The following is a 288358-nucleotide window of genomic DNA, read 5'->3' on the forward strand; positions in this document are numbered from 1 at the left end:
AAATGATAATCAAAACAGTGTGGTAATAGTAGAAAAAAAACATAATATCTCAATGAAAAGGAACTGAAAGTCAAGAAATAATCCATACATACATCTGTGATCAACTGATATTTGACAAGGTGCTAAGACCTTTCAATAAGTACAGAATTGTCTTTTCAGTAAACTATGTAGAGGCAACTGGATTACCACTTGCAAAAGAATGAAGTTGAGGGGCTCAGTTGGTTAAGCATCTGCATTGGGCTCCTTGCTCAGCAGGAGCTTTCTTCTCCCTCCTCCCTTCGCCTGCTGCTCTCCCCCTGCTTGTGCTCTCACTCTGTCTCTTGCAAATAAAAAAATTTTTTTTTAATCTTAAAAAAAAAAACAATGAAGTTGAGTACATCAAAGACCTAAGTATGAAAGCTAAAATTATAAAACTTTCACAAGAAAACATGTGGCTAAATCTTGATTACATTGACAAAACATTTTTAGATATGACAGTAAAAGCATATAAATTGGACTTCGTCAAAATTAAAAACTTTTGTGCTTCCCAAAACACCATGAAGAATCCACAGGGCAAGACAACATTGCAACTCATGTATATGATAAAGGATTTGAATCAATAATATGTAAGAACTCTTAAAATTCAATAGTAAAATATAAATAACCAAATTAAGAATGGGCAAAAGATCAGAATAGATATTTCTCCAAGGAAATTATGCAAATGGCCAATAAGTACATGAAAAGGCATTCAACACCATTAGTTATCAGGGAAATGCAAATCAAAACCACATGAGATACCACTTCACACCCACTAGGATGGCTACAATAAAAAACTCAGAGAAAAAGTACTGGTGAGGATGTGGAGAAATTGGGATTCTCATACCCGTCTGGTGGGGATGTAAATGGGGCAGCAGCCGTGGAAAGCAGTCTGATTATACACAGAGTTGCCATAAAACCAGTAATTCTACTCGTAGGTACTTGCCCAAGAGAAATGAGAACATACATCCACACAAAACTTTGAAACTGAAAGTTTATAGAGCATTATTCATAATAGCCAAAAGGTGAAAACAAACCAAATGCCCATCAACAGACAAATGGATAAACAAAATATGGTATATACATATACCATGGGTTTTTACTTGGCCATACTGGAGTACTGATACATGTTACAGCATGGATGAACATGGAAAGTGTGCCAACTGAAAGAAGTCACAAAATACCACATATATAATTCAATTCATATGAAAATCCAGACTAGGATGTCTATAGTGACAGAAAGGAAATTAGTCATTGTTTAGTACTGGAGGGAGGAGGAGGTTGAAGCATAGGATGGTGATTGCAAAAGGATATCGGTTTCTTTTTGAAGTGATGAAAACATTCTAAAATCGACTGTAGTGGGTGATATTTGCAAATATCTGAATATTCTAAAAAACATTGAATTTTACACTTTAAATGAGTGAACTGTATGATAGATTATATTTCAATGAACTACTAAAAAAGATAATTATTCTTCATATGACTAAGAATGGCTGGAAAATTCATTATGATCCAATATAAAACATATTCAGCTTTTTAAAAGATAAAATATAAAACCAATCATAATTATATTGATTTGTTTTGCTTTAGAAAAATGTATTACCCACTTTTCATCTGCATATTGAAGGTTAGGCTATTTAAAGCAATTGAGCAATATCTTAAAAAATTTCATTTTCAAAATTGAAAGGGCTCACGTTAATTTGGTAGTACCAATGTGATGATTTCTACATCTCTTTCCATATCTACTTGAAGAGAACTTTGTTAAGACCAACTTTTACATGAACTTCTCTAATGATTCTTAGTTGTGTCCAGGTTAAAGACTAAATTCTGAACAACTGTTTCTCATCTTTTTCCCTTTGCAACCTCTTTCTCTTTCAAATAAATAAAATCTTTAATAAAAAATTATCTTCAGTGTGTCTTTACTGTATTTTTTATTACATTTCTACCTCAAAGAAAACTAAAATACATACCTCATGTAACAAAATAGTCTTTTTTAAATGGTTTGATGGAGGATCCACAAAAAGAAATTCAGTCTACAAACGCTGTCAACCACCAACTGTATGGGAACAATATCATTTCTAATCTCTTATTATGCAAAATGTAAGTGAAAGTTTCCAGTCTTGATTCTGTGAGCTCCTCTAAAAAGTATAGTCCATCTTTTTACCCGTATGTTTACCACAGGGCCTGACTTCTAGTGGGTAATGGTGAGGGCTGGGAGAGAATGACAGAAAGTGAAAGCAAAATTAAAGATCTAAATCATCTGATGAATTCAGTTATAATATCCAACTTGGTGCTTTGTAAAGTTATAACTCTGAATTTTATAGAAGGATTCCAATTGATTCAGCAATTCAGTTAATTGTCGTATTTCCAACAGAGAATCAAAATATTGTGATAATAATGTGCCCAAAATTCTAGTCCTTACTTTTTGTAGGTATTATTGATAATTTTCTAATGCAAACCTCAGAAACGATTTTAATTAACTTAGGAATTTTATGCCACTCTCTTTATCATTCAGTCATTTTTTTGGTGTGTGCCCTAAATTGCTTTGTTTAGGGTTCATATATTTCTCATATATTTATAATTTTATTATTCTAGTTTTATTGCTTATATCAATGAGTTATGTTACTTTTATCCTCAAATTATAATTATTACTATTTTATTGTGCACTGTTAAAACCCAAAAGGACCATTTAAACAAATGATTGGTCATTTTAAGGTACCTACATATGAGCTTCAAATTTAGTGATTACTCTTCAGAAAATAGACAGTAAGATCATACTTCAGCAATCCTGAGTTTTTTTTTCAAGTAGCAACTGGATTTCAGGAAGAAGTGTGCATTTGAAATTTTTTTGTTATTTCTGGTTTTCCATCCCATCATAGCAGTTTTTCTTATTCTTTATTGCTTCTCCATCAGATTCAGGAAGTTGGGAGAAATGTAATGGAATTGAAATATTATTTGAGGGACACCTGGGTACCTCAGTGGTTGAGCATCTGTCTTTGGCTCAAGTCGTGATCCCGAGGTCTGAGGATCAAGTCCTGCATCAGGCTCCCCATAGGGAGCTTGCTTCTCCTTCTGCCTATGGCTCTGCCTCTCTCTGTGTGTCTCTCATGAATAAATAAATAAATAAATAAATAATCTTTAAAAAAAGGAGAAATTTTATTTGAGGATTTTTTTCCTTTTTTTTAAGCTTTAGAAGATCCTGATTATAATATCTGTGTAACTAAGTCAGTGTTATCTCCTAAAAATGACTTATCTTCTCTCTTGTCACACAATTTCAGTACTACCTACATATTTGACTGTCAACAGTCCTTATTCTCTTTTTATACATATATGATTCCATTCCTAAAGATGAATTTCTTCTTTAAATCTGTATATATGCTAATAGACTTGGAAAAAAGATAGGAAAAATAATATAGTTAAATATAAAACATAATTGCATAAAACTTTTAGGAAAAAAAATGAGAAAGTTTTCATAACCCAGGCCTAGATAAAGAATTCTTAGAATTGCTATAAAACATAAATTTGAAAAATTGGATTTAATAAAAATGTTTAAATTTTACTCTGCAAAAAAAAATTTACTCTGCAAAAAGACCCTTATTAAGATAAAAAGATGAGAGAAAATATTTACAAAACACGTATCTGACAAAAGACTAGTGTCACAAATTTGAAAATAAAAATTTAATGCTGTGAAAACACAACATTAAAAAACACACATATAATAATCTAATTAGAAAATGTACAAAAGACATGAATAGAAATTCCACCAAAATATCCTACAGATGACAAATAAGTACAAGAAAAGGTGTTCAACATCATTAGCCATCAGGGAAATGCAAACTAAACCTCAATGAGCTATCATTACACAATGATCAGAATGGTTAAAATAAAAATTGGTGACCACTCCAAACGTTAGCAAAAATACAGAAAAATTGACTCACTCATGTCTTGCTGGTGAGTATATGGAGAGTACAGCCACACTGGGATACAGATTGGCTGGTTGTTTTTTGTTTTTTAAATAAAACTAAGCATGCAACAACGATACTGCCCCAAAATTACAGTCCTGGTCACGGAAAAACCTACACATGAATGTTCATCGCAGATTTATTTGCAGTAGTGAAAGATTGGAAACAACCGAAATATCCTTCAGTGGGTGAAATGTCGAATTATGCAACTTTTAGATCATGGAATCAGCAATAAGAAATGAACAAACTGTTGACAGATATAACAACTTGGATGAATCTTCAGAGAATCATACTGTTGGAAAAACACTAATACACAAAGGTTGCAGACTGTATGATTCCACTTATATAGCAATCTTAAAATGATACTGTTATAAAAATGGAGGACATACTAATGGTTTTCAGGGATTTGCAATTGAGGGATGTTATGAGATGGATGTGGCTTAAAGGCAGTATCAGGGATGCTTGCTTGTGGCAACAGATATGTTCTGTATCGTGACTATGGTTATAGATACACAAACCTATACGTGTGATAAAATAGTGTAGAACTAAATACACAAGCTCACCCACACAGATCTATATCTATATCCTGCAATATCGTACTGTCGCTTTGGAAAATGTTTCTATTGAAGGCAAAATGGGTAAATGGTAAGTGAGCTAGCCCTATATTATTTCCCACAACTGCATATGAATCTGTAATGGTCTTAAAAATTTTTTAAAGGAATTAAAAAACAAAAGAAATCTCAATTCACTTAGTATTTTATGGTGCCTTTATTTCTTCTACATTTCTACTTTCCTATTTGCTTGGTATTTCTAACTTTAGAAAGGTGATGTAACATAGTTCAATATTTTAGAGATAGATGGGATATTTCCATCCAGAAGTTTCAAATATCAGCAAGTGAGAAGTAAACAAGTGAAATGCTCGATTTATAGTCACTGCACAGCAGCTATGTAAAGATATCCATTTTCTGCCTTGCCCCCAGACAACCAGAGCATTTTGCATTCTGAATGCTGAAGCAACACATAGTTATTTCCTGGAAGTAAATTAAACATCCAAGTATATTGATGCTCTGAAATGAAGTCAATGCAGATAACCTCTTATTCCCAGAGTGGGGAAACCTGGCTTGTTCTCTGCAGGTTCAGGAAAGGAAAATCTTTAGGAAAAAATATATCAGGTAAAACCATTAGACCTAAGGGAAACCATAAAAATAGATCAATTAGAATTAATTAAAAGTCTTGATTAAAAAGAATTCTGTAAAGTAATAAAATTTTGGTCTAGTTATGATCCAATCCTGAAGGAACACTATTTGCTCATGTTGAGAAAGATGAGTCTTGGGAAAGTCTTAAACAGGTACTAGAAATCCAGAATGGCTGAAGTCAGGTATGTACAAGAGGATGATACTAGTCCCATAAAATGGGGCCACTTTATAAAGATCATACTATGGAATCTTTACTTAATCACAAGGAAAATAGACATTTCCTCAAGAGAGTGAACAGAGAAGAGAAGTGAACATATTGGCCTTTTAAAAACACCTTGCTGTCTCTCAAATACTCCTCAAAACCTAATGGTTGATCCAGTAGTAGCTCTTCCGTAGTTGTTGTAGCAACACTGTATGAATGCATTTCAGTAGGTAAAAATGACTAATGAAGAATTTTTTTAAGTGGGTTCAAATAACTTTGCTATATTAAATAGCTCTACAGAAGTCTATATTAAATAGCTCTGATCCAGTAGTAGCTCTTCCGTAGTTGTTGTAGCAACACTGTATGAATGCATTTCAGTAGGTAAAAATGACTAATGAAGAATTTTTTTTAAGTGGGTTCAAATAACTTTGCTATATTAAATAGCTCTACAGAAGTCTTCCAAGATACCGTTAGATAAAAAAACAAGTTACTAAATTATAGGTATATTATAAATTCCATTCTTGATAAAACCAATAAAAAACCATAACCTATACATATATTTATATATTTATTTATATTATAAATTTTATGTATTAATATATTATTCCTTGTATATTTTATGATATATATTAATATATTTGCAAAGGCAAGGAAAAAACATGAAAAACAGCAACTTATTAGCAGTAATTCCATTAGGATTGGGAATCAAGGAGAGACAGCAAATTTTAGTTGAACAAAAACAGTATTTTTTGAATAGTTGAATACATAAGTTTCATCTATGAAATTCAATGGTGGAAATACATACATGTATTGAGTGAAACAAACAGAGATGCTTCAGAGCACCACTGTTCAATAGAAATGTACTGCAAGTTACAAACACGAGTCACATATGTATTTTTAAAATTTTTTAGTACCTACATTAAAAAGTAAAAAGAAACATGAAACTAATTTAATTCATATATTTTAACCCACTGCATCCAAAATATTATAATTTCAACAAGTAAGCAATGTAAATATTAATGAGATACTTTACATTGTTTTCATACTAAGTCCTGGAAATCCAGTGTGTGTTTTACACTTACAGATATTTCAGGTGCTTAGTTATATGTCAATAGTAGCTACCATTTTGGACAGTGCAACTTTAGAGGAAGCTGATGGTTTTGCTACTGATAAATTACACTGGCAGAGACAACTTCACTATTTGTCAACTCATTGATGGCATGGCCATATTTGGCCCTAGTCTCATGGTCTCAATCTTGGGTCAGCTTCGGATTTTCCAACTCATTCATCATTCTTCATTTGAGAAGGCTTAATTTTTTCAGACGTTACTACCAGACTGTGTATAGAATTATCACAAAATCTACAGTTGAAGTGAAAAAGATGAACTGCATTTCTTAGAAAATGGTAAGACACTGGCTTCTAAAAAAATCTGTGAACACAATTTTATAAAGATAAAAAGGTAGTATCTTCCGAATTTGGGCTGTGGCAAGTTTGAATGACTATAAATATTTTCTACTGAAGGAGAGGACAAAGAAGACAAAATTCCACAAAAATAAAAATTCCTTAGCCAAGACATTTATGACCCAGTATCTCATCTGAATATCTACATGAAGAGTTTTTCTTCAAGCTCCAACTCAATTACTGTGTAGCAGGGTAAATTTGGATAATTGCCACAAATGCCCCAAACCTTAGTTTTTCTGGTTATCTCTAGAGAACTTAGTATGTTCCAAAACTTTTTCTAACGTCATGTGGTAACACTATATGAACAAAGTTCATTGTAATATATAGTGAAATAATTAGAATGATATATTTGAAATTGAATTTAAGGAGACTTCCAGAGAGTAATTTCTAAATGTAAATTACTTGGGGTCTGAATTTTGGGGAAATAAGACAAGGATAAATGTACTAAAGCTAAACTGAAGAAATAATTTTCAAAATGATGAATATATTAATAAATTTGTCTCTTTAAAAACTTGTGTCATTGTAAATATACTGACAGGGTCACACGGATGGTTTTAGCCCAGCTGATTTTTAGGGGTACTGTCTAAACTGTTGTGCTACAAACACAATGCACAATAATTAAGAATGGACAGATTTCAGTACTTGGTATCTGTTCTTCAACAAAAAGTCATGGGACTGGACCATCATTCACTCAACTAAATCCCAGAATTAGAAAGGGTTATTGAATATTAGAGGAGTGCATTTTTATATCATTGGTTACCCATATTCCTTCTACACTGGTTGGAAAATTGACTGCTTCTTTGAGAATAAAATGATAAATTTCTTTCTTTATGCCTCAATAGTTATCCAAGATATTTCATTGTTTGGATTTGTGTGTTCCACTACTAAAATATATCAAGTTGCTATCCAGGTCAAGGCAAGAAAGTGAGTATGCTTTTGAAGTATTTTAATTATCAGCCAATAAGTAAAATATCTACTTTAAGAAAATTTGATATACAAATATCCAACTTAAGAAACAGTTACATTTTGAGAATGATTATCACATTGAAAAATAATTCATCATTTTACAAAATAATTCACTACCATTTTTTTTCTTTTCTTTTTTTTTTTTACATAGCCAGTTTCCCTACTGAAGTTAATACAGAATTATTTACACAGAATTCAGGAATACCTCTATGACAAATGGTGAGATAATCTTCATAACATTTTTTCTTGTAAATGGGTTTTCCAAAATAGATCAAGTACTGTGAATATAACCTAGTTTTATTAAAGTTAAGCTGAATTTTATAGACATTCTTCCACCTAACCCTGGCAATAAATAAATAAGTAAAAGTGAACAAGGTCAGAAGGACATGAAACATAAGAAACATTATTTATACAAATGAAGGTGTGATTTCAAACCTCTCTTTGGTGTTTAGGAATTTATTTTCATAGAAATATAAATGGAAATGAAAGGAAACCCCAAATTACTCATTTAAAGACCTCAAAAAATACCATCCTTCTATTTGCAATCCTGTTTTATGTTTTATTCTTTCCCTACTGTTCACCTTCATTAATGCTACTTAATGTCACTACATATTTAGAATAATGTTCAATCCAAAAAAAAAGAATAATGTTCAATCCTAGAACATATTGTACGAACAATACCCAATATTTTGTTTAAACTCATAAATGCATCTGTCAGTGACATCTGAAGGTTGTTAAAAACCATCATTTTCAGAACATGGGAAGCACAGTGTTATTGGCTCCAAGTAAATCCCTCTGTTATCATCATGTTTACCTGGAAAATACCAGCATCCTAACCCTTGATATAAAAAACTGTTGGGAACATTTTTTTATTGTTTCTTTTATTGTTGGTGGTGTTATTTTAAAGAACAGAGGACATTTGAAATTAAATCCTGGTAAAGTATGTATAATGGTGATGTATATGATTTTTACTTTGGAAAAGATTAATAACAGAAGCAGCAAAATGGAATCATTGGAAAATACCCCAAATGTTGAGAATAAGTCTATGTTCCCTTACTACTGTATGTCCGACTTAGAATCATTTGGGTATTTCACACTGCCCAGGGCTTATTGTGAGTCCTAACATACTTGAGATTAAGGTGCACTTGATGTAGTGGGAATATGCAGTAGCCCTATTGTGCGTCTTCAAACCTACCAGGCCAAATCTAATCTATAATTAGATTATATAAATCTAATTTCTATAATTTGATTCAGTCTAAAGAATGACATATGTCTTTAATTTTCTGCACTCTCTTACTATAAAAGAGGCAACACAGATTTATGGAGTTTACTAAATTCATTTTCTCTCAAAATATACCATTTCAGAAGCAGCAATAATAACCTTTATATGTGCACATTTTTTGCTTGGTCTTGTTGATGTTTTCTGAGAGGCAGCACATATAGTAGTTACGGCATGGCCCTGGAGGATCCATCAGAGATCCATTCATTAGCTGTGAACCTTCATCTAATCAGTTCTTACTTCTGTTTGTCTAAAAAGTGGGAATAAGAACAGTAGCTTCTTCAGAGGATTGTTGTGAGTAGTTACATATGTGTTAATACTTGCATTGCACAGAGAACAGTGGCTGGCACTGTTACTGCTATTATTCCTTATTTTCAATATATCATAATCAGAAACTGGGTTTTGTAATACTATGCAATTTTGGGTCAATGCTAAATCATGTGCAATTTGTCTAGTCCATGGAGGTAATTTCTGATGTAAAATGAACTCAGCATCTTTCTATCAATTTGAAATAAATGCTAATTGCATGTGGTGAAGGAACTTCTATTTCCATGGTGGCTTAAATAGACACAAGCTACATAATGTAAACTTTATGAAGTTGCCAGTGCCTTTTTATATCAGGTAAAAACATTTTCTTTTTAGCGGTTCAGTGAGTAAGTGTAATATAAGCTAGATTACATTGAAAACAACAGAAGAAACAATAATTAAGAATGTTATCCCTTAAGGGAAAGCTTTATATCTACAGCTGCTGCTAAAATTAATAATGATTTGGGGTGATTTTAATTTTAAAGAAATATGTACCAAGGATCCCTGGGTGGCGCAGCGGTTTAGCGCCTGCCTTTGGCCCAGGGCGTGATCCTGGAGACCCAGGATCGAATCCCACATCGGGCTCCCGGTGCATGGAGCCTGCTTCTCCCTCTGCCTATGTCTCTGCCTCTCTCTCTCTCTCTCTCTGTGACTATCATAAATTAAAAAAAAAATATGTACCAGTCACTGGGCAGAAGATGAGGAAACTATTAGGTGTTTGTAGTTCTTTTGAATTGGCAACAATGTCACACTGATTGAAAATAACTTTGCTTAGATTTAGGCTTTAGGATGAATTTATTTTCATCTGGATATTATGAGAACGCAATCATCTGGCTTCATTGGAGGTGCATTAACTATTCTAATTCATTGTTATTCTTTTCTAGTGCTGAGAACATTTTGAAATTGTTATTCATCAAGCCTGGTATTTGTACTGACCAGCATTTGAACGCGGAAAAGGTCATTAAAAAAAACTTAAATAAAACTTTGGTCATGACCAAATCTCATTAAAAATAATCAATCATCAATATTTATTAAGACAGACATTTATTTTACTGACTGAAAGGAAAAACTGGGCAGCCTAAAACTTCAAGTGCATTTGACTTTCATTTTGAGAGGGAGTTTGATCATGACTCCATGAGAAGAAGGCTTGCTTGCTTTCATTTGTAATTATTTATATGTGAAGAAATAATTTGGGAATATTGTGTATTAAAGCCAAACTGTAGGGCTATCGAAAAGCCCTTGATGAGGAACCATCTCTAGAGAGCTTAAAAAATTATGAAAAGCTCTAATATCTCAGCTCCATCATTTTTTTGCACATAAAAGTATCTATTATAGGAGTCCACTACCACATGAAATAAGTTGCATTTGTTTTAGTTGAAAAAGAGAGCTAAAAACTTCCTGTGGATTATTGCAACAGTACAAGAATACAAGGTTGTTTATTTATCAACAACAACAAAAAATGGTAAAACAAATTGTGAAAGCAAAAGCTGGCTACAAAACCAGGGTTTTTGATAGCCTTTGCCTTATTTAAACATGTTACACGTTAATATGCCACAGTTGATAAATGCTATAAAGTGGAAGTTAGCGTTTGCTAGTTTACTTCAAACATCTCCCCCTACCCAGAGCACTATGGCAAATATGTATACATATAATCCATGCTTCTGCCTTCAAGTATCACAGTCTTGTGGTCACATAATCTTCATGGGTGACTGTGTCTGTGAGGTTCACATCATAGTCTATACTAGAGTCCTCTTCCTTTGCATGCTTCTCCTTTGGTATTATGGGAACAGTGTCCTCTACCACCACCTTCTCTGACTTGAAAGAACACACTCTCTTGCCCACCTGTAAACCCAGGCAGTCCGTATTCCTTTCTCGATGGTCCACTAATATACATTGTTCACTGAGACCAGGGATGTTCAAGTCACCCCGCGAAGCCAATCCTCGAGATTCCAGTTGAATATTTCTCTCCAGTGGTCTTTCGGCCTGTTGACGAGTAACTTCTTCTGAAACAGAAAAGATTTGGTTTGCATTTTGCTCAGCAGCGTTTTGTTTTGATCGTCTATGAAACAACCCGAAATTTTTTATATCGGTCACAAAATTCACTTTTCTCTGCTTCTCCCTGGGGGGCTCTTGCACCACCAGGGCAGAGCCATTGCTGATGTTGTGTCTTTCGGAGGCAATTGCTGCTGATCGGGGGTGAATCAGAGTGGTTAAATCAAACAGGCTGAAGTTCTTTCTCTTGTCCTTGCTACTACCTTCATTATCACTCTTTTCATCGGAGTCAGCGGAAATGGAGGGCTCCTTCGAAGCCTGAGCCGACTGTACCGTCGAGAATTTGCTTCCTCGTAGTAAACCCAGGACTTCAAAGCGGAAACTGGAAATGTCTTGCTTTAGTTCCTAAGTGGAAATGTAAAATGGAATATTAATCAGCCATTAGAAATGACAAATACTTACCATTTGCTTCAATGTGGATGGAACTGGGGGGTATTATGCTGAGTGAAGTAAGTCAATCGGAGAAGGACAAACATTATATATGGTCTCATTCATTTGGGGAATATAAAAAATAGTTAAAGGGAATAAAGGGGAAAGGAGAAAAAAATGAGTGAAAATATCAGTGAGGGAGACAGATCACGAGAGACTCCTAACTCTGGGAAACACACAAGGGATAGTGGAAAAGGAGGTGGGTGGGGGGACTGGGGTTACTGGGTGTGGGCACTGATGGGGGCACTTGACAGGATAGAGTCCCTGGGTGATATGCTGCATGTTGGCAAACTGAACTCCAATAAAGTGAAAGGATTAAAAAAATAATAAAATAAAAATAATTAAAAGTGATTTTAATTCACACACACAAAAACGTAAAATGACTAAACAGATAAACATCAGGAAACATCATGAGCACATTTCATATATGGCTCTAATGGGTTTTCACTCATTTTTTAGAAGATTTTATTTATTTATTCATGAGAGACAAAGACATAAGCAGAAGGAGAAGCAGGCTCCCTATGGGAAGCCTGATGGGGGGACTCTATCCCAGGACCCCAGGATCACAGGATGTCTGCCCTGAGCCGAAGGCAGACAATCAACCACTGAGCCACCTAGATGTCCCAGTTTTCACTCATTTTTAAGAGCTAGGATTCCACTGTGCTTCGGTTCTCTCTCTGGCACATGAATCATTTTGACACCCGCCTATTTCCCTGTTGGAGCTCAGTAGTAACAAGGAGACTTCCTCAGGTTGATGCAAAAAGAAACAAGAGTATACTGGATTTCTGTGGGACTACAGTTTCAAATCCTTCTTCTCCAAAATTTTCATCTACTTTCAAGTCACCTCTCATTCTCTCGGGGATGCATTTTTAGGAGATTTTTAATATTAGCACATTCTGCTGTTCAAAGAGCTATCTAAAATAAAATAATTAAAGTGGAGTCTAGCCTTCCAAGAGTTAGCAATTACCTTCTATTGTTTACTACCTTGGAGTTGAATTTATTTCAGCATCTGGGTCAGTTACTAAATCTTGCAAATTGCTTTAGATCAGACAACCTTTCATAGATTCTTCCTTTACTTTTATCTTCTTGGACAACTGAATTCTCAGTCCTAACCTAATGATGGCTTTCCTGGGGGCCTTCTGCCTCCAGCCTATCTCCCAAAGCACCATGGATCATTTAACTACAAAACTTGGATGTTGTGGTTGCAAAGAACATTTGGAATCCTGGACAACTTTCAATCTGTGCTTTCCATTTTGCAATTCATCTACCTTCTTGCCTCACCAGCTGCTTATCTTTATTCTCTTGTCAGATCTGCTGCTTTTCACTGTAAAAGAGTCTTCTGCAGGGTTTCTTTCTCATTTGTTTTTGCCTGTAAGATAGTATTGACTTTGCTCATTCTTCCAAAACCTTTAAGAACTCAGGCAAAATAGCAAAGGTATTTTATACACATGATGCAAGCATATATACTACAGGTATTCCACCTACCTCTTCTGATAGAATTAAAACTCAGGGAAAAGGCTAAGTTTGTAAGCTATAATTAAGGGCAAACCTTTCTGCTATCAAATTTCTGCTACCAAAGCTGTGCAGGGCATAAAGAGGGCTTTTGTTATTGTTTTTAGTATCTTAGTTACTAAATGCTTCAGGTTCAAATATAAGACTGAAACTTCAAAAACTAAAGCTCATTAGGATGTTACTAGGATCAGCAAGTCCAAATGCCACTTGGCATTAGGATTTTCTCTGCATCCAACTGTAAGTCCCCTCCATACTGAAGGTTAAAAATTCTTACAAACAATCTATTTTGAGAAGAAATTTCACCACTTAAAAAATAACCACATAAATAGCCTTGAACTTAAAAGTAAGAAGGAGTGCTTGGGTGGCTCAGTCAGTTAAGCATCTGGCTCTTAATTTTGGTTCCTCAGGTCATGATCTCAGGGTTGTAGGATCCAGCCCTACGTTGGGCTCTGTGCTTGGTGGGGAGTCTACCTTGAGATTTTTTTTCTCTCTCTCTCTCTCTGCTTTCCCTCCCTCACTTTTTCTCTCTAAAATAAATAAATAGAAGAAGAAGAAGAAGAAGAAGAAGAAGAAGAAGAAGAAGAAGAAGAAGAAAGAAGAAAGAAGAAAGAGGAGAAGACACATAGGGCTTGCTGGAACACCTGGCTGAGTTTCCAGTTCTGATTTTAAATGTGCTGTGTCTGGTTTTATGCTCTGCAGAACCCTCCTCTTGGTGATGAGGATGAAAATGATTACCTTAAAGTTCTCTTCTGTCAAACCTTCTTCAGTTTTGGCATCTCTGATCATTGCGGCAACGTATCGCTTCACCAGGTTCCTCATGACCTCCTGAGACACGTCAAAACACAATTGATATTCAACGCATAAATATGACTTTTCTTTTGAGTCAGTTCTGAAGAGGAGACTGGACTTCATTTTAATGCAAATTTCAAGATACAATAGAATATCTTACTTGATATTGGTGATGTCTCCTCAAATTATCAGCAGCCCGCCTCTGAAAAGGAAAGAGGCATTTACTTCTCAGAGTGATATGTTACCATTTTGGAAAATAATTCATTGTTCTTTTAATGGAGAATATATTTTTCTTCACTTCTCCAAAGTGACAATTTTACTAGACAATGAACAATAGCTAGAGTGCGTCACATTGTGGGACCCAGGAAGTTTAACCAAAGTCCCCTGCCCCTGGACAAGCAGCGCAGGGCTGACTCCATTCGGTGGCGCCGCCCACCCTGGTGCCGCCGCCGGGCACCCCCTTGCCGGAAACCGGCTGGTAACAATGTATCCCCGCCTTGTGCAGCCAAACCTGCGCGCGCGTCTGCCCGGAGCGATAGGCCAGCTCCAGTGGATCCTGCGGGGTAAGGGGTCATGCGGGCGGCCCCCTGCGCGCGGGCCCACAGGACTGGGCAACTTTCTGCCTATGGTACAATCCCACTGGCCACCGGCCCCTAGAGAGCGGCCACGCCTCTTAGCCTCGGGGCCAAGTCCCTGCTCCGCGGTGTCGGGCGCACTTGGACCCAGGCTCGAGCTTGTCCCAAACCCTCGTGTGTGTGCATCGGTGTCGGCTCCTCGGTGGCTTCTCGGATTCGCGATCTTGGGCACAACAACATGACTCAAAAGAATGAATGAACCAAAACAACAAAGTGCAAGGTTATAATCTCTGAGGCAATTAACATAGAGACAATTAACAATGATGGGAACTTGTTCTTTTAAATTTTTTTTTTTTTTTTAATTTATGATAGGCACACAGTGAGAGAGAGAGGGGCAGAGACACAGGCAGAGGGAGAAGCAGGCTCCATGCACCGGGAGCCCGACGTGGGATTCGATCCCGGGTCTCCAGGATCGCGCCCTGGGCCAAAGGCAGGCGCCAAACCGCTGCGCCACCCAGGGATCCCGGAACTTGTTCTTTTAATAGAAGGTGACAGAGAATTAGAAAATCATAACTAACATGTACCCCAAATCACCTGAAATAATTCTGAGACACAGATGAGACATATCAAATTAAAAAAAAAGGAATAAAAACAAAAATTCAATACGGTAAAAAGGTCACATGATAACAATATGAAGGTCTTCATGAGTATCAGCCTAACAAGATTGAGAATTTAGCCATGATACACAACATGTAATCAGGAACAGTGCTAGACCACTAACCTCCCCAACACTAAGTTCAATCAGATGTACAGTAAGAGGGATTGCCTCTTTCATGAGATGGCTGGATTTGACAAATAATAAGATTCTATTCAAACACAGGGCTCATGAATTCATCATTTTAAAAAATAAACGTAAGTCTCACTGTCCTTTTGAAAAGATCATTTGACGGTACAGCCAGAGTTAGCACAGAGTAGTGATTCTGGAATGCAGAATGGAGGGAGAGGATGATTAACGATTAAAAGAAAAGTCCACGATAAATTGAGTTAAATAATAAACGACACTAAAATATATAATTGCAGATTTCATGAGTATTCTAAAGATACTAGAAAAAACTATCATAATCCCCATTTTGTGCATGTTGAATAAATGTCAGTATTGATTCTTCAGGAAGAAAATTGACCAGATTAATCTAAAATAAAAATATTTCTCTAATAAAGGAATGAATTTAGTAGATTGTGAGAAAGCAAAGCAATAACATATCCAGGGTTTAAATAAACCTTTTGATCTTGTTCCTTACTAAATACTTAGTCCGATAAAATGGAATTCCAAAAAGAGTTGTGAATGCATCACTGTGAAATGAAATTAGGAAAAAAATAATTCAAAAGAAACTCTTTTTTCACTTTAGGGAATAGGAAGAAAGGCTTTTTCACTGGCCAAGAGAATAGATTTGTGTTGCATGATTATTAGTGGCTTTTAGGAACAGTTGAGATAATGCTTAACTTCCTAAAAGCCATTAATTATTTAAATACCATTCATTTTTACCTGAATCTTAAACACATTTTCAATGTAATTATGCTATTCACTAAAAGACTGGGAATTTCAAACTTACTACTAAATCAGGATATCTTGGAAAAAATATAGATAGCATGGGAATTTTACGACTGAGCCACAAGATGGAGGTATACGACTCCTATTGAGACATAGCTCAGCTGAATTCCAAAACAAAAAACACTCTGTAATGAAACAAGCCTTCCAGATCTCTTTAAATTTACTTCAAGTGGACACAAATACTAAAGCAAGCTGTATACCAAATTCTTTAACACTTTCACTACAAATATTGTACAGGAGACCCGTATTGCATGATTTAAGTAGATAGAAACTGAATTTAGTGTAGGATTTAGTCAACTCAAGTTTGATTACTTTGGGCTTCTATTGCATTTTGCTATTCTATTTTGGGCAAAAAAGCCAACAAAAAGTAGTGAGAAGAGAGCAATCTGAAGTCAAGATTTAACTTTAAACTTCCTTAATGCAAAATTAAAGCTAAGAATAACAGAATCAGAAAATTATTGAGTAATAAGTGAAAACTCTCATGATGCATCTTAGTACTGAAAAGAGCACAGACTGTCTTTTCTTCAGCAGAACCTATTCATAAACAAATTTAGAAATTTTAATACGAATATAAAAAGACCAAAGATTACACTTTAAAAACTAACTAATCTTGAGATTGATTTTTCTAGGGAAAATTTTTTTAAGAAGCAAAATAGTCTGACAGAAAGAGAGAACACAGTTTAAGTTCCCTATGATAACTTTCAGGAGCTATCCTATAGCCCAGATTTAATCTGAGTTAATATAGTTCATTGTTTTTGCCAACCACTGCTCTTCCACACCCACATGGTAATACTACGCAACTATCTTTAGTCTTGTGAGATTCTATCAGCCAACTGAACTTCAATATCCTAGGAAAATAAGAACAGATGAAGCTAACCATCTTCTGAGTATTGAAAACAAAAATGAATAATAAATTCACCAAATGATGGCCACTAAATTATGCAGCTCAGATATCTCTCATGTCTATGTGATTTCTCCTTTTCAGCACCATAGAACTGATTCCCATCGACCATTACTACATGCCCACATGTCTACTTTCATACTTTCTGAGAGATGGTGGGGTGTCACTTTAAGAATATGTACTTAAGGGTCACCTGGGTTTGAAGGGGGCTGAGCCTAAATAAGGAATTATCTGGAAGTCCTCCCCCATTCCCATTTTTTTTTTTTTGCAAGGCAAAGACCGATAATTTTGAAGATTAAATGAGATAAGAGATTTAAGACATCTATCACTAATGTTAACTAGCTAGTTCCCGTCCTCTTTCCTTTTTCTTTTTTCTTTTTGCCCTTTGCAATTAATTACATGATTTAACACAGGTTCTAAAAAATATTCTTCACTCATAAAACTTGTGGATAATTTGACACATATCAGGATTACCCCAGAGAAGTCAAAGAAGATGTACTTGTCTCTCTTTGTGTGATTTGCTTGGCATTTCATGCTTGAGGACAGCATTTACTTAGCAAAAGATTTGAATGTTTTTGACCTAGACAGTAGGGGTGTGAAAGTAAATTTGCATTTAAGTAATAGGGTGAGGGGATGGTTTTACTAAATATGGATAGATGTAGTGCAAATTCTGTAGGCATTTTTGTTTTATGAAGGCTCATTTTTTTAGAGCAATTTAAGGTTCAGAGCAAAATTGAGTTTTCCCATATAGTCCCCTACTCCACACACGCATAGCTTCTCCCATTATCAACATCCCTAACCCAAGTGGTACACTGTTACAATTGATTAGCCTACATTGATACAACATAATCACCCAAAATTCATAGTTTACATTACTGTTTACATATTGTATACTCCATGGGTTTGGACAAAAGTATAAAGACATGTATTCATCATTATGGTCTCCTATAGAGTATTTTAATTACCCTAAAAATCTTCTTCCTTGCCTATTTATCTCTCCTTTCCCTGCCCCCACCACCTCAATCTCTGCCTATCACTAATCTTTTTACTGTCTCCATAATTTGGCCTCTTCCTCAGAATATATTATATTATAGTTGGAATTATACAGCTGGAATCATATAGTACATAGTCTTTTCAGCTTGCCTGCTTTAACTTGGTAATATGGAGACTAGGTTTCTCTAGGTCTTTGCATGTGCCTTGATAGCTCATTTCTTTTTATCACTGAGTAAACAATACTCAAATGTCTGGATGTACCATAACTTATTTATCCATTCACCTACTGAGGGACATCTTAGCTGCTTCCAAGTTTGGGCAATTATGAATAAAGTTGCTATAAACATCCTTGTGCAAGATTTGTATGGACATATGTTTTCAACTCCTTTGTGTAAATGCCAAGGAGTGCGATTGCTAGATTGTATGGTAAGAATATATTTAGTTTTGCAAAAAACTGTCAAACTGTCTTCCAGAGTAACTTACCCTTATGTATTCCCATTAGCAACAGATGAGAGTTCCTATTGCTTCATATCCTTACTAGCATTTGGTGTCGTCAGCTTTCCACTTTTTGGCCAATTTATTTTTATTTTTTTATTGGAGTTTAATTTGCCAACATATTAGCATATACCCAGTGCTCATCCCCTCAAGGGCCTCCTTCAGTGCCCGTCACACAGTCACCCCAACCCCCTGCCCACCTCCCTTTCCACGACCCCTTGTTCACTTCCCAGAGTTAGGAGTCTCTCATGCTGTCACCCTCTCTGATATTTTCACTCATTTTCTCTACTTTCCCTTTATTCCCTTTCACTATTTTTTATATTACCCAAATGAATGAGACCATATAGTGTTTGTCCTTCTCCGACTGACTTAACTTCACTCAACATAATACCCTCCAGTTCCATCCACGTTGAAGCAAATGGTGGGTATTTGTCGTTTCTAATGGCTGAGTAACATCCCATTGTATACATAGACCACAGCTTCTTTATCCATTCATCTTTCGATGGACACCGAGGCTCCTTCCACAGTTTGGCTATTGTGGACATTGCTGCTAGAAACATCGGGGTGCAGGTATGCCGGTGTTTCACTGCATCTGTATCTTCGTGGTAAATCCCCAACACTGCAATTGCTGGGTCGTAGGGCAGGTCTATTTTTAACTCTTTGAGGAACCTCCACACAGTTTTCCAGAGTGGCTGCACCAGTTCACATTCCCACCAAGAGTGCAAGAGGGTTCCCCTTTCTCCACATCCTCTCCAACATTTGTTGTTTCTTGTCTTGTTAATTTTCCCCATTCTCACTGGTGTGAGGTGGTATCTCATTGTGGTTTTGATTTGTATTTCCCTGATGGCAAGTGAGGCAGAGCATTTTCTCCTGTGCTTGTCGGCCATGTCGATGTCTTCTTCTGTGAAATTTCTGTTCGTGTCCTTTGCCCATTTCATGATTGGATTGTTTGTTTCTTGGGTGTTGAGTTTAATAAGTTCTTTATAGATCTTGGGTACCAGCCCTTTATCTGATAGGACATTTGCAAATATCTTCTCCCATTCAGTAGGCTGTTTTTTAGTTTTGTTGACTGTTTCTTTTGCTGTGCAGAAGCTTTTTATCTTGATGAAGTCCCAATAATTCATTTTTGCTTTTGTTTCTCTTGCCTTCATGGATGTATCTTGCAAGAAGTTGCTGTGGCCAAGTTCAAAAAGGGTGTTGCCTGTGTTCTCCTCTAGGATTTTGATGGATTCTTGTCTCACATTTAGATCTTCCATCCATTTTGAGTGTATCTTTGTGTATGGTGTAAGAAAATGGTCTAGTTTCATTCTTCTGCACGTGGCTGTCCAATTTTCCCAACATCATTAATTGAAGAAACTGTCCTTTTTCCAGTGGATAGTCTTTCCTGCGTTGTCAAATATTAGTTGACCATAGAGTTGAGGGCCCATTTCCGGGTTTTCTATTCTGTTCCATTGATCTATGTGTCTGTTTTTGTGCCAGTACCACGCTGTCTTGATGATCACAGCTTTGTAGTATAACCTGAAATCTGACATTGTGATGCCCCCAGCTCTGGTTTTCTTTAATATTCCCTGGCTATTTGGGGTCTTTTCTGATTCTACACAAATCTCAAGATGATTTGTTCCAACTCTCCATGGTATTTTTTTTTTTAAGATTTTATTTATTTATTCATGAAAGACACACACACACAGAGAGGCAAAGACAGGCAGAGGGAGAAGCAGGCTCCATGCAGGGAGCCTGCGCGGGACTGGATCCCTGGTCTCCAGGGTCACGCCCCGGGCTGAAGGTGGCGCCAACCCGATGAGTCACCGGAGCTGCCCAATTAGTGACATTATTAAGCATTATACAGTAGAATTATCATCAACAATCCCTAGTATGCTTGCTATCTTTTTGTTGGGTAAAGATCAATTGACCTTCAAAGGAATTTCCTCTCATAGGGGAGGGTATTACATCTTGTAATTATTACTGGAAATGACTGGGAACAGAATGGACCAATCTGTGTTCATAAAAATAATTTAATATTTTGGAAAAAAATATGCATTTTAAGTTAGCAGTTTTCTTTGCAAATTATGTCAGAAACCTAGCACCGTGTGGCTCTCCACGTGGGTGCCCAAGGCACACCTGTGTGCCACACTGGCCTACCTCACCCTTTGCAGGTTCCTCTTGATTAGCTGGGACAAGATAAAGGCAGTATTTGGATCACAGAACCAATGATAAAGGAAAAGACTAAAGGAACCTCTGCTGCCATGCGGGAACTGTATTTCCTCAGAAGTGTCAGGTTGTTTTAGAGCAGGAAGGGTTTTGCAGCTCTGAAAGAAAGGGCTCTGGGGAATCAGCTGTGACATTTCCTCACTCTATCTCTGGTTGTCTGCAGGTCCACCATGTGGAATGTCAAGCTCACCTCACATAGCCGGTTCCCTGCAGTCAATCGTCAGTGCCCATCTCTCTCACTTCCCCTCTAGTTTTGGTCTATCACTGATATTGAGCCCATGAATTATGCCCTTTATCCTTTGCTTTGCTTGGTGAATCCTTTAAGGGATGCAGCTTGCTGTATTCTTCTCCTTTTAAAAGTGAGTAAAAAGGCAAGGGGACATTCCAAGATGTGAATCCCTTTTAATAATTGCAGTTTGGCTCATTTATAGATGGAGCTACATACTGTTCTCTATACGCATCCTTTCCAAGCATCTAAAAAGCAACAACACAAAATCCTTGAATGTCATCTTGTCAAACCAAATATTCAGGGTTTCACTCTTGAAACACCAAGAATATCAAATAATTCATTCTTCCACATTCCTACCTCAGAAAAGTAAACTTCATCAAGAGGTACTGGAAGCAAATTTTATAGCAGTAAATTAGGGATTCAGAGGGTACTCATGCATGAATACTATCACATCTGTAAGATTTGTTGTTAGGACTACTGAAAGTCATGAAGATTAAGCAACAATATATTTTGATAAATTATCACTAAAAATACAGTGTGAAAGCATGTACTATTGGCACTTTTCCTTTAGTGATGATAGCTGGTGCTAATCCGTTCACTGTTTCTAATTCTCTTGCAGTGACTTAACTGAGTGTATGTATGTGCAACTGGTCAGGCAAGAGTATTCAATCTGTAGTTCCCAGAACTAATTGATGCTACATGGCCCTAACAGACATGGTGTTTCATATTTTCCTCACTATGTTGTGCTCCAGAGAAAACCAGAAAGTAGAAAACATCAGTCTAAGGGAGTTAAAATCATTTCTTATAGTTTTGTCAAAAGACTTCACATTCTTTACTTCAGCATATTGACCTATTAAGCAGCATTCCATCTTAGAAACCTGGTTTATGGCATTGAAATGCTTCATATTAATTAAATACTTTGGCATCAACATCTTTTTATTTTAATTAAATGATCTGAACCTCTTGAACAGTAAGTACAAATGTCGATTTTGTTTGCATTTAAAAAGCTGTGCTAGATAACAGTGCTTTATTCAACAGGAGTTTCTAATTAGAGTTACAAGGAAATGCTTGTTAAAATAGAGATTCCCGATAATTCTAACATGCACTAGAATTAAAACACTACAAACCAGTGTTTTATTTTTTTTAAAAGATTTTATTTATTCATAGAGATACAGAGAGAGAGAGAGGCAGAGACACAGGCAGAGGGAGAAGCAGGCTCCATGCAGAGAGCCTGACTTGGGACTTGATCCAGGGTCTCCAGGATCACACCCTGGGCTGCAGGCGGCGCTAAACCGCTGCACCACCGGGGCTGCCCCCCCCCCTTTTTTTTTTTAAGATTTTAAACCAGTATTTTAATATGGAAAGGAGAGTTTGCTGATAAAATGGGGTTAAGCTAAAAACTGGACAAGTAATAATATTAAAACCAAAAGCTACATGTTTTTTATTTTATTGACCTCTTAATAGGCTGCCTATTTGGTGGGATTTTCATAATTTCCCAGAGACAAGACATTTCTCAACAATGGGTGTGTTTTCTACAAAGAAGGTTTTGTTCAATAAAGTATTTCTACTTCATTTATGTTTCCCCCTTTAAAGCATTCCAAATGAAAGGTTAGTTTATCTGGATCTCCCAATCACCGGTAAAGGAAGTCCAAAGTTAAAAAAAATTAATGAGGGATCCCTGGGTGGCGCAGCGGTTTGGCGCCTGCCTTTGGCCCGGGGCGTGATCCTGGAGACCCGGGATCGAACCCCACGTCAGGCTCCCGGTGCATGGAGCCTGCTTCTCCCTCTGCCTGTGTCTCTGCCTCTCTCTCTCTCTCTCTCTCTCTGTGACTATCATAAATAAATAAAAGTTTAAAAAAAATTAATGAGTTTTCAGGGCTAGCTGTATCAGTATTGCCCAGAAGCCATAAATAGCAAGATAAAATCACCAATGCTGGGCAAAGTGGCCAGTGCAGCCACCCTGAAGAGTACTGGTTGCAGGATCTGCCTGGGCATGAGAAGGGAAGGAGCACCAGTGGGACATTTGGGCAGCTGCTGGGTAACAAGTGAATCACAAGTCGGAAAGGTTAGAGAAAATGCCTCAGAGTGCATAAACTCTATCTCCAGTTTAGCATCAAAATTCTGCTTCAAAATGTGGCCTAAATATAAACCAGTTGAGATGCAAACAGAAGGTAAGCCAGCCTGTGAAAGGAAGGTTTTAGATACAAGAATCTGAGAGGGAGCTGAAAACAATGATAGGATCTGCAAGAGCTATTGAGAAAAATGTAAAGATACATACGTTTTCAACATGGAAGGCATCTTTGCATCATTATTAGATTTTTCAGGGAATCAAGAGAGAGGGTGACAGAAAGCACATTGATTTGGGAAACAAAAGATCCGGTTTTCCCCCAGCTGTCACCAAGGGACACTGGGCAAGGTAAATAAGTTCTCTTTGAGAAGAAGCGGTTGAGCTAAATGATTTCTATGGTCCCTTTGAAGTGTAATGCGATATTCTAAGCCATACCTTGGTTATACAGAGTGATTGTCACTGGTACTTCAAAGTCACTTTTTAATTAATGACAATGTGTATATCTCCTTGTCTTCATTTGTCTCCACTAATGAACTGTCAAGAGGATTAACCAAATTAAAATAAGTTCACAGCAGAATCAATTACTTCTGGCATTATTTTTTCATTTAACTCTTCTATTAATATTACCCAACCTTCTTAATATCCTTTTCCTTTATCTCATATTTTTCTTTATAAGTAATACCTATTATTTATTTCCTTCTAAAATCTACATGTCTAAAACTCAAATATAAGTATGCAAACCAAAATACTATGTCCCCCCTATCCTGGAAATGCAATCTAGACAAACAGTAAATTTGTAGTATTGAGTTTGATTAGGCTGGTGTTCGCCCAAAGCCTTAGCTTGATGAAAAGGCAGGACTGAGAGTGGGACGAAGGTAGAGAAGACAGAGAAGACTCACAGTGTTTATTTAGTTTGTCATAAATTCCCAAAGCATAAAAATATCCCTTACCAAAGGTTAGTATGATATACGTAGCTAAGGAGAAAGGAATGGTTTGAGGTCACACAGTTAATTGTGAATTCTCTTTCTGTGCATAGGCTTCGATCAAAATATTCAAATTTAGAGATAGAGACATAAAAAGAAATGTGGTTTTCTGGGGACCAGTAATGTATAGAAAAGAAAGCTTTTTAACTTAAGCCATTTACCCTCTCTCTCTGAAAGGTGTGAATCACTGCTTTAATAGGAAATCCCAAATGAATGTTAAGCCCTTCTTTGCATCTAAGAAATGTTGGTAACATATTCCTAACAATGTGTCAATAGTGGGAGGATTCTGGGGGGCCTGACGGGATTTGGAAGTTAAATTCTTTGAGGGGTTTTCTATTATTTTGGTGGCAACACAGATGGATCTCTTAAAATATTAGAGCAGGACCCCATTCTCTCTGCTATTCACTAAAATTAAACTATTAAGGACAAATTTCTTTGTGTGTTATCTTTATTTTGGAGCCCAGAAACTCTTTTGAATCAAAATGGATGAAAGATCTAAATGTGAGACAAGAATCCATCAAAATCCTAGAGGAGAACACAGGCAACACACAACACCCTTTTGAACTTGGCCACAGCAACTTCTTGCAAGATACATCCATGAAGGCAAGAGAAACAAAAGCAAAAAATGAATTATTGGGACTTCATCAAGATAAAAAGCTTCTGCACAGCAAAAGAAACAGTCAACAAAACTAAAAGACAACCTACAGAATGGGAGAAGATATTTGCAAATGACATATCAGATAAAGGGCTAGTACCCAAGATCTATAAAAAACTTATTAAACTCAACACCCAAGAAACAAACAATCCTATCATGAAATGGGCAAAGACATGAACAGACATTTCACAGAGGAAGACACAGACATGGCCAACAAGCACATGAGAAAATGCTCCACATCACTGGCCATCAGGGAAATACAAATCAAAACCACAATGAGATACCACCTCACACCAGTGAGAATGGGGAAAATTAACAAGACAGGAAACAACAAATGTTGGAGAGGATGCGGAGAAAAGGGAACCCTCTTGCACTCTTGGTGGGAATGTGAACTGAGGCAGCCACTCTGGAAAACTGTGTGGAGGTTCCTCAAAGAATTAAAAATAGACCTGCCCTACAACCCAGCAACTGCACTGCTGGGGATTTACCCCAAAGCTACAGATGCAGTGAAACGCCGGGACACCTGCACCCCAATGTTTCTAGCAGCCATGTCCACAATAGCCAAACTGTGGAAAGAGATTGTCTGTCCATCGAAAGATGACTGGATAAAGAAGCTGTGGTTTATGTATACAATGGAATATTCCTCAGCCATTAGAAACGACAAATACCCACCATTTGCTTCAACGTGGATGGAACTGGAGGGTATTATGCTGAGTGAATTAAGTCAATCAGAGAAGGACAAACACTATATGGTCTCATTCATTTGGGGAATATAACAATAAAAGGGAATGAAGGGGAAAGGAGACAAAATGAGTGGGGAAATGTCAGTCAGCGTGACAGAACAGGAGAGACTCCTAACTCTGGGAAACGAACAAGGGGGAGTGGAAAGGGAGGTGGGTGGGGAGTTAGGGTGACTGGGTGATGGGCACTGAGGTGGGCACTTGATGGGATGAGCACTGGGTGTTATGCTATATGTTGGCAAATTGAACTCCAATAAAAAGAAATTAAAAAAATAAAACAAAACAAAACAAAACAAAAAGAAATCAAAATACTCCTGGCACGCCTGGGCGGCTCAGTGGTTGAGCATCTGTCTTTGGCTCAGGGTGTGATCCTGGGGTCCTCAGATCTAGTCTCTCATAAGGTTCCCCACAGGGAGCCTGCTTCCCCATTGCCTATGTGTCTGTCTCTCTGTCTCTCATGAATAAATAAATAAATTTTTTAAATAAAAAAATCAAAATATTCCTATGAGAATAGCATAGAACTGTATTAATCATTAATATCTTTTTAGGGATTGATTAAATAAATTTCTTATGAATTTAAAAATAAGATGTGAAAAAGGACAAGTGTATCTTAATGTGAAAGACAGTAACCAGAGTTTGGCTTCTCTGAAATCTTTTTCTGCTTATCTTATGGAAGATATTAATTATTTCTTACACTGTTGTCACAGCATCTTGCATGTACCAATATTATAATGCTAAATATATTATATATCATGTACTATAGTAATATGGTCTCATATTTGTATCTCCCACATGAGAAATGATGCCCTCAAGGATGAAAGCATGCCTTTCTACCTCCTCCCATCACCCATTTCCTGGCTGGCATGTGGAATGTGTGCAATAATTGCTTATTAAACCTAAGTCATTAAATTTATTTTACACCCAGTTTTAAATAATTTAAACCTATTTTTTTAACATAAATCAAATATCTGGAGTAAAATAATTACATTCTTTCTAAAGTCAGTGGTAAAGTCTATAATTAGTATGAGGATTGCAGGCTAAGTTTTCATCATAATTTAACTTCAGTTTCTAAGATCAGATAGATGCCCAAACTTTTAGTTCTCCAAGTTGATGCGGTAAGAATTTATAAGAATTTAAAACCACTTCTCCTAACCACCTCTCTGCTATACGCCCTTGCCAGTCAATTTCTCTTTAAAATTAGAAATGTTACTGACATGGCAGCAAAATCAATTCCACTGTCAGCAGAGAAAGCCCCGTTTGATGCTGATAACAATGCCTACTAGGCAACGAAGTTAATGAGTAAGAAGGATCACTTAGGGCACAGCTAGCAGTCAAAAGCGATGTTAAATAAAATTAAAAACAAATTTAAAAATTTTAGTAGGTAACTAGGATCACTTGGTGATTCAAATAGCAGAATACTTCCAGAACAGTATCTCTGAGCCATTCAAAATGACTAATGAATGTTATGAATATGAATTCTCAGAACATCACTATGAGAACTTTGAAAAGTAGGAAATTAAGTGAGAGGGAAATGAAGAATAATTTGTCCCATGTCAGTGCTTTGGCTGGAACAAAGACCTAAGTCGCTGTCTCTTCTGATGGAAGCGCTTGAACTCTTGCTTTCCAGCATGAAAGAAATTTCCAAAGGAAGTTTAATCTTACAGTATAACAGGAGCATGGCTCTGAGTGGTCCTAACATTTTTAAGAAACACAGCTTCGTGGTATTTAAAATGATTGGGAGTAGAAGCAAAATGTTGAGCAATTCAACATATTCTGAAGTCACTGTGTTTGAACATGGCACAACATTTTCAATTTGTAATAATCATTTAGTTGGGAAATTTTTGCCAAACATTAAACACTGTTTAATCATTTAGTTGGGAAATTTTTGCCAAACATTAAACACTGTGTGTAGGAGCCTAGATGACTGGAACAGCCGTCTTCCCTTCCAATCCCAAGAGAGAGAAGTAGACAATGAATAAGGAATGCCACCAATAACCTGATGTTGCAATTCTGAAATGAGCTAGAAATCAGGGCCAACAAGCTAGTTCCCCAAGTTTCAGCGGTGGATCCAGGAGACGTCCATGTCCAGTGGGGCTCAGACATGGCAGCTGTGCAATAAATGGTCACCAAAAAGCAACCAGGAAAAACAAAAAGGCTAAAAATGCAAAAATATCCAACAAGCAATCTAAATAAATTCAAATACACAATTAAAAAAAAAAGTAATACTAACATGCTGTGTTCTTACCCCTATTGTTCCAAAACTTTCAGGCTTTCTTCTCATCTTTTTCTTGCACAAGTGTGTCCAGATCCATTTGATTAGGTACCAGAGAGACTTGGGGCTCGGGATGACATTGAAGGGTGTTGGTAGAGTACCTCCTTCTTCGAAATAACTCATCCAAAGCTTTGTTCGAGCAAATTTCCATTCTATATCCGCATGGTCCTGAACGGGAGAATATGACAACTGCTGACAGGTTTCTTCACTACTGAGGTGAGATAAACCTCACAGAGAGCCTGTAACTTGACTTGGAGCAGCTCTTGGAACATTAATTAAATTGCTTAGGAAAACCAAGCTGACTCCAGTGGATAGTCATCTAAACATTTCAGATGACAGCTTACCCTGGTAAAGAGTCACAGTAATCTTGTCAGGTTTTATCCTTCCTTCTTCTGTGAAACCGACATCTTAAAAAACTCCGTGTTAAGGAGACTGCAGTGATCAGTTACGACTTGAAGACGAATTTTCATTTCCTGCACTGTAGACTTACATTAGCTCACTTGCACTAGATTTTAGCCACAAACAGGCCTTTATGTCTAACCCAAGGCCTTGAATCCCTGCCTAGGTGAGTGCCACCTGCATGACTGCTCATGGCTCAGCCTTCTGGTGTTTCCAGGAAAAGTCTCACTGGATATGTTTCTATGTGAACGATTCTTGTCCACCTTTAGGCAACAGGCACAAATGCAGAGAGAAGTTCCTCAAACAAATGTAGAATAGGATTTCTGACACAGCATTGAACCCTGACATAACCTTGTCCAAATGGCACCAGAGAGAGGAGTATGGTTAGTGGCTGCCTTGCCTGCAAGCCTGAAGCTATCCCTTTCATCATTATTAATCATTCCACTTTATTTATCTCCTAGCAAAACTTAACATTTGTGACAGAGATAGGGCAGCCAGTCCCCTCTTAAATTAGCCACAAATCTGATTTAAGCAGAAAAATCTGGGAAGTAGGAGGTGGTAGAAATTAAGCATACATACATTTTAGGATTTCAAAATAGTTCATTTTAACCCATTAATATTAGAAAGAAGACCTCTGATTTCTGAGTAGGAGAATAACAGACCATGTTTCATTCTAATATTCCGAAGTGGCTGTGTGCTAATGAATAGATGTGTTATATACACATTTCTACTCTGAGCAATAGAGATTTTTCGTCTAGACACTGGACAGATTGTGCTTTCTACAGGAATCAGCATATCTAGAAAATGTGTGGCCTTCATTGTTGCTTAGCAAATGTTGATTGGATGCACTGATCAAAAGACAGAAGTACAGAAGTTCCAGTTCCCCTTTCTCCCCTCTTCCTCTCCTCTATTTCTTCCCCTTTCCCTAGCTTCCTTTCTAAACAAGCTTATAGATTCTGTAGTAATGAATTAAAGTATGTATCATTTGCTATAGTCATGGAGAATGGGGGTCAGCTGAATCAGCTTAAGGTAATGAAAAGGCAGTCACTTCGGTAAATGTTGGCTCCTGAGTAGATTCTGTGCCTTCTGATTCTCCAGGAGGCACAAGTTAAAGATTATCCAGACCTCATTATGCTCCCTTATGGCTAACACGAGGCAGACTCTTCTGCTCATGGTTTGGGATTCTGAGAGGGTCTATAACAAAATCTATAGCAGACAAACTGGAAATGAAATATTCTATGCTGGTGATTACCAAAACCACCTTCTGTTACTCAAGTGAAATTCAATTAGTTGGCATATTCATGCTCCAAGGAGCCATCATGCCCATGATGCTGAGAGGTACACCTGTTCTCCATGTATGCTCTCCTCTCAAGTAGTTTATGAGTTTGAGCTAAACAAATACAGCGATTTGAAGATTGTTCTCATCTCTTTAAAAAGTCACCTAGAAAGACACACCCCATAAAGAAGAAAAAAAGTCATACTATTCTTAAATAATGTTCTTTTCTTGATGAAATCAATACATTTGATGTTTTATAGGATCCAAATTGTATATACAGTTTCTCTGTCTATAGCTTGATAATTAGAGATTCCTTATTTTTTGGAAGGTGTTCTGGAAAATAGAATCCATGTTTTGTTATGCTGACCAGAGGAATACAGAACTTCTGAAACAAGTACATAGAGACTTTCTTAAAAAATCCATATTTGCAATATGCTTAAATGAAGCTCCACAAATTCAGATATTCACCTGCAAATCCTAGGACCTAGGTATATCCAATGCAAATACTAAGTTTGTGAATCAGTAAATAAAAATCATATTTTATGCAGTTTTTCATCTGTGACAGGTATCTTGCCTCTATAAAGACAGTTTAAGTGAAATTCAGAATGCTGTGTCTCAAAATAACACTTCAGCGGTTTAGCAATTGATTCGAAGATGCAATATAATTGTAGTTATTTAAAGAGAAAATTATGGTTATAAATTATGCTTATAATATGCTATCTGCCTCAAGTATAAATATGAAAAACTTAAATGTATTTAATTCCAGTATGGGTTTGTCCTATTGCTATTGCTAATGGCCATTGATATGAAGGTAAGTTCAAGGAGACAAAGGGCTTTGTCTTTCTTTCTTTCAGGTTTTTTTTTTTTTTTTGGCTTTGTCTTTCTTATTCATTGCTGTATTTCTAGTTCCTAATAGTAGTTGGCAACATAATGTTCTCAATAAGAATTTGTTGAATAAATGAATAAATAAACTAACTTGTTTGGGTTCTAGAGTTTCAAATAAACATATACAGTATTGCATACTCTGCTGTAGAATTGAGGGTTACTCCTACATTGCCTTTTCTGGATTTGAGAAAATGAAAATCCTGTAGCATTTTCCCACAGACTCCTCTCTAGGCTAGCTTTTGTATCTTGCCAGGCTGACATGAGTTTGTTTAAACCAAGACTGTAGGTTAAATGGACAGAGACAATGCAAAATGCCAAGGACGCTGCATAGAGATGAGCCACTTGTTCATATTTCATACCTTCCCCAGTGCCTGCCATAACCAATGACTGCCTGGCAAGATAGATTTAGTTTATTTTATAATCCTTCATAATATGACAAAACTAAATTAGTATTTTGCCAATTGTGGTATAATACTGTTTTAAAAACTTCAAACTACACATTTATAATTCTGTTCTGTCTCAATAGTCAATTGCAGACTCTGTTTTCTATGATAAATAGGACAGAGTTTGGCTAGAAACAACATATTCTAAGAGGAAATATTGAATCAAAATAAAGTTATTCAACTTACTGCAATGAGTTGGTAAGAATTATTCATCATAGCTATTAACATGTTGAGTAGGACAACCAGAGAGATGACATTGTACGTCCCAAACATGGTGGCACCAACAAACTCTGTGAATTCATGCTGTGCTTTGACATTGGTCACATATAAATTGATCAGCCCAAAAATTGACCAAAACAGGGACTGGAGTGTCTCAAACAACCTGGAATAAAGATAAAATGACACTAATAGCTGTATTAATAGAACTATTGTACAGTAAGATATAACAATAGACCTTTATTCCTTTTATATTTATTTAATTTAAAGATTAAGCTTAATAAAAAGCATTAAAGAATTGCAAAATTAAACTTAATAAAAGGAATTGAAGAAAATTGTTTTCATCATATAGTACAAACAGTGTACTTAATTTTCCTAGGTGTACTTAATTTTTCCAAGAGCTTTGAAAGGTGTTTAGTTTCCTAGAGAAGGGACAACACATCTGACACACAGCCTGTTTTTGTATGGCTCCTGAATTAAGAATGTTTTTTTCTAAATAGTGAAAGGGAATAAAGGGGAAAGGAGAGAAAATAAGTGGGAAATATCAGTGAGGGTGACAGAACATGAGAAACTCCTAACTCTGGGAAATGAACAAGGAATGGTGGAAGGGAGGTGGGCAAGGGGTTGGGGTGACTGGGTGACGGGCACTAAGGGGGGCACTTGATGGGATGAGCACTGGGTGTTATTGCTATATGCTGGCAAACTGAACTCCAATAAAAAATATACAAAAAAATAAATAAAATTAGGGAAAAAATAGAAAAAAAATAAATAGAAAACAAACAAAAAGAATGTTTTTTTTTTCTTTTTCAAGTGATTGGGAAAAAAAATCAAAAGAGCTAGTCTGTGACATGTGAAAATTTTATAATTTCACATTTCAATGTCCATAAATAAAGTTTTATTGTAACACAGCCATAATCAGTCATTGCATTGTCTATGGTTTCTTTTGTGTTAAAATGATAGAGGTGAGTGGCTGCAATGGAGAACATATGGCCCACACAGACTAAAATATTTACTATCCCTTTCACAGAAAACTTGCTAACCAGTATTCTAGGGCACTGATAGTTAATAAATGATACATCCTCAAGCTTAGTCTTTGAAAGATGTCAGTTTGTTGAGATGCTTTTGCTTTCTTGGTTGTAGAAGGACTAAAAATAATGTTATCATTGTGGATTTCCACAGTTACAATTCAAGTTGACATAGTGAATCCTGTAAGATGGCAAAATGTCAGAATGCTCAAATACCAAAATTTACTATTTTTTTCTATTTCTGAGAACATTTAATTCATCCCTACCAATGAATGAACTCTGGTGTTTTACTGAAAGTAGAATTTCCTTAACTTAGACCAAGAAATGGGGTAAGATGAAGAGTGTCTGACTATAAATGAAGAACTGTTTCAGCATGACCATTATAACATCTTACCGTAATGTAATAAGAAGATAACAGGATTTTTATACTCTTTGACAAATGGTTAAAATAAGACTTCAGTCACATATTGCAGAAACAAAAACATAAAATATTCTTATACCTGAAATGGTGACTAAGGAGGTAGGATTTCAGAGGTCGAGTGACCCAAGGAAAGCCAATTCATATGAAGCCAACCAAGGGTTAATGGCATGGACTGATATGAAAAAAATGAGCATATACTATCAGATTTCCTCTCTATAAAAATTTACATTAGAAATATCAAGAGAATGAGGCAGCAGCCAAAAGGGGCTGAAATGTCATGATGGAGAGTGTGAGGCATTGGAATCAGGAGAGGCCAAAGGTTTGAGACCGCAAAAACAAAAGAACAGAGAACTGAACAGAAATAAGCCAAGTAACTACCAAAGAAAAGATACATGGAATAGTTGACTCAGATTAACACTGGTTCTCAGAATAAATGATCTAATGGTCCTCAGCTATGTCACCTCCTGCTCTTCCTGAAGCCACGCCTTACTCTACATTCTGCCCTTACTAAGATCAATCCTTACTCAGAGGATCAAAGGCTATGATCCTGTGCATGATTTGGATCAAATTCCTGTTACTTGAAAACTTCCATGAATTTCTGGTCTACGGTATAAGTGGGAGAATCTAATTAAGGATATCTTAATTGGCATTCAGGGCTTCTTTTCTCAAGTTTATTGCTTTTTTTAAAAAAAATAAACAGTTCCATATTTTAAATGTTTAAATTTTAATTATAAAATATGAAATGTAATTATTTATTGATTTACTTTGCTATAGCTATCCAACATTGGAGCAAATTATCATAAAATGGTAAAGGAGCTGATGTAATCGACCTTAATCAGACTTTGTCATGCCAGCAGCAATGTACATCACGTATAGAGTTGACCATGTATTCTTAAAGGACAACCAGGATGTCAGATTCTAACACTATTAGGGAAAGTTTAATTTAATTCACTGGCTCTTAGTAGAGGCTACTCTAAGTAATTCTTTGAAAACTTTCTCGGGAAATAAAGTAAATTTAATCCAAGGCCATAAGTTCCTTATTTTTAGTAATTTTAAGGACAATTTCTAAAATTAATGACACTGTCATTTGGGCTCAATGTGAGATAATTTTATTCTTTCTAAATGATGTATATTCTCACCACGAATATATAAATATAATTCAGCTGGTTTTCCCGATATCAATAGCATTTTACAGAGAAAGCTAGAAGTTACATAATATAAGTGCTAATAATTAATAATAAATTATATAAAATGCCACATAAATCCTGTAACAGTTACTTTTTTAAATGTTCAAATAAAAACTAATGTAGAATAAATGGATTGCTATGGTTGAATAATACTGATTTGCTTCCGTCTAAATAAGAACTACTAATTATTAGAGAATATTAGCAAACCCTTTGGCAAAACATTTATATGTATTTTTAATTAGCATTTGAAAAGAAAATTCAAAATAAGGTGACATTTTGTGATTAATTCTGGATTTCATTATTTTTATTTTCTTTTCCTTTCTTCAGCGAAATGAATCAGAAGTGAGATGTGCAGAACAGTTCTACTTAACCAAAATATATTTACTTTAAGATTTAGACCTTAGTATCAATCCTAAATTGTGTTTCTTATTTATACTATTATGTGAATTATTCTTTTATTATATGGACTAAAGAAATCAATGTACGTTAACATTTTAAAGCCACTGCTTCTAGAAATGTTTCCACAATTAGTGATTCCCAAAACTATGGATAGTAAGATCGCCCATAGATTGAAAAGTCATTAGCTGCAGTATATTGCAGACTACCATTACATAACAACTGTTTTCCTTATTCTTTGGTGAGATAAGAATAAAACGGTTTTGAGGATAACGCCACACTTAACTAAATAATACTTAGCATAAAACCCTAGTTGATTAAAACCTGGAAGTTTCTTTTTTTTAAGTTTTTTTTTAATTTTTATTTATTTATGATAGTCACAGAGAGAGAGAGAGAGGCAGAGACACAGGCAGAGGGAGAAGCAGGCTCCATGCACCAGGAGCCCGACGTGGGATTCGATCCTGGGTCTCCAGGATCGCGCCCTGGGCCAAAGACAGGCGCCAAACCGCTGCGCCACCCAGGGATCCCAACCTGGAAGTTTCTATGGATCGATGCTACAGCATTGCCTTCCAAAGATAACTTTTTTGTCTCTTGCTCTTCAAAGATATTTCTCAGTTGCTACTTAAAAAAATTAGCTTGCTCCCCACTTAAATACTTAACAGCTGGAGAAAGAGAACAAGTAAAAAGTAATATATTTCACAGTTGAGGTTTCCCTCTATCTTTTGAGATGAAAGTGATGAGTAAACATCAATTAACAGAAAACACATCTGAATATTTTATTCTTAGTTTATAAGGAATAATGTAATATTAAAACAGATGAAGTATGAGCTCAGTTGGCCAGTTCCAATTCTGAGGAATATACCTCCATAAACATAAAAGGATTGTTCTAATGAGCCAATATGTGTCATAAAGCCCATGCTTCTCTCTCCATAAGCGAGTTCCTTGAGCAGAGACTATTAATTTAAAATTTCATGTAGAATCATTTCAGTGAGCAGATATTTGTGGGTTTTTGTTTTTTTAGTATCATGCAGTTCTTCCCATATTAAAGAGAAAGCAATGTGGAAGCCTAAAAAGATCAGAAAGAAGTGTCCATTTGCTGGTGGAACTGAAAGGAAAGACAGTGAAGACACAGATCAGTCTGCGCTCACTGGGAGCTCACGATCAGGAGAGGATCAGGAAGACATCTGGAAAAGGGACATCTGAGGTAGATGAAAACAGAAGAGTTGGAAACAGAAGAGTTGGAAAACAGAAGACAGTTTTGCCACTAGGAAGGGAGAAAAAAGGCATTCTGGGATGAGAGAAGAATATGATATATTTGGTGACTGACTAGAAAATGTTGAGTAAAATGTTACTGGGGAATGGAGAAAGATGGAGCTAGATAAAGAAGCAAGGAAGCAAGGGACAGATCACTGAGGGATCTTGCATGTCATGCTAAGGAATGTGGCTGTATCCAGTCAGGAATGAAAAAGCATTTAGACACTTTAAACAGGTAAGTGTCAAGATTTTGGTTTAGAAAGATCACTCAGGGAACAAGATGGAAGACATAGAGAAGAAGGCAGAGGCCAGGGCAGGGATTCTGGGATTTAGGCATGGGCAGTGAACACGGGAACATGATGCCGGGATAACAAAGAGAGCAGGGATAGATACCAAGGATTGTGTGCAGAGGGGCAGGGGAAGGAGGGATCAATTATAAAGCACAAGTTTTTGTTTTAAGTTTCTGGGTGAGTGGTGATAGCACTGGCCAAGAAAGAGAATTGAGGAGGAAGGAGAACAAATTTTTCGAGTGATTCTGATCAGGTTTTGGGTTGAAATTTTTAGGAGATCTGCATGGAGAGGCATCAAAGGACAGTTGAACTTACAGATCTTAGGGAGAGAGCTCTGTGCTAGTGACATGACTATAGGAGTCATCCCTCAAGACATCAGGGCTGCATCCAAAAGCACAGAGGAGTCTTCACGGGGCTCCTGTAACATGATCTGAAGATAGTCACTGAGGCAAGATATCACTATTTAAAACTAATAACTGAAATACAATGATCAAAGAAAAGTGAGAAAAATTTGAGGAGACAAAGTATAAAGACATAGAAACAATGGAACAGAACAGAGAACCCAGAAGTGGACCCTCAACTTTAAGGTCAACTAATATTCGATAAAGGAGGAAAGACGATCCACTGGAAGAAAGACAGTCTCTTCAATAAATGGTGCTGGGAAAATTGGACATCCACATGCAGAAGAATGAAACTAGACCACTCTCTTGCACCATACACAAAGATAAACTCAAAATAGATGAAAAGTCTAAATGTGAGACAAGATTCCATCAAAATCCTAGAGGAGAACACAGGCAACACCTTTTGAACTCGGCCACAGTAACTTCTTGCAAGATACATCCACGAAGGCAAAAGAAACAAAAGCAAAAATGAACTATTGGGACTTCATCAAGATAAGAAGCTTTTGCACAGCAAAGGATACAGTCAAAAAAACTAAAAGACAACCTACAGAATGGGAGAAGATATTTGCAAATGACGTATCAGATAAAGGGCTAGTTTCCAAGATCTATAAAGAACTTATTGGGATCCCTGGGTGGCGCAGCGGTTTGGCGCCTGCCTTTGGCCCAGGGCGCGATCCTGGAGACCCGGGATCGAGTCCCACGTCGGGCTCCCGGTGCATGGAGCCTGCTTCTCCCTCTGCCTGTGTCTCTGCCTCTCTCTCTCTCTGTGACTATCATAAATAAATAAAAATTAAAAAAATTTTTTTAAAATTATAAAGAACTTATTAAACTCAACACCAAAGAAACAAACAATCCAATCATGAAATGGGCAAAAGACATGAAGAGAAATCTCACAGAGGAAGACATAGACATGGCCAACATGCACATGAGAAAATGCTCCGCATCACTTGCCATCAGGGAAATACAAATCAAAACCACAATGAGATCCCACCTCACACCAGTGAGAATGGGGAAAATTAACAAGGCAGGAAACAACAAATGTTGGAGAGGATGCGGAGAAAAGGGAACCCTCTTGCACTCTTGGTGGGAATGTGAACTGAGGCAGCCACTCTGGAAAACTGTGTGGAGGTTCCTCAAAGAGTTAAAAATAGACCTGCCCTACGACCCAGCAATTGCACTGTTAGGGATTTACCCCAAAGCTACAGATGCAATGAAACGCCGGGACACGTGCACCCCAATGTTTCTAGCAGCCATGTCCACAATAGCCAAACTGTGGAAGGAGATTGTGTGTCCATCGAAAGATGAATGGATAAAGAAGATGTGGTCTATGTATACAATGGAATATTACTCATCCATGAGAAATGACAAGTACCCACCATTTGCTTCAACGTGGTTGGAACTGGAGGGTATTATGCTGAGTGAAGTAAGTCAATCGGAGAAGGACAAACATTATATGTTCTCATTCACTTGAGGAATATAAATAATAGTGAAAGGGAATATAAGAAATGTGTGGGAAATATCAGAAAGGGAGACAGAATGAACTAGGGGTGGTAGAAGGGAGGAGGGCAGGGGGTGGGAGTGAATGGGTGATGGGCACTGGGAGTTATTCTGTATGTTGGTAAATTGAACACCAATAAAAAATAAATAAAAAAAAAGATATAGAAACACTGAATTTAAAGGGCAAGATTTCAATAGTAAAAGTGTTAACAGAGTCACATGATGTAGACAGTTTAAGTTTAAAGAGCTAAGTGTCCCTTGACATTAAGGATATGGAGGCTCCAAATATTTTCTAGAGCAGTGTTGCTGGACTGATGGAAGCCACAGCCACATCGCCACTGGATGAAGAATGAGTAAGAAGAAAACAAGATATCCTGTTCAGGCTTCTTTTCAGGATTGTTTGGATGAAAGGAAGGAGAGAGACAGAGACAGAAGTGAATGGGAAACCCAGGGCTCAGAGTTTCAGCTTCTGTTCTCACCCTGAATGGAAGGAGTAATGGGAAGAACCAGGGAGACAGAGGTAGGAGATAACGTTCTACCACTACTGATAATCGTGACCAGATGCAATGTGGCTAAGTTCTTTTTAAATCATATTCTATGGCAAGCGCTGTATTAGGTACTTTACGTGAAGTATTGTGTTTTAATCTTCTGATGGAATAAAATCTGAGGTAATGGGTAGTAAAAAAAAGAAATTTATGGAGTATGATGAATTATAAAAAGAAATTAATAAAAAGAAATTATAAAAAGAAAACCAAAGACCAACAGAAGCAAAGAAATAAAATGTAGAGCAGGAGCCCAGAGGGCATCACTAGACATCCTCTTGCAGTGACTGGCACCCCTTATATTGAAACAGGGTCATCTAGGGACAGGTGACTTATGCCTGCCTTGGACACTCTATACATTCTAGTACACTTGTGATGCTAAGAGTTGTTGCTGTATTTTTTAGTTTTTGAATAATCTCTTGCTTGCAGATTTACATTCTATGATCTGGAAAAAATTTCACATAGAATACCTGATTTATTTGGGCTGAATGATTTGGGTGTCTAATATCTGAGATATGCAGTATCCGTTGCGTTTCATGATAATAGAGGAGACTACTGGCATGGGTACACTAAAATAATACACAATCCAAGCAATTTAACCTTGCTTAACATTTGCCTCTAGCATACAATTTCTACTAGATATTTTTGCCTCAGACTTCCATTGTGGTAGAACTTCTTGGAGAGTAAAATTGGTTCATAACTTGTTATCATTTACCACAAAACCAGGAAGAGGGCAATGTGATTCCTGGGAACTCAGGGATCATGAATTAGGAGGGGGTTAAGTGCAGATGAATCGGATGTCTGAGAAGGGGCTGAATCTTGGAACCAGAACTGCTCCCTGAATTAAACACAACCGAGATACCTCAGTTCTAGGTGCTGCATGGAAGTTCCCCCCCAGTAGACAAAGCACAGGATGAGAAGGAGATGATAGGTGGGATGGTGGTGGCAGGTGCATGCAGTACGTGGTGACAAGGAAGTTGTGAAAGCCGGTGAGCAGAAGGGCTCTCCATCAGAAATCAAGAGACAGCAGACAGTATCCAGGACGTTTGTAAGAGGCTCACTTTGAGGCCATGCATGAAGCTGGTGGGATCTGACCCTTGTACATCTCTAGTCTCAGCCACCAGGAGCAAATTACCATGTCAAGGAGCACAAACAAGTGGGGAAAGAGGACCTTCCAGTATCAAAACAGAGACACAATCCAGGGCCACGCTAGTCACAAGGACATTGCTTCAAGGGCTACATTGCTACATTGCTTCCACTGAACCCCTCCTGTCTGGGGTCAGAAAGATGACAGGAAGGTCAGGGCACGAGGAAGATGACAGGGTTGAGGTAGGCTGGTCAAGCTGGAGAACTACTGCCAAAGAGTAGAAGAATCGAGGCTGGGAGCAAGGGATGAAGGGATAAGGTGAAGCTGAGATGACCTTTTGTTTCCTCTATGACTCATGGTTTGTAGCAAATCTATTTCTGAAAGGATCCGAGGCTGCTAAGGCTGAGATTAAAATTTTTATGTGCAAAGAAGTAGATGCTGATTAATTAAAATGGAGTTTTAAATATTGGGATCAAAGATAGAACAGGTACGGAAATGCATTAATAAGAATATCGTAGTCGTAAGTGACTTAGTTTATATGAAGGTATTGATTTTTTTTCCTGCTTGAGAAATTGCTGTACTCTCTTATTTCACATAAAAGTCTCTAACAGCCCCTGAAGAGGGTCTGATTTTTAGTCACCCACAGAAGGATCATTTGTTTATTTATTTGCAGTTCTGGCATGGAGGAACATGACCTAACGTCTTCATTCATCTGCGAATGAACTGCCTATCACAGCTGTCTGGTGATCACAGAGGACACAGGTATGCAGAGGTGTGTTCCACGAGGACTGTGTGGGTGTCAGACAAGGGGGCATGTGCCTGTGCTGTCAGCAAACCTGCCTGAGAATGACCAGAGGCTGACACTGAATGAGACCTCCTGCTCGAGTGTAAGGGCACAGAGTTTTGTGTGCATAATTATAGTGGTTAGTGGTTAGCCTGGGGTTCCTATTTTGGATTATTTCTACATGTTTAGATTCTTTTGTGTGTGAAGAGTGAAAGAACACGTCGGGGGACTTCCCTATCCGGAAAACACAGGAAAGCTCAAAAAGTACTTATATAGATTGTCTTTTACCATGCTTGTAAGCTGTCAGTAGGGCAGAAGTTTCCTCTTTATTCCATATTTTAAAACTAAATATATAGCTTTCCTTTCTACGAGGTCCTTTAAAAGACCATTTTACTAAGATTTAAAATAAATATGCTGTGTATATATATATATATATATATATATATATATATATATATAAATGTCAGAAGGATCCATTTGTATTCAAAGCCCTGTTAATTCCGTTTTCTGCATTAAGCACTATTTTCTTTGCAACCACTTGTCATGGTTCAAATTCATAATGTAATACTCTGAATTCTGCATAAAATTACCAATAAAAGCGTCTGTTTGACTTACGTTGAAAATGCATTATTCTGCTTTTCACATCGTATGCCTTTACAGCTTAACCCTTTTGTTTCTTCGTAATAGAAATACAATTGATTTAGGCCATTTGCAAACGCTAGCAACACAAGGCAGTATATGAATAGAAACTTCAAAATGTCTAGGAGCATTCTTCCCAGAGATATTTGCAGAGGCCCCAGGTGAGAATTTGCCGTAAACAGCGAGATCAGGCGCAAGGAACTGAAGATGTTTGCGATGGCGAATAAAGCTTCAGCCACCAGCGTGGGATGCCACATGTCCCAAGATTCCCGTGGATTAAGTGCGCTGTACTGGAGAAAAAAAGAGAAACAAAGATAAAATAAAACAAACACATACATATGACTATGTCAAGTTCAGGACAGGTAGATCCAGCATGATGGCCTATAGGGTCTCCACGGTGGCCAATGTCCTCCGTGATGGTGACAGCAATATTCATTTACACAAAAATAAGTTTATTAAAGCCATTTATAATTTCTAAGCTTTAATCAAAGTGGCCTGCCTGGTCTGTCCTTGTCATTTGTAGTAATTTGTTAATATGTGAATTACATCTGACCTTGACCTTTCTGATGGAACTTTAGAAAGAGAAAAAGAAAATGCTACATAGGAAAAAAAATCTGATTTTATATGGGGAAAAGACAGCAACATGGTAACAAAGAAAGCTACATTATAAAGGAAAACTACTAAATTTTGAACAAAATTACCAATGGTTTTACTTACGGTATTTGACACATTTGCCTAGTCTAGATGAATGCACGTAGGATACAAATTATATATAGTAAGTGGAAGTTCAGGTCCATTGCCCTGGAAATAGTAATGACCAATATGGGCACGACTGTCAGTGCTTTGTATCTGTTATATTCCAAATGCAGATAAAACCCAACTTGGAAATCACCCTGGAAGTCAATGAGTTGTTAATTTTTTTGAGTTGTTAATTTTTTATATTTAATATGTAAAACGTGATATTACATGAAAATTCTTGCTGTTACTAGACTTTGACCATCAATTATTTGAAAAGTAAGACTCAGTTAATTAAAGTGCCAGCTTTGAATTATCTTGACTCTGAAATATATAAAGAGCAAAATGGAATTTATCCTTTGTATTACTGAAGTAAATTCATATTCGTTTTTAAAAACAAGGTCAAATATGCTCTTTGAGAGTTAAAAAAGGATCTGCCCTACGACCCAGCAATTGCACTGCTGGGGATTTACCCCAAAGATACAGATGCAGTGAAACGCCAGGACACCTGCACCCCGATGTTTCTAGCAGCAATGTCCACAATAGCCAAACTGTGGAAGGAGCCTCGGTGTCCATCGAAAGATGAATGGATAAAGAAGATGTGGTTTATGTATACAATGGAATATTACTCAGCCATTAGAAATGACAAATACCCACCATTTGCTTCGAGGTAGAGGGACCTTGAGGGTATTATGCTGAGTTGAAAATAAGTCAATCGGAGAAGGACAGACATTATATGGTCTCATTCATTTGGGGAATATAAAAATTAGTGAAAGGGAATAAAGGGAAAGGAGTGAAAATATCAGTGAGGGTGATAAGACATGAGAGACACCTAACTCTAGGAAATGAACAAGGAGTAGTGGAAGGGGAAGTGGGCAGGGGTTTGGGGTGACTGCGTGATGGGCACTGAGGGGGGCACTTGAGGGGATGAGCACTGGGTGTTAGGCTATATGTTGGCAAAATGAACTTCAATAAAAAAAATAAAAAAAAATGCTCTTTGAAATACCGTGTTCCAAAAATCTATAATTAAACCTCTGTAGGAACCAAACAATACATTGAATTCTCTTCTTCATACACTTCTCTAAAAAATGTCTAGACAACTGCATCTTTTTCCTAATAATCATGTTAGGAAAAAAAAAGTTGGATTTCTGTATGAGTCCCATCAGACTTTTAGAATATTTCCTTTCTTTTTATATTACATTTTATACCAAAGACCTTTACAAATGTTAATTAATTCTCTTGAAACTAATAGATAGTTTTTTTCAAATCTCCCTGGGAAGAAAATACATCACAAGTTTCTGATTTTTTTCTAATACCCAGACTCTTGCTTGAGTGACAATTTAAAACAATCAAGTTTGAGCTAGAAGGAAATTATTTTCTATTTATTAATGTTGATAACTGCTCTTGAACATTCCTAAGTTCACCAGAAAATAGGTCATCTTGCATATATGTAAAAAGTTAAAAATTTAATATTTTTTATTCATTATAACACAAATCAAAGTGAGGGTTGGTAGTAACAACCACCATCGAATTCTTTTCTCTTGGTCACCTCATACGATGCATGTTTTCCTTCAGAGATTACGATCACCTTCACCTTCTTTTTCTCACTTTCCTTGAAAGACACATGTTTAAGTAGAGAATATTCCCCCACCCCCTTTGATGGCTAATCCTATATTTCTCTTTCTCTCTCTTTAAGCTAATATGGCTTAGAACTGTATCTCAACATATACATAATTTGACACAGTAAGCATTCTTAAGGATGTGATCATTTACTTGGAATTCCTCACAACATCTAATACACTGTCCTGCGTGCAATGGGCGCCCAAGTAACATTTTCTTCCTTTGAGTACTTATTGTCCAGTGAAGATGGGAGGCACACCTAATAATAGCAATGTTTCTAAAAGATTAACACAAAGTACTGTGAGAATAGAGAAGAGAAAGTGATAAATTCTGCCTGGGGTGGATGGGGTCGGAAATGAACAGAGATTACATGTTGTTCAAGCTTTAAGGGTCCTTTGATATTATCCAATTTCCTAGAAACGCTGTTCATTGTTCTAGGTCTCACAGGCGGTTGAATATAGACTTCATCATCACCTGGTGACATGGCAGGTACTTTAGATCCCTTCTTAGAAAACTCTCTGAGCTGGGACTTGCAAAATCAAGAGGAAGGTTTTCCATTTTGACAAATCAGGAGATGCTAGATTCTTCCCCAGTATAATTACGCAAGTCTGCTTCAAAGTCTAGCACTTCTGATAATTGTTGGGAAACAATGCTATGTGAATATGTTCACATTTATGCATGGTCAGGGCTTCCTGAGCAAAACATTGCATGGCTGTTAAAAGATGTCTGAATGGCAAATAAGCCTGGGAAGTTAAATATAGAGACTTTCTGAGAGATTTGGAAACATCTCCCCTGGAGCCATCTGCTTAGATTCTAAGGATAATAAAACTAGGGACCTTTGCCTCCCCTAAGAGAATTTGTTTACTTCGGAAAGTTAAGGTCTCTCTCTTTCTCCAGGGGGAAGATGAGCAGCTGGCACAGCTATACTATATAAGCTCTAAGATTCATATTTTCCTAGTTCCCCTCCTGTGGTACAAACTCCTGGATGCAAAGGGTACATCTGGCTCTCATCTGTTGCCCTGTGGGGAACTGGAGTATGAGGAACCAATGTTCAGATTGTTATGGAAGTAATTTGTTCTCTGATCCAGAAACCTTGTTTTCTATCAGGGTTAAATGGAGATATAAAAAAAAATGGAGATATAAACATTTAGTAATTATCTCTTGAAGTCATTCTTTTTGGTTTTGCTTTTTTCATTTTTCTCCTGTCATTTACATATACGTTGAACTTCAGTTTTTAAATACAGGCATTGTTTTACAAAGCAATTGTTAAAATCCTTACAGACTATGGTATTCTTTGAACTTGTAGCGAAAAATTCTAATTCTTCAATTTGAAATGCATTTTCCAAACTCTATTATTAGGCGTTAAAAGCTTAACTTGAACTTAAAATTTCTCCTTAGCCCTATTTTCTAAAACTTTTTCAAAAATCCATATTCATTTTTTAATCTTTGCATGTTTGCCTTCTGCCATCGGTATGCCACTTCTCAGGATCCCATGCAGGTCCCTCCTTCACATTTGCTCCTTAAATACTTTGTTTCATAAGCCTCTTCTCTTCTCATCTTGTCTACTCCCCCTGGTGGTTTTCAGTGATCTCAACTGTTAGTTATGTGCTGATGACTCCCAGCCCTCCATCTCCAGCCCAGACGTCTGCCCTTACAGTCATATTTTATACTTTCCTGCCTCGTTGATGTGTCCACATGGAGATCTCACAGGCATCTCACTCACAGGCCAGAAGTGGAATTCGTGATCTGTTCCTCCTCAAACTCTCTCTCTGTTTATGCTCTCTGATCTTAGTGAGTGGCAGCAAATCACCCGAAGCAAAATTTCAGGTGGAGAATCTTAGCTTTGGAACCTTAAGGCTCTAAAGTGAAATCTTCATATATATTGCTTATGCCTCTTCATTGGTATCCTCTGTTTCCCACAGAAATTATCATAATAATAATTGCTAATTGCTCTCTCTGCCCTGGATCTTATTTCTACCATCATCTGTTTCCTCCAAGAATCGTCTTCTAAAAGGTCCAGTCAGACTATCTCATATCTTGCTTAATGTTCTCAAGAACTGCGAACTGGAGGGTATTATGCTGAGTGAAGTAAGTCAATCGGAGAAGGACAAACAGTGTATGTTCTCATTCATTTGGGGAATATGAATAATAGTGAAAGGGAATATAAGGGAAGGGAGAAGAAATGTGTGGGAAATATCAGAAAGGGAGACAGAACATAAAGACTTCTAACTCTGGGAAATGAACTAGGGGTGGTGGAAGGGGAGGAGGGCGGGGGGTGGGGGTGAATGGGTGACGGGCACTAAGGGGGGCACTTGACGGAATGAGCACTGGGTGTTATTCTGTATGTTGGTAAATTGAACACCAATAAAAATTAATTTATAAAAAAAAGAACTGCGATATTCTTGGGATGGAATTCTAATTTTCCAACATGTCACATGAAGCCTCTGTAATCTGGGTCCTGACTTCTTTTTGAGATTGACCTGCCATTTGTGCTCAGTTTGGTATTTAACGCCTTGACTCAAACCTTTAGTAGTGGTCATTCCCCAAATTACTTCACATTCTCACCAGAATTCCTTTCTATGAGTATCAGGTTCTTTGTGTAGAATGGATTTAAATTCTAATTATTTTGATTCCTCAGCTGCTCACTATTCATGAAATATATGCTGAGTGCCTACTCTGTGTTAGACATCATCTTCACGGTGGTGAGCAAATAACACACAGTTTATGTCATATGAGCTTATTAGATAGTGAAGAAAACAGACATTAAATAAGAAATGCTAATCCTTCCCTTGATAGGTACCCTCTGGCCACAGATGAATGGACACTAGGATCCTGCTGACCAGAGCTAATAGTTCCATGTTATAGAATGATCCTTGAAAGAGAAAGATCATGTATGTTAATTATACTTGGATTTTTTTTTAAAATTAATTAATTTTAAAAAAGGAAAAATAAGAGTCAAGAGTTATTGTAGACATGGAAACCTTCAAAGAACATTAATTCCTGCCTTCCTCTTTCTTTCAGGTATTTGCTGTTTTTTTTAAGATTTTATTCATTTATTCATGATAGAGAGACAGACAGACAGACAGACAGACAGACATTGGCAGAGGCACAGGCAGAGGGAGAAGCAGGCTCCATGCAAGGAGCCTAATGTGGGACTCAATCCTGGAACTTCAGGATCACACCCTGGGCCGAAGGCAGGTGCTAAACTGCTGAGCCACCCAGGGATCCCCATATTTGCTATTTAGTATAAATATACCATAGCATGGTTTTCTGTAAGACTTTATTTTTACTCAGATTCTTTTAAGAGACTCACTCGTTGCACACCTAACAGAATATTCACCCTTGGATTACCTGCCAATTTTCCATGCAGGGAGCTCGGTCTACTGCATTTGAGGAAATGAGTGTCTAATAAAGTGTTTTATAGATGAGAGGAGGTCAAAAAGCATTCTAGGGTGAAGAATCATAGACATATTCAAAAGCATGGTTGTTAGAAAAGATGAATCCTTTGTAGAAATGTGAGTACCTTAATCTAGCTGGAATATGGAGAGTTTGGGGATAGTGATGATTCTAAGAGAAAGCTGGAGCCAGGTCAGGAACACCTTAGCAGAAGCGTTAAGAGAGGAAGATGAACAGAATCAGGATAATGGGTTATTTATATACTCTATAGTCTCTGATACGTACTTGTAAAACACAGGGAATCAATAAACATGAATAAAAAGTTAAACTGGTACAAAAATAAACACATTTGTCATATTAGAGTAAATAGAAAATGAACACTGGTTTTAATGTTTGATTTATAAGGTAAAAACACCTCCCTTTCCATGAACTGGTTAGATAATGAAGTAGTGAAAGACAATACGGAGATGCATGATTTTCTCCTGTGATAGATAGCACTGCATTAAACCATTAGGACTTAAATCCCTACAGAGCTCTGTGCCACGCCAACTCAAGAATATTTAGAGAATTCCCTAATTTGGAGGGTACATTGCAATTACAACATTTGTGAAATGGAAACAATATTTTATGCCTCTTGTCTAGCTGATAAGAATAGGAGAGATCAATGAGGTATTTACTCAGAACTATTCACAAGACTGAAAAATTCCATGATGAATGTTAAAATAAATGTTCTTATTCATAATGATTAAATTTTTGAAAATATTATTTATATCACACTGTGGAATAGGCATTGGGATTTAATCATTACTGCCAAATGACTAAAGAAAATATGAGACAAGTTGTACATATGGAAAAGGACTGGGTAATATTTAGGAGAAAACCAGTCCTAATGAAGATAAAACAACATTTTATGAGAGGGCCCAGGCATCAACAAGCTCTGGATTAACTAATATTTCATACATGGTGAGAGGAGGAAATGGTTAACAAACCTTCTTCAAGAATTAAGAGCAAATGGGGAAAAAAAAGCTTATAATTCATGAGCTGTGACATGTCAATGAATCAAGGTATTTAAGGAAACACCACAAAGCTTTGCATGTAAGGAGAACGCTGAAATCACATATGCTTTCATACTGTCTTTGTACAATATAATGTATGGGTTGCATGGAACCTAAAAAATAAAAACTACTCAATGCTTATACTAAGCTCTATTTATGACATTAAAAGTGTTTGTTAATATAATCCTCACATTCTATAGGACCTGATTATTAGTGTCATTACACATATAAAAAAAATTGAGGTTACAGATTAAGTAACTTGCCCCAAATCACACAGGTAGGAAGTGATCTGATAGTACTCAGATCAAGTATGGATCAGAGCTTAAACCATAGCCTTAGTTAGAAGGACCCTTTGGTATGTTTGTATTCATGTGCACATGGGTGTTTTGTTTTATTAAATCACTTCTTCATGAATGAATTATAAAAGGATAAATCAATTAAGCAAAAGTGGCCTTTCTGCCAGACCTATTCCAAAAGTTTCTCCTGGATAAATCAATTTCAGAAGGGTTTCCCTTTTTGTGAACTGACAGTTTTTCTGGTCTGGGTCCATGGCCTGGCTAAAAAGACCTAGGGTTGGATTTTTGCTCCCATTTATTAAATGCACCTTCAGACTGGAGGTAGAACCTGTACAATCTTACAGAGATCTTGGTTATAACTCGTTGATAACCTCGCCTGCCCCACAATAGGCAAACTATTTACCAGGAAGCAGCATCAGGGGATTCCATTTACCTCATATTTCATAATTAATAAATCACCAATCTTGTGGCTCTTTCCTCCTATTTTCTTTTTCAAATCCAGTCCTCTATCAGTTTCCCCTATGTTCATTTCTCTACATCAGGCATTCATTATCATTTGACTCATTCTTTGCTTAAATCTCATTGATGGCTTCTCTTTATTAATAGAGCAAAACCCACATTCTATAGCAGAATATAAAAAGCCCTTCCTATCCTCCCCTTGCCCCTATTTGCTGGATCATTTCTCTTAGAGACTGGCCTCCTTTACACAGTCAGACTTTATTGCATATTGCCTTTTCTCTCTGGAACACTCAAGCACATTCATGAACTCACTAGATGCCCACTGGCTCTGTTCTCCAAGACACCTCCAGTAGAGTTTAGTTCCTTCTTTGATGCTCTCACAGTCACTGTTGTAGAGTTTATTGTATGGTAAGGCTGTTACTTATATGCATTTCTCTTTCTTCCACCTGACTGGGCACTGCTTGAAGGCAGGGGATATACCTCATTTGCCTTCTCAGCAAACAGATGATATCCTGGTTTGTTAGTGTGCTCCCAGAAATTCTTACTGATTGGTTCACATAATGGCTGTTTTCCTTATTTATAGCAGAATCTATTTTTGTACATAAACACAGCATCTTTTCTGGAAATAGTAATTTCTAAATTATCTAAAAGTTAGCATGAAAAACTAAGTGATAAGATAAAAAAGGTAAGGAAGGATGAGTCAACAAGTCGGATTCCCAAAGTTAAGTGCTTTTGTAGTTATTATCATCATTCAACAGATAATAGCATTGAGGCCAATATTAAATAACTTGCCTCAAATCATACAGGTTTCACACAGTAAAGGTGAGTGTGAATCCAGAGCTCAAACTTTTCTCAACATAAAGTAAATGAAGGGACATAATAAAGACATTTAAAAAGGCAAGTCCAATGGGCTTAAAGTATATGAAAAAGGAGGAGGACACAGGAGTATAAGAGAAAAAAGAAAAATTAATAATGCACCCTTATTTTATAATAGACATCTTAATTATATCAATTCATTTACTGCCCATACCAACAACACAAGGCAGAAATTGTTGTTTGTTTCCTTCTTTTATCGATGAGGCACAGAGAGGCAGAGAAACAGGTCCAAGTTCACGTAACTAGTAAGCAATGGAAGAAAGAAGTGATCCCAGAAAACACTACCCATTAAACACAATCCATGCAACTCAAGTTTTAGTCACACAAACTGATCATTCAGAAAGAACATTCCATGCTATATAATCATAGTTGGAGTCCTATGATCACAACGCATAAACACATGGTATTTCTCCAGACTCCACATTATTTACATCATTATCATCTGAGGTAATTTCTGTGCACTTTTCATCTCCTTTTTATCTTTTTCCCCCTTCTTCATTGCATGGGGTGGGCGAGTTGAATTATAAGCATAATTTCTTCCTTGGTGTACTATAATGCACAACATTTACATTTTATTATTAAAATTGATGTTGCACATGAAGAACTTACAACTTTTTGCAGAAAATTCAAATCTCATATCTAAAATTAAGACCAAAAATCCACAAGTATTAATATATGTAATTATACCCCCATATGCCAGAGTTCTTGATGGATAGGAATGTATATGCACTATCTGTAAACACCATATAAATGTAATATATAAAAATATTCTGTATCTTAGTACAAATATTGCATGTAAAAATATAGGAGAGAAGTTCCTTTTGGAATCAACCCTATACTTCTCTTAGCTGTTGAATAGAATTATACAGTCCAGCATCAATCAATGTCTTTCTTAGATCAGGTACATCAGCATTGTCTAATGAATTTGCTAGAAATGCAAATTTAGGATTCTCCCTAATAGTCCTAATTTAGAATTTCTGGGGATGGAGAAAAATAATCTGTGTTTTAACAAGCTTTCCAGGTGATTATTTTGCACCTGAAAGTTTGAGAAGGACTGCAGTAGTTCTATAACCACAGAATTTTACATCTACATAGGACCACAAAAAAAGCAGATATATTACTTTTTAGTAATGAGATGGCCAAAACACTTTATAGATATACTTAATTTTCATTACAAGAAAATAGGAATTGGACATATATGTACGTAACAATAAACTGCCCATCTTCTACACAGATGCATCACGTACTTGGTTAAGACAGTATCTTCTCTCTTAAGGTCAAGGTCATTAACCTCAGTGCAGATAGGAAAAATTATCAAATTATCATTCTATTCTTAAAATATAGTTTGCTTCTCATAAAAATAGTAGCCAATGCTCTTTCCTAAAGTTTTGGTGAGTGCTGGCAACATTTTAATGGAACAAATTCTGGAAACTGTGGCCTTTCCCAACTTTGAGCATTTTTTACCCTGCCAAAGCCAAACACTGCACAAAGACTCAGGTTGCTATTTTAAAGAACTAGATGAAATGAGCAGGAGTTCACCTACATGTTAGCATTTTCTAGATCAGATCAGTAAATTGCAAGAGTCATTCATGTAAAAGCCCAATTAGACACCCTTTAGTTTTTACTTCTACGTTAATCACTTTGAGAGAAAATTTTTAAAAAGAGAGAGAAAAGAAAAGAGGGAAAAAAAGAAAGGCAGGAAGGAGACAATACTTTGGCTTGGAAAACATTTCCCAAAGTACAAAATAGTCCCAATTGCCGTTGCAGAACAAAAATGTTTTCCATAAATTATGTGGTTTGGAAAAGATTGATATAGTACAAAATCTGGGGGAGTGACGATTGTATGAGATTTCAGGCACTGTCATGTTGAATGGGATGAGGAGAAAGAAACTATATTCTGCTCTAATTATATCAAACTATATTACTTTGAGTTGAAATAATTTCAATGCTTTGAAAGAGTAATATTTTGATCTGTCTATGTAATGTTATTGGTTAGGTATAACTGATAAAAATAGATTTTTGGTTGCCAAAATTTAAAGTGTTTAAGGCAGAATTCCATTAGAAATGGAAAAGAATAGAAGCAAGAGCAATGATTGTGAGTAACTTTGAGGCATCTTTCAATTTAGATGCAACACAGTTGGGTGACAACTTTATATTGTGAAATTTCTTTTATGACCATAAATTGGGTAGTATCTATGTATTTTATACCCATCTATAAATAAAGTCATGAAGAGGTGAATATCACATATACATAATGTTCTAGGTCACATTATTAGTAAAATTAATAGCAATCAAAGATCTATCAGTATTTATCAGAACTTACGTTTTACCAATAATAGAAACAATAGTTACCTTTACAAACGCAACAATTTTCAAAGAGATTGTTGCCAAATATAAGGAATTCATCACAAAATCCATTAGATTCCACCAATCATGGATGTAATCTTGAAGTCCACCATCCCACATTTGCTTAATTTCTCCCCATATAAAACCTGCAATTACAGAAAGATGCACTGTAAGTGTGGTTTTCAATCAAATTACTAAAAACAGAGATATGCAACTTAAAAATTATAGACTCCTGGACCTACAAGAGACTATACCTTTTCACTACATGAAACATCTACTTTTAAAGACAATAATATTCAATCTCAGCCAGACTTTAAAATTTAGAAAACATGGAGCTAATTGTAGAGAATGCTCTTAGAGCAGTTTCACTTTCTTTTACTCATTTGATACATTTATAAGAAGGTGCAATTTTTGAATCAGCTGTAATTTCTCTGTAACTATATTTTTTTCTCATGGAAAATATGGTAGCACTCACTTATAAACAAATACCTAAAGACATATTTCCTCAGAAGTTGAGATGACTCAAATATTCATGAAAAAAACTGCATCTGGTGAACATAACTGTCTTAATTCCATCAAGCAGAATACTTTCCTTTCGTAAGCAATTAGCAACTTTAGGGATCTGAATTCAGTCCTAGACACAGAAAGATTATAACATACACAATATTTCATTAGAAGACCTTACATCTAGCAATAGCTTTGAAATCACATCCAGAGAAAATAAAAATCCCTTTCGTTTATAATAGTCATATTTTTAATAGGAAATGTCTTAATTTTCAGATTCTAGGAAGTACTTATAAATTATCACTATGTATCATCTTATTTCCATAATCTTATGAAAATTTTCTAAATCTAATTTTAGGGCCCAATGATGAAAGAGAGATTTCAAAGGGTGTAGAGTCAGAAAATATTAAAAGGATAAATATGATTTCATAACTACATTAACATAAGAAAATAAGATGACTTTATTTAACAGTAGTCTGGAATGTCAAATGCGTAGCACAATGTTTCACATCTGTCTTGCACTAAAAGCCAGAAAAAAGCAGATTAACTATGACATCATAACTTTTCATGAATCTGTCAAAGAGATGAGAAACCAAAGTGCCTATACTTCTAATAAAAGCAGGTTCCTCTAAAGAGAGCGTCAGTGTGAACATTAGCTCACCTGTGGCAGAATGCAGGGGTAAGAGACAAAAGCATCATATAAGAGAGTAAGAGAATTTCAGAAAAACTTCTCAACAACTTTCTAAAGGCTGAGTCTGAGTTACCACAAGAAGACAGAACCCCTGGGACACAGACACAAGGGGAGTTTCCAACTATTTGCGTGCTCTTTTGCATAGAGTATTCCTTTTCCCTAGGGAGGAAAACTCATGAGCCCTTTGGGAGGAGCAGGAAATAGTCCGGGGCCTAGGGTTTATATCATATCATCAGAGGTTTCCTACCACAGGGGGAGTGCCAGGAAGGTCTCTTCTGCACATGACCCTCCAAGTGTCACTGCCATAATTAGTAAGGTATGGATCATAGAGAACCTCCATCTCTAATGCCTGGGCATAGTCCTATGAAGTCTGACTCTAGACCAGGACAACAGAGAATTGGCCTGTTTCACATCACCAGGCCAACGAACAACTGGTAGCAATCCGAAGCTGACAACCACTGGAGGAGTGGCAAGAGCACGAATAGAGAAGACCTCTGAGGCACAGGGGCATAGAGGAGGTGCAAAGGTTTGAGTAGAGCAGGAGTTCCGAGAATAAACCTCTCTCCCATCTGTCTTCATCAGTCAAGGCCACTATAGCAAAGTATCGTAGAGTAGGTGTCTTATAACCGCAAAGCTTTATCTCTCATAGTTCTAAAGGCTGCAAGTTTATGATCACAGTATCAGCATGGTCAAGCTATGGTGAGAACCCTCCTCCATGTTGTAGATACTGACTTCTCTTGTGGCAGAAAGAGAGCAAGCTAGCTCCCTGGCCTGTTTGTATAAGGGCATTTATCTCATTCACAAGGGCTCCACCTCCATGGCCTAATTGCTTCCCAAAGGCTCCATCTCCAAATGCCATCACACAGGGGATTAGGATTTCAACATATGAATTTGGAGGGGACACAGACAAGCAGTTCATACCACCATCCTAAGCAGAGCATAAGGTGCTCTGAAACACACTGTAGCACGAAACAGAAACCCAGCTCAGCTCCTGACGATACTGCCTCAAATTCCTGCATTATGTTCTAGCAACACAAAATGCGTGTACCTTTTCAGGAATCAATTCTAGGTACTTCAGTCTGGCCTTCTGCACAGGCGGAATAAATAATACACACACACACATCCTGATATACCATATTCAAAATGTCTAAATAAAGAATATCGAAGGCATCAGGAATGGGGATGGTGCGGAAATAAAAGAAACATCACATTCAAAGGAAGAAATCAAGGAATGACATTAAACTTGTCTAAAACTATGTAAGACAAGTGACATTATTAAAGTGCTAGAAAAAAAAAAGGTGTCTGCCCAGAACTCTATCTATACATGGCACAAATAGCTCTAATAAATGAGAGTGAGAGTGACTGAAACATTTTTTTCAGACAATCAAAAACTGAGTTTATTGCCAAGAGACCCATACTATAAGAATTGCTGAAGGGATATATTTCAGGCAGAAGGCATGGGATAACTGAACAAAAATTAGGTTTGTAAGAAGAAATAAAAACCTATATCCAGGAATGGTTAAAAAGAAAATAAATGTAGAAGATATTTTTTTTTCTTTTTGAATTGCTCTAACAGATAATTGAGTGCCTACAGCAAAAACAGTAGCAATGTGTGGTGGTTTTTAACATATATAACATATGGAAACATAAAATGACAATATTAGCAGAGAGATGAGAGACAGGAATTAGAAACATGCTATCATAAGGTTCTTACTCTACATGTCAACAAAATAAATATTTTTTGAAGTCAGACTATGAGAAATTAAAATTTTATACTACTCTAGGACATTTTCTTTTCTTTTTTTTAAGATTTATTTATTTATTTATTTATTTATTTATTTATTTATTTATTTATGATAGACATTGAGAGAGAGAGAGAGAGAGGCAGAGACACAGGAGGAGGGAGAAGCAGGCTCCATGCCAGGAGCCCGATGCGGGACTCGATCCCGGGACTCCAGGATCGTGCCCTGGGCCAAAGGCAGGCGCTAAACCGCCAAGCCACCCAGGGATCCCCCTCTAGGACATTTTCTTAAAATATTTTTAAATGTAGGGGTGCCTTAGTGGCCCATTGAACATCTGACTCTTGATCTCAGCTCAGGTTTCAGGGTTGTGAGTTCAAGTACCCCCCCAAAATATATAATATATATGCATATATATTAAATTTATAAATATATATTAGATATATAGTAAAATATATGCATACACATATATACATATTTTAATGTATAAATAAAGGGCGAGAAATGTAAATAAATACAAAATCATGAACAATACTCAATTTGACAACAGGCAGAAAAAAAAGTGAAAGTGCAACAAAGAACAGATAGAACCAATAGGAGAAATAATGGGGTAGATTTCAAATCCACTAATATTCACAATTACATTGAATGAAATGTATGGCCTTAAAAAATGTATGATCCAAACACACCAATTAAATGACAGAGATAGTCGTATATAAAAATACAAAACACAACTGTTTTTTGTTACAGTTCATCAACAGGCTAAGAAATAGAAGAATAATAAAGATACTATGAAATACTAATCAAAAGAAAGCTCAAAAAAAGGAAGCTGGATTGGCTATATTAATATGACTAGATATATTTCAAAAGAAAAACTGTTATGAGGTAGATGGAGAGGTATGAGTAACATAAGAATAAAAAGGCCAACTCACTGCGAAGACAGAACAATCCTAAATATGAATGCAGCTAACAAAATAACCTTATAATGCAAGATGCTATAATTAGAATTGCAACAGCAAAGAAATAAAGGTACAAATATAGTTGGATAGAGACCTCAGTATCCTCTCTGTAGAAACGGTAGGCAGAAGTTTGGTAGGAATACAGAAATTCTGAACAACACTATCAACAACTTGACAGTGGCAGAGTACACTTTTTTTCAAGTGTATGTGTGGGTAGTATTCACCAAGTAAGACTGCATCATGGGCTATAATACAAACTTAACATATTTATACAAATCATACAAAATCTGTTCTATGACAACATAATAAACAAAAAATCAATAATGAAACTTACTTGGAAAAATCCCTAAATATTTTGCAATTAAATGGCATGCTTCTAATAACCCTTGGTATCAAAGAGGAATTTCCAGAATAATTAGAAAATATTTTGAAACAACTGAAAATGAAAATACATCCAAAAAAATCTGTGATGTTGCTACCATAGCAATTAGAGTGGAATCTGTAGATTTAAAGACTCAATTAAAAAAGAATAAAAGTCTCAGTGATCTCAACTTCAACCATGACACTATGAAAAGAAAAGCAAATATGTTAAGCCCAAAACAAGCAGAAGAAAGTAAAAGAGATAAGAGCAGAGGCAATAAATTTTAAAACATAAACCTTGAGAAAAATCCATGAAAACAGAACCTAGTCCTCTGAAATGATCAGGATAACTGATAAAACTCTATCTAGGATGGTCAAGAAAAAAATCGAGAAGATATAAATGATAAATATCAGAAATAAAAGAAGGGATATCAATACAGATCTTATGACATTATAAGGATAACAAGTGAATAAAACAACTTGATATCCATAGATTTCATAACTTAAAAATGAACATTTTCAAAAAAAAAAACATTTTCCCTGAAAGACACAAACTTCTAATCTCACTTGAGTACACAGAGTAACCTGAATTGTCTATACTTATTATGAATTCATAGTTGAAAACTTTCCAACAAAAAAAAATTCAGGTCTAGTTGCTTTACAGCAAATTCTACCAAACATTCATTCATTCATTTAAAAATATTTTATTTATTTATTCATGACAGACACACACACAGAGATGTAGAGACACAGACAGAAGAAGAAGCGGGCTCCATGCAGGGATCATGCCCTGAGTCAAAGGCAGATAGATGCTCAACTGCTGAGCCTCCCAGGCATCCCTCTACCAAACATTTAAAGAATAAATAATACTAGTGCTAAAAAAAAACAAGCAACAAACACTTAAGAAAATACAAGAGGAAGAGAAATCTAAAAGGGAAGCCGTTATTCTGATAAAAAGCCTGACAAAAATAACATACTCAAAGAAAACTACACACTAATAACCCTAAGGAATATGCACAAAAATCCTCAACCAATATTAGTAAATTAAATAGAGCAATATATAAAATTGATAATATATCATGACCACTTGCTGTTTTTCCCAAGAATGGAAGACTGTTTCAACATTTAAGAACCATTCAATGTGATTTATGCCATCTACCCCTACCCACCTCCTCTTTGGTCACCATCAGTTTGTTCTCTATAGCTAAGAATCTGTTCTAACTATAGACTCTTAACTATATTGTGCATTTTAAAGTCTGCTGTAGACCACTGCTTTATTGTAGACTTGGTGTTTATAATCCTAGCTTCCCTTTGGGGTTTCTTTCATGAAGAACTCTCTCTTGGGAGCTCAGATAATACTGAGGCATAACTGGGGAGATGATAACGATCACTGCCTCCATTTTGAAGAAAGGAGTATAACAGACCTGAGTAGGATATGATGCATGCATGCTCTGATTTTAGAGCTTGTAGGAAACTTACAATTTATATTATTCAATGAGGAAAAATGCTAGGTACACTGGAAACCCCCACACCCCCATCTGTGGTGCTTCTTCCTACAGAGCCTAGCTAGGGACAGACTCAGAAGCCAGCAAACACCCACAACCTACTTGAGAAAACTAAGGCCAAAAGAGACAGTGTAGCTCGTGCTCCACTACCAGTTAATAAAGAAACCAGAAATCAATCTCCTTATACAGTGCTCTTAGACAACATTTTCTTATTTTTGAGATTTCACAATGTGGCTTATTTGTTTTGTTTTATTGGAAACTTTGCCAATTCCCAGAGATGAGAAGATGTGTGCACTGCTATCATTAATTGAACAAATGCATTTCAAGTGCATTTTCACCAGAGATAAGAATTGGACTGTATCAGGTAGGGTGCTAGACTCAGCTCAACTGGTAATCAGCTTTGTAATCTTAACTAATAGTGTTCTAGTGTTCATTATCTCATTTCAAAAAAAAAAGAGGTTTGGATTATACACAGAATTCTATATATGGAATCAACAATCATACATATCCTACCATCTTCTCCAAATGCTATGAATAGCCAGACATTACTTCTTACAGTCTGGATTACCAAATTTTACTAAAATCAGTCACAAGTCACAATAGCTTCCATGAAACACTAAAAACTGTCTTGGACTAGAGGACATAGCTTGCTGGTTGGTCTGCTCAAAAAACACAAACTGGATCTTTTATATGAAAATTATAGAGAGAAACCTTCTTGCCTGACATAAGGGAGAATTCTCTGACAATCAGAGTTGTTCCAGAACTGGAAAGGATAACCTGTGGGGTCAAGATTCCAATCCAGAGCCTGGAATGTCTTCCATTACTCAAGCTCCAGAGAAATTCTAGAAGTAGGTGCAAACCTGTTCTATCTGATCTCTAAAGAGCATTCTAATTATATGAATTTGTGATTGTTGTTTTCAAATTTGAATGTATTATAAAATAAAATGTGTTTTAAATATCTGCTAACTAGCCAGAGTGTTTGTCTTATTTTCCTTTATTGATAAATTGTTAGCTCTCTCGCTTTTACCAAACTGTAAAGCCAAATGTGAACAGCCACCAAAATAGGCAACTTCAAATAGTTTATGAACAATTATGTAAGGGAATAAGCAATGGGGAAGCACTTTCAAAGAACTAGTTATGAGGGGCGCCTGGATGGCTCAGAAGTATCTGCCTTAGGCTCAGGTCATGATCCCAGGACCCTGGGATGGAGCCCTGCATTGGGCTCCCTGCTCAGCAGGGAGTCTGCTTCTCCCTCTCTCTCTGCCTTCTGCTCCCCCTGTTTGTGCTCTTTCTCTGTCAAATAACTAAATAAAATCTTAAGAAAAAAAGAACCTGTTATGAGCTCAGTACAAAGCAACATTTTAACCTGAAGTTCCTTAATATCTGAGCAGACTCTATTCCTGTTAGATGGGTTCAAGAAATGGCACTTTCATTAAAGTGTGGACTAGATGACCTCTGAGGCTTTCTAAGGAGAGCAGCAAACACTCACAGAGATACTACAATTCTTTTGGAGTTCAAAGAGTAGACATTAAATCTGACTTTTCTGCATCACACAAAAATACTCTTTAACTTCTGATCTTTGTAAGTCACAGTTGTGTGGAAAAAGCAGACATCCTGATGAAACTGAGGGTTCATACCATCATTTTTTAACCTGTGCTGTCAGCCAGTGCTTGTTGGCTAACAGGGTTTGAGATCTTGCATTCTTGGAGCACCAGAGTGGAGGAGCACCTCATATAGCTCTAGCCACCACACACGCACTTGATAGCTATTGATTTCTGTTTCTTATGAGCACGTCAGTGAAATACCAAGTTTCCTCTGCTCTGGTAACACTCACTGAAATATATGAAGAAACAAGTTTTTAGAAAAGCTAGAGGGTGCTATTAACTGGCTGAGATATGCATCCAGATCAACTATTTGTGTCTGAAGAGAACAAAGCTTCAGGGAGCTTCTGTCACAAAATGTTTGTCCTGTTCCCACAATGGGAACATTTCAAAATTGCTCTTTGCTGTTTATAAACAGATGACATGATTTCTCAGAGTCACGGCGGAGGTCTAATTACAAGCATGGATGTCATGACTGTGGGGACCAGCAAGGGAAAGATCATAGTGCAAATGAGTCAGAGAACTTCCTCTGAAAGATATTTGTAGATGCCTGGAAGTTTTTAGTGTATTTTTTTCTACCTTTCCCAAAACAATTTTCTCCAGGGATATCTGAGTTCTCGATTATATCCTATCCTGTGAAGCCAGCTATGAAGATAAGAGGAGGTAGGCAGGCTTCAGACACCACATTTAACAGCCCCAGTATCAGGTGAGAAATGTGTGACTCTGTGAACAGACCTCTTGTCTTGTCCTTTCTTGCTGTCAGTATTTATGCAATGAATAAATAACCCCCAACAAAAAGTGAGTTACCTTTTCACCTACAGCAACCTCCAAGGGCTTGTTATGGCAGCCCAAGAGCTAGTCCAGGGATCTGACCTTGGAAGTCTCTTAATAGAACACTGAGTTCTATGCTGTGGCACCAAATCAAGGTACGTAAAAAGAAAACAAGAAAAGAATTCTTCCCTGCTGGAGGTTTCTTCTCGGTTTTGCTTTTGTTTTTTTTTTGTTTTTGTTCCCAAATCAGGGTACAAAAAAGTGGTCTCCTCTGAAAATTTTGCTTTTGCTTAGAAAAAATCTTAATGTAGTTATCTTATTCAGTAAAGACTCACGTTCTGCTGTAACCCCGTTAGGGCTTATGAAGAGGCATTAAGGCCATATCAGTTACCAGCCACCTGGCTCTCCAACCCCATGGTCTATACCAAGAGAACACTAGGAATAGGTAGCAAGACAGCCAAGAAGTCAGGGCCTTACTTACAGTCTTTGTGCTTATTAGGAATACCAGATGGAGAGATGAAGGTGACTGCTTACCAGCACTACCACTCCCTAAATCAAGTGAAGAAGACTTTGAGAAAAATCCCTCATAAATTTGAGGGGGGTTTCTACAAGGAAAAACTGGCATCTCAATCCCTGCTGGAGAGTCTGCTCAGGCAATTGGCTTGCTCATCTCTCCCTGGGTCTAGGTCATCACAGAAAATAGATAGTATGTTTCGGCAGTAGGGCAGCTGGCAACAACCTGACCCCATGCCATCAGATATGGCAAGGTTTTGTGATGCTCCTGGGAAGTGAGTGCTTAGCTTATCACAGGAAGAAGCTGAGCCTTTAGCAACCTTGCCTCCTGTCCTTGCCAGGGGCACAGAACCCCAAAAGGAGCCAACCACTGGTTACAAGTGTTGAAGGACCGGAAGATGTCAAATAGAGCTGTATCGTGCATCCAGAGAACTGTGCAAGGTGGAGGCACACAGGGCCCTCTAAAGAACACTCAGGCACCCATCAGGAAAAGTCAGGAGTAATGGCCTGTCCTACTGCTTACAAAGTATTAGCCAGAGATGCACACAACCAACAGAAAAGAGCTGTGACCAGGGTTCCAGTGAAGTAATGAAAACTTGTAAATTTTCTTATCATCCCTCTACCCTGTGGCCACCAAAGAGGAGAACATGAACAGTTTGTGTCCCTTTTTACATTCTAGTGTTGGAGTTGAATGATAAGCAAATGATGGACAATTCTAGGGCCTCTGAGCCATGGGCCAGACCTTCTTAAACTGATAAGACTCAAGTTTTAAACTGAACTGGGACTACTTTTTAATCACTCAAGTTTTTCAGGAACTTGATGTCTACTAGACATATCAAGGTACAGGAAAAGGACATCTGGGATAGAGCAGGTAGGGAGAGTGATCGGATGTAAAACCATTTCGTGTTTACGTTCTAATGAGATGAGACTCCCTTAGAAAGCTTTTACATGAATACATAATTCCCATGAAATTTTGTTTCCAGAATCGTTTCTCAATCTATAATGTTTAAAGACCTCTGGAATATCCAAATTAATCCACTACAGAGAGAATTCAAAATCTGTTTTTTTCCGTAGAAGTTTACAATGATTATGATTTTAGTGGGCTGATACTTCAAGAAACACTGACTTAACGGGACAGTGAAACATGCAAAAGGATGAAACTGGACAATTTTCTTACCCCATACACAAAAATAAGCTCAGTATGGATTTAAAGACCTATGTGACACTAATTTCTCTGACATCAGACATAATATCTTTCTAGCTATGTCTCCCAAAGCAAGGGAAACAAAAGCAAAAACAAACTATTGGGACTACATCAAAATAAAAAGCTTCTGCACAACAGAGGAAACAACAAAACTAAAGACAACCTACTGAATGGGAGAAGATATTTGCAAGAAATGTATCTGATAAAGGGTGAGTATCCAAAATATATAAAGAACTTATACAGCTCAACACCCAAAAAACAAATAATCCAGTTTTTTAAAGTAGGCCGAAGACATGAACAGTCATTTCTCCAAAGAAGACATCCAGATGCCCAAGAGATGCTCAACATCACTCATCATCAGGAAAATGCAAGTCAAAACCACAATAAGATATCACCTCACACCTGTCAGAATGGGTAAAATAAAAAACACAAGAAACAACAGGTGTTGGCAAAAATGTGGGAAAAAGGAACCCTCTTGCACTGCTGGTGAGAATGCAAACTGGTGTAGCCAAGATGGAACACAGTATGAAGATTCTCCAAAAACTTAAAAATAGAATTACCAAATATCCAGTAATTCGACTACTAGGTATTTACCCAAAGAATATGAAAACACTAATTCAAAAGGATACGTGCACCCATGTGTTTATTGTAGCACTATTTATAATAGCCATATTATAGAAGTAGCCCAAGCTGTCCATTGGCAGATGAATGGATAAAGATGTGCTGCGTAAGTGTGCAAGAGTATTACTCAGCCATAAAAGGAGTGAAATTTTGCCATTTGCAATAACATGGATGGATCTAGAGAGTATAATGCTAAGCGAAAAAGTTAGATACAGACAAATCCCATATGATTTCACACATATGTGGAATTTAAGAAACAGAACAAATAAGCCAAGGAGTCTTGAATTCTTGGGCTGGTTTTGCTCCTCCCCCAAATCCTACTTCTCAAGTTTTGGGGGGCGTACTTATGGGAGATAGAGGTTCTAGCTCTGGAATTACACCAACTGAAGTATGAATCGAGTGGCTACCATTTGTTAGCTCCTGATCCTGGGCAAATGATCTAATCTCTCTATGCCTATTCCATCTTTACCAAATGAGACACTAATAACATTTATGATGATTCAACAAAGTGGAGTTACTATGAAATTCAGATGAGAACACACTCTCCATCATTTAGCACAGTGCATGTATTCTTAGTTTCTTCTATTATTACCACTGTCCCTACCACTGTTACTGTTACTCTGAACTCACAAAAATCACTTCGATGTCCCTCTCGTCTCTTTGACTTCCCTTCATTATCTACTTTCCTTTCCCTACTTTTCCCCCTTCCCTTGAACTGTCTAAATCATGTTGCCAAATATTCTCTCAAAGCATGCTGATACCACTTTTGGGTACCAGATATGTACTGCACTGTCATGACCTAAAATACTTAATATTCTCTCTGATAAAGAAGTCATTTGGCCAGCAATAGTAAGTGCACAACAATGTAAATCTACATAAATATTTCATTGTTTGAAATCTGTGTTAGTTTTGATACATCTCAGTAAGTCTTGGTAGAGGTTCCCTTAAACTTTTTTCCCCCCACAGATAAGAAAGGACAATTATGATTATATGTCATACTACAATGATTATCTGGTTCTCCTGAAAATTAAAATGTCTCTTTAGATTAATAAATGGATGTTCTGCAGCCATATTTGGGGGTCGACATGTGTCTGCAGCCAGTTTGCTGAAGTGGTTAGAGCACCTTGCCAAGGAAGAGAGCAGGGAGAAACTGCAGACTTGTTTCTTATAACCCAAGAATATCTTTGGGGAGCTGTTTGAGAAGATGGGTAATTCAGGGGTGAGGCTGAGAGTATAAGTATCTGAAATCTAATGATTCTCAATGCCTATTAGACAAAAGATGTAGAAATGGTCACAAAAAGGAAGAATATACATATATAGAATTGCTTGTCTCTCTTAGTCTTTATCTAGACGAGAATGTGATCACAAGTTTTCTTTCTCTATGCGCAATTTGGCAGGCCTTTATTGAAATGTTCAGATTTGTTAATATCAACCCTTTAAAAGATAAAAATATAAAATAAATCATGGAAATGAGAAACCAATTTTGTTAGAGAAAATTTGTCAAATAAGTATGTGTTATGGGCAAGATGTATAATCCGGATATTATGAGCAATTCTTAGTTTATGCCTAGGAATTCACTAGAAGCTATTTTTAACAGAGCTCAGATTTCTTCCTATGATACATCTTTTCCTCAGTTCACCCTTCTCCTTATCATGCTCAGTGTGCATAGATTTATATACTACATAATTATGGCATATTCTTAGGCACACACATAATATCAAGTCACTGCAGCAGACATTTTTTCTTCTCATTGAGAACAAAGTATTTCCTGCTTTATTAATATGGTAGCCCTCATTAACATTCTACTTTTTTGAAAAATGTTGTCAATTTCATCAGTCTTTTTGCTAAGCTTATAGCAAGTCTACCTCTTGATATTTCACACACACACACACACGCATAGATACGTATATATGTATCTATGCACATACTTTTTTTATACGGAATAAGCTTTGACACAGGTTTGATTGTTACAGTTGAATTATAATGGATCTATAGAAAAATCAAAACTGATTTTGGGGAAGGCCTTAAAAATTAGCATTCAAAAGGTTTTTTTCTCCTATTTTACTCCATATTACCTTCAGGAAACAAATGACATCTATTTGATATAAAAATGCTGCTAAATATAACATACAATATTTAGTTTGCGTATAAGTTTTATGTAAAAGGAAACTTCTGACATGAATATTCATTTCTTATCTCTGATATTCTATGTGAAAAATCAAACCCTGAAAAAATTAAGAGCCTCAGGGTCATGGCACAGCAGCACATAGAAGAAACCAGGTCTCTAATCTGGCCCCAGGCTCCGTTTAATCCATTGCTCAGTCTTTCCAATGACACTTTTTCTCAGACACTTGAAAAATATAGCTGTCATGAGACTTGTATGCTTGCTTGATAGAACAATTGTTTCACTTTTTACTCTAGTTTAAATGGGTAATTTGACAGTCTGAGGAGTATATTGGTGTCTATCTGTCTAGTATCTACCTATCTATGGAGATAGTTCTAACTGAATTATCTGTGATTGGTTTTCCCTTTTGATTAGGACTGTATCTCAAGATGACTGAATCCTAAATTTGACCCCTGCAGGAGGCTTTCAGATTTGCTTATATGCTAAAGTTTATCTCCACAGCAGACATCTGTTAAGATCTCTTGTAGTTGTTTGATGGGAGAAAAAACAGTCAATAGCCTTCAATAAAAGAAAGTCTGAAGGAAAAATCATTCAAAAAGCTTTGCAAGAGATGAGTTACAGTGTATCAATGGCACCACAATGGAAGAATACAAGGGTCGTTGCAAACTGTTTTCTAAAGATATAAAACTCAATAGACTTCCATTGAAATAGTCAACAGGATGTTGAACTTCCACAGGAAAGATACTGAAAATAACCGGGAAACATTATTCTGCCACAGTATTAAGTCATAAGACATCTGGATCTGTCATACCAAATAAGTTCATATCGTTGAAACACAGCAAAGTGTATGAAAGAACAGAAATTCTGAAGGAAAACCATACTTCTTAAACATAAAGGGACTGATTTGAGAGATTAGGCTTTACAGTTAGAAAAAGTTTTGACTCAGGAAAAGTTAAGATTTGCGATATGAATATGTAAAATGAATACATCAAAAGTCTTTTTGTCAGGATAAAAAAAATGGGAAGTATGAAAGTAATCATTTCTTGTAAATTATGGTATCAGAGGTCTGGGAAACATCCCTGAAAAGGGAAGGAAAGTAAATTTAGTAGGAATGAAAAAAAGTATTTCTTTACAGAATAAGTATCTCACAGGGTGACAAGGGCTGAAAATCTAAGCCAGTTCAAGAAGACTTGGGAAAAACCCCTGCATAGAGCTTCAATCTATCACCAGGAAAATTAACAGTATGAGGAACACGTTTGTAAGCCACACTCTTCTCCTCTGTTAAATTGTTCAGTCTTGTTATATAAATCTAGAACTTCACAATGGAGGGGGACTGTGAAATGTTTGACATCTTACTTGGCCAGAGAGCAGTGTTAAGTGAGACAAGATAAAAGGTTCATTGATAAAGTTATCAAATCGGACCTGGCCTTTTTGTCTATAGCACACTTTTGGTAAAAGGTTATAGCATTCCTACCTTGTTGTCTTTATCCTTCTCCCCATTCCCTACTCCACCCCCACACCCTGTCAAAAAAAAGACCAATTTTTCTCTGCCCTAATAATGACTGCCCCCTAGCACAGGACACTAGGACTCAATGGGACTCTAAATCTTTCATTTTATTGATGAAGATATTGAAAACCCCGAGAGGTTGTGACAACTCACAATATATTCAAATGCAATGCGTTTTCTACAAGAGCCCAATAACATAGTGACTACCCCCTGATAATCACGAACCTAGTAAAACACTGCACTCAGTATTAGATGGGAAGCATTTAGAATTCATCAGCTTTGATGAATAATATACTGTTTTGACAGATATATTTATATTTGATGTAGAAAATTCTCTTTAAGCAAGAGGATCATTCATGTATATTTTTTATTCTAGAAAACTCTTTTAATCCTAAAAATTCCCAGATAAATTAACTCCCTGAAGTCAGATATCTTTAGGAAATGTTGCCTTATATTTCTCTAGGCTGGAATTTTAATTATCACAATTAAATGTGTACCTTATTTAACCATTCAGCTGTGGTTTGGATATGATTTCTAGCCAACTTTCAAGGAAAATTCTATTACAAGTTTTGCAAGTAGGAGGCAGCCAATGACTCTTAATTGTATGAGTTACTAAAGGCTTGAAATTTCTATTTTTTAGTATTATTTACCATTTTCTTTCTTTTTTTTTATTTACCATTTTCTGACATTAAGCAACCTATCTCATTGTTTATTATCTATCTAGTTCCTCTAGTAAAATTTAAACTTCATAAAGGTAAGGACTTTCTCCTTCTTCTTCTCCTTCTACTTTTGTATCACTATCACCCTGCACTGTATGCACTACATTGAAAGTACTCTACATGTTTTCATTACTTGCATACAGGAAAGTCTAGAAATACTATATCTGCATATGTGGCATTGTATTTATAGTATTTTTCAAAATTAAATATTCTGTATTTCACTTGGAATACCAGAATTTTTAGACATTCATATAAGTTACCCAAATGGAAATTTCAGCCTCTTCAATGCTTCCTTAAGAATTATTTCCAAGATGGGATGCCTGGGTGGCTAGGCGGTTTAGTGTCTGCCTTTGGCCCAGAGTGTGATCTTGGAGTCCCGGGATCCAGTCCCACATCGGACTTCCTACATGGAGCCTGCTTTCCCTCTGCCTGTCTCTGCCTCTCTCTGTCTCTGTGTCTCTTTAATAAATAAATAAAATCTTAAAAAAAAAAGAATTGTTTCCAAGAAATTTTCTATGGAGATAACTCCATAAAGAACATATTCCTAATGGGAGATATTTCACTTAAATGAGAATAGGCAGGGTCCTTTTTCATATTGAATATCAACTGCAATGTCATAATCATTTTATGCAAAAAGGACACAGGTTATTTAAACCTTTCTTCTAATTTAAGCAAAATCACACTTTACACATGTCAGATTAATGAGAATCTGTTCTATTTTGCAGTTCACTTAAGAAGGTATTCATTTCCAGGACACTTGGAAAACATCAAATCTCTTTACTATAAACTTTCCTTATTGTCAGTATTTAGAGTATTCATAATCTTTACAATCGAAGAGTGTTTGTTATCTATCTCAGATTCAGATACAGTCAGTCCTTTTTTTTTTCCTGCCTTTTCCAGTAATTTTACAGTCTCACCACTAGTTTTGACAATTAAGCCAAACTGATCTTCTGAGACTGTGAATCATGAAATTTTCACATATTTCCAATTACTAAATGATGAGATGGATATACCAGAGAGGTTTAAGATGATGGGCTAAATAGAGAAAATGTGATTTCTCAGCAAACCACAGTAGGATAGAGGAAAGAATGATTAAAATGTAAATTTTAACTATGGCTTCCATAACAAGAAAGGAGGAAAACAAAGCTTTTAACCAGCTACTTTAAGGTTCTCTACCTTACCATGATTTGCTGAAGATCCCAAAACATTTTTCCTTCTTCGGAAAGAAGAGAGAGAGATTAGAGGATGTCCCAGTGTTTAATTTCCCCTTATTTTGACTAAATATATAATTTCAAAAACAAACTTAAATGGATTGATTTTAAAGAATGGTCATAGTTACTTGATGTATAGAATTACTAATTCTGCAGAGTGATTTCTATTTGTCTTTTAGAATGCGTACCTATTAAGAAAATTAGAACAATCAGCTATGTTGAGAGTCTTTAAAAGACAAGCATACAAACAAGCAAACAAACAAACCCAGAAAATCATTCATAGGATGTGAAGTCATTAAAATCAGGAATCCTAAAACCTATGGCTACATTTCATAGGCTGCATCTGGGGGCAAGTCCCCCACAACCTGCAAAGTATTTATTTAGCTTTGGGGATCAGGTCTTGAAGCTACAGTAATCAGAACCTGCTTTAAATATTCCTACATCCAAGACTTTAATGAATATTCTTCACTGGGCAATGAAATTCCATGGCAGCAACACGGTTTTATTATATTTTCTATAGTAACACATTTACCCAGGACCCACGGTAATATCATCCACTCGACGATGGTTGGTGGTGGACCTTGCCTGTTCAAGTCTGACCTGTCGATGTGCTGAGAGGCAAGCAGCAGCAGGAACAAAAAAGTCAAATAGGACGCTGTATGGCAGATGAACTTGATAAATGGCTTTCTGATGAACAGTCCCAGTGGGCTTTTAGGAGCTATAAGGTAGCACACAGAGAAGACGGGAAAAAGAAGTCCTATTATGAAACATGTCACCATCTTCACCGCCCAGTGTCGTCTCCTCCAGCCTGGGAACTCATCGTACCAGCGAGATGCAAGCAGTTGTTGACAATTGGGTTGAGCAACAAACTAAACAGAAAGGAAGCGAAAAGGAAGAGTCAGTGTTACATGAGGTGGCTTCAGTTTATCAGTAAGACCACAGATTTATCTTTAAAGTCACCAGTCCTGCTTTACATAACTTTATACTGGGTGCCTGGCTGGCTTATTTGGTACAGTGTGTGACTCTTGATCTTGGGGTTAGGAGTTTGAGCCCCACTGTGGGTATAGAGAAGACTTAAAAAAATAAAATCTAAAAAAAAATAATCACTTTATAAACAATAATAAAATCCTTTAAATCATTCTGTGAATAAAGCCCATTTATTTAACATTTTATACCCAAGGTGTAGTGCTATGTGCTTAGCCAGACATAACAGAAATCATGGTTGTACTTGAGTAAGTAAAAATACAGCTGGAGAACAGGAATATTCATAGGATACACTGATAAGTGAGCAAAGTTGTGTACAAAGGCACTCACATATACATACATACATAAGAACTGCCATATATATATTATACATTGCACAAGAAAAGATGTTAATAGTGGTTATTTCTTGGCTTATTGGTTATTTTCCGGTTATGACATTACATTAGATTTTCATTTTTATATTTCGGTATATTTTTAACATTTTCTAATAAACACTATTTTCATCATCAGAAAAAGTAAATATACTTTTAATTGAGTTGGGGCAATAAAAAAAACATACCACGATATAAATCATCACAGCTGAATTTGGTGGAAATAAAACAAATACTTTGCCTAAGAATAATCAATTACCATATGCCAAACATTTCACAAACATTAACATCATTTTATCCTGACAACATGTTGGAGATATAGCATAGACCTCATTCTCTTTTAAGGATGAGGATAGAGGGTGTTATGAGAGGTCAGTAAATTTACTTAAGGTTACATTTCTAGTAAATGATAAAATATTTGACCAACTGGTCCAGGATTTTTTTCTGCACGCTACCTTTCTCATTGGGACTCACAGCTAGGCATTATATAAATTCAAAGAAAGTTATTTCTTCCAGATGGAATGGTACAAGAATGCTTCCCAATAGATGTGGGCTCTGAAGGGGCAGGTTTGTATAAACAGAGGAGAGGAGAAAGCAATTCAAGGCAAGGTATAAGGTATAGTGGAAGAGAGAGAACATACTAAGGGATGCCCTATGGGCAGACTGACTGTTATAGAAGCTTTAGTTTCTTGAAAGGAATTTAAGAAAATTCTGTTGGCATCATTTTTCTTCTTCAGCCTTAGCCTGTGTGGACTTTCTTTAGACAAGACTTTGCTCCTACTCTTTTTTGATGGTGAGCAAGCAAAAAATCCCAAAGTTCACATAAAGAGCTTTGATTATCACAAACTAAAAGCTGTTTGAGAGTAAAAGGAGAGAGAGGATGATTGACTAAAAGATCAATTCAAACATATGGACTGGACATGAAATGATTTCTCATACAACTATTTCTCATAACCTTGTCTTGGACACCCTACTCATCAAAGGACATAGTGAGCAAAGAAATGAGTAATTAAGTTGAATTAGATTTATAATAATAGGTTAAGTAAATACAGATAAAATAATACTGCATTTCTTTAAGAGTTGGATGATGTGGGCTATCTTTATTACTTTGTAAGTAATTAGTAAAATAGAATTGTATAATCCAAAGAATAGCTTTTCTTAACACAGTCCTTGCCTATTTTTCTGGCCAAAGTTAGGTATTAGAAAGCTAAAAATAGAGTTCTTGCTGATATATCTGCAGAGTAATGGCAAAGAGTGATGCAAGTTATTAACAAGCCTTGTTCTTTTTAAGAGTTGCCCCTCCAACACACATACACAATCCTTCCCATTAGCATTTTATAAGCAAATCAGTCTATCATCTTCTTTCTGGTTTTTCATATAAAACACTCCTCATACTATTAGACCTTAGCACAGCTAAAAGGCCTTAATAAAAGGGAGTTAAACTTAAGAAAATGCAAGATCTAACAAGCAGTTGCTATAATATCTCACTTATCCTCACAAATTAAAGAAATACAATAAGGAACTAAGTAGAATAACATATTTAAGGGGCACCTGGGTGACTCAGTCAGTTAAGCATCTGCTTTGGCTCAAGTCATGATCTCAGGTCCTGGGATTGAGCCCTACATCGGGTTCCCTGCTCAAAGGGGAGCCTGCGTCTCTCTCCTCACTGCTCATGCTCACTATCTCTCTCTCTCGCTCACTATCTCTCTCTCTCTCTCTCAAATAAACAAAATCTTTAAAAACAAAAACATACTTAAAACATGCAGAAGAGGGGATCCCTGGGTGGCGCAGCGGTTTGGCGCCTGCCTTTGGCCCAGGGCGCGATCCTGGAGACCCGGGATCGAATCCCACGTCGGGCTCCCAGTGCATGGAGCCTGCTTGAGACTCTTCCTGTGTCTCTGCCTCCCTCTCTCATTCTGTGTGACTATCATAAATAAATAAATAAATAAAAAACATGCAGAAGAGGTAAAAAAAAAAAAAAAGGTATGTACTTTGTTCAACATGATCTGGGTAAATTCTAGAACTAATGACCTCTGCCCTTTCTGGCCAAAATCTCATTACAGCATGAGATACCTCAGAACAACTGAACAAATAACTTTTTAAGGAGCATTTAAGGTTTGCCTGGAGAAATATTTCTGTTGCCTAACACACACATATAGACTGTATTAAATTACCCACAGGAAGCAAATTATTTAGTCCTTCTAGAACACCTGTCATTGCCAAGCACTAGGCCAGCCTTAATTTTTACTAATGCTTTTTTCTTAAAAGTTTTTTTTTTCTTTGATTATTGGAAAGTACACATATGTGTTTTAGTAAACGAAGAGTGTACCTGATTTTCTACTAAACACAGACACAGTGAGGCTTATATAAAGAACAAAGATAGGAGTACAAAAGAGCAAGACTGTGTGTATATAACATACAAGTTTCCCCAGATGTGGATATTATTTGACTACAAATCTGTAATAATCATAGGATTGAAATAACCCAAAAAGTATTCCTAAGAATCACTATAAATCTAAATGTCCTCACAATGGTTTTACATTCTCTTTCTACTACACTGTTCACTATATGTCTATACCCACATTCTCCAAATTGTATGCTATTAATTAATAGATTTTCCATGAAAAAAAATGGGTTTCATAGTGGTTACCAAAATAAGGATTTAAAGAATTAAACTTCTATATTACAAGATTTTTTAGTCTTTAATTGCCAACGTGGATTAAAACATTTCATTAACTCATGTGTCCCTTCTTCCTTCCATTCTTTTTTTCTTTCCTTCATGCTTCACTGTGTACTTCATTTCTTCTTTGTCCCCTCCTTCTGTCTTTCTTTCTCTCTTTTTCCATTCCTAGTGTCTCGGTTTATTTGGATTATTTAGAAGAACACTCCACTTTTACCCCAACTACTTCTGAAAGTCACCCTCAGAGAAGAGCCATCCTATCTCCGATGCCTACCACTCACCGGCTCATTTCAACAAAGTACTTTCAAGATGGGTCATCATATTACCTGTGGCATCCTGGGAGCCCTTAGCTCCCACCTCCTCTACATCATCTTTCTATGGCATATTGAGTCACAGGAAGTACCTTCCCAGTACTGGGGGAAGTTGGGTAACTCTTCAGACACACTGTATTACAGCCTTTCTTCTCCCTACAGTTGTTGGCCAATTCTAGCACAACTCCTGCCATCACATTAAAATTCATATTAAAACATTAGGAACATTCAAATTCACATTTGTGCTATGCATTTATAAAAGACACACACAAAAAGAAAATCTTTCTATCCCTCCTTTCAATAACCTTTAAAAAAGTTTCAAAAGTCTGATCTCATGATTATTTATAGAATCACTGAGTCATGGATTCAAAATATTAAAAAACTGTAAAGATTACTGAAACCTAATTTTTACAAATAAAGAGAGATTCAGTATTAATGATTTTAAAACTACTACTCAAAATATTAAAACACTCAATGCCGGGGCAGCCCTGGTGGTGCAGCAGTTTAGCGCCGCCTGCAGCCCGGGGTGTGATCCTGGAGACCCGGGATCGAGTCCCACGTCGGGCTCCCTGCATGGAGCCTGCTTCTCTCTCTGCCTGTGTCTCTGCCTCTCTTTTGCTCTCTCTGAATAAATAAATAAATAAATCTTTAAAAAAAATAAATAAAACACTCAATGCCATAAAGGAAACAAAAAAATGATCAAGAGAAAGGATAAAGCTACAAAGTAAAAACATAAAAAACCTAAACACTAAAACCAAAGAAACAGGAAACCTCACTGCTGCATGGGGAGGAATTAAATCTTAATTGGATATGGACATAATCAACAGAAGGGAGTTCCAAAATAAATGGAGCCCTAGTCATTAAAATAACAATTGAGCAGATTTACTTGGTATTTGTCCTTTCTTTATCTTTTTAGTTTTTAAATATTTTTTCTAGTTTAAAAGTTTGTATCCAAGATTCAGACTGCAGCCATATTCTCTATCCAAGCAAAATTTAAATTCTGGGGACTACCAGCCTGGCAACTTTATGCATCTTGGCTAAGTCGGATAGTTATATGACAGTCTGAGTTGAGTTGAGTCTCCAGACAGTTGAAACTTTTGAGTTGAATGTATCATAGTGATTTACATACAGGCAATCTGGTTTCCTTGCTTAAAAAGGAATACAGTTTCCTCTGGGTCTTAATGTTTGTTTCTGAGCAATTAGAAAAATAATCTATACCCTTTGGGGTTTTATTTCCTCTGCCCAGAAATGCTTTTCAATAGCTCATTTTGTAATACTGATAGCAGGCAGGGTTTAAGGATTATTTGTAGGCCAAGGAGCTTTAGGGAATTATTTTGTCCATAGCTAAAAAAACGCTTTCTTCAACTTCAATCCCTAATTTCCTTTACAGCTCCCAATGCCCTTTAACCATCTGGGCCTCTCCTTGTTTCTTAGAGATAGCTCTAGTTGTGTTCCTAATTAAAGCCATTCTGGTCTCTTGGAGCACAGCCATACTGCATAACTAATCAGACGCTGTTACTTTATTAATCAACATCGTTTTCACCTGGTCCTCTCTAATTTAATTAAACCAATAACATCATCTAGGAGTTGGACATTGGCTAGATAAATGGGGAGATGACTGAGATCTGTAAGAACCAGACACATTTGTCTTCTGAGAACTCAACATACATTGGGGACTGATCATGTGACCAGTCTACCAGTTATTCTAATTTTTTCTATTTTTCTATTTTTTCTTTTTTCACTTAAGGTCAGTCTTTTTTTTTTCTTTTTTTAAATATTTTATTTATTTACTCATGAGAGACACGGAGAGAGGCAGAGACACAGGCAGAGTGAGAAGTAGGCTCCCTGCAGAGAGCCTGATGCAGAATTCGATCCCAGGACCCCAGGATCACCACCTGAGCCAAAGACAAATACTCAACCACTGAGCCACCCAGGCCCCCCAAGGTCAGTCTTTTTATTGAGGTTATGAACAGGCAAACTTAGTTCAGCGAAGATGCCTTTGCCATCAGATGCATAGAAGTCACACATCTAGCACATACTTTATGGTACAGATTAGGAACCTACTACAGAGCATTTTATGATGCATTAAAAAATAGGTAGAAAGTATAGGAGGGATTGTACCAAAACGAAGTAGCCTGGGAAAAACTGAAGACAGGGAGCAGAATTTCTATGTTAAATCTGAAATAATAGGTAGAATTTTGATAGGCACAGCAGAAGGGCGATGTATTTTAATTTAGACTTACAGAGTATCATGCTAGATACTTGAGGATAGAGACAGGTATGGTCAGATGAGCTATCCCCTGTGCTAAAAGGTCATTATCAATGGTGAATATGTCAGTGATAGAGTAATAAGGAAACCACAGCCATATTTGAGACATGGGTCTTTACTGAGGCGATGGTTGAGTCTAGTTCCTTGCTGCTCAGTGTGGGCTAAGGCCAGCAACATCGTCATCAACTGGAAGCTCACCAGAAGTGCAAAATCTTAGGTCCCACTTTGGACCTGCTGAATAGGACTGACATTTAACAGTGTGATTCCCAGGAATGTTAAAATTTGATAAACACTGTTTTAAAGGATTTGGTGTCTAAGGAAGCTCTCTTTAGCTCCACTGTATCTGATAAACGCTCAAAGAGTACTTTTAATTTGGTGTAAATATATTTGAATACTTATAAGTCCTAGGAGCAAGTTTGTGTGTGAGGGAGCAGGTGTGCTTGGGTGTATGGTGTGTGTATGTCTGCAGGACTTTGTTTTAAGCTAACTCCAGCTACGACTGGTATGAGAAGTTGGGTGAGGGGAATGAGCCACAGAGTGGAGGGTTCTCAAAATCGACTAAGCAGAAGGACTGCCTCCAGGCTTGTTAAAACCCATCTTCCTGAGCCTCACCTCAGTACTTCTGATTCAGTAGGTCCAAGGTGAGGCCCTAAACTTTGCATTTCTACCAAGTGGCCATGTGAGGCTGCTGTTGCTAGTCCAAGGACAAATGATAAGAACCACTGTTTCACAGAAAAAGACTTTTTGTGTAATATAGGCCAGTCCTCCACTTTTTCTATTTTTTGCTTTCCTTAAGGTCAGTCCTCTTATTGAAATTATGAACAGGCAAATCTTGTTCATGAAGATGCCTTTCTTGTCAGGTGCATAGAAGTCACACATCTAGCGCATATTCTATGATGCAGATTAGTGTAATATCTAATTACAGAAATAAATACCAAAAAATTAAGGGAGTATTCCCCATCAAATCACTGAACTGTTGTGTAGGTGGAAAAGCTAAACATAGTTCAATGGTAGCCAGAAGATAAGAGCTAACTAATTCACCATACAATTGCCTGGCATGTTCCTAGACCAGCATGAAATAGATCAGGACACAATGAATAGGAAAGACGTGAATAGATGGTGAAGAACCTGGATCAGAAAAGGAGAGAGGATTTCTTGGGATGCCTGGGTGGCTCAGAGGCTGAGTGTCTGCCTTTGGCCCAGGGTGTGATCCTGGAGTCCCAGGATCGAGTCCTGCATCAGGCTCCCTGCATGGAACCTGCTTCTCCCTCTGGCTATGTCTCTGCCTCTCTCTGTCTCTCTCATGAATAAATAAATAAAATCCTAAAAGAAAGGATTTCTCATACCTAGTTTCTGACAGATCTTTACCCTATGCATCATAGGGTATGATTATGCATCATAATCTACCTTCAACATGACCCTAAAGTCAAATGGCAAATCATATTGTCATTATATTATATATATATATGGATGTTGTAGGGATTAAGAGGATTTGAATCCTAGATCTGCTATTTCCTGATTGTGAGAATGGTAATAAATTATTAAATTTTCAGTGTGCTTTTTTCCTGATCTGTAAAATGGGGATAATAGAAACACTTATCATATAAAATTATAAAATTAACTGAACTTAATACATGAAGAATAGAGCATTCCTAGATTATACTAGAGTTCAATAAATGCTACGTATTATTATTACTGCATACAGTCACATATATATTTACATGCATGAGGATATGTGTATATATACATATGTCCATGTCCATACACAGTCACTTGACATTCTTATACAAAAATACACAATATTTATTCACTTTCAGAATCTCAGAGTATTACAGTTATGCCAATTGATATATATTTTCATGTTACATAACTCATTTTAATTAGCATAATGTCACAAAATAGGGGATTAGTTTTAAAAGATTCTACAAGGAATTTACTTTCAGAAGATACTAATAATTATTTAACTATAAAGTAATAGCAATGAAGTAAATAGTTGACAAACTGACTTATTAGCCTCATTAGAAGGTAAAAAAATGAGCGAAAATTTAATCATACCTGAGAAGGCATTGGCAAAAAATCTTGAGATTAGTCAAGAAGACTGATTGATAAACTTTATAGCCTGTCCTCTGCAGACTATATTGGCCAAGAAACCCCTGTTAAGTTCAAAGAATCTCTTAGCTAATCATCAAATCATCCAATTACCCTCCTTTTACGTGAATGTCAAATTCACATTTGCAGATTGGGATTCAAGAAATGGTTCAAAGCATACTACCAGGGCACCACTTCCGACATCTCCATATCCAGAAGGGAAGATGACAACTGAACTCCATCTGATAGTGTTGGCGAGGCAGGGGCAGGATTTAACTTCTTACATCATTTCTGGGCCTAAATTCAAAATGGGTTTGGCAACTGATCTGGGATGTGAGTGGGCAGTAATGGGAAGTTGAAAACGCAGAGGCAAAGGGAATAAGGTGGGAGGTGCTAAACCCAATGTTGAATACATTAAATTATTGAATGTGGCAAATAAACAAAACCCAATTTAGGTAATGGGAAGGTAGAGTCAACAGATATTGTTAGTTCTATGAAAATCACAATGGGCAACAGTTGGTAGAAATTCCATATCCATTCATAAATACCCCTCTTCAGAGTGTATATGAAAGATTGTTTTAAACTATCATGGCAGATAGATGAAAAACTGCCAGTCATTTTCTAGGTGACTATCTAAAAGTTTTCTTAAAAATGAGTAGAAACGTGGAGGTAGAAAATTGCACAGTTTTGAAGAAACCACCATTTGCCTGGTGAATCATGTGGGTGAATAATGAGAATGGCAGATGGAAAACAGATGCAAGTTTGGTCCCCATCCTGGCCAGCCTTCAATGGTTTGGTTTCCCAGTCTCTGCAGAGCCACCAACAGTTTCTGCACTGAAGAATGACATGTTCACAAAGGGTGTTCCACTGTTACTCAGAGCCTCCTGGGGAAACTTTTCCTGAGGACTAAAATCTGCTCTACTATCTTCCATTGGAACAAGAATCCATAAGGGGAAAAAAAAGAGATACAGTGGGAAGGAATACTAGTTACCCTTATGAGCTGAAAGGATATAGTTACCGCCCCCCCCTTCTCTTCCCTATCTCTTTTCATATAACATCAAGCACCTGTTTCTGAGAAAATTGCATTGTACAAAACCCTGCAAAACAGGGTGTCTTTATGCCTTCTTTCCAGAAACAACAGTTGATATCACAGAACAGTCTCTCATCTACTCTGCCAATTTATACACATAGATGATATAAGTGAAGTTATATTTGTTTCAAATGTGTTAGATCCTATAAACAGACAAGCTTTTCTCCCTAGTCTCAAGGTCAAGAATAAAGTCATTTCCTTTATGCTCACTAATCTCTTTTCCTGCCACTGAACTCCTTTCTGCCTCCCTGACAACAGCTTTTCAGACTCTCTCTCTTGGCTAACACATTTCCTGGGCTAAAAATAAGCCTCAGTTGTTAATTATCTGTTTATTGAGGTTGGAATGAGTTTAACTAGTCTACAGCACAGAGAGGAAAGCTATGTATTTTGGAAACAGCAGAGCCCACACAGTAACTGACCAGCCAGCGCTTTCTACTCCAGCATGTAGGGCAATAGATAGGACGGATGGACATACACAGCACATCAAAGAGCCAGAGGAGAAAAGTTTCATATGCCTCCGCCAACCTTTGACGTCACTTTCTAAAGAAGAGAAGAATTTGCATCAAGTGTGTCTGTCTGAAGGGAATTATTCCTTGGTGTCAGTTTCCATTCTTTCTCCCTCCCTCCCTCTTGTGGTCCTCAAGGCTTGTCGCAAAGTTCCTCCCATGGTGGCCCAGCTGTCCATCCCTCTACCCTATCTCTAACCTAGTCCTCGAGTCCTCACAATTATTATTAACTAATAGGCCTCCCCCCCCCTCTAAGATTTTATTTATTCATGAGAGACACAGAGAGAGATGCAGAGACACAGGCAGAGGGAGAAAAGAAGCAGGCTTCTTGTGGGGAGCCTGATGTGGGACTCGATCCCATGACCCCAGGGTCACGACCCAAGCTGAAGGCAGACACTCAACCACTGAGCCACCCAGGCATCCCCCTCTCTTTTTAAAACAATCTGAGTTACGTTCTTAAAAGTGAGCAATGTATAATGTCCTCTCCCACATTATCATCTTCAGGACTTCCATCTTGAGCACCAGTGGTGCATCCTGGCCTGGGTAGCCTAATAAGAACTCCCTGAGCAAATGCACATCTCAGTTCTGTATAGACAGATCAAGAGGCCTGTGTGAAGAATGACCTTAAAATCAGGAATAAGCTATTACCCATGAGGAAACAATTACTGAAAACATAGACTTGTAGCCATCAGTAGGAATTCTTCAAAGAGACCCCATCTGCAACCCACGGAAGATGAGAGCAAATGAGAACTTTACTGATTTTTCTACCCCCAAGGTGGCTATCCATGTGAATATTAAAAGTTTTAATATATGGAGTAGATCTTCATATGATTGCTAAGACTCTATTAAAATATATTTGCTCATTGTATTAGTTTCCTTAGTTTCTGCTGAAACAAAGTACCATACAAACTAAGTGGCTTAAAACAATAGAATTTATTATCTCACAGTCTGGAAGTTTATTTTTATTTTTTAAAGACTTTATTTATTAATGAGAGACACAGAAAGAGAGGCAGAGACATAGGCAGAGGGAGAAGCAAGCTCCCTATGGGGAGCCTGACGCGGGACTTAATTTCAGGACCCCAGGACCACTGACCTGAGCCAAAGGCAGATGCTCAACACTGAGCCACTCGGGTGTCCCCATAGTCTGGAAGTTGAAAATCCAAAATCAAGGTGTTGAGAAGGCTGTGTTCTAAGACTCTGGGTAGAATCCTTCCTTGTCTTTTCCTACCATCTGGTAGTGGTTGGTCATCCTTGGTATTTCTTCCCTTGCAGGTGGGTTATTCCAATCTGTCTCTCTTATCACATAGGTGTGTGCTTCACACCACATCCTCTTCTCTGTTCTTACAAGGACACCAGTCATATTGGATTAAGGGCCTAACCTACTGCCATATGACCTCACCTTAAATAATTTCATCCACTGTAACTCTTTTCCCAAATATCAAATTCTGAGGTACTTGTTAGGACCCTAACATATCTTTTAGGGGGGGACATAATTTAATTTAGTCCCCCCAAATTCCCAATTACTCATTTTCTAGGAGTTGTCTAGCATCTAGCTTTTAGTTTTATAGTTTACATAAAAATTGCTCTTTTAAGTGTTCCAAATACATATCAAATCTGTAAATATTAAAAATCTCTGTCTTCTACCCTACATTCAATTTGCCTCCCTCTCCTACCTCTATTTTTCTATTTCCTTATTCTTCCACCAGGAAGGATGATACAGGATGAGTGGAAAGAATAAAGAAGAGCAATTATCAATAATATTATGATGTGAGGGAACTCTGCATATAGGCAGCCATCCATCCATATGATGCAAGTTTAAGACTGTAAAAAAATTCTATACATAAAACCATCTCCTATATGAGTCTGCTACTATAATTAAATTTTCTTCCTAAGGGCTTTCTGGAGATGTGTACATTTTAACTGGCATGAGATAGTGCCTTGCTGAGGCAAGCAAAGCATTAAGTACATATACCAGTGTTAGTTACCTAGTTGGGATAGGGCTTTTACACAATAGGATGAGAATAAACAAACAACAAAAGCTAAAGCTTTGGTGGCTAAAATAATAAGAAGCATGAAATGCTGATCTGAATCAGCACTATATACCTAGTGAACAACCCTAAGGACACAGGGAAAAATATAATAGATGCTGATGATCTAAGAGACTACATCTGAGTTAAGCTATATAATAGAAATCTCCAACATAGACTACCTACAGTTTTGCCTGGTTTGATCATATTCCTCAAGTTAAATTACCAGTAGATTTTTTAAAAATTTTTTAAAGATTTTATTTATTTATTCATAGAGATGCAGAGAAAGAGAGAGAGAGGCAGAGACACAGGCAGAGGGAGAAGCAGGCTCCATGCAGGGAGCCCGACGTGGGACTTGATCCCGGGACTCCAGGATCATGCCCTGGGCTGCAGGCGGCGCTAAACCGCTGCGCCACCGGGGCTGCCCTAGATTTTTTTTTTCTATTGAAAAATTACCACTGGAAAGTTACAGAGATATGTATAACTTGATGAGTTCAGAATTAATTATTTTGGGCTGTAATATTTATTTATTTATTTATTTATTTATTTATTTATTTATTTATTTGCACAGCATTTACTTAGATGAAACATGAACCCCTCTCCACCCACTCATGGCCTAAGTTAAGATCTAGAAAGTTCCTGGCATCAAAAAACTATGTTGTTTAATTCCAATTCCTTCTGACCATATATAATTCAACCATTCAGGTACAATAACAAGAAAACAACCTAAATTTTAAAAAAAGTAAAGGGCCTAAGATAGGAACAAACACCATCAAAAGATTTACTGATGGCAAATAAAGATGTGAAAGATGCTCAACATCTTTTGTCATTAGGGAAATGCAAATTAAAGCCACAACGAGATATCACTACACACCTATTAGAATGGCTAAAACAGAAAAAAATAACCATGATATGGATAGGTAGGAATATGCAGAAACTGGAACCCTCATACATTGCTCATCAAAATGTAATCACTTTGGAAAAGTTTACAATTAAAAAAAAAAGGAACCTACATTTACCATATGATCAACTCATTCTAGTCCCAGGCATTTATGCAAAAGAAGGTATATGTCCATATAAAGACTTGCATACAAAAGTCATAGTAATTTTGTTTGTAATAGCCAAAAAACAAGAACAATTCAAATTTCTGTCCACCAGTAAATGGATAAATAAAATGTGGCATGACCCTGCTATGGGAGAATATTCAGCAATAAGAAGGAACTATTGATGTGCACACACAGTTGAATCTCAAAATAAGTAAGCTGAATAAAAAGCTGGAAGGGAATAGAGCACATACTGTATAATTCCAAATATATAAACTCCAGAAAGTGCAACCTAATCTAACGTGATCAGAAAGTTGATCAGCAGTTACGTAAGTGTGCAGAGAAAAATTATAAAAGGGCAAAGGCAACAGGTGGGGGGGGTAGGTATGTTCACTATTGTAATTGTAGTGATGTTTTCACAGGTGTACACTATCATAAAAACTTGTCAAAGTCGTCACTTTAAGCATGCGCAGATTACGGTCTGTCAATTTTACCTCAGCCAAGTTGTTTAAAAATGCCTGTCCCCGTTTTGCTGGTGCCACAAGCACAGTCAGAATGGTCCTCCCCTCTGTGACCAGTTCTGTGAAGCCGGCTTCTTTCTCTTGTATTCACCTCCTTGGTTCACTGCAATACCACTCCTTTGTTCAGATTATTATGATAGATTATCATAACATCAGATGTCATTGTTTCAGGCCAAAACTAGGACAATTAGTCTGTTTTCTGCTCGTGACTATTAGCCTTCTGGGTTCTCCTCACCTATGCACCACACGTCAGAGAGGATCCTCACAAGCTGCAAATTTAACTGTTTCCCTCTCCTGTGTGAGTCTCTATGCTTATTTCACGGACTCCAGGAAACAGCTTTAGGTTTCTGCAAAGCCTGCAAGGTCCTTAGCTCCTTTAACCATGACCTTCTCCCCCTTCCTTCACCCCGTTCCCTCAGCTTGCATAGTTCTACTTCACACATACACACCATTCGGGCTGACCACATCTGGATCGTTCCAGTAATTGCAGGCTTGCATACGCTGCTACTTCTGTCTGGAGTTCTGCATTCTCTCATTTCCTCATAGTGAATTCCTATACGTTCTCCAACCCAGCTGCTAATTCTCCTGACCACTCCCACAGGCAATTGTTCTTTTTAAATTCAGTATTGATATTGTACCTCGGACACAGATTTACGGTTGCACTTACTGCCCTAAGCTCCTGCATTTTAATTAGGGGGTTGTAGTTAGCTATTTGAGAAGGGTCTGTCATGTTCCATCACATGATCCCTAGCACCAGTACCTGGCTGTGATACGTCAATGAATGTTTGCTTAACTGAATTAGATGCTCAACATGGCTTAAGGTTTATGGGTCCATTTAATGAGGTACTGATCACTCAAAAATTTCCAAAGAAACTTCTGGCCAAAGTTCTTAACCTCAACATTACAAAGAAGGATGCTTTATACTCTTGTGTTTTCCCCAGGAATGACAAAATTAGCAGTGTCTCATTAGCACACTTCTTAATGTAACGTGAACTAGTCCAGGCAGCTTCCTAGGAGGATAAATTGTGTTGCTTGATTGTGGGATAAGGTTGCTTCAGTCTAGACCAGATGTCAATGCTTAGGAGCTACTGAAGATCAGGTTTTTCTTGGAAAATACATATTGACAAGGAGCACAGAGGCTGAGTATTTCCAACAGCTGGCAAGAAAATTCATTTCAGAGAAATGTGGCTCAATTCCACGAGAATCAATGAAAGAGGGGCAAGGTCTGAATGTGGTAATAAGCATGGTCTTCAGCGCTCTTGATACTGCTTTAAAAGAGGACAGTAATGATATTCTTTCTCTATCTTGCTCTTTTGAGTAATCAAGCAGAGGCAAGAATATTAAAAAAAAAGATAAACCAATCGCAAGGAAATTATTTCCTTGAATATAAAACTATTGATGATATACAAACATTGGGAAGAAAATACCAATTCTAGACTCCTGTGCAAAAAAAAATGGGATTTTTTTTTTTTTACATAAAGTGCTTCTTTTTTAAAGAAACAAATCCAAAAGACGTACAGTCAGGCTCAAGCTGTGCAGTTCACAAGCATGGAGAAAACAAACAAACAAAACGACAGAGTTCAAGAGAATCAGAGCTACCACAGGACAAGGCTGGACTTGCCGCCATGGGGGTTTCTTCGGGACAGCATTGGGGCCAGTGCCACTGGGCTGAGCACATGGGGCAGTGGGCACGGGCTTCTCCTCACTCTGCCCCAGGCTGGCTTGCAAGTCTGTGTCCACGTTTTCATGAATGTTGCCTTCTCCCTTCAGATCTAAGAAGTCTCCAGAGTTCCCTTCAGAAGAGTTCCTTCTCTGGGGTCCAGACGTTAAAATCCAGATGTTAAAAATGCATACAAATCAACCAAAAGTCTTTTTAAAATCACTTTTAATTTCTATACAGCAGATGGTTTCTATAGAATCACTTTTATAGTTTCTACTCATATAAAATTGAAACACTTTAAAAGTACATTCAAAGTTTTGTTCTCTTATAAGATTAGGAACATATATTAGGCAGCATATATTAATAAGTTAAAGCAAATTGTGTTTTGAATTCTCAGTACTCAGTATCACTCAGCTCCTAAAGGTAAATACATTCCCAAATTCCATTTTATCAAGTTATAAGCTTCCATAATACAATCTGTACATTAAGGATTGTCTCTAAAAAATTTCAGTACTTATCTTTATTTTTTTATTAACTATATTCCCTATGCCATACATTGTATCCTTGTGTCTTATTTCTTTTAAACTGGAAGTTTGTACTTTTAATCTCCTTCTATTTTGCCCATCCCCCCACTCCCTTCCCTCTGGCAACCACCAGATTTTTCTCTTGTATTTACAAGTCTGTTTTGTTTTGTTTATTTGTTTTGTTTTTTAGATTCCACATATAAGTGAAATCATATGGTATTTGTCTTTCTCTGACATTTAGCAAGTAGTACTCCTTAAATATCACAAGATGTGAACAGTGTTTAGGAGTTAGTTATGCATTTATAATCTGATTATAAAATCCAAAGTAAATTCTATAAATATGCCTAGCATGTAGAAAGAGTTCAATGTCTATTTAGTTTCCTACGTCAGAATCAGTATCCGGTCCAACCTTGCCCCCAACAAGAGAGTATGATTCAGGGAGTCCTATGGACGGTAATCCAATGACTCTTAATCCTCCTGCTCCCCTGGGACATCCAAAATTGCATATCCACTTTCCTAGCGGCAGAACCAGACCGTCCCTTTACAGCTGTTACATTTAACCAGGAATAGCTGATTATGAGATGAAAAGAATTCATACAAAATTACAGCTAATTGGATTCACCTTTAATCTTTCATTTGCATATAAAAATTATAAAAGATAGTGAATGACAGAGATTTAGGTCCTGGAGCTGAGACAACTGTGCCTTTCCACCCTGGGTTCTTTCCACTAATCCTGTCTCTGGTCTGAGTCTCCTATCTGTACTGACTCAGGGAAGAGGAAGGGCAAGCAGCCATCGTGTCCTCAACCTTGCCTGTGTCCTCTCTATCCTAAAATAGGGATGAGATTGCTCAGTTCAGACAGACAAGAGGCTTCCACACTTGATGGTAAGTAGAGTTACAATCTTAGCAATAATAAAGATAATGATAATCACACACAATGCCTCTTTATTTTTGGTACCTAGACTTTCAATAGAAGTAAATGAAAGCTGTAAGGAGGTTTGCAAATGCTCAAGAATGTCTTGCTAAATTCTTCTCTAGTGGTAGAAAGTCCATTTGATAACAAACAGAACCTGTCTGTTTACCATCATCTAGACATATTATTGCCAACTGTGAGTAACTATTTAACCACCTCCAAACATTTATAATGCAATTTTGGTGCATCATACGTATAAGAAATGTAGTCAAAATATTTACTTCTATTTCCATCACAGTAATTTTACTCTGCCCTAAACATTGTTGAAAGCTCAAGAAAGTTTGAGCTTTTTTCCTTTTACAAAATTCAGTTAAGACCATGGTACATACTCCGGACACTCCCTTAGGTGCTTCATTCCTTAGTCCCAAAAGAATTCAAAAGTCACAATAGGAATTAAAAAAAGGAATATTTTCATACCTATTCCCAGATTTTAAGAATAGTAAAGTTATATAAAATATATATTTAATTTCAAAGTCCCAATTTTCAGGACATCATTTAGTTAGTTGAAAGTGAAAAGGCTGCAAGTCCACAGAGTGGCAAGGAAACTTCCCTTTTCTTTCTCCATGTAAATAAATGCCATCCTAGTGATATCTATGTTTTCAGAGTGCTGAAGATTCTCATTTAATAGAAGGCTAGAGAAGTCTTTAATGATGTAATTTCTTGAAATTGATGTATTCTCACTATTTCATTTTTACCACAACGATCTTCTGTCCATGTCTGTACAAGTTACAAGTCTGCACAGATTAAGGAAATGTCTTCCTCAAACTGGAATTAAGTTCAAGAGAAAATTTTCCATTGGTTTCAAAGGATTTCTTTTCCTTTAGAGCCCTGGGTTCTTGGTCATGTCCCTTTGAAGAATGAAGAAATAGACCAAAGAGTGGTGGGCAGCAAAGCAAAGTTTATCGGGTGATAGTAAAACTTGTTGAGTCATAATATGAAGCTTCCAGAAGAGGGAGAGGACCCGAGACGGTTGCCACTAGAGTTTCTAAGTGTAGGGGGTTTTATGGGCTTTTTGGCGAGCTGTTTTAATACTCCCAAAGTCTGTCACCCAATCAGGTTTTTGTAATCTACCTATCACATGGAAAAGGGTGAAGGGTTCCCTGCCCCTGGTGGTGTAAAATCCTTTTAAGGGTAGTTTTCTCTTGAGGAGCCTTGTCCCTGCCTGCCTTTCTTTCAACTATCTTTAATTACTGGGGTATTGTGGAGACAGGAAAACACTGGGCAAAAAACAAAAACAAAAACAAAAACAAAAAACAGGGAGTCTCTTTTGGGATAGTTTTTTTTTCACAGTGTCACTGTCATATTGACCTCAAAAGATAGCTATGTTTTTAAAGATTGGGAATATGTTTTGTATTGAGGATTTGGAACATTCTCTCATTTCCTAAAAGGTGATTATACCTTCTGGTACTAAATACCAGCATCCAGATACTGCTCAATATCCAAATTTGAAGGAAACCCAAAGCATCATCAGCATCAGTCACATTACACTGGGGAGATGTCAATAAGTCCAAAGTACAGATCATCTTGTCCTTATGAAGAGTATAGAAGTAATGTTTAACAAGAACATTATTGATAATCGGTAATCACTGTGAAATAACTAAGTTAGGAAGGCAAAACTTTGTAGGTGAAGCAACTAAAGAATGACAAATTATATCTTCTTTCATCATTCACCTTTCTTCCCGAAGGCAGACATTCTAAGCTCCATAGCCCTCTGCTCCAAACATGCCACCTCCTCATTCAGCCACTCCAGTAACCACGTCATCCTTTTCTGCTCTGGCCAGCTTTCATCCTAAGAAAGCCTTCCAGAAACCCCCTTCCCAGTGGTGGGTTTTCTCTACATATAAATATATCAGCATCAATTATAATGCATGACATTTTAGCTAATTCCTTATTGATATATTTATCTCTGCATACCCTCTCACCTATTTGACATTATTTATCTCTGTATCTATAATGTGTTGCAGTTTCTGGTACAAAGAAGATTCTTGAGAAATATTTTTAGAATGAATGAGTAAATATATAAATAGCCACAGTAGAAAGAATTTATCTACTGCTTACAAAATTGTGTCTAGGTTATTTTATGGCTTTATTACTGCTGTTTAGCATGGAAGAAGAGGCTGAGTCTAAACATATGGCTGACGGCTAAAAAAAGAAGAGCAAACAATAAGATATCCTTTCTAAAAGAAGTCAAAGATATATAGCACACTATATATAACTGGCTTTATTACTCTGTCCTATGAATTTGGAGAAAATTATTTTCTCAATAAATAAACCTGATGCTGATATTAAAAAGAAACTATATGATTTTGTTGCAAACTTAATTATTGATTTGATTCTTTTAAAAAACATTTTATTTAAATTCAATTAATTAACATGTATTATTGGTTTCAGAGGCAGAGGTCAGCGATTCATCAGTCTTCTATAATACCCTATGCTCATGACATCACTCTCCTTAATGTTCATCACCCAATTACTCCATCCAGCCCCAAATCAGATTACTGCATTTGTATCTCTGGGGTAAATACCCAGTAGTGCAATTGCTGGGTCATATGGTAGCTCTATTTTCAACTTTTTGAGGAACCTCCTACTGTTTCCCAAAGTGGCTGCAACAGCTTGTATTCCTACCAATAGTGCAAGAGGGATCTCCTTTCTCCACAATATCTATCATTTCCTGACTTGCTAATTTTAGCCATTCTGGCAGGTGTAAGGTTCTATCTCATTGTGGTTTCGATTTGTATTTCCCTGATGCCGAGTGATGTTGAGTATTTTTTCATGTGTCTATTGGCCATCTGAATGTCTGCTTTGGAGAAATGTCTGTTCATGTCTTCTGCTCATTTCTTCTTTGGGTGTTAGTTTGAGAAGTTCTTTATAGATTTTGGATACTAGACCTTTACTTGATGTGTCATTTGCAAATATCTTCTTCCATTCTGTAAGTTGCCTTTTGGTTTTGGTTTTGCCAACTGTTTCCTTTGCTGTGCAAAAGCTTTTTATCTTGATGAAGTCCCAATAGTTCATTTCTGCCTTTGTTTACCTTGCCTTTGGAGATGTGTCTAGCAAAAAGTTGCTGCAGCTGAGGTCAAAGAGGTTGTTGGCCTGCGTTCTCCTCTAGGATTTTGATGGATTCCTGTCTCACATGTAGGTCTTTTTCAACCATTTTGAGTCTATTTTTATGCAGGGTGTGAGGAAATGGTCCAGTTTCATTCTTCTGCATGTAGCTGTCCAATTTTCCCAACATCATTTGTTGAAGAGACTGTCTTTTTTCCACTGGATATTCTTTCCTGCTTTGTTATTAGTTGACCAGAGAGTTGAGGGTCCATTTCCAGGTTCTCTATTCTGTTCCATTGATCTATGTGTCTGTTTTTGTGCCACTACCATACTGTCTTTGCAACAGAGCTTGAAGTCCAGAATTGGGATGCCACCAGTTTTAGTTTTCTTTTTCAACATTCTTTTGGCTATTTGAGATCTTTTCTGGTTCCACACAAATTTTAGGATTATTTGTTCCAACTGTGTGAAATAAGTTGATGGTATTTTGATAGGGATTGCACTGAATGGTTATGAGGTATCTAGGTGGCTCAGTTGGTTCAGCATCCAGCTTTTGATTTCAGCTCAGATCATGACCTTAGGGTTGTGGGATATAACCCTGCCTAGGCTCCGAGCTCAATGAGAAGTCTGTTTGAGGATTCTCTCCCTATCCCTCTGCCCCACCTTACTCTTGAAAATAAAATAAATAAATAAATCTTTTTAAAAAGTAAATAGTTACATAAGCAAACCAGGGAAAATATAGAGAAAGAAAGAAAAGAAAGCTTGAAAACTATATAATTTACAATAAGTCATACTAAATTTCTAGTATGTGCCAAGCTCTGTGCTAGGTAAAAATTATGCAATGGTATTTTTACACTAAATATTGGAAGTATATTAATTTTCATCTTTACAGTTACAGTCTGTCCTTTCAATGCATTTAATTTTTGTACATACATGTTATTCTTTCCCTACAATTTTGAGATGCAGTTTTTTTCTAACAAACAGACCAAAATACTCTCAGGATATAGTTTATTGCTCTATTCTGTTTACCTTTCTGTTTATATTCCTTCTCTTATTTTCTGTCCTTTATTCTTCATTTTTATAATTACATTCTGTCCTTTGATCATATTTAATTTTTTGTACATATAGATTATTCTTTGGTTACAATTTTAGGATCTAGTTTTCTAACAAACAGACCAAATACGCATAACATCCATGTATTGCTCCATTCTGTTCTCCTGTTTGATTTTATCTCTCTCTTTTCAATTTTGGGTCTCTTCTGATTTGTTCAGTGTATATTTCTCTGGGGTCATTTTTGCCATTTTAGTATCTTGTCTCCTTGTCCATCTATTCTTCTCTGGGTAGAATGACAAGACAGAAAATCTCACATCAAAAAATAGAACAAGAGGCAGTACTGACTGCCAGGTACCTAATCAATATAGACATAAAATGACAGAACTAGAGTTCAGAATGATGACTATAAAGATATTAGTGGGGCTTGAAAAAAGCATGGAAGACACTAGAGAATCCCTTTTTATGCATAAAAATAATAAATTCCTTTTTATGCAGAGATAAAATCTTATCAAGTTGAAATCAAAAAGACTACTAATGAGATGTAATAAAAAATAGAGGCTCTGGGATGTCAGAGTGGCTCAGTAGTTGAGCGTCTCCTTTGCCTCAGGGTGTGATTCCAGGGTCCCACGATCAAGTCCCAAGATCAAGTCCTGCATTGGGTTCCCTGCAGGGAGCCTGCTTCTCCCTCTCCCTCTGCCTCTGTCTTTGCCTTTCTCTGTGTGTCTCTCATAAATAAATAAATAAAATCGGGCAGCTCCAGTGGCACAGCGGTTTAGCGCCGCCTGCAGCCCAGGGCGTGATCCTGGGGACCCTGGATCGAGTCCCATGTCAGGCTCTTTGTATGATGCCTGCTTCTCCCTCTGCCTGTGTCTCTGTCTCTCTCTGTATGTCTATAATGAACAAATAAATAAAATATTTAAAAATAAAATAAATAAATAAATAAATAAATAAAATCTTTAATAAAAAATGGAGGCTCTACCTACTAGGATAAATGAGGCAGAAGAGAGAATTAGCGATCTAGAAGATAAAATGATGGAGAATAAAGAGCTGAGAAAAAGAGAGATAAACAACTACTGGAACACCAGGGGGGAATTCGAGAGATAAATGATACCATAAAGCGAAACAATATTACAATAAATGGGATCCCAGAAGAAGAGGAAAGAGGGAGAGAGGCACAAGGTATACTGAAGAGGCACAAAGTTTCCCTGAACTTTCCTAATCAGGGAAAAGATATAGGCATACAAGTCCAAGGGGCACAGAGAACCTCCCTCAAAAGTAATAAAAATAGGTCAACACCCTGACATATAATAGTGAATCTCAAAGACAAAGAGAAAATTCAGAAAGCAGCTTGGTATAAGAGGTCTGTAACCTACAAGGGTAGAAACATTAGACTGGCAGAAGACCTATCCAGAGAGACCTGGCAGGCCAGAAAGGATTAGCATAATATATTCAGAATGCTAAATGAGAAAAATATGCAGCCAAGAATACTTTATCCAGCTAGGATCTCATTTCAAAATAGAAGGAGAGATAGAAACCTCCCAGGACAAACAGAAACTAAAAGAATTTGTGATCACCTCATCAGCCCTACAAGAAGTATTAAAAGGAAGCTTTAAATGAATAAAGAGCCCAAAAGTAACACAGGCCAGAAAGGTACAGAAACAATATACAGAAACCGTGACTTTACAAGTTACACAATGGTACTAAATCCGAATCTTTCAATAGTAACTCTGATTATAAATGGGCTAAATGCCCTAATCAAAAGAAACAAGGTATCAGATTGGATAAAAAAGCAAGGCCCATTGATATGCTGTCAGCAAGAGACTCATTTTAGACCCAGAGACACCTGCATATATAAAGTGAGGTGGTGGAAAACCATTTATCATGCTAATGGACATCAAAAGAAAGCTGGGGTGTTGATTCTTATATTAGACCAATTAGATTTTAAACCAAAGATAGTCATAAGAGATGAGGAAGGACACTATATCATAATTAACGTGTCTCTCCAACAGGAAGATCTAACAATTATAAATATTTATGCCCTTAACATGGGAGCATAGTTATATAAGCCAGTTATATAAGCCACTTAATGATAAAATTAAAGAAACACATAGATAATAATACTAGGGAACTTTAACAACCCACTCACAGCAATGGACAGATCATCTAAGCAGAGATCAACAAGGAAACAAGGGCTTTGAATGACACACTTGACCAGATAGACTTCACATATTCAGAACATTCCATACTAAAGCAACAGAATACACATTCTTTTTGAGTGCACATGGAACATTCTCCAGAATAGATCACATACTGGGTCACAAATCAAGTCTCAACCAGTACCAAAAGATTGAGATCATTCCATGCATATTTTCAGATCAAAATGCTTTGAAACTGGAACTTAATCACTAGAGGAGGTTTGGAAAGAACTCAAATACATGGAGGCAAAAGAGCATACTACTAAAGAATTAAAGGGTCAACCAGGGAATTAAACAGAATTTTTCAAAATCATGGAAACAAATGAAAATGAAAGTACAACTATTCAAAACCTTTGGAATGCAGCAAAGGTGGTTTTAAGAGAGAAGTATATAGCAATACAAGCTTTTCTCAAGAAACAAGAAAGGTATCAAATACATAACCTAACCTTACACCTAAAGGAGCTGGAGAAAGAACAGCAAATATGGCCTACACCCAGCAGGAGAAGAGAAATAATAAAGATTAGAGCAGAAATCAATGAAATAGAAACCAAAAGAACAGTAGAACAAATCAAAACTAAGAGCTGGTTCTTTGAGAGAATCAGTAAGATTGATAAACCACTGGCCAGACTTAACAAAAACAAAAGAGAAAGGACACAAATGAATAAAATCATGAATGAAAGAGGAGAGATCACAATCAATACCAAAGAAATACACACAATTATAAGAACATATTATGAGCAACTATATGCCAACATATTAGGCAACCTGGAAGAAATGGATGCATTCCTAGAGATGTATAAACTACCAAAACTGAAATAGGAAGAGAGAAAATCTGAACAGACCCATAACCAGCAAGCAAATTGAAGCAGAAATGGAAAACTTGACTCTAAGCTAACGTGGTAGAAGGGGAGAGGGCTTTCTCTGGGATTTTTTTTTAATCAGGGCACTAAACCCATGCATGAAGGCTCCAGCCTTGACCTAATCATCTCCAAAAGACCTCACCTCCAGGATCATCCCTTGGGAGTTAGGTTTCAACATTTGAATTGAGAATGTGGAGTGGAGCACAAAGTTTAGTTAGTCTATAGCAGGAACAAAGTAAATGAAGACAAAAAAAAATTTAAGACAAATAATTTTTAAAAAGATTGTATTTATTTGAGAGAGAGACAGAGAGAGAAGGAGCACAGAAGAAGAGAGAGAAGCAGGCTCCCCACTGGGCAGGGAGCCTGTTGCAGGGCTCTATCCCAAGATCCTGATATCATAAACTGAGCTGAAGGTAGACGCTTAAGCGACTGAGCCTCTCAGGTGTCCCGAAGACAAAGAATTTTTTTTTAAAGATTTTATTTATTCATGAGTAACACACACACACACACACACAGAGAGAGAGAGAGAGAGAGAGAGAGAGAGAGAGAGGCAGAGACACAGGCAGAGGGAGAAGCAGGCTCCATGAAGGGAGCCGGATGTGGGACTTGATCCCGGGTCCCCAGGATCACACCCTGGGCTGCAGGAGGCGCTAAACCGCTGCGCCACCAGGGCTGCCCCAGACAAAGAATTTTTGAAGAGAAAGATACACTGTACCTTTTTTTTTTTTTTTTTTTTTAGCAAGATAAAGTTTTGAGAAGTAAACTTCCTGGGTTTATACAATGCTATAAAAATATGCAATTAGCTATTCTCTCTTAGACCAGGAAAGGTTGATTTTATACCCTAAAATGAGATTCTTTTTTTAAAGATTGTATTTACTTATTTATTTATGATAGACATAGAGAGAGAGAAAGAGAAAGGCAGAGACACAGGCAGAGGGAGAAGCAGGCCTCATGCCGGGAGCCCAACGCAGTACTCAATCCCGGGACTCCAGGATCGCGCCCTGGGCCAAAGGCAGGTGCTAAACCGCCGAGCCACCCAGGGATCCCTAAAATGAGATTTTATTTAAAAATATTCCTCACAGAATAATCACAAAATCTAGTGTGAATATATGAAGTCTCAAGTTAAAATCACATTGAATCAGTTTAGATGCTGTATAGTAAAAAGCACTATACAGCATCTTTGGTTTTTATAGTAAAAATCTATTATTGCTGTCGATTTTTTAAATCTACTTTTGTTTGCATTGTGCAAATTCACAAATAAAGATACTATATTGCAGAAATTATAGTATCTTTATTTGGGAATTTGCATGGAACAAATATTTGATTCTAGTTTAAAAATTCCTAAATTCTGTAATATTATTTTTCCCCCTGAGGCTTAAATTTTTAGAAGTAACGGATCACCCAAACATTGACAAATTCAAAGTCCACATTGATTATCTTCCCCACCACTCAAGACATGAGTCTCACTTTAAGGTGCAACAAACACGTTCAAGAAAGAAATTGGTAGTTTCTGAAGGTGTTTAAACTGAGTGACTTTCTGTATTTCTTTGCATATGTTTCACGTTAAATGGTGACTTATTTACCTTGCTCAGTGAGTATAGACATTAACTTTGTTCAGTGTAATGTGGTGCTGTCTCAAGAAATACACTGGAAACATAGGTGCAATTTTAAATGTTCTAATAGACACATTTTTAAAAAAGGAAATAGGTGAAATTAATTTTAATAATAGATTTTAATTTAATCCAACGTATCTAAAATTTTATTTTGAGGGGTGCCTGGGCAGCTCAGTGAGTTAGGCATCTGCCTTTGGCTCAGGTCATGATCCCAGTGTCCTGGGATCAAGCTCTCCATCAGGCTCCCTGATAGGTGGGGAGTCTGCTTCTCCCTCCCTCTCTGCTCTTCCTGCTTGTGTGTTCCCTCTCTCTTCCTCCCTCCCCCTTGCACACATGTGCATGCTTTCTCAAAAAGGATAAATAAAACCTTTAAAACATTTATTTTAAGATAGAAGCAACAGAAGTTCTATTAGTAAGATTTTTTCCTTTTTTTGTAACAAGACTTTTAAATCTGGTGTGTATTTGACACTTAGACTGTATTTGAAATTTTAAAAGAAATCTCTAAGAAGGTCACTGAGTACTAACTGCAGAGAACATTAATTTTGTTTTTTCAGTGGCCATTAATAAGTTTATTCTAGAGGAGAGTGGCTGTACCTCTTTCCCTGGCTGCTCTTCCTCTCCAAAGGGTGACAGGCAGGCAGTCATTTATATTTAATGATTCCTGCACATCTTCCTCCCCCATTCCTAGTGTAACATGATGTAGGGGATTTGCACTTCTCTCTTTCCCTTATGGTGTTCCTTCCTAATAGTGCTAAAACAAGATTAAATAATAGAAATATGTAAGATTTGTTCTTCGGATGTGTTTTGGAAGCAGATACTGCTACCCAGGCAGTAAGACCTGCTCCCACACATTTCTCATTGCCACCTGATCAATACACAACCCACTGGTGTTAATAGTTTCTATTTTAAATGTAAATAACACCATAGTAGTTCAGTCTATCAGTCACTGACAACTTTGTAGGTAATATTTTTTTAAAGATTTTATTTATTTGAGAGAGAGAAAGCAAGTGAATGAGAGAGAGCATAATGCTGTGGGGGGGGGTTGAGAGCAGGGCACGGGGACTGGGTAAGCAGACTCCCCACTGAGCGAGAAGCCCAACACAGGGCTCTATCCCAGGACACTGGTATCATTATCTGAACTGAAGGCAGATTCTTAACTGACTGAGCCACCCATGTGCCGCTGCAGTAATATTTTTGAACAGGAAATCAGATTACTTTCCTCCTTGTTAAGAATATCTTTAAGAGTATGAGAGGGCTGTTAGTTTTAATTCGGGAGCACTTCCTCAGTGGGTTGGCTTGAGAAAGTTTCTGACACAGGAGAAACTCATGGCCCTGGAGGAGGTATGTCCAGAGATGAGGAAGAGACCAAAATGGATGAGAGGAGGTGGAAAGATATGACCTGCATATTAGCAAACATCTCAGTGCTTGGAATCCTAAAATTCCAAGTGCCTGGCTCATTCTTTATCTGCTTTTATTCCCCAAAGGAAGGAGAAATAGAAGAGTATTTGCTTGTAAAAAGTTTACGATGTATAGGATTGAAAAAGCCAAATTATAAAAACACAGGTTCACACATGCCTCTCTTGTGTCAGACATACAAAGATTTATCTTAGGAAGTCAGATGTGGAAGACACTTCAAAAATCATCAAGATTCGCCTTTTCAGTTACAACCAGGGAATTGAGGTCAATGGAGGTCAGACAAATTTTCCAGAGCCACAAAACTAGTTAGCGGCAGAGGCAGATTTAGCTGACTAGGATATGGTGCTGACTGGGACACTTGGAGCGGGGGGGGGGGGGGGGGGGCAGAGGCAGGAACTCAGAAGTGTCAGAAGTGATGTCAACCCCATAATGAAGTCAAAGTTGCATGGCTATAATCCCAACTCTAAGTTTTTGGGTACTGGCAGGCAGTATCACTACCACCACCTTATACCATTTCACATTCTTTTATGTACACAAGGAAAGACATACATTCAACAACAACGGTTTAATTAAGCTCTAAAATTTAGATGAAATAAAAGCTAAACATTCAGTTCCAAAGTACTGGCTTTGTGGTCAAGAGGGTTTTTCTTTTCTTTCTCCTGATCTTACCAGCCCCAAGATTGTTGTAACTCTGTATCTCACGATCTGGGTAACAAATAACTGTGAAGGAAAACAGCTCCCTCCAATGACAAGTGAGTATTTCCACTGCCTCATCCTCTAAGTCTTTCTTAGTGCTTTCTAAAGAGCATTACAAGAATGTCTCAAGCTTAAAGTATTGAGAGGGGAATAACTTTATGTGGGATGAGAGAGAGTGGCTTGGACATATATCAGGGGAAGGGAAAGAGAAGCCAAATAGGAAAAAAAAATCCTTGGGTGCTTTGTTTTGCAGTTTAGTGTAGCTTTTCTGGAACTTTCCAAATAAGGCAGAAATTCTAAAGGGTCAAGTAAAGGAATCACCTATCGATCCTAAGGATCGGTGGAGGAATTTTCCTTGCTAAGAAAGACACAAGTGCCTAGAAAGACAGGAAGATGAGTGTAGGGACCATATTTAATGAGAATCTGTGCAATTTCACTTCTTCTGTAGGACACGTCTGGGTCCATCCCTCTGTCCCCTTTTCTCTCCCTCCACATTTGCAAGCAAGCACCAAGAGTACAGTTTCCCCACTTGCATTTCTCGCTCTGCTCCCATCACTCTGACCCAAACTGCTGCCATTTCCTGTCTGAGATACTTTAGTTTTTTGCCCCAGTCTATTCTAAATACAGCACCTACAATGATCCTTCCAAAACGCAAATCTAATCATGACACTTCCTTTGCCGAAGGCTTTTTAAGAGCCTCCTGCAGCTTTTGGGATGAAAAGTGAGCTTTCTAATGAGGACATGCCTGATTTGGCTCCTGCCACTCTCCAGATTTTTTTGAACCTCTAAGCCACGTGTTCTCAGTCCTCCAGTCCAGCTCTCTCACAAGATCAGCCTGCAGGATATCCCCTTTGTTGAAAAATGAGATAAAATATCAAAAGTAACTATCACAGTACCAGGCACAAAACAGTATTAATTCTTTCTTATTTCCCACCTTCCTTCCCAATGCACCTATCTGCATCCATACAATACACAGCTCAACACAAGCCACAAATCGTTCCACATTCACTTGCAACTTGATAGAGAAAGAACTGAGCTCAGTAGGTTCAATCATGTGTTAATTACTCTGGGCCTTGCATGTGATCTTATAAGAAATTATTATTCATTGGATTATAACATTATAGGCAGTTTTGCCACACAAAACACCTGGGAAATCTGCCAGTTGAAATGTGGTCTTGGTGATCATCCAAAATTGGCAATATGAAAACCCGTCTCTCTTTCTCTTCTGTTAACTTTCTGTGGAGGTTTGACAGTGGCCAGAATTGAATTCCTGGCCAGGAATTAGCTCTACCAACCTATGAGAGATACAGCAAGATGACTCTGAGAAGCTATAGGGATATGCCTCAGTTTTTCACTCCTCGGGACCAATGGCACGCCTAAGGTTTCCTATTTATTCCTTACATATATAGCTTTTGGCATGTCTTTAAGACCCCCCCAATTTGGTAAACCTTTGTTGGAATTAAATATGTGGTTTTAAGTGTTTCTGTTATATTTTAAAGAACTAAGAGGAACATGTAAACTTTTTTCTTTTATTTCTTTATTTTAATTTTTTTTAATTTAAATTCAATTTTGTTAACATATACTGTATTATTAGTTTTGGGGTAGAATTTAGTGATTCATCAGTTGCATATAACACACAGTGCTCCTTACATCAAGTGCTCTTTTTCTTTTTTAGCTCCAAATCAAAGGCACAGAACAAATGTTGTTAAACATACTTTAATTTTTTTTCAAGAGAAAATACCTTTCGTGGTTGTTGTTATTTCCTAAATCGTGTCTCAGGGGTGGTTATGCTTGGGCTATCACTTTACCCTTACACTCTAAGGAGACTCTACATATTAAAAAAGTATAAGCTGGGGCACCTGGGTGGCTCAGTAGATTAAATGTTCAACTCTTGATTTTTTTGGCTTAGGTCATGATCTCAGGGTCATGAAATCAAGCCTCACTTCAGGCTCTGTGCTGAGTGTGGAACCTGCTTGGGATTCTTTCCCTCTTTCTCTCCCCCTCCTTCTGCTCTCTCTTCTCTCTCAAAAAATAAAATAAAAATTTAAACAAACAAAAAAATAAAGAATTACAAGCAGGAAGATAAACAAGTTCATCAGAATGGGTACTTTGTGGTATAGGAGACAAAGAACTAGGAAAAGTTTAAATTTGTGAGTGTATTTAATTAAATAGTGATGGAGTGCAGAAATATATCTCTATCTTATCACTCACAATTCTCAGTAAAGCTTCCAGTTACTAAAATTCAAATTTTAAATTAAACTTTGAATCATAATGTTACAAATCAATAAACCTTAAAATTATTCATTTAAATTTACACTTCTATTTCACACCATTTTTTAATTTTCATTTTATGAACAAGTATTTCTTTACCATACATTTGCCAAGGGCTATTTCATGAAAAGAATGTGGCTTTGGGTTTCTAGCCAGGTTCTGTATAGGAAAACTTCTAAACTGAGATATTCTCTTTCAAAATAAAGTTGATCTTGGAGTTTACATGACATACAAGAAAGTGGCTGATACCGACTTCGAATCTCAAAGCATACTGAGGAAGTGGTTAATGTTGTGTATATGTGGTGAGGGTGGAGGGGGGCAGTTTACTCTGAGGACTTATAAGACTTTAGTGGTGAAATATGAATGCTGATTGTTAAATATTTTTGACATAAAATCTCAAATAAACAGATCTTAAAAAAACACAATCTTTCTACTTAAGGGCTATTTTTAATCACTGCAAGTCTCAACAAGCATGATATTTTTAAACTAGGAAGCTGGAAAAAAATTTTATTTTTAAATTGTCCTCTGTGAGTTTATTTTCCTCATAGCTGCTTCTCTTGGGTTCATTTAAGTGAGTTTTTTTTTCCTTAGACTCATATAGAAGACTGTAGTGAGAGTTTGGTGTGGGGAGTGGTAAAATGTCATCGGCTGAATATGTACTTGTGAGCCTCATGTGCAATAGTTTAACTCTCTGATGTGGAGACTCACAGTGCTAATATACATGGGTAGAAAACAAAACATCAGAATTGAGGCTGGCCAGGAGATACTAGTTCTTTCCCATGACAACATTTCATATTCCCAATGTTTGGGAAGCTATATGAAAGAGAAAACAGGTTCAAGTTCAATTTTCAAAACTGATCATAGAACTTACTTGTCCTAAATGAATTAACAAGATTTAGAGATTTAAAATGGTTTATACTGGAATCTTTCACAAAAAAAAATGAGCAGCTAATAGATAAAGATCTCAGAGGACAGTTTTAAAACAGAATACTACTTTTGTTTTAAATACTGAAAGCATTTGAATCTACATTTTAATTACTACTCGTTTGCTAGTATGTTAGAAGATGGTAAAATAGTTCAAACTTAAGATATTTCCCATAATAATGAAATATATTATAGTATCACCAATACAGAGACTCATAAATGCTTGAAGAAAGGGTTTCTAAACATATGATTAGTGTTCTTTAAAAAAATGGTTAATGGGGCACCTGCATGGTTCAGTGGTTGAGTGCCTACCTTTGGCTCAGGTCATGGTCCTGGGTCCTGGGATCAAGTTCTGCATCAGGCTCCCTGCGGAGAGCCTGCTTCTCCCTCTGCCTGTGTCTCTGCAACTCTGTGTTTCTCTCATGAATAAATAAATAAAATCTTTTTAAAAAATGGTTAACATTCTGTACTTCATTGGTGCTGGTCTTCTGTTATTGTTTTTCAATAACATCATTTCAGTGAGAGAACTACAATGGGAAAGCCAAACAATGTTCTCCTATTGATTAATTCAACAAACATGTTCAACCATCAGTCAAAATATAGGCTGTATTTCTAGACTCTCAGATTTTGCAATGAATGGAAAAGAAAAACTGTCTCAGTGTAGTTAACTTTCTGTCTGGGAAGCTAGGCAACAAAACAGAACAAAACAACACATGATACGTAAGTATATAAAATAGTTAATGAAATAACGAGAACTGTTTACAAACTTGGAAAGCACCAGAAAGATTTTGGCTATAATCAGAGTGAAATTGAAAGCCACTGGAAAGTGTTAGATGGAGAACAGTGAGCAATGGTGGCAACTGCGTGGCTCAGCGATTGAGTGCCTGCCTTTTGGCTCAGGTCGTGATCCCGGGGTACTGGGATTGAGTCCTGCATCAGGCTTCCCGTGGGGAGGCTGCTTCTCCCTCTGCCTTTGTCTCTACCTCTCTGTGTCTCTCATGAATAAACAAGTAAAATGTTTTTTGTGTTTTGTTTTTAAAAAGAACAATGAGCAATGACCTTATATGCCTTATGCATCAGTTCAGAGGCAGTTACAAACCCAAGAGGTATTATGAAGTTTAACAAAAGTTGGTTATTGGAAATGAGCCATAATGGAGAGAAAACACTCATGATTGTGATATTGACATTGAATGAGTTAGGACAGACTCCATTTAGGCAGCAACATAGACTTAATTTTAGAAATTAACACTGAAGTTGACTTTGTAGCTATTTCTGGTATGTAGGAACAGGGATGGAAAACACTTAATTTTGCATGCCAACACAAGTTATTAGTAATGGGGGCTTGGATCATACACAGAATAGGAATTTGAAACCAAATTAGAATTTGGAGGAAACACTTACCTTTGTAACGTCTCTAATTTCTATAGCTGAGTTTCAATTCTGGTATAGCTGAAAATTTGCCTTATACACTGTTATGAGCTGAATTTCATTGCCTCAAAATTGATATGCTAAAGTCCTAAACTGTAGTACCTCAAAATGTGATTGTGTTTGGAGATGGGGTCTTTAAAGAGGTAATGAAGTTAAAATGACAGATACACATAAGTGTCAATAAACTGATTCTTGTAATGTAACTCAACTTTTAATCAAGAGTAGATATATTTTTGCATTTTTTCACTTAAACACATATTTCTCATGTTGCTAATGAGTTTTACTTGGGTACATTATGCCTTATTTTCAATTCTTTAGGGATATATATTTAATATACAGAGACACAGCTCAGGAAAGTTATGCAACTCAACAATTGGTGGAGTCTAATCTTTAAATACACAGATCTGTCAATGATTTACACAGCAAACATACGGGCTCATATGAATATATCTGCCACTGCCTGGCAAAATATTTATTATGAATAGTTTGAAGAATTTGAAAAGGACCATTAGGAGACACCCCCTAGAAAGGAGAAAAAATGAGTGGGAAATACCAGAAAGGGAGACAGAACATGAGAGACTCCTAACTCTGGGAAAAGAACTAGGAGTGATAGAAAGGGAGGTGGGTGGGGGGGGTGACTGGATGACTGGCACTGAGGGGGGCACTTGATGGGATAAGCACTGGGTGTTATTCTGTATGTTGGCAAATTGAACACCAATAAAAAATAATTTTTAAAAAAAGGAGACACCCCCTACACCCCCGCCAAGAACTATTTCTTAACCTCACAAATGAAACACAAAGGTTTCCAAGAGCCAGACTATGAATAGCTCTAGTCTGTTAAAGAGGGAAGAAGACTTCTTCATTTATAGTCTGTACCTTTCCATTTTTCATAACTTCTTATATAGAAAATAGTTCACTGCTAAATAAGAATGGAAAAAATCTATACTTTCTATATGGTTTTTCCTCCAACAATTTCTTAAAATGTTTAGTAAAATGCAGTAGTAAATTTAAGGTTGCTGTTATTATCTATTAATCAATCCATATTTTTAAGTTTTAAACTTATACAATAGGTAATTTCTTGAAATACAAAAGACTATTAATAAAAATGCCTCTAGGAATTTTGTAAAATGACATTCAAAACATCTAATTCAATATGATTGTTAAGGTCTGGGGCTTGGGACACCTGGGTGGTTCAGCAGTTGAGCATCTGCCTTCGGCTCAGGGCATGATCCCAGAGTCTCAGGATCAAGTCCCACATCAGCCTCCCCAGGGAGAGCCTGCTTCTCCCCCGGCTATGTCTCTGCCCCTCTGTCTGTGTCTCTTGTGAATAAATAAATAAAATCTTAAAGTCTGGGGTTTTCAAAAAGAGGATCTTAGGGGTTACGCTATGCTATTCCTTTAAAGTATTACAAGGTATAGTTTCTGCCCAGTGTGCCTGACCTTACTGTGTATCCCTGAGCATTATAAAGCATCCCAGAATGACCAGTCAATTAGATAGGTAGATTTTAGAACATTGTAAACTCATAATTTTACCTTCAAAAATGTTACTAAATGTTCAAACGTTGTTCAACTTTAACTTTGAACTGATTCATTTATAAATAACTTAGAAGAAATATTTTCCAATTAATTTTATTTGAATAAATTTTTATTTTCTCGTTTCATACTTCAATCTCCTATTGTAAGACAAATGCAATTTGTGGGCTTTTTAAATTTATGGGCTATTTTAATTTATGACTCTTCAGGCGGAAAGTCTCATTCAAGAATCGGTATTATCATATTAACATTTATTTGGATATTACAGCAGAAGACTATGGATTATCTTCCTTGATAGGTCAATTTGGATATAACCAGAAGACTCAAATTTGCTTCTCCACTGACCTAAGTACTGGTAAACATTCAGTACTTATAGTACTCTTTAGGGATTTGGTAGGTCCACTTAACCCAAAAGTTGTTGCATGTATCAATCTCTTTAATACTATATAACAATAGATTTTTATATATAGAATGCTTAGTTATTTTGAAAGTTCTAATTTTTTAGAATTACCCAATATGTTGTTTTCAACAATGCTCTCACAGACAAATGCCCTAGTCTTTCCAATCAGTACACAAGAAAATATGGGAGTATTTGGTTTTCAAAAGATGTAGTCTTTATTTTGACACAGCAATAATGTGTGAATTTAAGACCAAATAACAATAATTTCAATTTTATTTTTATTCATTCTGATGCTAGTTAGTGAGAATCACTAACTTGAGCACTTGCTATGTGATATTATTATGACATGAGTAACAGGGAATAAACATGAATAAGACAGAACCCTGAACTTAAGAATAACATACTGAGGGAACAGAAATGGAGATAAGTTAAGTATGAGATATCTGGCTGTGAAATCATAGGAGATTTGCAAGAGTACAGAGGTGGGATAGTTTAGAGGAGGATAGGTATTTTAGAGACTTGTCTGATACTCAAAGGGACTATTTCACTTAGTATAATGTCCTGTAGGTTTATTCTTGCTGTAAATGGCAGGATTCCCTTCCTCTTTATGGCTGAGTTATATTCCATTATAAATATATCACATTTTCTCTATCCATTCATCTGTTAGAAGACACTTAGCTATTTCCATACCATGACTATTATGAATAATGCTGCAATGAACATGGGAGTGCAGATATCTCTTCTAGATCCTGAGTTCATTTCCTTTCAATACGTGCCCCAAAATGGGTTTACTGGATTATACAATAAGTCTATTATTTTTAATTTTTGAAGGGTTTTCATACTGTTTTTCATAATAGCTATAAAGCCAGACACAAAAAGACAAATACTGTATGATCTAACTTACGTGTGGAATCTAAGAGAGTTGAACTCACAGAGGCAGAGAGGAGATGGTCAGTGACTTCCGGGAGCTATGATATGAGGGTGGGAAAATGAGAAGATTTAGGTCAAAGGGTACAATAATAATACTGTATTGTATACTTGGAAGTTGCTAAGAATAGGTCTTTTTTTTTTAAGATTTTATTTACTTATTCATGAGAGAGACAGAGAGAGAAGCAGAGACAGGCAGAGGGAGAAGCAGGACCAATGTGGGACTGGATCCTGGGTCTCCAGGATCACGCCCTGAGCTAAAGGCAGTTGCTCAATTGGGAAGCCACAGGCGTCCCTGCTAAAAGTAGGTCTTAAGTGTTTCTAATACACATACACAAAAAGTAATTATGTGAGGTGACAAATGTATTAATAACTTGATTGTGGTAATCATTTCACAATGTATAGGTATTTCAAGTCATCACGTTGTATACTTCAAATATATACAATTTTAATTTCTCAGTTATATCTCAATAAAGCTGGAAATATAATCCTAATAAAATACTTAATGGGATCATGACACCTTCGTTTGTACTATATGAATCCCATAAAAAAACAAGATCTCTTGCTCTCTCTCTACACATATACACACATATACACAGAATATATAAGAGAACATCTTTACAATCTTTTTTTTGTAAGATTTTTATTTTATTTATTCATGAGAGACACTGAAGGGGAGAGGCAGAGACATAGAGGGAGGGAGAAGCAGGCTCCCTGTGGAGAGCCCCATGCGGGACTCGATCCCCAGGCAGGGATCACACCCTGAGCCAGAAGCAGATGCCCAACCACTGAGCCACCCAGGCAGCCCTATAATCTTGCATTTACAGAAGCCTTTCTAAACAAGACAGATATCTGAAAATACATCAAGCATATGACTGACAGATGCGAGTGGAGCAAACTTTAAAACGTTGCACACCAAAGCACTGAACATAAGAATATCTGCAATACATAAGCAAATGATTGATATTCATAATATACAAAGTATGTTTACAAGTCGATAAGAAGAAACATTCAACTCAATAGAAAAATGGATAAAGAATATAATCATGGAAGACAAGCCCACGGCTAATGAATATATGACTATTATAAGTATGCTAATATTTTGAAGGTAAATTAAAACTCTTCTTACTAGCTTTGTAAAATTCAAAAAGAGTAAGACTATTTAGGGGTTGACAGGTATCAAAGAAATAGATACTCTTACTATTTGTGGGAGTATAAATTATCGTATTTTAATAGGAAAAAACTGATCTATAAAATTTCATAAAGCATCTATTTTGATGGAACTATTCCTCTTCTAAAAATCTATCCTACAGACATATTGGCTCACAGTACAAAGATATTTCTACAGAAAAATTCACTGAAGCCTATCGTACTAAAGAAAGATTTGGAAAACATAAATGTCTGTCAGTCAAGGATCAGTTAAATAAATAACACTTTATGAAAAAAATGATTTATGTCTTATTTATGAATTTCATACAAAACTTGGAAATAATTAAGGAAATCTGTAATTATAACATTTTAAATATCTTTATGACATATTATTGAAAAGGAAAAACTAAATTACAAAGAAATACATACAGAATAATTCCACTTATATGCATGTATTTACTTATTTTAGATTTTATTTATTTATTAATGAAAGACACACAGAGAGGCAGAGACACAGGCAGAGGGAGAAGCACGCTCCCTATGGGGAGCCTGATGCAGGACTTGATCCCAAGGCCATGGAATCACAACTTGAGCCAAAGGCAGATGCTCAACCACTGAGCCACCCAGGCGTCCCCACTTATATTCATTTAAAAATAAAAACCAAACCATTTAAAACTGAATATATGTACCTGTGTGTGTGTGTGTGTTCTGTGTGCATGTGGATGGGGCTGTGGGGTGTGAGGGTGTGCATAGACAAATATCCTGGACTATTTCGCCTAATATATTCAGCAAGAATTCCTAACTCTGAGAAAGGAATTTGGAATAGTAGGAAACTGTAACTATTGCCACTTTGCTTTTAAACCATTTGAAATTTGTCTATTTAGCATATACTTAGGTATTGTTTTTGAAATTCTAAAAATATATATACATATATATGTATGTATATATTTAGAATTATCACATTAACTTCTGGAAAAGAAGGAAAAGTAAACATTTCCTGAAACTGGGAAAACCCAAATTAACTCCTAAAAAGAAGTGAAGTTAAGTAATGAAAAAAATAGGGAAGCAGGATATTTTCTGGTTACAAAAGTAAAGATTTGAATTTTGAAAAAAAAAAAAGATTTGAATTTTGGTAAGAAAAAGATACAAGGAGAAAGAGACAGAAAGCAAAAAATTTTAAAATAAAGTATAATGAAAAGATTTTTTACATTTTTTCTTCATTTTTTTCTTTTGAACAGAGACTAAGTATCACTTTAATAAGCATGAATAAATTAGTAAAGGAATGGAGAAAGGTTTTCCCAACAGAGGATATTCATGTGGAAATTTGCAATTAAGAAAAATAATGTCTTAAGAAAAGAGGTAATTTTATGGCCAAATGCTAAATGGGTTTTAGAGAATTTTATATACCACATATAAGGTGATAACATGTAAGACAGTCAACTATTCCATTAAAATTAATCACTGGTTTTATTAACCTCACAGTTTATTCTCTCAAAGGACATGCCTATGGAAATTCCATTTTCAGTACTATAGATCAGTTGTTATCGAAAGCACTGGAATGAAATAAGACTTACGTTTTATAATAATATGAACACAAAGTAAATCTTTATTAAGTCTAGTTATGGATCTCCACAACCAGCAAGCTATAAATTTATTTCAGCCAGTGAAATATTATTTTATTTCTCAACACAAAAACTACATGTCTATAACCAAAGAATAGTATAGAGTGTTGGCCACGCTTACATGAGGTTTTTACTGAGTTTTTTCCTGTAGATTATGAAAAAAATAGCGGCGCTGCAATATTTAACACACTCAAGGCAAGTAAACTTTCTTCATTTAACTTTGGATATGCAATGGCAACTAATGGAAATGGCCTAGGAAAACAGTCCTAGGCATTATTTTGTGAGAGGTGTGCTTCCCAATAAGCCTATTTCGGGGGTGGGGGCTCCAGTGACTTTATATCTCAACAACTTAGCAATAATACATCAAATACTAAAACCAAAATGAAAAAGAACCAAAAGTTCCTAAGCCACACGTGGCTGGGAGTGTCGGATATCCCAAGATGATGGTGATCATTCTACAATAGTGCAGGCCAGTGTGTGTAGTGGTTGCGGTGTGGACTTGGAAGCAGGCTGTGTGGAATTCTGCCTCTGAAACTTGGTAGTGCTGACACTGGAAGCTCACCTTTGTGAGATTCAGGTTCCACATTTCTCAAATAGTATGATAATAATGACAGAACCTATGGCAGCTGTGAGGCTTAAAGAACTTTGAATCTTTATAATAAAGGGCTCAAAATGACACTCCGCACCCACCAAGTACTATTTATGTGGTTTTGTTTGTTTTAAACTTTGATATCTATAATCAGAACTGTCTCAGGTAGTACTGCTTGAGTCGTTGGGAGCATCACTGTGAGGATAGAGTAATGGCCTAGATGTCTCCAAGAAGGCTTTTTCTAACTTTCCAGAAAGACGCCAAATTCAACTGGAAGCTTTAGTTTTTACAAATAAATTTGCAAATGCCTGGAACTAAGGAAGCATTCCCTAACTTCTTGTTGAACGAATCCTTGGAAGGTTGGACTTGGTGAGTGCCTGTACGAACAAGTGACCTCTGGAGGAGATTTTAGCAGGAAAAATAGGCTCTCTTTAAGGGGCTGATCTAACCAGGAGTCACTGAAGGAAAAGAGAGTGAAAATGATGAGGGGAAGGACTGAAAGATACATTTTTTTCCTTTGTAATTTAATTTGCAGCTCATTCTGACTGTAGAATGACGCAAATGAACAGTCTCTGCCTTTCTCTGGATTTGAATTCTGCTCTGTGCCATCAGGGTCTTCCTCTCCTGTTATGTATAGTTGGACATCTGATATCTCAAATTTTTGTCCTAAAGTAATTATGTGGACTAAAATACCCTAAACCAAGGATTTTTGAAGTGAATTTGAAATACCCAATAGACTTAATGCACCGTCACCTTTATTTGTTTGAGTACAGCTGACACACAATGTTCCATTGGTTTCAGATGTACAACACAGTGATTCAACAACTCTATACGTTACGCTCACCACCCGTGTAGCTACCATCTGTCACCACACAATGCTATTACAGAATCACTGACTATATTCCTTACTCTGCGCGTTCTATTCCTGATACTTATTCATTCCATAATTGGAAGCCTGTATCTCTCTCTTCCCTTCACTATTTGCCCATCCCCCATCCCCTCCCCTCTGGCCACCATCAATGTGTTCTTTGTATTTTTGAGTCTGGTTCTGCTTTAAAGCTACAACAGAAATACAAGGATATGTAAGAAAAACTAAGGACTATTTTATGTATTAACTAAAATGTAAAATTCATTTTCAGTAATTAGCATAAAGAATAAATAGTGAAGAATAGCTAATCTTCTGTTTCAGAAAATATTCAAGTATACATATGTATTTTGGAAACCTATTACAACTTTAGAGGAAATTATAATAATAAAACAGCCAATATAGGGAGTGGTAATTCTGTTTTGTTTTGTTTTTTTCATTACTACTTTTAGTAAACAAAAAAAAAGTCAAATTCAATAACATAAATTTGAACTTTCCCCATTCCATACTTGTTAACATTTCAGAAAATTGAAGTAATAAAAAAAGCATTCTCATCAAATTATAAATTACAGCAGAACATTAAGAACAACATACATCTGTCTGTAAAAGGGACTCCCAGGTTGCTAAAAACATCCTAGATTGGGTACAAGGTGACTGGACACAGAAAGAAGCTGAATAAAACAAAATTGAGTCTGCCTCTTATTGTATAGAGTAAGCTTATTATGAGTTATAGGATACATGATAAATGCATTTCCTTTAAGGACATTATTCATTAATTTCATTAAGATAAGGATTCAAGATTTCAGAAGGAGATATTAGTGGAAAGTGAAGTAGGTAGTCTATTCCTTACTCGTACACAAGGCATAGTCTACTTTTTAGGAAGGCATTTTATTAAAATGATTAACTTTTAAAAAATACTTTAATTTTTAGAGCAGTTTTAGATTCACAGCAAAATTGAGGGGAAGGCAGAAATTTCTTAATGTACTCTGTACTCTCCCACATGCATAGCCTTCCCCATTATGAATGTCCCCAACCAGAGTGCTACATTTGTTATAAATGACGAACCCATATTGACAAATCATAACACCAAAAGTCCATAGTTCATCTTAGAGCTCACTCTTGTTGTTCTATGGATTTGTACTAATGTGTAACGACATGTATCCATCAGTATGGTATCACGCAGTCTTTTCACTGCCTTAAAAATACTCAGCTCCGTTTTTACATCCCTTCTCAACCTGAAGTCTGGCAACCATTGATCTTTTCACTGTCTCCCTAGTTTTGCCCTTTTCACAATATCATATCATTGGAATTATATGGTATTAATAAGCCTTTTCAAATTGGCTCTTTCACTTAGTAATATTCACTGAAGATCCCTCCATGACTTTTCATGGCTTGTTAGTTCATTTCTTTTTATCACTGAATAATATTCAATTGTCTGTATGTATCACAGTTTATTTTATTCATTCACCTACAGAAGGACATCCTGGTTGCTTATTAGTTTCAGGAGGATTTTTTTAGGTCATTTTTTCCCTCAGATTTTCTGAATAGATAATTATGTCATCTGCAAACAAAGACAGTTTTATTTCTTCCTTCCCAGTCTGTATACCCTTTATTTCCTTTTGTCCTACTGAATTAGCTGTAACTTCCAAAATAATGTTGGCAAGGAGCAGTGAGAAGGGACATCCTTGCCTGATCTTAGTGGAGAAGCTTCAAGTTTCTCAGCATTACATATAATGTTAGCTGCAATGTACTTGTAGATATATTTATATATTATTGGGTTTGATTTATTAATATTTTATTGAGGGAAAAGGTTGTTTTAAAGAATATAATTAGAATTCAATTTTCATCACAAATCTAAAGAGTTTGCCTTGATTCTTTGATTTACTTATATGACTTTTGTCTTAAAGACTAATATTTGAATTTGTTAGTTTTCAGCATCTTCCTTCCTTGGTACAAGATTTGTTTTTGTAGTTGGTTGATATTTTCCAAAACCTTAATTCTCTCAAATCTTTTCCCTTATGTTTACCACATTTCCTTTCAGTGCTATATTTAAAATAATATTAGTCTCATAGGGTCTCAATCAAAATTACGTAAGAAAGTTGTGAACAATGCTTAAACTCTCTATATATACAAACTATGGAACTTACAGAATAACTATTTATACATTAATAGTAGTTTGTGAGTGCTGCCATAAAAAAAGCACCACAGGCTGGGTTGCTTAAAAACAGAAAATTATTTTCTCAGAGTTCTGGGGGCCAGAAGTCCAAGATCAAGATGTGGACAGATTTGTTTTCTTCTCTATTTTCCGTGGCTAATAAACGCCTACCTCCTTACTCCATCTCAGCTGGTTCCTCCTTTTTAGCTACTGGAAGTTAGGGGGGCTTCAACATATGAACTTTGGGAGAGGGGAACATAAATCATCCCATAAAAACATTCCACCTGACTGCTGCAGACATTATTGAAATCATCTTCCAAATAACATTAAAGTAATAGGAATTAGAGATGGATTGGATCTCCTATACCTTCTATAGATGATAAATGTGGAATCGACATAACATGGTAAAGGTAACATGTTAAAAGTAAAGTAACTTATTGGTACCTCCAAGAGTTAGTGTTTTTACATATTTATCATTGTTACTTCCATGATTGAAAATTTCTTACCTCCTGAAGGAAAAAAATGTTCGAATTCTTTAGGAAAGCCTGAAACTTTCAATACCATAAAGGATATTATAGGTTGAATATTACTGTCTATAACTGTGCTCTCCACTACTTCTCTCCAAATATCTCAGTTATTTGCTTATGGAGACCTCCCTAACAATTTTTGATTGCTTATTGTGAAAGCAGTTCAAACCACAGCAATTTTAACATATTTTGCAGGAAAATTTGGTGGAGCATTTCATGAAGTATGAGAGCAAAAATAAGCATCATCAATGTTATTTCATTGCTTAACTAGGTAATCTGGTTTAGAGCAAGTAATTAATTTAATATGATTAGTTAAAAAAACTTCTTGCTGTATTTTTCTTATAATAAAATCATTTTCTAAATGCTAGCATCATTTTCCCCATTTGTTCCCATGTTGATAATTTCTAATATATTAAATGCTTGGTTAAATTCATTAAAATGTTAATACTTCCTATGAAGTCTATAAAAATTGCTCTACATTATTTAATTATACTTTAATTTTCAAAAGGCCTAAATATTTCTATAACATGGTATCATATGTATTTGTACACATGCATACATCCATACACACACAAATTCATTTCAAATACAAGTGATTTGTTAGACAACCTTGATCTGAAACCCAAGAAAGGAAAAAGAGATCTCACAGAAGTTGATAAATGTCATGGTATTCAGACAGTAAATCTTTTGCACTATAATTAAAAAGGAGTCCTTAGGCCTTCCCTCAGATAGTTTTGTCTTTATTTTCTGACACTTCTACCTGAAGTAGTCCCTGGATTAATTAATCCAAAATTGAATAAAACAGATAAATATAATAGGGTAGCTGCATTGACACTAACAAGAACTGATAATTGAAAGCCTAAGAATGAGGAGAAAGACTTCAAAACTGTGAAAAGGATAGATTTCTTTTGCAATTTCTTATTGGCCAAAAAAGAAACAGCTATTAATATAATTTCGGTGTTTAAAAAGCCCCAAGCTTACAACTAGACCACAGAGTATAATAACTGAGGTTCATCCCAAAGCTCTGAATTATAAAGAAAAAGTAAAAAAAAAAAAAAAGAAAAGAAAAGGTAAATTATGTACTGTGTATTTTGTTTAAAAAGGAGATGATATGTAACATGTTAGATTTTCAGCCAATGGTTTTCATACATTGTAAGCAAAAAAGTGTCACTTTAAATTCAACTATTTGGAACATTATTTGCATTACTTTTAGATTTCTTCATTCTCCAATATTCTGGGATAACAGATTTTCTTGCATATTCACTCAATGCCCTTTTCAAAATGATTTGCAAAGATTCTAAAACACTCAATCCCACAGTCACAACACAGAAGCTAGATTATAGGATTTATCACAAGGGCCAATGCTGCTTATATGTCCTGGGATACTGATTATTTTTCCTTAACAGAATAAGCTGCAAAACTCAAATCTCTGTCTGTAGAGCCAAAGTCTCAGCCAGAGCTGTGTCAGCAAGCAGCAGCCCGTGAAGAACAATAAAACAGAAGTAAAACCGGAATGGAAAAAGATGAGACTAAGAAAGCCAGAAAATAAAATGGTTCAATACAACAACAGCTCAAATATATTTTAATAGCTGTTACAGCTTCCTGGCATCTAAGCTGTAATCACATGATCAGTGTTATGTAAATAATATTTATAGCCATTTGTTTGAACAGATATGAGCCAAACTTTATAAGGGACAGAGATGGAAACTAATCAATATTATTAAAAGGACTTTATTTTATGCTAAATAATTATTTAGTTAAAATCAATAAAAACAAAGCCATACAAAATAATCGTTTTTTGATATGTATACTTAAATATTATTTAATAGGAGAGGTAGATGGGGGCATGGGGTAACTGGGTGATGGGCATTGAGGGCACATGATGTACCGAGCACGGAGTGTTATATGTTGGCAAATTGAATTTAAATAAAAAAAAATTTCTCCTTTCCTTTCAAGGGAGGTGTTTACCATTTCTCTTGTCCTTTCCTATGGCATTTATCAGCACCATAAACACAAGGGCCAGTCAACAAGAATTATACACAAGCTTTGTTACTTTCTCCTCACCAATGATCAAGTAGTTCTATAGCACAAAAATCTTTTCCAAAGACTTCCAAGAAGAAATTATAAGAAAGGATTGTTTGACTTGAAGAAAAATAGAATTAGTTCAACAAACGTTTGCTGAGCTCATACCATGTGTCCTTGCCATTAGAGTTGCTGAATATGCTGAACAGAGAAAAAAAAAGTGGGATGCCTGGGTGGCTCAGCGGTTGAGCATCTGTCTTTGGCCCAGGTTGTGATTCCAGGGTCCAGGGATCGAGACCCGCGTAAGGCTCCCTTGAAGAGCCTGTTTCTCCCTTTGTCTATGTCTATGTCTCTGCCTTTCTCTGTGTGGCTTTCATGAATAAATAAATAAAATCGTTAAAAAAAGAGAGAGAAAAAAGAAAAGTCATAGTACTTGGCTTCAAAGAGCTCACAGTCTTATGAAGAGGAGAGACATGTAAATGATTAATTATAATATCATGTAGAAAACATAAACGCTCCAGACATAGAAGAGGGAGTGAAAACCCATCCTGAGAGAGGAAATGGCCTTTCTGAACCTTGAGTCTTAGGATCTTAAAGAGTGAGAAGTATCTAGCCAGATGTAATGGCTGTATTTCAAGGTAGTAAAATACTAAGAAAACTTACAGAGGTAATATTCACAGAGCACAGCATGGGAGCTAAAAATCCTAGCAATCTGGAAATGCTGGGCACAAAACAGTAGTCAGAAAGGAATGAGAGGTGAGGCTAGGTAGAAGGTTGGGGTCCAATATATGATATATCTTGTTAAGAATAAGAAGCTTGGGTTTTATTTTATAGGATCTACAAAGTAAGAAATAAGGAACCAGGTCAGAGTTTTAAAATAATATAATATAGTAGCATCATTCATAAGAGCCAAGAGATAGAAACAACCCAAGTCCATCAAAAGATGGATGAACCAAAGGTGGCATATACATACAATGGACTATTATTCATTCTTAAAAAGGAAAGGAATTCTAAATTCATGCTAAAATATGAGTGAACCTTGAAAACATTATGCCAAGTGTAATAAGGCTGACACAAAAGGACAGACATTGTGTAATTGTATAATTCCACTTGTATGAGGTACCCAGGGTAGTCAAACTCACAGAATTGGAAAATTAGAATTGGAAAATTGGTTGCCAGGGGCTGAGGCAGGGGGTAACATGCAGTTATTGTTTAATGGGTACAGAGTTTCAGTTTGGAAAGATGACAAAGTTCTCTGGAGATAGGTGGTGATGATAGTTGCACAACAATGTGAATGTACTTAATGCCACTGAATTGCATACTTAAAAATGGTTAAGATGGTAAATTTTATGTTATGTATGTTTTTCCACAATAAAAATAACATAGTAATGTTTATTATGTGTATTTTCCTCCCTTAAATAGCTGTTTATTGGCAGTGGGCCGGGATGAGCAATGGAGTTAGCATATACAGGCAACACTACACACCAGGATCACGTGGGAGGCCAGAGTGATGGGATAGCCACCTGGAGCCCCAGGTGAGGCCCTCTCTTCAAGAGTGAGTGTGTGTGGGGCCCGGAGCCTTGAGGGAGCAGCCTTAGAACACCTCCATTTAGTAGGCATGGTTAGAGAGGAAGGGAGACTTACTGGCTGCGGCCCTGGCCTGAGGTGTACTTTCCTCGGCAAGTGAGGCTGTTGACCAGGGCTCGCTTGACATAGTCCTCCTGGGAAGCCTTCAGATTCACCTGCTTTCCACCCCAGGCCTTCAGGGCAGAACGCTACAGGGCTTAGCCACAAGACAAGGTCAGGGCCCACAGCCTCACCAGGGGGTACTATTATATTTTAATAGAAGGATTTTATTTTATACTTTAAAGATTTTTTTTTATTTGACAGAGAGAGAGAGAGAGAGAGAGAGAGAGAGAGAGAGAGCGTGAGCACACAAGCGGGGGAGGGGCAGAGGGAGAGAAAGAAACAGCTCCACACTGAACAGGGAGCCAGATGTGGGGCTCAATCCAGGACCCTGAGATCATGATCTAAGCTGAAGGCAGATGCTTAACTATGTGAGCCACCTACGCACCTCTAATAGAGGGATTTTAATGTGGAGAATGTTTATATATAAAGTATTCTGGAATGTTATGTGAACTTGGATGAGAAGAGATCGGAGCCATGGATGTAGGGAATCTAAGTGAGACACGCTAGCCTAAGTAAGACTCCCTCAACCAGAGCGCGAAGAATAAGGCTGGAAGAGAGGGAAAGGATTTGGGAAATATTAGGGAACATAACTGGCCAAAGATTGGCAGGCCTCGGTGATTAATAAGAGTGCTATCTATGCTCTAAAACTCAGTAGCTTAAAAGAATAATTTAGGTTATTTCACAGCTTTGTGGCTGTGTTGGTCAGTTCAGGCTCTGAAACCAAGGACTACAGAGTGGGTAGCTTAAACAAGAAACATTTATTTCTCACAGTTCTGAAGGTTGGGAAGTCTAAGATACCACAGACTCAGTGTCTGGTGAGACCTTGTCTTCTGCTGTGTTCACACTTGGTAGACAGAGAACTAGGGAACTTTCTGGGTCCTCTTTTTAAGAGCAAACTAGCCCCATTCCTGAAGGATCCACCCTCGTGCCCAATTGCCTGCCAAGAGCCCTACCTCCTGATACTATCACATTGAGGTTTGGTTTCAACAGAGGAATTGTTGGGGGGAAGAACAAACATTCAGCCCATAACATTGGACCAGGAATTTGGACAGGACTGAGGTGGTTGATTCTTCTGTCCCATATGGCATCAACAGAAGTTACTCTCAGTAGGACTCAGCTAAAGGGCAGCCTGGTGGGCAGTTGTGGGGTAAAGGTCAAAGTTGACTTTTCTTACAACTCTTGTCATTGGAATAAACAATTACAATGCTGGACTCAACTGTGATTATCAGCAAGTGGGACTACTCATTGTCTGTCTGGTGTGGTGGCCTTAGGACAGTCAGACTTCTTTATGTGGCATGTCACAGGTTTCCCCCAAAGCCTAGATGGAAGCTGCAAGATGACTGACGAGTAAGCCTTGGGAGCTATAAAAAGTCATTTCTGTTGCATTCCATTGGTCAGGCAGGCTCTGACTCAAGAAAAGGATAACCAGACGGCACCTCAATTTGCAGCCATTTATCTATCACGTCAAGCTTTTGGATTGGATAGCACAATCAAGGATGACTCCGATTTTTAACATGACATTTTTAACAAGTAGGGCCTCCTACTTGACAAATGTGACAGAGGAAGGACCAGGCTTAAAGAGACAGATAATGAATTCATCTTTGGATAATAAGTGTTTGAGAAAAGAATATAGGTTTTATTTATTTATTTATTTATTTATTTATTTATTTATTTATTTATTTATTATTTTATATATTTATTCATGAGACACACAAAGAGAGAGGCAGAGACACAGGCAGAGGGAGAAGCAGGCTCCACGCAGGGAGCCCGATGCGGGACTAAATCCCAGGACCCCAGGATCACACCCTGAGCTGAAGGCAGACACTCACCACTGAGCCACCAAGGCGCCCCTTGATTTATATATCTAAATCACAATTAAGTAACACTGGGCTTTATAAAATCCATGTTCTTTTGGGACCTATTATTTATCTTTTTTCTGTCATCTACACTTCTACTGCACCCCTAACTTGTGATCCTTACTTGGCACTCCTTTGCTCCAAGCAGAGGACTTACTCTGGACTTATGCTGGACTGAACGGTGGATTCAGTGATAATCAAGTCAGACAAGATGATACCATGTAGACGGGGGAAGGAGACAGATAAAAGATAATTAAACACATAAATAAATAAAGTGATTTTTGTTAAGGTCCAAGAAGACAACAGCATTGTGGTATGAAAGGAAAAACTAAGGGTGGAGGAAGAGGATAGTAATTAGATTGGGTGTTCTGGAAGTCTTCACAGAGAAGGTGATGATATGAGCGGAGACATGATAAAGAAGCCATCCACACACACCAGGCAGAGGGAGAGGCTGGAAGGAGGCCACGGGGTGGCAATGTGGACAGAGGACAATGAAGGCCCTCTCCTTGTTCCTGCCACCTTTTTTGCCTCCATGATCTGCACACAGTGTTTCTTCCTATAATGCCTTTTTCTAACATCTTTGCTTAGATGACTCCTAGTTTTCTTTTCTTTTTTTTTTTTTTTTGACTCCTAGTTTTCCACTCAAACTCAATTATGGCACTTTCTTTTCCAGGAAAGGTTAGGTGAAGTTTGGAACCACTTCCCAGGGTTTCAGGAAAGGCAGCTCCACCATAGCTTCTGTGGCTTGCACCGTGAGAGCTGTTCACTTGTTTGCTATTCCTAATAATCTGGTAGTCATCTGAAGGCGAGACTTTTGTCCTTGATTTGGGTATCAACAGCAAGTAGCAAATAGTAAGGGCTCTCTTCAACAAGTGAGTGAGAACTAAATAAAGAAAGAGGAAAAGGAGGGAAAGAGGGACAAAAATGAGGCAAACATCAGGAGTGTCCTTATAGAAGGAGGTAGTATATAAAATGCTACTGGGATCTGGCTACAGTGATATTTTTAGATCACAGTCAGCATTTTCTGCATGGCTAAGTATGTCAGTGCATACACACACATGGATTTTATTTTATTATCTAAACAAGAGTAAAATTCCAGATTCTAAGAAGCTTCTAGAAGAAATCTAAACTTGGCCCAGGGCTTGCTGTCATCTCATTTTGCTGCCATTGGTATTTGGTACAGAAGAGACACTCTGTAAGCATTTGTAGAATTAATTAAACCTGGAGAGAGAAAGAGCATCTCTTGGCCAGAGCCCCGAACTCCCTCCAGTAGATTCTTTGCGTGTTTACTGCCAACAAGATTTCCAGCTTCTTCCCGGCTCCAGCAGGTAAAGAGGAGAATGTGGCAAAAGATTTTCCAGGTGGCATGTCCCAGACCTACCTGGCAAAAATCACTAAGCTTGGAGAATGCCATGGAGAAAAATAATAGTGTCAGTCATTTAAAACTGAAGCAGTACTGTGGCAAAATAAAAACAAAAAAACAAGTTTTTTTACAAACATGCAGGGAGCTGACAACTTGGGTAGCTTGAGTCCAGATGAAGGTAAAAGGAAAACCATGGAGGAAGAAAGCCTTAGTTTTTTTCTGTGGCTGCTCGGAGGACAAGCGCCACTGTGTGCTTCTAAAGCTGAAGTGAAGAGGGAAACAGAATGGGACTCAAAACAAAAAAACATAATTCTACATGATTGTCTTACCGGTTCCGTGTTACCTAGAAGCAATCTCTTAACACAGCTTTAGAATCACACACACACACACACACACACACACACAAATCACAAATCACCAAATTATAGCACAGGCATTAAAAATCCCAGAGAGTTTTACTGTATGTTTCGGTTTCCAAGAATTCAAACAAAAAATAACCTCTATCTAGAAAAACTGTGACTATGCCTCATATGGTCAAAGGAAAATGAGGGGAAGGATAAGCCAAAAAGTTTCTTCCCTGATATGTAATTTATAAGGGATCTTGAGCAAGAGTTTATATCTCAAAACCATCAAACATTTCTAGTGAACAGTGCTTCTGTTTTATAAATTTCCAAAACAATCCATTAGGTTTTTATATTTCATTAATAATGTGAATTGGGGGGATCCCTGGGTGGCTCAGTGGTTTAGTGCCTGCCTTTGGCCCAGGGCGCAATCCTGGAGTCCCGGGATCGAGTCCCACGTCGGGCTCCCGGCATGGAGCCTGCTTCTCCCTCCTCCTGTGTCTCTGCCTCTCTCTCGCTCTATGTCTATCATAAACAAACAAACAAACAAACAAACAAATCTTTTTAAAAAATGTGAATTGGGATAAAGTTTTGAATGGGTAATATCAAAAACTGGTAATTCTTCATTTTGCTTAATGATGAGACAGAGAAAATATAAGATATTAAATAATGACCTAGGGGCACCTGGGTAGTTCAGCTGGTTAATTGTCTGCCTTCGACTTGGGTCATGATCCTAGGGTCCTGGGATCGAGTTCCACATTGGGTTCCCTGCTCTGTGGGGAGCCTGCCTCTACCTCTGCACCCACCCTGTCTCTCATGAATAAATACATAAAATATTTAAAATAAATAAATAAATGAGGAAAAATAACCCTCAAATGTAAATGTGAATTGTATGCAAAGAAATGGTTCTTCATCATTGATAAACTAAATGATGACATCTGAATGAGGGAAGATAGATGATCTTATTTGCTATTCTTGCTTGTCAATCATCATGCAGACACAGAAACCAGTTCCATATAGAAAAGAAATTCATTTGAGGACTGAGAGAAGGTGTCCAATACACAGTATTGGATTTTTCAAAGATATCATTAACATAATGTCTTTAGCTTATATCTGTGGCAAATGAAAGCCACACTGGAAAGTGTCACTAATCCTGCAGGTATATGCGTTTTTGTCTGGTGAATAGAAGAGCATACCTCTTTGAAAATCAGTGGCTTAACCCTTTCCATTTTGTACTTATTTAGGATAGTATCAAATACAATCTATGTTTTGTATCTAATTTAAAGTTAAGATTAGTGATTTTATGTTTTATAAGACATTAACTTATCACTTTCTAATGAATGCTGTTTTAAAAGGATTAATTTATACAAGATTTTGGACATATACAATTTCACATTTAGCTGTGGCATAAAACCCAATCATTTCCAGAGACAAATCAGGAGAAAGTGGTTTCATTTCAGTTAATTAGTTGTAAAAGAAAAAACAACAACGAACTCATGGGGATTTGAGTTCCAAGCTCTAAAAACCCAGTGTTAAATTAAATGCCTAATGACCTGTCATAATTCTGTCAGCCAGGCTGACAAATCCTGAACAGGCACTTGCCTCATGCATGACACTGAAGCAGGTCCAGAAATGTTTGGTTCCTAGTGGGGGGCTGGGCTGAGGTATTAGGGAGCTTGTGATCCATGCTGTCTCTGCCTAGTAACAGCAGGTGCATACACACATCTGGAGGATGGAGAGGTCAAGGCCCAGAAATCAGTCAGTGAGTGTGGCCCAGAGGACAGTGGGAGAGAAAAGTAAGCTAGAGGAATGCTGTTTTCTCTCACTTTTACACGTTTCATAATTATCTCTATCACTCAGTGTAGCCTCATATATTCACATGCTATTGTATACCTAGAATTTTATTATGAGTGCTGCTGTGGTACCCGATTCCAAGGTGTAACAGGATAGAGGTATCAATGCATAAAATATATTTAAAAATACAAGTCAGAAGAACAAATTCAAATGAAGTGTGCAGTATACAATACAAGTTACTTTTGACAGCCTAAAATGGAAGCATTAGAATTTGGGCAACCTTAGGGGTTGGAATAAAACTTCTACATTATACATTTTTGACAAAAGTGTATGTTTTAATACAAATGGCTCAGAGCACTGACTCTACCAATAGACTAGAAGAAGGATAAACTTATCTTTGGTATTCAAAAGTGTAATGCAACCCATGGGATCATCAATATTCATTAGATCAATATTCATTACAAATATTAAAATGCTTAGGGATGAAGCCAACCTTTTTTGCTGCATCGTATACAACAGAATGGAGTGTGTGTGTGTGTGTGTGTGTGTGTGTGTGTGTGTGTGTAGCATTTTCCTGTATGTGTTTAGTCTTTCATCGTGGGGGTCTAAGAGGGGATAAACAAAAACAGTGACAGTCACAGCAGTAATTAATAATAACAGCTCTCTTTCATGGGTAAATATGCTAGGAAGAATGCTAAGCTCCAGAACTGCATTATCTTGAAAAACAAAACAAAATATGAAAAAAAAAAACCAAAAAACATTAGTGGTGCTGTAGGTCTTGGACTAGAGGAAGTAAGACCAAAGGCAAGGAGTTCAGTTGGAAAAACAAAACACGAACAGAAATAAAAAGCAAAGTCAACATGTGCAATAAAGCTGCCATAACAAGAGAAAGCAACAATTAATTTGGACCTGGGAATAGGTTGAGAGAAGGCTTCCCAGAGACAGTGGTATTTGAGAAGAGATCTGAAGGACATAAATGTTTTTAAAACAGTTCAAAACAGAAAAGAGAGAAAAAGGAGAGGAATGTGCTAAATAATATTCAACTGAATTCAAATAAGGCAAACGCAGTATCAGATTTACTTATATAAATGAGTCTTATTTAAAGTTCTTTCAGCAGAAAGATCTCAGTTATGGAAGGGAATACTTACTATATGCAGTACCTTCTCTCATTTTTCTCCCTAACATAGTCTCTTTGCCACTCTTCTTTAATAGTTCTTTGATATCCATGAGATAGTGTCTCTATAATATGAGATAGTTTTCCCTCCAAATTACCTATACTTTGATGTGGAATTTATTTACCAGGCGCAAGAAAATTATGAAAGGTACATTTTAGACACCCCAGATTTGAACAAGAGTAAAAGAGGAGGAAAACACTAGAATAAAAGAAAATCAATAGTCAGTAATAACAATTGATAATCATTGGTCAGCTTCTCTGCCGAGTGCGTAGCAAAAGCAGAGCTTTGCGTGGCTGGAGACCAGCCATCAAAACCTACTCCATCTTGAAGGAGAAAGCCATTATTTGCCATTGCCATCCCAAGGTTCTGATACAATAGCCGGGAAGCAACATTATCATTAATTTCTCTATTATTTATTTTTAATTTTAAAAAATTTATTTTTTGGTGGAGGTGGGTGGTGGTGCACCCACGACGGTTGGTAGTTTCCAAATAAAAAAAATGCATGCACAGAATGCTATTTTTCCTCAATTACTACCACAAGCACAAGGTGGCATCTGACTGAATCTCCAGAAGGAGCTTCCCATGTAGACTTCAGGTAGATAAAGAACATGAGTAGTATGTTTTATTCATTTTTAATATGAAATTCATATAGTAGCAAGTTCAAGTTTAAAGTTATTGATAACTTATTTTCAAATAAAATTTGAATTAAAATATTCTTGTCATGATTAACTTATCAATAATGAGTTTACAGAAAACAAAACTTATGAAACAGAGATAAGTTTAACCCTAGGCAGTTTTAAGAATACAAATCTCCTTTGTTTCTGCTCCATTTATTATTTAACTGCTCCTCCCATTGTCCAATGCTCTTTTGATGCCCTCATCTCTCCTTCTTCTTTCCCCTCCCAGGGATTCCCTGGTTGTATTAGGGCTATATTCTCTGGTTCCTCTATCCTCAAATCTACCCCCTAGGCTCTCCAAACCCTAGTAGGTTTGGTTCTTGATTCCACATCAAGAGGTTTCAAATAAATAAAAACACATAAAACCATAAATCTTGAGAAGTTTAAAGAGCTTTGATTCTAGAATATTTGGAATCAAGTGAGTTCACCATGCTGTGGGATGGCATTTGATTGACAGGAATATCATCACATTTCTCTCATTGCTCCATGACAAGAGAAACAAAAGATAAGAAAGGTATGAATAGTGGGCTGTTCAAATGTTAATTTTTCTCCTGCCTCTTTAACAACTCCATTAATTAATTCATAAGAACTCAGATTAGTGGGGGATCCCTGGGTGGCTCAGCAGTTTAGTGCCTGCCTTCTGCCCAGGACGTGATCCTGGAGTCCAGGGATCCAGTCCCACATCAGGCTCCCTGCATGAAGCCAGCTTCTCCCTCTGCCTGTGTCTCTGCCTCTCTCTCTCTCTCTGTGTGTGTCTCTCATGAATAAATAAATAAAATCTTAAAAAAAAGAACCTAGATTAGTACCAAAGTTTAAAATTAATGTTGCAAAGCTGTTGATTCACAATAGGGAAAATTAAACTGAAAAAGATATGCTGTTGACCATGTAGAGATTGGGGTTTTTCTTTTTTTTACCTTATTTTGGAGAGCCATAAAAAGACTGAATGCTTTCACACAAAATAATATATTTCACTGCTTTCTAATATTATTTAAGAGTTAGTTTTCTTTAATGTGGACTAGTTCACAATGTGGTCGATCATGTGTAACAAACTCGGTAAGGTCTTGGCTGTGAAAATATTTAAGGAACGCATCAAGCTCTCCAAATATATGCACTGATCTTGCAAATATTAGGCAAGAATAATGACCGCACGTAAGCGATTTTAACTGCCATTAACTCTGTACCTGCCAATATTACATCAGGAACCAAGGGACAAATTACTTGCTGAAGATAGGTCTTCAATGATGCCTCATCCTTATCTAATACACAGGAAGAGGATCAGTCTCAAGGGGGTGGGTGTTTGGTTCTGTTTTTTATCCAAGCTTCCTTTGGCACTATTCATTTCGACAAGTAACACTGGAATGGGGTGCTGGCTCCTAGCCCTGTGAAGGGGGCTTTCTCTGCTCTCTTAGAATGAAGCTAGACATTACTCTTTGAAGAAAAGTAAATAAATAAAAGTGGTTAAGAAAGAAAAGAAAAGGAGACACTACATTCTTTGAAGAAGGCAAGTGCTTTATCACAAGGCAAAAGTTTTTAAAAGAAGTTAATGTTGAAATGCATGGCTTAATTATAAGAAGCTGAGTCATGAAATAAACTCACAGGCTCAACTGAACTAGGCTAGGAACCCCATCTACCTCAGATTTACCACATGTTCACCAAGGATGGCATCTAGGTGGAGGCAGTGATGTACGACGGTTCCAGCATGTTCTATAGTTAAGATCTAGATTTGCACCCAGGTCCCATCATTCAACAATGCAACACTGCACATCATTCAACACTCAAATTCCTCACAGGAAAAAAAAAATCATACTTTACAGGTCTGTTTGGAGGCTTAAGTATAATAAACCATGTTAACTGTAAAAGGTGAAATAAAATAGAGTCATTTATGTCAAGAGGATGTAAAAGGGAGCTGGGAGGCCATTAAAGAGGTAGGCCTTATGCATGTCCTCACTGGGGGAGAACCTTTAACTTTTGAACTGGGCCAAAGCACAAATATTCCAAGGATTCTGCAAGTTCAGGTAAACCTGCAACTTGCTGTAGTGATGGACTTCTGCCTAATGATGGCCATAGCAACCAATTATGTTTGGTCAAGATCAGTTTTCTAATCTTAGGCCATCAACACCTATCAAAATTCTTTGTAAACAACATATACAAGTATTCCTTTTTGTAGTTAAAAAGCCCTGACTTGGGGATCCCTGGGTGGCTCAGCAGTTTGGCACCTGCCTTTGGCCCAGGGCGCCATCCTGAAGTCCTGGGATCGAGTCCCCCGTCGGGCTCCCTGCATGGGGCCTGCTTCTCTCTCTGCCTCTCTCTCTCCTTCTCTCTCTCTCTGTATATAATAAATAAAAATAAATCTTTAAAATAAATAAATAAATAAATAAATAAATAAATAGCCCAGACTTCTGTTCCCTAGGACACAATTTGGGTTGTTACTCAAATTTGTGTTCCCTGAATTGTAATTCTGAGACTTCAAATAAATCCTTTCATTTATTTCAGTTTTGCCTCTTTTTTCAGTTGACACAAATTAACCCAGTTCCTAACATATATCAACTTGAATTGCTAGCTACTAGACTATGTTTATCCTTCCAGTATATGATCAATACAACTATAACGTCATTAGTCCAGTATTAATAGAAACAATAAAATCCTTCTGTTTATGCCTATAAAAATAACCATGAAATGTAATTAACGCAGGCCTTTCTTTTTGTATGATATTACAGAAGTACCAGAACAAGCCTGCAATCAAGTCCCCACAACATGAACTGTTTTAGTATTTGAATTCATAAGAAGACTGTTATTAGGCAATTAGCCTAAACCATGCAATTTAATCAGACAAAGAAACATACAGGGAATCTTCTAGAATTGAGAGATTCTGCAACTTCATTCAAGTGCATTCATATTGAACACCTATCTTTCAGTACTGAAGTATGACTGGTAAATATGACAGATATATTCCTGATACTCATACTGGGAGGAGAAGAGCAAAATATAACAATATAATGTAAAATAGAATGTGCAGAATAAAAGCATTTATCCCAGAGACTGTATAGAGAGGGACTGCTTCATGGAATTTCCCTGTGGGAGGGGGGACATGAGATAAGTCTGAATGAGTGAGTAGGACTTAGCCATGTGAAAATCAGTAAGAAAGCATTCTAAAAAATAAAAGAGATAGACCAAAGAGAAACCCCAAACATTTTTAAACTAAAAACTGAGAAATCTTGTAGTAAAAAGATACAAGGCAAGATATTTATGTTAAGAGTTTCATTTAAGACACATGATCTGGGACACCGGGGTGGCTCAGTGGTTGACTGTCTGCCTTTAGCTCAGGGCATGTTACCAGAGCCCTGGGATGGAGTCCTACTTCGGGCTCCCTGTAAGGAGCCTGCTTCTCCATCTGCCTGTGTGTCTGCCTCTGTCTCTGTGTCTCTCATGAATAAATAAATAAAATCTTAAAAAAAAATAAGACACATAGCCTTACTAGTAAATCTTATATCAAATATTCTAAAGTCAATAATTTCTGAATAATTTAGAACTATGTTTTTGTAAAACATGACCTATGATTTCAAAGAATTTCTATGAAAGTAAAACCTTATTCCTGATTTTATAATTAGTCATCCAGTGTTACTTTGCTTTGGAAAAACTGTTTAACACAAGGGAAATGTGCTCTTCAATACTGAATGAAAGATATTCTAGAACACATCTGTTAAGAATTTTGTTTTCAGGGCAGCCCTGGTGGCTCAGCGGTTTAGCGCCGCCTGCAGCCCAGGACGTGATCCTGGAGACCCTGGATTCAGTCCCGCGTCGGGCTCCCTGCATGGAGCCTGCTTTTCTCTCTGCCTGTGTCTCTGCATCTCTATGAATAAATAAATAAAATCTTTAAAATTTTTTGTTTTCATTTTCTTCTCCATTATTATCTCAGAAGATGAAAAGATAAAATGCAAATGCAGTGTCTTTTAAAAAATGTACCTTTTAAAAGATACTACTAATTCTTATTTTCTTGTTACGTGTTATGTGTTTTTCACCCTGCTGTATCATTAAGGTTGAGCAGCCTCCAATTCCACAGCTTCGTATTAGCAAAAGGTACAAGCATTTTGAAAGAGGTCTTAGAAATGATCAAATACTTCCTATAGCTTTGCTTCTGACACTTTTAAGGACTCAATTTGTGGCTTTTTGTTGAATAGGCTTTGAAGTTAAGCATGCTTTGTATATTCCTGAACTATACAAAAAACCTAAGCAAAGAAAAAAATGAATGTAGGAATGAATACTTTTAGTGGTTCAGAAGCAAAACTGAGAATACAGATTTAATATTTTATGGTCTCCCTGTTAATAGACAGTAGCTCTTCAGGGCAGAGCCACTCCACCATGAAGTTCTAAGTGCCCTGATCATTGCCTGGCATGGGTTTGATAAGATATATGTTCAAAGAGTTAATGAATGAAGAAATGAATGAATGAATGAATGAATGAATGAAACATATAAAAATGATTTGTGGGTAAAAATAGAAGCATGTGTTAATATGTAGGAAATTCGTACTACAATGTTTTGTTTTGGACAACATTTTGACAAGAATTTGGCAGCTTCATTTGATTAAATGCCATTGTAGAATTCCATTTGGAGAGTATGGTAAAAGACTCAATGAGTATTTTTCTTCCAGTGCTTTCACAAAAGTCACTGTGGCCAAAAACAATGTTAAATCAATTATGACATCAGGGCCAAAATCGGGGTCGGCATAAAATAGGGCTAAGTTGGTTCACTAACTGCAGAGGGAACAAAATGCAACAGGTGAGCACAGCCAGTTGCTGCAACTGTGTTCTTTCATTATGTGGATTTCACCTCCTGGGAATTTCATCTTACTCATCATCCACAGGATAACATCAATCCTGTACAGATTATCAGAGGAGAAGACCTTTGTAATTATAGGGTCAACCCCTTAAATCCCTCTTCCCAAAGAAAATGGAAGAAAGAAAAGCATAATACTGGGTTAATAATAGATATTTGAGAAGAAGTAGCTCAAATTCTGAGGCCACATCAATAGCTTACCTCATTTATCAGGGTTGGGTTTTTTTAGATTTTTTATTTTTAAGTAACCTCTACACCCAACGTGGGTGTAGAATTCACAATCTGAGGTCAGGAGTCACATGCTCCATGGATCAAGCCATCCAGGTGCCCCTCATTTTATTATTTTTAATACATTCTATTACTTTTAAGTGTCATTTAGTACTTAACAATCTCTAATAAAGTGAAGTTCTTCATTAGTTTCTTATAGTTATATATTAAAGTTATTCCAGTTCTGTTAAGATAGCAGGTCCCTGAGCCCTAAACACAAGAATCTAAAAAAAATGAGTTGATACTGTTGACATGGCTCAAATGAGCATGTGTAATCTGGTATCAAAGGGAATATATACGAAAGAATATGCTTCCTTCATTATTAGGGGAAAAGATCATTTCAACTAGTTTCAGGCTCCCATGGAAACTGGCCAAAGAACTACAGGAAAAACTTGAAGTAAATTCAGGCATCTCAAACCTTAAATATTTAGTAAGTAGCAATAGACAAAGCAGCCAAGGCTAATGTGGAATAATCAGGGCTGACTTCAAAAGAAATTGAATACATTTTTTTATTCAGAAGTTTATCTTTTTCATCTTACATTATGAAGTTTTCTCCAACTGTTTTTCTAGAACAGATAATTACTATAATTCAAGAGTGAACACAGAACCAATATTTTCTGAAGATGGAAGTAAACAGACTTTTGAGAACTCACAACTCAGTGATGCAGACAAAAGCAATTATGCTAGGTGACAAATATGACAGATCTGAGTTTTCTGTACTTAATATTCAAATCCAACAGAAATTTCATGAGAAATTTATAACTCTTCTGCAATTAACTTTTTAAATTTCTTATTCCTGACCAATCAAGAGACTAAGCCAGATGTCAGAGAAGTTTTAGTATTTTCATCTGCTGTTGGACTAAAGGTTTTTTTCTTTATTAACAACTTCTAATAATGTATTTTATTAAATAAGGACTTATAATTTACTAAGAGCCTTCACACACATCCACATATTTTATACTTCCTACAAATCTTTGAGGACTATATTTTATATGCATAAATATATTCAATAAAATATTATGAATATTAAGTCTATTGAGCAGATGAGAAAACCAAATCTCAAGGAGATTACTGAAAAGTAACAAGGCTTATAAATGGCAGAACCAGAACTTTTAGTGTGGGAATTTAAAATTCATTAGTTTTTTTCATTATATCACATTAAATGTGCACACTTAAACACATATGCCAAACGCCATTACCAGTTTTTACGCCATTTCTTGCTGTTTTTCAATGTATTTCATAATTATTAATCTGGAAAACAATAAATATCAACCACTTACAGTTAAGCAGAAAATGCTCTAAATCCCAAACTTAATTATAGAGTACCAGCTTACGTCACTGTGATTAAACCTAAATCCTTCTGACAGAAAGGTCTGGCAACACTCACCTCTTTTTGACGGTACTTTATGGCCAATTTGAGTCTTGCGAGATCATTTCCACTTTGTTCTTCTATGAGACTACTGTCATCTCTGTAATTGAGAATGATTTCCAGTTCTCTGGAACTCCTGGTCTGATCCAGTAGGTCCTTAGCAAACTGTTTGCACTGTCGGGACAGCTCCTCATATTCCGACTTGAATTCGTTTTCTACTTTACTCAGTTCCTGAAGCTCCCAACTTAGCTGAAAGGCTGTGAGAAAAGGGTCTTCACTTGATAGTGCAATGAGCGAGGGGCTGGCCAAGGCCTTGTAGATGTTGAGTCTGGAGCGTGAGTGGCGGAGGCTGTCCACGTCCGAGCTGGACACGCATTCCACACAGTTACAGCGGACCTCATGGGGTCTGGGCACAGAGACTCCTTTCTGAACTAAAAGCTTTATTATCTCGTAATTATTTGTATGGGCTGCCAAAATGATTGGTGTAATGTCTGGAGTGAATTCAGAAAACTGCTTATCAAGGAGTATGGGAGGCACCTAGAAAAAAGAAGAAAGCAGAGGTGATGAATATTTATTCATTTGCTCAAGTCTGAATTTCAAACAGCATGCTATAGGAACGCTGAACAAAGTTCATAAATCTTTTGCCAGGCTTTTTTGGCAGGAGAGAGATGGCTTTCTTTTTTTCTGCCAAAAGATAAGAGAAAATTAGTGAAAAAAAAAACACAACCTTTCTAATTACACATTATTCTTATTATAATTTGTTTAATCTGAATCTTGATATTTTATGACATCTTAAAATAGTGGCTATGGGAAGTCTTTACTTGATAAAAGACTTTCTTACTCCCAATTTATTTTCTGTCAATCTTTCCGTTTTTTTCCCCAGAGGTGTGGACTACTTAATCAATACACTAATAATAATTAGTAATAATTAATGATTTGTTTTAAACCCAAGTTTTTCCTCTGTAATAGAAGTCTTAGTTCTTCAATCGTTTGTTTGTTCGTATGTTTGTTGGTTGGTTTTATCTTCTGCATTCCTAAAACCAAGTCTATGATTAAAGGTGGTAGCAGAACATAAGAAGCCTAGCCTCATGCTTTCTGTTTTCATCTATCACTCTATAGAGTATTTTCCAGATGACAACATATGCTCCATCACCATTTTATCAGATATCAACAAATGGTTCCCAGTGAATCAGGTCACTGGCATGTTATGGACAATTTCCTTTGGGTTTTACTTTAGGACTGGTAATGATGAAAATGTTATAATAAGCACTATTTAGTCAACATCTCTTAGGTACTTTAGCCCTCACTATTATTCACGTTTTATTGATGTGCTCCTTCAGTGCTTAAGTGGAAGAGTTACTGTTTGCACCCAGGTCCACCTGACTGACACCCGAGCCTGTATGCATTATACATCCCACTGCTTTACAAGTTTTGGTTTAATAGTTCTTCTTGCTGGCACAAAGAAGCATCTGTGAAAATAAATGCTGTATAAGAATAAGGTAAAAAAGCATGACAGAAAAAATGATGACACATATACTGCATAAGACATACTGTAAAATATAATGGAAATCATAAAAGGATCAAAAGCAAAGCAACTATGTGGAGAAAAACAGAACTCATAGGAAATCTTAATTATACTACTTTTAAGTAGGGGTATAATCTTTGCATGAGAATAATTAAGCCTATATGCTTCTAATTTATTTGGCCATTTAGGATATTTGTTTTATAAGAAACACTCTGTAAAGATTAATGAGATGCAGTTATCATTTAAAAAGTTATTTAATGGACACCTGGGTGGCTTAGTGGTTTAGCACTTGCCTTTGGCTCAGGGTGTGATCCTGGACTCCCAGGATCAAGTCCCACGTTGGGCTCCCTGAGTGGACCCTGCTTCTCCCTCTGCCTGTATCTCTGCCTCAATCTGTGTCTCTCATAAATAAATAAATAAAATCTTTTTTTAAAAAAAGGCTATTTAAAATATATGCATCAGTTGATGAAGATAACACTCTGTTCAAGCAGGGTCAATACTTCATTAATTTTTAAGTAATTAACTTTAATTTTAAATATTACATTAATTGAAAATTTAACTATGTATTTATTACAAAGAGAAAAAACCATTAATTGAAATAAATATCAAATAATATTTAACTATATTTCAAGTTTTTTCTATGGCAGACAGGAAGAAAAACAAAACAACGTAAGTAAATAAGTCACTATGTTAAATGTATATTTAAGTGATAAATGCAATTTGAAGGGGCTTTCTGGATTCAATAGAATTTCACTCTAGGTTTCTATAGTTTTTAAAAGTTATCAATAATTTTAAATTTATTAACCATCAAATGCAACTTTGAGGAATATTTCAGCAAGATCTTATGAAAAATAAGTATAATATAGCCATGTTAAAAAGCATTCATATTTCAGAAGAATGCCAGTGTCATAGTTTTAGAGAGAGATTGTAAAATAACTGATAAAACATGTAAGAATATACCCAGAATATTCTGTTTGAGTTGTAAGATTCAATAAATCATTGTGAATTTTAAATTTTTTAAATATATGGACATCCTTAATTTTATCTTTTATAAGGAATTTATTTTAGAAAATAATTTTTTAATAAAGCAGTTCTATAAGATCACGACATAGTAACTTATTAGTCAATAAATACTTTTAGGGATCCCTGGGTGGCGCAGCGGTTTGGCGCCTGTCTTTCGCCCGGGCCCGGGATTGAATCCCACGTCAGGCTCCCGGTGCATGGAGCCTGCTTCTCCCTCTGCCTGTGTCTCTGCCTCTCTCTCTCTCTCTCTCTCTCTCTCTCTCTGTGACTATCATAAGTAAATAAAAATAAATAAATAAATAAATAAATAAATAAATAAATAAATAAATACTTTTAAAATTTTGTAATTTAAATTCCACAATACATTATGTACTGTCTTCAATTAATGTACTGTCCTCATTAATTGCTTGATGCCCAGCTGTCAGGGAACACTAGACACTGGGGACTGTTTGGCCTTAGGTGTCCTTCACACAGGATTCTGCAGGGCCTCTGATCAGCCAGCTAGGCAGGCACACATCAGTGTTTATATACATGTCCTAGAGGACAGGCTCTGGGGTTTCTCCTGGAATGGGAGAAACCCTCATTCCATGAAGAAAAATAAAAATAGTAATAAAACAAAAACGCCTTTAAAAAATTGCCTGGTATTGAGTACTAATTATATGCCTACTCCAATGATTACATGGTGTTTGAAAATTGGAGGCTATCTTACTCTATCATCACTTCTACATTTACTAGTTTGTAGTCCTCTGAATGTAAAAATATGCCCTCTTCTCCTTTTTATTACTATTACTATGGACCTATGGATTCTTCCTTTATTTTAATATATAGTAGTTAACTGCAATAATCATTCACTTTGAACTTAATGAGGTATACATTCATTAAAATGCACAAATATTAACGTGAAGCTTGATGTATTTTTAAAACATCTATGCACCTGTGCGACACAACACATAATAATCCAGAAGAGTGCCTGCACCCCAGAAACCTTCATGTCACCTCCCAGTTGTTATGTTTTTGTAATCACAAACCTAAACACTATTGCCATAGATCACTTTCACACACACTCGTTCACTTTATATAAGTGAATCATAAAGTATGTACTTTTTACGTCTAGCTTTCTTTGGATAATGTTAGCTCTTGAAATACACTAATATTGTTAGTAGCAATCTTTTTTGTAATTTCAATTCTGCATAATATTTTGATTTATGAATATAGCTCAACTTTTTACATATTCCCTTGTTGATCACCTTTGTGTGATTTCCAGTTTCCATTTGTGACAAAGAATATTGCTTCTATGTACATTTTTGTCCATGTCAGCTAATATGCATCTAAGAATGCAATTTCTGGGTCAAATATTTTTAAGTAATTATAGCAATTTTCACAACTACCATAAATTGCACTTGGTATTGCCAATTATCTACCTATTGGTCTATATATCTACCTATTTGTTTATGACATTCATGATGTCAAGAAATCATTTTGAATTTTTTAATTTATTATTATCAAGGATGAGTGTTGAATTTGCCTAAGGCCTTTTCCACTTCTATGGAGATAATTATATAATTGTTCCCCTTACTCCTAAAAAATATGGCAAATTCGATTAATGACTTTCTTTTTTTTTTAAGATTTATTTATTTATTTATTCTTAGAGACACAGAGAGAGAGAGAGGCGGAGACACAGGCAGAGGGAGAAGCAGGCTCCATGCGGGGAGCCTGACTTGGGACTCAATCCCGGGTCTACAGGATCACACCCTGGACTGAAGGTGGCGCTAAATGAGCTATCCAGGCTGCCCAATGACTTTAATATTGAAACATTCTGGCTTCCCCGAAATAAATCTTCCTTGGTCCAATGTGTAATATTTTTAGTATGACTAATACTTTCATTTAGATTTTTCATATCAATGTTCATACATGAGATTGATTTTAGGTATGCAAGGACTCAGGACATGCTATGCTCCCAATGTCCTTCCTGAGAAGTCTACTGTGGGACAAGGTTATGGGGAACTGAGGAAAGGATAAATGGTGGGGTTTAAATGTATATAATAGTTAATAAAAAATCAATTCAAAGTTGGAAAATGAAAAATTTTAAATGTTCTGAAAAGGAAAAAAGAAAAAAAAATAAAATAAAAAATAAATGTTCTGAAAAGGAAAAAAGAATGAGAGAGAAAAAGACAGAGAGATTGAGAGAAAGGAGGATGTGGAGCAAAAGGGCTCTTTACTTAACCAGCCGATAGAACAGAAGCCTTAGTAAAGCAAAAGGAAGGCACAAAGGTTTTATAAAAGGTATTAATATAAAATACAAACTATTCTAAATAATGACAAAGGTTATTGAATACCTTCAATTCTTCCCTTTTACTATCACAAAGATAAATTTTCCAAAATATTAATCCCTTGGACAATTCCTTTTCTTAAAATACAACCATGGCTTATAACTACTTTAATAATTCACTTATACATCAATCAACGAACACTTATTGACTCTGTTGTCTGGACCTGCATTAGACTCTGAGCAATTAAGAAAAATGAAGCTGAAACAGTCCACATCTTCAAACAGATGACTGCCATACTTGACACATTCCCAAATCCATCAACAAACTGAATCAAATGTTTACTTACTATAAATCCAGCACCATAATAGGTACCATGTGAAATACACAGAAAAATAAGAAATAACACACATTTGCAACATCATATCAGATTTAATAGTTTAAAAATGTCTATCTTAGTGGCAAAGAGATATTTTTATATTTAGGTAGAATATCACACTCCAGACTTTATATGCCTCAGATTGATGTTGAATCTCTTCAAGGTGAAGATTTTGAATCCATTTGAGAAAAGCAGTCCATTTACAAGTTAATAGATTCTTTGTGTATTCATCACTTTTATGTGGCATAAAATGATTCCATTAATAATGTAACTAATGTGATGGCAAGGTTGACAAAGAAACATTGAACAAATATTCATTCATAAAGCTCTGAAGAAAAGCCAGAGCAACTGTCCAGTTCTGCAATAAAAACAACATTTACTTAGTTATAGGATCCTCTTTTAATTGCATGTTCTATTCTGTTGTAGATTACTGGGTGAAGTATGTCATTCAACCACTTAAATTCATATTTTAAAAAATGGTACGCATGCATGTTGTTTATTAGTATATATTTTTGTGCATGTATGTTTGCCTGGATATAATACTTTTTTGTCTGTAGATTTTACTTCAGCTGAAAGTCAAGCATGGTGTGATTTTTCATCTGCAGTGTTATTATGCTCATGATATTCACATCTCTCCTTAAATATGCCAAATGGCAATTTAAAAAAAATGAAAAAAAGCTATATTTTGATCAAGATCATTTTTTGGTAATAGCTACCAAGTACCTACAGTGACCTATTTGTTTATTTTATTTTTTTATTTATTTTTATTTTTTTTTAAATTTTTATTTTATTTTTTATTTTTTTAAATTTATTTATTTATGATAGTCACAGAGAGAGAGAGAGAGAGAGAGGCAGAGACACAGGCAGAGGGAGAAGCAGGCTCCATGCACCGGGAGCCCAATATGGGATTCGATCCCGGGTCTCCAGGACCGCGCCCTGAGCCAAAGGCAAGCGCCAAACCGCTGCGCCACCCAGGGATCCCCTATTTGTTTATTTTAATGTTGGAACATACGCTCTTCACCTGTAACATTGGAACCATAAAAGGAAAGGGAGATTTGTATGTTGAAGATACTGAATAAAGCAAAGGAGAGAGATTGGGATGGAAAATAGATTAGTTTGAAAATAAAGTGTGAGAAGGGGGAGCACACCCATTTTTTTCCTATTCTAAGGAAATGTTGGGTCTGTACACTGAGAGGGCTCACCAGGTCTTTGGCTGAAACAATGACATACAATTAGATACTTCCTGCTGATATCCCAGACTTCCAAGGTTTAAAAAAAAAAAAAAAAGAGGAAAGTGTGAAATCATCAGATCTATAGAATGAGTGGGTAACAATGGAGATGCAATGAATATCAAACTTATCTCATTAAAATCTGCAAGACATGCCACTGTATCTATATACAATTGTTTAGTAAGTGAATGTGACTCAAGAATATTGCATCTAACTAATTTACCCTCACTCTCCTGTTAGAATAAAAAAACATATGGGTGGTTAGACCAGAATTCAGAAGGTACATCACCTACATGTCTTAAAGAAGTAACTTTTTCAGGGATCCCTGGGTGGCGCAGCGGTTTGGCGCTTGCCTTTGGCCCAGGGCACGATCCTGGAGACCCGGAATCGAATCCCACGTCGGGCTCCCAGTGCATGGAACCTGCTTCTCCCTTTGCCTATGTCTCTGCCTCTCTCTCTATCTCTCTGTGACTATCATAAATAAATAAAAATTAAAAAAAAATAAGTAACTCTTTCAGAAAATATGATAACCAAATATTAAGTGATTCAACTTCCATGAGGTAGGAAGAAATAGTTTGAGCAATGAATCTTGCAATACTGGAGTTAACTCAAATGTTTATTTATATGGTGCCTGGGGTTTGGTAATATAAATAATCAGTAAAGATACTCGAAGCAGAAGAGACAAAAAGAGAATAGCCAAAAATAGTTTGGAATTCAGTTTTAAACTATTTCACTGTAACCTAGGAATTTGTAGGTAGGATTTGAAGTTGGAGGATAAAGAGACAAAATATACTTTATTTTACCAACTTTCTTATAGATAACATAGATCTTCCTTCATTTAGTTTATATTTATGTGGGCCACCGTCTTTTACTTAGCAGCAATTGGCTTATTCCAAGTAATATCATATTAATGATATTATTATCATGAATAATAACAGTATTAGTTTGGCTTCCATATTATTTTATACTTATTATTTTCTTGGTTTCAGTTCTTTTACATTTCTTTTTTTATTTATTTAAGCACCATGGTGGGCATGGAGCCCAATGTGGGGCTTGAACACATGACCCTGAGATAAAGACCTGAGCTGACATCAAGAGTTGATGCCACCCAGGTACCCCTACTGACTGAGCCACCCAGGTACACCCCTACTTTCGTATTTTTTTAAATAATTCTAATTTTATTTTATTTTATTAACTTATTTATTTTAAGTAGGCTGTAATCTAACATGAGGCTTGAAGTCACAACCCAGAGGTCAAGAATCATATGCTCCCCAACTAAGCCAGTGAGGCATCCCTACATTTGCATTTTATTTTACTTTTTGGATTTGTTTACAATAGAAAGAGAAAGAGAGAGCAAGGGCACCTGAGCCAAAATCAAGAGTTAAATACTTAACCTACTGAGCCACCAGGTGCCTCCCTACCTTTGTATTTTAAATAAGCAATAAATAACCAAAAATTTAGGTGTTAACAAAGTAATAAATTCTCTTCTAAAAAAAAAAAAACCCAACGATCCAAAGGAAAATAAAGATGATGTTAAAAAAAATCTCTGGAAAGGAGGGCACCTGAGTGGTTCAGTGGCTGAGCATCTGCCTTCAGAGCTCAGGTCATGATCCTGGGATCCTGGGACTGAGTCTTGCATCAGGCTCCCTACTGGGAGCCTGCTTCTCCTTCTGCCTATGTCTCTGCCTCTCTCTGTATGTCTTTCATGAATAAATAAAATCTTAAAAAAAAAATCTCTGGAAAGGAGACCACTACAATAATTATTAAGAAATTGAATCCAACAGTGTACGAAAAGAATAAAATGCAGCGTAAAAATAGGGCTTTTATTTCAAAAATGTAAATGCTTTTGATTATCATTAAATTTTTCACTATCACTCATTACTAGAGCGCCTGGGTTTACAAAAGAGGTTCTATCTTGCACTCCTGTGTGGCCTGGCCATTACTGCCTCCCTTTGTCCTTCACTTTCTTTACCTGTAAAATGGACCAAGTAAGTATCTACTATCGCACTGTTATGAGAGCTAGCCGGTTTATGCAGTAAAGCACTTAGAACAGTGCATGACCTTTGGTGGGAGCTAAACAGATACCTATCTGGATTGTCTATCCCTGCACTGGAATGTAAGTTTCCTGAGGGCAGAGACTGTGTAGGTTTTCAACTTGTCTCTGACCTCTGTGCTGGCACATGAATAATAAACAATGGCACATGAGGCAATAAATACCTATTGAATAAATGAATGAATCTGTAAGTGGTGTAGTGAAGTGTTTCTAAAACTTTCCAGTATTACTTAAATGTGATGATACTGTACATGAAAGGGGGTCTGGTAAAATCTATCACCATTCCTAACTATGAGATAAAGTATTTAACAAAAAATAGGAAACTTCATGATAAAGAGTGAAAAGATTTCCTTTTAAAATTAGAAATAAATGTTTATTTTCACCATTAGTTTTCACTACTTAGGAGTTTCTACCTAATTCAATAAGATTAGGAAATAAAATATCAGTAAAAATACTGATTTATTATTTCTCTTTGGCAGATTACATGCTCATAGATTTTGAAAAGCTAAGGGACTCTAAAGAAATATTAGAGTAATAAAGCTTATTAATACAAGTTCATATACAAAAATCTATATTCTATTTAGCAATAGTAAGTTATATATGATATATATGTTATAATCAGAACTGATTACATATAGAATAAAAAATTGGTCATTATTAAGAATGATAAAATATACAATACTTATGAATAAAAATTAAATAAAAATTAATAAAACTTATAGGAAGAAACAATAAAACATCGTGGGGCATAAAATAAGATCCAAAATATGGGGAAGTATGTTTCTGGATCAAGAGACTTAATATCTTAATTATGCCAATTATCTCAAAAGAAATATATACATTTAATAACAATAACATTTTACTTGGGATCTTTTTTATTTATAACATGATAAAATTATTTTGTTAGTTAATATGGAGGAATGTATATCCAAGAATTATAAATATTAGGAAATGGAGAATATGATACAAGAATTTGACATGAGAATAGAGCAAGAAATATAAATTAGTTGAATGGAATTTTGACCAAAATTAAGCTAATTATATATAGGAGCTTCATACATGAAAAACTGGAATTTCTATTACATTGGAAAACGTGGTTCACATATCACACAGCACTGAAACAATTCTCTACCTAAACAAACCAAATTGGTCCCTAACTCATTTCATATCAGTAAATTTGAGATGGAGTAAATATTTAACAGTTAAAGAAAAAAAAGGTAATAATTTTAGAAAAGTTTTTTTTTTTTTTTTAAGAAAAGAACTTTAAAAAATAGTTGGATAGCCGCAGGGTTGGAAACACAGAACAGAAAACTGTATATTTCATTACACAATTCTCAAGTAGAATGACCACAGACACCATAAATCAAGTCATAAAATAAACCATGGTAAAACAAATTTGCTAAATAAGAAACATGTTAATATTCATATCATATAAGAGAACCTATACATTGAAAATAAAGTTATAAACAACTCAATGAACAAGTGGACAATTATAAACAAGAGTGTCACAGAAGAAAATCAAAAAGTCGGAAACCTTGGACGATCTTTCTCACTACAATCAGAAAGAGGCAAATTAAAACAATAATGAACTACCATATTTTGGGCATCATTTTGCCAAATTTAAGGAGTGGTGTATAAAAGTCCTCTCTCTCAACAAAACCTAGTGGAATATGAATTAGTAACGGCCTTGCAGGAAACTATCTGGTGCTTACATAAACACTGAGAACCAGAGTCTCACTTAGAAGGACCTTTCCTACAGAGAAACAATTACCATGAGAATATTTCTTTGCATTTATTTCATCATTGTTTATCATGGTAGAAATTGGGGTATACCTGAATATTTTCCAAAAGAGAAAAAGTTGCATAGATTCTGCAACCTTCATATCCCTATATAAAATATTACCAAGCTTTATATATCCAAACTAGAGTTAATACTCTATGTATCAATCTGGAGGGATTGTTCTGAGGTTTCATTTTGTCCTGATGGAGAGTGGTAGCATAGTGATTTACATAAAGGCTCCCTGTTTTAGGTTCTTTAAACATTAGTTGAGAATCTACTCTATATCAGACACTGTCCTTAGTATCATCTAATTATATCTTGCTACTTCTTGATAAACAAAGATGTCTATAATTAAATCCAACTCTGTGTATTAAGATCTACTCTGTACTCCACCCTCGCATGTGGCCTATAGCCTAATCATTCCAGCTCAAACGTTCCTTTCTTATTGGCTCCTGTTTCCTCCCACTTATCAAATTCTACCAACCATTCAAAACCCAACTTAAATGTCATTGCTATGATGCCCTTTAGTAAAACTGAACTGTCATTAACCTGCCATTTTCTCTTTACTTGGAGGCGGAGGAAAGGGAAGTGATTATAATTTGTTTTTTACAAGAAGAGGGAAATAGCCATTTTCAAAAAGGGAATTTGTAAGAACAGAGAGAAAGGCATGCATATTATACCCTTTCTGATTCTCTTAACCTCCTTTAAGGGCTCTCGTACAAACTGCTTAGGACTTCAGCCAACCTCTGTGACTCATCCAGTATAAATCATGTAGTATCAGTAACTATTTTTACTTTTTGGAGCTAGTATTTTTTTTAATTTAATTGGCTATATATTTTTGCAGTTAGCCTTCTTAAAGTATACTTTTAATTAAAAATACCAGTAAGTAGATGTGGTTTGTACTGACTTGAAAAGGCATATGAGACACACAGTAAATATAATTCTATAGTAACTTGGATACAATACATACTTGAATGTAATGAGCAAAGATATGGCAAAAATTATTTATGAGATTGACACATAAATGCTTGGGAGTCTGATTATAGTGACACAGGCAGTAATAACATGTATGGGTAGGAGCTTTCCACACCTCAGCTTAGTCCTCAAAATCATTTTTGGAAGTAATTGTTATTATCATCCCATTTTTACAAAAAAGGACAATAGGCCTTTAAGAAATTAAATAGTTTGCCATGGTCACAAGGAGACCCAGGTAGCTTGACTCAAGTCCAAATTCTTGGTCCATGGACTATCCATCTTATGTGTAAGGCAGCTTTGAGATCCTGGAAATTGCTCAGGCATCAAGATTAAGAAGACATGCATTAGATCCTGCCTCCACCACTTTTAGCTGTGTGCAAATGACAAAACCAGCTAATTCTCTGCATTTCCATTTTCCCATTTTGAAATGTGGACATTTATTCAAGATATTTCTTATTGGAGAATAAGAACTGGAGACATATGTATCAAAGCACTTTCAAAGTTAACTCTTAAAAGGTTGTGGTGAAAATGAAATGTAAAAACACCTTGTAATCTATAAATCAAGAAATAACAGGAAGGCACCAGTATTATGTGACAAGCCAAAGACTGGAGAAAAAGCAGAAAATGGTCTTGTTCGGTTTTGCCACTATCATTTGTTTCTCCTCATATAAACACAGTCCCAATTATAGTGCTTGATTCATCAGAAAGGTAGAGCAATAATTCCCTGGCAGGCGAGTTTTGTAAGTGTAGATATAATAGTTCAGTACACGGACTTTTCACTACTGAAAATTTAAACTGTGTATCTTCTAAAATGGCATGTGCCCTTTACTGTATACTGCTACAGAATAAATTATAAATAACTATTAAGTATTATTTGCATCTTGGACAAAGAACTGGAAAATCTACGTCAACTCCAAAGAAGACATCAAACAAGTAGCAACTTTAAATCACAACCAGCTTGGGCTAGGGTCACAAACATCACTTTTAATTAAAAAACTCTCTTTATATCTGTTACATTGAAAGGGAATCTATTAAATAATATCTACATGAAACCTTTTATTTGTTGAAAATGTAGCCAGGGAGTCAAATTTATACTTAATTTTCTAAGAATTACACATTCTGATCAGCAAAGCTAGTTTTAATTTCACTTGACAGTGTTTTATCACTGTGTCCTTTGTGAAAGTCACCATTCTTTGCATTCCACAAGTCTATTTTCTCCGGATGATAGCATAAAGGCTCAAATACTGTCCCAATATTCCTTTGTAGTTCTGGAAACATCATTTAAACTCCCTAAACTTTAATTTTCTCATTTGTAAAATGGAGATAATTATAGTCTCTTTTTCATAGCATTTATTTATGGATTCAAAGTGGTGATGAGTAAAAGTGTTTTGCATATAATATTTGATAAAACATGATCTATTATGATTATTAAAATAATCATTATCACTATCATCATTATCTTCTCTCGTTATTCTTAGTCTCACTGATGAGGTTCTCCTCCCCTATTTATCCTTGAATGTTGCTCCTTCCCAAGGATCAACTTAAGTCCTATGTTCTTCTCAATTTATATATATATATATATATATATATATATATATATATATATATATATATATATTCCCGACACATTAGCTGTTCTCCTCATGTTCATTATAACCTATATATGCTAATTTTTATTAATCTAGCCATTTAGTAATACTTTTAAGCATCTGTCTTATGCCAGTCACTTTTCAAAGTTTGGGAAATATAGCAATGAATGGAACAGACAAAATCCTTGTTCTCATTCAACTTAGATTCTAGAAAGAGAAGAGGGAGAAAGATATCCAACATGAATGAAGAAGTAAATGAGTAAATCAATTAATAGATGAATGTCAAATGGTAGAGGCCATAGAGAAAAATACAGTGCAGTAAGAGGACATGAAGAACTCCAGAGGTAAGGTGAGATTGCTGATCTATCAAGGCATGACAGGGAAGTCTTACTGCTATGATGACTTTAGTAGAAGGTTGAAGAAAGAAAACACTAAGCTTATATCTAAGAGCAAGAGCATTCTTGGAAGAGGAACAGCAATGGCAAAAAAATCCTGAGGCATGAGCATGTTTAGGGTATTGGGCCAATTTGATGGGAGTACAGTTTGCAAATAAAAAATTAGTAAAAGACAAGGTTTAAAAAATGTAGCAATGAGGGGCAGCAGATGTATTTTAATCCATTTTAAAGACTCTGGCTTTTACTTCTATTTAGTTAAATGAGAAACCACTGGGGCATTTTGAGCAGAGGAGTAACACTATCTGATCCCTTAGGATAGAGTACTGTGCTGAGAACAAACTACGGGTAACAGATGGAAGAAGGGAAAGTGGATAATGATAAAGTAAGACTTGTAATAATCAAGGCAAGAGTTTCAGATGGCTGAAATAAATTGCAGTGATAGGTTTGAGAAGTGGTTCAATATTATGAAGGTAAAACCAGCTGAATTTGCTAAGGAGTTGAATATTGGATGTGAGCTGTAATATCACAAAGAGAGATCAGTGATGACCAAACATCCAGGCTTAGGCAGATGTAGCTGCAACTTACTGAGAACACTCTGGAAGAAGAGATTTGGGATACAATGAAGATTGAGGTTCAGTTTTTGCATGTTAAGAGATCAGAAATGTAGAGACAGACATTTGAGAGTCATCAGCATACAAACAGTATTTAAAGCCATAAGCTTGGATGTGACTTGGCAAGTGAGAAGAAAGTGTTGGTGGAAAAGAGAAGTTAGAAATTTGAACTCTCTGACATTTTAAATTTTGAAGGTTGAGAAGATGAAGAAGTACCAAGAGTGGATACTGAAAAACACAGGGATAGTGTGAAATCCTGAATACTAAGGTACATATTTAGGGTAGGTATGGTGGTAGAAGCATATGGAAGTTCTCTCATGATTGATTCTATTTTCTGAATAAAATAAGGAACAAGGGTATCATCTGAGAAAGCGGACATGTTGAGTTTTGAGAAGACAGAGAAAAAAAAAAAGAACTCATTATCTAGGAGAGTAGGAAGATTGTATGTAATCAGGAAGTGGTTAGGTAGGATTGCTGGACACCACAAAGTACCCAGGTGAAGTCAGTGATCAAACATTTAGAGTGAAAGTGGTTGAAATTCTTGTTTTTTTTTTTAAAGCCTCTCTGGGTTATCTGGGTATAGATATGGAATTTTACCAGAATATAATTACCAAGGGACTGAAGGAAAACTTGTCCTTAGATGACAGGCATCAATGATGGACTAATGAATTTTAATCAAGGAAGTGACATCATGAGGGGTGAAGGATCAAGGAAAGGTTAGTTTGTGACACTAGGTAGAGGGAGCAGGAAAGAAACTGTGACCCTGGAGGTAGTATCACTAACGAGGATAACAATACTTGGTATGGCCATGGGAGTGGGTGGCTGAGGTAAAATGGAGTTCCAGATTAATTGTTTGGGAAGAAGAAAAGAAGGTTAAAGAAGCCAGTGTAATACCAGGATTGATTACCTTTGTGTGTAATGAGAGAATTTGAGTAAGACCATTGCTGAGGAGTGTGACTATGGATCTGAAGCCAAAATATTTAAGCAATGGGAACACTATCTAGAACACCATAACCGGGTTGAGGGGATTAGAAAAAAGGAATGAACAATGGTGAGAAAGAGCCAATGCAGAACAGGCCCAGTGGGTGATGGATACTGTAAGAAAGACTCAGAGTCAGTTAGAAAGGGCTTTCAACAACATTTTACAAGTTCCCCCTTGAAGCTCCTGCACGTATTATGTTAGATATATCTTAGACACTTTTTTTTGGTTAGTGCTGAAAGTGTTCCCTTTTAATTGGTATATACTATACATTTGTATAATTATATCTTTACACACAATTTTAAATTATAATTTGTTGAAATTAGTGTTAGTGATATATACACCAACTTGGATTAGTATCCCAAATGCATTTGGGTTTTCATACCATGGTTTTCATAAACTTTCTAATTAATTATAATAATTTATAGATCATATTTAATTTTTATCTAGACAAAATACCTGAATATACTTATGTCTTCTAGCCTTTTAAAAAATATTTTAGGGACACCTGAGTGGCTCAGTGGTTGAACGCCTGCCTTTGGCTCCGGGCGTGATTCCGGATTCCCGGGTTCGTGTCCCACATCAGCCTCTTTGCATAGAGCCTGCTTCTCCTTCTGCCTGTGTCACTGCCATTCTGTGTGTCTCGAATAAATAAATAAAATCTTAAATATATATGTGTATATATATATATATATATATATATAGTACTTATTTGAAAGAGAGTTAGATTGTGAGAGACAGTATGTGAGCACACGAAGAGGGAGATAGAAGGCAAATGGGGGGAGGGGCAGGAGAAGCAGACTCCCCACTTAGCAGGGAGGCCCATGTGGGGCTTCAACCTGGGACCCCGGATCACGACCTGACCTAAAGGCAGATAGTTAATCAAGTGAACTACCCAGGTACCCCCCTCTTCTAGTCTTTGTATCTTTTACTTTTTTTTTGTTGTTCAGAATAGAACTTCAGGCAAAGTGCTGCATGGAAGGAACAAGAATGAGAATTCTTATTTTGTTATTGATATTAATATAAATGTTTATAATATTTCACTATTTAGAATGATATAAAACACAGGTTTTTGGTAGATTCTCTCAATCAAATTAAGGAAAATCTTTTGTTTACTCCATTCTGGTTGGCTCAGTTTTGTTTTGTTTTTTTCCTATCATAGATAGATAAAAATTTGTCAAATGCTTTTTTTTTAAAGTTTGCTTGTACTGAGATACACACATATATATTTCCTTCTCTTTTACCTGTTAAGACAGTACAGATTGTTTTAATATATTGCTGAAGATTTTTGCATTTATGTTTCTGATGGGCCATAGTTTTCCTTTCTCAAAACTGTCCTCTTCTGGTTTTGATGCCAAAGTTATACTACTCATAAAATTAGGATTTGTTTTTGAAAGATTGGAATACTATGGTAGAGGTCACCTGTTTTTTCCCAATATTCTTTCTTAAATATATTAACCCCTTTTTGTCTATCATATTAATTTCAAATAATTTTTCAAGTTTAAGTTTTCATGTGAATTTTTACTATAAATATGGTTAATGTCAGTTTCATCTCACTGATTAAATCTATCAATGTTGGGTCCTTTCCCCCCCAACATTGTTCAGGGTAGCCGAGGCACTGATTCATTCAAACAGGTCACCAATCTATGAGAATGTACGTCATGAGTATAGAGTTTTGTACCAGCTAAATATCTGCTTTACTTGTAAGCTAAGAAAATATTGTCCACATGCAAACTCCTCGTCCTTGTAAGCAATTTAGTAATCACATTAGATTTTAAATTAATTGCAATATTATTTATTTAATCCACATGAAATTCAATTATTTTATATTTGTTTATCCCTTGATAGATTTTAAGTATATTAAATCAGTGTGATAACTATACAATGTTTGAATTAAAAATAAACTGTAATTTACTTTATCACATTCCTTTTGAATACATGAAAGAATGAATGATTAAATTTGAATATCTATATTCTTTGGTTTTGCTTTGTTAAATGTCGTTAAATAGCTTTGCAAAAGGATTCAGCTTCAACAAAAAAAAAGTGCTTGTTTCACTATTATCGGTGGAGTATAAAATACAGAAAATTGTGTAATTTCCTTTTTGTCCCCTTTGTTGATTTATCATTTAGTGTTAAATAAAATTTTTTTAAAAGATTTATTTATTTATTTATCTGAGAGAGAGAGAGCAGGGGAAAGGCAGAAAGAGAAAATTCTGAAGTAGGCTCCTTGCTTAGCATGGACCCTGAGATCATGACCTGAGCTGAAATCAAGAGTCAGTAGTTTAATGAACTGAGCCACCCAGGCACCCCCAAATGGAAATATTTTTTATTGATTGTTGTCATCTTTTATAAATTCTCTTTTCCATATATTTTTATTTTATGACTTTATTTTAAATACACAAAGGAGGCAGCCCCGGTGGCGCAGCAGTTTAGCGCCGCCTGCAGCCTGGGGTGTGATCCTGGAGACCCGGGATCGAGTCCCACATCAGGCTCGCTGCATGGAGCCTGCTTCTCCCTCTGCCTGTGTCTCTGTCTCTCTGTGTGTGTGTGTGTGTGTGTGTGTGTGTGTGTGTCTCTATGAATAAATAAATAAAATCTTTAAAAAAATACACAAAGGAATATGTACTATTAGATTATTATGCAGATAATTTTGAAATAAATCTTCCAGAGGTTACATATCACAGCAAGGTTAATCTTCATTTTTTTCTGTTTTATATTTTTCTTCATTAGTTTTGTATGCTGCACATGAATTAATGTAAATGTCAAGTCCTGTGACTTTAGGTTCCAATGAAGGCTCTGTGTAGTAAAATACGTCTTAGTTTTTGTTAAATTTAAACAAATTTGCCTGTAATTGTCAAGTGGCCTAAGGCTGGTAGGACTATGGGGATCATAGCACTAGATTATGTACTCCAAGATGGATGGAGCATGGGTGGCAGGAATGTAGAATCAAATGACTTCAATTCTACATCTCAATCCACTCTGACTGATGAATATCAAATATGGGTAATATGGAAGTATAAGAACAAGGTCCCATCCATCTAATACGGCAATAAACCATTGTGTGCTTTTAAAGAATGTATGCTACAAGCAGAAAATTCACTCTAAGGGCTTTTCTCCATCACACCCTATTAAACAGAAAAGATAATTAAAAAAAATGTCACATGGGTCCTTTTTTTTAGCAGTGAGAGATGCCATAAAATTGATCATGTGTCTTAATGAAAAAACATGCCAGGATGGGAATCAAAATCATCCTCATGAATAAGGAGAAGCAAAGTGAAAATATGGAACCAGCAGCCGAAGACAACATGAATGGCTTTAAGTTAGCAGAGGCTTACAGGGTGGGAAGTCTGAATGCCTCCTGATTATGACTGGTTACAGCTGGGCATGTGGTTCGACCAGTTACCTTGAAGGGGGCAAAGGAGGGGTGCCTGGATGGCTCAGTCAGCTCAGCATCTGACTCTGGGTTTTGGCTCAGGCCATGATCTCATGGGTGGGGAGATCAAACCTTGCCTAGGGTTCAGTGCTCACTGGGGAGTCCGCTTGAAGATTCTTTCCCTCTACCTCTCCCACAACTCCTGTGCTCAGCTCCATCTCAAATAAGTAAATCTTAAAAAAAAAAATGCTGAAGAGTCAGGGGATCTCGGCCCTAAACCACACTGCCCAGGGATATACTTTATCTACATATAGATGATAGATATATAGAAGATAATACAGTATATATATTATAGAAAATTGGAAATGTGCTTTATATTTTTTTAACAATTACAAGCTTTTATAGAAATATTGCAATCACTGCAGGAAATCTGCAGGTTTTATGTGGAACTTTGACTTTTCAAAATGTGGTGAAGCTCCTCAAATGCTATACTTCCCTACAATCCTACAGAGCTTTGTCCTGAAATAGAGACCAAATTAAAAAAAATCTTACCAGAAGATTTCATAACAAAGATATTACTGATCTTGTTTTCATTCTGAAAATGATCTAAATGAGTATTTTACCCTAATTGAGGCCTATAGCTCTTTGATGTTTGATTTTATCTTGCCAGATTGTTCTTTGATTACTTTATTTTCATGAGCAATGAATGGGAATTTTTAATGTACCATATTCATCCATATACAGCCTATTTGACAAACTGCTACTTAATACCAGTGATGTGTATAGTATTATGTAGCCTGTAGAAGAAAATAAGACCTGGATTTTATTTGGTTTGGAGAGTGATTTATGCCCAAGAAACAGACTGTAATTCGTAAATTTGAGAAGAAAGTGACCCAACAACAAAGACCATCACCATACAACAAAATGAAAAATGACTTTGTTGTAAAATACCCAAATGCAACAGCAACAGCTAAGAAGAGCTTTTATATTTATATAGTAGTGATCACATGATACAACAAATTAAAGAGAATAAAGTTTCATTAGAAAGAATTAGCAAATTAAATTGGAATCAATCTCACATAATGTGTTTCTATCAGTAAGCATCTAGGCAAGATAAGGCCACAAAAACTTAGTCTTTCAGGATTAAAAATATGGCTATAAGCTAAGCAGTCCTTCTGAAATAAACTTTCTTAAAACTTCTCCAATATTGCATAAAAATAACTGAAGTAACACTTGGAAAAATTCTAGGAATTGAAAGTGAGAAGAATGTAGCAAAGCTTTCTGGTAAAAGAAAAGTGATGGGCACCCTTATTCCTCATAATGGAATGATGGCTTTATTCTGCTCACAACTAAAATAAATATTACTTAGATTTTTGACAATGTTGAAAACGCACACATGAAGGTAAAGATTCATTTTTTTCCTTCCTCCATATAGTTCCAATGAACTTGAATCTTGAGATATAAGACAGACTTTCAGCAATTTATGAGTTCTGTAGCAACCTGCTGAAAGATTTCTTAGCCTCTATTTTAAATGTTTCTAAAATATATAAATATGTATATACATATTAGCATAGATATATTAGTATAGGTGGAGTGGCAACATTTTACTAGAAGAAGAAAACATTGGGAATTAATGCCTCATTTCTCATGCCTTGGGTAAAATATACAGAAGGAGCTAAAGTTCAAGGGAAAATTAAACCAGACTCCCACTACAGAGCTAGTTATACAATGTAAACTGACCTCCTGATTTTTGCTCTTGGATCAGATTTCTGTAACAATTGGGGTGTATTTGCATCATAGGAATCTTAAAATATCTTTTTTGTCTTTTTCGTCATTTTGCTACGCAATTAAGTAAAAAAAGGAATCCAAAGAAGTATAGATCATGATGGTTTATAAATTTTTGTTCACTTTTTTTTTTTTGGTCACTTTCAATCTGAATTAGGTGACCTATAAAACATTCAGTTGTACCAGTTAATAAAATCAGGTAAAAATAGACAAATCTCATGGAAACTTAAAATTAACAAGACCTCTGCTAGTATTGCAGAGTGCAAAAACTTTACTGAAAAAATAGAGAAAAATAAATGACTAATTTTTAAATGCATGCCAGATGTTTAAAACTATTACATGTATTTTTAACGGCCTCAAATATTCACCAGGTGGCAGCCTTTTCCTTAAATGTGATAAAAACCAATTTGATGTGCTTTATTTCACCTATTAAAAGAGACAATGTGACCTAGGTGAGCAAATATCCCGCATTTATCTGATAATGTTGAATTTCAGCCTGTTCTGGAAACATACTCCAGAAAATATCCTAAGTGAATCTGTTTATTCTTCTAAGGGATCATCTCCAATCATCTTCCATTATCATAATTTTTCCTTTTCTCTTTAATCAGAGTGAAACTACATTTGATAAATAATAGCATGTTTATATCTATTTAGATTTCATTGTCATTTTATAAGCCTGGCCCATTTCTTCTCTCACTTCTAGACCTCGTTGAAGTTAAGGGTCAAGCTTCTTGGCTCCATTCAATATCTTATGCATTCACAGCCCTCCTAAACCATTATGTAGATATCCAGGAAGGCTTTCCCAAGAGATTTCATCACCAGAATTCAACAAGTTTAACTCCCATGGTCTATGTTAACATACTATAAACCTCATGATAAAAACTTAGAAACGTGTACAAATGTGAATCTTTGGCCATACATCAAATTGGCATGCTTGATTCTCGTATAGCAATGCTTCTTGGGCATAGTGATGATAATGATGATGATACTGCTTCAAATGTAAATATGTTAAAGCACTTCACCTGAAGTATTTCAAATTCCTAATTCTTATAATAACTCTGAGAGGTAGCCATTACTGCTGTTTCATGTTAAAAAAATCACTATATATATAGTGATATATATATATATATATATATATATATCACTATATATGTAATTGAATTTAAGCCGGAAAAAAAAAAGTGAAAATTAAAAGATAAGAACCCCCCCCCCCCAAAATCACCATTGGGTCACACAAGTAGGAAGGGGATGGAGATAGGACTCGAATTCCCATCTGTCTGATTCCAAACTTGAGCTTTTCCCATCATGAAACATTTCCTCTGATGTAAAACAAAGCCTTTATTTATATTTACATATTTTTCCTTGGTTCTACAAAATATTAAAAGTGGAATTAAAGTGATGTTTATGACAAATGTTTCTATTTGATTCTAGACGAAAACTGAATTTTACGCCTGGCTCAAGATCAGATCACCTCAATCATCTTTGACAAGTTTCCTGAAGTCTAACCTGCATCTTTCTCACACCTATATAAGGTTGGAGAGGAGTTCCAGGAGTCAGTGTGTGTATGTGTATTGGGGGAGGGGGAGGGTGATATCAAAATGCTCCTTAATTCTCTAGAATTTCAAAGTTAGACATTGAATCTATGCTTTTTTGGTTGAGAGAATCAGGCAGCCTGGGTAGGGTTAAGTAGAACATGGTCTGGGGAAATAAAATTCATCCTGGGGTGCTTCTGGAACATGTGATTTAATGATTACTACCTGCAGGTCAGGCATTAAATTTAAAATCACTACATGGAATATACTTAAAGTATACTTTTCTAAGACTGGCAATTTTGTTTGTTTTTTGAAAAATTTATTTTAAATCCAATTAACATATAGCGTATTACTAGCTTCAGAGGTAGAATTCAAGAGGTGTTGGATATAATACCCAGTGCTAGTGACATCACGTGCCCTCCTTCATGCCCATCCCCCAGTTAACCCTATTTCCCCAACTCCCTCCCCTCCAGCAACCCTCAGTTTGTTTCCTATGATTAAGAGTCTCTTTTTCCTCCCTCTCTGTTTTCTTTTTTTGTAATGAATTTATTTTTTATTGGTGTTCAATTTGCTAACATATAGAATAACACCCAGTCCTCATCCCATCAAGTGCCCCCCTCAGTGCCCGTCACCCAGACACCTCCACTCCCCCACCCACCTCCCCCTTCTACCACCCCTAGTTCGTTTCCAGAGTTAGGAGTCTCTCATGTTCTGTAAGACTGGTAATTTAAAGTCAAGCCAAAAGAAGCAAAAGCTCCTCAGATGAAAAAGAATTAATGGGCTCTGATACTCTAGAATAAAGTATGCAAGACAGGTATGAATTAGCAACATTTAATATATACTTAATTTATTAAATAAAAACCTAAGCATTTCATTGATGGAGTGAAGTTATATATGCACAAAGCAAAAATATTTTTATTTATTTTTTTTTAAATTTTTTTAAAAATTTATTTATGATAGTCACAGAGAGAGAGAGAGAGGCAGAGACATAGGCAGAGGGAGAAGCAGGCTCCATGCACCGGGAGCCCAACGTGGGTTTTGATCCCAGGTCTCCAGGATCGCGCCCTGTGCCAAAGGCAGGCGCCAAACCGCTGTGCCACCCAGGGATCCCCAAAAATATTTTATAATGATTCCATTTAGAGCGAGGAGTAGATCATAATATTATATACAAAAAATGCATCTAATATGCCAATGTTTTATCTTTCCCACATCCTGAATACTTATACATTTTTATCATTTTATGGAAACACAATGGTACTAGTTCCTTCTTTTATTGATGTTAAGTTTTTTCAATTTTTGTATCTTGCATAATCCAATGTGAATATTTCTTAGATGTTTAGGGGTGGTATTCCTCTACTTTCACAAAAATGCAGATGTAAAACAAATCTATATTGTATAGAAAACAAAATAGATGAGGAAGCATATTATATATTACTTTCATTTCTCTCGAAGTGGCAACTGATTGCTATATTAGATTCCATAAGGTCAAGGGTTTCCTTGTGATATTTATTAAGCTGTTTACTTTATGATCATATTTTGGTCACAGTTATAGCCAAGTAAAAGAATAAGTGAGGAAATACATGATCCCTTCATTGAAATTTTGCTCACCCAAACCATTCTACTAACTTTCCTAAATCTTTTCATCCTGAGTTTTCCTCCTATTGCTCTGCTACAGTGGAGCTGAAGAGCAGAAACCAGTGATTCTGTATCAAGACTAATATAGTGATTCTATATTGACTGTGCTTAGTACAAATAATAAACACTGTAGAGGGGATCATACCAGATAAACCTTTAGAATCTCTTCTAAATCTAAACAATCATCTGTAATTTTAAGAAAAACAGTTCCATTTTCCATTATTTTTATTATGAAGGAGTGTGTATATATATTTGTGTGTGTTTATAGACATGCACATGTACTTCTTGGTATTGTGAAGTTCACCAAGGAGGGGAAAGTGATACATATTTTGAACAGAACGTTCTAAAAGATATGAAGGGCTATATAGGCTATGACCGTAACAAGAGGGATATTTCATTCCATCCAGATTTCACAATTTATCTCACACGTAAAAGAGGAAAACGATTTGTGTTGTCTGTAAAATAACCTCCTCCAGCCTAGGAGGTAGGGTCTCTCTCTGCAGACTCCACCATCAGGTTCCAAGACAAGCTCCTACAGAACATAAAGACTCCTAACTCTGAGAAACGAACTAGGGGTGGTGGAAGGGGAGGAGGGCGGGGGGGGGTGGTGAATGGGTGACGGGCACTGTGGGGGACACTTGACGGATGAGCACTGGGTGTTATTCTGTATGTTGGTAAATTGAACACCAATAAAAAATTAATTTATTAAAAAAAAAAAGACAAGCTCCTCTCTAGGGCCTCAACCTCTGTGTCCGGCCAAGCACACGGTGATGCTGTGATGAACACCACTTGAAGTGTCATCTACACTCCTGTTAATATGCTCCTCTCATCTCTTCCTAGGGATTCCTCTGTTCCTTCATTACTGCCAATCTTTTCCTAAAACATTTTAGGGATAATTGAGAATAAGATAACCAGTTTTGTTAAATCATTAACTGAAAAGCACTTAAAATTGGATCAAGAGCCTGAGATGAAGGAATTTCAGGATGCTTCTGTGGAGTCAGGACACAGAGAGATCTTTCTACACTGCTTGAAGACCAAGTTGTACTCCTAGTTTGTGGCATGTTCTGGAGGGCTGAGCTTGCTGGATATATCTGATGGCCAAAGTAACCAGGCAGTTTGACACAGGAAGAGTAAAGATCATAAAAACAGAGAACCCACACTCCACTCTCCCTTGGGAAAATTATTAAATTTCTCTGAGCTTCAATTTCCTGATGCATGAGACAACAATGTAAAACGGTCTTTAAAAAAAAAAAGAGATCTAATTTATTTATTCATGAGAGACAGAGAGAGGCAGAGACACAGACAGACAGAGTTGAAGAAGCAGGCTCCTAGCAGGGAGCCCGATTTGGGACTCATTTGGAAACCCTGTGATCATGCCCTGAGCCAAAGGCAGATGCTCAACTGTTGAGCCACCCAGGCATCCCGTAAAATGGTCTTAAGAGAATACCTGGCACATTGAAATGCCAATTACTGTTAACAATTTTTATTATTATCCTTTGATCTACAACCACTATAGTATGATGTAGTAGAAATTTAGAGTGCATCCTAATCTATTTGCCTTTTCAAATTACGTTTTGTTTTTTTGTTTTGTTTTTTTTTTTTTGAGGAAAATTAGTCAGTATACTACTAATTGGGGATTCACTGACATTTTGAGAAGGGAGTAATACACATAACATAAAACCTAAATAAATGTCTAATTATTTCTAATTTATACTTTATTCATCATGGTATTATTGTATTAAAAATTGACATTTAGGGGGATCCCTGGGTGGCTTGGCAGTTTGGCGCCTGCCTTTGGCCCAGGGCGCGATCCTGGAGTCCCAGGATCAAGTCCCGCGTTGAGCTCCCAGCATGGAGCCTGCTTCTCCCTCCTCCTGTGTCTCTGTCTCTGTCTCTCTCTCTCTCTCTCTCTCTCTATCATAAATAAATAAATAAATAAATAAATCTTTTTAAAAATTTGACATTTATATCTGATGGTAGTAGAACTGATTAATAATTAAGCTTGTATCTCCAAATCAAACAAATATATATATTTCTCCCAGGAAAACCCAGAAACCAAGAAGGAATGTTGCAATGAGGTTATACACGTGAGGGATGAGGATCCTGCAAAGTTAAATCCACTCCACTCATTTATGATCTCATATAAGGGGAAAAAAAGCTATGGATTCAGTTAGTAAATTTGCAATTATGAGTTTCTCTTATCCTGCATAAACCAACCATTCCTCCTGGGTAGTCTATAAATTGGTCTTCACATGCTCCAAGCTCATACTTTAGAATTATTGTCGGTGTTTCTAATATGTGATTCAAACAACAGTTGACTTGGAACATCGATATATCTAGGAGTTAACTGATTCAGAAAATTACTGCATAAAGAAAAAATTGTGGTAATGAAAATTAGAGCACTCTTTCTTTCTTATTGCTTAAAAAATTGGTTCTTGAACATTTCAAATTCCACACTACTTAAATCCTCATTTTATGTTTGTTATTACTATAATAAAACTTTACTTGTTTTGCATCTTATCAGAGAATAAGTAAGTACAGTAGGTTGAAAAAGGGGACATTTTGAAACTATTATGAGACATTCTAATCATAATAGATATTTTTATGATTCCCAATTAATACCTTATCTATTTGATTAATTATAATTGTTAAATGGCCCACTGTGATTCCTTAGTGATTTGTTTTCAAATTACTATAATTAAGTTCAATGAATATATTGCTTACTTACATCATGGTTATTATTTTTAGATTTAATGACAACATTTATAATGGATTGGGGGGATTTAATAAAAATGACTCCAAAAAAGCTTTTCGGCAAAGCTCACTTTTGAAAGATCAGTTTCTTTCAAGGAAAAGCGGGCTCCTTGTAGGGAGCCGGATGCGGGACTCAATCTCAGGTCCCTGGGATCACACCCTGAGTGGAAAACAAGACACTCAACCCCTGAGCCACCCAGGCGTACCTGAAAGATCAGTTTCAATCTCTCTCCTTTTAACACAAACTCATTCTTCATACTGGCACTTCACAAGAATGCATTTGCTTTGGGGAATATTCACCGTTTTCAATGCATATATGCATTTAAAATTAAATTAAACTTATTCAATATAAAATGATCAAACGGTATCAAGACAGAGGGACTTACTGAGCTAGCTCTCTTAATTCTAGCACTTCAAGATGTTAACTAAATGTTTACAACTTGCTGAGTAAGGACTATAATCCTCCTCTTTTTTATGAGCAAGTCAAGGCCCTAAAGACTAAATGATTTGCCTGAGGTGGTAAAACAGGATTTATCTCCAAATCTTTCTGTCTCTCAACTTTCTTCACTATATCTCACTCTTTCTGTGTCCAAAAACAGAGAAAAAAAGCTTTATTTCTAATATTCTTATTTTTAAAAGATTTTATTTATTTGAGTGAGAGAGAGACAGCACATCAGTGGGGTGAAGGGCGAGTGGGGAACCCTATGCTGGGCTAGATCCCAGATCCCTCGGATCATGATCGAAGCCAAAGGCAGAAGCTTAACGTACTGAGACATCCAGGCACCTGTTATATATCCTTACTGTGGAATGGAAATGTCTCAATGCTCGAAGTTTTGTTCATCTGCTTGAGCTTGTTTTTTTATTTCACTTGATTTTTGGAAAAGGCTAAAAGCCCTTTACTCTTGTGGGTTCCAAACATATTTAATGATGTTATTATTTTACTTTCACAATAAATGTGGTATGCTGAAAGAAAAGAGCAAGGGAACGTGTTTCAAAAGGATGATTTATAATTGGCTGGTCTTCAAGAAGAATAAAATGTCAATGTAACGATGGAAGTTAAATGGTGCATTGTGTTATGAGTCAGACTGACCAGTTAGCTTAAGCCATGTTGTCATATTAACAGTACAACATGGACTATCTTTTGAAAATTCTTCCACTAAAAAAAAAAAATTATTCCATTTAGGGCAGAATCATTTATTATCTCTCATGATTGCTATTTGCCAGCTGGCTAGACACAATCTATGCTCAATATTATAATACCTTTTAAACTTCCTGCTGTGAAGATACAGATGCAGTGAAACACTGGGACGCCTGCACCCCAATGTTTATAGCAGCAATGTCCACAATAGCCAAACTGGGAAGGAGCCTCGGTGCCCATCGACAGATGAATGGATAGAGAAGATGTGGTCTATATATACAATGGGATATTACTCAGCTGTCAGAAAGGACAAATACCCACCATGTGCTTCAATGTGGATGGAACTGGAGGGTATTATGCTGAGTGAAATAAGTCTCTCAGAGAAGGACAGTCATCATATGGTTTCACTCAGATGGGGAATATAAAAAAATAGTGAAAGGGATTATAGGGGAAAGGAGAGAAAATGAATGGGAAAAATCATTTTATTCTTCTGACAGACCATGTGAGACTCCTAACTCTGGGAAACAAGAGACAGTGGAAGGGAAGGTGGGCGGGGGAATGGGGTAACTGGGTGATGGGCACTGAGTGGGGCACTTAACAGGATGAGCACTGGGTGTTATACTGTAGGTTGGCAAATTGAAGTCCAATAGAAAAATATACAGAAAAAAACCAACCACAACAACCACAACAATAAACCTTGCTGGGATCTCTGGGGGGCTCAGTGGTTTGCACCTCCCTTCCGCCCAGGGTGTGATCCTGGAGCCCTAGGATTGAGTCCCACATCGGGCTCCCTGCATGGAGCTTGCTTCTCTCTCTGCCTGTGTTGTGTCTCTGCCCCCTTCTCTCTCTCTCTCTCTCTGTCTCTCATGAATAAGTAAATAATATCTTTTTAAAAACAAACAAACTCCCTAATGTGGAATAATAAAACTCAATTTAATTTTTAGACTTTCAAAGTACTTGTTAATTAAAATACCTTATATTGGTTGCTATTCTACATATTTGGGGATAAGCTTCAGCTTTTTCATATTAACAGTAGATTTATTTATTTATTTTTTATTCTGCAGTGAGAATAATGTTTATTGAGAATGGCTCATTACAAACAAAAAAATATATATGTAGAAAATCTCTGCAATGCAAAAGATCCCTTTTGTCCCTGTGTGGCTGGAGTGAACAAAACCAACTGTCCAGTGTGGCTTTGCTGGGCTCCCCCCATGCGGGCAGGGGTCATGGGTGCCATGTGCCATGGGCAGAAGTTCCTGAAGCCTGGGTTTTCTTCAGCCTTGTTTTCATGACATGTGCAAGAACAGGTTTGCATTTGCATCCCATTCCCATGACCCTCCCAGGCAGACGGCACTATCGCAGGCACAGGTAGCTTTCTTTTAACAGTAGATTTAGATAATATCATAAGTCTTCTGTTGACAGTTTAAATCAGAATAGAAAGAAAGTACAATTGATGACTTATCTATTATGTCACACAATAAGATAAATATTTTTGAGGGAGAACATCTTTAATACTTCACTGTATTTCTCTCTTACCCTCTCTTCCTCTCAATCTTGCTCCCTCTAATTTTGATAGTTTGTAAGATTACAGTTACACATATATTTCAGTTCACTTACTGTCAATATCCAGGCTGTAATAAAAACAAAGAGAAAGAGGTAACCTCAACTGGCTAGCTACTGACGAAGGTCAATGTTTTCATTCTGCAAGGGACAACTCTAAAGACTCGGGCATACAGACCATCTTTAGCATACAGTTTCATTTATGAAGTTCATGGGACTGCAGAAGGCAAATGGCTTGTTCCAAAGCCCAATGAGGAAAATGAAAGGAGTTAAAAGCAAATTTTTCAAGGTTTCTGAGGACTTGAGGCAAAAAGCAAATGGTTTCAATGAAAATTTTAGATTTGTTTTAATAACACAGTTCTCGGGACGCCTGGGTGGCTCAGCGGTTAAGCATCTGTCTTCAGCTCAGGTCCTGATCCCAGAATCTGGGATCCAGTCCCGCATTGGGCTCCTTGCATGGACCGTGCTTCTCTCCCTCTGCCTGTGTCTCTGCCTCTCTGTGTCTCTCATGAATAAATTAATAAAATCTTAAAAAAAAAAACATAGTTCTCTGATCAGTAGCCAGGGATACATTTATTAGTACCCACATCAATTGAATAAAAAAGTTCTTGAATTTTAGTTAGCAGGGATATCTGGGATTGGATGCATATTTGCATTAACATGCTAATGCTAGGGGCACCTAAGTGGCTCAGTCCCTTAAGCGTCAGACTTTTGATTTCGGCTCAGGTCATGATCTGAGGGTCCTGGGTTCAGGCCCTGCATCGGACTCTGCACTCAGCGTGAAGTTGGCTTGGGATTCTCTGTCTCCCTTTCCCTCTGCCCCTCCCCTGCTCACTCACACACTCTATCTCAAACAAATAAATAAAATCTTTAAAAAAAAAACCCAAAACATGCTAATGTCAATCTCTTATTTCAGACTCTTTGGTTTTCTGATCACATAATAGGCAAGCTTTCTAAAGTCACAAATTGTATTAGCAAATCTACTGAAACTACTTTAAAAAACGCTCCCCTACATGCACTGAAGTAAAAAGAAAAAGAGTAAACTGAATTACATTTCCTTTGCTCTCTCTGAATAGGGTTTCCAGTGATTGCATTTTTCAAATGAAAAAAGTCATGCACTCTAGAGGATAAACTGCCAATGCTTAACTTCATTTTCTCCACATATGTTGTGTCATTAACATATTTGTTTGTCAACAGAAAGACAGATTATGGCATAATACAGTGATAATAGTATAGTATGCTGTTATTATGTGTTACCTTATAAGATACCTTTACAGAATCTGAACATAGACTTTAAGAAACAAATTAATACTATGATTTTAACAGACAAGAAAACTAAGGCTTAAAATGATTGAGAGATCCATCCTGTTAGCAAGTGGTGAATGGAGCTGGAAGGCAGCATCTCTATCCCTCAACTCTGCTCCTTCCCAGCACTTCACAGCTTCTAATGACTTCTAATGACTATTTCTTAGTATTTGTTGAACCAAATTATAAATAACATTATAATATTCAAGAGAGATCCTCAAGATCTCCTAAATATGAAGATCTAGGGACTCTTTTAAATATATCTCTTATCCCAAATTAGGATGATTAATGATTAAATGACTCCCACTCAAATTGGTGTAATGGCTACAGCTGGACAGCATACAGTTAGTTTTCAGGACTCAAGTTCCAGCTTTGTGATCTGGAACACGTCAATTTTACTTTTTTATGCTTTCGTTTCCCCATCTATAAATGGGGATAACAGCTGAACCTAATTTCATACAAAATTCTTATCACAGTTCCTGGCATGATGACAGGCTCAATGAATATTATCAAGTATTATTATTTCTTTTATAATCATCATCATCATTCAGACGATCTCAAGGTTCATTTTCTAGCTATTAATTTATATACAGATCCTTTTAAGTCAGGTCAAATACCAACTCCACTGGGTCTCTTTCCCTTTTTTGTAAAATGAAGTGATTGGATTAGGTAATCTCCAAGATTCCTCAAGATTTATTTATTTGAGAAAGAGCGAGAGCTTAAGTGAGGGAATGGGCAAAGGAGAGAAATCCTCAAGCAGAGTGCCTACTGAGCATGGAGCCCAGCAAGGAAATCGATCCCAGGACCCTGAGATCATGGCCTGAGCCAAAATCAAGAGCCAGACACTTAACCAACTGCACTGCACCATCCAGGTGGCCCTAAAAATCTGATCATCTAAAAATCTGATATTCTTTTTTGTAGAGCTTTAAAACAAATTTCTTCAAATGAAATACTCTCACCTTAACTATTGGGACTAATTGGTAATGTTTAGTGATATCTTTTTCCTAAGAAAGGGAAAATATAATAAACATATTAGTGAAATTGGGAGACTCTCATATATTAAATCATTTAATCATTAGTATTTAAGGGCATTAACTGAAATTTCCTGAAAGCCAGGTTAGCACAGTACATTTTATTTATTTTTTTAAATATTTTATTTATTTATTCATGAGAGACACATAGAGAGAGAGGCAGAGACAATAGGCAGAGGGAGAAGTAGGCTCCATGCAGGGAGCCCGACATGAGACTCAATCCCGGGTCTCCAGGATCAGGCCTTGGGCTGAAGGCGGCGCTAAACCGCTGAGCCACCCGGCTGCCCGCACAGTATAGTTCAATACACTTAACATAAAATATACAATCAGAGGCATTCTGTAACCTTCAAATTCCTCTAAGCCAGTGGTTCTTAAAGTACTCTCTGCAGACCAGCAGCATTACTATCACCTGGGTACTTGGAACTAAGTTCCCGGGTCATCCTAGACCTGCTGCATCAGAGACCCTTAGGGTGGGATCCAGCAATCTGCATTTTATTAAAGCCTTCCAGTGATTCTAATGGTGCTGAAGACTGAGAACCACTTACTAAGGGAAGAATGGAAAAGAAAGCTCCGCTTCTGATAAACGTGTACTGAAGCAGCTGAAACTGAAATTGAATGTGGCCTTGAATCTGGCCTTAAATGACATCAAAGAGAAAGGTCTGCCAGAAATAATTAGAAGTCAAGCAACTAATCAATTGGCTCAAAACTGGGGCTAAGAAGCCACTCTCAGTTATTCCCTGTAGAGAAATAAGGTATTCAGAAGGTCAAAGAAAAGTTCAATAAAACTATCAGAGAATATCAGAGTAATGATTGTGGCCAGTAAGAATACATGACCCAGTAAGAATACATGACCTCCCATCTTCCTGCTTAGCATAGAGAATCACATTGTCTAGGCTGTCCACTATATGAAAGAAACTAGGGGTTACTCTTTCCGTTTTTTTGAAGAATAAAATAAAATAAAACACTAGAACTCAAAACCCTGATTTATTTTGGCCTACATTACATATGGAAGTAAATACTTAATGATCTATGCCCATCTATCTATCTGGCAAAATTGAAATAACTCTGTTAGAGGTTATATTGAGAAAACCTTTTAATAGGCAAACCACCACAAACATTTGAACAATTTATAAGACCAGAAGAGAAAATCAATGTCAAAGTGACAGGAAGACAGGTGACTTCAATGTCTTGTCTATAGGACACTATCCCAGACCCCTTTAAGTCCAAAATTTCTAATTGCCTCCTGGATGTCAATTTCAACAAAGCAGGAACTGAGTATATCCAATCAGGTCCAATGGACTGTATCCCACAGTCTCTTAGTGAATGGAGTTAATTTTTCCCAGGTATATACTCCCTTCCATGCCCTCTACCCACTAATAGTTTGTATTTACCAAACCCAGTCAATAGAATTCATCACTACTTGAGAATTTATTTCTCCTTCATCTTTTTCATTGTGATCACGCTTATTCACATTACCATGGTATTTTTCTTGTCTCTCTTCACAACTATATTTCTAGACTCCAAAGAACAGGAACATGTCTGCTCCTTAGCACCCAGCACAAGGCTAGGCACAGTAGACATATGCAAATAGTAAACTGTTCCCAAACTAATATGAAATCTCACAGCCCCTATGACTTCAGGATGCCACCACCCACTGCATCTTCTTCCAGAGAAAGAAACGGACATGTGACAAACTTACAAAGGAAGAGTATATTTCCTAAGCCACATTTATTACATTTTAAGTTCTTAGGTAAGTGTTCTAATGACCAGATTTGTATAATTTTTATATTATATCCTCTTTCTTGACTCATTTCAAGACAAGTTTATTTTGTCTACTTGTGATGTAGGAGCGAGTTAGGGGCAGATGGGGCTAGGCAGGGAAAAGTAAGGGAAAGGCCCAAAGTCAGGCTTTCCAGGAACCTGTGGGCTCTCATAAACCCCAAGGATACCCAAAGGCCCCAGAGTCAAGCTCCTACCCATCCAGGGAAAACAGACATAAGACAGTAAAATCAGAAAAAAAATAAACCTGGCTCCCTGGCTCCAATAGGTTAGGGAGCTCCCCTTTTAATGGCTACTAAGTAATCACAGAAACCCCAGATGCAGAGAAATGTCATGGGGGAGGTATTAACCAGAGGGAGGGGCACATCTCCTGTGCTCATGATATTTACAAATCCACCCTGATATCAACAAGAAATTCACCAAGTTCCCTGGTCAGTTTCCTATAAAAGCCCCCAGAGGCAACCCTGTCAGGATCCCTCTCACTTCTCAGAGCTTCCTCTGTAGCTCTGCTGAGTAAAACTTCTATTGTTTTGCTCACTCTGTCTGTCCCTGACATTTGTTCGTCCACTCTGTTAGAGAAGAACCAAGCTCTCTTGTAGCACTTGGATATTATTATTTTCAGGCATGGTTTTAGTGACCTCACCAGGACTAATAGCATATGTTCCAGAGTCTTTGGGGGAATGTCCAGAAGACTGGACATTCAGCAAATTATAATAATAGGCAAAGTGGCTTACGGCAATCACAAGAATCCTCTTAAGAAATTATGATCTATAAAAAAAAAAAATTCCTGTCAAGAACATATTTGCTACACGCAACACTGATTTATGGGAACTGTTACTCCAAAACGTCGCTGTACCTGAGATACATTATCCAAGTAAATCACAGATGGAGCCAAGCTCTAATGGGATTTACTGTACCGCCCCCCACCCTGAACACAGAGAACATCTTTTATGTGCTACGTTGTATACACTTCATGTTCTAACAATATTCCAGGAACTCCGGGGTAGGTTGGTTTTGTTCTTTCAAAATTACAAAGTTCAAACAAAAAGATACAATTTTTTTGTTTGTTCCTAGTGCCTCCACTGAAGATGAATTCTAGAATGTACAAATACAGAAGGAAAATTTATTGGCCAGCAAACAGATCCAAGAGAAATCTTCCAGAAGCACATGGCCTGGGATATTTCTGACTCTTGGCAGACTGCAAACCTTTACTGCCTTTTGTTAATAATCAGGGTTCAGATCAAGTGCCTGTAAGGAGCCAGGACCTACTTGTGAGACTAGAGATTAGCTCAGAAGTTGAGTATCTTCCAACAAACACTCTCATAATAGCAGATATCTTCTCCAGACACCAAATTTACTCAGGCCAGCACAAAGGTCATTTACTAAAGAGACATGGAAATGTATGGCCACTATTCTCTAGAAAACAGAGCTATTTAGTAATCAATGTAAAAATACATTTAATGGCAATTCTGTTCTATATACTTGTTGCTATCTAAAATGATGGAGACCACAGTCACAGACCATCTTATGGTCACCTCTACAGACAAAGACAAGAGAGTGTACAATATAAGGTTGCTGTTATTAGAAGCCATGAAGTATGACTATGAAGGAATTTCAAAATCACAAGGTGACTGAAAAAGCAGCCCTTGAACTTACACAGATGAAAACAGACTCCAACTCATTCCTAGCTATGCCCTGCACTTCCTTAGTGGTAAAAGCCTGGGATATAACATACAGCTTTTTTAAAAACAGATTTCATTTATTTGAGAAAGCATGCAGAGAGAGAGAGAGAGAGAGCACAAGCAGGGGAGGAGCAGACAGAGAAGCAGACACCCCACTTAGGGAACTGGATGAGGGGCTCCATCCCAGGACCCTGAGATCATGACCCAAGTCTATGGCAGACCCTTAACTAAGCCACTGTGGGACCCAGGAAATTGAACAAAATCCCCCACCCCGGGACAAGCAGAGCAGGACTGACTCTATTTTGGGCTGCACCCGCATTGCCTAATCAAAGACCAGAACACACCCTAATCGGAAATCCGGCTCAGCGGACCAGCATGACTGTGCAACTTTCTGCGTATCCCATTGTCCACTGGATCCTATAAAGTTGCTAAGCCTCTTAGTCTCGGGGTCCAAGTCCCTGCTCCACTGTGTCGGGTACACTTGGACCCAGGCTCCAGCTTGTTAATAAACCCTCGTGTGATTGCATCGGCTCCTCTGTGGTTTCTCAGATTCGCGATCTTGGGCACAACTGCCACCTGTGGGACCCAGGAAGTTTAACCAAAGTCCCCTGCCCCTGGACAAGCAGTGCAGGACTGACTCCACATTTGGTGCCGCCCCCGCCACCTCCCGCACGACCCCACAGGACCTGCTTATTGCTTAAGGCGCTCCCCACCCTAGCCAAGCCCCTGGGAACCCCCTTATTGGAAATCAGCTCGTAACAATGTATCCCCGCCTTGTGCCGCCAAACCTGCGCGCAGATTCTGACCAGAGTGATAGGCCAGCTCCAAAAGATACTACAGGGTAAGATGTAATTCAGTCGGCCACCTGCGTGCGGGCCAACAGGACTGGGCAGCTTTCTGCGTATGGTACAATCCCATGGGCCACTGGCCCCTATAGAGCTGCTACGCCTCTTAGTCTCGGGGTCCAAGTCCCTGCTCCGCGGTGTCGGGTACACCTGGACCCAAGCCCAAGCTTGTAAATAAACCCTCGTGTGTTTGCATCGGTGTCGGCTCCTTGGTGGTTTCTCGGATTTGCAATCTTGGGCACACCACCACCCAGGCGCTCCATAACATCTTTAGATATTACCATGACCTGTCCATTCCTGGCAAGGTCTGTACAAGTTTGAAAGGATAGATCAAACAGGTGAATTTTCTGCCAGTAAAATTTTAGTGGTAAGATGGAAAGGTAACACACAAACAACTGGCTATAAAACCAATAACCAAAAGCCAATAAAGCAACAAGCAGAGAGGTATTGTCCTTGTGGAGTGTTGCTTTCTGAAAGCTTAGGCTCAGGTAAGAGGAAGGGGTAGGTGGCGGGCAGTCACAAAACAGGACCATGGAACACAGACTTCCGAGATGGCATTGAGAGTTGTTGTTGAAATTGTTTTTCAGGAGACACCCAGGAGACACCATTCTGCTAATAATGGCAAAGATCTGATAAAAGTCCTCCAGCAAAGCAGAGATAATGGGAGCTACAACAGAGCTGGCTTTGAGAGAATTTAGAATCTCCTAACAGCTTATCCTTTGCAGAGATTGCGTCTTACCCACCCAATACAGCAGAAATGGCTAGAGCGGAGTAACACATTTGAATATTTTACTTTAAAAACTGATTTTGAGCCACCGCAGTATGTGCAATGTCTTTGCAATTAGTCAATTGGACTTGATGCAGAGAAGTGAAGAGTTCAGTGTGAGAGGAAAAAGGAACAAAGAGACTACTAAGATACAGGGCAGTCACAAACAGAAGAGTCTAGACAGACAAAAACAGATTCCTTATTTGTTCCTGTTTATGATTTCTCCACATCCTCAGTGGTTAAAAAAAAAGCCAAACAACAACAAAAATAAGAAGAGAGGAAATATAGCACACTACAGAACTGTGTGCTATTTTATTTTCTCCTGATGACATTAAGATATAGCTACACTTTAGCATTGGTAAATTTAATACAGTTAATAATCTAGTCAAAGCGTGGAGGCCGAGAAAATTAAGGCCATTCCACTTTAAGTTCAGCGTTATCACAAGTCCAGCCATCCCAGGCCCCTGTGAATAAGAGCTGAACTTTACCTTACTTCAGTTACAGGAAAAAAAACAGCTTACAGCTTGAAGTCCTAGAAAGCCCCATATTAGAATAAAAACAGAGCCCAAGCCAAGGGCTGGAAGCCCCTATTAGAATGAGAACAGAGCTCAATGCCCTTGAAGGCCCCATATCAAAATGTAAACAGAACTTGAGGAATTGCTCCAGCCCTTCTGGAGGTCCCCAGACCAGTCCTTAAAACTAAGCTGAAAGCCACCTCGGGGTCCAAGTCCCTGCTCCGCTGTGTTGGGTACACTTGGACCCAAGCTCCAGCGTGCTAATAAACCCTCGTGCGTTTGCGTCGGTGTCGGCTCCTTGGTGGTTTCTTGGATTCGCAATCTTGGGCACAACAAAAGTTTAGTTATTTTCTAGTAATCCTTTCTCTATTTGCCTCAATTTAAAAGAATCTACTGGAGTTTGCTAATGAACAATATCAAAATTAGGTGATACAATTCACTTGTGCAGTAAGATGCAGAAACCCAGAACAGGCAAACAGATTAAACAGGAAAATAGCAAACATGCTGGAAACGAAAGACAAAAGGAAAAATACCTACAGATACAGAGTGAGCCCCAACAGTCTAGTTTGAGCATTACGTAGAAATGTGGCCAATGTATGGGAAACCAATTCAGGCTCCTTTGTTTTGCTTTAGGTCTCACTAAAGATAGATTAGCCAGGGCAGGCAGCGCAGGTGCTGGCAGCCGTTGGCAGGGATGAAGTGTGTACCTATTAGCTCTCTATAGTAATAGTCCTAATTTCAATGCTGCTTATTCTTAATATTTAGAGAGAATCTGAATAACCACATAACTTTCTGCAATGAAAATAGACCCAAAACGGTGCTTTTGCACATACCTGTTTTTCTCCACTGGGCTTTTTGTGGTTCAGTAACAGTTCAACAGCTCCGACGACTTCTTTCCTGATAGCATGCAACAGAGCATCTCCAACGTAGACATTGAAGCTTAAAAGCAGTTCAATGAGCTCCAAGTTCTCATTTTCAATTGCAATGAGGAGAGCAGTTCTTCCAAGAGGATCAATGCAATTAATATTGATTTTAAAATAAATTTCAGCTTCCTCCAGAGATTTCTTGACACTTGCATAATCTCCCTTTTCCACCGCATTTAAGTAGGCTTTTTCTGATGGAGAGAGTTCCGATTCTGCTCGGACTATCCTTAGAGGGATGCGATCTCTGTAGGGGGCATTCACATTCCTTTTGTAATAGAACTGAGCCATGTTTCATGCCATGCTATTTCCTTGTCTCTGAAAGTGCAAACAGAAGCCAAAAAAACACAAGGATTAGTGCCAGTACACTTTCTAATCATGATGTGTCACATTTAACATGGGGGACCTAGGAAATTTAACAAAAGTCCCCTACCCCTGGACAAGCAGCGCAGGATTCTGTGCTGCCCCCGCCACCTCCTGTATGACCCCCACAGGACCTGCTTATTGCTGAAGGCGCTCCCCACCCTGGTCGAGTTGCTGGGCACCCCCTTACCGGCTCGTAACAACGTATCCCTGACTTGTGCCCGCCAAACCTGCGCGCCAATTCTGACCAGAGTGATAGGCCAGTTCAAATAGTCACTATAGGGTAAATTGTGAGTCAACTGGCCACCTACGTGCGGACCAACAGGACTGGGCAACTTAACTTTCTATGTGTGTTACAATCCCATGGGCCATTGGCCCCTATAAAGCGGCTACGCCTCTTAGCCTCAGGGTCCAAGTCCCTGCTCCGCTGTGTCGGGTGCACTTGGACCCAAGCTCCAGCTTGTAAATAAACCCTCGTGTGTTTGCATCGGTGTTGGCTCCTTGGTGGTTTCTCGGATTCACGATCTTGGGCACAACATAAATGTTTTATTGCTGTTAGCTCCTGATTTCATACTTATGGATCTGAACTACTTTATTATTCTATGTCATTTGTATTCAACTCACTTCTTTACTTAACATACGTTTACTACTAAATTAAAATTAATAAGAGATGCCAGGTACCTGAACATGCATATTCATCTTAATTGATTTTTTTTAAACCTAATCATTTTATGAGTAAATTAACCTGACTTGAATAATACTTTAAAGGTAAATTAAACATACATTGAATCAACAAATGTGATTATATTTCATGTAATGTTTTCAATTTGGGAAATTCTACATTACTTGTTTGTTACCTCAATTTAGTAGGCATTTCAGTTAACCAATTAATTAGGTTTCACTTTTCAATGTTCAGATTATTAGTCACATTAATCATAATTTCTCAACTAGAGGCACCTGGGTGGCTCAGTGGTTAAGCATCTGCCTTTGGCTCAGGTTGTGATCCCAGGGTCCTGGGATCAAGTCCCACATCAAACTCCCTCCAGGGATCCTGCTTCTCCTTCTGCCTGTCTCTGCCTCTCTGTCTCTCATGAATAAATAAAATCTTTAAAATAATAATTTCTCAACTATCTAGGTTCAGGATACAATTTGTTCCTTTCTGGCTTATTAGATTTCGTATTTTATTAAGGCCCCTTCACAGATGAAGCAAATTTAAGAATCTCATAATTCATAATATTTTTCTCAAATATTTCACTTTGTATTAGTCTTGGTGTTTCAAATGTATAATTACCAAACTACACAGCATGATATACATTCATTCCCATAATTACGGAAAAGAAGTGTTGTGAGTTCTTTAAGTGGCAATATTAATTTTTTAGAGAAAAATGAAGAGTGACACTGGTGTTCAAATCTATTGATTTTAGGTGTGCAAATTATTTGTTGAAACTTAATTATAATTTCAGGATTTGGAGACGCTTTGACTCACTAGAATCATGGGAAAGAATTTATAAATTTATATTATGGGATAGGAATGACAAATATTCCTCTAGTATAACTCAGACTACAATAAGTCAAGATTATTATGATGCTATGTATCTTATAATTTTCTGATCTAGAATGGCAGCACCTCCTTCCCAAACCAAGTCAGCATCTGTAAGAGCATGTGGAATCAATGTCAGTGGGCTTCATATTGTAATTTTACCAGGACTACAATGTAAATGATAATAAGTGGCATTTATAATACTTTATTTCCTCACATTGTCCTTACCTAAGACTCTTGGAAAAAATATGTAAATATTCCTTTTTATTTTAAAGATTTACTTATTTATTTATGATAGACATAGAGAGAGAGAGGCAGAGACACAGGAGGAGGGAGAAGCAGGCTCCATGTCGGGAGCCCCACGTGGGACTCAATCCCGGGATTCCAGGATCACGCCCTGGGCCAAAGGCAGGCACTAAACCGCTGAGCCACCCAGGGATCCCCTAAATATTCCTTTTTAGAGCTGAATTCAAGGTTTGCCACCAACAATTGTTTTGTTTAAGACCAATGTTTGAAAGTAGCTCACCAAAAATACAGGGTAAAATTAAGGTATGAACACACACACAGTGGTAGAACTTTGAATCAAGATGAGGAATTAGCCTAGAGGATGGAAAAATTTTATTTTTTTTCATTTATTCTATTTTATTTAGTTATGATATGAAATAAAGAATTAGAGAGTAAATAAATAGCATTTGACTGCTGTCCAAGCTACAGGATGGTGTGCATGCACTGTGGTATAGTGGTGAGCCCAGGTACCCTCCAAAGCGCAGGATGTCAGTGACAACGAAGGGATTGGTGGACAACACAGAAAGTATTGGACAAGTTGGGAGAGATGAGGACAGATAATGGCAAATTAGATTCAATAAAACCTATTTCATTTAATCCAGATAACTGCCATACATGTAAACTATATAAGGATGGGTTAAAATGTAATACTGCCCTGAAAAAAAGATGTAGCCTAATCAACACTTAGTATTTAAAATGTGAACTGGGCATGAGATTTTACATTTGGGAACCTTTTACTCCCCATAAAATGAGGTAAACAACACTATCAAACGAATGAGTGGGAAGAATCAGAGTTAGTGCTGTAAAAGATCTTCTACCTTTTCTTAAAGATTTTATTTATTCATGAGAGACACACAGAGAGAGGCAGAGACATAGGCAGAGGGAGAAGCAGGCTCCCCTTAGGGAGCCTGATGTGGAACTCGATCCCCAGACCCCAAAATCACGACTTGTACCAAAGGTAGACGCTCAACCACTGAGCCACCCAGGTGTCCTGAAAAAGATCTATTAACTGTATTGTTCTCTTCCAATTTCTTGAATGTGAAACAAACACAAAACCCAATGTGACTTGGGAAGGAAAGGTGAATCTGAGATATATTAAATATACTAAGAAATTAAATACATTAAATAAGTGAAATTTAATTACTTCTATGGAATATAAAATACACACGTGTAAAATAATTCTGGCTAAAACTTTAAAAGAATAAGAAGATTGTATAATTTTTAGACAAGTCTCTGTGCTGGATTACTTGAGATGCAAGGATACAAATAGAAAGACAAAAATCAGGGTTAACTTTTTGAAACCATGAGAGACGAATGCAATACTGAATGCAAGGTGCTGATAAGGCTGATGGGAGTTCCTGAGCTGACACAATTGTCAGCAACTCTGGAACTGCCGCTGGATAGGAAGTCTGGAAAGAAGAGGAGGCTTAGTATAACAGAGATCCTGACCTAAAGTGTGTGAATGAAAGTCTGTTCCTGGTTCTACATTTTCAGAATGAGCTTTCTGGGGAGGAAAAGATGTTTTCCTCTATGAAATCACAGAATTGATTTCAATGCCCCCTTTATAACATACCATCCAGAAGTAAAATGACTGTTTCATCCAGTTACATTTCAAAGACTCAGAAGAGAGATGGGAAGTGATGGGAAAAACCTCAAATTCCGTACGTGAATTTTTAAATAACCCAAATTTTAGTTTCTGTAAATGTGTTGGGTATTACACAATCACAAAGCTGGAGAGAGCTACACCTTGCCATCAAGAGAAATTTTTTAAAAATTGTCACTAGATCTGAGAACCACAATTATCTATGCAACATAAACAGAAAAACAAAAGGTCCTACATTTTCTTATCAATCAGAAGGCATATTTCCTAGAGGATGGACTTAGTTGTAGAGTAGAAAGAATAGTGGACTTCCGTACAACAGAGGTAAAGAAAATACACAGAAATCTCTACTCTTGAGTAGACATTAAAGTTAAAATAAATTTGTCATATATATACGAGTATATATATTTTTTTTATTCTAGTTTATGATAAAAAAATTTGTGTTTACAAGTGTGATTTCTTGGCTCAGTGAGAAATCTGACTCCCATTTTTCTGTTAGGATACTACTACATATATTTAAGTTGATTTTGTATTTTTTCTGGACTCTGATATTGAAATGACATTTTCCAAGATAATTTATTCACATTCAATCCAATTTGGATTTCTTTTTGGCTATTGGTATAGTACATTATCTCTAATCTTAATTCCACCAAAACACCAAATGCTTTGTTTTTTGCTACCATTCTGAATTCCAGACCCCTTCCTACTTCCTCAGGAACAATATATATACTCATATATACTGTATGTGCCTTTCAGTAGTTTAAGTCTTGTACAAAAACTGCCACATAATTCACTGAAATGTTTTTATACAAATGTTTTGTAAGTCTTGTACAAAAACTGCCACATAATTCACTTAGCCTGTCTAAAACCTAACCAACAAAGTTTTCTCTGGTTTTGATGCTGTAAAAGCACAATGAATTATTAAATTTCTCTGAAGGGTTTTAAGGATCTTTCTGTGAATTTCAAGAAGTTCATGTCCTAATTACTTAAGGAAAGGAAAAACACTTTACTAAGTAAATATTATGACATCCTAAGATTTTAAAGGAGGAAATCGGGAATATGCTTATTTTTAGAATTGAAGCCCCTCAACAACTACCAAACCTAAAACTAAACCCTAGATATCCTTATTAAAACACACACACACCTAGAAGAATGCATCTGCAGGGCAAAATTTTTATTTTTCTTGACTTTTTATCTCATGGGATTTAGAAAATACACACAGCTGTCAAAGTTTGAATTTCAACCTCGAGAGCACTGATCTCTTTTTTTCTTCCCCTCCAATTTCAGAGGAAAGGATGTTTGCTCTATCTACCACTGCCTGAGGGTTCAGCCACTGCCACCTCTCCATCAGTTACCTCTTTCTTTCAGACCTTAAACCGCTCTGCATATTGAACTTTTCTCAAATTACAAATGTATTTAATTTTCACCTACTTACTTTAAAGTTCTAATTATCTTTTTTTTAAGATTTTATGTATTTATTCATGAGACAAACAGAGAAAGAGGCAGAGACATAGGCAGAGGGAGGAGAAACAGGCTCCCTGTGGGGAACCCAATGTGGGACTTGATCCCAGGACCCCAGGATTATGACCTGAGCCAAAGGCAGACACTCAACCACTGAGCCACCTTGGTGCCCCAAAATTCTAATTATCTTTGGCAATTCTCTTTTTCTCTCATCTCTGGTTTTGTTTTATAAAGTTTAAGCTCATCTCCCGTTTACTCATTTACTCTAACATGGTATTTATCGCCATCATGGAATAAATATTTGTCTTAAAGTCAGTCATGTCTTGCTAGTTGTCAGGTACATTTTAGTGCTTTTCAGGCAAGATAATACTCGGCTTTCTAGCAGCCTTCTGTGATGAGCCTCTCTCTAATAAAATGTCCCCACCTTGAAGTTCTAGGACTTGCTCTACTTTCTACCTCAACAAGACCTCTCTCTCCATAGCCTCCAGCTTCTTTTCCTTCCATCTGAAGCCTAAATGCTATTACCAGGGCTCTGCTTATGGCTCTTTTCTCTGTTACTGTCATTAGCTATTCTCATCCATTACTCATTATTTGAAATGTTCCATAAAACCCATATATGTCTTTACCATATGCCATATATTTTTAAAATGTTCTAAAATCCATGCTTGCAGTCCATACTTCTTTAAGTTCTAGATCTGTGCTGTCCAATGTCGTACTTATTAGTCACATGTGGCTACTTAAACATAAGTCAACTAACATCAAATAATATTAAAGATAATTTCTTAAGTCTTATTTGCCATATTTCAACTGCTCCGTAGCATTTCCTGTGCATACTGACTTTATCTCATCGTCTTTAACATGGCCACACCGATATTCTTCTAAATCATCTCACTGATATTATTCTTCCATGCTATTTAGCCTCCACAATGACACATGCCTAATCATGCCAAAATGTCAATCTGATCAAATCACTCTCTTAAAATTCTTAAGTGACTGATAATCATTCATAGGAAAACATACTGACTCATTACAGAATACTGGACTCTCCATGATCTGGTTTCTAAATGCCTTCTTAGACATATTTCCCAAGATCGCTTCTGGAAAACCATATTTTACACTGACAAACTACTTAACTACTATAGCTCTAAGTATTTTCTCATACTTTTCTTTACAACAGGAATACCTTTCCTTCCCTTGAGCCTCTGGCAACTCCTGCCAAGTTCTAAAACCTTCTGTGAGGTATCACAGCCTTGAAGATTTTTCTTCCCCTTCTTCCTAAGATGGGTCTGCAGAAAATCTGTGGACCTCTTACAGATTTAGAACTTTTCTATTTAACTGTATAGGAGATTGTGACTTAATACAGTTTTGCATCCACAGGGCTAAGCAAAAAATAAGTGCCCCAAATTTGTTGATAAATCAGTGAATTAATGACCATACTTTTAGAGTTATTCCACTGTCATTTTAAGTAAAAGAATAAAATTAACAGTCAAATTGCTTTAATGGCTTGTTTAAAATTGGTTTAGCTTTTGGTGGTCCGTTAAATGCAACAGTAAATAACTGGACTTCTGATCAACAGCTTGTGTGAAATGCTTTAATTTTTACCTATTTTTCTTCTTTGAATATCTTTACCCCTAAGTTTTTGTCAGCTGTATGAAAAATTAAAACTGCATTGTATAAATCAACACATATATAGCTCATTGGTCTGGAATATGCTTCTTTACTGCTATTACCTAAAATTGTCAGAAGGGCATTCGAATAAGGAATCAGATTAACATCAGACCATTTTTTAAAAAGATTTATTTATGTTAGAGAGACTATGAGTGAAAGAGAGCGAGTGGGTAAGGGGAAGAGGGAGAGAATCCTCAGGCAGACTTTCTGCTGAGTGAGGAGTCTGATGCGGGGCTCGATCCTATGACCTATGAGATGACCAACTGAGCTAAAACCAAGACTCAGATACTCAACCAACTGAGCGACCTAGGTGCCTCCAACATCAGACCTCTTAACAACAAATATGGAGGCTAGAAGATAATGATATTTTTGAAAGATGTGGAAACAACCTCCTCCCTCAATAAAACAGAAGTTTGAATTGAGTTGGAATTTCATACCTTACTAAAATTATTTAGATGTAATAAGACATAAAATCAGTCTCATGCATCCAGCCTCAGAAGATTTTTCACACATAAGATCAATATATGAAAACTACAGATAGAGATATAAAAAGAAGACTTATTATTTAAATGGTTAAGAGATTTTTATCTCTTTTGCTCATTTGATATATATATACAATGCTTAGAAAAAGGTCTGGTATACAGTAAATGCACAAGTGTTAAATGAATAAAATACCAATTGAACATCCATGTGTCAAAATGTGTGTACCAAACCTTGGCAATACCATGGAGAATGATCTTTTTGCTCATAAGAGCTTATGATCCATCAGAGAGGACTCACAAAAAATTTTAAAAACCTATGGACAAACAGAATAATTACAATTTTGTTAAGGTTATAATGGAAACAAAGGGTGAGATGGAGAGCTGCATGAGGTAGGGTTGTCAAGATGTCTCTCTGTGACATGACTAATGATAAATGCTAGCTATGTAAGATGTAAAAAGTGTAAAGAAAACCATTCTATTAAAGGGATCTGAAAGTGAGAAGATGGTAAGGCAGGAAGAACAGTATAAGGTTTGGCATATAGAGAGTAAGGGAAAGAAGGAGGAGGTGACTCTGTAGCCCAGAATGTGGGGCATGGATTTTTTTTTTTAAGATTTTATTTATTTATTAATTCATGAGAAACACACACACACACACAGAGAGAGAGACAGAGACAGAGACACAGGCAGAAGGAGAAGCAGGCTCCTTACAGGGAGCCCGACATGGGACTCGATCCCAGGTCTCCAGGATCAGGCCCTGGGCTGAAGACGGCACTAAACCCCTGAGCCACCGGGGCTGCCCAGGGCATGGATTTTGGAATGTATTCTAAGCATAACAAGAAGTTACTGAAGGGCTTTGAACTGGGGAGTGACTTGATCCAATTTCTGTTTTTAAAGGTCACTTGGGAGTCCGGGTGGCTTGGTCCATTAAGTATCTGCCATTGGTTCAGGTCATGATTTCAGGACCTGGAATCAAGCCCCATATTGGACTCCCTGCTCAGGGGGGAGTCTGCTTCTCTCTCCCTCTATGCCTCTCCCTAGCTCCTGCGCAGGCATGTACATAAGATGTTCTCTCCCTCTCTCTCTCAAATAAATAAAAATCTTAAAAAAAAAATAAAGGTCACTTGGGCTGCTAACTGATTTGGAATTGTGCAAGAGTAAATAAAAACTAAGAGATCATCTGACAGTAAACCAAGTGAGTATCATTAAGAGTCTCTATCAGAAAAGAGGAAACATTAAATCCTGTGAATGAGAATGCAAAACCCTTAGACTCTGGTCTGGTATAATGCTAATGAGGATTGAAATGTTTGCTCATATTTTACTGGATTTATCAACATGTTTATGCTTTGTATTATTGAATATATTTCAAGTAATCTTACCCTGTCTTTTCTGTACCTCTATTTTTTCCATAATTCTGTAGAATCTGAAGTTTTTCAGGAATATGCATGTCATTTTCTAACAAAGATGTGTGTATACATATGGCTGTTACTACCCCAGAAATATCTGTACTTCTTTCATTGTGTCAAAGATGTCGCTACTTGGCTCGTTGACAATGAAAGCATAACATGGCAAGAGAACAATGTTAAGAAGAAATGAGGGGAGAAACATGAATATCCCAAATAATTAGTTTAGACAAATAACCTAGTTTCAAAAATGACTTATTCAACATCAAAATGTATTCAAAGTACCCCACCACACTCAGATCCTGCAATTCACAGCTGCTCTTTAGTTTCTGAAATCACGTATGCGTACGTGTGTGCATCCATCTATATTCTGTCATGGTAGTAATGTCTCTAGGCCAAAACAAAATGAAATAAATCTTTTAGTGATAGCAAAGGTAATACAAAAATGGTTAAATTTGGATGCACATAAAGAATTTTTGTTAAGTACATGACTACTTTATTTTTTAAAAATATCAATTAGATTATTCCAAGAGGTAAAAAAGGACACCATGTGGCTGAGATGTTACTGCTGTTGGCGGTGGTGGAATGTGTGTGTGTGTGTGTGTGTGTGTCTGAAAGATGACCAAACAGGTACTGCATAGTAGTATTATCAATAGGGAAGCATGACAAATCAGTGCAGGGTATGGAAAAAAATATAAATAATATTGACACAACTGATGAGAGATTTTGGAAATAATTACTTCAGAATACCATGAAAAGTGGATTCTAAATTAATTAAAAGTGAAATATTGAAACAAATGAAATTTCAATAGGGAGGAGTTTTCTAAGCAAAAAACAACAGAGAGATGATGAGACAGGCTTATGGATGCACAGAATTAAAAAATATCTTAGCATTCACACATAATACACAAAGTTAAAAGGCAAAACAAGGAATATTATTCAAAATACATATGACTGAAAAGAACTTATTCAACAGAAAAGAAAGCCACTAAGGGCAGCCCCGGTGGCCCAGCGGTTTAGCGCCGCCTTCAGCCCAAGGCATGATCCTGGAGTCCCAGGTTCGAGTCCCACGTCAGGCTCCCTGCATAGAGTCTGCTTCTCCCTCTGTGTCTCTGCCTCTCTCTCTTTCTTTCTCTCTGTCATGAATAAATAAATAAAATCTTTAAAAAAAAAAAAAGAAAGAAAAGAAAGCCACTAACATTCAAAGAGTAAAAAGAACAGCCTCAATTAATTTAAATATTAAAAGAGAGAGAGAGAGAGAGAGAACAGCTCCTTCAGAGAAAAAAAAGAGGCTATTATCAATAAAGATCATTTGAAAATGCATCCTAGGGGTGCCTGGGTGGTTGAATCGGTTAAAGTGTCTGCCTTAGCCTCAGGTCATGATCTCAGGCTCCTGAGATCCAACCAGGCATCTGCTCCCTTCTCAGCAGGGAGTCGGCTTCTCTCCCCCTGCCTCCTCCCCTGGCTCCTGCTTTCTCTCTCAAACAAATAAAAAATAAAATCTTAATAAAAAGAAAATGATTCTACTTTTCTGACCTCTAAAACTGACAAGTTTGCCAGCATGATGAAACATATTGCATAGCAAATGTAGTCAGATTAAATATAAGAGAATAGCCAATGCCAGAAAGGATTCAGTGGAAATGCTTCTCTTTTAAATTGCTGGTCACAGTTTAAACTGAAAAGGAATTGGAAATACACATATCAGTCTCTGGGAAGGTTCAAGCTCTTCACCCTAGGAATATCTCTTCCAGAAATCTACCAAGGAGTCTTATTTTACAAGACAGGCAATGATGTATGCACAAAAGGAAAAATAACTTTTCTGTTGTTGGAAAAAACTGGTGAGATTCAAAAGCCAGTAATTATTAGCTAGTTCAAATAAGAGCTGAATATTTAATTTAAAAATGTGTGTAACTGTTAAAATAATGTGTATTAAAGGTTAACATCATGCAAAATAATAGTATTATAAGTGCTAATCATGAAGAAAATTAGCATCTACAACAATGATAAAACCTGTAAGAAGGAGATAACTATACTCACAATTAAGACAGGATAGATACCTATGGGTAATTGGTGATTTTTGTTCTGGCCTACATTTTCTAGGTTTTTTGATAAAGAGAATACATTATCTGTTCTCTCTCTCCCTCTTTTTAAAAATATTTTATTTATTTAAAATATTTCTTTTTTTAAGATTTCATGTATTTATTTGAGAGAGAGAGAGAGCACAAACGGGGTGAGGGGCAGAGGGATAAGCTAACCCTTGAAGCAAGGCACGATCCAGGACTCCAGGATCAAGACCTGAGCAGAAGGCAGATGCTTAACTGACTGAGACACCCAGGTGCCCCAAAATACAATGATTTTAATTAAAAGTCTTTAGTCACAAAGTAAAGTTTATTTTATTTTTTTAAAAAAGCAACACTCTGGTGTCCTAATAATTAGCAGGATTCTCATGTTTAAAAGGTATTCAGTATGTTTTTCACAACTCCAAAAGCCAGAACTAAGACTGAGAGGTAGAAACTATGAAGAAAAAGCATTCTTCTCAGCAAAAGGGTCATTTAATAGTAAGATTTGTTCAGGAGCACCTGGCTGGCTCAGGGGGTTGAGTATCTGCCTTTGGCTAAGGTCCTGATCCCGGGGTTCTGGGATAGAGTCCCACATTGGACTCCCCAAGGGAGCCTACTTCTCCCTCTGCCTGTGTCTCTGCCTCTCTGTGTCTCTCATAAATAAATAAATAAAATCTTAAAAAAAAGATTTGTTCAAATATCCAATGTTTAACTTAGAGGCTAGTAAACTCCCTGTTGCTAATAGTATTCAAACACTGAAGAGACAACTTATGGGAATGTTGTAGAAAAGATTCAAAAACTAAACAGATGGATAAACTGGATAATCTTTAATGACTATGATGGTTAGACTATGCTTCTATTAGTCTCTGCTTTTATCAGACTCTGCCAATAAACCATGTGACCGTGAACACATCTCTAAATTTGTCACTTTTTATTCTTCCATTAAAGTCATACAAAATGATCCTGTTTCCGTGAAGCTCTATAATTTTTTACCTAATTTTTATAAATTAAGGTATTTGCATTCAGCAGGTATTTGTTTTTGGGGGTTTTTAAATTTTTTTTTTCTAATTGGAGTTCAATTTGTCAACATTTAGCGTAACACCCAGTGCTCATCCTGCCAAGTGCCCCCCTCAGTGCCCATCCCCCAGTCACCACCCCCCAGCCAACCTCCCCTTCCACTACCCCTGGTTTGTTTCCCAGTGTTAGAGGAGTCTCTCATGTTTTGTCATCCTCACTGATATTTTCCCTCATCCTCTCTCCTTTCCCTTTATTCCCTTTCACTAATTTTTATATTCCCCAAATGAATGAGGATCATATAATGTTTGTCCTTCTCCGATTGACTTATTTCACTCAGCGTAACACCCTCCAGTTCCATCCATGCCGAAGCAAATGGTGGGTATTTGTCATTTCTAATGTTCAGCAGGTATTTGTGATTTTCCTGCTCTTGGTCATAGATTGGGTGTGTCTCATTACATAGTACTGAGGTTTCCAAGGAAACTATTTCCAAAATATATTACTTACTGAGATAAACACAACTACAAGAAATAGTTTAAAATATGTTTATTTTATGGTAACCACAAAGAGCAATTCACTTTTTGAATATCATACGGTTTTTAGAATTTTCCATTGTAGTCTTCACCCTAAATATTAATTCTATTATGCAGTAACTTGATTTTTTTATTTCTATAAAATGTTATTTCTTATTAAGTAAAAATATATGTTTTTGTTAGGATAATGAAAATACATGCATTTGTCATTATGCTGGAGCTAGAATTTTCTTATCAGGGATACAATTTTATAAATCCCCAAATGTATCTTTGTTATTTGTATCTGTAAATAAGACAGTCTATATTAGTTTTTTTTTTCCTCCTTAAATGAGGTGGTTATTGTATGACTAATTTCTCATTTAGCCTTTATTTAAAGCATTTGGAAGAAATATAAAAGCAGAAAACAGTGTTCCTACTTACTGATTTATAATCGGCCATAGGATAATCATTTAACATTACCATGAGAGGTCTCAGCATTTAGGGGAATAAATCTAGACTCCCCTGAAATATCTGATATACAGAATTTTTTTGTGTTTACAGGCTGAACCCATGAATGTTTTTAAATTCACTGTTCTCTCTATTCTTAAAACAATGTGCCCTGATATAAAAAGGAAAAAACAGACTGTTTTTCTCCCTATTTCCAGTTACTGAAGATACCATGGTGAGGCTATTATCAAAGTTCCAAGTTGTAAATTCTGAAGGTAATTTATTTTTATTGGTCCACTGCAGTTTCAGGCAAGGGGTCACCTTTGGTGAAGTGATGTCCTCTCCTCTGAGGCATATTCTTTAAAGGAAAGTACATGAAGTGGGTGGGAGTGTCAGAGGACAACCTGATCAAATGTCTCAATCCTAAAGACAAATTAGTTTGCTAGGGTGCATCAGTTTCACATCTGCTTCAGGACAGCTGGAAATCTTTATTCCTCCACATGTTGGTTGGAGGATTCAAAAAAAAGATTTATTACAGCTTATTCTGTATGAGATCAAGACTATTTTGCAAGCTGAGGATATGTCAAATAAAACACAGTTCCAATGGGTGAATTTTTTATGACATGTAAATTATATCTCAGTAGAACTGTTAAAGCAACAGCAAGAAATCCCTGACCTCAGGGAAAATGCTATCATATGGAAAAGGAGCTCTGTCCATAACCAACAGTAAATACCACTGTGGTAAATTCTCCAGGACAGATTATAGATTTATGCAACATTTCCTTGGGATTCAGAAGGGAAAGGCATTATTGTAGGTGTGTCATGGGAGGGCACAGAGATAGTTTCTAGAGGAGATAGCCTTCTACCTAAATATTTGAGTAGTTATTTCCCCAGTGACTATATAGGAGCAAAGAATTCTAGGAAGAGGAAGCAAAGTTTTTAACGGCATGGAGAGAAGAAAGAACTTCCCATTCTATTCTAGTTTCCACTCCTAGAATAAGCGGTCACATTTTTACACAATGACTTACCTATTATGTCTTTTAGAATTTTCGCCCAATTTTGTTCTAAATCACTTGGTCACCCTTATTATTTCCTATCAAATACTATTCTTTTAAGTGACTGTATAAATTTGGTAATATGAAAGAACTATACAAAGTCACAGGAAAAGACAAGTTTCTGTGGCTCAGTTTAAAAACTTCTTCAAGGTCACACAATCACTAAGTATTACATCCAGAAAATGGATCAAAAGGATGAGCAACAAGGGGTGTCTGGGTGGCTCATTCGATTAAGCATCTGCCTTCAGCTAAGGTCATGATCTCAGGGGCCTGGGATCAAGCCCCATGTCATTAGGCTCCTTGGTCAACGAGGAGTCTGCTTCTTCCTCTGCCCTTCTGTCCCTCTTACCTACTTGTGCTCTTGTGCTCACTTTCTCTCCCTCAAATATACAAATAAAATCTTAAAAAAAAAAAAAAGATGAGCAATGAAAATACTAACCGTTTCAGTGGCAAATCAGAGCCAGACATGGTAAACACCCTCAGGCTAGATTCTATCCCACATTCCCAACCAATTTTTGCTCCAGGCAGGTAAGAGCCAAAGTTCTTTTAGGCTGCTTCTGAATGAAGCTGGTCCTTTCATGTGCTTAGGAATTTTGTTTTTGCCTTTTTACTTAGATCTCCAGAGATAAGACTCTATCTGAAACCCCAGTCCCTTGAAACAACAAAACAATATAGCAACAAAAACAATAGTAGTTACAGAACACTGTACATACCAAGCACTATCCTAAGTTTTAGTGTATGAAGTCAATTAATTCTTAGGAAACCCATTGCGGGGGGGGGGGGGGGGGCGGGGGGCAGCCCCAGTGGCTCAGCAGTTTAGCCCTGCCTTCAGCCCAGGGTGTGATCTTGGAGACCTGGGATCAAGTCCCACGTCAGGCTCTCTACATGGTGCCTGCTTCTCCCTCTGCCTCTCTCTCTCTCTCTTTGTGTCTCTCCTGAATAAATAAAATCTTAAAAAAAAAAAAAAAAAGGAAACCTATTGGGTGAACACTATTACTAGTGCCCCTTGGGATGGATATTGAAATAAAATAACCTGACAAAATCACAAAGGCTTGATAATGTGTTCCTGACCTTATGCTTTTTCCTTATCCTATATTCCACATTTTGCCTTTGCTCTGCTATTGAATGGCCATTCAGTTTCTCAGCAGCTTTTATCAGGCTCCCAAATTCTCCAGTTATCGCATTACCAGTGTGGTGAGTGGATCTCCTAATTCTGAACCTCAGTTCCCTCACTCTCATTACTAGCTCTCAGAGAATTCTTTTGAGTCCTTACTAACACTAATGGATCTTCCCTAATGTTAGTCAGTCCCTCCAGTCTTAAGCTTCTTTGCAAATTCAGTCTTGGCTGTGGTACTGACTGGTACTCAAGGTAATGGAATCCTATATGCCACACTTCCATTGAATCTTCACTTGCTAAGGAATATTTCCAGTTCACAGATGCCTGTTCAGTTGTATCTAAGAAAAAGACCCATGGCAGGTTCTAGGCACCTAATCTCTTCCTTCCCACTCTCTCTAGTCTCAGCCTCTCATGCAACCTGGTTCAATTCACTATAGACCCAACCAAGGAAAGATATCATAATTCAGTCCTTTATTCATTGTTACAAGAGAGAGGAGTGTCAGTAATGTATCCTATATACTGAGAAGGTACTTTAATACAGAAAGAACAAGTCACTCCATACTGTTTACACTCTATACCGTTTACATAGAGTTTTATTCTGTTTTACTGACAGGGGCAATGGGTGGGTGGAAGATCCAGGGCCCTGCACACTGCTCTCTGCCCCTATTCTCCCTCTAGTCCGACCTTAATCCCCAGGTTTGGTGGAGTGGGGGACATGACAGTGAGGTCACGAGGTTGTTATCTCAAGTGGGGCCCTCTGTACACCAGTAGAGAGAACAAGATGGAAGGCCAAAAATGGAGTCAGTGTCGTTAGCACTCTTACATCATGTAAGATGTAGCAATGATAAATAATTAAGAATGGATTTCACTCTCAATGTTAAATTGAGCCCGGAAGGTTAAAGCTCAGTAGCACTGTGAGGCATGACAATTCTTACTTCCTTTACTATTTCTGGATAGTAACTCAGATGGAGTATTTAACATTCTACAAGCACCCTATAGCTACCAGAAAAGTAGAAAGTATAAATATTGTCAAATGCAATCTCTTCCTTTTGTCTTGAACTTTTAAATTTTTTACCCAATCTTTTCATGTCCTTAGAATTAACCAAGTTTATTTCTATACTGAACTCAAACATCAGTTATGCAAATCAAAGGCAAATTAGTTTTTTTAAACTAGAATGCTTAGAATACTCTTCATATAGGTTCATTATGCACAAGGAATTTAGCATCTTCTAAATACCTCCAACAAGTATAGTAATTACCATAGCAAGTTAAAAGATTAAATTTATTTGGCAAAGCAGTTTTTCCAGGTTTTTTGGTCATTGTCCAAATTTATGATAGATTTGCTGTCCAGAGAACTGTGTTACTTTGTACAGTTATTAGCCCTATTACATTGTGATCATTTTTAATGATATAAAACTGTATTATTTTAAATATTTATCCTAGAAGTTCATCACTTCAATATATTGGAATTGAAATATATAAGACTAACTTAAAACCACTTTTATTAGCAGGAAGGTTAACATTTTCTTTTAAAATTCAATTAGCGATATACTTTGGATGTTTAACAGATATGATAGGGTTATTTACATAACTGGCACAGCTTATTTTCCATCAGATCTTCATTTAAGCTTTAATTAAATAAAGTTTTATTTAAGTCAGGTCTCCTGTTATTCTAAGAGTTGGCCTAAACTAATTGAAAATATTGATTCAAGAAATGAGAACATGCTATTGACAATTTCATCAAGTCCTCCATTTGACTCTGGCTCCATTACAAACAGCCTTTGGATCTCTGCTAACTTTTTCTGCTTCTTGGGGACCTGGCTGCATTAAAGAAAACTGAGGATTTAGACTACCAAGATCTACTCTGTAATAGATATGATCCCACACACCCCCCCCTTCAAGTAAAACAGTGGCTGCTGGTTCATTGAAATCATCATGAAAAGGAAGCTAAGGGTTGATATTTTAGTTGTGAATTTTCCATTTTCCATTCAAAATTAGAATTCAAAATCGCCATGATACTAAAAACCTTGTAGTCTATGAGCTGAAAGAACATTTAGATAAAAAATGAAAAAAAAATATTTCCATCAGTCAAACATTTTTTCTACATAGTATCAGAAATTGGAATACCTGTAACTATTGCTTTTCTTACTTTGTTTTTTTTAATTAATTTTTATTTATTTATTTATTTATTTATGATAGTCACAGAGAGAGAGAGAGAGAGAGAGAGAGAGAGGCAGAGGGAGAAGCAGGCTCCATGCACCAGGAGCGCGATGTGGGATTCGATCCCGGGTCTCCAGGATCGCGCCCTGGGCCAAAGGCAGGCGCCAAACTGCTGCGCCACCCAGGGATCCCTGCTTTTCTTACTTTGAATCAGATGTTTGACACATTATAATTACAGCTCTCTGACACTGAAACCTTCCTCTTAAACTCAGATTAGCCATTTCCTCTCCCAGAGACTTAGTCTATCAGTCAACAAAGATGATGTTGCTCACATGCAGGGTTATTGGCATGTAAGTATCATATGATATACAACAAGTGGCTAATATACAGGTATTCATTTGATGATGATTATACTTAATTTTACTGAATTTCTACCTGGCTGAATTGCTAGATGTAAACTCATGAAAAAATCTTGTCAATATCTTATTTGTTTAAATTGAACTTAAATTTCCTTAAATTAAGACAAAAGTAAATTGGCACATTTATTCCATGACACACATAATAAAATTGTAATGAACTGTGTATAGTCTTATTTTTTAATGCAAGAAATATTTGTTAATTTTATAAAATTAATTTTCGGACTATTAAAGAGATGTTGATCAGCTAGGTTCAGAGTTTATGAGAGAACCAATTTCTAATAATCTGTTATCATCCATTCATTTAATATTTATGTCAACTTCAATTTTGTAGGATTGGGGAAGTATAACCATGTCTTATAAAATTAACGGGGATATGAATGAATTACTTTTACTTGAGGTATTCTCCAAGATACAACATATATAGATGGGTAGATAGATAGGCTTAAGACCTATTAAGATAAAATATATACATCTGTGAGGAAATGCATTTTTACCAATTACTTCAGATGGTAATAAAAACAGAAAAGGACACTAAATAAGAATAATTATCATAGTATAAACCAGTGTAAATAAGAAAATTATGAAACACTTAACTTTATGACATAAATTAATATGAATTTCATAAATCTATTATTTAAAGTAGAGTCCCACAAGTAGAGTACTTCCCTTCTATTCAATGGCTTTGTCTTTTTAAAAAAGATTTATTTAGTTATTTGAAACAGGGAGAGAGTGCATGCAGGAGTGGAGGGAGGGGTAGAGGAAGAGAATCTCAAGCGAACTCCCCACTGAGCATGGAGCCTGACATGGGGCTCTATCCTACCACCCATGAGATCATGACCTGAGCTGAAAACCAAGAGTCTGATGCTCAACTGGCTGAGGCAGCCAGGTACCCCTGGCTTGATTTTCTTTTAAGCAAAAATCAATCAAATCTTTTAAAGAAAATAAAAATGTTCAATGTTTCAAATTTATGAAGAGTAATCAATACTAATAAATCATATATATATAATGGCAAGCAACTGATTTCACCACACTTCAACTGATCAAGCATTTTATCATCTTTCTTTTGATAGTAAATATTTGGAAGAACATCTGTCTAAGATTGAAGTCAGTCCAAATCTTATTCATGCCATAAAGAAGCAATATGCTTTAAATGTAAACATAGTTATTGTTAATATAGAATATAACAGAACATTTTTCCTAAAACTATTTTTCCTAGATAGGGAAGCACCTCCATCATAGCAAATATTGTAAAAAGTGGGTGTTCCTCTCCTCTAGCAGAAGATCCTATGTCAGCTACCCTAAAAAATAGTGTAAAATTTCTCACAGAATAGCCAGAATGAGTAAAAAGATCATAGTAAATAAGTGTTCTACTAAATCACCCTTCACACGCTACTAGAACTACAAGTGGGAACCACAATTTATATTGGATACTAAATGATCACTTTATATTGGGTTTGTAAGATAGTTACATTATATGAAATGAAATTATGGCTTAATTACACTTTCTAATAAGTTAAGAAAAAAACATGAATCTTTTATTCCAATATCCCATTATTAAATATAGTAACAAACTCAGATACTTAGAAATATTATTTCTAAGTTATATATTCTCTTATATATTCATCCATGAAAACTTTATTCTTATATTATTTTTGAGAGGCACAAAGTGGGGGTAGGGACAGAGGGAGAGGGAGAGAGAGAATCTAAAGCAGGCTCTGTGCCAAGCACAGAGCTCAATGTGGGGCTCAATCTCACAACCCTATGATCACAACCTGAGCCGAAATCAAGAGTCAGACATTTAACCAACTGAGCCACCCAGGAATCCCTCCATGGAAACATTATTGAAGCTTTACTGTCATTGGGCACTAAGCTGAGAATTAAAAAATATAAAGAAACAGTTGAAGGAGATAAGATATTTGCAAATCACATACCCAATAAGGGTTAGTATCCAAAATATATAAACAACTTAACACCACAAAACCATAAATAATCCAATTTTAAAAAGGACAAAAAAAAAAGGACGGAAAACACAAATACATATTTTTTTCCAAAGAAGACATTCAGATGGCCAAAAGACACATGAAAAATGCTCAACATGGGACGCCTAGGTGGCTCAGCAGTTGAGCATCTGCTTTTGGCTTAGGTTGTGATTCTGGAGTGCCAAGATCGAGTTCCCCAACAGACTCCCTGCATGGAGTCTGCTTCTCCCTGTGCCTATGTCTCTGCCTCTCTCTCTCTCTCTCTCTCTCTCGGTCTCTCTCTCTCTCTGTCTCTCATGAATAAATAAATAAAATCATTAAAAAAAAGCCAAAAGAAAAACGCTCAACATCACTGAGCATTAGGGAAATGCAAATCAAAAAACTACAGTGAGGTATCACCTCACACTCCCAGAATGGCCAAAATCAAAACCACAAGAAACAAGTTTTGGTGAGGATGTGAGATAAAAAGAACTTTCATGCACTGTTGGTGGGATTGCAAACTGTTACAGCCACTGTTGAATACAGTATGGAGGTCCCTGGGACACCTGGGTGGCTTAGGGGTTAAGCATCTGCCTTCAGCTCAGGGCGTGATCTTGGAGTCCCAGGATCGAGTCCCACAATGGGCTCCCTGCATGGAGCTTGCTTCTCCCTCTGCTTATGTCTCTGCCTCTCTCTCTCTGTGTCTCTCATGAATAAATAAGTAAAATCTTAAAAAAAAAAAACAGTATGGAGGTCCCTGAAAAAGTTAAAAATACAATTACCATATGATCTAAATACTGGGTATTTACCCAAAAATATGAAAACACTAATTTGAAAAGATAAATGCACCCCTGTGTTTATTAAAAGCATTAGTTACAATAGCTAAATTATAAAAGCAGCCATTGATGAATACATGGATAAAGAAATGGTGATACACACACACATACACGCACACAGTGGAATATTACTCAGCTATAAAAAATAATGAAATCTTGCCATTTGTGACAACACTGATGGAACTAGAGTGTAATGCTGAGTACGTAAGTCAACTAGTGAAAGACAAACACCATATGATTGCACTCATATGTGGAATTTAAGAAAAGAAATGAACAAAGAAAAAGAGAAACAAGCCAAAAAAACAGACACTTACCTATAGAAAACAAGCTGATGGTTACCAGAGGGGAGGTTGGTAGGGAGATGAGGGAAATAGGTAAAGGGGATAAAGTACACTTATCATGATGAGCACTGAATACTGTATAGATTTGTTGAATCACATATTGTGCACATAAAACTAATAAAATTGTGTGTTCATCACACCAAATTTAATATATACGCACATATATATATATTTGAGATACCTATATAGTTATATATAGAGATATAGATACTGAGATATGATTCTTCCTTTTAGGAAACTCATACTTTTAGCAAGATGGCAAGAAAATCACATGAAGTATCAGGTATAATATGATAAGTGTAAAAATATATTTAAAAAGACAAAAGACTTATGGGTACTTGGAAAGCATCACAGAAAGGTAATATTTGGACTGCAATCTGAAGGATAAAAATGTATCAGTTAGGGAAAATATGGAAGTTCATTTTTGGAATATGGAAACTGAAAGGGTAGGATCATAAAAATCTCAAGTATACTTAGAGGAAATTATTTGGCTTGATCGAGTTCTGGAATTACAAATAAATCAAAGATGACAATGCTACAGCAATGTAATTTTCACTATAAAATACATTAATTAATTCATTCAAAAAGCTACTGGATGGGGATCCCTGGGTGGCTCAGCGGTTTGGCACCTGCCTTTGGCCCAGGGCGCGATCCTGGGGTTCCGGGATCGAGTCCCATATCGGGCTCCCAGGAATGGAGCCTGTTTCTCCTTCCTCCTGTGTCTGCCTCTCTCTCTCTAGGTCTATCATGAATGAATAAATCTTAAAAAAAATAAAAAGAAAACCTAATCTATGCTAGGAAGGGGATTTAAAACACTCCTTCTATTTTCTTTAACTTTTAATTTTGAAATAATTTTAGTTTTACAGAGTTGCAAACACAGTACAGAGAGTTTCCCCAATGTCAATAACTGACATAGGTATGATCTTTTACCAAATACAATAACCTTAGCAAAATACTACTAACTCTAGAGACTTGAATAGGATTTTACTTTTTTCCCTCCCTCTCCAATCTTATTTTCTTCCAGGATCCATCTCATACTACCACACTGCACTTAGTCACTGTATCTCCTTAATCCAATCTGTAATAGTTTCTCAATTTTTCCTTATCTTTCATCCCCTTGATGTTTTTAAAGATTACTGGTCATGTGCTATGTAGAATGTCCCTCAACTTAGGTTTGTCTGCTCTTCCTCACGATGAAACTGGTATTACAGATTTGGGGAAAGAATGCCACAGAGGGGATGTGGCCATCTCATTGTGTCATTGCACAATATCAACACACCTTATTAGTGACAATGTTAACCTTGATCACTCCATGAGGTCATGCCTGCCAACTTTCTTCACTAAGGACATAAACAAAAGGAAGTGCTTGTGAGGTGTCATGCAGTAGTCATGGAGTACTGAATAAATTTGTAAAGTCCTACAGCCTAAAGAAACTTTTAAGTGTATGTTATAGAAAGAAACACATGTCAACAACTTTCACATACTGGCAATCTGTTCTCAGGATGGACTCTTTGGAAATTGTTCTCCTCCTGCCAAAGAAACCACTAAAATCTTCCCAACAAATTTCAGAGGAAAAGAGTGGTCACAATATTCACACACTAAACAGATAAAGAGACCAATGTGGGAAAAACAGAAACTCAGTATTTTAAAGAAAATGTACTGGGAACTCCAGCACTGTATATTTCTGTTCAATAACATGGCTATGAGAACAAAGTAGCTCAACTTGGTTATCTCCAACTCAACTTCATCAACTTGGTTATCACCACCTAAATTTCAAGCATCCCTTACTCTTTGAAGAATTTCCTGACCCTCCTCACTCCCAGAATCACAAGTTCAGGAAGGTTTTTCATTCCTGTTCCCTCCTGCTAAAGTCTCACACTTTTCTGAGCAAACAGGTTCTCTGAGCGTTTAAACCCTCCACTGTATTTACTGATTTTCTACCTCTCTCTCCCAACATACCTTTAATATATTCTCTTTAACACCAGGGACTACTGTGTAGTGATCCCTATATTCCCACTACCTACCCTTAAAAAAAAAAAAAAAGGTAGCTTTCTTTCTTCAGGTAAATGAAGGAAGATTATGTGCTTGAGCCATACCCAAGAGCAGATGGAGATGAAGTATTCTTACAATTTGTGTTAGAAAACCTCTAGACAAAGCGGAGACTATTGGGTATATTTATGCGGAACACTAAGGTAGATAAATGATAAATAATCGTCAGAAGCAAATCTAAATTTCACCAGAAATATTGAACTTTGCTACATTTATTAAAGACTTACCAATTTTTTAGTTAAAAGTTATTGAATGCTAAAAACAAATACGTATTTTACATTTTTACAGTCTTAAATATATAAATGAGCTTAGTAAAGTATATAACTCATGCAATTCTTCTTCCATAATGCATAGTAATTCTCAACTCATCTTTTAAGAAAATCTCAACAAAAGAATCTCCCTCGTGCTGGATAAGGTGGACCTCCCAGAAAGTATCTGTTGTGCCCAAGATTGCGAATCCGAGAAACCACCAAGGAGCCGACACCGATGCAAGTGCACGAGGGTTTATTTACAAACTCGAGCTTGGGTCCAAGTGTACCCGACACAGCAGAGCAGGGACTTGGACCCCAAAGTAGATTACAGCTGGGTTTTTTATAGGCTGGTCTAGGGGGTTTTCAGAAGGGGTGGAGGAATTTCTCAAGTTCTGTTTACATTCTGATATGGGGCTTTCAAGGGCATTGAGCTCTGTTCTCATTCTAATATGGGACTTTATACAACAGGCATGGGCTCTGTTGTCTTTCTGATATGGGATTCCCTGCCAAGGACATTGAGGACATTCTGCAGTTTTTCCCGTAAAGTTCAGCTCTTATTCACAGGGGCCTAAAATGGTTGTACTTGTGCTAATGCTAAACTTTAGGTGGGATGGCCTTAATTTTTCTCAGCCTCCACATATCGTCCATCTTAGAGCCCAGTATGGACCAAGCATGTTAAGTAGTTCCTCTTACAAGGTCCTATCTGACAAAGGCCTTTGCATTTAAGGGAGTTATACACTGTAGGAGCACATATAAGGCAGAGATTAATATTTTCCCCTCTGAGGCTTAAAGAGCTTCACAGCAAAGGGACAGGTACTATTTTGACAAATAGATAACTATGGGGAACGTATTCTGTAAATAAGAAAAATTCTCTGCCAATTTATTGACAATTCATTTTTTTATGTATGTAATTCAATACACATGCACTGCATAGGTAGTAGGTGAGACCGTAGAGCATGCTAAGGATCCTAGGGTCAGTCAGTCAGATCTGGCCACTGCCTTTATGGAACTTGTATCTCATGATGGGGAGATAAGATAAACATAACAAGATAAGCACGAAGTGCAACAGGAAGCACAGACAAATAAAATTGGAGACATGATACCTAGCACCTGAGTGACTACTTCAGCCCCATTACTGTATTGGGGGACATTCATTGGGCTCTGAAGGATGCGAGGAGTGTGCCTTGGAAAGATCAAAGGGAACAGCGACAGCTACCAGATGAAAGAAGCAGAGCCCAGGCTCCGAGGCTGGAAGGAGCCTGGCTTGCTCCTTCTGGGAAGGTCAGTGTTGCTGGAGCACTGAGAGAAAGATCTGAGATGTGTACAAGAAGGCATTAAAAAGGCCACCAAGATACACATCTTGTTAGTGCTGGACTTCCAAGATCTTTTTTTTTTTTTGGACTTCCAAGATCTTCTAGCTAATTGAGAACCACAATCTAGAGCTACAAAATCAGAGCAGACACAGAATTGTCTGGAAGGTAAAATCCAAATAGTAAGATTCTGGATGTCTTAAGAAACTGTGTACCAGGGAGTAGGGGCTATACTGAAGTGGAGAGCTGATTAGAATGTCCAGAGAGGAATGACAGTGAAAAAAGCTGACATTCACAGGCTACTTGGTATGTTGTAGGCCTCTGCCATGTGCTTAATACCCATGATGCCACTTTATTCTCACACCAACTCCAAGAGGAAGAAACATTATTATTATACTTTATAGAAGCACAGGGAGATTAAGCTTTTACCCTCAGGCCATATACCCAGTAAGTGGTAGTTCTCTAAAGTACTAAGGTATGAATACTAAGGTATGCATCCAGGTACTCTGGCACCAGACCCCTCTCATTTTACTCCTGCATTGTTTTGCTTTTCAATACAAATTGAAAAGAAGTGTGAAAAATGGATATTGATTCTTACATATATATAAAAAAGAAATTATGACTGATTTATGAAGTCATCACCTTTATTGAGAAATATCAACTAAAAAAGGTTTATGTTGTACTTTATAGGTTACAACTCGCTTTTAGATTTCTTCAAATTTCACTTTGTGCATCTATAATAACAATGAAGTACCCAAATATTTTAAAAAGCATGTGATATGATATTTGGTGATTTGAAAAGAACTGTAATAGGCAAGGTGAATAGCAAACGCAGGTATAATTCTAATACATATATAATGTTTTGCTCTTTCAAAGTGCTTTCACATATATGAATGCTCCTAGCAATCCCAGGAGAAAGGATATCCATTTTAGAGGTGAGGAAACAAGTCTGGGAGTTAATGTGTCCAAATGACTCCACACATAAAGACACGTAAAAGATAATTAAACTATTTCTATGAAGAGACATGCCTTAACTAAGAATTGTGTTAACAAAGTGTAAGTGAAAAATTAATTACATACGATTCTTAATTGTCAAAAAAAATGCTTTGATGATCTCAAACTGTTGATATTTTATTTTCATATGGCATAGCTTATTTTAAATATATCATAAATAGATCAGAGAATTTCAGATCTGGAAAGTCCTATACCGACCTTCTTATCTAACTCCCTAAGAATACCCTTGTGTGAAAGAATTCAGATTTCTAACACAGTTGCTAACATGTTGGAAACATTTTACACTATTTTATCATATGAACTAATGAATAGTACTGATTTGTACTTGTTCTACAGGTAGGAAATATCATCTTGGGGTTTGTATAACTTAATATTATGAACTCTGGTAATTTTATAACTCAGTATTACGAACTCTGGCAATGCAAACTCTAGCAATGCTATAGGCCACCTATTTTACATCAATGGCAAATTATACATCCACTTATACAATGAACTAAACATTTCTTCACTGCTGCTGCCATGTTTTATGTAACTTTGTCTCCTTCCAGTAAAGCCTTCAGTGGAGGATTCTGGAGTTGGTAAAACCTCTATTTCTTTAAATATAAGTCCATAATTTTTTTTTTCCATTTATAGTAAGGACGCCTATGTATAGAAAGAACACCACCAACAGACACCAGGTTTTAGTGCCTGGTTGGAGAGGGACTTTCTCTCAAGAGTATCTAACCATGAGATTTTGTTCTTTTGAAAGGTATGTTTTGCACTAGTTTGGAAGATTATGCTTTTTTAGTTGGAAGTCTGGATAACAGTACAGTAGTCTGATTACTACTAAATATATCCAAAATTCTGAAACCTATAGCTTAAAATTTGCTAACAAGGACTTTGCATTGTGTATTTTACAATGAACATCATGACAACTCAGAAGAGGCAAACTAATGTCAACTCAAGTGCTCAAGGAATGAATTTTTCAGGTATTTCTTGTGTGTAAAAGTACTTGACGTCCTTAGTTGTGACCAATTCCACTCTTTTAAATGCTATCTTACTGAGAAATAAGAAGTTTTTTCTTGAGATCAAGTTGAACGTATTTCTAAGTAAAATTGGGAAGAATCAGAAATGTTCCTGAAACAAGGGGAGGGTAAGGATAAGGGAAAGCCAGAGAGACAGGGCAAATGCATAATTTACACTGGGAAAATAGAAGTTTTATAGAAAGAATGATGCCTTTATCAAGTTTGATGAGTTCAGTTATAAGCCTAATGGAAATTTATCTGGACAAAAGACCTTCTAAATAGAAAATAGGTTTGGGCTGCCTGGGTGGCTCAGCAGTTGAGTGCCTGCCTTCGGCCTGGGGCATGATCCTGCAGTCCTGGGAGGTGCCTGGATTGAGTCCCACATCGGGCTCCCCACATGGAGCCTGCTTCTCTCCTCTGCCTAGGTCTCTGTCTCTGTGTCTCAAATAAATAAATAAATAAATAAATAAATAAATAAATAAATAAATAAATAGAAATTAGGTTAAAATTCTGAAGAAGATACCAGAGGAGTATACATACACTTCTGAGTATCAAAACAATTAAGAATATCAAAGCTCAGAGTTAACAAGTACACTTTTTCCCTCCACCTTCATCTTTGTACTGTTGCAAATAGGAATGTTTTACACAGAGTGATCTCTATGTTAACTTCAATTTTAATACGAATCAAAAGCTGGTCTCTTGATATTATTATACAAAACAAGATAGTTATTGAGTTTAAGTAAAGGCTAAAGAAAAAATAGGGTAAAATCTAAGGAGTTTGTTATTATCCCAGGGCTCTACTGGTACCTCATCAAACCTTAATTGAGACCAAAGAAGCTCAGATATCCAGTTACAAACATATAGACTGGGCATTTAAAACACATATAATGAAGAATTCCTTGAGTATTGCAATGACATTTGTATCTCTGAAAACATTCCTCCCTTGTCTATATTAACCTCTCAAGTCAGTGTACCTAATCTATGAAAGCTTTAGTGATGGAAGTAAAGAGTAAATTAATTTAGGCTGAGTGATCCTCAGAACCAAAGAGTGAGGTCAGCAAGATTCATTATATTCATTGCTCTCTTCCTGATTTTACCCGATTAGTGGGGGAGAGGAGCAGGGTAGTAGATGTTCTTCCCCTGGCATGGAGTCTAAACATAAATGCCTGTGTCTTCCTCTCCCATGCTGCTCTGGCAGGCACTGGACCCATGGCCCCAGGCCCTCCTATTACACCCCGCCAGCCTCTTCTGGCTCTAGAGCATCAGGAAGGGCCAAAACACTCGTCTTATTCTTCAAGGGTACTGGAATTTTAACTTTTTTATTCTGAAAGAACTGTCTTATCAAAACTCCAACCTTAATGTTCATGAAGAAAACTGCTTTACAGAAAAAAAATTTCTTGGGCACCTTCTAAACTCTGGTACTCTATGAGAAAAGTTGCAGTGATTACACATGCCAACTTCCTTCCCTGCCATATTTGAATAAGACTTCAAACTGAGCCAGATACACTTCCCTTTCCCTCTCCTTTACTCTGTCTATATACAGAGAGCTTGTTATTATGCTATTACAATTTCTGGCTTCGAAACCTTTCCTTCCTGATTGCCATCAATGCTCGTAACTACATCTATATCTGCACAGCAATGCTGCTTTTATGCAAACATTCCATTTGAGCATTTAGATTGGACACTGATCAAACACTCCCCTAAAGTATGGATGTTTAAAAGGGTCACATTTGCTTTTCAGCCTCAGTCAGTAAAAGAAGGGGGGGGAGGAGGAGTATTGTTGCTTTTAACTAGTTTAATATCAAGAACTCCACCTAATTACTTGAGTCATAATTATAATGCATGTTCATAATTATAATGCATATAATTATAATGCATGCATGTTTTTGTTTCTTTTTTTTTGTATCTTTTAAAAAAACAAATCAGCAATATAAAACTATGTAAAATATCACAAACTACTTGAGGAAAAGGCACCTGGTTCCTCTTTCTCTGTTAAAACTGTCTTGCTATGGAAAAGGCTCTCTGGACCCACTGTAAGTATAAAGGGGATAAATCAACTTAAAAAAAGTAAAAAAAAAAAAAAAAGTATTCCCTGTAAGTATAAAGGGAATAAATCAACTTAAAAAAAGTAAAAAAAAAAAAGTATTCCCTGTAAGTATAAAGGGAATAAATCAACTTAAGCTTAGCCCAAAAGATGTTCACTGCATTGCCATATCCAAAGAGAAATGAACAGAGACTTAAAAGTCTCTTCATCCTTCCAAGATGAATTGTAAGTGCCATTGCTCTCGTTTAGGTCTATTTTGTTTCTGAAATAAATGACAAACTGTTTTAAAGTAGGAAAATAGCACCTAGCATAGGGTGAGTATTGAAAGACTTAAAAAGCTCTTTAAAAACCATATATGAGACTTCCAATTAAATGATACAAATTTAGATTTCAAATTGTTTATTTGCAAATGTAGTTTTTACTTATCTTCAAAACAGGACTCACATTTGGTCATAGAAGATTTCATATATAAATCCTTTAATTACTGACCCCTTTCAGTCTAACGGATACTAAAAGGCCTTGTTCCTTTCACAGGTTTCTCCTTTCTTCTCCAACTACTTACTGAAAAGAACACTTCGAAGATTCTATTCTCTTTCTTCAGAATTCAAAGTTAGAAATGAACAGAACTATGAAAGAAATGATGTTCTATGAATTCAAAGCTCTGCTTCCAAATTATTCTTAGTTTTGGAAAGGTTCACTGAAACACCAAAAGTCAACGGCCCTTTAAAAGATCTTTAATGAAACTGAAATGAAAATGAAAACATGGGTCATGTCTGTCTAAGGAAGGGCCATGTCTAAGGACATGGGCCTGTCTAAGGAAATTACATTAGTATTTGCTTTGTGAATCTTTGGGAGTGGAAGAAGTGGTACCTAGTGCAAATGGCTATTATAGAGAAAAGAAGCATGCCCCATATTAACAATTAAATAACTCTAGGGAGCTCTTTATAATTGTAGTTAGGAGTTTGGGGGAATCACTGTGATGAACCACCCAGATCCCTCTTCAGTCAAGATTTTATTGCCTCAATCGGTAATAATTAAAATGCAGAGACTAAGATTTGATACAAAATGATACCAAACTATATGCTGCTTTCAAGAACATGCAATTTAAATATAATGACAGTTGGGATCCCTGGGTGGCGCAGCAGTTTGGCGCCTGCCTTTGGCCCAGGGCGCGATCCTGGAGACCCGGGATCGAATCCCACATCGGGCTCCCGGTGCATGGAACCTGCTTCTCCCTCTGCCTATATCTCTGCCTCTCTCTCTCTCTCTCTCTCTGTATCATAAATAAAAATTAAAAAAAAAATTTAAAAAAAATAAAAAATAATAAAAAATAAATATAATGACAGTAAGTGTAAAGTAAAAGAGGATAAAACGTACACCATGGTAACTCACTCTAGTCCTAGAAAGCTAGAGTATAATCTGTATTTCATTTTCCATCCAAGCCTTTAAAAACCCTTTATTTATAATTGTTTTAGTTTTAGACATTTTTCTTCTTTTTTCCTATCATCTCTCTTATTCTTTTGGCAATAGTATCTATTCCTGCTCCTTATAGCTTCTCTTTCTTGGTTTTTCTTGGTTTCTTTCTTTCTTTCTTTCTTTTTTTATTTCTTAGTCTTGTCTGTTCACAGTTCTTTTTTTTTCCTTGACTCATCATCCTCTTTCCATGCGCCTTTGTTACTGGTTTGTGAACTTGCTTCACAGGCATTATTTTTAAACTCATAGTAAAATGTCAGTTGCTCCTGCTCATCATACATTTCTAGTATGCATCCCTTTTCTACTAATTTTATCTTCTTGCCTCTTTCTCATTATTTTCCTGTAATATATTTGCATAGCTTCCGCACTGGTTCATTTTTAACTTATCATCAACCGCTGTTTTACTGGGACAAGCTATTCATATGGCATTTGCCTAATAAAAGTACCAGAACAACTTTGGCAACCATCTGGACATTTAGTTGGTTTGTTAATGTCTTTCTTTATAGGCAGTGAAGATGAGCAGCTGAGAGATTTTCAAAGTAAAATGGTTCTCTCTTCCTTCTCTGCCAGAGAGACAGACAGTGCTTCTTTTGAGCGGATCTGTGAGATCACCTGCCACCTTTAGGTGCAACTGCAACTTTTTTTCAGCATTAGAAATTAGATATTTTTGGCATCTCAAGGTTTAGTCCCTCAACTGTAAGAAGAGTGCATCTTTACAAGATTTGTTGCCATCTTCTCTCATGGTGCCCCATGCTTCCCATAATCCTTCATTCCTTTAGCTTTTTGGGGTCTTAACTGTTTTCTAATTTCAACAAAAATTGAAGTTGTAATTTTAAATTTTTCTTATTCTCTTTGTAATTTATCAAGGAGGAGTAGGCTATATTTAAGTAAGAAAAACGTACAAAGTGCTAAAAATTTACTGTAGGTTATAATTAAATATAATTTTCTATAATTGAGCTTATAATATCAATATTTTTCATTTACTGGAATACTATTTACCTTCATGTTACATCTACATGTCCCTCATAAATTTATTACACTTAAATAAAATAGATGCAATTAATTTCAACTAACATAGTATCAACTTGAACTTTTTATAACTCAAAATACTCAAAGAGGAAGCTTCAATATTTAACATCGTATTTAGACTTAAATAATATTTACTTGAATTCATACTTAGTATAAAATCAATTATTGAACAAACTTTTTTTTAAAGGCTCAACTGCCTAATAGCTGTAACTTGATAATTTGAAGAAAAGGTTTTAAGTGAATAGGATATGAACAGCATTAGAAAACAAGCATGACTGAGTATTGGAAGTCAGCTACACTGCTAGAATAATTGAATGTGACTGAAAAAAAATTACATTGCCATTTCCCGGCAGGAAAAAGGAGTTCAGCATGACAGAGTTGAGGGATAGTTAATGAAAAAAGTCAGTATATTTCATGCTTCTACCCAAGGTGTTACTTTTCATAAAATCAGTTACACCTGGATGATTTATAAAATTGAACAGTATTGTCACTAATAGTGTAATATTAGTCTAAATTACATAAATATTAGCACATTTTCACCCATAAGATAAAAGTGATTCACATATCTTCTACATTGTTTCCTGATTTTCAAATATTCTGAGTACAATATTGACAAGATATTTAACTTTGTTACTCTTATCCACTTTCCAAAATCTTTTGTTTCCAATCCTCAACTGTGTTATGAATACTTTAAGTCAGATTTACTCCAACCCGGTTTTGACAGGGTTTTTTTTTTATGATTTTATTTATTTATTCATGAGAGACATAGAGAAAAAGAGAGAGAGACAGAGACACAGGTAGAGAAGCAGGCTCCATGCAGGGAGCCTGATGTGGGACTCAATCCTGGGTCTCCAGGATCATGCCCTGGGCCAAAGGCAGCGCTAAACCGCAGAGCCACCCACCCGGGCTGCCCTGACATTCATTTTCTATTAACAGTTACCTTCTCAAAGTTGTCAGTCAATAGTCAATACTTTTGTTTGATCAGCTGACTTTCCATTCTCTTTGGTGATTCTTGTAAGTTTTTAATTTTCACTTATGCCTCCTAAAAATCACCATTCCTTCCTTCTCAGGAAGCAAGGGCATCTTCAGTTTCACTGTAAAACATGGTCTATGACTATCCCAAGTCCTCCATCCTCAGCCAACCCTCTCTCTAATATTAGAGGCTTTGAGGTGTTTCTTCAAAGGCAAAATGGTCTGTACCTGTGGTCTTGTCCAAAATCTTGTTACTCTCCTTATCCTTTCTTGCTCTTACATCTTTGCAATGGTGTACAAACACTACGGGTTTTTTATCTTGCATACTCGATCACACCTCTTCCCACCAAGTCTTGCTAGCCCTTGACAACACCCAAGATATTGATTGCAGCACAATTCACTGGACAATTTGATGTAACAGTAACAAGGAGAACCAAAAAGAAAGTGGACAGTAACTTAAATGTTTTTACTGTAGCTACTCTCAAACTTATTTTTCAAATCAACATATAAGATGGTTGGCATTCACATGTGTGGCATATTCCTATGCCCAATTCCCAGGACACTGATTTATATATTAGGAGTGATATTGTTAGGATAAATATAAATATGCTCTAATGTTCAATTATATCTTCTCCAAACACTGCTACTTTATATTTAATAATGAATTTTTTGCACCAAACTTCATATCTGATCACACAAGAATGCTACAACTTTGAAATGGAGGACCACTGATCCAGACCAGTTGTCCTCAGTGTGTGATCAGAAGCATCAACATCACCTGGAAAGTTGTTAGAGATGCAAATTCCATGCTCTACCCCAGGATCACTGAACCAGAAACTCTAGGACATAACCTAGCAATCTGATGTGTCCTGACCTAGATGCTAGACCAATTTAAAAAAAAAAAATCAAATTGTAAAGTTATAGTGGCAGAGTCAAACTCTTGGATTACACAGTCTAAATAAACACTGTCTGGCACTTAGTAATTACTCAAATACATGTCAGTTGAATAAAATAACTCATATTAGATGGCTTGTTACATACTTTTTTCTCTAAAGAAAAAATTAGAATTTTTTTCTATTTGAAAAGATAAAGTATCAAAATGATTATGTTGTATGCAATTTACCTTTTCTTTGTCCTGACACAAATCAGTATTATAGACAATAGACAATGTCCACTTTTCTATGTGCCACATTTTAAGCATACATCTTTATTCTTATACAGGGAGAAGTACTGAGGGGAAGTTAGAGGAGTATATAAACCAAGATAAACATTCTAGATCTGTGCATCCTTGCTGCAAGGCCTTGAGACTTAAAGTTTCAGTGCCCTCACCCATGATAAAATATTCCCCATTTACAGAAGAAGAATCAGGGGCTTCAATTTTATAAATAGCTTATCCCGAAGTGACTAGTTAGTGGCAGAGCTATCTAGTTAAGTCAGAAAACATGCTCTTAGCTACTGTCTGTTAAGATCTTGACAGATTATCTCATAAGGCTAATTTGAGAATTAAATTAGGTAATATGCATAAAAGCACGTATTACGTGCTGAATAAATATTAACCACTAGTAGTATTGGGATTATTGCTATTACTACTAGGCCAATAACCAGAAGAATTCGCAGAGATTGCCACCAACAGGATATCTTGACACCCTATTGCTCTACATACTTCCTCATGGAACCATCATGTGCTCTGTTTTTCTTGACTTTCTCCCTTCAAAGGCAGCCTTGCTCCACTGCAAAACAGTGGGAAGGACGTTAGCAGAAGCCATGAGTTTTGGGTCTTCAACACTGTACTCTGACCACATCACATCTCTCTCTCTTTAAAGCTTGCATGATACATGGGACACCTGGGTGGCTAAGTGGTTGAGTGTCTGCCTCCAGCCCAGGGCATGATCCCAGGGTCCTGGGAATGGAGTCTTGCATCAGGTTCTCTGCAGGGAGACTGTTTCTCCCTGTTTATGTCTCTCCCTCTCTGTGTCTCTCATCAATAAACAAATAAAATCTGAAAGAAAAAAAAATAAGGCTTATGTCATACAGTTAGGGTCAAGGGCATTACTTGTTTCATAATGCAGGCATATACAGTTAACCTACATTTCTAGCCATTAGAGAGAGCATGATTTCAATGAAAAAGTTACAATCACTCAATTAAAAACAACCTGTAAGCTATAACTCAATATCCATAAATAAGTTTCAGTAATAAATTACTGGCTATGACCCTATGCTTGGTGGGAGCAGGGCATTATTATACAGCTGACACTGTGATATTATTATTATAGCTTACTGCATTGTAAGTTGGATATTTTTATCCTCAGTTTATAGATGAGAAACCTGAGGATCAGAGATATTAAGTGATTTATACAAGGTTATCCAGCTAGTGAATGTGAGGGTCAAGATTCAAACTAAGGTCTATGTAACATCAAATCTGAGGCTTTTAATCACTTCCTTCCACACAGCCAGGGTGGTTTAGCGCAATTTAAATGACAGACATTTTGGAAGTGTGTCATCATGCTATCCTTTTTCTCAAATGCTGTTAACCATAATATTCCAGCAACCAGAACATTCCATCCTCCTGGGGCAATTTACTGTAAAATCAATCACATCTGAGTCTGAAATACGATCTTTTTATTAGTCGGACCATCAATAATTAATTTTCAGACAAATTTTACCTTAAGCAGAATTTTTGCAACCAGAAAATAATACGCATTTTCTTGTGTCTTGATTTTTCCTGTTCTTCTCTACAACTTTGTTGACAAATTATGTCAGTGAAAATGCAGAGAAGGTAAATCAAATCAAATAGAGGTCGATTGCAGAAGAAATCAATTATTTAATTCTGCTATTTTTCATTGTTACTGTTGCCAAGTATCTGGTACCACAGGAAAAAATATTTCTCGCTGTATTATACAATAGATCTTACTTAGAAAGTTAGTGCTTCAAATGAGGATTATTAACAATTAGGAATAATTCATGTGAATACTATAAAAATGATATTTAGAAGTGTTTACGAAAAATATTTTTTTCCTAAAAAAATTAAACATAGAACTTCCATATAATCAGCAATCCTACTTCTGGGCATTTATCTAAAGGAAATGAGAAGAGGACACCAAAGAGTTACCAGAACTCCTGTATTTGTGGCAGCATTATTCACAACAACCAAGCCACAGAAATCACCTAAGTGCTCATCAACGGATGAATGGATAAAGAAGATGCAAGATACACACACATACACACACACAGGACTATTATTCAGTCATGAGAAGGAAGGAAATCCTGACATTTAAGAAAATATGGATGGACTTCGATGGTATTATGCTAAGTAAACAAGCCAGACAGATAAAGACAAAACCTGTGTGATCTCACAAATGTGTGGAATTTAAATAAAGTCAAACTCATAAAAATAGGGAGTATAAAAGTGATTGCCAGGGCCTGTGGGGTGGAGGTGGGGGGAACAAAGAGAGGTTGGCAAAAGGATACATACTTTTACTGTAAGATAAATAAGGTCTGAGGATTTAATGTATAGCATGGTGAATACACCTGATAAAACTCTACTGTGTAATTATTGAGTTTGCTGAGAGAATAGATCATAAATGTTCTCATCAGCACAAAATAAAACAGAAAAAGATGAATATGTGTGGTAGTGGATGTGTTAATTAACTACATGGAAGGAATCTTTTCATATTGCATATATATATCAAATCACCATAGTGTATATTTTAAATATCATATAATTTTATCAATTATATCTCAATAAAACTAAAAAAATTTAGATACTTGCAAGTATAGATTTGGCTGGTATTAGAAAGTAAATACTTAAAAAGGATAAACTCTGTAAGAAAAATATTTTAATGTGATTCTATAGACACTTATATTGATGTCTTGCGATGAATGACAAAGGCCTAGTTCAGTTACACCATCTCTCCTCAACCTTCCCTAACTCGGTCCTCTAACAATCTAATGATGACAATTCTTTTGGTACCTGGTTGAATCATATCAATTGGTGTGTGAAAAAAGGATCAGAGACAGGCAGCTTCATATGGCCCAAACTATTGTATGTTTTAGAGTACTATTACTTAAATAGTATCCATAAATTTATATTTAATGTTCTCTTGTCATTTTAATTTCCACCTCTGACTTTAGTGAACTACAAATTTACTTACACATTTTCAACTTTATAACATTTCCAGTAGATCCCACCCCAAAGATGGCTTTCCACCTTTTGTCTAAAATTTGAGTCTACAACTGGAAACAAGTAACATTCATTTGCTATATGAATACTGATCATTATAGAGTGAAGTATCAGACTGCCAGGAATCTCCTCTACAAATTCAGATAAATTCCTAATGGAAATTTTTTTGCTACTCAAGCAAACAATTCACCTGGAATCTGTAATTCAAGACAGACTCACCTAATACTAGTCACCACACAAGCAAAAATTTTCTATCAGTGATCCAAAGTGAGGCATTGCAAAAAACTTTAAAACTGATACAGAATAAAATAAAAAACAGTTGATATTGTGCTTAATGGTATATAATAACATGATTTACAGAGGGTCATAATAAGCAAATGTATATTTAATCAAGACAAATTTTTACCTTATTCTAAACCTGTATATAAACAAATACTAATAGTCTAGAAGTGAGCAGATAGATAGGGATAGGATCATTGAGACACCCATCTATAGAACACTGTAACCAGAAGCAAGTGATGGAGGCAATAAACTAGTTTTCTTTGCTATGAGAATTTGGGAAATCCTTTGTTTTCTCTATGTCTTATTATTATTATTATTATTTTAGATTTTATTTATTTGAGAGAGGAAGACAGAGTGAACAAGCATGAGCAGTGGGGAGGGGCAGAGGGAGAGGGAGAAGCAGACTCCTCACTGAGCATGGAGGCCTATGTGGTGCTCAATCCCAGGACCCTGGGACCATGACCTGAGCCGAAGGCAGATGCTTAACGAACTGAGCCAGCCAGGCACCTTGATGCCTTATTTTCTCTTTTTTAAAAAATAAATGTGGTATGAAAGAAAGAGGTCATATGTTGGATTTAATCAAATAAAAACATTTCCTCTGCAAATGATCTTGTCAAGATGACATGACAAGCCACAGACTTGAAGAAAATGGCAAACCATATCTGATAAACGGCCAGTATTTAAATATATAAAAAACTTGCAAAGCTCAACACTGAAAACAAAAACAAAACATTAGATAATATACAAAAGACACTGAGGGATATTCCACCAAAAACTATATACAGATGTAAGCAAGCACAAAAGAAGATATTTAATATTATTCACCATTAGAGAAATGCAAATTAATACCACAATGAGATGTCACTACTAGAGGAATGATGGAAGTAAGAAATAGTAATGACACTAAAGTAAGGATGTTACATGACCCTAACTTACCACACCTTGATCTGCTAAGGAAATGAAAAAACTAGACCATTCGTATATTGCTCCTAGGAATGTAAAGTGGTATAGACACTCTAAAAAATAGTATAGCAAAAAAAAAAATAGTGTAGCAGTTTTTAAAAAATCTAAACATGCAACTAACATGACTCAACAATTATACTCTGGGCATGCTTCCCAGATAAATGAAGACTTATGTTCATGCAAACATGTGTACACAAATGTTTATAGCAGCATTATTGGTAATGGCAAAAACCTGGAAACCACCCAGATGTCCTTCAGTGTGTGAATAACCATTCACAGTGTGCAGTTCATCCACATCTGGAATACTATCAACAAAAAGGAATGAACTATGGTTATACACAACAACTTATATGAACCTCATGAGCATTATCTTGAGTGAAAGAAGCCAATCTCAAAAAGTCAAATATTGTATGATTTCAATTGTATTACATCCTCAAATGACAAATTACAGTGATGGAAAACAAATGAATGGTTTCTGGGGGTTACAGATGGTATCTGTAAAACAAAATAAAAATATAAATCAAGAGGTAGACCTTGTAACAATCATATTTAAAGTATGCTTAAAAGGGGAAGAAAGATAAAAATTTGATTTTTTCCCCTGAAATTGACATTGATAAATGAAGAGACACAAAAAGGAATGAATAAAGACACTTTGTTTCTTTAGGCACTGTACAATTGGATTTAAAACCAGTCCTTAAAAAGTTAGTACCTTAGCAAGTGCTAATAGCAAGTATTATAAAATCTCAAAAGTCTTAGAAACATTGTGTTATATGTGCTAAGACCAATAAACAACGAAAGGCTTGTAGAGGCTGCTTACAAGGGTACAGTGACAAAATGCCTCAGATTTCAAACTATAGTATAATACTTGAAACTTGGTTTGAGAATGTGTAGGATTTGGGTTAAATTCAGGGCTATACCACATACTAATTACGTGACTTGTAAAAGCTCTCTTAACTGTCCTAAGTTAAGCATTTAACTTCCTATCTGCAAAATGAAGATGACGACAGTTGTCAAGAGGCTAATAAAATAAGACAATACAAGTAAGCCAATCAGGGCAGCCCCGGTGGCACAGCGGTTTAGCGCCGCCTGCAGCCCAGGGCGTGATCCTGGAGACCCGGGATCGAGTCCCAGTCAGGCTCTCTGTATGGTGCCTGCTTCTCCCTCTGCTGTGTCTCTGCCTCTCTCTCTCTCTGTGTGTGTCTCTATGAATAATAAATAAAATCTTAAAAAAAAAAAAAACAAGTAAACCAATCAGCCCAGGGCCTGCCATAGACCAATAAGCTATTAAGTGTTAACCCATGCTACTTTGCTACTATTTGCAGAAGAAAGTTGGAAAACTCCATTCTAGCCACTAGGAGCACTTTAAACTTCCCATGTTCTTAGCTGGTTGAAATCTCAGAATCATTAAAAGCCAGCTAGCAACTCAGCATGCTTAACTGTGTAGTGGAGGGATTGCATTGTGATGTTAAGTGCAAACACATTATCACAAAACAAGAGATGGGAAAAAGATGTGAAGAAAAATTATATTAGGCGTGTCATTCTTTAGGAAACACTCAAGAAAATTGAGCTCAGGAGGGTTAAAAATTTCATCTACTTAACAACTCAAAGAGAATTTCAGTCTGGAGGGCTTGACATTATGTAGTAGTTATGCCTTGAAATTGATGTTTGTAAAGAAAAATATGTATAGTATAAATTTGAGGGGCCCTCAAAAAACTTAAATGGAAAAATCTTTAATATATGAACTGCAAATCTTTAATATACACACAGCAGCATCTCTGGACCGTTATGGTACATAAAAATAGCAGACAGGGAAGGTAGAGGGGCAAGGTGAAATACACGAAGGAGGTATTCAGGTTCCTGTCCACATCATTCTTGTTGCCTGTAGAGCACCTGGTCTTCACAGAGGGCACATCAAGAGGCTTTGAGAACACCCTAAAAAGATAAGAAGTAAAACACGGCAGGCCTCTCCAGTATCACACTTCAATCCCTATCCTATTATCCTGGGGAAAAATAGATCCAGTTAGGAGATGACTAAAAGGTTACTGAAGTAATTTTCCAAGAAAGCCTTCAAGCAAATCAGGGAAGTCTGTGAGGTTTTCTTAGTCATTAGTACAAATAAGAGAAAAGTGGCATGATGATTTTCTGGCAAATCTACACAATGTGTGGAGATAAAAGGAAGTACTCATGCCAAGAAGAATTAAGAACTATACGTCTGTGACATAGAAATGAGATGATATTCTGAGTCAGGTTTTAGAGACCTCCAACATCTGCTCTTTCCTTAAGGCCAGTCTTGGGTTATAGCCCCAAAGTCCTCCAGATAGCACCTTACTACTTTTGGAGAAGCTTGGTTACCTCCCTCCAGATGTATCAGGATATTATCTTAAGTCCCATTACAAAGACCTCAATTCCCAGTTACATTAAATCTATGGGCTTCTTGGGTAGGAGCTTGGTGCGCAGTTGCAGACACTCAGGTCCTTGATAGGAAGGTAGCTCAGGGGAAAGTAAATTCCTAGATCATTATACCTTCCAGCTTGTCCATGTTGTCATCCCAATGATATGAACATTTTGTTTCATTCACACCATGGAATATTAAGGAACTAAAAATAATAAGCTATTGATACACACAACAACTTAGATGAATCTCAGGGTTGGTGGCCAAGATCCTCCACTAGAAGGAAAGCCTGGCTTTAAGATGGGTTCTCCTGAAGCTCAGAATGGTGTACCTGCTGTTGGCCATGAGATGAACTCCTTTCCATCATAGGAGATGTAGTGTTGAGGACCATGGTCACAGCTATGGCTTCAGATCTTGGGTTCAGGGACAGGTTAGGAATGTCAGCACAAACAAATTTGGATCTCCTTTCTGGGACACAACTGACCAGTACTGGGTCTAGAATTAAATTTAACTCCTCACAATCTTCTGAGTAAACCTTTACTCAGGCCATCCACTGGGGCCTCATTATACTTAAAACCAATATTAAAGCAGAAGACGCTGTAAAAAAAAAAACTCAATTCTCTAGCCCAAAAGATTGACAACTTTTCTCAGAACAGAGCTGACCCCGTATCATTTTGGGATCCAACCATGGTCAAGTCTATAATGGGAATTCAGCATTACCCTCATGCACTCCTACATCCCTTGAGCAAAGATTAAAATAGACAAATGCATATCTCAGGGTAAACAAGGTCTGATTTGGATCAAATGAAAACAATGAGCAGATATATTAATAATATGCTGCAACGATATTGATGATAAAACCAGAAATACTGTTTCATAAGCAAGTTTGAATGATGTCAACTTACATTATCTGGTGTGATACAATAATGTAGTATATCTGAAGAATATCTTTAAGGAAATATATCAGGTAATTTTAACAGTAGCAGTTATAGCTATAACACAAACACCAGTGAGCAATAAATAGGATTTTTATAATGGACTTCAAGTGAGAGAAATGAAGATTACTTAGAAAACCACAGGCCTGAAAAATATCTAACCTCAGTGACGAAGAGGTCAAATTGCTACTGCATTATATTGCCTTTACTTTTTGTTCTGTTAATAGTGTGTTTGCTATTCAGTAAGAAAGAGCTATTAATTGGAACTTAATTATAATTGATTTGTGCCAGATTAATTTGATTTTGTTATGAATTATTTTATACAAAATACTTTAAAATGGTTTAGTTTCTAATGTCAAAGACTTACTAATCATTCAAGAATAATGTTGATACTTCCATACAAATAAATAAGGTTAAAAATTCCAGAACTCTTTTGCCATAGTCATCTCTCCATGGGTATAATTACATATCTATACTATTCTATATGAGTAGTTGCTTTCTTTTAAACATTTTGACAAAATTTTTCAGCATTGAAGTCCAAGTATAAAAAATGACTTCCATCTCTAACTATGACAGAATGACATATATAGTGGATTAACATTCCTTCTGATAACATTTAGAAAAGCTGGAAAATGTAAACAAAGAAAGAACCCTCTATCTAAAGAACTGCTGCAGACCTAACTTGGGGAGCCAAGATCTCAGATAGAGAGGAGCCATAGAGAAGTGAACTGACCGTCTATAAATCATGTTTCCCCTCAAGGCATTCACCAAGGCAACAAGAATATAAGGTTCCTATAGCCTAGAAAAAAGGGAAATTGATAAAAGTGTCACACTCAAGAACTCTTCTCAAAGCATTTGTTAAAATCTTAAGCTTTGCAAGAAAATAAGACATTATCAGAAAGCTGCTGAAAATTAGAGCCAAGTATTCATCAATCTCACAAAAATTCAAAGACAAAACTCATTATTATGGAAGCTGCAATGAGAAGTAGTCTTATTAAATATCCAAGGTTCTTAGACCCTGAGACCCTATCATGTATTACTGGGGTCAACCAGGGATTCAGAGACTTGCAAAGTCTGAAAATTAGCCTCTGATCAGCTCAGCTTATGATTGGATTAAGATGTCTATTTCCATTCTAGCTGCCTGTTGGAGAATAGGTCATAACCTCTTTGGGAAAGGATGGCAAAGCTATAATTTTTTCTATAATTTTTAAAAATATTTTATTTATTTATTCATGAGAGACAGAAAGAGATAGAGAGAGGCAGAGACACATGCAGAGGGAGAAGCAGGCTCCATGCAGGGAGCCTGACATAGGACTCAATCCCAGGTCTCAAGATCAGGCCCTGGGTTGAAGGCAGCGCTAAACCGCTGAGCAACCCAGGCTGCCCTCAATAATTTTTGATATACATTATTTATTTTTTTAAGATTCTATTTATTTATTCATGAAAGATACAGAGAGAGGCAGAGACATAGGGCAGATTTTTAAGATTCTATTTATTTATTCATGAGAGATACAGAGAGAGAGGCAGAGACATAGGGCAGAGGGAGGAACCTAATGCAGGACTCGATCCCAGGACCCCAGGAACACAACCTGAGCCAAAGGCAGACACTCAACTGCTGAGCCACCAAGCTGCTCCCATTTTCCACCTTTAAAAAAAAAAACTGTGAGGCATTCTAATAAAAAGTTAAGAGAAACAGATCAACACATGGCCTTTGTTATTGTAGTTATTAGCCTCAAACTTTACTGAATGTGTTATTCAAAAATATTCAGAAATAAGATGGCAAAATTGAAAATTTTGAGGGATCTAAAATCTATTTTAAAAGAATCAAATTAAAATACTGAGAGTGAAAAATGTAATAATTGAAATTAATAACAATAAATTAGTTTAACAACAGATAGAACATAATAAAAACAAAAAAAAAGATTCATGGAAGGAAAATAAACTACAAAAATTAACCAGATTATAGCAAAGAGAGCAAAAATGGATGGAAAAATGCATTATAAGAAGAATGAAAAGACCACTAGATATATGACAGAGTAAAAAGGTAAAAATGTATAATTGGAGTTCTTAAGGGAGAAGAAAGGAAAGTGCCTAACTATATCTGAAGAGGTGACCAAGAATTTTTCAAAACTGGTGAAATTTATGAATCCATTATAAAGAACCATTCCAATGTCAAGCAGTAGAAATTCAAAAAGATCATGTAAGCACATTATTGGAAGACTACAGAGACATAAGACTAAGAAAAAAACTTATAAAACCAATAAAAAATTAAGAACACACCTTTCTCAGAGGAACAACAGTCAGACCAATGGCTGACTTCTCAACAGAAATGATGGAAGTCGAAAGTCAATTGGGTGGTGTCTGTAAAGTATTGAAAGAAAATAATTCCCAATCTAGAATACTCGAACAAATGAAAATAGCTTTAAAAGCAAGGTGAAAACCAAAAAATTTTCAATCAAAGACCGAAAAAATTCATTGCTACCATACTGACACAAAACACACTAGTAAGTCCTAGTGGTTCCCCACGGAGACATGGTGTCACGAAAAGGAAGCGAAGGCATCTGAAAGTAGCAGATGTTACATATGCAATTATAAAAATACACAAGAAAACTAAAAGAGAAAATAAAACATATTTTATGATTGTTCTTGAAAAGAATAGAAAATTAAATTTATCCAGCTTATCCTGCCTAGCCCCCAAAAGCATGTGCACATTTTATCTTTATTAAAGATAAATACACTATCCCTCATATTTATTTCAACATACTAGTAAAGAAATAAAGACAACAACAGTTCATCAAAAGTCATAAATATTTTGTAGTGTTTGGTCTTACATTTATATTTCAAATAACTGGCAAACACTTTCAAAAGTACTGCTAAAAATTTTAAGTAAGTAAACTAAAAGTACTTGTTACCTGAATTAAAACTAAAATGTTAAATTCTTTTTAAAATAAATGACTATGATTTATAAATCAGCAACATATGTTAAGTATTTTGATGTTTCACATAAGACATTTGAAAATATTCATATAGTAACTACTGTTAATATTTATCCTCATGATTATAGTGAGCATTCATTTTAGTGTAAATCGAAAAAAAAAAGGCTAAAAAACTCCCAAGACCAACTATGTAACGATTTCATCCTCGTAACAGAGAATGCAATTACTCATTTTCCTTAAACACAATAGATTAAATTAATCTTGCCTTTCCCCAAATATCAAGGGAGGATGTGGCAATATGAAATCTCCTTCCTTAAAAGTTTTTGCTTAAATCCTTCCTGATATCAAATTTTCTTAAATACATTAGGAAGAAACTTCTATCTCTAACCTAAAGAAAAAGAAAAAAGAAACTATTAATGATATTTTATCATAAGTCATAATTCAACCTTGAGTAAGGATCTTACAACTTTGTAAATGTTCAGAAAAATAAATGTTCATCATCGTCACCATCTACATATGGAAGCACCCTGGTCCATTTGAGGCAGCAGGGAATGTGAATTTATATATGGCAACTCCTCTGTCATAAGCCTCCTCTCTATGAGGATGCAGCCTCAAACAAGAAGCCCATCTGTGGGGAGAGGACTGATGAAGTGCAAACAGTAAGTATGACTGAATGTTGCACTGGAAATGAACCAAAGGGTATATGAAACCGTCTGAGCAGTCACTGTCTTTGCTGTACTTGTACATCCATTTCGTTTTGATTAAAACTCAAAATAAATCCTGGAAGGCTCTAAAACACTTCTAAAAACTATTGAATGCCAATGCATTTTAGTAGTAGAGACTCTCTATAATTACATTAAATATTTGATACATAATCCTGGTATATTTTTATAGATGAGATTTTATTTTGAATCTTAAGACCAGGAGCCATTGTAAGAATGCCCAGCTTTCAAATAACTTTCTTTAAATAAACTAAAATGAATCAAAATTATGTTTTTCAAATACACCTAGATTATTCAACAATGGATTATTTCAAATACTCCATTTTTTTTACCTCTCAGATTAGTCTCTGCCTCTATTTTTACTTCATAAATATCTGTCACAAAAAAATCAGAGGCTAAAATATTATAATATACAACAGATCTGCATTTTCTTGCCAAAAATGATTACAATGAACTATTAATCAAAATGAGGCAATTACTAATATTTAATTGTACTCAATATTTCAATTATAGCAGTGTAATAACTAGTAAGAAAGTGTTTAAGTATATTAGAAAGTTTGCTTTAAATTCTTTTACTGGTTCACTGCTAAGTACAATAGAATAGAAACAAGCTTTTATTCTTCAAGTTAAAGTTGTTGATATTTCATATGTTGGAAAAATTTCTTTACTACAAGTACTATTATGATGAAATGTTTTTCATTATACCTTCTTTTATTCATGAAAGGGCAAAATCATTTGCTGGTTCACTTTGTTTCAAGAACGTGCTGGAATACTAAATGAAAAAAGTATGCCGTTCAGCTCTCTAAGTAGCTTGCACTTTACAAATCAAAATGTTAAGCTGTGAGGTTAAAATGAACTAGACAAGCAAATGAGTCTTTTCCCTTTGCCAAGATTTTCTTTTTATTCAACCAATACATAGGGATATGTCTTATTTTTTTTAAGATGCAAAGCTATTTAATACCCTACAGAGCAATAATAATCCCGAAATTTGACTGTTCTTTAAAAATACTCTTTCTCTTAACTATAGAGGTCCTCAGAAGCTTAGATGTAGGAACTCTGATTATTTCACAAGCTGACTCTCAGAAAGCAAAATTTCGGCACAAAGTGGGTAGTCCTAGGAATGTGGGTCGCAAAAAAAGTTTTTTATAAAGGTTAATGTAGCTGTCCAGTCCCTTTTTTTGTTCCAAACATATAAGACCATGAGAAGGATGGTCTGCTTCTAAGTCTTCAATACATTCTCATCTATAGACAGAGCAGCTGGCTAGGAAACACTAGCACTGGATACTGAGAACTTCTAGATGATTCTAGAATGGAACCACCCTATATTTGTGTATATATATAATATATATGCATATAGGGGATCCCTGGGTGGCTCAGCGGTTTAGCGCCTGCCTTTGGCCCAGGGCGCGATCCTGGAGTCCCGGGATCGAGTCCCATGTCAGGCTCCCAGCATGGAGCCTGCTTCTCCCTCCTCCTGTGTCTCTGTCTCTCTCTCTCTCTCTCTCTCTCTGATAAATAAATAAATAAATCTTTAAAATATATATATAAATATATATATGCATATAGTATATTAACAAAAAATCATTTAGTAAGATTTGAAAGTTTTGCTTAGAAAAAGACTTTTGAATTAGATGACCTTCCAAGTCATTCATTACATATCTAACCATTCCACAGGGACACTGACATTGGCAAATAACTTCTCTTGTCTTTTATGGGCTACTCTACATTCTGCTAACTATTTGTATCTCACTATCTCTGATAATTACTCTGTGGTCATTATTTTAAGAGCTTACTACCCAGGGGCAGTCCCTCATTCTTTTTGTTACTTATATGATATGCACGCACATGTGCACACTCTCTCTCTATATATATATATAAATATATAAAATATAATATTATGTATGATACATGTTTATAAGTATTTGTATTAGTTTATTATACATAATATATTAATACTCTATCTAATCAAATTTATATTTTATAAGTTATATTTAATTAATTTAAATGTAGGTTTTTAATGGTAGTATATGTTTAAGTGCAGCATTATGTATAACTCTAGATGAAATTAAATAAGACCCAATACCTGCGCTTGTCACATTACAACTATCACTGAAGAGAATTCATTTAAATGTGATCTTCAGGATATGCAGCTTTATCTCACCTAGCATGAAGGAGATCTTTACATAAAATGATACCTGTGTTGTCACAAATAGTAGGGAAGGCTATCTATAAACACAATGGATTCTCCATTCTTCACTGGTGTACACTATGCAACACGCCTGTCCTCTCATCCTTCCATTGTGGTTTTGGGAATTCATACTGCTGTGTGACCAGTTACTAGAAAGCACAGCAAGGGTTGAACATAGCAGCTGACAACAGACCAATCATCTATTCATTCATTTCATTTACTCCATTCATCTATTCAAAAAGCACACATTGAACCCTAATTGTACTAATACTGTGAAAATGAAAATTACAGTGCAATGTGCTATGAACTATATAATCCTGGTATGCGCAGGGTCTAGCTTCCACAGTTGTGTAGTTTCCTCACTATTATTTAGAGGTAAGACACAGGAAAGATGTAGCAGAGTATCTGAACACTTTTCATAAACCTTGGTTTATAACAATCCTATTCTCAATGAAATAGAATGAAAAGACAAAAAAAAAGCTCATGCCATGCACAGTTGGACATCATGTACTTGTCAAGTCTTTGACATGAATTCTCAACTTAATTTGTCAAATATAATCACTCCAAAGAAGTCTCTGGCTTTCTTTAATTCAGTAGATATTCCTAAGAAATATTTCTGTCTTCTTTCAACTTTGACCACACTTCCAGTGTCATGGGACATTCTCCCATAAGAATTGCATCACAGCACCATGTAAACTAAAACACATTGATAATTAGCTATATATAAATCCAATGAGCATGATGGGAGTAACTAGTTGACTGCAAGCTATAGCCACTGAATAACCATGGGTTCATTACTTCTGCAACATAAGAAATAATATGGTATGCAATATATCACGCAAGCGCAATGTCATTATTATAACTGACTTCATTCTATAAATAATTATGCTAAAAATTCAGCCAACTATGGTATTACAAAACTGAAATGAATTAATTAGGGTCAATTACAAAAGCATAACACTTATTACAATCTAATTCAGTTAAAAATTCTGAGCATCTTCCGGGTTTCTTAAAGGAGTTTACTGTCTAGTTCAGAAGACAGACCCGTACCCACCTGCAAGTCAGAATATAACTAAGTTTTGCTGGTATTTATACTTGCAACACCTGGAGACAGGAAGGAAACTTTCAAAGGAGACAGTACTGGTGAACTAGACTTTAGTGCATGAAGAACATTTTGACAACAGGAAATAAGGGGAAATTTATTATATACAGAGGGAACTTTGCCAGAAAATACAAAGATGAAGACCTTATTCTTCTGCCATTCATCTAATTATTCAATTATTCACTTACTAATATTCAATAAATATCTACTGAATGGGTAGCATTTCAGTGTTAATTTTTGCAATGGTATTACACATATTCAAGAAAACTATTCCTTTAACTTCAATGTCAATAGGCCTTTGGACATAATCACATCACTTTAACTGCAGATATACCTTTGGAAAAAAAAAGTGGCAAGTTTCTTAAAATATGTTACCAGTTGACAAATGCCTTCTGGGATATATGAATGAGAGCTCCCCCGGTTAAATACCAAGGGACATTAAAAATAATTAGGCAATTAAATTTTTCAGATAAAATTAAGATAAAAACATTTGTCTAAAAGTTTTATATAGCATCAACAAGATGCGATAATATAAACCTAACATGCTTATTTAGCATGATTACATTTTCTATAAACAAAGATATTTTATTAACAGCCTAGGGATGTTTTAAAGTTTTGAATGAGAATTTTTTATTTATAAATTGTAATTTAATGACTCAAAAAATTATAACCTCCAATTTTATCCATAAAAAGCTTTTTTTCTCTTTCCATACACATTACATTTATATTCAAGAAAAAGAAAAGAAATAATTTTGAGAACCTGCTTGAGGTGAGTGGCTTAGCTCCTGCTCTGCTTCGAAACTTTTAGAACTTTAGTTAACAGAGTATTGTTTGATGATAACTCATAATGAGATTATGTCCCAATGTTAAAATATCCGAAAAATTAAAGACATAAATAGCGGTAGGAATACCATGAACTTATGAACCTTGTTAAGAGATACTAATTTTAGTTCAGAAGCCATAAGAATTAAGTAAAAAAAAAAAAAAGTCAGTTTTAGAATCAAATAGACAAGGGCTCAAATCCAGACTTGCCACAAAGCAGCTTTGTGGTATTTTAGAAATTTGGTCTTTTCAAAGTCTTCAAAGGGTGTTAATGATACTAGTTTTATGGTAGATGTGAAAATAAACATGAGAAAAAGTTGTCCTGTTTTTTTTTTTTTTAAGTTCTAGCATAGTATCTGGTACATACTAAGCACTCATAAGCACTGGCTCCCATCTCTTTTTCCTCCTTTCATGAACATGAAATAGTTCATGTGTTCTGTCTTAAACAAGTTTTAACTTTAATGAAATTTGTTCAAGAAAATTACTTATGTTGACTTTTTAAATGTATTTTAAAAATATAATAGCAAACTACAAGCAGAGTATAATGAATACATGTCTGATTGATTTCATTGCACTTGCTATTCCTCAAAAAGAAGGCAGTGTGCTAGATAAAGTGATCAAGGCATGTTTTTAAATTAATGTTTTAATTAACATTTTTAATTTTATGTATGAAACTGTGCCTATGTGTCATCTTTTGCCCCACGAGAAGCCATTACTCTGTGTAACACTGCTATATCTCAAAGGAAACATTTTTTAAAAGGAGACAAAACATACAATAATATTAATGGGATGTCATTTACAGATGAGTTACAGAAGCAGATCCAGTACTGAAACCTTTATCTCTTTTTGCATACTATTTAAGCAAGACTGAACTTTCCAAAGGATCACTGAGACTTGTAAAAAATTTAAGTAGATCACTTCATTCACCGGATGCCTCAGAGAGAACAGCGTAGTTTTAAATTGGTATATTTTCAAGGCATGTGTCTTTCATTTTCATTTTAGCGAATGAATGGCTACTTTTTCTAAATGTATTTTTTCATCATAGAGTGTTTCTGGCAGTACTTATGTTTTCAGAGATCAGGTCTGTATTTGTACTGATTAAAAGATATAGCCATGATATTCTATCCTTGATCAAAATATTCTCCCCTCTCTTAAAATATTGATATCTCATTGCATCTGGGAGGGTTAAAAGTAGAAAACATAAGGACAGGGATCCCTGGGTGGTGCAGCAGTTTAGCACCTGCCTTTGGCCCAGGGCACCATCCTGGAGACCCGGGATCGAATCCCACGTCGGGCTCCTGCTTCTCCCTCTGCCTGTGTCTCTGCCTCTCTCTCTCTCTCTGTGTGTGTGTGTGTGTGTGTGTGTGTGTGTGTGACTATCATAAATAAATTTAAAAAAAAAAGAAAAAAGAAAACATAAGGACAGAAAAGAGTTCTGAAGCAACTGTCCAAGGAAGTGGGGTTGAATTAATCGGTTTTATTAAGTATTTGGGGTGGGGAGGTGATGGGCATAAATTTGGTGAAAAAAGACAAGATTTTTATTTTGAGCTGTCTCTTCAATCTCCTTTTCAATGACAACCAAAATGCTTATGGGAGGTTTTCCATAGATATTAAGAGGCTGAATAGTGTATTTACCTAGCTTCAAGTTAGCCCAGACAAAACAACATAGAAAGTAAAGACACACACTAGAATCTGATCTCATAAAGTGTTTGGCAATAATGATTTTGAAAAAGAAAGATTTAATCAATTATTATATTTCCTGCCATCTAGCTTGTTTTAAAAAAATAAAACAGGGCAGCCCCGGTGGCTCAGTGGCTTAGCGCCGCCTTCAGCCCAAGGCATGATCTTGGAGACCTGGGATTGAGTCCCACGTCGGGCTCCCTGCATGGCCTGCTTCTCCCTCTGCCTGTGTCTCTGCCTCTCTCTCTCTCTCTCTGTCTCTAATAAACAAAAAATAAAATCTTAAAAAATAAAGCAATCATCTTTTCATAAGAAAGGTCCACAGTTTTACTATACTAGCTATACTGTTCAGCAATTTTTGTATATCTGTATTTAAAAAATCTTTCATGCCTTTGAGCACTGATACTCACAACTTTAACTATTGAACAAATGTGTGTATATCTTTATGTTACAATATATGAAGTAATTAGAAAAGATAATTTCAGTTTTTAGTTGTTAAAGGTAACATTGATCATCTTAATTGCCAGAAATTACCCCGGCAATCAAATGCACAATTATAAAAACATGCCAACATTCTCAACAATATACTTATAAAAATATTGTTTAATTCAGTGGGGTTAATCAGCACATCCTAAAGGCTATTATTATACTTCAATAGAAATTTATCATGCTCTAATAGCTTTAAGCTTAAAAGTTTAAAATGGGTTTGCTGAAGAAGATACATATTTGAGTTTCTCCTAATCAGAAAGAATAATAACAATGTTTTAGATATTTTACTCATGTAAAGTATGAGTTAATTAAGATTATCTTATATGGAAAGTTATCTGGTCTATTTTAATTGTCAAAGTGGCCATAAAATTCATAGAGAACATTAATTTTCTCATAGTTTTTAATGTGCATTTTAATCTTGACCTTCTGGGAATAAATGCAGCAGAAAAAATAAAGAACACAAAAACGACAAAATTTTACAGCTTATAAATAATGGAAATCTATTTTACCTTTTATAAATCTTTGAGAACCATTAAACAAGTAAATGGAAACTTATTTTCCAAAGTCAGAGATTTTTAGAAATGTTGGCAATGTCTGAAAGATTTTTCTAAAGAGACATTTCTTCTATGTGTTGAGCTTAGATACTTTCTGCTTTGATGAATGCTCTTGTTTCTTTAAGTTCTTAACAGGATGAAGAACTTTTCTAAATTTGCAATGACACATCTCACTATGCCTTATTTGAACTCTCTACTGATCTAACAATATATTCATTATATTTACTCACTGGAATATTAAGCACCTCTTGTATCAGTCTCATTAACCAGTTAGCATCTCTCCTTTGAGGGCAACTTTCTTAGCGTAAATCTTTCAGCTCTTCACTCCATAACAGCAAGTTTGCAGAATAGCTGAGCTCTAATCAGAGCTCTATTGAAAGGCTCTCCAGCTCCCTGGTTTCTTATTCATAAGCAATGTAAGTGCTTGCTTGCTTGCTTTCTACCTGCGCTAACCTTTATTAATACAAGACATCTGCACAAAATACTTTGATAAGGCCCATTTAACTTCTACTGAGGTGATTTGCCTTAACTGCATTAATTCATAAATACAATTTTTAAAGTGCTTCTTTACAACGTCTTACTCAAATTTTGATTCTAGTATCTAAAGTACTAGTTATCCCTGTACCTTGATTCTTTGCGCTGTCCAGAATAGAAGTATTATTACAAATGTCAGTTTAAATAGCAAACCATAACATGGAAATGATGATTTCAATGTTTTAACATATCCACCCACTCTTTCTTACTCTTATTGTCTAATCCAGATTAAAAAAAAAAAAAACCTCTAGTTAACCAGTTTTCTTAAAGCATTTGTGGTATGTCATTTTGTGATTACTATGATCGAAAAGCATGAAATTACATGAAACCTGAAAGATATTTTTTTTGTTTGTTTTACAAGTCTGTTGTAAATTTATTTTTTTTAATAAAAGAAGCAAGCCTCGCTTCTGCCTCCTCCCACTCCTTTGGCTTGGCGCTTACTCAGTAAGCAGTGAGAAACCCGCTGCATTTTATAGCTGTGTAATTTAACTGGGAAGGGTCTCCCTGAGAAACCATGTGAACAGGGATGCATCATAGTTGATGCAACACAGTGAATACAGACAAGATAACACCTCGCTTTTTTTCAGTCTCTCCCAAATCCTCCAACCCTTGCCAGGATTCGCTAGCTCTAGTCACAAAAGGCAGCTGAGTTCACAGCTGGAACAACAAGTTGTGCTGTGAATCTCCGTGATTTACCCAAGTAGCAAACAGGGTCATTGGCTTAATTGGAATTTCAGTTGCCAAGCGAACTAGGAATCGCTTCGCGTTGGTCCAGCAACACCGATAAAAGTGTTTGTTTCTTGGTAGAGAATGAAAATGACGCAGACAGAGTGTAACTGATCGACAGAACATCGATCACTTTCCTCTCTTCACTCCCGCAGTGTAGGTGCCAGAGAGTCTGGGGCTCACTTCTACACGCCCAGGGGCCACCAGGATCTCCATTTTCCCCAAACGCACGAAAGGCTAAAAACAGCCTTCCTGCCCGGCACCACGGCGTGGCCGCAGCTGCTCTGTTTACCATATAAGTCACACCGGGGGTCCGCTCCTCGCCTTCTCCCCTGTTTCAGGCTGGGCGCCGCGAGAGGCGGAGGAGCATCCCCAAACTCGCGCTCAGCCCAGCTCAACCGCAGAAAGCTGCACGGATGCGGTCTGGAGCCCTAAGGAGAAGCCCTGCAGCCGGAGCCTTGTGAACTCCTGGCCCCCAGGGACGTCCGCCTCCCAGGAGGGAGCCGGCTTCCCAGGCGCTGGAGAAACTTGACCGGGGTCCCAGAGAGAGGCGACGCGCAGCTCGGGTCAAACGGAGCTCTGAGGCCGTGCGACACCCTCTTTACCTGCGAAGTTGGCGAAGCTCCTCGCCGCGGGGAGGCCGGTCCAGGGACGCGTGGCGCGGGTGCTCTGCCCGGGGACAGCACGCCCGGCTGGTTCCAGCGGGGTTTCCTTAGTCGCCGCCGAGTTTTGGAGCATTCCAAGGAAAACGCAAGAGCCAGAGCCCACGCAGCTGGCACCGAGCTGGGCGGAGTGAGGATGCTCCGAGCGGTGCCGGGGGCGGCGGGGGAGGGGCGGCGCGGGCGGGGGAGGCGAGCTCCGGGGGAGGAGAGCTTCGCCCCCCTCCCCCGATCCCTCGGGGTAAAGTTAGCGTTCCCACGGCTGCCAGCGGGAGCCCGGAGGAAGACACCCCGCCCTTCGTCCCCGGCGGCCGCCTGCCTCCGGCTCCGCACGGACCCCGCTCGGGAGCGCCGGCCCGGGGGATGCGCGTCCCACGCCCCGCTCTGCGCGCCCGGGGGGGGGGGCGGGGGGAAGGGGGGAGGGGACCCGCGCGCGGGCGGGCGCTGCCGCTGGCCCCCGGCCCCGCGGCCCCCACACCGCCGCCGCCGCCGCCGCCCTGGGCCAACTCCGTGGGGGCAGCCGGCGGGCTTACCGCGAGCCAGCCGCGGTCCGGCCGAGTCGGTGGCCGGAGCCCACCGTGGGGTCCTGGGTGCGGCCAGACGCCCCTCCAGGCTCCGGGCTGCTCTGCGCAGACGCCCGACCCGGTGGGCACGGGGCGCGGGGACCGGCCTCCGGACGTTCTGCTCCCGAAGCTGGAAGCAAGCACCGGCGGCGGCTGGTCGCCCGACGTGCAAAAAGTGCCCCCCCCCCCGCCCGCCGCCGGGAACTCGGCGCCTCCGCAGCCCGGCTCGGCCGGCCCAGCACCCCCTCGCGCGTCCTCAAGGGGTCGGGCTTCCCCGCCAGCGCCCGGGCGTGCGGCTCGCCTCTAGGGCCCGCCGCCGGGACCGTCGCAGCGAGTCCCGGAGGCACAGGTCCGGCCGCCCCCACCCGCTCGCTCTCTCCGACAAGCGGGGACCTCAGTAAGTCTCCAAGTACCAAGTAAAACCCGAGCACGCAGCAGCCGGGGGGGGGGGGGTGCCGAGGCTCCGTGGCTTCGGGCGGGGAGTGTGAGTGCGCGTGTGCGTGTGCGCGACGGAGATGCTCGCAGCAGCCTCCGGGACTTCAGGGTAGAAGCTGGCGCCCGGCCAGCCTCGCCGCGGTCCACACACCGACAGGACGAAAGCGCCCGGAGGAAATGCCACCTCCCGGTCCAGCGGGCAGTTGGCTTACTTGCTGTGAAGGCGACGTGGGGGTTCCGGCGTGAGGACGGGAGGGTCGGTGCGTGGAACACAGAGAGGCGTCCAGGCGGAATCGTCGCTACGGACCGTCCGCTCGAGACCCTCGGTTCCTCCCCGACTCCTTTTTCCCCGAAAGCCCTGGGGCGAGCGCGGGCCGCCGACCGCGCCTCGGCAGCCGCCCGCTCCAGCCCGGGCTGCGCAACAGATGAGCGGCGGCCGCGTCCCGTCCCAGCCGCGCGGGGCCCCGAGCCGAGCTGCGGCCGGACGGGAGCGCCGACCCCCAGGGGGAGCGGGCGGCGGCAGGCCCGCGCCCACGCGCAGACGCCGGAGCGCGGAATTAAATCTCCTTCTTGGCTACCTTTTTTTTTTTTTTTTTTTTTTTTTTCCCCTCTCCTCTCCTCTCCTCTTCAGTTCCCATGAGTTGAGGCTTTCTGGAATATTTACGTGAGCAAAGAGGATATCGCTAGAGCTCACCCACTGGTCTGATGCGCACGCTCTTTTTTCTTTTTTTTTTTTACATCACTTTTCTTACTTCTAAATGTCTCCTTCTCTCTAGTTTACTACTCATCTCCTGTGTTTATCTCAAGCTCAGCCTTGACATCGGTCCTAAATGTTTAGGAGTGCCACCTCTAGATCATCCCCTCCAAAACACAAGTACACCGAGGAAAACCTGTTTTCTACAACATCTCTCCAGAAAACAAAGGCAAGAACAACATCCGAAGGATTCCCTCCTTTCCCGTATCCCTTTTTTTACTCTTGACCACAAAAATACATGAACATCTTTAAATGTTTTGTTTAGTTTTCTTAATATCAAGTAATGGCTTTTATGAAATATGCAAGAACACATCTATCTGTAGACATGGTAATGAACTTTATAATAAATACAAGTCTGCTTTCTATTTAACAAGGGGTGGCACTATATATGAAAATCTGTTTTATGCAATGCAACGGTAAATATTTTTGTATTTTTTCAGGAAGTAACTCCTCTTCCTATTCATCATCAGTAACTGAAACGTTTTAGTGCCTAAGAAAATAAAAACGAAGCTAACAATTTCTGATGTGTAATGTACTGTCTCAGCCAAATAAACAAAATTCTGCACATTCAGTTTCAGTGTGTCTTTAAAAATAAACCCCTGGTAGAATTTACACATACTGAGGTAAGTATATGTCTTTATAATATATTTCAAAATACATTTAAAAGAAAGCGGACCAGTGACAATGCATAGTGTTTAGAAATTAAGAACTTCACTTTACAATCTTAGCATCTGTACCAAATTGTACACTTCCTCCTGCCTCTCTTGGGGTATGTTTTCTGTAACAAATGCCATCTCTGTCATGAAGTTGGTGAGAGATATTTTGTCTATTTCCATAATTTGTTGTTTTTCCCTAAGAAATATGCTGTGAATCTACAATAAATACAAAACAGAAAGGGACAGTGAGTGGGCTGTGTTTCCATGGGAAGAAGAATGTTCTATTGATCCCAGGGCCTCATTTTCAACAGTTTCAGGTGATTACCGATTGCTGACCAAATATCTGGTGAGAGATATTTTGTCTATTTCCATAATTTGTTGTTTTTCCCTAAGAAATATGCTGTGGATCTACAATAAATACAAAACAGAAAGGGACAGTGAGTGGGCTGTGTTTCCATGGGAAGAAGAATGTTCTATTGATCCCAGGGCTTCATTTTCAACAGTTTCAGGTGATTACCGATTGCTGACCTTAGGCCACCTACTAAAATGATTAGCAATTATAGGAAAATTATTTGAAATCTATTTAAATGACACCGTGAACTATGTATACTATAGTCATCAGCAATAGGAAGAAGGTTTGTTCCTGGCTTTTGTTTACATGTTTCAAATACAAATTTGGCATTATTCCACAAACCTGCAATGCACTTGCTCAAAATGCAATGCGCTGAGGCCAAAGAAATTTACAAGAAAATGTTACAAACTTACTGGAGATTTCTTTTTAGTACCTTAGTTAGAAAAACAAGAAAGCACTCTTGTTTTGAAATTAGCAGAAGACAAGTGACCCAAGAAATGATAGCTGTAAAACAATTCCCCGCAATGCCAATTCATAGCTTAAATATATCATGCAACTGGAATTTCCATTGCATTAGGAACTCAACTTTCAACTTAATTTCGGAAATGATACTTCCACTTAGGAACTGGTATATAACATGTGAAGCACTTTTCTTCCAAAGCAGCTATGTCTCAGACTATGAGGCAATCACTGGGACAGGTATTTGGAAAATGTAGTTTTTCTGCACATTTATCACAGTCATTTTATGTGGTCGTAATACTCTGTGTACCTGTATATAATGTATGCCGTCATCAGATACATGATAATGGCTTTTTTTTTATCTCAGGCAAATTTGGGAAATAGGTGAGCATTGTCTTTGAAGCCCATGTGATCTGTCTTCTTCTACCTGTATGACTGGGACTTCCCCTTACTCTGCAGGAGGGGTTACCCACAGCCTCGCACTAAAGCGCTTGACATCTCTCAGCTTGCCTTCTAGATAAGTGGCTCTTGTTTTAAGTTTTCGCATCCCCTCTCTTGCCATCAGTTGTAACTAGGCTTTGATCTAATACACGTGGATCGTGCTATCAACACAGCTTTTTACCTGCCTTTTATTTTTTTTAAATATTTATTTACTTATGATAGACATAGAGAGAGAGAGAGAGAGAGGCAGAGACACAGGCAGAGGGAGAAGCAGGCTCCATGCACCGGGAGCCCGACGTGGGACTCGATCCCGGGACTCCAGGATCACACCCCCGGCCAAAGGCAGGCGCCAAACCGCTGAGCCACCCAGGGATCCCCTTTACCTGCCTTTTGAAATATTTTAATATTTTCTAAGTTACTACGGTTTCTTTTAAGAATTTATTTTAATAATTCACTATGCATTTCTATGAAATACTTAAGTATTCTCAAGTCTTGCAAATGTGGTTTATTTTTATAGCATTATTCCCTATTGTAAGACTTTGTTGAAAGGCTTGTCGGTACAATCAGATATTGTCCTAAGAGATTCTTAAAAAGAAAACCATTACACCAAAATGCAGGAATATTTTAAAGCTCATGATACGTATTACATATGTATTGAGCCCTCATTAAACAGGGCACACAAAATCTTTTCTCTCATTTCCTTCCATATTTTTGTTAACTTGCTGTTTTTGAAAAATGGTATCTCAATGTAATGAGTTGTATTATTTGAAAATATGACTTTTATATACTTTATGTTTTCATATTTCTTTTCTTGTGAGTTTATATACTTTTTCAATACTTCTTGGGATCTTAGTGCTATTTTTCCCTATATGATTTGTAATAGGTCTTAATATAAAAAGAGCATTAATTGCTTATATTTATAGTAGATATTGCTTGTTTTTTTATTTATTGCTAAAATGTTGGGTAATGTTATTTATTTTTAAAAAAAAGTTTAATTCTTATGTGCTTTAAACTATCACATTTTCCCTGAATAGTTTATTTTAGTACCCTAATATTACTAAAGCCTTTTCCTCTTGTATGTTCACCAATTTTTGAGCATTTGTTTTAATAATTTCATTTATTATAGAACTGCTGGGCAGCCCCGGTGGCCCAGCGGTTTAGCACCGCCTTCAGCTTGGGGTGTGATCCTGGAGACCAGGGATCGAGTCCCACGTCGGGCTCCCTGCATGCATGGAGCCTGCTTCTTCCTCTGCCTGTGTCTTGTGGGACCCAGGAAATTTAACAAAATCCCCTACCCCTGGACAAGCAGAGCAGAACTGACTCTCTTTTGTGCTCCACCCGCCTTGTGCTGACCTGCTTATTGTTTAGGGCACTGCCCTGCCCTAGTCAAAGACCAGGGCACACCCTAATCAGAAATCGGCTCCTAACAATGTAACTCAATCAGCCACCTGCGAGTATCCGGACCAGCATGACTGTGCAAGTTTCTGCGTATCCCATTGGCCACTGGCCCCTATAAAGTTGCTAAGCCTCTTAGTCTCGGGGTCCAAGTCCCTGCATCGTGGTGTCGGGTGCACTTGGACCCAGGCTCGAGCTTGTAAATAAACCCTCGTGTGTTTGCATCGGTGTCGGCCTCCTTGGTGGTTTCTCGGATTCGCGATCTTGGGCACAACATGTCTCTGCCTCTCTCTCTCTCTCTCTCTGTCATGAATAAATAAATAAAATATTTTTGAAAAAAAGAAACGTTTTATTATAGAACTGCTTAGTTATTAATTTTATGAACTCTATAGGATCAGGCTGCCTATGTTTGAAATCCCAGTCTAAGCATTAGTTCAACAAATATTAATGGAGTCTATATTAAGTGTGAAGCACTGTGCTAGGTACTTAGTATACATATGTGAACAAAACAGATGAGATGCTGTCCTTGCATAACTTACACTTTAGAGAAGACAAAAAATAGTATGTTAAATAAGTAAATTATATGCAATATTCAACTATGATTCAAAGGACAGGGTATGGAGATTAGAAGTGCTAGTGGAAGCAGATGGTGAGGTGATGGTGGGTTGCAATTTTAGACAAGTTGTCAGGATACTTTTCAGTAATACGGACCTGAAGGTTAGGGACCCGGCTATTAGGGTTAATTGGAGGAGCAGTTCCAGGTAAAGGAATAGTCTGATCTAGTTTATATTTTAAGTGATTATTCTTGTATCTTATGCTTCACTGAGAATAGATTGTGGAAAAGCAAAGGTGAAAGCAGGGAGACCACTTAGGAGCCTCTTGAAACAAACCAGGAAATTAGGTGTGGACCAACCTAGCCAACCTAGATCCAACAGAATTTTCCAAAATGTTTGTAAGCAGGCTATAAGAAGAGTTAAAGATGGCCATAAGATTTTTGGCTGAGAAACTAAATGAGTAAGTAATGTTCTGAGAAGGGGATGATAGCGGATGGGGTATGTTTTTAAGGGGAAGATTAGGAATTTGCTTGTGCACATGTTGAGTCTGAGATGGCTGTTGGAACACTTGTAAGCTGTGTGACCTTGCACAATGTTACTTAGCCTCTATCTTCTCATTTGTGGGAGTGAAATAATCATTCCTACCTCATAGGCTTGTTTGAGGACCAAAACACTTTTAAATATAAAGGACTTACAGCAATGGTCAACACTGGGTATATACAATATGTAGGTTTTGTCTGTCAATATTGTCATATTTAATTCTAACATACCTGGGTATTGTTTTTGTATGTTATTTAGTAAGATCTGTTTCTCTTTTACAAAATAGAGAACCAGACTATGTATTAGAGCCGGCAAATCATAAACTAGTGCTTTTTTTCTACACTGACTAATAATGTCACTTTTATTATAAACCAAATTCTTATGCCAATGCCTCTTTCTGAGCTATCTATTGTGTTCTTTTTTTAAAAAAAATTTTCAGATTATTTATTTATTCATGAGAAACACACACACAGAGAGAGAGGCAGAGACACAGGCAGAGGGAGAAGCAGGCTCCAGTCAGGGAGCCTGACGTGGGACTCGATCCCAGGTCTCTAGGATCAGGCCCTGGGCTGAAGGTGGCGCTAAACCACTGAGCAACCTGGGCTGCCCTTTTTTAAAAAATTTTTAATTAATTTATTTACTTTTAAAGATTTTATTTATTTATTTGAGAAAGAGAGCATGAGGTAGGGCAGAGAGATAAGCAGACTCCCCACTGAGCAGGGAACCTGATGCAGGGCTTGATGCCAGGACCCAGGATGATGAACTGAGCTGAAGGCAGACGCTTAATCGACTGAGAAACTGAGGCACCCCTGTCTATTTTGTTCTATTCACACCTCCATTTTTATGAATTAGCTCCAAACTGCCATTTGCCTCATTCCCTATCTTTTTGGAAGTTGGTGAATTGCTGAGTCCCACAGCAGGCTGGCTGGTATTGGGCAGCACCTCCATCTGTTCCTAATGTCTAGCTGAGTATAACTAACGAGACCCATTATGGTGAAACTGACAGAAACTAGTATTGTGAAATGCTTGTGATAGGGATAAGCACATACACATGCCCAAAAAATGTTAACTGCACACCAGCATTATCAGTACCCATCACTGAAGGAGGCTCTAGGGAAATCATTTACCCTCCTACCACCAGTCTGATGCCCCATCATATGTGGTACATGGTGGACTCCCAGCCCAGGTACACGCTGCTTGTCCCAGTGCTTCTATTCTGCACTCAGACCTGGAAGCATTTCGTGGCATACAGTTCACATCTAGTAACTACTCTTCCACAAATGCCTTCTTCCTTTTTTTCTTTTTTTTTAAGATTTTTTATTTATCTGAGAGAGAGCGAGAAAGCACAAACATGGGAAAGGGGCAAAGAGAGAGGGAGAAGCAGACTCCCCCGAGGAGTAGAAAGCCAATGTATGGCTCAATCCCAGGACCCTGAGATCATGACCTGAGCTGAAGGCAGACACTTAACCAACTGAGCCACCCAGGCACCCCTCCCAATGCCTTCTTAATTATGTTCTGAATGTTGCAGTCTTCCTAGATCTAGAATGGAAGTTAAGTACCACAGAGGAAAACAAAAGAGACATTTTGGCTGCCCCGAAAACAAGTAGTAGAATAGCAGAAGACCACTTCCCTAATGGATACTAAATGTACACTAATATATAAATGTGTACTAATTTTGGAAAAGGAAGTAGATAATGTCCTTTAGTCACCACCTCCAGGAGGACAGGTTCGCACAATTCCTAAAGCAGAACACTAGTGGAATATCAATCTTGTTGCATCATCCATGTGCTATTATTTTTTTTAAGATTTATTTATTTTTGAGAGAGAGAGAGAGAGTATGTACCCACAAGAGTGGGGAAGGGGCAAAGGGAAAGGATGAGGCAGAGAGAGAAACTCAAGCAGACTCCCCACTAAGCATGGAGCCCAACACAGGGGTTCAATTTCACAACCCTGAGATCATGACCTGAGCCAAAATTAAGAGTCAGAGTTTTAACTGACTGAGGCACCCCAGAACCCCCCATTTTTTTAATTTAGTAGAAACCCCTCCACATTCTGGTGATAGAGCAATAGTTAGTCCTACATAATATCACATTGTTATGAAATCTCTGTTCTAAAACATGAATTTGCAGAATATCAAGAGAAATTGTAAAAGGGCTGCTAGCCAGATGCCATTTCAAGCTGGAACACTTTGCCTAATTTTTAATAACAGACTATATTTGAAAAAGGAGGGAAAGGGGCATAAATTTATTAGGTAGAGATAGTTTTCCTTAACAACTGTATGTCTCGATTTATCTGGGTTTTCACTGTTTTTAGGGAGGATTATAAGTTTCTGAGAAAATATTGATATTAAATGAATATCAAAGGAAGTGGCTTTTATCTACCTTACAGTCAGTATCCAAGAAAATAATATGTCAGGAAATAATATTTAGACTGGTTTTTGCCTAACCTGTCACAGGAAGAGCTAAATTACTGCTGAATGATCAGCCTTTACTTTCTAGTCAGTCATTAAGAATCCATCAACAGGGGTACCTGGGTGGCTCAGTCAGTTAAATGTCTGACTTCAGCTCAGGTCTTCATGATCTCAGGGTCTTAGGATTGAGCCCTATGTGGAGCCCCCATCCCCACCCCCAAGAGCCCCACTTGGGGCTCCCAGCTCAGTGAGGAGTCTTATTCTTCTTCTTCTCCCTTTGCCACTCATGCTCCCTCTTTCTATACCAAATAAATAAAATCTTTTTTTTAAAAGAACACATCAACAGATCAAATGACTTTTAGATGTAGATGAAATGGATGATACAGTACAGAGGGCAAGGACACATATCCTACAGCCCAACTGCCAAGGTTGGAAGTCAAACTCTGCCATTTACTGGTTGTATGACTTTGGGTATACCACCTAACTTCTCTACCTCAGTTTATTTATTTCTAAAATGGGAGGAGTACCTTCTCCATCTCTGTAAATAAATGTAAATTAATAAATATAAATTGCTTATACTACAATCATTATAAGGGTCACATGTTTATTTTTTTACTCTACGTAGAAATATGTTCAATATTCTGATTTTTAGAGCATGAAGCTGTTTCCTGAAGTGTTAATAAAAATGTGGCCTATTCAAGAAAGTTAAGGCTGATTTTGATGAAAATTCACAATGTATCAGGGCAGAACAAAGTAGAGAAGAGGTTTGCAATTTATCAGTAAATTTAAGGAGAGAAAAGAGCAAGTTCAAGGAAATCAGAGCTGCAAGAGCAATTCAATCCTGGATTGCCCTGATTGTCCTTCCAAATATGCTGGAAAAGCTGGCTCCCATTGTGAGGGAAACAGTACCAGGGAAATTATGTCAGAATGAGCATTGAGTTCTGAACTTTAAAAAATAATAATAATAACTTTGAGGTTTCAACACACAGATATACACCTGTCCTTAGAAGTAAGAAATAATTTGGGTGTCTTACCTTTTATGAGTTCAATAAATGTACTAAAAATTTATTCCTTCTTTTCAATGCAGGAAACATACTTTAAGAGCTTCTGAAAAGAATAGTGAACAGGATAATATGTAATTCCTAAAACTATAGTTTTCACATGAGTGCAAATTATCTTTAAGGAAAGAAAACCAATAAAAGCATAATCAACTTAACTTATGAAAGGACACAAATATTTGTCTGTAATATATGATAAATATATAAAGTTTAATCGTTCACAGTGCTCAAAAGCAATTGCTAAAGATTTGTTATTGAAGCCAGCCCTGACATCTGGCCTGGTAATGTATTTATCGAACTTGCTTCCCATAATGGAACTTGGGTCACTCTATTTACTTAGTTCTATCAGATCCAAAAGCAATGGAATTCCTTTTTGACAAGTATATATCCCATCAAAGAAGTACATCCTTTTCTTAATTGTCCCATCATGGCACAGACTTCTCTATTCTTTCATCTTGAAGAAGCACACATTTTTTTGTTGTTGTTGAGTTACTCATACCCCTATGATTCCACCTCATTTTAGGGTAATCAGCTCATTCTGATTTCCCATAGACATTCTTGGGTTTAGCCTCAAAGTCCTGCATTCTTGAATACTCCTCAGTCCTAGGCAAATCAGGACAGTTGGCACCTGACTTCTTTGTTGACAACTCCAATCTAAAACAATTTTTTACTTCTGAATGTGCATGCAATATGCTTAGCATGTTCCCTTCATTCAACGTGTAACAGAGTTCATACATTGCCACATATAGAAGGTATTATCACCTTAGTAGATTTAAATTTTTCAGCGGCCACATGACATACATAAATTTTACATGTGCATTGCCAGTAGATGTGAATTCAAATATCACAAATTCTATCAGCTTGAGAATTCTAACCAATTGTTTTTAAATATGAATTATTTATGAAGAATAATAATGTTGACTGTAACAAGTATGATTCTCAGTCCACAAACTTGATTGAGAAAAAAAACATTTAAAATATATAATATATATACAGTTCCAAATATATGGCAATCCTAAATACAAGGTAAAACCCTATTTTTCTCCTTAATAAATATGAAAAACTTGCTTTCGTCAATTAGAATATAAAACACATAGATAATATTGAAAATATCTACTTATATTTAACATACGAATTTATATGTCAAGACATTATTTATTTTTAAAAGACTTTATTTATTTATTCATGAGAGACACATAGAGATAAGCAGAGACATAGGTAGAGGGAGAAGCAGGGTCCCCTGCGGGGACCTTGATCCCAGAATTCCAGTATCATGCCCTGAGCCTAAGGCAGATGCTCAACCCCTGAGCCACCTAGGCATTCCTATCTGTCCATCATTTAAAATCATATTATGAAATAAAAATATTTAGAAATAGTGCTTATTTCTGTTCTCATATTTTATGAAACAATTAAATCCTTCATCTGTAATTTCAAAAGAAATTCCTGGTCATCATTAGAGACATTATTGAAAAATCTAACAGTTTTATAAACAACCTTATTTTCATTTCAATTTATTTATTATTTTTATTTTTAATCTTTTACAATTGTTTTTATTTAAGTTTGATTTGCCACCATATACTATAACACCCAGTGCTAATCCCATCAAGTGCCCATCAACCAGTTACCCCCCTCAGTGCCCATCACCCAGTTACCCCATCCCCCTGCCCACCTGCACTTCTGCAACCCTTGTTTGTTTCCCAGAGTTAAGAGGCTCTCATGCCTTGTTTCCCTCTCTAATTTTTCCCACTTTTCCTTCCTTTCCCTTAGTGAAGGGATCCTTTCACTATCTCCACTATTTCTTATATTCCTCATATGAGTGAAACCATATGATGATTATCCTTTTCTGACTGACTTATTTCACTCAGCATAATACCCTCCAGTTCCATCCATGTGGAAGCACATGGTGAATATTTGTCCTTTCTGATGGCTTAGTACTATACCATTGTATATATAGATCACATCTTCTTTATCCATTCAGCTGTGGAAGGACATCATGGCTCCTTCCACATTTTGGCTATTGTGGACATTGCTGCTATAAACATTAGGGTGCAGGTGTCCCAGTGTCTCACTACATCTGTATCTTGCCGGATCACAGGGTAGCTCTATTTTCAACTTCTTGAGGCACTTCCAGACTATATTCCAGAGTACCTGCATCAGTTCACATTCCCACCAACAGTCCAAGAGGGTTCCCCCTTTCCAAACCTTCTCCAACATTTGTTGTTTCCTGTCTTGTTAATTTTCATCATTCTCACCGGTGCAAGGTGGTATCTCATTGTAGTTTTGATTTATATTTCCCTGATGGCAAGTGATGCAGAGCATTTTCTCATGTGCTTGTTGGCCATGTCTATGTCTTCTTTGGTGAAATTTCTGTTCATGTCTTCTGCCCATTTCATGATTGGATTATTTGTTTCTTTGCTGTTGAATTTAATAAGTTCTTTATAGATCTTGGATACTAGCCCTTTATCTGATAGGTCATTTGCAAATATCTTCTCCCATTCTGTAGGTTGTCTTAGTTTTGTTGACTTTCTTTTGCTGTGCAGAAGCTTTTAATCTTGATTAAGTCCCAATAGTTCATTTTTGCTTTTGTTTCCCTTGCCTTCATGGATGTATCTTGCAAGAAATTGCTGTGGCCAAGTTCAAAAACAGTATTGCCTGTGTTCTTTAAGATTTTGATGGAGTCTTGTCTCACATTTAGATCTTTCATCCATTTTGAGTTTATCTATGTGTATGGTGTAAGAGAATGGTCTAGTTTCATTCTTCTACATGTGGCTGTCCAATTTTCTCAGCATCATTTATTAAAGAGATTGTCCTTTTTCCAGTGAATAGTCTTTCGTGCTTTGTAAAATATTAGTTGACCATAGAGTTGAGGGCCAATTTCTGGGTTCTCTATTCTGTTCCATTGATCTATGTGTCTGTTTTTGTGCCAGTACCATACTGTCTTGATGATCACAGTTTTGTAGTACAACCTGAAATCTGGCATTGTGATGCCCTGGCTCTGTTTTTCTTTTTCAATATTCCCCTGGCTATTCGGGGTCTTTTCTGATTCCATTCAAACCTTAAGATTATTTGTTCCAACTCTCTGAAGAAAGTCCATGGTATTTTGATAGGGTTTGCACTGAATGTGTACATTGCCCTGGGTAGCATAGACATTTTCACAATATTTATTCTTCCAATCCATGAGCATGGAATGTTTTTTTCATCTGTTCATGTCTTCTTCAATTTCTATCAGAAGTGTTCTGTAGTTTTTAGGGTATAGATCCTTTATCTCTTTGGTTAGGTTTATTCCTAGGTATCTTATGCTTTTGAGTACAACTGTGAATGGGATTGACTCCTTAATTTCCCTTTCTTCAGTCACATTGTTAGTGTATAGAAATGCCACGGATTTCTGTGCATTGACTTTGTATCCTTGCCACATTGCTGAATTGCTGTATGAGCAATTCCAGTCTTGGGTGGAGTCCTTTGGGTTTTCTATGTACAGTATCATGTCATCTGCGAAGAGGGAGAGTTTGACTTCTTCTTTGCCAATTTGAATGCCTTTGATTTCTTTTTGTTGTCTGATTGCTGAGGCGAGGGCTTCCAGTACTAGATTGAATAACAGTGGTGAGGTAGACATCCCTGTCGTGTTCCCTTAGGGAAAGACTCTCAGTTTTTCCCCATTGAGGAGGATGTACGCTGTGGGCTTTTCATAAGAGGCTTTTAAGATACTGATGAATAGGGGGATCCCTAGGTGGCTCAGTGGTTTGGCGCCTGCCTTTGGCCCAGGGCGCTATCCTGGAGTCCCGGGATCGAGTCCCACATCGGGCTCCCGGCAAGGAGCCTGCTTCTCCCTCTGCCTGTGTCTCTGCCTCTCTCTCTCTCTCTCTCTCTCTGTGTGTCTATCATAAATAAATAAATAAATCTTAAAAAAAAAGATACTGACGAATGTTCCCTCTATCCCTACACTCTGAAGGAATGGATGCTGTATTTTGTCAAATACTTTCTCTGCATCTATTGAGAGGATCATATGGTCTTGTTTTTTTCTTGTTGATATGATCTATCATGTTGTTTCACCAGTGTTGGAACACCTTGCATCCCCGGGATAAATTCCACTTGGTCATGGTGAATAATCCTTTTTTTTTTTTTAAATTTATTTATTTTTATGATAGTCACAGAGAGAGAGAGAGAGAGGCAGAGACACAGGCAGAGGGAGAAGCAGGCTCCATGCACCGGGAGCCCGATATGGGACTCGATCCCGGGTCCCCAGGACCGCGCCCCGAGCCAAAGGCAAGCGCCAAACCGCTGCGCCACCCAGGGATCCCCCTTAATGTACTGTTGGATCCTATTGACTAGTATCTTGTTGAGAATTTTTGCATCCATGTTCATCAGGGATGCAAAAAGGTAATTTGTGGTTTTCCAAAAATGTATCCATTTCTTCTAGATTGCCTAATGTGTTGGCATATAGCTGCTCATAATATGTTTTTTTAAATCGTTTGTATTTTCTTGGTATTGGTTGTGATCTCTCCTCTTTCATTCATGATTTTATTAATTTGAGTCTTCTCTCTTTTCTTTTTAATAAGGCTGGCTAGGAGTTTATCTATCACATTAATTCTTTCAAAGAACCAGGTCCTGGTTTTGTTGAAAACCGTTCTGTTCTACTTTTCTTCTGGTCTCTATTTCATTGAGTTCTGCTTGAATCTTTAGTGTCTCTCAGAAGACAGAGACTGTCCCTCTGCTTGGTGTAAACTTTACTTGCTGCTCTTTCTCCAGTTCCTTTAGGTGTGAGGTTAGCTTGTGTATTTGAATTTTTTCCAATTTTCTAAGGGCGGCTTATATTGTGATGTATGTCCCTCTTAGGACCACTTTTGCTGTATCCCAAAGATTTTGTAGGGTTGTATCTTCATTTCCATTAGTTTTCATGAATATTTTTAATTCTTCTCTATTTCCTGGTTGACCCATTCATCTTTTAGTAGGATGCTCTTTAACCTCCATGTGTTTGAGTTTCTTCCACATTTCATCTTGTAATTGGGTTCTAGTTTCAAAGCACTGTAGTCTGAAAATATTCAGGGAACAATCTCAGTCTTTTTTTAATTTTTTTAATTTACTTATGATAGTCACAGAGAGAGAGAGAGGAGAGAGAGAGAGAGGCAGAGACATAGGCAGAGGGAGAAGCAGGCTCCATGCACCGGGAGCCTGATGTGGGACTCGATCCCGGGTCTCCAGGATCGCGCCCTGGGCCAAAGGCAGGCGCCAAAGCGCTGCGCCACCCAGAGATCCCGGACAATCTCAGTCTTTTGGTATCGGTTGAGACCTGATTTGTGGCCCAGTATGTGTCTATTCTGGAGAAAGTTCCATGTGCACTTGAGAAGATTGTGTATTCAGTTGCATCCAGATGGAAAGTTCTGTATAGATTTGTGAAATCTATTTGGTCCAGTGTATCATTCAAGGCCCTTGTTTCTTTGGTTATATTGTGCTTAGAATATCTGTCATTTTCAGAAAGTGCCATGTTGAAGTTTCCTCCCATTAGTGTATTATTCTTAAAGTATCTCTTTACTTTGGTTATTAATTGATTGATATACTTTGCAGTAATGTATACATATATTAGGGACATACATATTAATGATTGTTAGGTCTTCTTGTTGGAAAGACCCTTTAAGTATTATATAGTGTCCCTCTTCATCTCTTACGCCAGTCTTTGGGATAAGTTTTAATTTATCTGATATGAGGATTGCTACCCCAGCTTTCTTTTGATGACCATTTGAATGGTAAATGGGTCTCTACCCCTTCATTTTCAGGCTGTAGGTGTCCTTCAGTCTAAAATGAGTCTCTTGTGGACAGCAAATAGATGGGTCTTGCTTTTCTTTTTAACCAGTCTGATACCCTGCATCTTTTGATCAGATCATTTAGCCCATTCACGTTCAGAGTAACTATTGAAATGCACGGATTTAGTGTCTTCCTATTACCTATCCAGGCCCTGTTTTTGTGGATTGTTTCTTTGGGTTCCCTCTTTCTTTTAGAGGGTCCCCCTCAATATTTCTTGCAGAGCTGGTTTGGTGGTCACATATTCTTTCAGTTCCTGCCTATCCTGGAAGCTCTTAATCTCTCCTATTCTGAATGACAGCCTTGCTGGATAAAGTATTCTTGGCTGCATGTTCTTTTCATTTAGGATCCTGAATATATCCTGCCAGCCCTTTCTGGCCTGCCAGGTCTCCGTGGAGAGGTTTACTGTTAACCTGACGTTTTTCCCCATATCAGTTAAGAATCTCTTGGCTCTTGCTGCTTTAAGGATTTTTTCTTTATCTTTGAAATTTGCAAGTTTCACTATTAAATATCAAGGTGTTGAATGGTTTTTATTGATTTTTTTGGGGGGGTCCTCTCTATCTCCTGGATCTGGTTGCCTGTTTCCTTCCCCAGATTAGGGACGTTCTCAGCTATGATTTGTTCAAATATACTTTGTGGTCCTCTCTGTCTCTCAGCCTCTTCTGGAATCCCAATAAGACCTGTATTCTTCCTTCTCAAGCTATCATTTATTTCCCAAGCCTTTCCTTGTGGGCTCTTAATTGTTTTTCTCTTTTCTCCTCAGCTTCCTTCCTTATCATCAACTTGTCTTCTATGTCAGTCTCTCCTCCATCTCATAAACCTTAGCCACTGAGACATCCAATTTGAATTGCATCTCATTTAATCTATTTTTAATTTCAGCCTGATTAGCTCTCAGTTCTGCAGTAACGAAGTCTCTAGAGTCCTTTACGCTTTTTTTTTTCAGAGCCACCAGTAGCTTTATAATTGTACTTCTGAATTGGATTTCTGGTATCATATTGAAATCCAAATTCTGTAACTCTGTAGTAGAGAGGACTGTTTTTGGTCCTTTCTTTTGTGGTGAAGTTTTCCTTCTAGTCATTTTGTCCAGTGCAGAGTGGCTGTATGAATGGGCTGAGTCAAAAATATCAACCATGATCTAAGTAAAACACACCCTACATGATTCTGAAGAGAAACCTCTTCAGAATTAAATAAAAAGAACAGAACAAAAATAAAAGGAACACTAAAGTGAAAAACAAAGTCTCAAAGTAGTAAAAATAAAATAAAAAAAGCCAAAAACCAAAAACAAAGAAGAAAAAAGAAAAAAAGGAAAAGTGGGGTAAAAAAGGGGGTGGATGGTAGTGGTGAGGAAGTGGTAGTGAAGAGAGAATGTAGTCTACCTGAGGGGTCCCAGAGGGTGATCCTCTTGGTTCTGAGTTATTTTGTCCTGTATGTTGGAAGATGCTCAATCCCAAATTTATGTAAACCGGCTAGGCTTGTATCAAGCCCCAACAATGACCACAAAAACATAAACAAGGTAGGAGAGGGGGATAGAGTGGGAAGGAAGAGAGAATATAATCTCACAGAATGAATCAGCACGGTATTCCACTTGTCCTGCGTGTATTTTGGTCGTGTGTTAGGAAGTACTAACTTCCACCGCTATAAAGCAAAATGAAGCGGACAAAAGAAAAAACAAATACCCGTATCTCGATTATCTACCACGACAGTATGACCTGTTTATCCCATGAGGCCTCTGTTCCCTGGCGGCCCTGCCTCTCCCAGGGATGCGGTGACACCAGGAGGACCACCACCACTGGTGACGGTCACTCGCCAGCCCTGGAGTCGGCGCCCGGCGGTGAGCACCACAGGCTCCCAGTCCGCACTGGCCCGGGCGCTCCGAGGGGGGCCGAGCGCTGACCTGCGCAGCGTGGGGGCGCCCGGGGCTGGAAGAGCCCTCGCCGTCCTGTGCCCTCCCGGCCCCCGCCCAGGCTGGGGGGTCGGAGGAGAGCAGGCTTCGTCGGGGGACCCAGGGTCCTGGGCCGCTGGACCCGCGCTCCTGGGGCCGCCTCTCGGGAGGGAACGGAGGACAGGCACCTCCGGTGTGGCCAGGCTCCGGGTGAAGGCGGCTCTGACGGCTTCCCCCAGATGCCCCGGGGCTGCTCGTGCGGCCCTTTACGGAGAGCCCGCTGGGCGCTGGGCACTTTCCCCGGGGCAGCCCTCCTCGTACAGTGCCCCGGGCACCTGGAGGCGTCCCTGTCCCTGTCCAGTCAGGGAAGGCTTAGGCGCAGATTTTTAAAGTTCCTGCTCCTCCTGGGCTGGGCTTTCCTGCCCCGAGGCTCTCGCTGCTCCGCTGCGGCCTGCAGCCTGGCTACTCGCCGTGCCCCTCCCCCACTTGATGTTTTTTTTTTTTTTTCCCCCACTTTCCTACCTGGTTAGAGGTGAAATCTTTTCTCTCTGTAGCGTTCCTGCTGTTCTTTCTTTCTTTCTTTCTTTCTTTCTTTCTTTCTTTCTTTTTTTTTTTAGATTTTATTTATTTATTCATAGACACACAGAGAGAGAGAGAGGGAGACAGAGAGAGGGAGAGACGAAGGCGGAGGGAGAAGCGGGCTCCACGCAGGGATCCGACGCGGGACTCGACCCCGGGTCCCCAGGATCAGGCCCTGGGCCGAAGGCACGTGCTGAACCGCTGCGCCGCCCGGGCTGCCCCTGTTCTCTCTTTAAATCTCAGGTCGTAATCGTAGGTGTTGAGGATGATTTGAAAGTTATCTGGGTGGGTTTGTGAGGCCAGGTGAGTTGAGGACCCTACTCCTCGGCCATTTGCCCTCCTTTCCATTTCGGTTTAATTACTTTGCACTCTGTGTGAAGCTTTCACTGGAAAGTTTATCTCAGGAAGCCATTCATATAACACTAGAAAAGTTTCTTTGTGATTTTTACAAATCATCATGTATACTGCTTGTTTCTACAAAACAAAAACATGCAAGGTTTTTAATATCGTGGCCTAATTTACAATGTTATTGAGCACATATTTCTAGAAATTTTTATTATTATTTGTCTTGTACTTCATGGTGTTCCTTTTTTTTTTTTTTTTTTTTGCTGATGACTAGCAGGTGAGCTCTATGACATCCATGATCTGCATTGGAGTTGTTAAAATTAATTTGCATTTTCTAGATATTATTCTTTATTTCATTAATCAAAATGAAGTCATTAAGAAAATTCCCAATCCCACCAACTACATAGTATGAAAGCTACTTAAAGACTCTGAAAGGGGTTATTATTTCTTGTCTGGGTTATAAATCAAAGAATATGCGTGCAACTGAAGCAGATTCAGTTGAATTACGGAGTACATGTAGTTATGCTGAAACAATATTAGATACCAAAGTAGCTGTTTTCTTGTGGTTTCAGTTTTTCTGATTGCATCAGTCTTCATATTTCATTTGGGAGAAAATACAGTTCCTGTATTTTAGTTCCTGTTAAGGGTGAGGGAGAAAAGAAAATGAGAGGGAGAGTAGGGGAGAGAGAGAGATGTGGGGGGAAGGGTTGAGGTGGGAGAGATCTAAAGGAAGGAGGGATTGGAGGGAGGGAGGGGAACCTGACCTGTAGACATCTTGGAAATAGTTTACCCCTGCCCAGTGGGTTAAGCTCCCTGAAACTCTTTTAAAAATGTAATAGATAAAAACATTCTCCTTTCTCACCCAATTGATGCATTTAATTAATATTTGACCATATAATAATGAATGCATATCAGTGTTGTCACCTTTCTGCCAGAGGTCGCTTGAGTCGAATTCAAGTTGGCAATTGTAAATGTGGCATCTGCCATGCCTTGTCACAACCCGGTGCCAGTCGGAAAGTGTTCATTGGTAAGACATACATTTTTGATACAGCAGAATGTCATAAACACCTCAGCTTCTCTAGAAAGAGAAATGTTATGTAGATTTTTTTTTGCTTGTTTTTTTTCAGAGTGTCTTTTCCTTTTTATGAGAAAATACAAACTTGGTCTGCATGTATTAAAAGATAGGGCTTTATTGGTTTTGTTTGCAAGAGGGTGGAACATGTAATAGTATAGACAAAAAAAATAGTCTTTGCCAAAAGGAAAAGCTGTATCCTACCCAAAATGAATTTAATGCTATCTACAAATTATGCATTAGCATCTTATGATTATTTTTATTGTTGAAATGTTTTAAATTTTAGGAAAACAGTTGATTTTCTAAGAAATATAAGTACCTATTATATAGTTGCACAATATATTTGTAAAGATAATAAGGTTTTAATATTTCCATAAAATTTACTGGCATAAACAAAGTTTGTTTTATGCTACATATGGTAAACCTGAGTGGTCTTGGCTAAAATTGATAAACCTTAGGTTTCTCATCTACAACTTGCAAGTAATAGCACCTTGCATGATAATGTCATAACATTTTGATTATGTTAGTGAAACACAAAATCTACAGAACTAATATATCTATCTTACATTGGAATAATTTAATATCCTATTTAAGTGTATGAATTTTTACTGCACCAACCTTTATTTCAAGGTTGTCAACTATGTGTAGTAGAACTACTCCAAAGGCTTTTATAATAAAATGTCTATATATAGGACAATGCTTGTTTTTTAAATGTAGTACCTTTTATAGTGTTACTGCTTAGTTCTTATTTCTGAAAGAAAAGGAGGCATAAGATTTGTACTCAAGAACCTACAGTAGATGAAGATTCAGAAATATCTATTTAATGAATCATGTGATGAAAGAGAGTGGGTGATTAAAATTGTAATACCTTATGTAGAGACCGAGGCATTAAGCTGTGGAATGAATAGAAGATAGTATGCATTCATAGAACCTTCCGTTCCTCATTTGGACAACGTATGCTTTATTAGGTCAGAGACTGCACTTAGAAAAGGTGAGACTAAAGCAACACACCTCAGCAGCTCTCGCTAAATGTGACATTAGTATCTAGTGCTACAACCATGCAGCTGCAATCGCTCTGTTATCAGAGACTTTGCATTGGGCGTGTAACACATGGACCAAATGCCAGAATCTCTTCGGTTTTGATGACTTTGGGTGGTGCCTCTTCCCAGCGTGACCTGAAACTTCTCACCTTAGCTCTGAATTGCCTTTTCACAAATGAATTAAAATATAGAAATAAACACTCTGAACATGCATTTGATATTTAAAATTTGTTAAAATGGTATACATCATGCTTTCAATGATCTTTTCCTGCTCCAGAATTGCAATTTTTGAGGAATTCTTTGAAAATGTGTGTATGCACATACATGATTACTGAGTCAGATTATGGAATATAGATATGAAAACATTTTTATTCTTCACACTAAATGTTAAATGTTCTTGCAAGAAACTGAAAAAGAATAGTGCTATGAATTGAAAGTACTACCAGGAAAAGAGCTCACTGCTTAATCAGCACAAATTATATCCCAAAGGCAAAATACTGGTCAAGAGCAAATGAATTCAGCCCTCAGGCTGAATTATGTTGAATTTGGACTCAACAAATAACTCATTTTATTTTCAAGTTCTTTGGCATTGGTTATAAAGGTACACTATTTGGGCTATTATTATACATTGTTGTGCATCTCATTCTTGCTATATAATTCTTGAGTGGTAGGTCTCAGTTTTATCAGGTTAGTTCAACTCAGGTCATTATTATTGAGGCCAATTACTCATTCATTTTCAAGGTTGAAAAGAAAACAAATGTTCATGGCAAACAAATAATGTTTCTTCTATTTAACTAGCACTGAAAGACAACAGTGGGATGCCCAGGTGTGAAAACTGACACAATAGGCCTATAGATGGTGCTGTGGAGAAAATTTAAAAGTTTTACATTTCTGGGTCCAGGCATTTCTATACTGGCCCAAAGAGTGGTAGAGATTACTAAATTTCAAAAAATATGTATTGATTAGGAAAAGTCCTGAGACTTTTACTCCATTTCTAGGTTTTACAGGGGAGGAACAGGAAAAAACAAAAGTTTCCGAAGATCAAATAGTAAAGCCAGGTAGCCAAGAAGCCAGTGCTCCAAAGTAGAGAAAAAACAGCTGGCAAACAGTGCATAGAAGGGCCATGTGACCAAAACTAGCAACAAATAGGTTGTTGGTTAGCTGGTGGTGTGAAATGCTAGTTCACACATCTAATTAATAAAAAGAAAAAAGAAAAGAAGAAAAGAAAAAAGAGAAAAAGAAACAAGAGACTTACTGAGATACAGAGAACCATAGCATAGTCCAGGTGGATTCCTCTGATCATATCAACCAGAATTTATTTTAAATAAAAACAAGGACAATGAAAGAAATAAATTATGCTCATTGGAACAATTGTAAGTTTCTCCCTCCATTCCTGGCTTCTCCCACCACCATCAAATGACCATTACAAATGTTTTGAGAGAGACATATTGACAATATAGAATAATACATGAAACCTAGCAAACAATAAATGGTAGTTATTTCCTTGTTACAAAATTAGATTTTCTTTTATAATTTTCTGGTTTCCATTTGTGTTAATATGATATATCTGATTTTTATTTATATCAGGATGGTGATTCATAAGTGCATGAAATTATTATAAAGGAGACGCATCTAGTAACTTGTGTCCTATTCTTTAATAAAACACTAGCCTTGATTTTTCTCGTATAGTTTGCAAACTTTTTTTGTCCTCTGAAGTTATCTTACTCTGTGTTTTTTCCATCTTTTGAATGAGCCATTTTCAGTATGGAAGGCATTAAATAATAAAATACAAAATTTAGTATTCTCTATAGGTTCTTTAGCACACATTTTTGTTCCCTCTATGAAGTCAGATAACTCTAAATATTTCTCTTGGAATCTCAAATGTTCATTCCAATAAATGTCTACTGTGTCATCCATAATGGCAGAGATTGTCCTTAATTGGCTCTTAGTTGGGAAAAAGCACATAAGACATTAAAGTGCTTCAGATGTCCCAGAAGGAAGAAAAAAAGAGATGACCATTTAATGAGCAGGAAAAATAATAAATTCAGAGACAGGAAAAAGGACAGAGGGTACAGTGAGAACAATGGGGTGAATGCAATAATGAGAAAGAAAAATGGCAAATACAATCATTCCTTACACCTCTATGAGTGGAAAGGCATACCTTTCTCTGTTCACCCACTCCCACTTTGTCTCAGCTATCTAGTTTTATTATATGATCTTAGGAAACTCTTGTTTTTTTTCTATTCCTCCACTGTAAAACCTAGAGACAGAGTTAAATGTCTTAGGGCTGTTCCTAACCCACACATATTTTTTATAATTTAGTGATCTTTGTTCCATTTTTATAGGTGGAATTTCTACTTGTGCTAAATAAATTTACATTCTGGACATACGTTATAGAATGTAATGGAAAAGCTAGAACCCAGGCTGGAAATATTTCTATTTAGAGTCTCAGCAAAAGAGTTTTTTTTTTCCCAAGTAGGATGCTATTCAATACATTTCTTTGCTGTATTTTCTAGATAATTGCTATCAATTTGATAGCAGCCAGAATAAAACCAAAACATAGTCTGTTGGGCTTAGGAAGCCATATCTACTAATAATTTTTTAAAAGATTTATTTATTTATCAGAAAGAGAGGGACAGCTAGCAAGCAGGGGGAGGAGCAGAGGGAGAGAATCTGAAGCAGACTCCCTGCTGAGCATGGAGCCTGATACAGGGCTGGATCCCAGGACCCATGAGATCATGACCTGAGCTGAAATTAAGAGTCAGATCCCAACTGATTAAGCCACCCGGGTGTCCTAACATGAATTCTGTCTTTATCTCTGATGATTGAATTAAAATTAAGGGGTGTAAGGGCTGAGGAACAACTGTCTTTTCCTATCTTTTCTCAACTTACCTTTCTCTTACAGTGGAAGCCACTCTGCCCTCCCCCCAGCCCCTGGAAAATCACTGAAACCCACCACCATCAACATAGAAAAGGCCAAATATCTCCTGGTCTTAATGATTGAACTGAAAGATGGACCCTTGTCAAAGATTGGGCAAATCATTCCCTGGAATTTATATGTAATGAAAACTGAAGCTGTTCCCATCATCTGGAACTTCTGGGGATATTTGTATCTGTAAGATAACTTAAGGTTATCTGTAAGATAATTTGGTGTTTAGAGCTACCTACCCATAGCTGTATCTCCTACTTTGTGGAGAAAGCAATGGCTCTTCAGCAGAATAAATGGTCTCCATAATCTCAGTAGATAAGATTGCAGGACAGCATATAGATGTTATGTATAATGACAGAGATAAAAATGAATATAGATAAAGATCTAGAAGTAGCAACTGAGTTTCTGAAACCAGTTTAACCTGACAGGAGCCCTACATCTGCCCATCCTCCTGAGGTGATACCATGCATTCCCCCTTTTTTGGTTGGTTTACTTGACTTGTGTCTTCTGTTAAGCCCCAAATATTGAGTTTGGGTCCTGTCACTTAAAAAAAAAAATAAAGTCCTGTTTAATAAAAGGACGAAAGTGTAATAAAAGAAGAAGTGTGAGGACTTTAAAGCCCATAGGAATATCAGTCTACATTTATTTTTGGTTGTGAGACATTAGAGAAGTGATTTATTCTGTTTTAATGGCATTATTAGTAAAACATGGATGCTACGCTTTGTCTTGTAGAATTGCTGGGAAAATGAAACATGAGGTGATGAGGGGAAGGAATATCTAAATTGTTCTGCACTAAACTGGAAGTTCTGCCTAGATGGATTATATTAGAAAATTAAGCTAGAAATGGGTACAGTGGAGGACAAAGAAAGAGTGGATTGATTTCCAAGATGCTCCCGGGTCACCTCAGTGAAAATGCTTCATGCTGTGATGTAATTGGTCTTTTCAAAATGCTTGCTCTTTGTACTAGGAGGCCCTCTTGCCTTGGAGTAACTATCTCCACAGTTCTACCCCTCCTCCGGAAATGGATCCCTGTCTGTAATCATCAATCCCCATACTTCTTTTTCTTCTTTTTAATAGTGCCCAGTGCCCAGCTTCTTAAACCAACAAGATGATCTATAAGATCATCTTCTCAATCATTTTATTGTTTTTGGCAGGCTTTGCAGCTCTTTCTCTTTAAGAAAACAAACACTTGAGATCCACTATTATAAGTTTTAAGTAAGTTTGTCTTCTCCTTTATTTTTTTCTCCTTTATTTTCTTTTGTACTCTGATGCACATCATTTAGTGACATTTAATGTAGAACATAAAGACTGTCTTCTGCTTTACTTCAATAAAGCTTTTTATTGTTGTTGTTACTGTTACTAATGGTTTCTGTTTGTTTCTGGATATATGCCATAAACCAAAATATTAATCTGTTTTATGAACCTAGAGAAAATGACACCTGTGACATGTCAGAGTGATATTTTACCTATCATATTATTTAATTGTTAATGGTTTAGTGACTACAATAAAGAAGAGCTGAGAGATCATGCTGTATCCTCCTTAGAGTAGCTTGTGCCTGTTTATCTGCTGTAACACTTTTGAGAAGAGCTGTTTGCTTTTTTTTTTCTATCATTTTGTGCACGAGAATGGCAAGGAATAGTGGGAGAAAATGGGTGGGACAAAGTTGCCAATGAATGGACCCTCTATTATATGATCTCTTCTGGATTGAAATGTTTTCCCTCTTTTCAGCACTTCCCTTTCAGCATGCCTATGAGTCCCAAAGTACAACACCAATAGATGCAATGTAAAACAACATGCAATCAATAAGGAAGTGTGCTAAGATGATCCTAAGATTACATTTCTAAAATGAATCATTCTGGGTGAGTTCTTGACTGAATGACTTCACATTGCATCACTTTCTCAAATGCTACTTGTTTGTGAAAACTTTAGGTATGGAAAACTTAGAAAAGCGGGAAACCTTGAAAAGCTACCTAGGCAGTATTCTGATGAATACATTGGGGAAGAGCAAATGAGTTTTCTATACTCTAAAGTGAGTTACTTGTTGAACAGAATACTGACCAAGGCAAGGTTTCCACAGGCAAATACAGTGTACCTCAAAAGTCCCAATAAAATGTTGAAATAAGTCATTATAGCCTATAATCAATTTCTGAAACTGGAAATTCATCAATAGCAAGTCACTGTCGACTTATTTGTCATAATCTTTAAATAATATCTCATGCTGTTAATTTTTCTATAGTGTATTCTATGATGATGATGATGGTTCTAAAGGTATAACTACTTAAATTATCTTGGTTTTAAATTGCTTATCTAGGGCAACCCCGGTGGCACAGCAGTTTAGCGCCGCCTACAGCCCAGGGCGTGATCCTGGAGATGCAGGATCAAGTCCCATGTCAGGCTCCCTGCATGGAGCCTGCTTCTCCTTCTGCCTGTGTCTCTGCCTCTCTCTCTCGCTCTCTGTGTGTCTCTATGAATAAATAAATAAATATTCTTTAAAAAATAGCTTATCTACAGACAGTATTATGTCCTATTTTTCTCCCTTAGTATCAAGCACTAAATACAAAGAAAAACTTAAATATAGGTGTAGGAGGGAAAAATATGGCTCTTACTAACTTTGATGAGGAAATTATAACATAAAAAAGAGTTCAATGCATCTGTATCTTTGGGGTAAATCCCCAACAGTGCAATTGCTGGGTCATAGGGCAGATCTATTTTTAACTCTTTGAGGACCCTCCACACAGTTTTCCAGAGTGGCTGCACCAGTTCACATTCCCACCAACAGTGTAAGAAGGTTCCCTTTTCTCCACATCCTCTCCAGCATTTGTGGTTTCCTGCCTTGTTAATTTTCTCCATTCTCACTGGCGTGAGGTGGGATCTCATTGTGGTTTTGATTTGTATTTCCCTGATGGCAAGTGATGCAGAGCATTTTCTCATGTGCATGTTGGCCATGTCGATGTCTTCTTCTATGAGATTTCTGTTCATGTCTTTTGCTCATTTCATGATTGGATTGTTTGTTTCTTTGCTGTTGAGTTTAATAAGTTCTTTATAGACCTTGGAAACTAGCCCTTTATCTGATAGGTAATTTGCAAATATCTTCTCCCATTCTGTAGGTCGTCTTTTAGTTTTGTTGACTGTATCCTTTGCTGTGCAGAAGCTTCTTATCTTGATGAAGTCCCAATAGTTCATTTTTGCTTTTGTTTCTTTTGCCTTCGTGGATGTATCTTGCAAAAAGTTACTGTGGCTGAGTTCAAAAAGGGTGTTGCCTGCGTTCTCCTCTAGGATTTTGATGGAATCTTGTCTCACATTTAGATCTTTCATCCATTTTGAGTTTATCTTTGTGTGTGGTGCAAGAGAGTGATCTAGTTTCATTCTTCTGCATGTGGATGTCCAATTTTCCCAGCACCATATACTGAAGAGACTGTCTTTCTTCCAGTGGATAGTCTTTCCTCCTTTATCGAATATCAGTTGACCATAAAGTTGAGGGTCTACTTCTGGGTTCTCTATTCTGTTCCATTGATCTATGTGTCTGTTTTTGTGCCAGTACCACACTGTCTTGATGACCACAGCTTTGTAGTACAACCTGAAATCTGGCTTCGGTGTCCATCGAAAGATGAATGGATAAAGAAGATATGGTTTATGTATACAATGGAATATTACTCAGCCATTAGAAATGACAAATACCCACCATTTGCTTCAACGTGGATGGAACTGGAGGGTATTATGCTGAGTGAAATAAGTCAATAGGAGAAGGACAAACATTGTATGTTCTCATTCATTTGGGGAATATAAATAATAGTGAAAGGGAATAGAAGGGAAGGAAGAAGAAATGGGTAGGAAATACCAGAAAGGGAGACAGAACATAAAGACTCCTAACTCAAAAAAAAAAAAAAAAAAAAAAAGACTCCTAACTCTGGGAAACGAACTAGGGGTGGTGGAAGGGGAGGAGGGCGGGGGGTGGGGGTGACCGGGTGACGAGCACTTAGGGGGGCACTTGATGGGATGAGCACTGGGTGTTATTCTGTATGTTGGCAAATTGAACACCAATAAAAAATAAATTTATTATTAAAAAAAAGAGTTCAATGTTTCAAAGTCACACTACTTATTAGTAATGAAATTTGGGGCTCTCAACATCTAATTATGTGCTTATTATATGTAATTGTTAATAAGTAATGTTAATCTCAGTAGTTTTATAGCCAGAGAGGAAAGAAAAAAGAAAAAAAGGAAACTTCCTTCTTCTGTGACTTACTGAATAATCCAGACAAATTCATGCAGACTCACATTCCAGACTAGAGTATCAAGGAAAATCATTTTTTGGAAAAAGATTTCAGATTGGGGCATGTGAGTCACACTTCTGGAAGTACTTTCTCAACTAAACAGCTTCATCTCTTTTTTGTAGTAGGCCATACATGATCATCTGGAATGGCTCAGTAGGATTTATCAATGCTTACTTTTTCGCACATATTGTACATAAATCTGCTTTAAACCTGAATAGCCCTATAGGATAGCTATTCCCATTCCCCCTTACAGGCCTGAGGCTCAGAGAATTTAAGAAACAGTTTGAAGTCACAGAGAAGCACAGAAGAACCACTTATTGACCAAGGCAGATTACCTGATTCCCAAGCTCTGCTTGTCTATTCCTCTGAGCTACCTCCATCCAGAAGAGTGGATCTAACTCTGTACATATATTAGAATCACATAGGGCACTAAAAACATTAAAATATATATATTTTTAAGGCACTCCAAACAAGACCCCACCAATAACTGATTAAGTTGAAATCTCTTTGGGGAGCCAGAGGATGCTAGTGTGCACCTAGATTTGTGAGCCTTTGCTATGAAAACAGTCAGTAGAGTCACTAGTTCATGAAAGGAAATGAGCCGTGAGAGTAATTCTTCATTGCTATGGCAGACTTAGGGGGACTATATGATTTATCATCCAAATCAGGGTGAGAGAGTTCAAAGAGAGTGGTACTAATAAAAAGCAGGGAAAACTTACATAAACCAGGTTGTCTTGAGCTAAAGGATCAGTATTTTTACCTTTCTTGTGACCCCAAACTGAGTCCCAGGATAATGTAAGTCTAACAGCAAGGATTACTTTATTTAACTCTGCCTCTGATGGAATGTTGCACAAAGGCACATGGTATTTGCAAGAGGAATACATTCGAGGTTGTTTTCCCCTTTCTATTTTACAGAATATCATTTTCTCACTTAAAATAATTGCTGAGGTTGTATAAGGTAGATTTAAAAAATAGCCATTATTTTCTGAAAACAAAAACAAAGAGCCTAAGTAATTATTTCCATTATGGAAAAGCTTTCTGGACAGGTGTTATCCACATGCTCTACCTTACTTTGCTCTACTTAGTAGAATATGTCATTCACTCTGAGAATTATCAGAATTATCTTTCCCCATACTTTATAGATCTGAATTTCTAGCTGAGATAAATAGATCTATGGATACTTTATGTATTTGAATAGCAACATAATTACATTTACGCTAAAAAAAAAAGGAGTGGGTTTGTACAAATAACAATCCTAAGCAAAGTACATAGGAAATAAGGAGACAAATTTTTGATGGATAATGGACTATACTTTGTTACCCAAAGCAATGGGCCATATCTAATCTCCCTGTCTCTGGAAGGCAATTCAAAAGAACACATGCCGCAGTAACGTGACCAGTATTATTGTCTTGAGATTATTTAAATCACCGTAAGTAAGCTTCCTAACTTAAGATACAAAGAAAACTATTTATTTTGAATAAAAACATCAGAACTTTCAAATGGCAAGGACTTAATATACACTAATGTTCACATAAAAGAAGCCCCAGAGTATGCAATCATTGGAGCTTTTGTTAATCTTCCCATTTATAGTTTATAATACTAAATTAACATAGAAGCAAATTAATTTTTCCTATATGCCACACAGAATAATAGATCACAGAAGCCTTCCAGAGTATGTAGCTCTATGAAAAGTTCTGAAAGATGCATTTAAGTTTTCTTTCCAATCATAAAAGTTGATTCCTTTTTTTAAGATTTTATTATTTATTTATTTATTTATTTATTTATCTATTTATTTATCTGAGAGAGAACGTGCATGCATGAACAGGGGGGAGGGCAGAGGGAAGGGGAGAATCAGGCTCTCACTGAGCTGAGATCCCCATGCAGAACTGGATCCCAAGACCCCCAGATCCTGACCTGAGCCAAAGGCAGCCACTCAACCAACTGAGCCAACCAGGTGCCCCTAAAAGTTGATTAATTCTTGATTGAAAACATAACACTCTACAAAGTCATGCTAAATGAATTGTATTTTGTTTCAAGTTTTATTAAACAGTGGAATTGTACCAACCTGTTTCTAGGTAAATATTTTACACAATTATATTGTACTCGATTATTCAAAACACTAACTGATGGGTATATAATACAGAAAAACATGATAAATATAAAAGATTTATTTTGAAAGAGAGAGGTATAAGTTATTTCTGTATTCCAAATTAAGACCAGAAACAATATTAAAAAAATATATGAAAAAAATATATGGTACTGGTCCTCCACTGACTTCTGCTTTTATTTATCTTTACTTTCTTTTTCTTCTTTTTAAAAAAGATTTTATTTATTTATTCATGAGAGACACACAGAGAGAGGCAGAGACACAGGCAGAGGGAGAAGCAGGCTCCCCATGGGAGCCTGATGCAGAACTCAATCCCAGGACCCCAGCATCATGCCCTGAGCCAAAGGCAGATGCTCAACCACTGAGCCAACCAGGCGTCCCTTTTTCTTTTCCTTCTTGATGTCCCCTGTGGTTTCTGAAGGTTTAGCCCTCAAAACTCCTCACTCTTGGGGGAACAACAGACTCTATCTCTCACCGCTAAGCAGATGGTTCCCAAATCTGTGCTACAACTCCTCTTTCTTGCCACAGTCTCTCCTTTGATCTATAATTTCACATTCCCAAATGAAACTCTCACTAGGTTGTTCCTAGTTAATGTCAAACAGTGAATCTACAAATGAATCCATCATGAAGGATAGAAATAAATACACAGCGTTTTGTGATCTTGTCCAATATATTTTACAGAACATTCAATTCCTTTTTGTGGAACTAACAGATTTAGTCATTTAGTATCCTCACTATTTTGCATGGACCCCTTAACCCCATGGCCTTAATTTTTTTAGCCCCCGAGCCATGTTTTCTTTCCTACAAGCACACCCTAGATGCCTGTTCCTAGAGCATGCAGGGTGGGGGGCATTCTAGTTACTCCTCCATAATGGCAGCCTTGGCTTCACTGATTATGGTAATTAGGCTTCCATTGTTGTTGTGGTCTCTGTTTCTCTGCTAGAAAAATTGCTCTCTCCTGTAACCACAGCAACAAAAACATGACTTTCTCTGACCCAATTCCAAAATTTAATTTCCCATGAAACACCAAAAGAGAAGTAAGACATTGTTTAGGTTTAGAAATTTGCATTTGGACTGGGGAAATTGTGATAAACATACTTTCTTTGCCCTATGTCTATTTACTGTGTAAAAAGCTCTCAGATCTTTTTCCCCTTCAGAAATAAGAGCTACATTATTCTAATGCATCTAAATGGTATTTTAAACTAGTTTTACTTTATTATTTTGAGTGACTTAATGCAAAGAAAGAAATCTAGATTTAGCTGTGTCCTAGTAGGGATAAAAAATAAAATGGAAAGTAGAATAATGCAACCACCCACTGTGGGCCAGAGGGAGAAGGTTTTAAAATTATTCAATCTTCAAGTTTTATAGATAGCCTCGTGTGCTGTTATCAAGTAACATAAATGAGTCTGTCAAGACAAAAATGTAAGTTGCACCACTGAATACTTCAAGTACATGTTCTGACACCCATGTTCTGACACCACGCAGGCATAAAGTAGTTAGATAATAAAACCTCGTACTGCTACACCTCATAGAGCAGCAAGTAAATTGAGCATGTCTGCAGACGTAGAAAAACTTTCACATATGACTTACCCTGGAAGTTATCCTTCTCCAAAATGAAGGGCAGTCTATATAAACTCATGCCCACTGTGCAGAAGTGGGGAAAGTATTTCTGGGGTAATAAATTGTGGCAGCAGAGAATTAGTTATTTAGCACCTGATATGTACCCGTCACTATGATAAATTCTTGGGATACATGTGTGGTGAACGAGAATGGTTTCAATGGAATGTGCAATCTGGCAAAGGATACAAAGAGGTATGCATATAATTGTTTTATTAATATCTTCATCAACCATGTATTCAGCCTTAGCTATTCATGTTCTTAATTAGGTACTGGATAAATCAATGTGTCTCTAAAAACTCAGGGATTTCTGTCCCTTTAATCTACTAATTCTAAGGAGGTTGAGAATTTTCTTATAAGTAAAGCAAAAGTCCTGGTAGGAAGAAAGGGCAACTCCTGACCTAGGTGATCCAGAAGATGACTAGCAGATAATATAGAAGCAAGTGACAAAGAAAACAATAACCGCAAACTGTTATATAATGCTCACTACGTACTGGGTGAGAATGTATATCAATTTATTCAGTTCTCTCAATAAGCTTCTGCAGTAAGGACTATTATATCGGGAAAAAATTAAAGGTATGGAAAATAAAAATGAGTATGTAACTGTTTTAGCTTGCACAGGATATGATTGTTGTACAAGAAACAATTACGAAAATTAAGTTATTAAGAACTACTTACAAAGAGAATTCAGTGAATTAGTAAGGCACACAATTTATATATAGTAATTAATAGCATACAGATATAAAATACTATCCATATAGAACCTGTAATGAAGGATAAGACCTCATTTGTAATAGTAACAAAAAATATATAGGAAAAGTTATGAAGAAATTAGCAAAATCTATGGGAAGAAAATTGTGAGATAGGGAATAATGAGAAACTACGTATTTTGTAAAATATGCATAAAGAATCTCTGAAAGACTACACGATAAACTCTCCAAGAACATTTAAGAACCAAGAGCAATTGTTCTATGTGTATGAATTGGAGGTAGTGTGGGAACTGGACCCATGGGGTCAAGGATGGGCGGGGGGAAGACTCATTATTTTCTCTTTACACACTTATTGATCTTACAATCCATGAATGGATCACGCATTCTAAACTTAAGAAATAAGTTTACCCAAATCCTAAGCATCTATTTTATCTTAATAGAACAGAATTCTTATACATATCATCTGAAAAATGCTCCATATATTCCTCCAATCTCACACTCTTAAATGCATAAGCTGTGATGAATATTGTAGGTGAATTATTGTAGGCAATAAGCTTCTATAATGAGCAGACAATTGATTAATCATTCACAGTAAATTTTGCAGGTATGTGGGCTTATCCATCAGTTTCAGTGTAGTGAATCAAGTTCAAATTCATTCTCATCATGAGATGAAGCAAAATGAGAAATTTAAAAGAGCAGTGAAATCATCTGAAGATAACTTTGTTCTTGCTTTAGAAAAAATGATTTGTAAAAGAGGCTTTCAGAGGATTTTGGCAGGAACCTGTGAATATATCTCTATACCTTTCTTGTAATCAGTTGGAAGATACTGAGTATACTAACCTCTTTAGTTATGGCAACTTCATGATCAGACACCACACAAATGCACTGAATGCCAAGCATCGTGTTTTTGACTAGAGTTTGCACAGAAAAAATGGAATGACCCAATCCAACAGAATCCATCTGAGGCTCACAGTGCAATTCCCCTGGCACACCAGGGAAGGAAGTGGGTGTTAGGGGATCTTCAGGGCACTTAGTACATGACTTACAATCTGCCAGGAGGGTTGAATGAGTAGCTGTAGGTCATTTAAACCCTAAAGAGTGATCTCTTCTCAACCAATTTTAAGGAGGCAGACCATGTTGTTTGCATGTGAATATGTTTTATTAAATTAGTTGACTGCAATTAGATGAGGCTTAATAATGAACTATAACAAATAATGAATTATTAAGTCGAGGAAACACATTTATTCCTTTAAAAATTCACCTTCTATGGGCTCCTAGGTGGCTCAGTTGGTTGAGCATCTGCCTTTTGCTCAGGTCATGATCCCAGGGTCCTGGGATAGAGTCCCTCATCAACTCCCTGCTCAGCTGGCGGCCTGTTTCTCCCTCTCCCTCTGCTTGCTGCTCCCCCTGCTTGTGTTCTCACTCACTCTCTCTCTGTGTCTGTCAAATAAACAAAATAAAATATTTTTTAAAAATAAAAAGAAATAAATAAAAATTCACCTTCTAGGTGAAATCAGCATCAAATATAAAAATTAATGTTAGGATAGAATTAAGGTGGCAATGGGATGGTTAGGTATTTTTCTCCAATGAACTAAAGGCTTTCATCAATCTTGTACAAACCTGAAATGAAATCTATGGAATGCGCACATATTCTGATTGTCAAAGTGGAGGGATATAACATTCTAGGAGCCACACAGTGTACAATTTGGAAAATTCAGAATTTTGGACATCCTTTGAAATTACCATATTCAAATTATTCCTCATTTTATTTGTTAGAAAATTGTAAAATATCTAATCAGCTGCAGAACAACAGATATGTCAGCAACAAATAAGTTAATGCAGCAGTCCAGAGCATGCACCATGGAGTCAAATGGCTGGGATTTAAATCCCTGCCGTGTCCCCTACCAGGGTGTGACTTAGAACAAGTTACTGAACCTCTCTGTGCCTCTTTTTTATCATCTGGAGACTGGGGATTATAATTATGTCTTTTCCACAGGGGTTTTGTGAGTATAAAATGAGTCTTTTTCTTATTAAGAAATGATTTTTTTTTCCCCACAGAATCATACGGTTATCCGGAAAATCTGAGATTTAATCACACAGCAAAGATTTTAGAGAGATGTAATGTAGCACAGACAATTCCAGAGGCAGTCAAGCTCAAGGGTTCTGGATGTGCTTGTGTTTGAGTCTGGGTTGCTTTGCTCACTAGATGAACACTTTTGGGCAGTTTACTTAACCTTTGCATGACTGTTTTTCTCCATTTACCGAAGACATCGTCAGTGGTGACCTCATCGTGTTCTTGAGATAACGAAGGAAGGAATGTTTGAAATAGTCTCTGGTAGATGGAATAGTTTAGATATTAAGAATTATTCTTCTTCTTACTATTCTTATTGATGTGGAAATATTGAGGTTTGAATCAGATGGTCAAGAAAGAATTCTTGAGACGTCTTTGATGCTAAAAGGCAGTTTTATTAAAGCACAGGGACAGGACCCATGGGCAGAAAGTTCTGCACTGGAGTTGTGACGGGTGGCTGACTACACACTTTCAAGTTAGGATGTGGGTAGGGACAGCACAAACCTGCAAGTATTTTGGAAACAGGATTTCTAGGATCCTGGGGGCTAGCTATTGTTAGTAAATGGTCATTTATTACTGTCTAGTAAAACCTTAGTCATGAGACCCTTCAGATGTATTTCAGTGAGCCATAATGCTTGGAGGATGATTGCTAACATCTATCTTGGGGGACAGAGATAAAGGAAATTTCCAAAGAGTTTCTATATGTTTGGAGTAGATTCACAGGATTCTGGGGTGGGGGTGGGGGTTACAACTGCCTTTTGCCCTTAGCAAAATGTCAGCATCGAAGCAACTGAGTTCCCAGAGGAAGGTCACTAACTGCCTGTTTCAAGGACTTAGTAATGAGCCACAAGTAGTAAGCACATTTTTTCTTTTGCCTTCATTTCCCCTATCACTTACTATATTTTATCTCTTAAACTGATAACATTGATTATCCAGTTAGTCATTTTTCCTATCTCAAAGAACAATGTAGATGGCTGCTTAGTAGTGATCAAGATGAATGAAAGAAAAAAGGTGTACTATAATTTGTTCCAAATTGTGATGCATGTGGCAGGGAGGTATGTGAGCTGATCAACTGGGTATGTGCAGTCATCCATTTCTTTCATTCAATGAATGAAATAGGAATTCTATTGAATAATAAAATAAAATTTCAATAATAAGAAGAATGTTCAATAATATTTAATGTATACCTTGAATATTGTGGATACAAAAGAAGGCTGGGCCTCAAGAAGATTTTACAGATTGATGTGAACTTTTAAAGTTTAGAAATACTGTACAGAAAAAAACTATACAAAAGATAAGCAATTTCATAGAATGGACTGAAGCACCAACCCCTGGATCTCTAGTGTAGTTCTGCCACTTATTACTCTGTAATTCTTATTACAGATTAAAAGCATTAGAATCACCAGGATGATGCTTAGAAACACAATTTCTAGAGCCCACCCCAGACCTACTGAATCAGAAATTCAGAGCATGAAGTTCAGCATTCTAGTTCACACCTTCCAAGTGGTCCTAATGCAGGTTAAAGTTTAGGAGAATCCTCTCAAGCAATTACCTTCACTGGGTTCATTCCCTTAACTGTACAGTAAAGAGGTTGAACTATGTCCCTCTTTTCCTTTATTCCTTCAGTCCAGGAAATTATGGCCCAAATTATTCTCATCAATATTTTAGTTTCATTATGTATCAGTAAATGTCTCAGTTAGAAATTGTCGTCTTAAGGAGTAGCTTCAACAATTCATAGTATTTCTGTTGTCTGAAACAAGTCAGGAGATGTGAAGTGTGAATTAATTTCTTCCAGTAAATCACCAATTTTTGTCATCTCAGTAATTGTTTCTGTGTGAAAGATTGCTTGCAAAACTATTTGAGAGAAAATGTAGGAAAGTTGAGAAATAAGGTTTCAACATTACAAGGAATTTTTTTTAAAAATTATACCAGAACCATAAAGTTTGATTTGACTAACCCAAGTGTGAATAATTTTCTCTGAAAGAAATTTTAATTCTTTGCTATTGTGCCAATGAGAAGTGTGTAAGAAGATAAAATAAATGCAAATAACTTGATTGATTTCAAATTATGTCAAAGCAATATATATAGAGAGGGAGTCCTCACTTTGCAAGGTTATGTGTGGGATCATAAAACAGTTTCGGATGCTGACACCCTGCAGAGCAGTCTTACTAATCAATGAAAAATTTTACAAATGTCCCGTGGCCTTTAACATTTTTTGCCAACACATTAAAAACTTTCTTACAATTAGTCATAAATGTATCAGGAAATGAAAGAATAATAATATTTTAGTACATTCTAATTCAATGCTTCAATAATATTGAGAATTACAATGTCTTATTTATTAGTAAGATCTTATTAGAGAGACCTGCTTCTGGGATATAGAAAATACATACTTTACTGCTCCATAAGAACAACTAAAAAACATGGATATTATATTTAAACAAACGTAAGAAGGTTGAAAATTGGAGAGAAGAAGGTAGACTGCCCAGGGACCCAAGATCTGAGGAACAATGTGGTGGTAGGTTGCATTTTCTCTTTATCTCAAATATCCCAGACTTAGAGCTGAAGAAGCCAGCAACCAAGAATGGCCAATGGATATAGACCTAGAAAGGCCCAACACAAACCTACCATCTCTAGATAATGGAGCAGGAAATGGCAGCCTAGCAGCACAAAAAAATGTTTGAACAATAATCCCTCTACTTCGGAAAGTACTATAGGAGAAGCTGCAGTCTTTCTTCCACAGTGTTAGTAGAGGCTGGGTGGGACTTAGACTTTCATCCTGTGGAGGCTATAAAGAAACACCCCAATCACCCACTCCTCCCTCAGGGTGATATAAAGAAATTTAAGTGTGGAGGCAGGACTTTCATCCCTGCCAAGTGTAATGAATCCTCCCACCAACCACTATGCAGTATCAGTAGACACCCTGTGTGAGGGGTCTGGACTTTTACTCTCTCCTGTCAGTACTGAGGTACCAGTGGGATGGTGTTAGAAGTGACTTCATGTCAAGTTAGTACTTTCACCAACGCCCAGTAATAATGAGGCCTCATGTCAAGTTAGGACTTTCACCAACGTCCAGTAATAATAAGGCCTGTCCATCAGTGGAGGCCACATTGGGAACAATAATGAGGGACTTCTATACTCCTTAGCCAGAAAAGTATCAAAGGAGGCCTACTGGGGAACCAGAACCACCCCTTCTACTCTCAAAGGTACTGAGGATCCCCTCCTACCATGGAGTCAAGGGAGTTAGATTGGAGACTCCCACTTCTCTTGCCAGATCAGTGTCAAAAAAATCCAGCTAAAATAGAAGGTTTAAATAAAGCCTTGAGTCTCATAATGTAATATTCAAAATGTTTGGGTTTGAACTGAAGATCATTTCTTATACTTAGAACCAGGAAAATCCCAACTTGAATGAAAAAAGACAATCAAGAGACATCAACACCGAAATGACAAAGATGTTAGAATTATTTAAAAAGTTTATAAACAAGCCTTCATAAAAATGCTTCCAAGAGTAATTATGAGTGTGTTTGAAATAAATGGGAAAACAGAAAGATTCATCAAAGAAATAGAAGACATAAAGAAGAGCCAAAGAGAGGTTTTAGAACTGAGAAATACATTAGCTGAAATGTAAAAGGTCAATTGATGATCTCAACAGCTGAATGTAAGGGCAGAGGAAAGTAGTAAACTTGCTGGAAGAAAAATAGAAATAACCCAATCTGAACAAGAGAGAAAAGAGATGAAAATGAACAGAGTCTCAGGGACCTGTGAGACTGTATCTTTTTTTATAATAAATTTATTTTTATTGGTGTTCAATTTACCAACATATAGAATAACACCCAGTGCTCATCCCATCAAGTGCCCCCTCAGTGCCCGTCACCCATTCACCCCCACCCCCGCCCTCCTTCCCTTCCACCACCCCTAGTTCGTTTCCCAGAGTTAGGAGTCTTTATGTTCTGTGTGAGACTGTATCTTAAGATCTAACATTTATGTCAACTGAGTCTGGAAAATAGAAAAGGAAAAAGGCACTGCTTCAAGCTCACTTGAAGAAATAATGTCTAGAAATTCTTCAAATTTGGCAACACCTCCTCCACCTAACCAAACCAAACCAAACCAAACAAAAACTACAAATTCAAGAACCTGAGCAAATCCCAAATGGGATAAACCCAAAGGAATTCTGTAAATATCTAGGCAGTATATATCCCAAACCCATAAAGTTTCAAAATGGATAAAGGAAGACCACTACCCTGCAGTGATAATTTCTAGTGTTGTTAGACATAGAGACATGGAAAGCAATATAATTTTAATCAGTGTAATAGTGTCGCAGGGTTGCAGGGTTCTTGTCTCAGGGAGTCGAAGAATGAATCTAGAGGACACAAAATGGTGAAATGAAGTGAAATTTATTATAAAGTGAGGAGAGAAAGGAAAGAAAAAAAACTCTATAGTGAGAGGAGTCCTGAATGGGTTGCCACTGAAGGGTGTTATGGTCAGTCTCTTATAGGGAACTTGGTAAATATCTTCTCTATAATCTTTAAGACAAGGGGGATTTGTAACTTTTATGAAAATATCTCATCTATATTAAGAACAAACAAGGTGGATTTGTTATGTTCTCTTCTCTCTGGTTAATATCTCATCCATAATATTTCTCAACATCTGGGATTTCCGTGAGCCTGGTCATGTAGCCTCCCACCCATTCCTACCTGGCCTCCCCTGTCCCTGACTTAATGGTTGTTATGGTGAATGTCAATGAAGTTTGCCATGGGACACCAGAGGGAGGAACCTTGGGGGAAATCACTCAAACTGAGCTTCCAATTACAAATGCACCCAAAAGGAAGGATCTTGGTAAGGGGCATAAGAGGAACACATTGGCAGAAGGAAAAGCATGAACAGAGACAAAAAGGCTTGAAACAATAGAGTGTGAGTATATTTTGATATTACTACACTGCAACTTGTAAAGTAGATGAGGAGAGATAAAACTAAGGGTGATAGTGTATGAGACACTATGTCAGCATTTGGAAGATTTAACATTAAGTACTGATAGTTCCCTGTTCCCTTTGAGGAATTTGATAAGGTACTAATAACCTATTGTGTTATTTGAGGAGCCCAAGAGGACTGATGTTCTACAAAGCATCTTTGTGACTAATCTTATATGGTCACCGTGATCAAGGCTTTAGACTAAAGCCTTAAATGTCCTTGCCAAAGGGCCCTTAAGTTTTTTAAGCAAATGGTAAAATAATAATTCACCATCTGTCATTAATATTAGGGTGCTATTTTTATCTTCTTTCTTATCATCTGTAATGTGTAAACATTCTATGGAAGCATCACAAAAACAAGCTTCATTGTAGGAGAATCAGGGTATTGGGGTAGTATAGGGGCATCTGTGTAGAAATTGATATTGATAAGGAAGAAATTTTGGGAGGATAAAACACCTAAGGCAAAATACATAGCTTTATATGGATTAGCTTAAATGTGGGTTAAATAGATCAGTACAAGTAAATAAATTAGCACTGAGTTTAATTTATGAAACTTGAAAAATAAACCCTTTAAAGAGTTGCAATAATGAATAGCCTGTTGCCTTTCTGTTAATTCCATCCTATTCCAAAACTCCAGATCTGGTCCCTGCTGCTGAGCCCAGCAACAGTGTCCACACTTTGCCCTTTCCCAGACTCCTAAGGAACAAATTAATAATGTAGCTAAAACAAAATCATGAATTAGCATTAATTGCTGGACATCTATCTTACCAGACCTTGGATGGAATCCTACTCTTAGTGCAGGACACACTAACAGTTAAATCTGCAGGCTTACCCCTCCAAGCATGCAGCCCTGAAACTTAATTAAATCAACATTTTGAGTTCCAGTTGTAACATTCAGGTTACTGCTGTACACCTGATGTCTACTGAGTGAGCTCAAACAAGAAGTAACAGTTGACATTATTGGTATTGGATCAAGCAAATAGTCTCTTGCTTAGAAAAAAAAAGTAACAGTGAGGCTGCGAAATATCAGACTTCAATACACATGGACAGCATAATAGAAGGAAATTTTCTCACTTCTGGAAAGAGTGACACAAAGCAAAATAAAATGGAAGAATACTGGCATTAGTGCTGAATATTTAGTACATCGTTGGGAGAGATTATGAAGAGTATTCATCTGATTTATACTTCAACAAGGAAGAAAATTAAGGCATTAAAAAAAGTTATATGGAAGACCTTGATGTCTATTCATGGTCCTGTGTGTGAAGATGGCTATAAATTTCTTCCACAAATATTTATTGAGAACTCAATTTCAGACTAGACACGATTCTAGCACTAGAGTGACATGTTCATAGGTCCTGGCTTTCACTGAATTTACTTTCTTGTGAAGATGGACAGAAATATGCAAGCAAACACAAGCTTAAAATTCTTTAAGAAATTGAAGGTGTTATGAAGGAAGTCACAATGGTCCATGAAACGGGAGGTTCCTGAATTGGGCAGAAGACTACTTTATTTATTTATTTTTAAAAATATAATATTTTATTTATTTATTTATTTATTTATTTATTTATTTGAGAGAGCACGTGTGAGCACATGTGTGCATGCAAGGGGTAGGTCTGAGGGAGAGGAAAAATCCTAGTGGATCATCCCATCTCAGTACCCTGATATCATGACCTGAGCAGAAACCAAGAGTTGGACTCCTAATAATTGAGTCATTCGGGTACCCCAGAAGACAACTTTAGATAACGTGGTATAGAAGGCCTTCCTGAGGTGGTGAATTTGAGCTTGTATAATGAGTAGGTAATAGGCATTGCACTCCAGGAAGAGGAGAAATGGGAACAAATGCCCTGAGCCAGGAAAAAATCTTGGAATATTTGAGAAATAAAAAGAAGGGCAGTGCACCTGGAGCATAATGCATGAGAAAGAGAAAAGTAGGGAATGAAGTGAAAGGCATACGTAGGGAGAGTCCCATTCTAGCTAATCATTTTTTGTTACCTATAAGTCAGCATGAAAATGTAAGATAATAGTTTATGCCACAGTTAATTAAAAAAGAAGAGGATGGCTAGATCAGCTTTTGGCTGGACTTCAGATTACAGAAAATTGCTGGAGTTGACAGTGATTTCCTGCAGCTGATTGGAGTCAAAAGCAACTGTCAGAAGCATGTAATTAGGATGAATAAGAGGGAGTTTTTGGTGTAATAATCTACTTTTCTTTATCTTTTTCTGAGATGACTCTATAATGTATTTGGACTGAGAAGCAAGGAAATTTCTCTGCTTATGGAAGCATTTACAATCAGCATTTATGCTGAAATTTTGTGTGTAACAAGAATGTTTCTTTGTAAATATTGGAAATAGTCCTCATGGGCTACTGCAGTTGCATCATGTGATTTCCTGGTTCCTATTAACTATCATATTCTGTAATCCTTTGAAAACTGAATCTGGCAGTAGCAGAATTTAGGCAAGAAATGGTTACAGCCTGGGATACATCCAGAATCAATTAAGACTCTAGATCTTGCAAATAAAAGTCTCAACAATTTGGTAGAAGAGCAAGCAGAAGGAAGGTCTAGAGAGCCATTGAGCTTCCAGAAACACTGTGTTTAAAGAGAACGTACCTATTTATGGACTCTCAGATTCCAGGTCAGAATTTCAACACAAACTCAAAGAGGAAGGACTCATTGGGCAAGGGGTTTTGAGGCAATGCTGTAACAGAAAGGTGTCATGGCTGTCAATCCAAATGGGAACTTTGAGTGAAGCACCCTAGTACAAACTATAATTGACTTAGAGAACAAACATATTGGGCCTTTTTGGAGCTTTCAAAATTTGCATATTATTTGGAAAGGTCATTCTGTTAAAAGGAGAACCTTTGACTAATTGCGAACCTGTCTCAATCATTATTCTCATACAAGTGAGGAGAAATAAATACAGAGAATATTATTTAGGTTGATGATTGGCAAGTGGAGTGACTGTGCTCTCTTGTTATTGGAGATAGAAAGGGAGAAAAATGTTATATAGATGGGCTAAACCTCATAAAAAATGCAGCTTTAAAAAATTGGTACTGTAAAATACAAGCTAACGGCTAGGCTCTAAATGATATCACTTAACAGGAAGGAAAAGAGACAAATATTAAAATTCCCAATCATAAGCTCAAAGAAGCATTTTGTTTTAGATGAATAGACAGATATAGATAGATGACAGAGAGAGAGAAGTAAGTAAAAGGCAACACAAAGAGAGGTCTGATGAACACACTTTTTAAAAATTGTATGAAATATAGAGGAATAATTTTATTGATTCCACAAAACATGACAGTGCTCAAAGGCATTTACTTAGTGGTCAATTTTAATTATACTAAAAGGAAAAACAAATTAAAATATTTCACAAAAGATATAAAGAAGGCTAAAACCAAGGACTTATTTTAGTCAGTTGCTCAGATGGCAGAACAGATCAGAGAACACAGATCAGATTGTGTTCTATATTTTAGGCATAGTACCTGCCATTTAGGCTTGTCAGGATTTGTAAAAACAATCCATAAAAAATGTTTTCATTCATGTTTAAAGAAAAACAAACCTACAAACTGAGCTGTGATGATCTGCTCATGCTAACAAGTATGGTCCTACAAGAACAAGCAAAGAAGGAAGTGCACAGTTCCCATTTAAAGAATTGTTCTTAAAGAAAATGACTTGCAAACTGTGAATATCAGAAAGCTTAATTATTTGGGAATTGACAGATTTTGGATAAATCATCATTTGGCTAATGATCCCTGATGCAAACATTTCTTCTTTATCTCTAAAATACTCATAAAGATAGAAAGATGTACTCCCCCCAGCATCGATAACTGTGAATTCATTAAAAAAAAAACTTGGAAAATTTTTCACAAACAAACAAAAAAAAAAGAGGAGAGAAGAGGAAAGATATAATACTGAAAAGTGACAGAAATGAAGCAAACTTCCCAGAGCAAAAAATCTTTACAAAACTACCTTAGCTGTTACTCATTATCTATTCCAAAATGCTCACCTATTCCAAAACCGTCAGGTCTGTATTAACCATAGAAACATGTCTTCACTTATTGATATTAAAAGTTGTTACTATTGATACCTGGTGGCTTAGTGGTTGAGTGTTTGCCTTCGGCTCAAGTTGTGATCCTGGGGTCCTGGGATTGAGTCCTACATCAGGCCCCCTGCATGGAGCCTGCTTCTCCTTCTGCCTATGTCCCTGCCCCCCCCCCGTCTCTTATTAATAAATAAATAAAATCTTAAAAAAATTGGTAGTGTTATTTTGTTTAGAGAATGGTGTCTGGAATTCATCATTCCTGACACATCATCACAGGGGAAAATATTAGAGAGCATTAGGATTACAGGTGGTGGGCTGAATAACAGCCCCCAAATATGACCATATCCTAATCCCTGGAACTCTGAATATTACTTTCTATTGGAAAAGAGACTTTATAGTTGGAATTAAATGAAAGGTTTTGAGATAGGAAGATCATCCCAGTTTATCGAGATGAGTCCGGTATAACCACAAAGATCCTTGTAAGACAGATGCATGGAGTCAGAGTAAATAAGAGGAGAAGGTGATGTGATGATAGAATCAAAGATTGGAATATGTTTTGAAGATAGTAGAGGCCACAATCAAGGAATACAGACATCCACTAGAAGCTTCTTTCCTTGGAGCCTGCAGAAGGATCAGGCCCTGCTGTCACCTGGATTCTGGCCCAGTGAAACTGGTTTCAGACTTTTGACTACCAGTACCATAGAAGAGGTTTTTATAAATTTGTGTTGTCATTAAGTTTGTTATAATGTTTACAATAGCACTAGGAAATTAAGTCAGTATAGTTCAGTGTTGTAAATGGATACATATGACCGTGAAAATGTGAGGAGTGGTTTTTGCTGGGGTATGTGAAAATTCTTGAGGCCTTTTTATATTTTTTCAAAAGTTCTTAATAACATTGTATTGCCTTAGGAATCAGAATATAAATAATAAGTTTAAAGAGTAGGCATATATAGGTTGAATTTATGTTATTTTTATTTCCATGCAAAGTTTAGAAACAAAGTTGGTCTCAAGGTCAATCTTTCCTTCTAGGTTTCCACTTGTAAAAAATGTTGTTACTATCATTTATTGGTTTGCTTATTATTTAAAAAAATTCTTCTGTAGATTAATAATTTTAGTAGCTATTCATATATTTACATATGTTGCTGCTATAAATTCATGCATTTTTTAAAAAAAGATTTATTTATTCATTCAGAGAGAGCGAGAGAGAGAGGCAGAGACACAGGCAGAGGGAGAAGCAGGCTCCACGCAAAGAGCCCGACGTGGGACTCGATTCAGGGTCTCCAGGATCACGCCCTGGGCTGCAGGCGGCGCTAAACCGCTGCGCCACCAGGGCTGCCCAATTCATGCATTTTTTATTTTTTATTTTTATTTTTATTTTTTGCATTTTTTATTTTTTATTTTTGTTTTTTACAATTATAAATCCCTCCCCTGCACTAGAACATGGCTTTAAAGAACGGCAATAATTGCTGATTTCCCAGTTACACAAATCCTAATTTTGCAGCTTCATGTCTTTCCTAGAGGAACTTTTTTGACATCAATACGTGATTTTTTTTTATTCTTACTCCTATCATTATTAAAGTTTCTAGGTTAAATTTTATTTTCTGTCTTGACAAGCTTCTCAGATTCTCCTAGATTTTATCCGTATTCTTAGCTTATTGTATTACTGTGAATTTACAAGAATTCCCATGTTTTTATGGAAAAATTGGCAATTGCTAGAACTTTTCCAGGTGCTCCTGGGCCAATACCATTCTTTCTAGAAGTTGCTTCCGTATTTTTTTCTCAGCATCTATAAAAGTGACTCCCACTGGTTTTACAATTCAATACCAACAATCTTATGATTTCCTAAGAGATGCTTTCTTAAATCTATGTAAGCAACTACAAAAATATTTCCAAAAATTTTTCCTTGAGTAAAAAAGGTGTTGTGGATTTTTACCTCTATTTCTTTAATCATAGAAGAAAAAAATACTAGGATGTGATGTCTAAGCCTAAGTGATCATTTTTTCTGTGTGTGTTTTTATTTTTCATTCTTGTAATTAGAAAAATGAAGCTGGGTTTCTTGAGTAAATTACTCTTGATCCATGTTTTCAGATTCTCTCAGTCACTCACTATTCTCTCTCAATAGATGAGAATTGAATAAAAAACCCCACACTTGAAAAATTAATTTAATAGGACATAATAAATTTCAATTAATTGTCTTAGAAAATAATTTTTCTGTGAGCTACTCTGCTCTGGATGTGATATTATGACTGTTCCTAAAATCCAAGATTAGTGTCTTGGTGTTTTATATAAACAGTTACATGAAATTAATGTGTTTTGAACTGATATTTGAAATTGTTTATAAGTGGAAAAGAAACTTAAAAAGAATTATAATAGCATTTGTTTTAAAAACTTGAGAAATAAATCTGCATTCAAATAAAAATAAAAATGCTTTACATCATTCATTAGTCTACCTTTCTTTAACTCCAGATGGTTAAATTATTTTATTGGAGTAGAATAGTTTAAATGACAAAATCAAATGAAAATATCTTATTGAAAATTGCTCTTCATGTTTGCCATTGCAGCATCACCCAGTCTCATACTCTTGATTCCTTTATCTGTTCTATTTTTTAAATAGACTTATCATATTCAATAATACACAATATAATACTTATTTACCCTGATAAAATATAAGAATATTATGAATATATCTTCAAACATAAGCTAGACTTAACTCAACATGTGTGTTTTGTTGACTGATGCATCCTAAGTATCTAGTATATAAAAGAACCTCAATTAATATGATGAATAAATGAGCGAATATATATTACTGAGAGCTAAAGATTGTATAGGCTCTGGGAATAGAGCAATGAACAAAATAGGCAAAATCTTTTGTGGTGCAATTGACATTCTAGAGAGGTTAAAATCAACAGGCCTTAGATAGTCCTCAATGACAAAAGAAATTTCAGTTTCTTTAATAGGTGTGGGGAAAAAAGGGATGATGCACTAATAACTAGCCCTTTGAGTGACTGGTTAGTTTTAAAATTCAGAGAAGTCATTGAGGTGTTGCTCTTTATGCTGATCCTTGAATGATAAAAAATAGAATGTCTCTGAAGAGCATTTTGAACAGAAGCCACAGCAAGGGCAAAGACCTTTGAGAAAGGCAAGAATGAGATGTATAAAATCGTACTAGAAGAGTTGGATAAGGTATCAAGAAAGACCTGGGAGTAAGCAAACTGCAGAAGGATAATATCAGGCATGGGGGAAAGGAACATTTTAGTTAAAGAAACCAGCCTAAAGGAAAAAGAAATAAGGTGTGTCCAGAACACAGAATTTTAAGGGATATGATCAAGAAATGAGACTGGGTAATTAAGTAATGGCCAGATCCTGAAAGCACTCTACTTCATGCTAAGGTTTGGATTTTATTCTGAGAACAGTTTGAAGATAATCAGGAACTTTAAGCAAGGTTAAAAAAAGTCATAAAATAGGGCAGTCCGGATGGCTCAGTGGTTTAGTGCCACCTTCGGTCCAGGGTGTGATCACGGAGACCTGGAATCGAGTCCCACGTCAGGCTCCCTGCATGGAGCCTGCTTCTCCCTCTGCCCATGTCTTGCCTCTCTCTCTCTCTCTCTCTCTCTCTCTCTCTGTGTGTGTGTCTATTAATAAACAAATAAAATCTTTTAAAAAATCATAAAATAGATTTCTGTTTCCATTAAGCACAACTAAAAAGCCCGGATGTTATATAAAAAAAAAATTAAGAACCTTCTGGAAGAAGACCGCAGACTAGCTAGGAACTTCACTGCCCAAAGAATCAATTGTTAAGTTCCCTGAGTTTACCTTTGCCTTATATATTCGGGACTTGGAGCTGAAGAAGCTGGCAACCTAAGAAGGCCAACCAGGCACAGACAAAATTAGCCCCAACGAAAAACTGCTTCCTCTAGCAAATGGGCCAGGAAAGAAATAGTTCAATAAGAAAGAACATTCCTAGAAAATAATTACTTTCCTCAAGTCAAATACCACAGGAAAAACTGGGTCCACCACCAATCCTGCCAGCAAAGACTGAGTGAGGAGCTGCGATTTCTATTTTAGCCCGAAGGTAGAAAGCTCTATAATCCCAGCTGTGGTGGAGGCAGAAGCATCAGGCTTTCATTATCCAGAAGAGATAGTGAGGAGAAAAGTTCTAAGCCCCAGAAGGGATCCTCAGCTCTCATGTTCTCTGGCTCTTTTCTATGTGGGGAGGGAACATTTTTTTCTCTTCCCTTCTAGATTCTTCTACCTGGTCTAAGAATTAGATTGACTTAAAACAAATTAACAGGAGAAACCAAATTCAATTGCATACATAAAGGGAATCCACACCACACATGAGATTCCAAAGATAGTCATACAAATGAGGCATGAATCTCATCCTGCACTAAGAAGGGGGTAAGGGTGTGTGAGTCTAGAAAAGCATGAGAAACAATGTACAGGAAGATGAAAAAGAGTGAATGTTTGGTAAACAAATGTTTGCTGTGCTATACAGAAACAACGGGATAGAGGGAAGAATTTTAACAGACTTTGCTAGGTTCCTCCCTGTCCACCATATCAAGTTCATATTATAATGTAGTTATCTCTGGTGATAACTCTTCCCCTGCAGCAGGTCCTCAATCTAAATCCTACTAAGTAGTTAGGGGGAAGATCAACATTTTTCCCTGAATCTTTTAAGCCTCGATTGTTTTTAGTTTAAAATAATCCACAGGCCAAAGTGGCACATATTGGAGGTGGCCTGCCATTGGCTCCTAACCTGCAACCTAACCGGTGCACAGTCTAAACTGTATCTGTTTCAAATCCACCAATCTCCATCCCTCTGTCTTCTACCATAACCTGTCCTGCTTTTGAGAGTATTCTTAGGTTTAAACTTTTCCACACTCTGTGTTGCAAATGCAGTTATTTCCTTGGAGGTAGATTAAGAGCTGTTTTGCTGCCTGCTTCTCTTCTCCAAGGCAAAATCCCTGAGCAGGGCTCTGAAGTTGGGGATTAGGACAATAGCAAGCTACTTTCCGAGTGACACCTCTACTCTACGAGCTCAGTGTGGGGATGGGCAGCAACCAGAGGGCCTGTGGGTTGTCTCTGCTGGTGTCAAACCACCACAAGCTGGGGCAATGGCAATTAGGGCCCAGCATTTTCAGTAAAGGTGCCTCACTTTCACAAGTGTGGGCTGTGGGAGAGAAGAGCCCTCAGCTTGCGCTAGCCAGTACAATGGATGGGCAGGATGGGGATCGGCTGATTTCCTCCTCCTCAGAAAATAGCCCTCAGAATGGGAGCTGGGAGATGGCAGGACAGGGAGCCCTGGTTCATGGCCTCAGCAGCAGAGTCTCTGGCTTGCTGAGCTGGCAGTGGGGAAACAGGATCTTGATTCCAATATCAGATTCTTGCTTTTCTTACACATAGTTAGATTATCTTGAATAGAGTTTTCTTCACTTTTTGTTTGTCCTGAGGACAATTTCGACAGCCTTTAAGTGGTTGTTCTTAAAATAATTTTCATCAGTTTCACTGGGGAGCAAGTCAATGGGAGTTCCTCACATTTCATCACCCACTGTCTTGGTGTAAACTGATCACCAATGCATTATTTCTTACAACTGTGTGTGAATCCACAAGTATCTCAAAATAAAAGGTTGATTTAAAAAAGAAATCATAGGATAACCCACAAGCAGTTACACAGGATAATTATCCAGTCCATTTCTCTGTTTCTAAGAAAGCTTTAAGTAGACAAGTAAACCAATTTTCCTTTTCTGGAGTTTCAGTAGAGAAAAAAAAAATCTCTTTCTATTTTCTGTGATTTGTTAATATACTGCAAAAACATCACACTGGCGATGTGAATAGAGTTGGTAGGATAATTTACTGATGAGAAGTTGAAGGACAAGACTAAAATATACCGAGGACCCTTGAACAACACAAGGGTTAGGGATGATGATACCTGCTGCCAAACCTCTGTGTACAACTTTTGACTCTCCAAAAGCTTAGCTATTAATAGCCTACTGATGACTAGAAGCCTTACTGATAACACAAACAGCCAATTGACATCTTTTGCATATGTACTATATGCTATATTTTATAATACAGTGAGCTAGAGAAAAGAAAATGTTATTAAGAAAATCATAAAAACGAAAATACATTTATAGTACTAAACAGAATTTATTGAAAAAAATCTGCATATAAGTGAACCCACACAGTTCAGACTTGTGTTGTACAAGGTCAAGTACATTCACTGAACACCCAGTGCCTAGTATTTTCTTCAATTATCTGGTAAGTGAATTATTAAAGGTCCAACTAAGTAGAATAAGTTGGATTAGTAGCGAGGGTGTTACTTCTCAGTTTTTATTCACTGCTGCCTTCTTATTATACTCCCCCCACATTTAAAACTCATTTAAAATGCAGGAACGGGGCATTGTGCCAAGGTCACCTGATACATTCAGTAGTAACACTGCCTGAAGGGTTGTCATGGTCTGGTTTATAAACTTGTAGGCAATGGTAGAAGCGTTATTTTGTCATTTTTTATTCAATGTCTCTGGGTGCAAATGATAATCTGTTTTTTATCTGTTTTTCAAAGATTCTCTTTTCTTTCTTCTTTCTTTCTTTCTTTCTTTCTTTCTTCTTTCTTTCTTTCTTTCTTTTTCTTTTCTCTTCTTCTTCTTCTTCTTCTTCTTCTTCTTCTTCTTCTTCTTCTTCATCTCTTGGTCAGAGAGTTGAAGGCCTAAGAAGGTGAAGAGAAATGCAAAGTGGCAGATCAGACCCTGTGAGTGCAGCTTGATAGTCTCTGGAGCAAGGAGGAGGAGCCCAGCCTTGGTCCTGACAGGTACCTAATGAGAGTCTAAAAGCCTATGCCAGGCTTCTTGTCTGTAGCTGGTTTTTTTGTTTTTTTCTTTCTTCAGGCTTAGAATATTATCCTACATGCCACATGTGGATGACATGGCAAGAAAAGCACTGAATCAAAACAGACTGAGTAATTTCTAAGCCAGAAGAGAAGACTGGTTTGGAATGCAGACCACCAACACTGAATAATTTCACCTCACTATAAATAGCACATTAACTGAGAAGGCAAATTAGCCAGGCAATGACTGAAAAATGTCTTCAGAGTGCTTGCTTTGTCTCTTTTTTGGAAACATGTTCTTTGCAATGAATTGAATGAATCACTGGTAGCGTGGACATCCAGCACAAATTCAAGAGATTTCTCGGTTATCATATATATATTCTGTCCTAGCACTCAAATGAACTCCATTGCATATTTACATCAAACAAAGTAGATAATCCTCACATCGGATTTTGTTCTCCATAGACAAAGCCTAAATAAATAGAAATGATTTCAACCCAGAGTAACACTCCTCTTATCTAGAAGAGTTATACCAAAAACAGTGCCTACTCGAAAACTGGCTAAGTAGCAGAAAATAAGAAAAAAGTGAATAATTTGTGCATGGGGACACCCTCATGTTTTCATTCACAATCTTCTGAACTATAGATTTAATATAAAAATGTTAAAACAGTATTCCCTCTCACTGCTGCTTAGGAGTAAATGGAAATTAGAGTACTGTTGGAACACATTTACTGAGAGCAAGCAGTGATAGCCAACAGGCCAGGCTCTCATCTTCCATAGTATTTGATTCTTCCTGGTAACTCTTTATTAAATGTGTGTCCTCCCAGACAGGTTCCAAGATTGCAAGACAAGGATTCAGTCTTTTTCACTGATGAATCCTCAGTTTAAAAAACACTGCCCCAAACATGTTAGCTATATAAATAAATGAATACTGTTCTAAGATTTTTACAAAACAATGTTTGGGGAGTAAAGCCACAGATTGTCATCTTTCCCTTAATTTTCTAGAGCCAGGAACATCATGGAAAGGCATGTGGAAGTCCAGATTGGACAGAGTGCCAGCTTTGTAGCTTGGAGGCCAGTTATAAACCCAATATTGTAGTCATTAGAGACACTCACAAATATTCTGCTTCTTCTGGGGCAGGGGGAGAAATATGGGAAGTTTGCACTTTCTCACTTCCTTTTAAGATTGTTTTCACTAATGAAATGTGAACAGAAGTGTCATGCTACACTTCTGAGTGCCTGTGCACAATTCTTCAAGGGACCTGCCATGGATATCCTGGAAGCATGGATCAGGTTGCAGCCTCCATCAGCCAAGGTTCCTGAGTGACTAGGAAGAGAAGAGCTTCCCAACCCCTTAAGTATTTTGAAGTTTTGCCTGTCTTCAATTGTACAGACAAAAATATAATCATTTTCTCTACTTTCTTTTTTAAAATTAAAAATTAATGGCAAATCAGTTAAAACAGTACAGAGAAGAGAATAAGTGGCATGCTCAAAGTATGACAAAGCCCGCCTACAAAATTTCTCTGGATTACAGCCAGAGTACTTACTCAGCAATGTGGATGATTGGCTAGACCGTCAAAAAGAAACATTGACTTCCTGCAGTTAAATACATTTTACGTCCACTTTTACAACTTGCCTTGCATTTTCTTGCAAGTATTGGCACAAACCTTAAACTGCCATGCATTAATGAAGTTTTTAGAGAATATTCTACACCCAGTAAACATAAAAAATACTGTATAGATGAAACATGAGAATAAAAATGCCTGTAACATGACAATATAAGATATCCTTGTAAAATAAGGCAAGCTATAGGATTTAATATTCTCCTTTATCCCTTGGATATTCTGCAAAGCTCAACGACATAGATAAGTATAAATGTAATTGCCAGTGAAAAACCTATTTAAAAATAACTATACTAATAAATAAAGACTTGTTCTTCAACATGAATACTCCAATTCTTTTCTTTTTAAAGATTTTATTTATTTATTCATGACACACACACACAAAGAGAGAGAGAGAGAGAGAGAGACAGACAGAGACAGAGACAGAGACAGAGACAGAGACAGAGGGAGAAGCAGGCTCCTTGCAGGGAGCCCGACATGGGACTTGATCCAGGGTCTCCAGGATCACACCCCGGGCTGAAGGTGACACTAAATTGCTGGGCCACCGGGGCTGCCTGACTCCCAATTCTTAATACCTGATTTATTTGTATGTTTCAATAGCATCGAGAAGGATGATTAGATTTAGGTTCTTTATGTGCGGGTGATTTGGAAGAAATGCATCTAGTCACTTCCTTTCTACCTTTTCTTTTTCCTAAATGAAGTTCCCAAGAACTGTAATATTCATATACTCAGTAACAATAATCACAATAACAACAATGTACTAAACCTCCTAATACATGAGATCAGTAACAGTAGCATCTCATATTTATTTTGAACCTGAGCTGTATCAACTCATTTTTGTTCCATAACAACCTGATGAGATAGGACCTATTGTTATTTTTGTTTTTTCCTAAGAATCTGGGTCACAAAGAGTGTCCTGAATGATGATGCCCTTGGAGCACTGTAGATTTACTCTGTGTCTTTGACTTCCCTTAACACTTTTGACTTTCCTTTCCTGCTATGCCAACATCTGATCATCTGCTGCCACACAAGAGAACAAAGACACGAGGTGCCTAGGGTTTGAACTTAGTACACCTATGTTCACACTCTGCCGGGGATCCTTATTCTAAAATGGGAAACAAAGCAACACAATAGGGGCTTTGTGAAAATTAAATGGGATAATATATGTTAAGCACTTAGCTCAGTGACTGCCACATAGCAATATATCAGTAAATTGTACCAGTTATTATAAATTCTTGCTTCTCAGCCACCAAGAATATTTAGGATATGGCGAACATATGCATATTGCTCGTATCATAAACCACAGCTACACAATTACAACAAACTGTATTCCTGTGTATTTTTTCTTTGTACTTCTGTGTACTTTGTTCTGTGCACTATTTAAGTGATTTGACAAAGCAATATTTAAATGTTATTCATACAGAAGGCTACACTAGACCCACTCATATTTTATCACAAAGGTCTAAAGTCATACAGCATGAGTTTCTTCATCCACAACACATAAATTAATTGAGTTTTTTTTAAAGAAGCAGTATGGTGTTGAGTTTAAGAGTTCAACCTTTGGAGTGGATCCCTCAATTCTAATCCCAGCTCTGCTACTCTCTGTGCATTAGTCTTCTCATTTCTAAAATGAAGATACTAAAAGTTCCTAATTAATAGGCTTGTTTTAAGGCTTGAATCAAGCATTAATACATAAAAAAAAAGTGTTTCAAAGAGTACCTGACAGATAGCAACTGTTATATAAGTTTAGCTATTATTGGTCAATCATAGACACTGACTAGTTCTCAAGGGAAAAAAATGGTATAACACTCACTTCTCAAAGAATTTAGGGTCTTGGGAGTTAGATGTGCTGATACACAACTAGAAGACCAGAAGGTAAGTACTACTGAAGAATATGTGAAATATGAAAGGGAGGAAGAATAGTATACTATGCTGATAGAATAGCTAGGAAAGACATTAATATTATTTCTATTTCATACAGAGAAATCACAGCTTAGAAAGGTGAAGTGGTCATTCAGCTACTGAGTGAGAGAGAGGAAACACTTGAACCTAAACTTTTTTTTAAAAGATTTTAATTAATTAATTAATTAATTAATTATGAGAGACAGAGACACAGGCAGAGGGAGAAGCAGGCTCCATGCAGGGAGCCCGATGTGGGACTGGATCCCTGGTCTCCAGGATCACGCCCCAGGCTGAAGGCAGCGCTAAACCGCTGAGCCACCTGGGCTGCCCTGAACCTAAACTTTTAACTGTGGACCTCAGTGTTTCCACTGGATCATCTGTATCTAGTTACAGGTCCTCTATTTTTCCTGTTCTCACTTGCAGATTTTTCTATCTGACAAACCAGAAAAAAATATTGGAAGCAAATCTTCTCATTTTGCAATCAAAGTAGTCTATCTGTATTTGCAATCATTCTAGCAACAATTAACACTGCTCTGGAAGATCAGCTCCTCAGCTTGGGCATTTGACAGTGTTTCTCTCAACTTCCCAAGGACTTTGCTCCTGAAATTCTTCCGTACTCCTCTGCACTGTTTTCTCTTTTTTTTTTTTTTTTGAAGTGTTCCTGTTTTCATACTAATGTGTTGTAAATCGCATCCTCTCAAGCTTCTGTCCTATTTTTCTGCTTTATTTTATAGCAGAATTTCTTGAAATAGTTTATAATTACTCTCTCCACTCCCTCGCCAACCATTCTCTCTTGAGCCCATTAAAATTACACCATTTTCCCACTTCTCCAATGAAACCACTCATTAATGTCATTCATGAACCCCATCTGGCCAAACCCAGTAATTATATCCCAGTCTTTATTTCATGCAACGGAGTTAAATAAACACATAGGTGAATGAAGGGTCAAAAGCTCTAGAAGCTACCAGAGCAGGCTGTGAATCATAGAAACCTTAGTTTACGTAACTTTATGATGAAGAACAGCATCTTGATGAAGTCTTAGTACATCTCAAAAAGGGAATGAAGAGAGGGGCATGCCTAGGTTTTGGGGATGGGGGTTAGTCATAATGTCTTTATAGAGAGGAAATTAATAAGTGTGATGTAAGTCTGGAAGCTCAGAACTAGGTGAGTTGCAGAGGAGGGGAAGGCAGAGAGGAGGGAAAGGTAGTGATTGGTCTTATCTCAGTAACATAGGAGTCCATTCAGGATTTATCTCTGGTTTTGGAAAATATGAATCTCAAAGAGCAGCTGTTAAAACTTCTGAGGTTAGTTTTGTAGCATGGTATGGTATGTTTGGGTGCAGGTCATCTGTTTTGAGAATCATGGTATAGTTTATTTTGCAATTTGGTACTTCTTTTTAATTTCTCAAGAGGATTCTTAGCTCTTACCTATGTAAGAGACCTGGAACAGTGGATCTGCCTACCCAAGTACTTAGCCCCTTAAGAATGTTTTGATTTTCATCCTGACACTTAAACTCACTTACCATCATGCCAGTCTATTTCTGTTTCTAAGAATGAATATTTTTAGATGTATTTCCAAGCATACATCCTTATTGGGTTGTATTGTGCCTCATCAATTATGGAAATAGCACCCTATCTGAAGTGGAAACATAATAAATACTTTTAATATTTAAAATTTTAAATCTTAAAATTATATTGTCATATAATTACCTGAATTAATAATTGTGATTTGAACTGCTGCTCCTCTCACCTCAGCCTCTTGGAACATTCCTAAAATCCCAGAAGTAACAAAAAGATCTCTGAAGAGTGGAAGCAGTTACTTGTTCTATGGTTTGTGCCAACTGTTGATTATATCATTTCAATTATCTTATTTTGTATCTCATAGAAGGATAGAAGGTAAAGGTAAGAAATGGTGAGAGGTGTTAATTAGGTACTGGTATTCTGTCAACACTGTGCAGTGATTATTGAATATCTGCCAGCAGGGAAAGACAGAAGAAAGAAACAAATATGAAAGACTAATTAGCGCATTTGTCTTTTTAATGAGCATTGCATATATTATGACTCCTAACAAGGTTGCATGTAAGTTAATTTAATGTTTTCTTGATGATTCAAAGTTATCACTATTATCAACTATTTTGCCTATAATACACTAAAGCCTTAAAAATCTGGCTGAAAGTGTTTTATTTTACCCCAAATAAGTACTTTCTACAGGTCTCTCTGTATTGTGGGATAGTATGATAATAAACAAAAGTAATAGGAATATGGAATGTATCTTAGAAAGATTTCAATAAAGGTGAATATCATTTCAAAACAGACAAGTATCAGGACTTTAAAAACCATACATTGGTTATCTGGAAAATTTGCTTGGGATTAAGACTTTGTTTGTCAGCAAGGCCAGAGAGCTGACTTCTTGCTCTGTCTGAGCATTTGAATGAATAATGCAGGAAAAAAAAATCAAGAATGTTGAATCAGGTTATCAGCATGTAGTGTGATCCATCTTGGTCAAGAGCCAATAGGGCTGTTATCTCTTCCAGTAGTTTGAGCATCATTACAGAGTTCTGACAAATCGATAGCTATTATTTTAATGCAATTCTAATTGTAACATTTGCCATAATAAGCTATGCAGGCTAAGAATACTGTTAACAAAAGTGCTAATCAGACGATTATTGTAACCACTGTATTTTAAGATTTTTAAAAGCTGTTCAGCTTAAGAAACATGTGGCTGGCATGATCTTTCTTTGCCATTGGCAAGTTGTATTCACTGAAGTCAGTAAATAATATGAAAGGAAGAGCTACACACATCTTTATGCTTTAACTTTCGCTACAGTTGTGCTTTGTTTAAAGCTTATATATTTATGTAGCTGCTTCATGGCATCCTTCCCCTCTGTACCTGATAAAGATATTGGTACTTTGAATTAAATCAGATGCCTTATCTTCCTTTTCAACATTTCATCAGCATGCCCTGAGAGCAACTGCCCTGCATTATCTTTGTTTGTGCTATTTCCCAAGTTATTGCTATACAAATTCGGCAAACACAATATTGAGTTCATACTTTTCTGGGGTAGGTAACCTTTCATCCTTGGCTATAAAACATATTTTGACTACACATTATTTTGATTCTTCATGCTTGTGATTTATCAAGCGTCATTATCTGCAGTCATAGGACACTTTATTTTAATCATCTGACATGGTGGAATATTGTCAAGAATTGGCCTCATTCCCTTGACTAGTACACCTTCAGAAATATAAACCTGGACAAAACACCACTGATTCAAGATCCTTGTGTGCTGTTGGCACAATAGGAATAAAAATTAACAGAAACCCATCCTTTAGAAGTAAATTAGGCATGTTAAGAGAAATATTAATGAAATGAAAGAAATAATTTAGTTTTCTGTTATATATTAAAGCATGCTTTATTTGCAAAACTCTAGGATAAGGAACAAAGTACCCGTGAAAATGTGAGTTTACAGTTCTGTTGATAGGCATTTACAAAATGGGCTATTTTGAAATTAGCTTTTTAAAAAATATCTGAGCAAAATTAACAGTTATTCTCTGTACAGTCAATTGAACAGATCTATAGTATGCCCAACTCAGCATTTATGAAGACAAAATAAATGCCCCTCCTTCAGTTGTGGTCATTAGATAAAGAATATTGTATATTAAGTAAAACCTTACTGGGAAACCTGACTAGTGTCTGGAGTTAGAATTACCTAAATATTTCAGTGTATGTCACAAAAATTAAATACCTTTTCTTTGGGGAATCCCTGGGTGGCTCAGGGGTTTAGCACCTGCCTTTGGCCGGGGGCGTGATCCTGGAGTCCCAGGATCGAGTCCCACATCGGGCTCCCTGCTTGGAGCCTGCTTCTCTCTCTGCCTGTGTCTCTGCCTCTCTCTCTCTTTCTCTCTTTCTCTCATGAATAAATAAATAAAATCTTAAAAAAAAACCTTTTCTTTGAATGCATATAAGCTATAGATTAAGAAAGTTCTCCATATAGTCAAAAAGTAAACTCTGGGAAGTATGCCAAACCCTGAAAGACCTCAAGGGGTGAAAACTAAATTCAAAGAGCAGACCTAAAAGGATGTAGTATACAGTGTCTCGCCTTGTTTTCTCTTCATAGAAATTCATGTCAGCTTCAACTGGGAGACATAGCACAGGCCCAATACCTTGTGCTTGACATTTGGCTTCAGAACCAGTAAATACAACTGTCTTCCAACTTCCCTCAGTTTGCCTGACCTTAAATATCAGTCATCCCACTATAAAAAGTTACAAAAACAATCATAAGGATAAAGAACACATCATAAAAAGGCATCTTGGATTCTTCCACTACTCCTCATTCCCACCACTCTCCTAGCATCAGCCAAAAGTCTTTATTTAATAGTACATCTTAACAGCTATCTGTGGTGCAAATTAATGCCTTCAGCGTTGACTCTGAAGTACTATAAGACCCTGAGGGGATTGGGACTCCTCAAATGTGGTACTTTTTTGTGAAATATGTTGTATGCTCTTCTCTTTTTAAATGCAATTTCACATAGAACTCCATTCTATTAAACAGATCAAGGCAGATATTCCATGGCAGAATCACAGAAGTCCGCTGTGAACACCTCAGAGGAACTGCTGGGCTCGCTAAAGCAATGGGTAATTAATCAGACCCTGCGAAAGAGGTGCTGAGCTGTAGTGACTAGGAAAATGGCTTCTGGAGTTGGATTGCCTGGTTTTGAGGCTGAGTGCTGCTATTTTTTATCTCTGTGAGGCCACTTAAGTCATTGACTTCTCTATGTCTTGGCTTTCTTATGTGTAATAGAGTTAGACGACCCATATGAGTCTATTCAAGTGATTAAAAAATGACTTCTTTCATTCATTTTAATGTCCTCTGAAATGAGCAGTGTGGACAACATAGTATTTTAGGACTAGATTTTATTGGGTAGGATTTTGTACTTCCCAATCAGATTATTGCTCCTAAATCTACTATACATTGGTTGACATTATCCTAGATAGATCAATCACCTCAGTGATTCTAGACCTCAGCTTGCATGTGTATGTTTTCCTGTGTGATCTTTCCCAAGTGGGACATGCCATGCTATATTTGTTTTTAAAGATGAACAAGCATTTTAGAATAACTATAAAAATAATTATTTCAAATTTAAGATCAATTTCTCAATTTTCTCTTCTTTGACTCTGTACATATTAATTCAATTAACACCTAACTCGAGTGATTCACACTATCTAAAATAAATAAATAAATAAATAAAATCCCAAGGCATTTTGAATGGCCTCCAGCAATTGTGCAATTCTTAGTCTGAAATAGAGGTCAGCCAAGCGATAGTTTTTTTTTTTTTTTTTTTTTTTAACAGCGAAGCCTGTTTTCTGCTTCTATATATGGAGTTTGAATAAAGCCATCATAAATCAGATAGGATTAAAATTTAGGAAGTGATCATAGTACTGGTTTTGATTAGGGTTTTTTTCTATCTTTGTGTGAGTATGTGATAACTTGTGAGCCATTTATTTAGACCTAACAAAACCAGCCAGGTATAGCAGGAGAGACGAAGGACAGTGATGCCCATTACACTGCCTGTCTTTATTAATTATGTACTTCCCATTGGAAATTGTACATAGTCCTAGCTGACAACTTTGGCTACTTGGGGTCTGTCTGTCTCTGGCTGATGATGTAGATTTTTAATTGTGACAAAAATAAAGCTGATGGCAGGGTGGAAAGTTTCTGACATATGAAAGAGAAGTAGGGCATTTAATAGCATTTATTTCTGGGAGAAATTACAAGAATTTGTATTGAATTGGAGAAAACGACTGCAAAGCCAGGAAGGCACACTGTGCTACAGAGAGGAAAAAGCACATTTAGTCCTTACACATTCATTACCCACTGAGTTCAAAGAGAACATAGCTCTTTCTCCAGAGCCACCTCCATGATTAGGGCTTTACAGGATGGTGGCACTGCAAAATAAAAGCTGATTGGGAAAATTGCTAGTTGGTAGAATACACATTTTAAGGTTTACTGCACATACTGAGCTTACATAATACCATCATTACCTGTGACTACATCTGTGTGTGGTTAGTTAGAAAAGGTCATTTAATTTCTGAATCTTCTCACCCCCCACCAAAAAAAAAAAAAAACCCTACAAAAACTAGCTAAAAGAACAAGATGGATGAATTTCTGAAATAATGTCAATAGCTTTTGAAAACTGCATGCTTTCACTTACTTTAATTTGTGCATTCTTGGCTCATAGCAAACATTTCCCATTTCACTCTGCTTAAAGGGATATTTCATGTTGGAAATGAGCAAACAGAAAAACAAAATACTACAGAAATACATTAAGTTTTAAATGTCTATTTTATTAAATAATAGTGGCTTTCTCATTATAAAAGTCATATATGCTCATTGTATAACACATGGAAAAAAGAAGAGTAATCATAAGAAAACAAAAGTAGCCATTAATCTATTGCTAATATTTAAAGCAGATTCTTTTCTTCCTATATTTGTGTGTGTGTGTGTGTTGAGGGGATATGAGAGCTAATATTCCTATATCCTTTTATTTTGCTTAAATTATACAATAAAACTTTCCCACATCACATATATATATTTATATGTATATATATATATATATTTCATTATCCATTATATTTATGGACATATTAGAATTTATTTATTTAGCCTTTTTTTTACAATTATAGGCATTTATATTATAGGCATTTACATTGAAAATTTAAAACAATATTGTGACTATCGATACACGACTTTCTTGTACATAATGTATTTCTCTAAGCTAGATTCCTAAAAATGTCACTGCACTATCAAAGTGGATGAACATGTATAAGTCTTTCAGTAACTGACATCCCATTTCAGATATGTTGATTAGTTTATACTAGCACCAACAATGTAGGCCACAAGTTTCATTGTGTCACCAATTAGTATTATAAAGTAAATATGTATTTTTATGGTGAATATTTATTTGCCAATTTGAATTAACAAACACCAACATTATCTCATTTTTTAAAAAGGTGTTGTTTATTTACCCATGAAGACACACAGAGAGAGGCAGAGACACAGGCAGAGGGAGAAGCAGGCTCCCTGCAGGGAGACTGATGCCAAACTTGATCCCAGGACCCTGGGATCATGACCTGAAACAAAGGAGAGGCTCAACCACTGAGCCATCCAGGCATCCCCTCATTATCACATTTTTTTTTTAAGTAGCCCAAGGGACTGCCTTTATTTTATTTTTTTTAAGATTTATTTATTCATTCATAGAGAGCGAGAGAGAGGCAGAGACACAGGCAGAGGGAGAAGCAGGCTCCATGCAGGGAGCCCGATATAGGACTCGATCCTGGGTCTCCAGGATCACACCCCAGGCTGCAGGCGGCGCTAAACCGCTGCGCCATTGGGGCTGCCCTCATTATCTCATTTTAATTGGCACTTAATTTATATCCTAATCTTTATCTTTCAGGTTAAGGTAACATGAAGAATGGAATGATACTAGACAGTCTTACATAGAGTCCTTTGGAGTCTTTCTCGGCACAAATAAGGTCTTTAGTAACCACTCCTGACCATGACATGAGGCTGTGAACCAGAGGGACTGGGCATACAGTAATGATGATGCATGGCTTTAAGGGTGGTAGATCCCAACTGGATGTGCTTCTGTTCACACACAAAAAAATACATTCTGAGAACTTGTAGAGTAATTGCAGATTTCTTAACCAAGTCAGATTTTAAGTATCTCAAAGTAGTGCTCAAAGTAAAGGAATTTACAAATGAATCCACTAAAACATTTTTTTTTAGAAAATCTAAAAAATAATCTTAATGTTTTTTTTTTAAATAATCTTAATATTACACATAAATCATCTAATGTGAGCCCCACAAAAACATGACCAAATCCTTTCAGGATGATATTTTTATTAGTTTCATTGTATAAGGAGGAAAACTTACATCTATAAGTAACTTGCCCCATATCTCACAGCTACTGGACACTGTGTTCTTTCTCTCTCTCTTTCTCCACACCCCTCATACATACTTAGACCACACATACATATGCACATATACAAATTCAAATATGTGTACAAATATATGTCTATATTTGAATTGAGTGTTTAATGAGTATATGTATTTGTGTACTATGGTTGTATGGGTACATTTTACAGCGAATAGTATTTCAGAGCTTCAGAAAGGTTCCAGCATTCATTAAAGACTAGATATAATAAAGAAGATTCACTACTTTTTGATTCTGTCCAAGTTTCTAAGTTATCTGTGACTCATCTTCAAGATGAACTTTCTTGCCCTTTATTAATTGCAGGATACTATATCCAGATCTAAGAATGTGTGTCCTTGCCGGTGGTAGAATATACCCAGTGGATATTTATGCCCAGGGTCTGTCCAGTTCAGCTTCACTGTCAGTAGATCCAGACAATTCCATTTGCATAATGAACTCTGAGTTGTCTTTAAAGCCTCTGCCAGCAAAGATTAAGGAATAGCTGCTGAGGGATTATTGCTATATCCCCTTAGGTGAGCTCTCAGATGCTGTCTACTCTGAGTTGAATTGCTGACCCCTAATTTGAGGGCTAAGTGTTAATGGTTTGCGAAGACTTCTTAAGTGCCTGAGTTTTGATTATCTCACTGACATCTAGAGAAAGGGTGGCAGGACATCAAGCCAGGCTAAACGACTGAAAAAGGAGTCTCACATTAACAGGCAAGAAATTGAATTGCAGTGTTTAAAAAGTATTCATTCAGCACCCAATATCAGAAAAACTTGGCCAAGTTGTTTTGGAAAGTAAAAATTCCTATAGATTGACTAAAATTTCCCTTTTCATTGCAATTAGAACTCCCTTCGTTGTGCAAACTGATGACCCCAAAGGTTATTTAGGTAGGGTGAGATACTGAGACAAATTCAAAGGTAAATAAAACCATTGTTTAAGAAATATTTCAAATTATAATCAAAGTAACGTATATATAAACACAAACATAAAGCTACAAAGAAAAGTCACATTTTTTCTTCCTTAGAGAAAACTTCTTTGACTATTTCTATTTTAGTAGTCTTAATTGTAAACTCAGTAACTCCAAGTAATGTATTAAAGCCATTAAGTCTCAATTTCTAATTCTTTATTATTTATTGTGAAAAATAGTCATTCTATATCCTGCAGTCATTCCTCCTCCCAATGTGTTTTTAAATATAGTCTGTTTATTATTATCAATACATTCTTTTTTATCAATACATTCTTAAATAACTTGAATATTTATTGATTGATTCAATAACTTTAGGTATCTTAGTTTCTTCCTATATAAGAAGAAATATGATTTGGCCTAATCCCCACTGGTCAGCCTGTGGCCTTCTGAGTTTCACCTCGGGACCAGATCACTCTAGAAGCCTTACCCAGAGAAGTGAGCAGAGCTTCAGTAGGATTGTGCCAGAGGTGCTTGTAGATCTCAGTGGGGTGGGCATAGTAGTGGGGAGAAAAAATGATATCTTTCTACCTCCATCTACCACTTCTTTCCTAATACACCGTCATTCAACTTTTCTCAGCTATACTTCTACAATCATGTATTCGAAATTTATAACATTTATATAATTTTTAAAGCCTTAAACAGTACTTTTACAACCAGAAGCATATTTGCCACCTCCCTGTGAAGGAACATTTGGCAAAGAATGGATTTGAGATCATCAGGACTGGTGTCTCAAAGTCATCTACTGGGTAGAGGTTGGGGCTGCTGCTAAATATCCTACAGTGAACAGGATACTCTCCTACAGCAAAGAATTGTTTGGACCAAATGTCAGTAGCTCTAAGTTTGAGAAAACCTGGACTCTCTCTGTTTATTCTGAAAAACATAAACCACAAAAGACAATTTTTAAAATATTGTGTGATGGACCCTTTTGAAGAACCAGGTAATAGTTTCTATGCTATTCAAAGGAGAACATTGAAAGCACCAAGGTTGAATGACATCCATTTTCTTAAACTTCTTTATTCAGTAGAAATCATGCCACATTGCTTCCTACCTGGATCATGATTTTTTTGTACATTTTTGCTATTCCTGGAATTTCTAATTTTAATGCTTATTTTATTTGTTTATTTTAATCTCATTGAAAGAAGAAATACATATATTTCTTTATTATACTACTAGGATTGTGCAGCTCTTTGAGAAAATATCAGTTTTGTATAGACTACTTTTCATGACTGCTGTGTGGCTGTCATACAGGAGTTTTTTTCTCCTCTCTCTTTCATGCTCCTCCCCAATCATTTCAGATTTGGCATCTTCATGTCTTAGATTCTTTTTTTTCATTTTGCCAATATATATTCTCCTGTAATTATTTCAAGAATGCTATAGCACAGATGGAAAGGTTTGAATACCTTTATACTTGATGGTTTAGAAAGCTAGGGAATCCCACTTTCAAAACCATTTATCTCAAAACTTCGAGGATGTTATTTCATTGACATCTCAAAACTTCGAGGATGTTATTTCACACTTAGTGATCCTGAAAAAGAATTTAATGTTCATATCACTCTAAATCCTTTGGGGATCTACACTCCCAAAACTTTTGGAGATTCTCTTCAGTCTTGGTTAAATTTGTTCATTTAGGTTATTTTAGGCTATTAATCTATAGATTTAATCTATTAATCTGTCTAAAAGGACAGAGTGAAATTAACATAAAAAGGTGTTTATATTTTTCACATAAAACAAAATATGAAGACAGATGCTTATGGAGTTGATTTGAAGGTTCTCAGATAACTTTTCTGAATCTTCTAGGTTCTATCCTTATGGTTGCAGGTTCACTGCAGCAACTTTAAGCATAGTGACCTCCTCACAATGCAAGAAAGTATGAAGAACTCCTTTCCCTTTTGTTTTCCTCTTCCTTGTCTTCCTCTTTCCCCTTTTCCTCCTCCTCTCTCTCTCTCTGTCTTAATCAGAAAGAAATTCTCCTTCTCAAAAATCCCTTTAGCCAACTTCCCCCTTTCATTTTATCAGCCATAACTCACAAAATCTTCACTTGGTCACTGATCAAGAAGCAGTGTATGCTTACTTCCTGTGGCTGGGATGTATTGGACCTTCTCTTAGGTTATTATCTCAACTATTCAGATTCCTCTGAGTAAATAGGAGAAGACTATAGGGTAAATAAATGACAATGTCTGTGGTATTTTAAAATTTCATCAGTAACATCATGTATGGGCTGTTTTTCATTCTTCCTTGGTGTTGCGTGGTTCCTTTTAGTCTGAGGAGCCATATTTTTACTAAGCTTTGGGAAATTTTTTCCTACAGTTAAGCTCCCCATAATTTCTTTCTCTCTATTCTCAGAAACTGCTAACAGAGGTGCTAGCCCTCCTGGACTGCTTCTTTTTGACTTTTATATTTTTCTCAAGTTGTTTTCATGTCTCTTATGTAAACCATGTACTGAAAAAGTTCTAATTTAAATTCCATAAAGTCTCCACATTGCTCCTTTTTCAATGTAAGTTGTTCCCATGTTAGTGCAAGATCGTGAATCTGTTATAAAATACTAATTAAGATTTTTTAAAGTATTATGTTCTTCTGAAATTATTATTGCTTTGGGCTACATGTTTCGGTTGATTAACTCTTGGTCATATTTGTTCATGCTGAGGGTTTTTCTCACATCTTTGATAACATTGAAATATAGAGTCTGGGGCTAGGTTCTCCCTCTGTTGCCCCCACCACCCTGGCCCAGAATTCCTGGCTTCTGCCCTGAATGATAATGCAGTGCCAGAAGGAAGAGGGTCTTATTCTGAGGTACCGAACTCCTCTCTGAAAGTTTTATCAAATTCCAAAAGATCATTCTGGTTTTGAAAAGGATTCCTTTACTTTAGACTGAAAATAAAAAATTATATATTATACATGATATGTTTAAAGATTGTGAAAAATGGTTCATCCAATCATTCCCATTTCTACCTTTCTCCTAACCTTTACTCTTCATGCTTGTTGAATCTAAGGGCAAAACAATGAAAAATGTCTCCAATCTCCACTCATGACATCTGTCCATGTTATGAGCTGTTATTTTTCTCCATTGTTTTAATCTATAAATCGTACCACAGTAGCATTCTATCTTCCTGAAATTCATCTCAATCTTTGGTTCATTCATGACCTCTTTCCCCACTCACATTTTAAAAAAAATAAAAGTACATAATCTTGTACTTTCTAGTTAACATTTCAAGGATTATTGATAACTAGGGAGATATGGAAAATAAAAAAATGATTTTTCTGCCATACTGAAAAAGAAATCAATTTTTTTAAAATTTTTATTTATTTATTTATGATAGTCACACACAGGGAGAGAGAGAGAGAGGCAGAGACACAGGCAGAGGGAGAAGCAGGCTCCATGTACCGGAAGCCCGACGTGGGATTCGATCCCGGGTCTCCAGGATCGCGCCCTGGGCCAAAGGCAGGCGCCAAACCGCTGTGCCACCCAGGGATCCCTCAAATTTTTTTTTATTAGCAGAATGCTCTGCTCAGGAATACATAGGTTATACAATACTTGCACGGTTATATAAGATTGTATATAACTCTACATTTCTAATCCTTGCTCATATATCAAGCCCACATAAATCTATTTCTCATAACATTGTCCTCACTGCATTTTGTAATATGCTTACATCATGTACACTAAGGCTACATCTTTTAGCATAATGATGGCACATAATATAAGCCCAGGGCACATTATCTGTACTAGTGGGTTAATGAATGCACACCAATCACAAAATATTCAGAAGAAGGGCTAGTACTAATGGTAGCTAAGAAGCAGAACAACTTGTGAAATATTATCATGAATGTTTTTTATAATTTGTTTGCCTTATAATTATCAATTGCTATTGTTATTGGTTGTCCTTTGGCCTTCTAATTATTTGTCCATATTGTTCCACAGGCCTTCATTAAGTAATCTCCCTTTGTCTTTAACCAAATATGAGTTATTTATCCACTAATTTGGCAAAGTGTCCCAAATATTCTCCTTTTTGGGATTTCCTTCACCTACTATGATAAATTCTCAATATTTCTAGGAGAATTGAGGTGGTTCATAGTAATATTTGTAGAGTTCAAACAAAGACTTTATTTCTCTACTCTGCCACGCCACCTGCCAATTGTGTGAATTTAGGCAATTACTAAACCTCTCTTTGTCTCAATTCTCTTTCTCTATAAAATGTGGAAACCAACAGCACATCATAGCACCACATATGTGTGGGGAAAACCAAATGAGATATTGAATGCAAAGCACTTAGCAGTTTCTCTTATATAGTTAATGTTGAAAAAAATTAGAAAATTTTACAGCAAATATTAAGACCATACAAAAAGCAGAAATTGCAATCATAGTATCTCTAGAACCAAAGAGGAAAAGAAAATTGGAGATTTAAAAGCAAGCTGGAAGAAGCATGAGGGGCCCAAATGAAATAGGCACTCTCAAATTAATGGTATAATATCTGCATGTAGTAAAAACAATGTATTCAATAAATGAGGGTACTTATTATAAGTATAGACAGTAAATGTATATCACTGGAGAAAGTATTATCTTTGGTAAATGAGAGCAGTCTTTTGTAGATGTGAACTCATTGTACTAAAGAAGCAAAATGAAATTTGCATTTGTTTCAATCTGAGCCATTTCTAGTCAGTTTTATCATTTATCTCTAGAGACTCCCTGGGGAAACTCACACAGTAGCTATAGGAGAAAGAATGTAAGTCAACAGTCTTCAAAATTTTGATTTCATATTTCAGTAGTAAAAACTTTTCAGGACCTCTCTATTTTTTGGATATATATGTTTACTTATGAAATTTTTGTATGTAATACTAAATACTGTTCTAAAACTATGTACAATTTAAAAAGCCACAACATAATGAAGTAATAAGTAAACATTATAATATACCCTCCTATATTCCAAAACATTATTTTATATGTACATCCCATAATGGAAAAGGAAAAAAAATTCTCAGAACAGAAAAATTGTAATGAGGTGTTCGAATAACCAAGCAAGTTGGTTCTGCATTGTTGAACATTGTTATATCCAATTCCGAGTGTAATACCTTACACCACTGAAGTTCATTGAAATGGAATATGCTACAGGTAGAGGTAATCTTTTCAAATCTATTTCATCCTTTGCCTAAAGTGGTACAGTTTATTTTATTTTATTTTTTTAGTGGTACAGTTTAAATAATTAATTACATCATGAGTTAAAAGACAGTAGGGTGGAAAATAATTGTGCTTGATTATGTTTTGAAAATTTTCATGCCACGCACTCATAGAAGTGGAAAAATTTGTATCGCCTATACGGGTAATTGGTCAAGACTTCTTACAGCCATAACTGACTAGCCATAGGTCTCTCTCCACCCTTGACTCTTCAGAGGACGGGGGCGGGGCGGGGAGCGGGGGGGGGGGGGTGCTGAAGTGTTAGATGTACTTGAAACTGATCTCAGGTATACCAGTGGAGAAGCTCTGCCTGAAACCATGGATTGCTCCTGTGAGGGAGTGATTTCTGAGTTGTATTTTTAAAGATGTGAGTCAAAATATGGTTTTCAGTACTTTGACATCTTTCATATATTATGCAACAATAGCAGTTTTAGCCTTGATTGTTTTTGTATCTTTGTAATCCCCCTCTTCAGACTGGATGTTCTCTAGTATAATTTGAGCCATTTAGCTTTTCTGATACTATATTTTCTAAATCTACTTTCCTTACGACTGCCAGGTTTGTTCTTAAACATTATTACTTCCATCAAGTTTCTTCATTATTTCAAAATCTCAGTGATGTTCTATGTCTTGGTACATCAAATGTGAGCACTTAAATCTGGCTTTTACAGCTCCTCATAACATGGATCTATCTCCATATACAGTTTTGCTTCTCAGACTTTTCATGCATTCATGCACATTTATCCACTCATTTATGTACCACATGTGTATTGAATGCCATGTATGCACCTGTTGTTGTGTCAGGCATTAGGGATCTATGAAGTTAACAAGACATGTGCTTGATGAATTAGCAGCCAAGTGTGGGAAAATGGGAAGATTATTATATACAGCATAATAAATGTTCTTTAGAAATAAAGTACAGCAACAAGGGATTATCCTATTTTGGCCATTGCTCTTGTATAAATAAGGCCACATTACAGAGAGCTTTAGTGATGTTTTATTATTTAAATGTTTTCATTTTCCTTAAAATATTGCCAGTGGAAGGGTTTTACTTCAGAAATGAATCTTCTCTGATAGTTTGTTTACAAGAAAAATGTGGCAGTATGATGCAGTACAACAAGCTCTAAAGAGTTGAATTTTAAAATATGGTTAACTTACTATGTGGTATAGAATAAATCATTTTTCTACTTTACATCTCTGTTATTTCATTCATCAAATAAGGACTTGGCCTAAATAATCTGTATTAACCATTCTGGATTAAAATTTATGGTTGTATATTTGGCCGCTATGGTATCGGCCCTTCCAGATATCCAGAGAAGATTATTTGTTACCAATTCCAAACAGATGGATTTGGGATCTGAGATCCTCAGGTAAGAGCAGAAGAGCAGTTCTGAAACACATTTGGGCTGGACTTCTTTTTTTTTCTTTTTTCTTTTTTTTAGTTTTATCTATTCATGCATGAGAGACACAGAGAGAGGCAGAGACACAGGCAGAGGGAAAAGCAGACTCCCTGTGGGGAGCTGGATGGGACTCCATCCCAGGACCCCAGGATCATGATCCGAACCAAAGGCCGATGCTCAACCACTGAGCCACCCAGGTGTCCCCCCTTAAAGATTTTTTTGTAGACTTAACCTCATGTGTAAGGAATCAGCTAGAAATTATAGTAACCGCGAACTGTCACAGGCATCTCTCCTTCAGGTGTGGACACAGGAGGTAACAGTCTGGAGCACACTAGCAAGAGAGTAGGCTCTGAGGTGCATGCCCCCTTTCAGATCTTCATGGTTTTCCTCAGGCTTCTGGCCAGATGAAGAAGTGACACTTCTTGCTGGGGAAACTTTAAAACTTTAAAAGGAGGATACTCAGTTGGAATTGGAATGAGTTGTAGTTGTTCTTTTTAAAAGCAGAAGGCTTAAAGCTTTAAAGCTCTGAGATATTCCACCCCTGACTGAGTCTGACCTCCTCTGTCATTTCACTCTTAAATTCTCTTAAAGGCCTCTAACATTTTATAAATTTTACCATATGCAGTACCTCTCAAAAACAACTTGCATTTCCTTATGAATGTCTTAAAGGTTTTTTTTATGATCAGAATATGATTACTTGACTAGAGTTCACCTCTTTTACCATGGTCTTTACATTAAATGTATGTAAGTTTGACATTTGTCTTACACTTGGACAATTACTAGTCAGCAAAACTAGTGGCTCAAACCTCTATATTTGCTGTCAAGATGCCAGAAATTCCTTTGTCTATGTAGAATTTATTCAGATTAGTTATCTATATCCCAAATGCTATGACTCTAAAATAAGAAAGAAAGAAAAAAGAACACTAGATAAACTTTTAAAGAGAGAAAAAAGTCCAAAGTTGAGATAAAAGACACATATGAGGGCTCACTCTTTCCATCTTTTCTACAAAAGATTCCACTCTGCATTATGGGATAGATGGATTAGTATGGAGAAAGGAAGAAACTGACATGGGAAGGAATTATCCAAGATTTCATATATGGAGAAGTAGTTTATTTTCTCTATATAAATTTTCATAAAACATACTTGTTTTCCAAAAAGCTTTTTGTGAAGTTTATGGTCAATGCTATTTTTGTGGGGTCACTTGTCAGGATTCATTTAGTGAAATATTTTCTCAACGTCTTGCAGGCTAGACTGGTCTTCTGGGACCTTGAATCTTTGGTTAAAAAAGTAATAATAAACCTCTGTGACATTAATGTTCCCATCCAATAATAACATTTTTGGGCAGCCCTGGTGGCTCAGCGGTTTAGCGCCACCTTTGGCCCAAGGTGTGATCCTGGAGACCCAGGATTGAGTCCCAAGTCGAGTTCCCAGCATGGAGCCTGCTTCTCCCTCTGCCAATGTCTTTGCCTCTCTCGTTCTCTCTCTCTCTCTCTCTCTCTCTGTGTCTCTCATGAATAAATAAATAAATTATTAAATAATAATAATGACATTTTCATCTTGCATTTTTTCCATTGGTATTCAAAGGAATTATATATTTATCAAATCTTTTTAAAGTGAGTGTGTAAATTCCTTGTACATCTTCATCATCTGCTCAATGTCAAGACTTTAGAATTCTTGAAGTTGAAACTGATGGGAAAATATCAAAAGGAAGAAGGAGGAGAAATAGTATACCTATCATTTATATGTGATAGCCCCATGATTGCTCCATGTATCCTTTTCATGGCATACTCAGGGCCTGGTACAGTGCTGCTATTCATATATAGGCACATACTTAAAGATGCGTACTAG

At 36.9% G+C, this 288358-nt stretch overlaps 1 protein-coding gene and 1 non-coding gene across 2 annotated transcripts; one reads left to right on the plus strand and one right to left on the minus strand.

Annotated features, from left to right (window-relative positions):
- Nucleotides 1–10762: 10762 nt before the first annotated feature.
- TRPC4 (transient receptor potential cation channel subfamily C member 4) lies at nt 10763–217632 on the minus strand. The gene is made up of 11 exons (XM_055317339.1): nt 217551–217632; nt 164490–164894; nt 127170–127688; nt 67985–68321; nt 51429–51568; nt 40616–40929; nt 31087–31282; nt 27871–28065; nt 14330–14371; nt 14116–14205; nt 10763–11784 (listed from the first exon to the last, which is right to left on the minus strand). The coding sequence occupies exons 2-11, from the start codon at nt 164865–164867 to the stop codon at nt 11062–11064; spliced, it is 2934 nt and encodes a 977-aa protein (XP_055173314.1). The 5' UTR covers nt 164868–164894; nt 217551–217632; the 3' UTR covers nt 10763–11061.
- Nucleotides 217633–280290: 62658 nt separating this feature from the next.
- LOC129504679 (small nucleolar RNA SNORA52) lies at nt 280291–280425 on the plus strand. The gene has a single exon (XR_008663407.1). It is a non-coding gene; the product is annotated as a small nucleolar RNA SNORA52 (small nucleolar RNA).
- Nucleotides 280426–288358: the final 7933 nt, after the last annotated feature.

This window comes from Nyctereutes procyonoides, unplaced genomic scaffold, assembly GCF_905146905.1.
Source record: "Nyctereutes procyonoides isolate TBG_1078 unplaced genomic scaffold, NYPRO_anot_genome, whole genome shotgun sequence".
Lineage (NCBI taxonomy): Eukaryota > Metazoa > Chordata > Mammalia > Carnivora > Canidae > Nyctereutes > Nyctereutes procyonoides.

Coding starts and splice junctions, on each gene's coding strand:
- TRPC4 (XM_055317339.1), bottom strand. CDS start 164,867: ATGGCTCAGTTCTATTACAAAAGGAATGTGAATGCCCCCTACAGAGAT. Junction 127,689..164,489: donor AGCCCAGTGGAGAAAAACAG/GTATGTGCAAAA, acceptor TCTTTTTTCTAG/GTGCCTCCCATACTCCTTGA. Junction 14,206..14,329: donor GGAGACATCACCAATATCAA/GTAAGATATTCT, acceptor GACGTGTCTCAG/GAGGTCATGAGGAACCTGGT.